The 208,458-nt window shown below is 45.2% G+C and overlaps 11 protein-coding genes and 2 long non-coding RNA genes across 43 annotated transcripts in view; 9 read left to right on the forward strand and 4 right to left on the reverse strand.

Annotated features, from left to right (window-relative positions):
- The first annotated feature begins 901 nt into the window (after window positions 1–901).
- On the forward strand, window positions 902–16,152 carry LOC113446253 (cyclin-dependent kinase 11B). Of its 12 annotated transcripts, none has more exons than XM_026715818.2 (20): window positions 902–1,013; window positions 1,524–1,651; window positions 1,861–1,976; window positions 2,884–3,008; window positions 3,668–3,806; window positions 5,882–6,018; window positions 6,665–6,781; window positions 7,710–7,805; window positions 7,903–8,061; window positions 8,661–8,726; window positions 9,314–9,489; window positions 9,721–9,811; window positions 10,912–11,033; window positions 11,283–11,388; window positions 11,481–11,602; window positions 11,824–11,931; window positions 12,601–12,717; window positions 13,584–13,732; window positions 14,862–15,051; window positions 15,635–16,152. In XM_026715818.2, exons 2-20 carry the CDS (start codon window positions 1,541–1,543, stop codon window positions 15,725–15,727), a joined length of 2,340 nt encoding a protein of 779 aa, XP_026571603.1. In that variant the 5' UTR covers window positions 902–1,013; window positions 1,524–1,540; the 3' UTR covers window positions 15,728–16,152. The 12 variants fall into 12 exon arrangements, with proteins under 12 accessions (XP_026571603.1, XP_087771003.1, XP_087771000.1 ...); XM_087914874.1 differs by having other exon boundaries at window positions 923–1,013; window positions 1,953–1,976; window positions 9,320–9,489; XM_087914873.1 differs by having other exon boundaries at window positions 925–1,013; window positions 1,816–1,976; window positions 9,320–9,489.
- A 2,972-nt stretch (window positions 16,153–19,124) lies between these two features.
- On the reverse strand, window positions 19,125–37,352 carry MMP23B (matrix metallopeptidase 23B). Its single transcript, XM_026715842.2, has 8 exons — window positions 36,683–37,352; window positions 32,394–32,533; window positions 30,154–30,293; window positions 27,268–27,435; window positions 23,796–23,960; window positions 21,515–21,625; window positions 20,723–20,849; window positions 19,125–20,245 (listed from the first exon to the last, which is right to left on the reverse strand). The coding sequence occupies exons 1-8, from the start codon at window positions 36,851–36,853 to the stop codon at window positions 20,071–20,073; spliced, it is 1,197 nt and encodes a 398-aa protein (XP_026571627.2). The 5' UTR covers window positions 36,854–37,352; the 3' UTR covers window positions 19,125–20,070.
- Window positions 32,463–33,609, forward strand: LOC148124462 (uncharacterized). Its single transcript, XR_015739825.1, has 2 exons — window positions 32,463–32,599; window positions 33,430–33,609. It is a non-coding gene; the product is annotated as an uncharacterized LOC148124462 (long non-coding RNA).
- A 4,154-nt stretch (window positions 37,353–41,506) lies between the features above and the next one.
- LOC148124463 (uncharacterized) lies at window positions 41,507–44,135 on the forward strand. The gene is made up of 2 exons (XR_015739799.1): window positions 41,507–41,927; window positions 42,965–44,135. It is a non-coding gene; the product is annotated as an uncharacterized LOC148124463 (long non-coding RNA).
- A 9,183-nt stretch (window positions 44,136–53,318) lies between these two features.
- Window positions 53,319–82,892, reverse strand: MIB2 (MIB E3 ubiquitin protein ligase 2). 12 transcript variants are annotated; one of them, XM_087914880.1, is made up of 21 exons: window positions 82,634–82,800; window positions 76,558–76,652; window positions 73,351–73,449; window positions 71,882–72,202; window positions 71,318–71,489; window positions 70,056–70,162; window positions 69,342–69,536; window positions 68,766–68,908; window positions 68,416–68,523; window positions 67,959–68,063; window positions 63,677–63,839; window positions 62,469–62,602; window positions 61,535–61,683; window positions 59,908–60,064; window positions 58,951–59,105; window positions 57,901–58,027; window positions 56,734–56,961; window positions 55,989–56,167; window positions 55,227–55,411; window positions 54,760–54,825; window positions 53,319–54,096 (listed from the first exon to the last, which is right to left on the reverse strand). In XM_087914880.1, exons 4-21 carry the CDS (start codon window positions 72,126–72,128, stop codon window positions 53,855–53,857), a joined length of 2,862 nt encoding a protein of 953 aa, XP_087771006.1. In that variant the 5' UTR covers window positions 72,129–72,202; window positions 73,351–73,449; window positions 76,558–76,652; window positions 82,634–82,800; the 3' UTR covers window positions 53,319–53,854. The 12 variants fall into 12 exon arrangements, with proteins under 12 accessions (XP_087771006.1, XP_087771007.1, XP_026571594.2 ...); XM_087914881.1 differs by having other exon boundaries at window positions 71,882–72,175; window positions 82,634–82,772; XM_026715809.2 differs by having other exon boundaries at window positions 76,548–76,652; window positions 82,634–82,772.
- Window positions 82,893–88,448: 5,556 nt separating this feature from the next.
- Window positions 88,449–109,771, forward strand: LOC113446241 (uncharacterized). 8 transcript variants are annotated; one of them, XM_087914888.1, is made up of 15 exons: window positions 88,500–88,644; window positions 89,161–89,587; window positions 95,786–95,860; window positions 97,153–97,202; window positions 97,765–97,818; window positions 99,714–99,864; window positions 100,641–100,723; window positions 101,190–101,324; window positions 102,520–102,819; window positions 103,491–103,633; window positions 103,740–103,939; window positions 105,658–105,725; window positions 107,300–107,470; window positions 108,080–108,151; window positions 109,226–109,771. In XM_087914888.1, the coding sequence occupies exons 2-15, from the start codon at window positions 89,401–89,403 to the stop codon at window positions 109,325–109,327; spliced, it is 1,791 nt and encodes a 596-aa protein (XP_087771014.1). In that variant the 5' UTR covers window positions 88,500–88,644; window positions 89,161–89,400; the 3' UTR covers window positions 109,328–109,771. The 8 variants fall into 8 exon arrangements, 7 of the variants coding, with proteins under 7 accessions (XP_087771015.1, XP_087771017.1, XP_087771019.1 ...); XM_026715801.2 differs by having other exon boundaries at window positions 88,529–88,644; window positions 89,164–89,587; XR_015739826.1 differs by having other exon boundaries at window positions 88,449–89,587; window positions 108,080–108,208; window positions 109,226–109,355.
- Window positions 109,772–114,371: 4,600 nt separating this feature from the next.
- FNDC10 (fibronectin type III domain containing 10) lies at window positions 114,372–117,711 on the forward strand. Its single transcript, XM_087914894.1, has one exon. The coding sequence runs from the start codon at window positions 114,608–114,610 to the stop codon at window positions 115,271–115,273; it is 666 nt and encodes a 221-aa protein (XP_087771020.1). The 5' UTR covers window positions 114,372–114,607; the 3' UTR covers window positions 115,274–117,711.
- Window positions 117,712–122,677: 4,966 nt separating this feature from the next.
- On the forward strand, window positions 122,678–124,018 carry LOC113446255 (actin-related protein T2-like). The gene has a single exon (XM_026715823.2). It carries the CDS (start codon window positions 122,921–122,923, stop codon window positions 124,016–124,018), a length of 1,098 nt encoding a protein of 365 aa, XP_026571608.2. The 5' UTR covers window positions 122,678–122,920.
- Window positions 124,019–125,712: 1,694 nt separating this feature from the next.
- Window positions 125,713–157,585, forward strand: SSU72 (SSU72 homolog, RNA polymerase II CTD phosphatase). Of its 2 annotated transcripts, none has more exons than XM_026715678.2 (5): window positions 125,713–125,978; window positions 140,810–140,953; window positions 155,002–155,141; window positions 155,877–155,995; window positions 156,859–157,585. In XM_026715678.2, exons 1-5 carry the CDS (start codon window positions 125,899–125,901, stop codon window positions 156,958–156,960), a joined length of 585 nt encoding a protein of 194 aa, XP_026571463.1. In that variant the 5' UTR covers window positions 125,713–125,898; the 3' UTR covers window positions 156,961–157,585. The 2 variants fall into 2 exon arrangements, with proteins under 2 accessions (XP_026571463.1, XP_087771021.1); XM_087914895.1 differs by lacking the exon at window positions 125,713–125,978 and adding an exon at window positions 139,761–139,895.
- Window positions 157,586–162,193: 4,608 nt separating this feature from the next.
- Window positions 162,194–173,725, forward strand: TMEM240 (transmembrane protein 240). Its single transcript, XM_087914896.1, has 4 exons — window positions 162,194–162,503; window positions 163,708–163,814; window positions 169,664–169,872; window positions 171,974–173,725. The coding sequence occupies exons 1-4, from the start codon at window positions 162,321–162,323 to the stop codon at window positions 172,120–172,122; spliced, it is 648 nt and encodes a 215-aa protein (XP_087771022.1). The 5' UTR covers window positions 162,194–162,320; the 3' UTR covers window positions 172,123–173,725.
- A 4,498-nt stretch (window positions 173,726–178,223) lies between these two features.
- Window positions 178,224–194,987, reverse strand: ATAD3A (ATPase family AAA domain containing 3A). The gene is made up of 16 exons (XM_026715837.2): window positions 194,564–194,987; window positions 192,542–192,618; window positions 191,180–191,281; window positions 190,466–190,525; window positions 189,916–189,985; window positions 189,338–189,503; window positions 189,090–189,159; window positions 187,984–188,139; window positions 187,463–187,519; window positions 186,195–186,320; window positions 184,733–184,857; window positions 183,145–183,196; window positions 182,166–182,236; window positions 180,278–180,445; window positions 179,358–179,466; window positions 178,224–178,666 (listed from the first exon to the last, which is right to left on the reverse strand). The coding sequence occupies exons 1-16, from the start codon at window positions 194,781–194,783 to the stop codon at window positions 178,499–178,501; spliced, it is 1,797 nt and encodes a 598-aa protein (XP_026571622.1). The 5' UTR covers window positions 194,784–194,987; the 3' UTR covers window positions 178,224–178,498.
- LOC113446240 (uncharacterized) lies at window positions 194,944–199,760 on the forward strand. The gene is made up of 5 exons (XM_026715798.2): window positions 194,944–195,254; window positions 196,380–196,519; window positions 197,390–198,197; window positions 198,957–199,130; window positions 199,345–199,760. Exons 1-5 carry the CDS (start codon window positions 195,205–195,207, stop codon window positions 199,517–199,519), a joined length of 1,347 nt encoding a protein of 448 aa, XP_026571583.2. The 5' UTR covers window positions 194,944–195,204; the 3' UTR covers window positions 199,520–199,760.
- A 1,464-nt stretch (window positions 199,761–201,224) lies between these two features.
- Window positions 201,225–208,458, reverse strand: part of VWA1 (von Willebrand factor A domain containing 1) — a 25,352-nt gene continuing 18,118 nt past the window's right edge. Inside the window, exons 3-6 of the mRNA XM_026715797.2 lie at window positions 207,022–207,300; window positions 205,146–205,418; window positions 204,286–204,555; window positions 201,225–203,257 (exon numbers count right to left, since the gene is read on the reverse strand). Coding sequence (XP_026571582.2) covers window positions 203,217–203,257; window positions 204,286–204,555; window positions 205,146–205,418; window positions 207,022–207,300 — 863 coding nt within the window. The 3' untranslated portion in view covers window positions 201,225–203,216. The remainder of the gene's footprint in view (window positions 203,258–204,285; window positions 204,556–205,145; window positions 205,419–207,021; window positions 207,301–208,458) is intronic.

The following is a 208,458-nucleotide window of genomic DNA, read 5'->3' on the forward strand; positions in this document are numbered from 1 at the left end:
GATGAGTCAACCACTCTGGATATGCGGCCTGTCGAAATTAAAACGGAGGCTCTGATGGCCTTTTTTGCTCAGAAAGCCATTTGAAAACACACCATATTTCCAGCTTGCTGCCCACTTTTGAAGGGGGAAAAACTGCTTTTTTGACTGTTTGGTTGTAGGCAGTCCTTGACATTCAACAATTCATTTAGTGACCATTGAAGTCACAATGGCATGGAAAAAGGTGATTTATGATTTTTTTTTTTTACACCTATGACTGTTGCTGTATCCACATTCGGACACGGAAACTGACTCCTATTTATGACAGTTGCCTGGGGAGTCACCTGATCCCCTTTTGAGACCTTCTGACCAGCACTTAACCATGGCAAGGAAGGTCATAAAATGAGGCAAAACTCACTTAACGCCTGTCTCACTTAGCAGAAAATTTGTGTTCAATTACGGTCGTAAGTCGAGGATTATACCTGTATCATGCTTTTTAGGCTCTAGTGAGGGGTTGGTTCTGGCAACCTTAAAATGTGTTCACACATCTTTAAGTTGCCAGATTTTTCATTTTTTATTTTTTTGGATTATAAATATTTTATTTTGGAGGGTAGTTTAAAAAATTTTTTTAAAGTAAGATTCTTTCTTTGACTAAGTAGTCTAAGGACAACTCCTGAATTTCTCCACTGAGGTTTATTGCACAGTCCTCGGGAGAGCAAATCAGACACACTTTAAATCTTCAGAATAAAGTTTATATAAGTTTTTTTTTTTCTACTTTGGGTTTATGAGCAAGCATGATAGGAGAAAAGACAGGTGACTAGCTCGGAAGTGCATGGCAAGCGATGCCACTCTACCTTTGGAAGATCTATGAATCGAGTTTGAAATGCCTTTGGAGGAAAGGGGGGAACCCTCGTGCAACGTCATCACATCGCGCCGGATGTGAAGCGCAGGCCCGACGCCCAGCTTCCGGGCACTCCATCCTCCGGCGAGAGGGGCGCGTTAAAGCAGCGGTGGCGGTGCCAGGGCCGTGAGGGGAGGTGAGACTCATGTCCGGCTGGGCCCCGCTCCGCTTCTCGCAGCCTTCAAAACCCGGCGAAGCGGCTCAGAGAGCGGCAGAGGGGCGGAAGGGAGCTCGGCGGGCCGGGAGGCGGCCGCTGAGGAGAGTGGCCTACCTCGGAGGGCCGGTGTTTTGGCAGGTTTCTGTGGAGAAACGTCTTTCGATGTGGCTGGGGGCAGTTTCTGTGAAGAATTGGGCCTTCGACGTACCCTTTTCAAATTTCTGGGGATTTTGCTTATATCTTTTAAGGATAGTTAATTTACTTGGAATAATGGCTGGGCGGGGGGGGGGAGTTTCTTAGAAAGTTTTTCCAAATTTATAATTATTTATTGGACACTTTTCAGCTTAAAAAACAAAAACTGGCTTTTTCTACATTAGAATATTTTTCTCTGGGTGTAGATTCCAGGAACCCGTTTTTCTCTGGGTGTAGATTCCAGGGACTGAAATGCCGTTCCCCACATGGTTGTGTTTTTGTCTTTTTTTCTTCTAGTGCCTTTTGGAACACAAATGGGTGATGAAAAGGAATCGTGGAAGGTGAAAACATTAGATGAGATTCTTCAGGAGAAGAAACGCCGGAAGGAGCAAGAGGAAAAAGCAGATACCAAGCGCCTCAAAAATGTGTGTTTGGGATTTTATATCGGGAAGATTTTAAAAAAAATATATCTGTGATTCTTTTTGATAATAATGGGGTTCAGCTCTTTTGAACAAAGATATATGTATATCGTGTGTGTTCTTTTCAATCGTATGATAATTCTCAGCCCTTTTCACTCTCTCTGTTTAAGTTTCCCGAAAGCCAAAATGAATCTTTTCTTCCTAACTCACCCTAGTCTGATGACCGGGACTCAAAGCGGGATTCCCTTGAAGAGGGGGAGTTAAGAGATCACCGTATGGAGATCACTATTAGAAATTCACCTTACAGGAGAGAAGACTCTATGGACGACAGGTGAGGAAGCTGCTATTGGTAGTCCTTGACTTACGACCAACAGTTGAGCCCAAAATTTCTGCTGCTCAGTGAGACAAATGTGAAGTCAGTTTTGCCCCCATTTTACGACTTTTCTTGCCACAGTTGTTAAGTGAATCACTGCAGTTTAGGTTGTTAGGTGAATCTGACTTTGCTTGTCAGAAGGTTGCAAAAGGACTCTGCAACCGTCATAAATATGAGTCAGTTGCCAAACATCTGAATTTTAATTGCATGGGGATGCTGCAACGTTTATAATTGTGAAAAACGGTCATGTCACTCTTCTTATAACTTTGAACAATCACTAAATTGTTGAAAGTCGATGACTATCTGAACTGGAACGCAAGAGAAAATTAATGTTTATTAGAGCCGTTCAGGTTTTGTCATTTGAAGGACTTTTTGATCCCTGACCTTCCAACTTCCCAGAGTGCCTTGCAAAAAAAACAGAATCCCTCTCAGGATGAGCTAGCATGTTTGAGGAGAGAAGCCACAAATTGTTGGATCTCTCCAGGAGCAACATGAACCGTTGCGCTGCTGTTATAATCTACCGAAATTGCCGCTATGGAGATTGAACTTAATGGAGGTGTTTTTTTTGGCATAGCTAATGAAATGGCCCTGCTTTCTTAGCTGGTTTTGAAGCCATTTGGATTTGGATGGATTTTGAAGCAACTCTCGGGAGCATTTGGGATGAATGGCAGCATAATAATAGTTTTAAGTCATATATAAAGCACCAGTAAGAATCATGACCCTCATTGTTTGCAGCCTTAGAGATATAAGAGGGAAAAAAGCGAAGTAACTTGTCACTTAGAATCACTTAGGTGAGATGGTCGTTGTAGCTTTGTCCAAACTCACACTTCTTCCTTCTTTGTTTCCCAAACGGTGTGCTCCATAGGGGAGAGGAAGACGATTCCCTGGCTATCAAACCGCCCCAGCAAATGTCACGCAAGGAGAAAGCCCACCACAGAAAAGACGAGAAGCGGAAAGAAAAAAGACGGCATCGCAGTCATTCAGCAGAAGGTTCTGTTCTTCTCTTTTGGGGATTCCTTAGTTGCTTTTGATAAAACTCTCCATACAGTCACAGCCTAGGGGCCAAAACTACAAAGTTTGGGAGTAGTGAAGGTTTTCAGGTCAGCAGATCCGTCTAGGAATCATTTCTTTGTGGCACCGCCTATTCAGGAAAGGTTTTCAGCTTGTTTGGAAGCTTAGAAGTATGAAAGTAGTTTTTTTCAGCACTTAGTCTAGCTCCCTATTAATTAATACAAGAGCTTCTCACGTAGAAATCATTTATGAGCTGTGGTGGTGCAGTGCTTAGAATGCAGTATTGCAGGATAACTCTGCTCACAGTCTGGAGTTCGATCCTGACCGATTCAAGGTTAACTCAGCTTTCCATCCTTCCAAGGTTGCTAAAATGAGGACCCAGGTTGTTGGAGGCAGTAGGCTGACTCTGTAAACTGCTTAGGGAGGGCTCTAAAGCCATGTGAAGCGGCATACAAGTCTAAGGGCTATTGCTATAACCACAGAGATTGCTAGCTAGAACAGTTGCAGGAAGTGTGTGAGAGCCAAGGCTAAACCAACCGGCCATCTTTTCTTCTGTTCCTTTGCTTTAGTAAGTTTCCAAATGCCGTTTGTGAAGGAGGGTAACCAACTCCTCCTTTTCTTTGTATCTTTATTACTAGGGAAACATGCTAGGGTGAAAGAGAAAGAACGCGAGCATGAACGTAGAAAAAGGCACCGCGAAGAGCAGGATAAGGCCCGTCGCGAATGGGAGAGGCAAAAAAGGAGAGAATTGGCTAGGGAACACTCGCGGAGAGAGAGGTAAATTTTCTTACCAGGCCCAAATGCCACATTTCTTCCTTAGATATCTCCTTGAGCAATCTGATCTTGATACTTGGCTACGTTTCTTACGGTTTGTTTGGTTTTTTTCCATTGCCGAGAGGGAATCGACGTGATCCTGTGAACAATGTCATTTATTTTTATTTAATTCATGTAATTTGTACCCCACCTTTTATTATTATTATTATTTTTTTACAAATAACTCAAGGCAGCAAACATGTCCAACACAACTTCTTCCTCCTCCTCTTCCTCCTCCTCCTCCTCCTATGTCAGCCCTGTGAGGTAGGTTGGGCCAAGGGAGTGATTGGCCCAGTGTCACCCAGCCGCCTTTCATGGCTAAGGTATGACTAGAACTCAGCATCTGATGATTGGCCCAATGTCACCCAGCTGGCTTTCAAAGCTAAGGCAGGACTTGAGCAGACCATCTCCTGCTTTCCAGCCTGGTCCCTTAAACCACTAGAGCTAACTGGCTCATTGTCACTTTGTGATATAAACCAGCATTTCAGTATCGGCAACAGAGAGCAATTGTAGATTTGCTCCCATTCCTGTGAAGAAATAGGCCTTTTTACCTACCAAGTTCGAATTCCTGGAGATTTTGCTTATTACATCTTATTTATTTTGCTTATTCCATCTTTTAAGCACAATTGCCTTACTTGGAATGGCTGTGGGTACTTGGAAAGCCTGAGGGCCGGCTGATAAATTTTAAAAGTTGCAGGCAATAGAATTAGGGTCGGGTTCAGAAAAATCTAATGTGGTGTCCCTTCTCGGCTCCTTGTAGATATCTAAGCTAAAGATATTTTGATTTGATTAGCATTGGTAGTACATTTGGGTTTTGAAATGGGGGCATATTAATAAGCTCTAGTAAGAGAATGGTACAGTTTCACATTTGTGGCATTCTACCAGTTATGCTTTGTTCCCAAATACTCTGCTGAGCATCTGGTTATATCAAATCTGAGCAATTAAATATTGAAGTTGTATCTGCATTCGAGGTTACACTCTTGTTAACTGCTTGAGGCTTATGTATACATAGTTGAAATACGAATAATATATAAATAAACCCAGGAACCAATTTAGATCAGTTCAGTTTTTCTGTTGTGTCTGCCCTTCCCGTAGATTTAGTAAACTGTGTAAAGCTTATAAGAAGAAGCAATGTCTAACTCTAATTCTTTCCTTAATATCTAAATCATAGTCCTTAGATCTAAGTGCTGTACAAACAGGATTGCAAATACATTATTGGTTGCTTAACTGGATTTTGGAAGCAGGCACACATCAGACTGGGAAATAGTTGTGCTTCACTCATAAAGAAAAGAGTAATCTGGCAACTTTTCTTAAATAATAATGTTAGATTTCTCTCTTACAAAGAAAGCATTAATACTGCATTATCAGTCACAGGAGAGTTGCTTTAAATTACATAACAAAGTGGTTGATCGACGAATCTTTGGTAGCCTGAATACATCCGCTGTTTTTAAAAATACTCAATTCTGGTGCGGCTTTATTTTCTACCTAGATGAATTGTCTGCTTGAATGAATAGAGAGGTTCATATTTCTTTTTTCTTTTTTTTTACATATATTTAATATATCTCAACAAGTCTTAACTATGATAGATGGTGGTAACCCCTTGATGATTCCCCTTAAAATTGGTATATGCTCTTTGCTGGTGCCTGGCAGTTTCCCTTCTATCTCTGAATTAAATATGTTGTTATATTAAGCTAAGACTGAATGCCTGAACGTAATACGATTTTAAAAGTTTGAGACTGAAGAGCTGTGAGATTTTTGTCTCGAGTAGCATCAAATCCTTCCTGCCATCGTTAGTCTCTCATTCTTTCAACAATCAAAAGCAAAACGATTGCATTGGCCTCACTCAAATTCTGACGTGAACTGAACTTTCCTACTGCAGAACGTTCGTTTTTCACTCCCGTGTTATGTGAACCGTTCTGGGTAGGAAAACAATAAATTAGGCTCCTTCTTCTGAAAGAGAGCACGAAACTCAACGGAGCGTAATTCAGTTGCACGCTGGGCTAATAAAATTAATGTGGATATCCATGCAAACTCTCTAGAGACCGCTTGGAGCAACTGGAACGAAAACGGGAACGGGAAAGGAAATTAAGGGAACAGCAGAAGGAGCAGCGAGAGTTGAAAGAACGGGAGAGGCGAGCGGAAGAAAGGAGGAAAGAACGGGAAGCCAGACGAGAGAGTAAGTAGTCCAGGGAGCAAAATGCGGGGCGGGCTGCGTGCAAGCGACGAGTAATGTGGGAACAAGCCTATGGTACTCCTTGCATAGGAGCTACAGGCAAATACCGATAAAGGAGAATAATTTGTAGCTCAGGGTTGAAATGAGAGGTCCTTGGTGTTCTTGGAGCTTTGTTTTTTTTTTCCTTGCAGACGTTTCATTACCCAACTAGGTAACATCATCAGTGCTAGTGATGATGTTACTAGCGCTGATGATGTTACCTAGTTTGGATAATGAAAAGTCTGCAAGGAAACATACAAGCCTCAGAGAGCACCAAGGACCCCTTATGGGCAAGCTGAAGTTGAAAGGAGACCCAGAAGTTTGCAGAACTTAAATCAAAGCCAACCTTGAAGGGCAAACCTCTAGCCACAGAATTTCATTTTTATTGTGGGCCAGTGTGGTCACAGTAATAAATGACAATAAAGTGGGCTACACAGCCCCTGTAGATTCTGAACATCTGGAAGGGCTCACCTTCAGGTGATGTAGCTTGGTCTGGATACAGTCAGGTGCCTGGCTGGAATGGGTCTCATTTTGGGAGAATTGTAAAGATTGCGTAAGAAATATCACCCTGGAAAAAAAAAATGACGGCAGATTCCCTTGTCTCTGTTAGTCTCAGGGCATCATAGGACAATGAGGGAAGACTACGGAGAGAAAGTAAGAATTTGGAGCCGAAGTCCTCTACGGCAACAGAGAGAAAAACTTGAACCGTCAGAAATCAGGAAGCCAGGTAGCTTTTAAATTCATCAACCGGACTTGTGGGTATCTTGATTGAAACCACCAAGATGGGAATGGCTGAAAGTACATTGCAGGTTTTATTAATAATCAGCTTTATTTTAAATCATGTGATTTAAGTATTGCCCTGCATGCAGGGTGATTGAAACACTGTTCCATATTATCCCACTGAGATTTCTTCTGCACCACAGAGGAAGCGGATAATTGTATCCTGTTTTTTATATTACTTGAAAACAAGGGAAAAGTTACGACGCCGCATAATATAAAACGTCCTTCAATCTCATGCACGCTTCCCTTTGAGAAAAATAAATCATGGCTGCCAACTGAGAACAGATTCTTGAGGGAGAATGAAATTGACAGTGGAAATTGAACGGCTATTTTAAACTTTCCAGATTGCTTTAGCCTGGAAAGTTTTAAAAAGTGCATCTTGTCAATTTATAGTAATATATTTCTCTAGAACTCGTAGAACTGAAGCGCAGGTTCTACGTAACTTAGTTGTAGACCGCTAAAGAAAACAGAATTTTTGTGTTCTGTGTAAACATAAAATTACTGTGACCTGTGTTAAACTTATAAAATACTTTTTTTCCTCCTTTTTTTTTTCAACGGTTCAAAATAATTTTGACGTTTTCATTGCTGTTCAATTGGGTTGACAGTCATTTAATGAACCTCAGGCAGGGCCTGCTTCCTAGGTGGAGCCTATGGAAGGGAAGGAGGAGTCTCCCCCAGTCGGATATCTTCCAGACGTGCCTGTTTCAAATTGTCCTCAGTGGTCTTGATGGCTGAGAATTCCCCGATGTCTTTGTGAAAGCCATCCCCGCTCTTAAGAAAGGAGATTTTAAAACAGTCCATTTGTAATTAACGTACAGTGAAGTTCCTTTGTCACCTGGGGTTGCCCCCCTCTTTTTTTTATTCTCCCCCTGCAGTAAGAGAGGAGAAACCAGAAGAAAAAGACCCTTTGTCAGATCTCCAAGATATCAGTGACAGCGAACGAAAAACCAGCTCGGCCGAAACGTCATCAGGTAGCTTTCTTGAAGGCGTCGATTCATCGCAGTAGCCACGCTTGGGCCCACTGGAGATTGCCAATTCTTTTTCTTTTTTTCTTCCCCTCTTCCCCAGGGGAATCTGGATCAGCTTCGGAAGAAGAGGAGGAGGAAGAGGAAGAGGAGGAAGAAGAATCCAGCAGCGAAGAGTCTGAAGAGGAGGAAGAGGAGGAGGAGGAGGAAGAGGAGGAGGAGACAGGAAGCAATTCGGAGGAAGTATCCGAACAGTCGGCTGGTTAGTAGAAGAAAACAACCACTTTTTCGGTGTGCTGTATTACAATAATCCGCACTTAATGGCCCTAATTGGGACTGGAATTTTTGTCGCTAAACAAAACGGTCATCAATGAAACATCAGGTGAACTGCATCGTTTAGCAATGGCAGTTCTGGCAGTCCCCATTGTGGCTGTTACGCAAGGACCGTATTTTGATCATGTGTCGGGGAACACTATAATAGTCGTAAGTGCGAGGAACAGTCATAAGGCCGTTTTTCAGCATTGCCATAATTCCTGCCTGTTGCTAAACAAATGATTGTCTATCCTGCTCTCTGTTAACTGCTGTTGAACCTGAGTATAGATTTATACCAATGGTATTACTCCATCTTTTGACTTCGATGGGATCAAGTAATCACCCATCCTCTTCCTGTTGTTCTAGATTGCAGCACCCAGAACTTTTGGGCTGTTTGTGTGTGTGTGTGTGTTTCAGTTTAGCCGTTCCAGATTTTTTTTTTTTAAACCACCATAGTGCTATGAATCTGAATTCTGTTCTCCCTTTTGGCACGGAGTGCAAAACGGCTGTTTCCTTGTCCCTGAAGTACATCTTTTATCTGTCTTGCAGAAGAGGTGAGCGAAGACGAAATGAGCGAAGAAGAGGAACGGGAAAACGGAGACCACCTTCCAGTTGGTAAGGAATCAGATGGAGAAGTGGACTTTCAGTTGTGTCCTAGTCCCTCCTACAGGCCTTCTAGGATAGGTCGAAAACTCTTATTATTTTCACTTTCATTCCGCAAAAGGCAGACTTGGGCAAATTGAAAGCATCAAAGTTTTAAAAAACTTGTCTTCAATGTCCTCTTTTCTAAGGATAAATGTTTCTATTCCCTGCTATTCAGGGTTTAACAATTGCACTTAGATATATATATATATATATATATATACACCACTTCACAGTGCTTCACAGCCCTCTCTAAGTGGTTTACAGAGTCAGCCTCTTGTCCCTCATTTTACCGACCTTGGAAGGACAGAAGGCTGAGTCAGCCTCCTGGCAGCCAGCAGAGTTCGTCTGCAATCCTGCATTCTAACGCTGTGCTACCACGCTTCCGTATAGTTACAAATGGGAAGTGCCATACACTTTTGGAATTTGTGCTAGGTGTTTAGAAGCCCTTATATCTCTAAAGCACTAAATATATATAGCAACAAGGGCTGTTTTAGATGGGAGGCGAAGCTGCCCCGTTCGGAAAACCGATTTCCTCGAGTTGATTCTACCATTTAAAGTTACAGAGTCGAGATTCGACCAGGATTCTGTGGGAAGCGAAGTTGAGGAAGACGACATCGCTGAAGGGACCCCGCAGTCCAACGTTATGACGGAAGGCGAATATCTTCCCGATTCCCCAATCTGCTCGCCCATAGAACTGAAACGGGAGCTGCCCAAATATCTCCCAGCCCTTCAGGTGAGACTCGTACAGGTAGCCCTCGACTTAACCACAGTTCATTTAGCGACCGTTCAAAGCTACGGCGGCACCGAATGAAAAAGACACCCAACTAAAATAACCATTTAAATAAGGAGGTTAGCTTCCTTTGCTGCTTCCTAGCTACAAATCTTCAAAGCAAGATTTTTCCTTTTTTTCAAAACGATTTCTTAAAAAATGGGAACGTTTGCTTCATTCCTCCTTCTTGCACAGGGCTGCCGTAGCGTGGAAGAATTCCAGTGTTTGAACCGGATCGAAGAAGGGACTTACGGCGTGGTGTACAGAGCAAAAGACAAAAAAACAGGTAGGATTTTGGGGGGGAATTACGGCGGGTATTAAACCTGAGCACAATGCAGGGACACTCTCTCATTCTTGACTTCCACTTCAAAGAAAATTGGTCAAAATTTTTGGCTGGGACACTGGGGTTCTAATGCACCAATAGCCCCAACAGCCTCCGAGGCCAGTTACTCTCTCTGTCAGTCCAGCCTGCCTCACAAGGTTATTGTGAAGAAAAGGACAAAGCTATGTTCTCTGTGTCCACTTGAGCTTCTGAACGAAGGACAGGATAAATACCGTATTTCCCCATGTATAAGCCACCCCTTTTTTCCAAAATTTTCAAGCCCAAAAAGTAGGAGGGTGGCACATACAAAGCAGGTACACTTTTTATACGTGAAAAATGCATAAAATAATAAAGTAGGAATAAACTGGTTTTCCAGCAGTATGCTATACTTTTTTGTAAAAATTGTACGTGATGATACGATTACGAGTGCGAGTACGCGATAGAAATGCATACGCTAGGCATCGGCCTGAATGCTTCGCTCCTACTCTCGCTCCAATGCGTAGATTGCTAGCGCGCCGCACCGCTTTCGCGCCATGACCGAAGTTGTAGATCTAGACGTCGAATTTTGTTTCTTTGTAAATTTTCTTTCTTCATAACTTGTTTCTCTAATAAAATATTTTTTTCAAAACTTCACAGTCCAAAAATTGGGGGGGTGGCTTATACAAAGGGGGTGCTTATACATGGGGAAATACAGTACGTCATCCCAAGGACCCAGTTTTTTGCACTTCTCACAAATCCTTCCCCTGACTACCCTGTTTTCCAAAACCTCCGGATTGAATCATTTTTAATTCGATTCATTAAAAAGTAAATCACCGTCATTCATTTTCGGAGCCTCGGCCTTCAATATTTTTGAAAATTCTTTCGTCGGGTATGCTGAGGGTCAGAGATTGACAGTTCGCAAACTGGTTTCCTGGACTCAGGCTGTGAATCCTGAATTTTTTTTTTAAAAAAAAACACCTTCGTGTGGCTCCACGCCCCGTTTAATGGACTGGTGTGGAAGAGAGCTAATCTGCCTGCGATCAAATCATGATCCTCTTGTGTTTATTTATTTATTTGTTTTTCAGATGAAATTGTGGCCTTGAAGCGATTAAAAATGGAGAAGGAAAAAGAAGGTTTTCCTATTACTTCCTTAAGAGAGATCAACACTATCCTCAAAGCTCAGCACCCAAATATTGTCACTGTTAGGGTAAGCGCATTTTTGGGTTGCCAGGGATTCTCGTGATTTGACCCCTGAATTTTTTAGTCCCTTGCTAGAAGATTCAAAAAGGAGGAAAACATTTCTCTTGACATATTTGTTATTTATTAAATTTATATATACACTATCTATCTCACTGATACAGCTGTTGATTTTTTTTAAAACCTCGCTATAAAGAGCTAGCAAGCGGGCACAACGGGGGGAATTCATCGCTATAATCTTTTTTTCCTCGGGATCTAGGAGATTGTCGTGGGTAGCAACATGGACAAGATCTACATTGTGATGAACTACGTTGAACACGACCTCAAAAGCTTGATGGAAACCATGAAACAGCCTTTTCTGCCAGGTGAGACCCCCCCGTGCACCCCTTCTCCGGTGTGAGAGAGACCGTGTGGCTTTTCCCTTCCTTTCTTTATACCTCCAATTCTTACATTCCAGGAGAAGTGAAAACTTTGATGATTCAATTGCTCCGGGGGGTAAAACACCTCCACGACAACTGGATTCTGCACCGAGACTTGAAAACCTCTAACCTGCTCCTGAGTCACGCTGGGATTTTAAAAGTAAGCCGTTCAGATTTGCCTTCCCACGGCCTGAAATTTGCTTGTCCTCTTGCAAACCCATCACTCCACTTAAAATACAGAAACAGGAATAAGAAACAGCGGAGATTTAGCCCTGCTTATTTCTAAGGAGAGCTGTGGAAGGACCCCACTAGGCCAATCTAGCACTCTTAGTGGTTAGTATGTGTTTCCCAACAATCTCTCCTACTCTCATCTCTCTTTAGGTTGGAGACTTTGGACTGGCCCGAGAATACGGTTCTCCCTTAAAGCCGTACACCCCGGTCGTCGTAACGTTGTGGTACCGAGCACCCGAGCTCTTACTTGGAGCCAAGGTTTGTGATATCGGGGGAGCTTCTGGCTAAGTTTTTTAAGTGGCAGCTCTTAGTATTGCTGGATTCCAGTCACAAGACACTTTGTCTGGAGGCTGTCACAACTTCAGACCCTGTTAAAAGAATGGTTGCAAGTGGAGGACGATCTTTACAAGCAGCATTTGCACCAGGTCGTCCTTGACTTGGGACCACAATTGAGCCCAAAATTCACATTGCTAAACGAGAAATTTAACAAGTGATTTCCCCCCCCCCCCATTTTCCCACCATTTTTGGTCACCGTTGTTAAGTGAATCATTGCAGTTGTTAAATTAGTCACCCGGTCGTTAAGTAAATCTGGCTTTCCCATCGACGTCAGAAGGTCGCAGATCACAGGGCCCCCCTGGAGACACGGCCACCGTCGTAAATATGAACCAGTTGTCAGGCATCCAAATGTAAATCCTGGGGATGCTAACAACGGTCGTAGGTCTGAAAAATGGTCATAAGTCTCTTTTTTTCAGTGCCTTTGTAACTTCGAACGGTCATTCAGTGAAATGTTGTATGTGGAGGACAACCTGTGCTTGTGGGGCTATGTGGGGCCAATCAGAGATACACAACATCATTTCTAGTTTCCGCTACTTCCATCTCAAACGGGGCTGATCCAATATTTCCCCACCCGCCCGCTTCTTTTTCCAGGAATATTCCACAGCCATCGACATGTGGTCCGTGGGCTGCATCTTTGGAGAGCTGTTAACCCAGAAGCCGCTTTTCCCAGGGAAATCCGAAATCGACCAAATTAACAAAGTTTTTAAAGTAAGTCCGCCGCGGTGCTCACTCCTTGCCTTGACTTAAAGGCTGGTTGCAGGGCTGTCTGACAGAAGCCAAGGTAATGGTCACTTAGGTTGACCATTCGCACCTATCCACCACTGAAGCTTGCAATTTGCGATTTGTCGGTTTTACGATGGGAAAAGAGAGGTCTGGACATTTTATTGCAATGCTGTCAGGTATGACAGGGCATGCCTTCTTTGCTGCTTTAGCCAGGTTGCGTTACTTTGATAACAAACGTAAAGATGTTGAGACTCTAGAAAAAGTGCAGAGAAGAGCAACCAGGATGATGAGGGGACTGGAGGCTAAAACATACGACGAACAGTTGCAGGAACTGGGCCTGGCTAGTCTAGGGAAGAGAAGGACCAGGGGAGGCAGGAGAGCAGCCTTCCAATATTTGAGGGGCTGCCCCAGAGGGGAGGAAGGGGTCAGGCTATTCTCCAAAGCACCCCGGAGGCCAGACAAGGAATAATGGATGGAAACTGAACAAGGAGAGATTCAACCTGGAAATAAGAAGGAATTTTCAGACGCTAAGAACAGTCAATCCATCCAATTAACCTTTTTAGATGATTTGATAACATATGTAACCATGACATGGACTGGATTTGCCTGCAGGGTGGTGGCAAAGGCAGACAGATTTATTCAGTAAATCTTTTGTAAAATTGGCCACCGAGAAGGGAAATAGGATTCATTCACTCTACCTGTTGTAATTGTGGCTGCCTTTTTGCAATCGACTGACAGGGATTTAGCCGATGCCATTGGTGTTTCAAGTTTTATTATTTATGAAAGATCATTTTCAAAAGGCAGCCATTTCTCAAGTTAGCTTCTTTAATCTTTGCTTTCTTCCTTTAAAGGACTTGGGAACTCCAAGTGAAAAAATTTGGCCGAATTATAACGAGCTGCCAGCGGTCAAAAAAATGACCTTCACGGAGTATCCATACAACAACCTTCGCAAACGGTTCGGTGCCCTCCTCTCGGATCAAGGATTCGATCTCATGAATAAGTAAGTCGGGTGCTCCTTTCAAGAAAGCAAGCAATTATATTTTTGCCGGGATCAGAATTGGACACTAATCCACCTCAGGGGTAGCTAAGGAGAGAGACAGCTGTCATTCCCTGGGGAATTTTGACAGTTGACCCCAAGGGACAGATAGCAGGCTTGTCTTGATGTTATATTTGGACAAAATCCAGTTCCCCCACCCTCCCAGCCCACTGATCTGCCCTCCACACCAAGAGAAAACATTGTAATCACCCACAACGCTGTTCCTACGATTTTACTCCAGGGTATTGTGGGAAACCACAAGTCAATTACAGGCTCGCCCAGCAGGGGGCAGCACTTGACTGATCCTTGGCTGTGCCTGGTCGCTCCACAGAACCTGAAGATTAGGATGAGAAATTGAAAAATTTTTTCCTGGAGATGGCTGTGAAAAAACCTGCGTTGTTGCTCTGAAAAATGATACATCACGACTAAAATCTTTATTATTATTATTATTATTATTATTATTATTATTATTATTTTATCTCTTGCTTAGAACCAATATAATTCTATCAAGTCGGTTCAGATACAGCAGCCTAGCTGGGAAGATTAATCGGGGTCTTCTAATACCTATTCAGTATCCGTTGAAATAACCTTGGGGTATATGCATACATCGGACTTCATTTCTCCAGCATAGGAAATTATGTTCTGCGAATAATGACAGATAGTCCTCAACTTACAATTTCTTTAGTGATCGTTCGAAATTACGACGACACTAAAAAAGGGACTCGAGCCGTTTCCCACCCTTGAGACCACCGCAGCACCCCTGTGGTCACGTGATCGAAATTCAGACGCTTGGCGACTGATTCATATTTATGACGGTCGCAGTGTCCCTTTTGCGACTTTCAGACGAGCAAAGTCAATGGGGAAGCCAGATTTACTTAAACAAACACAGCAAGGAAAATGGTAAAATGCGGCAAAATTTTCACTTAACAAATGTCTCGGTTTTGCAGCATAAATTTTGGGCTCAGTTGTGATCCTAAGTGGAGGACTACCTTGGCTTACGACCGTTCGTTTCACAAAGTTAAAAATGGGGGGGGGAAAGTGACGTGGAATCCGTTTTCTTCAGTTCACGTATTGTGTGTGTCTGCTTTTCCAGATTCTTGACCTACTATCCCGGAAGAAGGATCACTGCCGAAGACGGCTTAAAGCACGAATATTTCCGCGAGACCCCACAACCCATTGACCCCTCCATGTTTCCAACATGGCCGGCCAAAAGCGAACAACAGCGAGTGAAACGGGGCACCAGCCCGCGCCCCCCAGAAGGAGGACTGGGATACAGTCAGCTGGTAAGTTCATTCAAGGAGTGTCATAATACAGCCAGAAACCTTCCATTAGTAGTGTTTCTATACAGTGAAAAGGGTATTTAGAGCCTGCTAAGAATGGAACAATAATAGCCAGTTTGGTGTAGTGGGCTAGAAACCAGGAACTGGGATTTCCTGTTCCACCCTGGGCACAGAGCCAGTTGGGTGACTTTGGGCTCAGAGGATGATGAGTTCTAATCCTGCCTTAGACTTGAAAGCCGCCTGGGTGACTTTGGACCAATCACCAGGAGACTGGGAGTTCTAGTCCTGCCTTCGGGTTAAGGATAGACTCACATTTATGATGGTTGCAGTATCCTGGGGTCATATGTGATTGTCTTTTGTGTCCTGACAAGCCAAGTCAGCGGGGAAGCTAGATTCCCTTAACAAACCCGTCACTGACTTAACACCAATGCTCCACATTAACAACTGTGGCAAGGAAGGTTGTAAAATGGCAGAATTCTCTTAACCGCGGACTCGCTCAGCCACAGAAATTTGGGGCTCAGTCGCCGTCGTGAGTCGCCGTGGTATTGACACCCCTGGGGGTACATGTGTCCTTTTTCCTCCGCAGGGCGACGATGACATCAAAGATACCGGTTTCCATCTGACGACCACGAATCAAGGCGCCTCAGCCGCTGGGCCCGGATTCAGCCTGAAGTTTTAAAACGGAAGGGGCGGAAGGTTGCGCGATCTCGCGAGAGGAACCAGAAGGAAAGGGGATTTTTTTGTGTTCTCTGGGGGAACGGAAAAAAAACATCAGGCTACGCCGATTTCTTTGTTCTTTTTGGCAGAAATATTCTCTGCAGTTGGGACCAGCTTTTGGATCAAAGTAGAGAAAGTTGGATTCCTTTTTAAGGATTGGAATTAATTCAAAAAACCAAGGACCCTTTCGAGGGGGAGGGGGGCAAAAACCCACCATGACCATCGCCATCATGAGAACAAAATCCCAACTAACTTCAGGAACTTTTTTTTTTTTTTAAAGAAAACACTTCTTGTTTCTATTTATGCTTTTTCCATCCGGATTAGTTTTTTTCTTCTTCTTGTTTGTACATATGTAAAATAAAAAAGAAAATGATTTTTAATTGTTTACTCGGTATACAAATTACCTTGTTTTCTTTGCTCCTTTCAATCTTGAGTAGGGTTGTATTTTAACACTTGGTGCATTCTTCCTTCTAGCTTTGCAAACCGCGTGTTGTGGCTTTGTGACAGGAAGAAGGAAAGAGATGTAAAAAAATAATAATACGGAGAGCTGCTTGTCATGTTTAACAGCTCTCGGGCCCGGGGGGGAAATATGCAGGGAAACCTGACGAAGGTGAACACCACTTCTCCTTTAAAAATAGAAAGTTAAGTCTTGATAGCCTTTCTCTTCAGGCCTTAAAAAGAACGGCCCACTTGCTGAGTTGGGCTGGCTGACTTGAAAATGTGCTGATATCTTACTTTAATCCAATTGCAGACATTTTGCATCAGATGCTGTGGGAGAGAGGGAGAGAGAAAGAGAGAGAGGAGGAAAAAAAAAATGCAGATTGTGATAGCGTAGCTTGCCTTTTTGAGATGACTTTGATCTAGTTGTTAGCTTCCAAGCGTTTCATCAGGTAAGTTGACAACTTTCAAGATTTGTGTTTCAAATGTACCTTCCCTGCTTTGCTCGCCATAAACCGTTCAGGCCGGTTTTTAGACAAAACATACTTTTCACAGGCCAGCTGAGGTTCCCAATTCCCCAAAAGCAAATACTGTCTTTTTTTTTTTTAAAAAAAAGAAAGTTTCCAAAAAGGGATCATTCATGTATTGAAGAGAATGGATTGAAATTTGCAAAGCTGTATAAATGTAGCAGGATTGATTTTGGTTTTAACAAACATCTTTCTCTGAGGAGGGATAACGGTAGCCCGGAAACAGCCTAAAGTGAACATAGAATTAGTTTTCTCCTGCATTGTACAGTACAGTTGCTTTAGGGCCGTGATGGCGAACCGATGGCATGTGAGCTGCAGGCAAACTTATTTCATTGCACATGTGTGTCCCTCACGGCTGATTTTTGGAGGGTTTGAGGCCTTTTTCTGCCTCCCAGAGGCTTGAGGAAGGCTTCTGCAAGCTTTTCAGGCCAAAAACTAGGCCCTGTTTTTCCGGAAATACTGGAAGTGACAAAACGGGCCTAGTTTTTGGCCTGCAGAAGCCTTCCTCAAGCCTCTGGGAGGTCCCAAAAGGCTGCAAACCCGCCGAAAATCAGCTGTGAGGTGCAGGTAAGGGGGCTGCGGGGGTGGGTGGGTAGGGATAGCATGTGCATGCATGGGGGGGGGGCGCATTGCCTTCTGGGTGCTGGCATGGGAGGCGTGCAAGCACCCGCACAATTTTTGGCACAGGAGCCCAAAAATGTTAGCCACCACTGCTTTAGGGCATGAAACCTCATGAATTTCTAACCTGAAAATGAATAAACGTGGCATCCTTTAGCAGTGAGTTCTCAGGGTTAAACTCCTTGTGCTTTACTCGCGTTCTCAAAGCCTGTTGTTTTATACATATTTGCAGGGAAGCCTCAACTTGCAAGCATTGGCTTAGTGACTGAAGTTACAACGGCACTGAAAAAAGTGACTTACAGTCGTTTTTCACACTTAACGGCCATTGCCGCACCCCCACGGTCACTGGATCAAAATTAGGGCACTTGACAGCTGCCATTCATTTATGACAGTTGCGCTGTCCCAGGACTAATCAGTAGGGAGGAATCCCGATTCTCTTAACAACGTCAATGATGCGCTTAACTATGGCAAAAGGTTGCAAAATGAATAGCAACGCAGTTAATCACTGCCTTGCTCAGCCGCGGAAATTTGGGTGTCAACCGTGGTTGTAAGTCAAGGGTTGCCTGTATTTTAGGCTGACTGCTGTATTGAAAATAGCTTTTTTTCCCCTCCCTTCTTTTGTGCTTCAGGGAAAGAACAGAATATTGCACACAGAGAGAGCTTTCTTTTATCAGATTGGATAAATGTTATAAAATGGAACTTTCTTTTAAAGTGTAAGGAAGCATTTTCCCCTGCATTGCAAATGGCAGCAGTATATACATATTTTTTTTTTCCATCTTAACGGCCGCCTTGCAAACCTTGAAAAAGGTAAGAAAACGGCTCTTGCTGCACATATGCTGGCAGCCTTCTCTGTTTCCTCTAATACACACTAAGGTTGCTTTTACACTTAGTAAGTATCCGTATAATAGTAACGGTAGGTAGTCCTCGACTTCCAAGCACAACTGGGGCTGGGACTTCCGTTGCTAAGTAAGGCGGTTGTTTAAAATCGTGTCGATTTTATGGGCCCCTTTTTTTTTGCCACACTTAAGCAAATCATTGTGATTGTTCAATGAATCACATTATCATTAAGCAAATCCAGCAAATGTCACCTTGGAGATGCTGTAATAGTAGTAAAAGCAAATTAGTTAGAAGTCTTTTTTTTTTTTCAGTATTGTAACTTTGAACAGTTGGTAAATTGAATGCTCGTAAGTCAAGGACTACCTATAATGTGTTTTCAGTGAGTGTTGCAAGCCACCTCTAGTGTTGTCTGTATCTGCATGACAAAAACCTTCCCCCGCAGAGTAATAAATCTTATGTGTGTTTTCTTCTGTCTTCATTGTTCCTGCTCCTTGCCTTGGGTGGAGCCCGAAAATTGGATTAATCAGATAAACCGTGATTTAGCTAACCAAGGATTAGAGTGACTGTGAACACAGTCTCTGTGCCTCTCTGTGGAGCCTTGTTGATTTGCATGAGGAATGCCTGACATTTTCTAATGGGGCTTTCTAATGTCTTTAACGCTTCAAATGTGGCTTACGAACGTCGTTTCTTGCCCAGGAATGTGTAGGCTTTCTTTGTGTCTGACAAATTGAACTGAGTCAGCGGTGTCATGAACCCATAACTCAGTATTATTTCTCAAACTTGGCAATTTTTTAAGATGCATAGAAATTTCCCAGCCAGCTAAATTTCATTGCTGGGAAACTAATAAGCCTCAAACACATGTGCCTGCGTGTTCTAATTATACGATCATGTCTCAGGGCAACAGGGCAAGCGTAAAGTGTTCGCAAGCAACAATCAGTATCAGCATGGAAGTGCTTTATTTGAGCCAAAGGACCAAAAGGATAAATTTCAGCTGTCCTGTACCTTTCCAGAAACTATATACCTGAGTTGGCAAAATTCTTTCCAAGGCTGTTGACCCAAGTTTAAAAAAAAAAAAAAAAATTCCTAACAGATGCAAAGGTTTAAACGAAGGAATTTTTTCTTTGGATCTTTTCTTTCTTGCACCCTAAACAGGGCAGAAAACCTAGCTTGTGATTTGGAGGGGTATATATGATCTCTAATCTTAGGTAGTACGTGAAATTGCAAACTTGTTTTGGGTAAGGTCTGCTTGGTGGAAATAACTCAGCCCAGGAATTTCATTATATGCTGGGGTCTTTTACTAAACTGTAGAACGATGAAGGCCTTGGCTATAACGTTTTTTGTTGCACCTCTGTTTTGAAGAGACCTCAGGTCCCCAACCCTATACTATAAAATGTTTATTTTTGGGGGGGAGGGTATTGGAGGAGGGATATTATTATATATGCCGTCTTGAACAGCTCCAGGAGAGAGGAAAAGAAAAATTTAATATCTCATTGATAGCACCAAACTCCAGATTTTAGCAGAACGTAGGTAAGTGTAAAAGTGTATAAGTGTAAAATGGCTCCCAAAGAATATTAGCGACTTAAAAAAACAAAAAGCTGATCTTTTAGCTCATGTTGTAGCCTATTTCTCCTCCCTTTGGACCCCTTTGTGACTTCAACTACCCATCCTATCATCCCCAGCAGGCTTGACCAAGAATAAAAATGGTGAAAAATGCAGGGAAGGGGGAAAACAATATTTTCGCAGTCTCCTCCTGGAAGGGATAACCTGGGAAAGGTGGTTTTCGTGAGTGCGGATCGGCTGTTGAAAGTGCAACATGGCAACAGGTGAGGAAGTGGGCCCACCTAGAGTGACTTGGGGGTCTGTAAGTCCTTGCCCACAGTCCACATTAATGCTTCAGCCTGACTCTCCAAGAATACGTGGTCAAGACTTTGGACTTTTTCTTCACGATGCAAGTGTACGTTCCTTCGTTGATGGCATTAGCTATGATGCTCATGTGGTTGCCATTCAGAAACAGGTAGCCAGGATAGGAATATTCCAGCAATTCCTTCTCCTTATACCAACTGCGTGGAAAAAGGGAAGGAAGGAAGGGAGGGAGGGAAGGAAGGAAGGAAGGAAGGAAGGAAGGAAGGAAGGAAGGAAGGAAGGAAGGAAGGAGAAACAGGAAAAAACAGGAAGGAGAGAGAGAAAGAAATAGGAAAGGAAGGAAAAAAAAAAAAACAGGAAGAAAGAAATAGGAAGGAAGGAAGAAGAAAGGAAGGGAAAAGAAAAAAAATCAGAAGGAAGAAAAAAGAAACGAAGGAAAAAGAAAAAAAGGAAGGAAAAAAGAAAGAAAAAGAACAATCAGTTTGATCAACTGTACAAGGTTTAGCCCATACACCATGCTTAATAAAAAGAGCCCACATGGAGATCTTTTTAGTCCGTAGGTTTGGCAGCTATGAAACAATGCCAATCCTTTTTAAAAAGGGACATTTTATCTGTAAAAACTTTCTCTCTCGCATTCATCTCAGTCCCCAAAAATCCAGATGCAAGTAACTTACTAAACTTTCCCCTTTTTGTGAGTGATTTTCTGGCCACATCGGAAAGTAACGTTCCGGCCTTCAGGGACAAGCCTGGTCTTCATCCTTGGTGGCGGCAGGGTGGGTATCACCGTCGGAAAAGGGAACTCTGCCGTCGGAGTAAGGGAAAGTGGGAACAACAGGCACATCAGGATTAAAACAAGGGAACTAACGCAGCTCTCCCTCACCAAAATTTTTTTTAAAAAAGTGATATGTGACCCAGAATAGCGGTCTTCTTAGGAAACGCCCCAGCTTGCATTTGGTCTGTTAAATCTGCTAAATTCCTAAATTTCTTTTCACAAGTTTTGTATGCCGATTGATTTCGTTCTGCAAATAGCTCGTCGACTGTCTTTGGAATTGCTTCATGTCACGGCCCGCCCTGGGCAGATCTGGAGCAAAATGATGATATTTTGCTGAGACTGGGACAGATAGTTGTCGCTTCCCTCCGCTCCCAAATCCATTTAGAAAACAAATGTGGGGTTTTGAATTTCCCAAAGACGGCTGGATGATGCAGAGAGATTCCCGAACCCTTGCGAAAATATTATACCAGCAGTATAACATTAAACCATTGTTTTATAGCAGTGTCTCCTAATCTGAACAACTTTAAGAGGGGTGGACTTCAATTCCCAGAATGCCCCAGCCAGCTGGCTGGGGTATTCTGAGAATTGAAGTCCAACCCCTCTTAAAGTTGCCAGCGTTGAGAAATACTTGCGTGAAGAATCAGTTGCTCTTTTTACTACACAATGGACCACAAACGCCAGTTGTGAGAGTTACCCAAGCAGAAATCACAGCTGTAGGGGCAGTGCTTTTTCATAAACCGTTGGCGTGTTTGACAGTAGCCTTTCCGACTCCACGACGGACATATAAACAGTCGGTCTTTGCAGCCTGGAAAAAATTAAAACAAATATTTATTTTTTTAAAAAAAAAAACAGGGTTTCACTTTAAAATGCCCAAGAAGAAAAGGTAGAAATACCACCGCTCGTTCATTTTGTGACTGAACTGATTCGACCCTACTCTTAACACAAAAGCGAGGTTTGGGTGGTGTGATGACCCAGGGTGAGATACAAAATAAACACAGTCACAAAAAACAAGTGAAGCCCCTTTTATTCTTTGGCTTTGCTTCCAAGCTGTAAATATCCTTGATTGGAGACAAAAAAAAACTCCCACACAAACGGTTACAAGGAGGAGGAAATGCCGTTTAAATTATAAAGAGTAATAAACAACACAAACCAGGAAAGATAAGACGTCCACAGATATCAGAACACACACTGGGAAGGACGCCAAACTAAGAGGGGAACCATAAACTAGAGATACTTCCATGCTTTGTTTCTAGCACTTGACCATACGCGTGTCCATCCTCTTATCCAGTTGTCACAGCTGCAGCCCATGAAGGCGATCAGGGCCCTTTCCTCCACCATAGACCATGCCATTCCTGTCTCTCCCTTATCCTCTCCTCCCTGCATGCCCTAGGATGGAGAGGGGATGGGCCTGGGTCTTCTGACTGCCTAGCCGGCCTCTGCCCTTCCCCAGCCTCCTCCACAACCTCGAGAGCCACACTTCCACTCCCTGTCGGCTGTTCCTCCTCTCCTTCAGAGTCAAGTCTCCACCAGGGACATGACAGGTGGCCAAACTTAACAAAGGGCCCAATAGCAGCAAACCTTGATTCTTCCCTCATGGCTCTGAGTTTGGATTTAGCTGAAAGTTAACAGGCACGAGATAACGGGTTTCTGGAGGAAACTTTGAGTATGGAGCTTAATCCCAACATGTCAACATTTTAACGTTTTCCTACAGCGGCCTGTAAAACTGGTATAATGAAACAGCCTCTTTGTATCCTCTAAAGATGGATCCAAATTAAGAGGGGTGGAAAAATCGCTTTTGTTGATGTTTTCACAAGGCCAAACACACACACATTCAATCCGTTCTAATTTGCTGAGGTTTTTCAAAAATACTGAGAAACCACCAACATCGATGCTAGCAGGGAGGAGATACAGTTCATTTCCGGAAAAGAAATATTTAGTATAAATGCAAAAAGAGGAGGACATTTTCAGTTGATCGGATGGCAGCGAAAATAATTCCACCCATTCTTTTTAAACAGGGCGTGGACTGTATGTTTGGCTCAAAGATCAACTGGTGGCTCCTGCCAATCCAAACAGTTTGAAGCACAAATGCTACAATCAAGAATATATATTTTTCATCCCTTCTCCACCGTCTCAGAGGCCGTCCACCACCACAGCTCAATGTTCTCTCTTTCAAGCTGTAAACACCCTGCAGCCGAATTTCATCGTTGGGTTGGAAACCTATCATTTTCTCTTCCCGACGGGTTCTGGCTTTCAGAGGCCCAGAAAAGACAGTTTGGGGAAACTCTAAAGCCACCGTGGGCTGAAGTCCTCGTCCAAGAATTTGGATAGATAATGCTGCCTTCATGAGGGTTAGGATTGACCTTAAACAATTTCAATTTTAAAGCGCGTGCCCTGTGATTTCCCCATGCAGATTCTTTCTTCCGCGTGTTTTCTTCTTTTTACAAACCTACACAACCCCTTTTTTTTTTACAAACCTACACAAGCATTTTAAAAAACTACTTCTCCAAATCTGGTCTGTGTCCTTTGGCACAGTCGCTTTTTCCAAAGGCAGCCGAGTTTTGCTTCATTTTTCCCTGAAGATGTTTCGCTTCTGATCCAAGGCGCTTCTTCGGTTCTGAGCGAATGGTGGAGAACGGAAGGGTTTATATTCCTTGCAGCCACCTGGTCATTATCCCTCTCTCTCTCTAACGTCTTCAAGGAAAACCAATCCAGTTGCCTTTTGAAAAAGCATCTTTGAGACAACTGTGCAAGAGGACTAAGATTTGGGGAGGTGGATTTTTAAAAACCCCGCGTAGGTCTGTAAAAATGCAGAAAGCAAGAAAACATGAATCTCAAGACATTTTGCACAGTTGTTACCTCCGCTTAGGCCTAATTGCACGAGGCGGCTCTTTTTATCAGGAAAACTACCAAAGGAGATGGATTAATCGTCCCCAGCCTCGTTCCTTTCCTCCTGGCGACCGACGGCGCCCGCTTACCATAAAGCCGATAAATTCCCCACATCTCGTCCTGCGAGATCGTGTTCTTCCCTGTCAGGGTGGCATTCACGTGCATCAAGGCGTTGGGATCCAGAGAGTGCATAAGGCCTAACGCGTGGCCAATTTCGTGGGCGGCCACGTGAACCAGATCTGTCAGCCAGACGACTTAAAAAAAAAAAATCAAATAGGAACCTAATTAACCGGTTGCATTGCAAGGAAGAAAGCACACAGTGTGTTATAAAAAGCTATTCTGGCTAGTTTAGGATGCTTCAATCAATCTGCCAGGGTTAACTTCCCCCCCCAAAAAACCCCTGCAAAAACCCAGGAACAGGAAGGATTTCGGTCAATCAAGTTTGCTTCGTTCAATGCCCCGGCTTGGCTTTTCCCAATCAACAGATGGCGGAAAATAAAACATAATCGTAATCCTCGACTTAACAACAGTTCATTTAGCGACCGTTTGAATTTACAACAGCACTTAAGCAAAGTGACTTACGACCGTTTTTTTCAAAGTTACGACCTTTGCCGCATCTCCATGATCACAGGATCAAAATTCAGGCACTTGGCAACCGACCCGTATTTACGATGGTCGCTGCGTCCTTTTGCAACCTGACAAGGAGAGGCCAGATTCCCTTAAAAACCGTGTTCCTCATTTAACAACTGCAGCGATCCACTTAATGAATGTAGCAAGAAAGGTCGTAAGAGGGATGCTAAGCTCCCTTAACAACTCTCTCTCAGTCAGCAGGCAAAATTTTGGGCTCAATTGTGCTCGTAAGCCGAGCAATACGTGCGCTTTTGGTATAACGTCGCTGCATGTAGCCAACGTGGTCTTGTCACTTTGCAACGCTTTCTCCACTCTACCAAAGGGCAGGATTCCCAAATGGTGGGAGAATTCACTTCCCAAGTGGCTAAAAACTAGGGAAGGAGGAACACAGCTATTTATTCTTGAAATACACGATGCCAGAGGTTAAAAAATTCTTTCCTTCAAGCCCCAAGCAAACCTCCCCCTTTCCTTAATTCAAAACAGAAGCATCAGTAGCAATAAAGTTGATTCAGCTGCAGTTGAATTGTATTACTCCATGTCCTGGATTAAAGTCCCTTTCTCATCTAGCCCAAAGGATTATACTTTTCATTTAAAAATAAATAAATAAGACCCAAAGTATCGAAATACAACCCTGCCCTGACTCAAGCTGCAGCTGTCTGGAAATTTAGCAATGCAAAAATTCTTGTTTGTCTTCCTAAATAAGGAAATGCTCGCAAACTTGTCTCGAGGAGTTAATTTTTGGGTGTTTGGGGCACAAAAAAGGAAATAACAGATTTTCCTTGTCTTGGAGACAGCGCATCTGCCGCCAGGGATTTCGCTGTTGTCAAAATTTCCGTTTCCTGATGAGAATAAACCCCAATGTCCCTCTGCAAAGCTTTGAGATTAGCTTTATGAGCGAATAATTTTGTCTCCTGTTTTCAGTCTAGAGGAACAGGCTGTGTGGGGTTGACGATCCTTTAGAGAGATTGTTAAAAAAACAGCACAGTTGCAAAATAATATTCAACATTGTCGAATAGATCTTTTCAACAAAGCCCTGATAAATCAAGATGTTTGATTTGCCCCTATTCCCTGTTTGATTGGCAGATTAAACGTTCAAATTCAATTTTTCTTTCTTCCCAACTGATTTTCTGCCCATTTGAGGCCTTTTTCGGCCTCCCAGAGGTCGGGGAAGCCTCTGCAGCCTTTATAGGCCGAAAACCAGGCCCATTTCATCACGTCCAATATTTCCGGAAATACAGGAAGTGACGAAACGGCCCTGGTTTTCGGCCTATAAAGGCTGCAGAGGCTTCCTCAAGCCTCTGGGAGGCTGAAAAGGCCTCAAACGGGCCAAAAATCAGCTGGGAGGTGCAGTGCAGGTAAGGGGGTTGTGGCAGGAAGCCACGTGCATTGCCTTCTGGGTGCTGGCACGCTCACTTTTTGGCACAAGAGTCCCAAAAGGTTAGCCACCACTGATTTATACCATCATGGAACATTCAGGACCTCTTTATTTGCTATTTCCAATCCCTCTCTTTGCAGAGAGAGGCCCAGAACAGAGATTCGTATAGAGACATGTCAGACAGACTCTTTAAGGGAAGCACGCTTGTTTTTTGTTTTGTTTTTTTTTAAAAAGACATTTAATGGGAAAAGGCTCATCTTGACCGAAGGGCCATCTGTTTAGCATTTTATGGAACTCTTTAAAAAATAATAATAACAGTGGCCGCTGAACTCCCGCAAAGTCTGCAGAACGAAAGAAAAAAAAAGCCATCACCCAGATGGAGAAAAAAATGTAAACAGCCTTTTTGTTTTTCGGATGAGAAAGAGAGCATGACAAAGCCTCCATAACACTTGGTGCTTTTGGGTCTCGGCCAAGCAGCAAGCCAGTTAAGCCAAAATCTTCGGTTTCAGCAGGGTGGAATATTTCCATCAGCGACATTCCAGGAGGCAGAACCTTATATGAAAGGCATGGGATGGCGAAATCTTGACGGGCCGGAAAAGCAGGCGAGAAAACACCGCCTAATTTCGTAGAATTCCATTCAGCGACTTGAGTTTATGGGTCTTCAGGACGCGAGAACCTTTTGAAGCCAATTTCTACCCGTTTTAATAGCAGCCCTACTTCATGGCCAAAAAAAAAAAAAAAAAGTTAGATATTCATGGACGTATAATATTTAATAGGCTTGGTCTGCTCTCCTTAGAGACCCATAGGGAAGATTGCAAAACTTTCCAAGGAATAAAAGCTAGGAAAAACAGAAAAACCCTCCTGAAGGCTTGCTGGGGATGTTCATCTGACTTCCTTAAGGACTAGAAGCTTGGTTTAGCAAAACAAGGTGAGGCAGTTGAAGACTGCCCTGTGCGATGATGTAAGATCTTCCTGGCACTGAGTTCAACTCTCGACGCCTTGGTAGATGTATAGCCCTTGACTTACAACCGTTTGTTCAGTGACCGCTTTTTCAATTAGTCACATAAATCCTGGACTATTTTCTTGGTAATAACCCAACCAATGATTTGGAGAAAAAATTTTTCTTAGTCAACCCATTTTACAGCCTGGGACTACATATCTAAAGCCAAGTTAGTCTTTATTCCCTTCTTTCATCTCTCAAACATCAAGAGTTTTTTTTCTTCTTTTGGATGATTTAGGGGTGTCAAATCCCATACTTCTAAAATTTGCAGCATGTTTGCTGAGTTCCTTTCATCCGGTTCCAGAATCTCTAATTACTGTTGGATTTATAGCTGACTTCCACGCCCCCCACCCTTCTACAGACAGTCTACTTCAAATAGCAAATGTCAGGATTTTGTTCTTTTCTCCATTCATTTTTTCCCCTCCATCCCACTGTTTCTCTATCAACGAACCTCATTTTATCCTTTTCGACTCAATTTTCCTTCCCGGCTCTAAATTCTTTTTTTTTTCCTTACAATTAAGGCCCCCCGGGGATCCTGGCATCTAACACTACTTACCTTTCTTCCAGCTGAACCGAGTGTTCCCGACAATCCAGTATTCATGATCGTCAAAATGGATCTCCCCCGTCTGTGGGAAAAAGGCGTGAGCTAACTCGCCCGTGATCCCATCGAAACAGTGGTGGATCTGCGATTCCACGCAGTCCGTGTGGTTGATCGGGTAGAAACCTGGAAGGGAGTTTGTAGGGCAGGGAGAAAGAGGGGTTTAAAAAAATAAAAAAGAGATCATATTTACAAACCAGGACTATCCTGGCTTAGTTTTTCCACTTCTGGGCATCCTCAAGTGTTGCTTTTCAACTTTACTGCTGTCCATGCAATGTTTCTCCACCTTGGTGACTTGAAGATGTGTGGACTTCAACACCCAGAATTCCCATGCTGGCTGGGGAATTCTGGGAGTTGAAGTTCACACATCTTCAAGTTACCAAGGTGGAGAAGCACTGCATTAATTTAACCCAACTTGTCCACCAGGCTAAACACATCTCCTGTACCATCCCTGGGAAACTGGGGGAATACCTGTGACCTCCCAACTCTATGGGCCAAGTTCCCCAAACAGCGCCAGCTTTGAATGCCGAGAGTCTTTTAACTTGCAATATAATCCAGCAGGGGGAAATTCTCACTTTGCATCCTGCTGTGGTCGTATTTAATTGGAATTAAAAGCATGCAAAATATCTTTTTTTTTTTTTAAAGTCCTGGCCCCTACCTATAATTCGGTTTTTTAGAACGGGATCCTCGCCCTACTTCTTGCTTTGAGCTCAAAGCAGCCATTTTGGGAGCCTTTCCGCCACCCCTCCTCATTTCCACACAGCACCCGGCCAGCTTCAAGACCTCACAAGCGATATCTTTGCAACTCCCTCCGGATTCCTTCGCTCCCAGCCAGACTAATGTTCTGTTTTCAATTTAGTGGCATGCACAGATAGAACGGCATGATCTGGTGAGGCTAAGATATTTTTTTTCCCCCACCCCAAATCTGGAAGAACGTGTAAAATCTCGTTTCGGCCATCCGATGATCTCGTGCTTGCCAGATGCTGCAGTGTGGACGCCTGATTTGAGGATGGAAACAAACAGGGGGGGAAAAATGGCGGTGAAAGGGCATTTCTGCCTTAGTCATCTCCACAATTGACAATCGAGTAGCCAGGTTTGCCAAGAGGACGAAGTTTCGATAAAATGTGGGACTCATTAGGGAACCGAGTCTAAGATAAGACTTTAGAAATAAGTCCTTTTTAAAAATGTTTTTATTCATACATTTTTCTTTAACATATCTAAGTGCTTAATGAGCAGTGTATTGCCTGAGTCAATTTGCAAATACATAAATAATAACATTCTTGATTGTGTATAACGGTATTCTTCCAATTTCTAATTTCTACCCTTATTATCCAACTAACCATTGGTAAAACAAATCCCAAGTTAAAAATCTTTGTCCTTCCTTTATCTTTAATGTTAACCTACCCATTTCCGCACAGTCTTAATATTTTTCTAATTCTATTTTCATCCGTAGGAATTTCCTCATTTTTCCAATGTTGTGCCAATATAATTCTCACTGCTGTCAAAACATGTAATATTAAATATACATTCCCTTTGTCATATTTTTCTGGCAGCGTACCTAACAAAAATATTTCTGGTTTTAAATCTATATGATGTTTTATCGTTTTCTTTAGCCATGTATGTATTTTCATGGGAAAAAAAATACTTTTATAAGTAGTTCTATCTTTTTCAGGCTTTTCAATCAGCCATTGTTGGTTTCCGGCTTCCCATCTCCATCCTGCACCCTTAATCTTTCGTACTCCTTGTCATCTAGTATTACCGGGAGTCCTCCACTTATGACCACAGTTGAGCTCCAAATTTCTGTTGCTAAGCGAGACAGTTGTACAGCGAGCTTTGCCCCATTTTACGACCTATCACGCCACAATTGCTAAATGAATCCCTGTACTTCCTAAGTTAGTCACATTGTTGTTAAGTGAATCTGGCTTCTCCTTTCACTTTGCTCATGGTTGCAAAAAGGGATCATATGACACTGTGACCATTGTAAATACGAACCAGGTGCCTAAATTGGTCTGAACTTTGATCTCGTGGCTGTGGGGAATGCTGCAATGGTCATAGGTGTGAAAAATGGTCCTGTCATGCCCCTGTCAGAATCTGATTCAGAGGGGGAAGCCAAGCAGCTGAGAGTGGGAGTGTGGCTCTGTTGGCTGTGGAAGAAACTGGGGAAGGGCAAAGTCTGGCTGGGCAGAGCAGGGGAGGAGTTCAGAGGAAGACCCAGCCTCCCCCCCACCTCTTCATCCTAGGGGACACAGGGAGGAATGGAAAAGGGAGCAATGTGAGTTGCATGGCTTACGGGGGAGGAAAGGGCCCTGATTCCCTTCATTAGCTGCAGCTGGGAACACAGTATTTAAAAAGGGAAGCTGCGCACAGCAAAGTTGTTAGGAGCAAATGTGAATTTATCTGGTGTCGTCGTGGCTTATCTGGGTTCCTGGCGTCTTCCCAACTGTGTGAGTTTTGCTGTCCTTTCAAGTCTGCAATTCCTTCTCCTGCCCTGTCCAGTTACTGCAGCGTGATTTGTGTGGATTTTTAATTACAGTTTGTATGTACTTTGTTTTTGGACTGAATTTCCTCCACTTAAAGGCTGTTCCTGGGAGAGTTTTTTTCTCCAGCCAAAGGTAACCTGGACATTGGGGGCAAAGTTGGAGGTATTAGAGGGAATCTTCTTACTTATGTGACCGTGTTGCTTTTGTGCCACGCCCCTTTGGGTCATCACAGTCTCTCTTTTCACTGCCCTTATAACTTCAGTCACTAAACGAATGGCCATAAGTCAAGGACTACCTGTATACAGTACAGTACTTTCCAGATGCTTCTGTCGGAAGCGACAATCGGCGGCGTGAAGGTACCTACCGATGGTGAGGTCGCTGGCGGCGCTCACTGGCACTTCGCGAAAGGTGAACGGAGAGACATCGCTCCACATACGGAAAGCTGCGGTCAGCCCTTTCCTGGTCTGGCTTTTGCCAATCAAATTTTTGGGGAAAGACAGAATTCTGCGGAGGAAGACAAAAATAAACTATGAGATCAGCTCATAAACAGACTTCCGGGTTTGACTTCGCCCCCAGCACCAACCACGAATTTGGGGCTAGGCCATGAAAAGTTAACACCAGGATAAGAAATGGACAAGAACTCACTTTGGATCTATTTAATCAGAATCAGAATGGCAGAATGGGAAGGGACCTTGGAGGTCATATAGTCCAACCCGCTGGTCAAGGAGGAGAATCTATACCATCCCAGACAAATTCCACTCCTTCGTCCCATCACTCTGCTGAACACCGAATTCCCACAGTACCATCTAATGCCTGTGTATGACTACTACTACTACTACTACTACTACTACTACTACTACTATTATTATTATTATTATTATTATTATTATTATTATTATTATTATCCTTCTTTAGCATCTCCTCTTATTGATATCATTAATACAATTATTATTACTCTTTTGCTTTGCGTGTATAGTGAGAGCTTCTGCACTGGAGACTATTTCCTTGTGTGTCTTGATCACACTTGTTGGCCCAATAAAGTATTGTAGTAGAAATGATGCACTTTCCCTAGTTCTTATGGGCTGATTTGTCAGGAGGAACCACAAAATTATCAACTGCACAAGCAAATCCGGGGCTGGTAAACTGGGAGGTTTGCTTTGAACTGTTTGCCTTTATTTGTCACAATCCTTACAGCTCTCTCTCTCTCTCTCCCTCCCTCTCTCTCTCTCTCTCTCTCTATCTCTCTGTCTCTTGTCTCTGTCTCTCTCTTTTTCTCTGTCTCTCCCTCCCTCTCCTCTCTCTCTCTTTCCTTCTGCCTCCCCCCCTCTCTCTCTCCCTCCCTCTCTTCTCTGTCTCTCTCTCTCCACCCAACAACTGAAACAGAGGAAGAACAAGGTCTACAAATAGCACCTTTCTCCGATTAAGTCTTGGTATAAAGATACAGGTATTTGTATATTTGTTTGTAAAGCAAAACATATCAAACTTTCAGAGAGTTGGGGTTTTTTTTCTCAGCCAAATATGAGCTAAAGGCTTTTGAAGAAACACACACGCCATGCATGAGGTTTGCTGTGGCCAACATGGTCTCATCTGCCAATCTTGACTTTGGCATGGCTTAGCCTGGTAGGGCCAAAACAACCCTTATTTATTTATTTCTTTTTTTTTCTTTGGCTTGGCAGTTTCCTGCCAGCCATTACAAAAGAGACGATGTTGTCACAGTTGTTCCTGGAGCTTAAAAAGACAGAAATGCCAACAATTATATTGCCTGAAGCCATTTCTGCACCGGCTAAAAGTTGTTGCTTTGTTCTAAGCATGGAGGAAAAAAAGAGAAAAGGAACGAATTAATTTTTCATTCCAATCCTTCAAGAGTTTGGATTTCATTTCCTGCATTTCCAATTCGCAAGTGGGCAAGCATAAATTTTAAAAAAAAAAGAAGAGGAAAAAGGATTCCAATGTCCATCAAATCTTAGTCCATTATAATTTCAACCAGGACTAATTTTTTCCTTTGAATCTGTGTTCTCTTCCCTCCATGCAAGAGAAGCTTTGTCCTTCCAGGGATTGGAAGGGAGGGAAAAATAGTGTTGGGTCCAAATTTTTATCCAAATATTTCCTTCTTGGCACCTCCCAAAGCAAAATTTATTTTTTAGAGTTGTGCAATGCCATTTGCAGTTTCATTCTTTTTTTAATTTAAAAAAAGGACACAAATGCAGAGTTTTGAGGGTTGAACATACTGAGTAAAATGCATATTATTAAGGGAAAGGCACAAAGGCCATTTAAGTAGGATTCAGGTGTCGTGTTTGTTTATTTTAGAAAGTGTAGAAAAAAAGTATTGTAATTATTGGGGTATTTTTATTTTGTAGTCGGATGTATAAATGCAAGAAAATACGAGATGAATTGAAAGATTTATGAGACATGCATTTTATGGCATCATATGGACAGTTCAAAAGAATTTTTTTAAAAAAATCCAGAGACTTAGCCGTTCAATTGGGGTGTCTGCATAAGATTTCTCTCACGAAAACAATGGTCTGGTTTACAACCGCACCAAACTTGATTATCCCTATATTCTCACTTTGTATACTATTACTTGTATATTTTTTTTATTCTTACTTGTAGGTTAGGTTGAAATGATCCCATTTGAGCCTTCCTGGTGTCAGCGTGTAACGTTTTTTCCGGAGATGAGGAGGTGGAGGCGGGAAGGGCAGACCCAAATTAACCCCAAGGGTCGGACCAGATATGGCCGTGTCTCCCTGAAACAAAGAAGAACAAGTCAGAACCTTAATACAGAGAGCATCTTCAAACAGCTCCCAGATCAAGTCAGTTTCTCAGCATTTTCCCTCCCTATTTCACAGCAGCCCTTTTTTTCTCCCTGCAGAAAGTCATTTTCTGTCTTAGCTTTCCCTCTAAACTGATTTAAATCAATTGATCGTAGGTCAATGCCCTTGAGATACGATGGATTTTAGCTCGCTCCCATCAGCATGTTTAGGCCAGAGGTGGTGGATGTCTGGATGACACCCAGATTGTCTGCTTTAATCCTACTAAATCAGACAGGAGCCTGGAAACCCAGGATATTTTCCAGAGGGGGAAAAAAAAAACCAACCCAAGCTTTTCCAAGTTACTAGCCCCTGGGGTTTATTTCTCGGAATTCAGTTGCCACTGAATGTGGTGTTTCCATTTAGCAATTATAGGTATTAACTGTTTATTGTCTTTCCAAGATTCACCCAGCCTCCTTATTTAAAGACAACCAAGCTGGTAACCTCCCTTAGAGGGAGATTTTATTTTTTTAATTAGGCATCCGTTGTATAATAAAGCATTTTTGCATTTTTTCTAAACTCATTTGTGCAAAAGAGGAGTTTTCTGCTTTGTGCAAAAATATGCGGTTTTGGGGGGGGGGGGGAACGGAGCCAAGATCAGGAAAAGGCAAGAAAAGACGGACAAAATAAGTCCAACCCCCCCCCCCTCTAGAAATGGAATGAAAGCCACAGCTGATCAGTTCACTCACTTCTGCTCCGAAGGCGAAGCGAAGGGGGAAATAGTAAAAATTGATTTCAGCCATATGAATTTTGGAGTCACAAGAAACACCCCCAAGAGGTCTCTTTACTGAAAAGCTGTTGGTTTATTTTTATTTTGTATTTTTTTATTTTAGAGCTGGAACCAGAACAAATATTCGCCTAGCTGGTGTATGACATTTAAAAGGTCTTTTATACTGCTGTTCTTCTCTGTTTCCTGAACCAAATAATCACAAGGGGCGCCTGCCATGTTACATCAGCAGTTGAAGGTGAGCCAATTCTGGCCTTATAGATTTGAGGGAGGGAAAAACTCCCCAACCCACCAGAAGAGAAGAAAGTGTGTTCAAGGCATCAAAGCTTTTGATAGATGGCTGCTGGTAACCAAGTCTCCAGCTTCACCCCAGCTTTCATAGCTACAAATGTAAGTGACATAACCACCCACATTTAATCGGTGATCTTGGAGTTTTACAGCAATATATGTATTAATATTACTGTAAAACTTTAAACAGATTGACAGAGTTGGAAGGGACCTTGTAGGTCATCTAGTCCAACCCCCTGCCCAAGCAGGAGACCTTACACCATTTCTGACAGGTGGCAGTCCAGTCTCTTCTTGAAAGCCTCCAGCGATGAAGCTCCCACAACTTCCGAAGGCAACTTCTGTTCCATGGGTTGATTGTTCTCACTGTCAGAAAGTTTTTCCTTATTTCCAGGTTGAATCTCTCCTTGGTCAGTTTCCATCCATTGTGCCTTGTCTGGCCTTCGGGTGCCTTGGAAAATAGCTTGACCCCTTCCTCTTCTCTGTGGCAGCCCCTCAAATATTGGAAGGCTGCTCTCCTGTCTCCCCTGGTCCTTCTCTTCCCTAGACTGGCCAGGCCCAGTTCCTGCAACTGTTCTTTAAATGTTTTAGCCTCCAGTCCCCTCATCATCCTGGTTGCTTTTTTATAGAGTCTCAGCATCTTTTATAATGTGGTGATCACTTTTAGACCTCTAGTTAAAAGTTTGTTTTAAAAGAAAATTGAGAAATTGGTTTATTTTACAGGGCAACTGAAACTCAGTAGGATGAAAATGAGCAGATCTCAAGGAGTTCAAATCTGCAACGTGTTAACCAGAAGGAGGTTTGGTTATATCACATATTTGTCAATTCTCCTCCCCCTCCCTCTCCCCCTCCCCCTCCCCCTCCTCCTCCTCCGATGTTCCAGTAGAACAAACCAAGAATCCAAACAATCCTGAACCTCATGTTCATATCTAGCTTGGAAGTATCATTAAAATTGCGTGGCAGCCATCTCCTTTTCCTTGGCAAAACCTCGCTCCAGAAGTATTAAATCCAATTTTTTTTGGGGGGGGGTGTGTGTACTGGAGAGCTAAAGTTGCTCTCCACCCCGCCTTCCCTTCCCAGATCAAACATGGAGGCTTTCAAAGAAAATCTAAGGTTTTCTTTCTCTCCTGTTGGCAAAGCAAGTGAAAAAGAACCAGTTTTGAGCACGGAAAGGCCTCTCCAACTCCAGCCTTTCAAAGGCAAAATTCCTCGATATTTTCAATTTTGCTCATCTCAGCAAAAGGGGAGGTGGGAAAAAAACAATCCCCCCCCCCAGCTGGATGAATCACTCAGCTGCTGTGCTTAAGTAACAGAGAACTGGCTTTCTTGGAAGTCACCCAACTTCTCCATGGCTTTTATCCATGCCAACTTTTTCTCCTTGGAGTTACACTTTTCCTCCGGTTGCGGCAGGACTAGCGTCAGTGCCGTTGGCCTCGAGAAGCATCTTAAAAAGTTTGGAAAAGGCCTACTTGGGTAGCTTTTTCAGGCATGTGGAGGAGATTCAGAGGGTCAGGAAGAAAGGGAGAATGTAAGAAAAAGATCCACTGGTTCCAGAAGGGGCATCACTGATAGAGATTTAAACAAGGGCGACGTCGTTTTAATTGATTCTGGGATCTTTTATCCCAGAGCTGCATTGATGAGAGAGGATTGACAAGCACTCTGGAGACTCTCTGAAGAAAATCCCGATTGCTGGTTTGCAAAACAACCACAGAGACTCAACGAGAGGAATCTTTTTGCCACCAGATGTTGAGAGTTTTGCTAGCATCCCTCAGCGCTGCCTAAGGCCACATCTGTTGAAACTCTTCCCCCAGCTAGAGAAAGAAACATGTTAGCTTGCAAAGCATTGGTGCATTCAGAAAGGAGACCTCAGCCTCAACTTCCCCTCCTGCCTCTTTGAACGGACAGTGCCTGACAGAACGCCTGGCCTGGAAAGGAAGGAGGGCTCTAGGACCAGAGCCAAAGAGTTGAGTTAAAAGAGAGGGGGGTGGAGGGAGAGAGAGAGAGAGAGAGAATGAGAGAGAGAGAGAGAGCGGTTAGACGAAAACGATTCACTAAACTTGTGCCTGCAAGTTTGATAATGGAACAGAGCAGAGATATGTAGAGAGACAGACATGCTGGAGGCAACATCGAATGTTGAGTTTCGTGAGAAAAATGGGAGCTCCTGATTTTATTGCCGTTATTGTTTCACATGGATAGATGATAGAGACAGAGATTATGATGATAGATAGGTAGATAGAGATAGATGGGTGGCTGGATGGATAGGTGGATAGATATAGATATTAAATAAATAGATGATAGAATAGATAGATAATAGAGATGAATGAAGATAGATGGTAGATGATAGAGACAGATGATGGATGGATGGATAGGTGGATGTAGATGTTAAATATATGATAGAATAGATAGATAATAGAGATAGATGAAGATAGATGATGATAGATGATAGAGACTGATAGATGATTGATGATAGAGACAGATGATAGATGATATGATAAATGATAAATATAGATAGATGATATAGATAGATTAGAGAGAGACAGACAGACAGCGTGCCATTAGCATGCTTGAATGTTTTTTTTAATTGTGATGTCTTGTTGCTATGATGGAAAGTGCCTTGGGAAACAATTGTAGTCTAAAATGTTGGACTCCAGTTCTCATCATAACAGAATAAGAGTCGGAAGGAACTTTGGAAGGTCCCCTTGTCCAACCCCTTGTTCCTACAGGAAACCCTACACCATTTTAGACAAATGAGATTGGTTGTCCAATCTCTTCTCAAAACCTCTGGGTTTTGTTTTTTTTTCTTCCATCCATGATCCCCGTCCCACACCAGGTTTCAAACAGGACGAGGAACGCCAACGGCCCATCCAACATGCACAAAGGGAGCTTTTAGTTGTAGTAGGAAAGAAAACATGGACACGTAGCATTCAAGTCCCATCCTGAGGGATTTGAAGTCTTTCTCTACTTTTAAGTCTACCTTGCCAGACTGTTGTGAGGGTATTGGGGGCTCCCACAAAATCCCTTGGAAGGAGAAGCGGGCAAGATAAGCAGCCCTATTTGAAATATTAGCGGCTTACCTGGATCTCCTGGGCCTCTCTTGCAAACGAATCTTCCAAAACCACCAGAAGAATTAAAAGCAGGAAAATGCCGGTGAAATTTCCAGGGCTTGGATATTTATGTTTCTTTTGCCTGCCAGCAGGCAATAAAAAGGGAGGAACGCTCGCAGAGAGACTTTTGAACTGCTCCATGGCTGTATTTAATTAAAACCGAACGTGAAAAGAAGAATTACCCGGGAGGAAATTCAACCCATATACATCCAGTTTGCAAGGCAAATTGTTCTGAAGTTCTGAAAAGTAGGCTGAGATGGCAAAATTTCCTGGAGTGCTGGAGCAAAATTTTTTTTTTTTAAAAAAGAAGGATGCCAATGTCAAGGTTTGAGTTAAGACTCTTGACGCACTCCGCCAGGGAATCTCTGCTTGTGGAAGAAGGGAATGGAAAAGGAAAGAGGGAAAACAGCTGGAAAGGAAAAGGAGAGTTAAGCCAGCTGTTTCGGCATCTGGATGAGGGCGGCCCTAGATCCCTGTGTGCGTGACACACACACACACACAGACACACACCAGGAGGAGGAAAATGATGGACTCCCAATCGGTGGATTCTGAACATACAGGCACACGCCCTGAATCTTTTATCGATGGGATCTATTCCACAGTCAGAGATCCACCCACAAGCAAGACCCAGCTTTGAGAGGACTCTGATCTGCAAGAGAGGAGTTTTGTATTCACTGGGGGTCTTTGACTGCTCATCTTGGTTGGCCCTGTTTGCAGTGTTGTAATTTCACTTTGTATCTGTGTGTCTCCTTTGGGGAATTTACCCAACGGGGAACGTCACAATTCCCAGTATCATTTTTTTGAGATGGCGAGAAAGCTTGCTCATGATTTTTCCCTAGGAAGCTCAGCTTAGGAGCCAAAATCCTCTAGAGGCTTGGCCTACCTCACAGGGCTGTCGGGAAAGTCAACAAGGGAGAACTCGAATCAGCGCCTGGTGCTTTGTGAGGTGAAGTTGGCCAGAGGGCAGGTATAGAAGAAAAATTGTGGGATACAGTTTAGAGCAGGCCAGGGGTCTCCACCCTTGGCGACTTGAAAACTTGTGAACTTCAACTGGGAGTTGAAGTCCACACACAAATTTTCAAGTTGCCACGGTTGGATATTCCTCATTTAGAGGGTCTTTAAAAAAAAACAAAAAAACCTCCACAGCCACTTTCCAGGTATGGAGGAGAAAAACTACAGCTTGAAAAAGAAGAAAAACTTTGGGGAAAAAATGATTTTTTTAAAGTTTAATGAGTTTTTCTCCCAAGGAAAAGCCGAAGACCAACAGAGGGATGTAACAGGAAGTAAAAATGCTTAGCAAATATCTTATCTTGTCCTTTTGCTGGACATGTTTAGACAACTGAAAAAAATGGGAGGTGATGTGTTAAATTCCTGGCAGGCCTTACCGCTGGAACGATAGGGACTAGAACCTATTTCTTTAGACATTATACTGAATTTGCCCCAAAGAAAGCGGGTACTGTACACCTCAAATACACAGTATAATTCCTGTCTCAATTCTTTTCTGTAGATTCTCTTTTGCTATTTTTAAAAAAACACCATCTGCAATATTTACATGCCTTGACACAAAGCCACAATAAATATTACATAAGCAGCACAAGGAACAGTTCTTAATTCTGGCCGTTTATATTTTTTTTCGTTCTCACATCTGGCTGTTTAATTTGGTCACCTCTCAAAAATCAGTGAATCTGGCTCCATATAATTTTGGACAAGAGCAGAAGGGGAAAAAAAGTCTTGCTCGCATGGGCCTTTGTCAAAAGCTTGATGAAAGTTTGTCTACTCCACCCATCTCAGATGCCACTAAAAAGATAATAATCGGTTGGATAAATTTGAATTGATACTATCAGTTTATATGGCTTTGCTGCAGTGGTGCTTTACAAAGCAGGATATGGAGGAGTAAATGCAGCAAGGAAAAACAATAAAAAGGCCCTTTGAAAAGAAAGAAAAAAGCTGCTTTCCCCCCAAAACAGGTATTTTCTCCCCAAAACAGGCATTTTCCATAATAAGCACTGGCCTTGATAAGGTGTAATAGCCAGTTATGTCCACAGGAGGGCAGACTTTGCTATTCCAGTGATTAAAAAGAAGGCAGTCCTGGATTTAGAACAGTTTGTCTAGTGACTGTTAATAATTGTCTCATTTAGTAAAAGAAATTTGAGCTCCATTGTGGTCGTAGCTCAAGAACTACCTATGTTGGAATTTTTTTTTTTAAATAAGCCCTCTAGTGGTTGTTACACATATGGCATCCAAAGTTTTGTATGGTATTTTTGCTATGGAAATGTTGAAGAGAAACTGGACCCATAGATCCACAGGACTGTGATATAGATCATCAAGGTTTATGTCTTTTAAGAAACTGTTTATTGCGACACAACGTAGTCTGATTTCTGGCCATCTTAGACTGACATTCTACGATGAATGCAATTTTATTTTACTGAAATACAAAAACAAACAATCTTTGCTTTGCCCAGGGTCTTAAAGGGATGGCTAAATGCATATATAGACCAGAACAGTCCATCATCTGGCTAGTTTGACTTAACATTTGCTTTCTTCCTTAGGGAGAGGATGGCCAGCAGGGGGCACTCTTTTTATGCACTTGTGTTATACATACATAACATACATAGTCCCTTTGAGGCTAAAACACCTGAGCCATCAGAGGGCACTCTTGTCGCACTCTGTCATTGATAGTCTTAGTATTCCCTTTCAGCCCACTATGCCCAAAAGAACCACCAGAGGGCACCATTTGCATGGCCTATGCTATATAGAAGATAGATGAGAAAAGAGTGCCATCCAGTGGCTAATTTTTAATAATGCAGCTTCTATATTATGCACACTGAAAAACCTGCCATCCAGCGGTGAATTTGGGAACTGCAGATTCAAACCATTGGGAATGGTCTGCCATCCCAAGGTATATATAATACACAAACACACGTTATTAAATCTGCCATCTAATGGTTGATTTAGGACCTGCTTATTTATGTAACTCTGTACCCCGTTATTTGCTTATTGGCAAAATGGCCACGAGATGGCGGGCTATTATTGTCAATACAATTTCCCATAGACTTTGAAAACCGTCGTTTTCATGTAATTTGAGGTCTATTTTCAACCCATTTTCCCCTCTAGAGTGATAGGGGACTCAGAGTAAGACCCCTCGTCGGATTTCGCCACATTTGTAACCGGATTATTTTTATTCATATTAAATTTTGCGATTCCTTCTCTGCGCCTGCCATAACGAAAAATATCCACCAGGTGGCAGGCTGTTATGGCTGCAATTTCTGTAATCCACCTGCCATGCGCAAAATGGCCACGAGACGGCGGGCTATTATTATTGAGTTCTTTCGTCTACCTGCAATGACGCAAAATGGCCACGAGACGGCGGGCTTTTATTATTGAGTTCTTTCGTCAACCTGCAATGACGCAAAATGGCCACGAGACGGCGGGCTTTTATTATTAAGTTCTTTCGTCCACCTGCCATGACGCAGAATGGCCACGAGACGGCGAGCTTTTATTATTAAGTTCTTTCGTCCACCTGCCATGACGCAGAATGGCCACGAGACGGCGGGATTTTATTATTAAGTTCTTTCGTCCACCTGCCATGACGCAGAATGGCCACGAGACGACGGGCTATTATTATTGAGTTCTTTCCTCCACCTGCAATGACGCAAAATGGCCACGAGACGGCGGGCTATTATTATTGAGTTCTTTCGTCCACCTGCCATGACGCAGAATGGCCACGAGATGGCGAGCTATTATTGTCAATGCAATTTCCCATAGACTTTGAAAACCGCCGTTTTCATGGAATTTGAGGTCTATTTTCACCCCGTTTTCCCCTCTAGAGTGATGGGGGACTCAGAGTAAGACCCCTCGTCGGATTTCGCTTGTAACCGGATTATTTTTATTCATATTAATTTTTGCGATTCCTTCCCTGCGCCTGCCATAACGAAAAATATCCACCAGGTGGCAGGCTTTTTTTGTTGTGCAATTTCCGTACTCCACCTGCCATGCGCAAAATGGCCACGAGACGGCGGGCTATTATTATTGAGTTCTTTCCTCCACCTGCCATGCGCAAAATGGCCACAAGACGGCGGGCTATTATTATTGAGTTCTTTCCTCCACCTGCCATGCGCAAAATGGCCACGAGACGGCGGGCTATTATTATTGAGTTCTTTCCTCCACCTGCCATGCGCAAAATGGCCACGAGACGGCGGGCTATTATTATTGAGTTCATTCTTCCACCTGCCATGCTGGCCACGAGATGGCGAGCTATTATTAAGTTCTTTCATCTACCTGCAATGACGCAAAATGGCCACGAGACGGCGGGCTATTATTATTAAGTTCTTTCCTCCACCTGCCATGCGCAAAATGGCCACGAGATGGCGGGCTATTATTATTAAGTTCTTCCTCCACCTGCCATGCGCAAAATGGCCACGAGATGGCGGGCTATTATTGTCAATGCAATTTCCCATAGACTAAAAACCGTGGTTTTCACGTAATTTGAGGTCTGTTTTCACCCCGTTTTCCCCCTAGAGTGATGGGGGACGCAGAGGAAGATATTTCTCCCGAGTCCCCTCGACAAAAGCTCCGTCTGTCCCTTTAAAAGGCGGGTTACAATCAAGGCGCGACGTCTCCCCCCTTTAGGCCCCCTTGCAATCGCCCTATCTTTTCCAATAGAACCGAATTGAGGCGGCCGGCTGACTGCCTGCACGGGACAACCGGTTGGGGGCAGGGAAACCAGCCAATTGCCGGGCCCGGGGAGGAGGGGAAGGGAAACCATCATCCCCGAGAGAGAAATATCAGGTTTGAAAACGGTCCAGCTAAAAGTGTATCCGAGAGGGGCAGGCAATCGGATAGACACCTCCTTGCAAGGGGCCTTTCTCTCCAGCAGCCTCGAGCGTCGAGAAAAGTCCTATTAGGGGGAAAGGCAGCAGCTGGGAGGCTGCCTGGCGTCGCTCATAATCCACTTTTAAGGCCAAAAAAGGGGGGAAAAGGCATTTTTAGGGGCGAGGCTCCCCATTTGCAAAGCGATACTTCTTTTCCTTGAGCCAGAGCCGCTTCTGCCGCCCCTGGGCATGAGTTTTGTTTTATTTTTTTTCTTTTGCAGGTGCGACTATCAAGTCGAAATTGCCATTTTATTTTGGGGGGGGCGGGGTGCAAAGCTGCAATGAACTGGGCCAGAACCCGCTACTGAGTGAATCTTCTTCCAGGGCTTCGGGGCCAAATAGTGGTAAGTGAACAACTTGCATGCACATTGCAGCCTTTAAAAAAAACGGGTGCTGGTGGAGGGAAATTAAAACACTAGAAAGGGGTGGTGGTGGAAACACACAAGGGAGGGAAACCACGATTGACGTCCTTGGGTCATCGAAGAAAGGCAAGAAATGGAAAGTTTTTCATGGCAAGTGCATTAAGGCCCCTTATTCTCTCGTGCTCTATTCTATTCTTATTCCTATATTCTAGTTTATTCTGTTCTATTCTACTCTATTCTATTCTATTCTATATTCTGTTCTATTCCTGAATTCTGTTCTACTCTTCTATTCTAGTTCTATTCTTATTCTTGGGGTAGGGTGGGGGGGTCTGGTCTGGTCTGGTCTGGTCTGGGTTTAAACCTTGGAAGGGCCTCCCTTTGTGTCTTAAGACTGAATTTCTCAGGGTGCCACCCCCCAAATCTTCAAGGCCTTTGCCCCACACTCCCAATTTCTTCTTCTGTGCTGTTAAAACCCACCCCTGCAGGTGCCTTGAGCCAATCTCTGCATGCCAAAAAAGGGGCTTCCTGGGTTTTTTGGACCTCTTTATTTCTCTTTTTAAATGCTCCGGCTTCCAAATTTCTTCCCGCTTCCCCCCTCACTCCGTCCCTTTGCGTGTCCCTCTCGACCCCTCAACAAAACCAGACAGAGATTCAGAGATTATTTGAAGATGTTTCACTTCCCATCCAAGAAGCTTCTTCAGCTCTATCGACGTCCTATCGATACCTTCTCTCATTCTCCACTTGGAGGTTGAGTCCCTTAAGGTTTGCTCCTCCCTCTTCTCCCCATCAAGCTTCCCGTCCTGCAGGGGCCACGCGTAAGGCTTTAAAGCCCGTGACACGTACCACGCGGGCTCCTCCTTAGTGCCAGGGCTGTGAACTCCTCTGTGCTCTGGAAGAAAGGTTGCATTTCAGCTTTTCTTTTTGAAATGGTTTGCACCCTCCGCTTGGTTCGGCTCTCGGCCCTGGGCCCGAATCCCCCCAGGTGCTTCATTTGCTTTCCTTGCTGTTTTTTCCTCCAGGTAGCCAAGAGGTGGGCCGGGTGTTGCATACAGCCAGTTTCCCAGCGGCTTCCCCAGTGCAACCTTCCTCCCGCGGAGCTTCGCCCAACCCTCCACCGGAAGCGTGGCCTTGTCCCCCCATGGAGGGAAGCTTCTCCCCAGCCAGGTCTCCCCCAAGCAGGAAAATGGGACCTCTCTCCCTTGGAGGCTCTGCGCGATGCCCCCAAGCCCCCTTCGTGACGCCTGGATTCTCCGCCGTCGGACATCTCACTGAAGAAGGAAGTTCCCTCCCCAAAGAGGCCTGTGGAAATCTGCTAAAATATTCGTATTGGGGGGAGGAAATAAAGACTCGGCGGGATGGGGTTTTTTTTTTAATAAATTTATTTTATTAGGAAGACACACTTGGGGAAGGAGAAACGGCTCTGCAAACCGGCCATGGAGGGGCAAGGAATCCCCCTCTTCCTTTTTTGCAGGGGGGGGGAACACCTCCCTGGCTGTTCTTTTCTTGTGGGGGGAGGTCTATACATCGCTAGCAGCTTTTGAGACTGACAAAATGATCCAGTGTCCAAACTCTGTGTCCCTTTTTTAATTTTTATTATTTTTATTTGGATGGTAGAGCACAGCCTGTCTGTGGGGCTGTCGTCTTATCTTTTTTCCTCTCCTTTGACTTCCTGTGTCTCTCTTTTTGATGGGCATTGTTGGTTGGTTTGCTCGCTCGTTTGTTTCCATCCTGGCCTTTCTGGGCATTTCGTTGACTCGGGACTTCAGTCCTTCCGAGGTCGGTAAAATGAGGACCCGGATTGTTTGGGGGGTGCAATGCGTTGCTGACTCTGTAAATCGCTTAGAGACGGCCGTAAAAGCCCTGTGAAGCGGCATAGAAGTCTTTTTAAGTGCTATTGCAGCTTAGAGGCTGCAGGGAGGCCCATCAGCCGCGGGTTTGGCTGCCTGGGAATTGTTGGGAAGGAGGCAGGAAGGAAGCAGGAAGGCTGTTGTGCTTGGGGGAATGGGGGTAACCCATTGCTTCCCTTCTGGAAGTCTCTCTGTGGGGGTGGGGTCCTTGGTGCTCTCTGAGCTTGGTTTTCTTGCAGACATCTCATTACCCAATTAAGTAACATCATCAGTGCAGTGAGGATGGGGTGATCAGGGCACTGATGACGTTACCAAGCTGGGTGATGAAACGCCTGCCAGAAAATCCAAGTTTGGAGAGCACCAAAGACCCCACAGTTCAACCCTGAACTGTATTCTGTGTGTGTGTGTGTGTGTGTGTGTGTGTGTGTGTGCGCGCGTGTGCGCGCGCATGCATACAACACGCAGGTATGCTCCGTTTTAATTGGATTTTGTGCCCAAAGGATGCAGTGTTTTATTTTATTTTAAGGCAGGGCAGCCTGGGTGAGGATACAGAATTGCATATTTTCCCTGGAATCCAGACCCAGGCAACCAACATGGAGCCCTTGCCAGCTTTCAACCAACGTGTGTGTGTTTGCCCAATTTGGGATGGGGGAAAGAATGCAGGGGCCAAATTTTGAAGACACCCCTGTGGTGTCTGTGTTTGTTCCCTCCCCTGGTGCATTAATCCAAGATAGCTCAGTTGGTACCTTAGCTTCTTGCTAAAAGCATCCCAAGGCTTTCCAGCAAAGCAGTTCAAATAACAATAAAAAACAAAAAAGACTGTAAAACAGGTTGGGTGTCGGGGTGCGTCCTTCAGAACTTAGAATTCCCTTTTTGGGTGGGTGGGGAGATGAAATCCTGGCCTCATCAGCCAGCAAAGGGGTAAGTATGGGAACCACCAGATGGCAAGGAGGACAACGAGGACAGGTGAGAACAGGTAAGTAGAGGTAAGTAGAGGGCACAGGTGCTGGGAAGATGGGGGGGTGGGCACGCAGGACTTAGCCAGAGTGGGTGGGCAAGAGCCGGCCTGCCTGCAGCCCCCATCTTCCCAGCGCCTGCATTTCCCTCCCTCCTCTTGCCCCCCCCATCTTTGGCCTCAAGGGGGGGACCGAGGTAGGGAGGGGCAGGCCCTGGGCGCCCCCTTCCAGGTCTGCAGGGTTGGGGTGGCCTCTGCCATCTTCCCAGGGCCATCATCCCCTCCTCCTCCTCCCCCTTCCCCAGGAGGGCTGCTGGGGGCTAAGTGGAGGTGGGGAGAGGAAGGCTCTTGGGAGGATGTTGGAGGCTGGCTGGGGAGGGGCTCCTTGCCAGGCCCCCCCTCCCCTTCCCAGCTCCCTGGTGCCAGGCAATGGGGGAGTGGGAGGTCCTGGGCTGGAGGGTGGGGAGATTGGCAGGCCAGGGGCAAAGGCCTCCCCTGAAAAGCCGGGAGAGCCTGCCAGTCCCCCCCACCTCTCTGGGCCTCCCTTTCCCTGCTGAGTCTCTGCCAGCATGGCACCAAGGGGGCTGGGAAGAGGAGAGGAGGGGGCAAGGAGCCCCTCCCCAGCCTGGCCTCCGACCTCCTTCCAGGGCCTGCCTTGCCCACCTCCTCCAGCAGCCCTCCTGGGGGGAAAGAGAGGAAAGCCCTGGGAAGATGGGGAGGGGCCTCTCAGCCCAGTAGACCTGAGGGGGGCACCCAGGGTCTGCCCCTCCCTGGTCCTCCCCCTTGGGGCCATAGATGGGAGGGGCCACAGGAGGGAGGGAAATGGAGGGGGAGGGATGGGAGGGAGGGGTGTAGGTGGGGAAAGAAACACCCAAGATGGCAGAAGAGACAAACTTTATTAAAGTTCAAAAAAACAAGCAATACACCCCCTCTGATCCCCAGCCCCCCACCTACCCCCACCCCTGCCCCCCACCCAACCCCCCCATTGCCCCCCCGCCTTTGGCTTCAGTCCTGGCTTAAAGGGGCCCAGGGGAGGGAGGTCCTGGGAAGAGGAGGAGATGTGCTCCCCCTCCTCCCAGGACCCCCTTGCCCCAGGCCCCTTTTGGGCCAGGATTGAAGCCAAAGGCATTGATGGGGGCTGAGGGAGGCCCATGGGACGTGGGTGTGATGGGCCAGAGAACAGTCTCCCAATGTCCCTCGGCTTGGAGTGGCCAAACTGCCACCCTGAGAGCCCAGGACATGGGGCAGCCGCTCTCTGCGCAGCCCCCCCTGCACCCCAGCCCCCCCTCTCGGCCTCCCCCAGCCCCCACCAACCCTCCGCTTCAACCGTGGCACAAGAGAAGCTGGCAAGAGAGGCTCTGGGGGTGCCCAGGGCTGCCCTGGGGGGCTTGGGTGCCCCAGGCCTTCCTAGGGCCTCCCTGCCAGCCTCCCTGATGCCATGGCTGGCTCCCGGCCTTTCTCCCCCACCCTCCTGAGGGTGACCCACCATGCACAGAGATGTTCTCTGTGCACCCATTGCTCTAAGTAGGCATGCACAAATGTGTATTATTTGAAATTAAATTCCAAGATTTGGAATAAATTGTGCACACCTGCTTAGAACAAGGGGAGGAACTGCAGACTTGACTCACCTGGGTTTTCTGGCTCACCTGCCTAGTTGCTGGGAAGATTGGGGGAGGGAGCATGCATGACACCCAATGAAGCACAAGGAAGACCTTACACATAAAAAGTTTTCAACTTTGACAAGTTTTCAGTTGTGCAGACTTCTAACTAGAGCTGAAGTCCACCCACCCAAGTTTGCCAAGGCCAAGAACCACTGGAGACCCTAAAATGGGGGTCTTCAAGCTTGACAGCTTTAAGACTTGTGGATTTCAACTCCCAGAATTCCTCCTCCAGTTGTGTTAGCTCAGGAATTCTGGGGGTTGAAGTCCACACACCTTCAAGTTTGAAAAACGCTGATCTAAGTTCCTCTGACACCTCAACTCTGTCCTACCATCTGAACTACACGATCCTACCAGATAAACCCTCGTGGTCCTTACCTAAGGCAAAGGCTGACAACAGCCATGATTCCTTGACCCTACCAGCCACAGCTTAAAGCTTACCACTTAAATTTACCACTTAAGGGCTCTTGGCCCTCAAGAGTATCTCCACAAACCACCAAACATTGTTAGCCAATCTGAAGACTTAGGACTCCCTTCACCTAACTTGCAAATTACAGAGAGATCTTGGCTAGGCTGGGGATAAACTCACAACCAACAGTAACACTTGCTAACTCCTTATCCACTCACGACCAACAATAAGACTTGCTAACTCCTTATCCACTCAAGACCAACAATAAGACTTGCTAACTCCTTATTCTAGACCTGGTCTGTCTGGTGACCTCAAGCAACAAGTGTGTGTGTGTTGGGAGGTCTCAGTTCCTGGTGGGCACCACACAAGGGGGCCAAGAAAGGCGTGCGTGGGTCACAATGCACTAAAAGCCGCAGGGAAGAACGTTTCTCCATCGGGATCTGGCCGTTCTGCCCGCTGCGGCTTCGGTGCAGAGCGATCCAGGCCTCCGAAAGAAATGCACAAGAGGCTGTTTTTACAAGCCGAGAACCGACACACACGATCCCTTCCCGTACAGAAATCGAAATAGGGGAATTGGGGAGAGTGGGGGATTCAAAGCATGCATTGTGCTGCCAGTCCAACTCTTCCTGCTGTTGTTTGGTCCCAAGAGTTTTAAATAAGGTCACTTGCAGGAAAAGAGCCAAGCCACAAAATGTGGTGGCACGTTGGTCTTCCATCTCCGCGTCTCCAGCGCTGGGTGGGTGGGATTGGCCTCCAGAAGAGGAAGGGGCAGCATTGAAGGCTGGCCTGTTTCTTTTTAAATTTTAAAGTAGGTATTATTTTGTGATGGTTTTCAGAACCCACATTATTATTCTAAAGAGGCAGGGGGTTTTTTGCAGCCAATGTGGTCTTTTTAGACTTCCCTGCTGGATGACAAAATTTTCTGGCATTTCCCTCCAATGCATCAACTCGGCTTCAGGGCCAGCTGGAACAATGCAGTCCCTTCCTTGGCCCTCCACAAGTGGCAACAGCTGTCCAGTTACACCCCGCCAAAAAATCTGTCCATCCATCAGTCTCCATCGGAAAAATCCAAGTCTTCCACCACGTCCTCTTCTCCTCTTGCCAGCCGTTGCAACTCTGCCCGAGGCAGCGGTTTCCGACGTTGGTGACTCCGTTGGGGCACGGCCCTCTCGCCTCCTGGAGAAGGAAGAAAAACAGGGGTGTCAATCCAACCTCAAAGAGGGGCACAAAAAGGGTGCTAGTTAATCATCAGTGCTAATTAAAGGATCGTCTGCAGGGCACAGGAGGGGGCAAGATGGAAATGGGCAGGATACAAGTTTAATAAGTAAAGCAATAAATAAACCAAAGCACCTGGGTGTTTAGAATGGGGATGGAGGATCAAGGAGAAGACAATTTTTATTTCCCCTTTCCCCCCATTTTGTTGGGGGGACGGGGGACAAGAACTCTATAAAGGCTTCCAAAACTCACATCCTAGAAATAAGGGGGGAATTGGGCTCCTCTCCAAATGTTTCTGGGTGACCTGTTGCAATCTACCGAGGTGAATTTAGAAGCATGCGCTTCCCTCTTAAAACGGGCCAGGGTGTTACTTCTTTAAGTTTATATGCGTCCCTCGCTTAAGCAAGAGATATTTTCGGGCTCAACTGTGGTCATAAGTCAAGGACTTGCTATATGACATTAACTTCTACTTTAAAATGGATACACTCCCTTCCCAGGCCATGTTTCCATAAGGACTGCTAATAAAATAACCAATTTCCAAGTTTGCAAAGCTTTTCACACACACAATACATTTAAGTCAACTTTCCAACAGGCCAAATGATCCATAAACTGCAAAAAAACAACCACCACACAACCCACCATCCCTTGGACAAGGCCTGCAAGAAGAAATGACCCAACACACACACATAGACACACACACACACAGGGCCCCTGGTCCACCTCACCCACCACCGTCCACCTGGCATGGGAGCTCCTGCAAACACCACCCAGCCCCACCCCAGTGCATGCCCCCCCTCTCCCCCCCCAGCAAAGCCAATGTAACCAAACTCCATCAGGCCCCCTTGCAAAAAAAAAAAAAACGCCAGCCAGGTGACTAGATCTCATGGGGGTCCCAGGTTCTGCCCAGGACTGGACTGGAAGACCTCCTTCCGGCTCTATTCTGACTGAAAGGGTCGAAGGTCTCCTGCCTGAGCTGGGGGTCAGACTAGAAGACCTCCAAGGGCCCTTCTGATGGATGGATGGATGGATGGAAACCGACCCATTGGAAGGCTTCGGCTGTTGCAAGACAACGGGGGCCCCTCCCTCCTCTCTTCCTTTCCTCTCCCCCCCCCCAGGAAGCAATGGGGGGGAGGGGAAGCAGCCCCAAAGGACCCCCCTCCCCCTCCCCCACTCCTTTAGGGGCGGCCAAACGGGGAGAGTCCCTTCTTCCACCGGCCCCGTACCGCCTCCTCCTGGCGCGGCTGCCCTTCCCGCCCTCCGTGTCTCTCTCTCTTCCCCCTCAGAGAAACCCCGCCAGCGCCGTTTTCTCCCCGGCCGCCACCCCGAAGCGGCTCCGGTTGGCCAACAGAGGGACGGGACGGGACGGAGGAGGCCTCCCTTACCGGACTCGGGGCCGGGAAACCCTCCAGGCGCCTCCCGAGTTGCACCGTCCTCGAGGCCGTCCGGGAAGGCAGCCAGAGGCCGCTCACAAGCCGCGGAGGCGCCGCTCCAACCGCCATTGCCCAGCAGCTGCGCCGAAGGCCGGGCACGCCCTGCGCAGGCGCACGTGGCTTGCGGGGGTCACGTGCCCGGATTGGCGTGGCTTGGCGGCCATGTCATGGGGTGGGCGTGGCCTGGTGGTCATGTGGCTGGGTGGGCGCGGCCAACTCAATGATTATTTTATTTATATCAACTGTTACAATTCCTTCCCTGCGCCTGCCATAACGAAAAACCTCCAACAGGTGGCAGGCTGTTTTTGCTTTGCAATTTCTGTACTTCACCTGCCATGCGCAAAATGGCCACGAGACGGCGAGCTTTTATTATTAAGTTCTTTCGTCTACCTGCAATGACGCAAAATGGCCACGAGATAGCGGGCTATTATTGAGTTCTTCCTCCACCTGCCATGCGCAAAATGGCCACGAGACGGCGGTCTATTATTATTGAGTTCTTTCCTCCACCTGCCATGCCAAAATGGCCACGAGATGGCGAGCTATTATTATTATTAAATTCTTTCCTCCACCTGCCATGCGCAAAATGGCCACGAGACGGCGGGCTATTATTATTATTAAGTTCTTTCCTCCACCTGCCATGCGCAAAATGGCCACGAGATAGCGGCTATTATTATTAGTTCTTTCCTCCACCTGCCATGCCAAAATGGCCACGAGATGGCGGCTATTATTATTAAATTCTTTCCTCCACCTGCCATGCGCAAATGGCCACGAGACGGCGGGCTATTATTATTATTAAGTTCTTTCCTCCACCTGCCATGCGCAAAATGGCCACGAGACGGCGGCTATTATTGAGTTCTTTCCTCCACCTGCCATGCGCAAAATGGCCACGAGACGGCGGTCTATTATTATTAAGTTCTTTCCTCCACCTGCCATGACGCAAAATGGCCACGAGACGGCGGGCTATTATTATTGTTATTTCATCTATCTGCAATGACGCAAAATGGCCACGAGATGGCGGCCTATTATTGTCAATGCAATTTCCCATAGACTTTGAAAACCGCGGTTTTCATGTAATTTGAGGTCGATTTTCATCCCGTTTTCCCCCCTAGAGTGATGGGGGACTCAGAGTAAGACCCCTCGTCGGATTTCGCCACATCTGTAACCTGATCATTTTTATTTAAATTAACTTTCACGATTCCTTCCCTGCGCTTGCCATAAAGAAAAACCTCCACAAGGTGGCAGGCTGTTATTTCTGTGCAATTTGTTTCTTCCACCTGCAATGACGCAAAATGGCCACAAGACGGCGGGCTATTATTATTTCTTTCCTCCACCTGCCAAAAATGGCCACGAGTGGCTTTATTAAGTTCTTTCTCCACCTGCCATGACGCAAAATGGCCACGAGACGGCGGGCTATTATTATTAAGTTCTTTCCTCTACCTGCCATGCGCAAAATGGCCACGAGATGGCGAGCTATTATTAAGTTCTTTCGTCTACCTGCAATGACGCAAAATGGCCACGAGACGGCGGGCTATTATTATTAAGTTCTTTCCTCCACCTGCCATGCGCAAAATGGCCACGAGATGGCGAGCTATTATTAAGTTCTTTCGTCTACCTGCAATGACGCAAAATGGCCACGAGACGGCGGGCTATTATTATTATTAAGTTCTTTCCTACCTGCCATGCCAAAATGGCCACGCCTATTATTAAGTTCTTTCCTCCACCTGCCATGCGCAAAATGGCCACGAGACGGCGGGCTATTATTATTGAGTTCTTTCCTCCACCTGCCATGCGCAAAATGGCCACGAGACGGCGGGCTATTATTATTATTAAGTTCTTTCGTCTACCTGCCATGCGCAAAATGGCCACGAGAGGGCGGGCTATTATTAAGTTCTTTCCTCCACCTGCCATGCGCAAAATGGCCACGAGACGGCGGGCTATTATTATTGAGTTCTTTCCTCCACCTGCCATGCGCAAAATGGCCACGAGACGGCGGGCTATTATTAAGTTCTTTCGTCTATCTGCAATGACGCAAAATGGCCACGAGATGGCGGCCTATTATTGTCAATGCAATTTCCCATACTTTGAAAACCGCCGTTTTCATGAAATTTGAGGTCGATTTTCACCCCGTTTTCCCCCCTAGAGTGATGGGGGACTCAGAGTAAGACCCCTCGTCGGATTTCGCCACATTTGTAACCGGATTATTTTTATTCATATTAATTTTTGCGATTCCTTCCCTGCGCCTGCCATAACGAAAAATATCCACCAGGTGGCAGGCTGTTTTTGTTGTGCAATTTCCGTACTCCAGCTGCCATGCGCAAAATGGCCACGAGACGGCGGGCTATTATTCAGGCCACTATGCCCCATTAGCCACTGGAGGGCACTGTTTCCATGCTCTGTAATCGTTTTAGTAGCCTCTCAGGCCTTCATGCTGAAAATAACCACAGGGGCACTATTTCTATTCTGTCTACACATAGATTTATAAACCTCTTTCAAGCTGCTCTGTCTAAAATAGCCACCAGAGGACACTCTTTCTATGCTCCCTTTCAGTTCACAGTAATCTACTTAACAATTAAGTAATCTACTTAACTGTCAAAAAAGGTCATAAAACGGGGCAAAGTTCCTGTTTCACTTACCAACATAAATTTTGGGTTCAATTGTGGTCTTAAGTCGAAGACTACCTGTATGCCGTTCCTTTCAGGCTGCTCTGTACAAAATAGCCACTCTCTGCTCTTCTCTCGGGTGCTGAAAATATCCGCTTTGCGAGGTATTATAATAATAATGGATTACCAGCCGTTGTCACCCATCCCCGGAGCCTTCCTTTCTCACATCCTTGGTTTTGTGAAGAGAGGGACACTGCCCCTGAGTTCACCCTCCATTGCACAGTCCTACTTGAGAGGCCTTGCCTCGATTGGTTCCCAAAGATCACAAACTGACTCGTATCAAATCTGTGTCAACTCATAAAATATTTATCTGGTCTTTTTAGAGTTGCCAAGAGAAAGGGAGGGGGGGGGCAGTGGGGCAGCTTGCAAAACCAAAAGTGCATCCCATAAATCTTTTGAAAGATAGTAACTAGGTGACTGAAGTTTCTGCCAGGCAAAATTCTAACGGGAGAGCATGATGGACGACTCTGGGCTATGGATGTGTCCCATTGGAGGATACGAATTAGGATACACCCAGAGAAGTGGGGGGGAAACCAGGGTCAAGGGTGATTATGTGCCTCAGAGTCAGCTGCACCCAGGCAGTGCTGGCATGTTAACTCTCAATAAATCCTTTTGTAGTTTTGGAGGTTGGGTTCGAGACTCATGATTGAAATGGGCTTAAATGCCGGAGCCCTGACAACCTGGTTTCTCTCTTCTTCGTGCTTCCCGGGCCAATTTTTCATCTTTTCGTTGGAGTTCTGCCTTGGGCTCCCTTTCCTTTCCACTCAGACGTCCACCGAGCCTCGGGGGGCAATTTCTAAGGCCGATTTCTATGTTCAGGGATTGCCTTCCCGCGCTACAATTATCTAGAGGGCTGCCCCAAAGAAGAGAGGGGCCGAAGGCAGGAACAGAAGCAACGGGTGGAAACTCATCAAGGAGAGAAGCAATCTAGAACTAAGAAGAAATTGGAACCGTTAATCCGTAGAACAGCTTGCCTGCAGAAGTTGTGAATGCTCCAACGCCGGACGATTTGAAGAAGAGATCGGGCAGCCACTTGTCTGAAATGAGCAGGGAACTGGACTAGAAGACCTCCAAGGTCCCTTCGACTCCGTGATTCTGCTAACCAGCCCACCGATTTGGCCCCCTCCTTAAGAGCCCCTCATTGCAAGAGTCAAGTCTTTGTGAGTAAGGAAGAAATGCTACCGGCCCACAGACAAAAGGCTTGTGCAGACGTGTTGTATTTTTTGCCAGCAAACATTCACGACTTCATGTTGAAGGACGCACCCTCTCTCTCTCTCTCTCTCTCTCAGGCACACACACAAACACACACAAGCACACACCTGTCCCTCCCTCCATCAGGGCTTCCTTGGCCCGTAAGATCCCTTTTCCGCTGGCCTTCCCGATACCCAGGCTGGTGCGGCACCTACTCTTGCTCTGGGCTGGCCCCTCCCTGCGGGGAGGGCAGAGCCAAGTCCAGACCCCGCCTTTTAAAGTGCAAGAATATTGCTTTTCCACAGGACGGAAGGAAACATGCTAGTTCGGGAAGATTGCTCCTCTTTTTGACACTGGAGAAAGCTAGGAAGGGAAAGCTAATTACCCCACATCTCCCCGCCCAAAGTCTCTGTAGTTTGGATCTTCTCTCTGGCTCGCTCCGGACTCCCCCAACCCGAACGTCCATCGAACCCAGAGGAGGGAGGGGCAGGACAACGGAGGGGGGTGGGGCTTGGGGCAGGCGGATGGTGGCAAAGCCAGTTCCTCAAACGAAGATCGGGATCCTCTCGCGGATGGCTTGTCGGCAGATGGGACAGACATTCAACGAGACGCCACACTCTTGGCACGACCCGTGTCCACACTGGTAGATCACTCTGATCTGGCTGTCGATGCAGATGGGGCAGGTGATTCGCTCCTCCATCTGCCGATAGCGGCTCTGGAGATCCTCCATGAGCTTCTGTTGGTTGGTGACCTCGGGGCCCGACCCACCTTCAACTTCAGAGTTGTCTGTGGCGGTGAGAGGAGAGGGGGGAGGAGAGGTGAGACGGGGAAGGCGGGGGCAGAAAGGACACACACTCAGCGCTCACACACACCAGGGGTGGGATTCAAGTTTTTTAACAACTGGTTCTGTGGGCATGGCTAGGTGGGTGTGGGCGTGGCTCTCTTTTGTTTTTTTGCAACCCCCGCTCCCATTTTGGGGGGGCTTCCCTGGGGCCCAGGAAGACAAAAAACGGAGCATGGGGGTGGAAGAATGCTGCACCCCCCACCCCATCCCCTACATGCCCCTTTTTGCCCCCTGGGCTTCAGGGAAACCTGGGTGAAGCAGTAAGTCAGCAAGGGGGAAACAAGGTCAGAGGGGACTGTAAATGACCTAGGCCAGAATTGGCTTCATACAGGGCAATGCCAGTATGTCACGTCTAATAGATCCTTTGAAGTTTTTTGAAGTTTGGCTTGAGAATCATGATTTAATTAGGGCGATTTCTGGAATCCTGACACCCCCGAGGAAAGCTGAAGGAGGAGGAGGGCAAAGGAAAACGAAGGGAGATTTTGGTCTCCCCATTCCTGAATGCTGATCATCACAATTGGATGTCCCCATTGTGGTCTCTATTCTACTCTTGTTGGCTAAAAGCAAGGGAAACGCCCACAAAGATATCAAGCGATCACGCTCACCTTGTTTCAACTTTTTGGTAATGGTGACTTGGCATTTGATGCATTTCTTCATTCTTCTGGAACATTCTGTTTCCGGGGAGAGAAGTTGGGAGAGGGGAAAAGGTTGGAAGAGACATGGTTTTTAGAGACAAGCTTCCAACAAACTCTCATTCTTTACTTTAGGGCAGGGGTATAAAACACAAGGCCTGCGGGGCCGTCCTGGGAAATGTAAGGGCCGTCGCTTCGGCCTGGTCTACCCAATGCAAGCTGGCCACGTCCACCCAGTCAGCCACACCCACCCAGTCGGCCTTGCCCAGTGAGTGGTGTCAATTTGGCCACGCTGCCCCCACCACCCCCGAGGTCAACCAGAGCTGTGATGTGGCCCTCAATGAAATTGAGTTTGATACCCCTGCTTTGGGGGGTGGTGGAACAGGAAGTAAGAAATAGATGTTTCAGTTACGGGATACGGGAGTTAAACGCAGCGGTACCTTCGCAGACAATGCTGTGTTGACAGGGGAAGAAAAGGACCAGCAGCGCCAGTTCCGAGCAAACCAAGCACTCCGAAGGGGCAACCACTTTTGGCACGCTGAGGTTTGTCATGGTGTTGGGGGTGGTGTGGACTCTTCTCAGGCTGCTGGTCACGGTGGAGCTCTCGAAGGAGTCGTGCTGCTCTCTGGGGCAGAAAGAGGCCGTGTAAGATTAGACAGCGGCATGGCCTGGTCAGGAGCGGAGTGTTGCGGTGGCCTAGAGGTGGAGCTCTTGCCTCACAATCAGGAGGCTGTGAGTTCGATCCTAGGTAGAGGCAGATATTTCTCTCTCTGGGCATAATGAGAATATTATCTGCTGAACAAAAACTCCGTATTGGCAACAGGGAAGGGTATCCGGCCAGTAAAAATGTTGCTAGCTCCATTCAGTTGCCCAGACTCAAGGGATTATGGAATCATTAAAAGATGATGTAGGTGTGGCTGCAATTCAGCAGAATCCAACATCTTTTGACAGCTAAGCCCCATTTCTTTATGAGAGGGCGCAAGGGCCATTCGGAGCGTCGCAAAAGGGCTCCAATTTTGAAAAGGGAGACGTGCTGAGTGATCCAGAAGGGGTGCAACCTCCTGCAAACGACGTCCCCAATTTTTGCAGTGAATATTAAAACTGGACCATTCCTGAGCTCAGAATGGATCCCTTATCTCCAGCGATACAGAACATCCCAAGGAAGGAAGTCAACAGCAGGAGAAGTTGGGACCGACCCTCACCTGTATTTGTGGGAGAAGTTCTGGATTAGGTGTGCAATGCTCCCGTCCGAGACGAGGTCAAGCGGAGACTTGCCCCGGTGGTTGGCATAGTTGACATCGGCCCCTTGCTGGGCCAGGTAGCAGGCGAGGGCAGTTCCCACATTCAGTTTGGTGTTGCCAAGGAAACCGGAGGCCTGGAGCTACGGGAGGATGGTGACAGGAAGAACTATGGGTGTAACAGAATTTGGGGCGAGAGAACCACCAAGGGGAAAGAAGGAGGAAGCTGTTAAAAGAAGGACTTGGAGAAGTAACTGCAGGCTCAAGATAGAATGAAGAATTGGGAAAAAAAAATCGGATTAACCCTGCCTCAATTTCACTTCTTGAGCTGGCCTACCGCCAGGAACACAGATAAGCCCCGACATCAGATAATTCACGATTTGCTCCCAACAACTTGCTGCACGCACTTTGCCTTTTTTAAACACTGTGTTCCCAGCTGCAGCTAATGAAGGGAATCAGGGCCCTTTCCTCCCCCGTAAGCCACGCAATTCACATTGCTCCCTTCTCCATTCCTCCCTGCATGAAGGGGGTGGGGGGCTGCATCTTCCTTTGAATTCCCTCTGCCTTGCTCTACCTCTCCCCTGCTCTGCCCAGCCAGACTCTGCCCTTCCCCAGTTTCTTCCACAGCCAACAGAGCCACACTTCCACTCCCTGTCAGCTGCTCGGCCTCCCCCTCCAAATCAGATTCCAATAGGGACATGACACTCACCTTGGAGAAGAGGCTGTTTTCCTGGTCCGACTGCTCCTCGACCAGGATGGAGACCAGGTGCTCCCTCTCCAAAATGATGTGCATGGCAGTGTCACCGTCCTCGTCTTCAGAATTGACGTCGGCTCCTTCGCTCACCAGCAGCTGCACCATCTCCACGTGGCCCTGGGTGACGGCTAAGTGCAGGGGCGTCTGGTTGCGGTTGTTCCTGAGGTTCACATCGCAGCGGCCCTGGGGGACCAGGGAAGGACCCACAAGCTTTCAGTTCCACAAAACAGGCCCTCCTTTATGCCAGGGGAAGTTTTAATCTCAGGGAGAGGAAGGCGTTTATTTTCTCCTAAAGCAGGGGTCTCCAACCTTGGCAACTTTAAGACTTGTGGACTTCAACTCCCAGAGTTCCTCAGCCAGTTTTGCTAGGCTTCAACTCTATGCCTGCTTACTCTCCCGTAATCCCTTCCTCTGTAATCTCTCCACTCTAGGGAGTAGGAGGGGAAAAAAACAAAAAACCAACAGGCATAGTTGAATGGGGAATTCTGGGAATTGAAGTCCACAAGTCTTAAAGTTGCCAAGACTGGACACCTTGGCGGCTGATCCAAGTAACCCTTTTTCCTCTTCTACAATAGGACTTGGCTTTTGTGCAGTTAGTCCTTGGCTTATGAGCATTCCTTCAGCGACCATTTGAAATTACAATGGTGCTGAAGAGACTGAGGACCTGCCTTCCCTCTCCCCACCCCACAATCGTGCGATCAAAGCTCATGCACTCGGCAGGCCACCCTAACTTATAACTGGCCACTTAAGCACCACGATGGCTTATGACCAAAATTCTGAGCTCAGCTGTGGTCATAAATCAAGGACTACCTAGGTGTTTTCCCACCCAAGGAAAATGGAAGAGGCTTTCTTCCTTCCACTGATAAAAAAATTTAGCCAAGCCAAGCCAAAAAACACGAATGATGCCTTGCTAACTATTCTGCAATTTTTGTTAAGCTCCCATTCTCTAATTTAGCCTGGTTTTAGAACCTAAAAAAGAGCAGGCCTGCCGGGAGACCACCAGGAGATCACAGGCTTCTAAGCAGACCTTATAAATAGCACCCTGGTTTGGGCAGACATCTTCCCCAAACACAGAAAGTTTCCACACACCCCGTCACCCCAATAGTTTCTCCCTCCGTTCACCTCTTTGATTAAAATCTCTGCCACTTCCTTGTGATTGTTGAGGGCAGCGAGATGCAGAGCTGTGAAGCCGTCATCCTTTTTGGCGTCCACCAACTGCCGAGCTCGTGCCAGGATCTTCTTGATCGCTCTAACGGAGGAGAGAAAAGAGGACAGGAAAGGGGAAAAAAAGGGGGAAAAAAGACACAGAAGAAAAGAAGAAAAAATTGCGCATTCAAGGTACGGATTGTCACAAAGGGGAAATATACATTTACAGAGGTCCCTCTTGGCATTTAAAAAAAAAGGCATATTTTGAGGTAGGAAACCCACCTAAATCTACAATGTTGGCATGAATATAGTTTTTTTTTTAAACAAAATCAGTCCAGCCATCTCAAGAAGTGATCTTGGCATCTGCTTCACCAATTCTGTAGGATCACTTCCACCATTGTGTCTTCAGGCTTCCCCAAAATCATGAAGCGATGCTGCCGGAGGTGAAATAAGATTGCAGGATCCAATCTGAGTTGGTCACCAGGCCTGGAAATTTCCTCATTCAAGCTTTCGGATTCGTGCTGGACCCTATTCCTCAAGGAACTTCACTCTCTTTCTCTCTCCACGGTCTAGTGAGAGAGTCCGAAGGCTAAATCTCCAATTCCGGGGACCGACTCACGATTGGATCCTGCAACGTTATCCTGGGATACGTATATTGGCCTTCATTTGTGCCAAAAAGATTGCCTTGCCTTTATTATGGCACCTTTAGAAAGATTTACCTGCCATTTAAACGATGTGTCAACTTTATTCGGATGGAGACCTCTTGAAAGAAGCGGCACGTTATTGTCAGATTTCAAAGCCAACCCCTTCCAAGCTGCCTTTTATTTTTTTCCTACCCTCTCTGCTCCTGGCATAATTCTCTTGGCAGGCCAAATGACCTCTTCTCTTCCCTTTTCAAAAAAACATTTGATATCTTTTGCCGACATTTCTGTGGCAGTTTTCAGTTTTGCCTGAGATCTTAAAAAGCCTGCCTGTCCTGGAAGTCAATTCCGATTACATCACGCCTTATACGCCTCTCTTGCTTACAGCTTGTTTCCTTTCAGGGCTGCGTGGTGCAACAGGTTGAAGCCTTGTTGATTCTGGATCGTAAAATCGATGCCGGGGACCTCGGTGAGGGCTTCGATGATGCACTTGAAGTCGGCAGTGATGGCGTAATGAAGGGGGGTGTCGCCTGAAGAACCCTGGAGGGACAGAGGAGGTGTCAACATAGCCAAACGGTGTGGAATTCTTGTTCTGACCAAGGCTTCCTGAGACCGTAATTAAGCACATGCTTAGTCCAAACAACTCGTTTTATTTCAACACTGGGAATTATGTTCATTCCCAGCCTGTAATGAGTCCCAAACAGTCCCTCGAGATAAGCACCCACCTTTCTCTCCTTTGAATTGCTGCCAACAACTAAAGTGCCAAATTAACTGTAAAAACCCAACCGAAGTACGAAGTCCACACAGAGCTTCAAGGTTTAATCTGAACAGAGCAAACAACTTTGCTTCCTGCAAAGATTTCTCTACCTTTGCCTGTCCTTTATACCTGATGGGAGAGGCAATCACCTCCAAGCCTTGCTCCCAAGTCGCTCCTTTTGTCTCAGCTGTTCTTGCCTTCCAGCAGCTCTGCGCATATGCGCACTGGGAACAGGCTCCCTTGGTTCCTCTGCCTTGCTGCTGCCAGACTCTGGAGGCTCCAGAATCAGTACCCCACTCCCAGATGGTCCTGGCCCCATCTCTTCATCGGATGCAGGACCCTCATCCGAGACCTCCCCAGACTCCTGGACTAGTCCCCATTCTTCCCCCCTGTCTGATTCCTCTGCCGTCTGCACAGGCGGCTGGCGAACCACAACAATTCTCAATGTAGATTACGGTTTTTAAAAAAATGCAACCTTCCACTCAAACTAAACCCCAAAGCGAAAACAAAAAAATCTGGATGGGAGACCACTCAGAGATACTCAAGGGCTTCTGAGCTGTGATTCCCCCAAACAGGAAGACTCACTGGCAAATTCACGTCGCAGTTGTTTTCGCACAAGGCTTTCACGACCTCCGTGAAGCCATGGTTGACAGAGACATACAAGGCCGTGCACCTGGCGGTGTTCAAAATGTTCGGGTTGGCCCCTTTGCTGACAAGAAGCCGGGCGACGTCGGCTTGATTCCTGGTTCACGCAAAAGTGTTAGGTGGCAAAGATACAAGGGAAGGGGAGGAGAAATGAATTAGAAATAAAATTCTTCTCCTGCTACACTCATTTCTTTGGTTTCTTTAAAGGTGGAAAAAGGGAAGAATCAATTTATCATCTATCTATCTATCTATCTATCTATCTATCTATCTATCTATCTATCTACCTACCTACCTACCTATCTACCAACCATCTATCGCAATAGCACTTATATACCGCTTTACAGCGCTTTTACAGCCCTCTCTAAGCAATTTACAGAGTCAGCCTCTTGCCCCCGACAATCCAGGTCCTCATTTTACCGACCACAAAAGGATGGAAGGCTGAGTCAACTTTGAGCTGGTCAGAATCGAACTGTTGACGGTGGGCAGAGTCAAGACTTACAATCCTGCATTCTAACCACTGCAGAGCTCCTAAGAATGCTAAGCCGTCTTCACCACCTACCCCTAATCAATCCCCCGCCCCATCTCCACTGTCACCAGCTCCCATTGAGAAAGAGGGGACCCCAAAAGGCAGCTGGTTTGGACTCTCTTCAGCTGTTATCTAGCAGGCAAACCATCCCATTGTGTTCCTGGAAGAGGCTTCAATCTTAACTGGCTGATGTCAGAAGTGCAACGCTGAGGACATTAGTTTTTCTTTTCCCCCCTCATCCTTCCCCATTCTATCTTCCTTGTATGTTGTGCCTTCTAACATGAAACCAAGGAGATGGAAAATGCTTGTCTCATTTGTTAATTAATTCTTTTATTTGGAAGCTTCCTTTAGAAAGAAAGAAAGAAAGAAAGAAAGAAAGAAAGAAAGAAAGAAAGAAAGAAAGAAAGGAAGGAAGGAAGGAAGGAAGGAAGGAAGGAAGGAAGGAAGGAAGGAAGGAAGGAAGGAAGGAAGGAAGGAAGGAAGGAAGGGAGAGAGAGAGAGGAGGGAGGGAGGGAGGGAGGGAGGGAGGGAGGGAAGGAAGGAAGGAAGGAAGGAAGAGAGGGAGGGAGGGAGGGAGGGAGGGAGGGAGGGAGGGAAGGAAGGAAGGAAGGAAGGAAAGAAAGAAAGAAAGAAAAGAAAGAAAGAAAGAAGGAAGGAAGGAAGGAAGGAAGGAAGGAAGGAAGGAAGGAAGGAAGGAAGGAAGGAAAGAAAGAAAGAAAGAAAGAAAGAAAGAAAGAAAGAAAGAAAGAAAGAAAGAAAGAAAGAAGAAGGAAGGAAGGAAGGAAGGAAGGAAGGAAGGAAGGAAGGAAAGGAAAGGAAAGGAAAGGAAAGGAAAGGAAAGGAAAGGAAGGAAGGAAGGAAGGAAGGAAGGAAGGAAGGAAGGAAGGAAGGAAGGAAGGAAGGAAGGAAGGAAAGAAAGAAAGAAAGAAAGAAAAAGAAAGCTATTTCTTTTGGAAAAGGAGCCTCCCCCCTATCCCTTCTCGCAGCTATGTCCCCCACAAGGGGAGCACTGCCCCAGAGCCCCCAGCGAGGGCCACGTACCCAAAGGCTGCGTAGTGAAGGGCCGTGTCACCTTCTTCGTCCCACAGGTCGACATTGGCATGGGCTTGCACCAAGAGCTTCACCACTTCCACCTGCCCCACGTACGAAGCCACCTGCAAGGCCGTCCTGCCCTGGTTCTGTACATCCACCTGGGGGAAGAAATGGAGCACCTGTCGCAGGATTGGCCAGCTGACCCTCTCAAGGCCAACTCTGGCTTCTTGAACGGGGCCAGCGCAGGCAAAGGGGGGGTTTCGTTTCCCCCCCATTCATCTGATCTGATTTCTCAGATATAACAGATCATCAGAGTTGGAAGGGACCTTGTAGGTCATCTAACCCAACCCCCTTCCCAAGCAGGAGACCCTACACCATTTCTGACAGATGGTAGCCCAGTCTCTTCTTGAAAGCTTCCAAGGATGAAGCCCCCACAACTTCTGAAGGCAACTTCTGTTCCATGGGTTGATTTTTCTCACTGTCAGAAAGTTTCTCCTTATTTCCAGGTTGAATCTCTCATTGGTCAGTTCCATCCATTGTTCCTTGTCTGGCCTTTGGGTGCTTTGGAGAATAGCTTGACCCCCTCCTCCTCTCTGTGGCAGCCTCTCAAGTATTGGAAGATTGCTATCCTGTCTCCCCTGGTCCTTCTCTTCTTCCCTAGACTAGCCAGGCCCAGTTCCTGTAACCGTTCTTCATATGTTTTAGTCTCCAGTCCCCTCATCATCCTGGTTGCTCTTCTCTGCACTTTTTCTAGAGTCTCAACATCTTTTCTATAGTGTGGCGACCAAAACTGGATGCAGTCCTCTAGGCGTGGCCTTACTAAGGCTTAAAGAGTGGTATTAGTACCTCACTTGATCTCGATTGTCTCCGTTAATGTAACTTAGGATTGCATTGGCTTTTTGGGCTGCTGCTGTACACTACTAAATAGAGCAGAACTACTTGCCTTGTCGGGGTATTTCTGAATCAAATCCCGAACTTTGCCAATGTTCCCGTGGGCTGCCTCAACCACCAGGCGGCCTGGGCTGTCAGCGTCGCTTTTTTGGGAGAGTAACCGTCCCACCACAGACACCAAGGAACCTATGAAAAGGAAACCAAGATACAAATATCACCAGCCGGTTGAGAGGGGCCAGCGCATGGCTTCATGATCCAAATCATCCAATGTTTTTATTTTTTTTTGCTGCTGGAAGAATGTGTTCTGACTTAGGGTTCGTAAACCGCAATTAATCCCAAACTTGTTTTAAAAGCAAGACCTATTTTATTGCAACGCTGGGAATGGTTTGCAGCCCCAGCCAGAACTAATCTTAAACAGTTCCCCAAGATAAGTACCCGCCTTTCAGTGCTATGGAATGCGGCCAAAAACAGAAGTATCCAATTAACTATAAATAGGAGTAGAGTAGAGTAGAGTAGAGTAGAGTAGAGTAGAGTAGAGTAGAACAGAACAGAACAGGAATAGAATGCAGAATAGAATAAGAATAGGAACAGGAACAGAACAGAATAGCAGAGTTGGAAGGGACCTTAGAGGTCTTCTAGTCCAACACCCTGCTTAGGCAGGAAATCCTACACCACTTCAGACAAAGGGTTACCCAACATCTTTTTAAAAACTTCCAGTTTTGGAGCATTCACAACTTCTGGAGGCCAGTTGTTCCACTGGTTAATTGTTCTAACCTTCAGGTAATTTATCCTTAGTTCTAAGTTGCTTCCCTCCTGGATTAGTTTCCACCTATTGCTTCTTGTCCTGCCTTCAGGTGCTTTGGAGAATAGCTTGACCCCCTCCTCCTCTCTGGGGCAGCCCCTCAAATATGGGAAGGCTGCTCTCCTGCCTCCCCTGGTCCTTCTCTTCCCTAGACCAGCCAGGCCCAGTTCCTGCAATCGTCCATTGTATGTTTTAGCCTCCAGTCCCTTCATCATCCTGGTTGCTCTTCTCTGCACTCTTTCTAGAGTCTCAACATCTTGATAGATTACTAGATAACCTCATCATCATTTCCCAGATAATTTGAATTGAAAATGCTTTTGAAAATATCCGGTGCTGCACCTCAGCTCATTTCTGATGTACCAAATATTAATAAAAAAGTGATTTTCCCCAAAGTCTCCTCACCCTCTGCCCCCCCCTTTTTTTTGCAAAGAATCAGGGTTTAAAAGTTTTGCCCCCACTTTTCGACTCCCTGGTATCCTGCGTGGTCATCAGGTTTGCGTCTTCCTCTCTCTGGTAGGCTGTCAGGCAGGCTGGGTTGAAGGTCCAGGATTGGCTGGAGAAGGACACGCGCAAATCTCCGTCCCCAAAGATTTTGATCACTTTACCGATGTGGCCCAGGATCTGTAAAGCGGAAGAAGAAAACGAAGAGTTTGTGTGTGATCTCTTCGCCGGCAGCCAAAACGAACAGGGAGTGAAGAAAACGCGAAGAGAATTTGGATTCTAGCTTCTCCTGTCAGCCCCTTCGTTCGGTTGAAAAGGTGTCGAGGACACGGTTGAAGTGGTTTTAAATTTAGATCAGTGGTCGCCAACCAGTGGGCTGGGGAACCACTGGTGGTCCGTGAGGAAATTTTGGTGGTCCGCAGAGAAATGTCCCCCCCCCGCCAAAGCAATTAATCCAGGCTGCGCGGGAACACAAGGCTGCGCCAGCCACATGGCCCACGGGAATACAAGGCTTGTGTCGCTTGCATTGCGAACAACATGAGGTAGTGAGGGGAGGGGCGAAAGGGGGAAGCGGGGGAACTTGCCCCGCTCACCCCACGCTCCTCCCTTGGCCACCGGGCTGCTTCTTTCCGCTTCTTTCTTCTTCTGCTTTTGGCTGCACACAAGGAAAGCAGCAAAAGTCTTTCTTTCTCTCCCCCAAACTCCGCCAGAAATGAGTCTTTGGGACCCCACAAGGCCTCCTGCTCCAAGAGGCTGCGCCGGCAAAGACTCATTTTTGGTAGTGTTTGGGGAAGAGAAAGAAAGACTTCTGCTGCTTTCCTTGCATGAAGCCAAAAGTCTCTCTCTCTCTCTCCCTCCCCCTGAGAACGGAGCTGGAGACGGTATCCTACGATCGGGGTGTGGAATTTTCCTTAAAAAAAAGGAAACGAGCGGTGGGGGACGAGCGGTCTGCCACCTCCAAGTGGTGTCCCCTGGATGCGCCGGCGCCAAACGCTGACCGTAACTGAGAGCAGACCCTCCGACGACAGGCCCACGCGACAGGCCGGCTGGAGTACTCAAATGCCGCATCAACATGATGGAAACGCCCACTACAAAACACACGTCCAATGCTACCGCTCGGGGAACCGACGGGCGCAGGAGACCATTGGCCTGCGCCAAAAATCAACGAAATGGTCCACGCGGAAAGCACGGCCGTGGTGAAAAACGCAAGCGGGAACAGAGGACTGCCAGACGCTCAAGGTGGCCACCTGGAACGTGGATTCGCTGACTGGACGCTCGACCGAGATCGTCAGGGCCATGCGGGACAGGAAGCTGGACATCTGCTGCCTCCAGGAAACTCGCTGGAAGGGCAACAAGGCTACGACTATAGACGGCTACAAGATCATATACACCAGCTGTAAGGAAAACCGCGGCGGTGTAGCTGTGGTTGTCAGTCCAAGCTGGCAAAGTTCCGTCGCAGAAGTTAAGCGCCTCACAGAACGACTGATGATAATCGTCGTAGCGACCGAGAGGCAGCGCCTACACATCTTGTCCGCCACGCCCCTCAGACCGGATGTCACGAGGAGGAGAAGGATACCTTCTGGGAACTGCTCGACATCCAACTCAGGCAGATCCCACACGAAGACGACATCATCATCTCGGCGACCTGAATGGTCATGTAGGGCGGGACAAAACGGACACCAGTGCCACGGTGGGCACGGCACAGGCGATACGAATGAGAATGGCCAGAGGATCCTGGACTTTGCCGACTCCCATGATATGACCATCACGAATACCTGCTTCATTAGGCGAGAATCTCAACTCCTCACCTACCATAGCAGAAACGGGAGCCACCACACACAGATCGACTACATCATCGCATCGACGAAGAGCCGCTAAAAACGTGCTCAACGCCAAGCGTGCCCGTGCATTTAATCGAGCAGTCAGCACAGGCCGCTGATGGCGAAGATCAGGATCAGCAAGCCCAAGACCAGGATTGACAAAAGAAATGCAGACCAGCCACGAATCAAGTGGTGGAACCAGAAGAAGATGGCGGGACCCCTCATCAAACCGGAGCAGTTCCCGCAGATGGTCGACGGGCCACAGGAAGCGTGGTCCATGCTGAAGAGCACTGTTCACACTGCCGGTTGCCAACAGCTTGGTTGCACCAAGCCAGGACGGAGACGCATCGAACGAGATACATGGCTCTGGACACCGGAAGTACAAGATGCCGTACACCTGAAGAAACGGCTCTACAAGGCCTTTCTTCAGGACAAGACCAGCGAGAAGCTCTGCGAATACAAGGCGGCCAAAAGGCAGCCAAGAAAGCAGTAGCGACAGCCAGAAGCTCCCACTACGATGACATCTACGAGAAGCTGAACACGCGAGAAGGCGAGAATGAGATCTACCGCCTAGCCAAAAGCAGACACAGGAAGACCCTGGACATTGACCAGTTTCATGGGATCAACGACGAAAGGGGAAATTTGATCGTCAACCCCAGAGACGCTGCGGAGAGGTGGCGGCAATACTTCGAGAAGATCTCCACCGAGGAGTTCCCACACCCACGAACCCCGCGAGGTGACCCAGTTGAAGGCCCAGTCTCAGGCATTTATGCCAGCGAGGTCGCCGACGCCATCAAGGCCATGAAAACGGTAAGGCAACAGGACCAGACGACATCCCTGCCGACTTCTGGAAAAAGGCACTACCGGCTCGGCATTGTGGCTGTGCGAGCTGTTCAACAACATCGTCTCCACGGGAAAAGTGCCACACGACTGGTACCGCAGCACCACTGTTCCGATCTGGAAGGGAAAGGGCAGCCCAGCGGACTGCTCCAACTACAGACCGGTCAGGTTACTGTCACACACTATGAAGATCTTTGAACGCGTCCTTGATAAGCGCATTCGGGACACCGTCGACATCAGCGTCAACCAGGCTGGATTCATCAAGAACTGCGGCACCACCGACGCCATCTTCGGTGTGCGGATGCTGATGGAGGCTCACAGAGAGAAGAAAATCCCGCTCCACACCGCCTTCCTAGACTTGGAAAAGGCCTTCGACCGAGTCCCGCACGATCTCATCTGGTACGCACTGCGAGTCCACGGCGTGCCTGAGCTGCTCGTACAATGGGTCCAACTCCTATACAGATGTCACAAAAGCCGTGTAAAAGCGGCAGCTGGGATATCAGAGGAGTTTAATATTACCGTCGGCGTACACCAGGGCTCTGCTCTCTCACCACTGCTGTTCATTCTGGTGATGGACACAATTACACACGACCTGTACACGCCCGCCCCATGGACGCTGCTCTCACGCCGATGATGTGTTCCTGGCCAACCTGTGCAAGGCTGAACTAGAGCACCGAGTCCAACAGTGGCACGACCACCTCGAGCAGTTCGGGCTCCGGCTGAACCTAAAGAAGTCCGAATACCTGACCACTGACAATGAAATGACAGGCTCCATCCACGTGAACGGGCAGGAGCTACCGCGCCTCCACCTTCAAGTACCTGGGAACTACTCTTGGGGAAGAAGGCCTACTACAAACTGAGGTGGCAGCCAGGATCAATGCAGCGTGGGGCAAATGGAAGTCCGTCACGGGCGTCCCGACAAGAAGATGCCGATGCGCCTGAAGGCGAAAATCTATAACTCTGTGGTGCGCCCGTGGCCATATACGGCGCAGAGTGCTGGCCGGCGACCAAAGAAGTCGAAAGCAGACTCCAGATAATGGAGATGCGAATGCTCCGATGGTCGGTAGGCCTCACCCTACTCGATCGCGTCAGGAACGAAGAAGTGCGTGAGACGGTTCAACGTCGTGCCCATCCCCACGGTCATGAGGCAGTCCCGGCTCACGATGGTTCGGCCACGTGAGCCGCGCCAAGGAAGAATCCATCATCAAATCTGTAATGAAGGTGACTGTCGGAGGAGCGAGACCGCGTGGTAGACCTAAACAACGCTGGATGGACACGATCAAGGCCGATCTAGAGATCGCGAAGGCAGACCCGACACACGTGGCAGACAGAGAGGTGTGGAAGCAGTACTCAAGGACATTAGCGGACCTCGCCCGAGCGCGAGACAAACGCTGAAGAAAAAGAAGAAGAAGAAGAAGAAGGGGTGTGGAATTTTCCTGCAGGCTTTTTGGGGGATTTTTCCCAGGGTCTCTGCCGCTTTCTGCAGAGACCCTGGGAAAACGTCAGCAAGCCACCGCCAGTCAAAATTCGTATTAGTGGTCTGCGGGATTTAAAACTATGAGAAGGTTGGTGACCCCTGGTTTAGATGGATACAAGGAAAAAAAAAGGGGGGGGGCAGATTTAAGGGAAGGGAGCTCACCGCCGTCATCTCGTCCGTCCATTCTCCATGACCGGCTTGCAGCTGTTTCACGGTTTCCATGTCATCAATCACCCTCACGACATCGTCCACCCAGAACGTGTTAAGCTACACGGGGGAAGAAAAAAAAAGAAAGAAAGAAAGAAAGAAAGAAAGAAAAGGCAATTTTGGTTTACAAGTTTCTTGCTTGGGACTTGGGGTTTTGTTTTGTTTTCTTAAATGAATTCACAAAAGGGTGGCCATTCTCTAATGAGATTCGGTTACCCAGATTCCACTCCGCAAGGGATTATGAGATTGTTAAAAGAAGATGACGACAGTTATACCAGGAGGAATTGGGGACTATCCAATATACAGTATTTCATCCATTTGAAAAAAAAAAAAAATCCCCTCTTCTCCCGTGTCAGCTCACATTCTGAATTTTAGGATACTTTGCCACGGGAATGAACTTTACCCCACCCACCTTGGTTAGAGCTCCGGGATGAAACGTCCAGCGAGTATCATTGTTGAATTGCACCCTCACGTCCCCTCGATCTGTGATCCTATGCACGGTTCCTGTCTGTCCAATGAACTTTTGGGAGACGGGTGGGAAGGAAGCGAAGAGAGGAAAAAGGCGTGAAGTGGAGAGAGGAAAACCGAAGAGGCAAGAAAAGAAAAGAAAAAAAAAACCAATACCCCCCATCACCCTTGCCGCTTAAGAGCAGGCCGATCCTTCGGCCTCGTCCTCTTGGTTGGCATAAAAGCGACCAATTGCCCGTTTGTGAGAGATCCTGCCCTCTCCCAATGAAACGACGGACATTTGCACAATCCTACCTCGGCCATCTTGGGATTCCAGCCGCCGTGGCCCTCCTGCATCTCTCGCAAGATGTCGATGTCCAGGAGGCATTTCACTTTGTCACCATGTTGGAATGGGTGCCCTTCTGTGCTCTCCTTCTTCTGCAACTCGGCTGGTTTGCCTGGGGGAGGACCAGGGACAGGCAGGGAGGGGGGAAGATTTCTTTAAAAAGGCACCAATATCAGATCTAACCAGAAGGTTTTCAGGCAGGGGTGGCAACATTTCAGACCTGTGGGCTTCAACTCCCACATATATATATATATAAAACTGTTCCAGTAGTTTTACCTGCAATTATATAAATATATTGCGACAGGTAAAACTACTGGAACGCTCATATCAATCTTAGTTAGGTATAAATTTCTACAAGTAACAGCCACCTCTTCATAGGGGAAGGGACTGGATAACAATCCCCAGGATTCCCAGCGAGCTCCAATTGAGATTATGGAAGCTGTAATCCACTAGAGGGGGCCAGCTGTTTATGAGGAGGGGGCTGAAATTAAGGACAGCTGATGAATCCTTTAATTACTTTTTTTTTTTAAATGGTCCACACATACCTAATTTAGGAAGATGCTCCTTGTAATAAAACCCTCCAGATGCTTCCGTGATACATTTTAGGTCCACTTTCCCTTTGTGGCCGACTCGGTAGACATTTGTGGTACCATCAGCCCAGGTGACACTGGCCACGCTCCGCCCCGTCTCCACATCCCAGCCACGGATGTCCACGACGCGCCCAATTTTGCCATCGCCACCTGTAGACAAGAGAATTGCTCAGTGTTCTGAAATACATATATATATATTCCAGCTGCAGAAACATTCTTTTCTTCATTAAAGGCACCAGCATTTTGGTGTACGAGTTTTATATTTCTGCACAAATTTAGCCAAAAGCCAAAAGAACATGAGTTAAGGAATATGTTCCTTTCCAGAACTTCCTGGACGATATGCTTAACTCCTCATCAATACTCATGCCGTCCATATGTTAAGAGGCTTTCTGGCAAGTTTTTACCCCAAAGTAGGAAACGAATCCAAAATCAGATTCTTAGGTCTTAATTCTTTAATCTGCAAAGTGGATACAACTATGGGATAAGAATACAGGCTATTAAGGGATAAGATACCTAAAAGCTTTTTTTTTTTAAAAGGCTTAGCAAATAAGCAGCGTGTATACTGAAAAAAGAAGGAAGGGAAAACCCATAAAAATACACAGAGCATCTTTGGTTTCACCTCAAGAGCTCAGCTGGAATTTATGGCGTCATAACGCAAATGTTCCTTACCATCCTGATTTCCCCATTCCCAGTCAGGCCCTCGGACGACTTTGGCATCTTGAAATATCCCCTTTAAAGAAACGCGTGGCAAATTCTGTCGTGGGCTTACGGAGACTCTGGAAGAAAAAGCATAAACCTCGGGTTTTTTTTTTTTTCATCTGTTGCATGGATAGGGAGAAGGTTACCTCTGAAGCTAAAACAATTCTGGGTCTTTTAATAAGGCTGCTTATTCCACCACTAGCAACCTCAGTCAACACTAGAATTGTGGAAAACAGGCTTTTCTCTCTTGATGGGGCTTTCAAAAGTGAGAGCGGAGCATAAAATGTAATGTAGCAGTGTAAAAATGGTGTGATCAAAGCCAGAGACAAAATTGATTGCTCATAGATCTACTTTCTTATTGCAATAATTCATTTGGGGAAAGTTTACGTATCACCTGAAAAATTAGGAAAGGGAGGGAGGGAGGAGAGAGAGAGAAAGATAAAGAAGGAAGGAAGGAAGATTTGCATAGAGCTTTTATCTACTAATATACAGATATCAATGCAAATACACATAATTTTAATAAATACAATAAAAATAATATATTATACACACTCACAAATATACGTGTGGATATATGTAAGGTAAAATGTTACTGGGTTGCTGTTTGTATTTTTTTCTGTGGTACTTAATTAAAAATAAGCCCTTAAAAGAAAATTAAAAAGAAACAAGTTTGCTTCAATATTCAATCTTTCCAAGTTTGACAAAAACCTGGTGAGGAGAGGGAGGAGGAGGCTGTTAAGTTTATTGAAAATAAACTATGTAACTTCTTGAAAATAAACTATGTAACTTCTTGAGTAAACCAAAGTTGAAATTGAGAAATAAACTTGGTTCCTTGATACATTAATTTACTATACCTATGAGAGCCAAGGACACATCTGCAAGTGTTGGCCAAGAGCGGAGACTCTTTCTCATAACAATACAATGAGACTCAATTGGACAATGTGACCTACACTAATAGGGGAGAGGGAGAGTTCTATATTGTAACTATGTGAGTTTGCGCGGGAATTAGATAGAGCTGGCTTTGACCTCAACAGTACCGAAATGATGTCCTCAATAAAGTGTTGCACTGAGACATTGGCAGGTCTTGAGTGTGCTTGCTTTAGTTGGGTTGGTCAGTCGGGACGTTGACACTACATTTATCACCAATCCTCTTAAAAAACTGGAGGGAGAGGGAAGCTTTGTCTCTCCACAGAAGCCAGCCTGGGAGAGGTCGGGCGATTGAGCGGACTTACGGTTGCGAGTGGGCGGTTTCGTAGCGCTCAAAGGCATGGGACAGGTCATGCTTGTTGCTCATGTAGCAATGCAGGCACAGGTCGTAATCGAAGCAGACTTTGCACTTCCATCGCATTCCACGAATGCCATGTTTCTTGCAACAATCACAGATGATGTTAGGGTGGCGGACCCCTGCGGGAAGAGTAAAACATACGTTGGGTCATAACGAAGTCAAAAGCAGAAAGATGCTTAAGTGGGAAAGGTTTAAAAAAAAAAGGCGTGGGTGGGGGAAATATTTACAATCGTTCACGCCAATAATAGGACAAGACCAAACCATGGGAATGATAGGAAGCCATATTAAAGATAGGATGAGATCAAACCATGTGAATTGTAGAACAAGATGATTTCTGGCTCTCCAGAGGGGAAGCTGTGCACTTGATTGATGGAAGAAGGGAGGGAGACGAACCTTAACTTCTTTTCCCGCGGGGAGTTCAACAGTTCACTTGCAAGGATTTACAGGAAGAAAACCTCCCAACGTAACTCATAATTCAGGCTTGAAGCAGGTAGGAAGGGGAGGGAAGTACCTATTTGTGCATTATCATAGAGCAGAAGATCGTACGCTCCTTGGAAGCCGGTCCGGTAGTTGGTGCGAGTCCCGTGATCCCACTGGACCACCACAGTTTTATCGGGGGTCGCTGGGCTGCCCTGCCGGCCAATCTCCACCACCGTCCCCACGCTGCCCTCGCCGCTGTCCTGGTTCCCCCACCTCCAGTCAGCCCCACGGACCACCCGCATGCCAATCTGCATGCTCGCGTAGGGGTCCAAGTCCATCGCTGGGCCGGGGAGCCTCAGCTTGGCCACTGGCGGGCGGATGCACTCTGTAGAGAAGAAAACATGGACGATACCTAGAGAAGTTGAAGGTGAGGGGGAAAAAAAGTTGTTATTGTCTCGTTTTCTGCAGCCTTTATTTTAGCCTCACAGCAACCCTGCAGGGTAGACTTCACTCAACTTGAATCCAGATCTTGCCAGTCCAATAACCACACCAGCAATAGCACTTAAGAGTTATATACCACTTCGTAGTGCTTTTAAAGCCCTCTCTAAGCGGTTTACAGAGTCAGCCTGTTGCCCGCAACCGTCTGGGTCATTTTACCGACCTCGGAAGGACGGATGGATGGGTCAATCTTGAGCCTAGTGAGATTCGAACTGCCAAAATTCTGGCAGCCAGTAGTCAGCAGAAGTAGCTTGCAGTACTGCACTCTAGCCACCGTGGCTTATTCTGGTTCTCAGAATGACATTTCACGTAAACCAAGCATTGTTAAATAAGATTAAAAGTAAAGATTGGTAATAAATAAAATTGGAAAGGGCTACTAAGGTCATCTAGTCCTGCCCACTCTGCTCAGAGCTAAATTAAGGTGTCCCCAATGAACATACGGGTCAACTCTACTCCAACTCATCCAGGAATCGCACAGCAGCCAGCCTGGCTTGATGGTGGCTTATATTCTGATTTGGGTTGAACATTTGCAAACCAAGAATGAATTCCAACTTCCCACAACCTGTAACCCTTGGGCTTTGCCAGGAAATGATTCCCATCCTAACACAAAGTCTCGCAGCTCTACCTGTCCATTGCGATACTTCAGAAGAGGAAAGAAAAGTGACAGAGAAATGATTTTAGCTTCATCTTCCCTTGTTTTTTTTTCCCCCTTTTTTAAAAAATTTGGCCTAAAATTAGACTGGGACCTAAAATTATTTCAACCCGGAGGGCACCTTGCCTCTTCCGCATTACACCAAGTGTAAAAATAACTCGGCAGAAGTAGCCCGCTGCGTCACATTTCAGAAGTCAGAGGTAGGCTGGGCTGAGTGCCTTCAGCAGGTTTCCTTCTGAAATGCAAGAGCCGGAATCATAAATTAAAAACAACGGGTGGCTGCCTTATAACTCCTTCTCTTCAAGGACCTGCTTTGGACAAAAATAGATGAGAGAGAAGGTCACACACCGTTTGATTTCAAAAGGAAGCCAAATAAAATAAAATAAAATAAAACCTCAAGAACGTCTTACAATTTCCCTTAAAGCAGGATCTGGCTTCTGGCTTTGGCACTCGGTCTGAAATCGAGGGACAAAGGATGTTTTTTCTACCGTGGCATTAATGGGGGCGCGCTAAAGAAAAAAGGGGAAAAAAAAGAGCTTTTGAAAAACAAAATACATGGGATTTATTAGATGAAATAAAACTCTTTAGCCAAACAGAATGGGTTTTCTGCAGGTCAATCAGGCTTCTCTGTCCTGTGTGTTAAAGTGAACCCCCAATCAGAAGCCATGATACACTGTCTGCCACTACGTGTCAGTTATATGTTGTTGCAATGAAATGAAGTTTCTTCTTTTTGATTTTGTTGAAAGAAACATTTTTAATTCCTTTTCCATATATTCAACATATTCTTTTTCTCTCGGTATTAGATTGTTCATTGTCCATCTTGACTTCTTCTTTTGTCCTTTCCATATTACTTTAGACGGATTATGATCTGCCCATATATTTTTTTCCATGTTTATGCCTTGTATATTAGCAATTACGTCTGTTGTTGCCCATATCTTATCTATTCTAGACCAAGATAAATGTCTTATTTGAGTAAAACGTATATGGCTTCTTTTCTGGATATCTTCCTCTCCATAGATCTTGAATTGCTTGAATGTCGACCATATTCCAACAGAGGAAAGGTATAGAGAGAAGATACCGAATGGATTGTCAAAAAAAGGGAGGGAGGGAAGATCTCAGACCACAGGCAATCCTCTTCCTCCTCCTCCTCTTCCTCCTCCTCCACCTCCTCTAGATAAAAAGTTATACAAAAGAAGAAAAGGAAGGAATTTTGGTCAAGTCAACTAGAGGTTTTCAAATTAAGACTGGCTATCATGCTTCCACCATTTTATTTCTTTTGTTTTCCTTTATTGGAAGGATTTGCATGGTCGACCATCTTCAATAACTCGCTCAGCAAGGGGGTTGGACTAAATGACCTCTGAGATCCTTTCCAATTCTGAGATTCCAGTTCGGGCATTTTAGGATTTCTAGAGAGGAAATGAAATCACAGCTCAGCCACTTCTCGGAGCTGTACTGAAGGCTGTCCCTTCCTTTCACACTTGTTCCTTGCAACTGCAATTAGACATCATCTCCAACTGGCTTTAATCAAAGTTTGAGACAAACTGAGAAAGCCTCCTGGAGGGTTTTAGGCAAACTGTGGGAAACATAAACTTCCTTTCTTCCCAGAAAGGGAAGGAGGGGAGGAATGGAAAATTAATTCTTAGAAAGCCACATTTTTACAGAAAAGGTCCCTGTGTGTGTCGTAGTCATACCGCTATATTCATATACCGGCGATAAAACTCTGCACAGATCTGCTTTACAAATTATCTTTTACTTCAAAATATCAAGAGGGAGTTTTGGGGTTTTTTTTGTTTTTTACAACAGGAAGCCTTTTAAATTGAAAACAAAAAACATTAAAAACCCAACCCTTAAGGAGGGATTAAAACTGGTGGGAGTGAAACGTTTGAAACCCGCAAGAGCTTAATTTAGTTCTCCCTTATCGTGTAAGGCAAGAAATAAAACATCTGGGATGGAACAAATTTTGTAAAGGGAGAGAGAGGCAGAGCGATATGGAAAGGTACGATTGGCTTGGGGTGCAGGAAAGGAACTAAAGCCTTTCAAATTTTTCAGAGGTGTGATTAAAAATAGCACAGAACCAAAACAAAGCAAGCTAAAAGTTTTAGTTCCCACGCATTATTTATCTGTTCCGGAAGTGAAATGTAGGTGAAAAGAGAACCAATTCAGCTTACCATTGCATTACAAATTGGTCAGCATTTCCGGGAAGAAAATCCACTGGGTTTTTCCCCTTTATTATTCTGTATAGCTTCAGGGTACAGTATGTTTCCTCAAAAAAACATGAAGTGTGTGTGTGCGCGCGTGTGCTTACTTCCTGCTAGCCCCTTGATCACACTGTTCTATTTCAAACAGATGATCAGGCAAACAGTATTTAATTTGAGAATATCATTTCCCACATTCTACATAGGGATAGAAGTAGTGGTGGAATTAATTTTTTTTTTTTAACTACCGTTTTTTTTCTTCCTTTCCTGGTTTTGTAAATACTCTTTGTCATGTCTCTGTTGGAGTCTGACTCAGAGGGAGAGGAGGAACAGCCAACAGGGAGTGGGAGTGTGGCTCCGGAGGTTGCGGAGGAAACTGGGGAAAGGCACAGGCCGGCTGGGCATTCAGAGGAAGACCCAGGCCCATCCCCTCTTCATCCTAGGGCACGCAGGGAGGAGAGGATAAGGGAGAAATGTGAATGGCGGGGTCTACGGGGGAGGAAGGGGCCCTGATCCCCTTCATGGGCTGCAGCTGTGAGGCAATTAAAGGAACTTTATTCTATTTTTTTTGACTTGGTTATTTTTGTGTCACGCCCCGGGTCATCACACTCTTAGGGATCTATTGCAGAATCTCCAACTAAAGACCTTTAGTTAATAAGCATTTTCTGCAAGCTACTGAACTGTCTCTAAAAGTATTCTAAGCCAATCCCTACTCAAATCAAGCCCAATTCGGATATATAATGTAAAAAAGAAATCAAAGAACAAGAGCATTACAGGTAGTCCTCGGTTTACAAGAGTTTGTTTAGTGACTATTAGAAGTTTGAACGGCACTGGAAAAAATAACTTGTGACCGTTTTTCACACTTACAATCATTGCAACATCCCTGTGGTCATGTGATCAAAATTCAGACGTTTGTCAGGTGTCTCATATTTACGACAGTTGCAATAATCTGGGGGGGGGGTTGTGTGATCCCCTTTTGCAACCATATGACGAGCAAAGTCAGATTCGCTTAACAATCAGGTTACTCATTTAATAAATGCACTGATTCACTTAACAACTGCAGCAATGAAAAATCGTAAAATGGGGCAAAACTCACTTAACGTATGTCTCGCTTAGCAACAGAAATATTGGGCTCAATTGCGGTCGTAAGGCAAGGACTTCCTGCCCCGTACACAGCATCATGAACATGGGTAACATAGTTTTCCATAAATACTGGGAAATGTACTCAATCGTTGTTTACATTTCCAACACGCTATAAACATTGCCCAGAGGCCTCTAAGCATATCCCGACAACAATAAGGACTAGAAACATGATTTTCTAGAAAGTTGAAGGAAAAAACCATGTGGTTTTCTTCCTGCAACCCACAGGTTTCAACACAATTTAAGACATCATTACCCAGTAACGAACTTACCAGGAGTTACCTCTGAAGACAGAGCTTGCAATCTTTTGCTGTTTTAAAGCTTCCACAGATGACAGCCTATTGCAGATTTCAGTTAAGCCTTCGGTTTACATCCCCCTAAAAGATGGGAAAAGAAAGGTTCAAGAGAAGACACTCTTGGGCTTAGAGAAAAAGCAAACTTTTGGACAGGTCCTGCGTTCCCAAACAGGAAATACGGTGCTTTTTAAACAAAAAAACAAATATTTGCAGTTTCAAAGTGGGAACTTATAAAATCAAATCAAAACCCGATGCTGTTTGGAAATTTACTGGGCTAGTACCCAGTTAAGGGAATGGGGTGAGGGTTGAAAATCCAGAGGTGCCAAGGTCTTCTCAGCAATCTTAATAAAAATAAGGGGCGTGCATAAGCACCCCAACGTGCCTACCATCCCTGCCTTAATGTTCCCTCTTATGTGTATCTATTTCATGTATTCATAACCATGTTTACACTTATGTATATTATCAAATGCTTGCTTGACAAAATAAATAAAATAAAATCCTTTTTTTTCCCCAACCGCTGCAGAATTGTGGAATAAAGGAGAATTTTGACAGCCTTCTGATGAATTTGTAAAGGTTTTATAAGGCAGGTTTTTTCCCCCTTCTTCTTTCCTGGGAACAAATGCAGGTCAAGATTATGAGGTCTCCCAGATTATAATATAAATACAATATAATAGTTAAGGTAATCTTATGGAATGTCACGTTATAATAGTTTACCATGGAAGGAATTATAACTTGCTCGAAAAGGATGAAATGATTCTGTAATTAAAGTCTAAAGATGATTTAATAACAATACAACATGTTATGGACTGTTGATTCATAGAATATGAACTGTAATTTTAATGTAAAACAGACTGTTGATATCATGCACAAGAGATATGTACCAACCGACACACTGTATGACTGAAAGAAAGTTTTATTCGTGGTTTTATGTTTGCATTTGTTTATGTTTGTTGTAAAAAGTAAAAAAAAAAAATCTTTATTTTTTAAAAAACAAGATTACGAGGCCTCCCTTCTTTCACCCAGTTTACTCCCAAGCAGGTGGGAAAAAAAAGGGCTGGGTTTTTGCACTTGTCAAACAGACCTGTTGGGATGGAGCGATTTTGCCAGAAGAAGAAGAAAAAAGGGGGGTGGGTGGAAAAGGGGGAGTGTATAACAAGGTCACATGGGAATGGGGTGGTGGGTCGTCCTCCATTCTGGCATTCCACCCCCCTTCAAATGACCAGCTACAGATCAAGCGGGGAAGGGTTTCCTCAGCGTCAAAGGAGCAGAAGGGAACTCCAAAGCATTCCCAAAACCAGACTGAAGCTCACGTTTTTCAGCTCCAGGGACTCATCCAGAAAGAGAGACGCATCCTCTGAATACACACAAGATAGCCCTTGGCTTACGACCACAATTGACCCCCAAATTTCTATACCTAGGGAGGACGTTCACTGAGTTTTGCCCCATTTTACCAACTTTCTCAATGCTTTGTCAGAAGGTTGTAAATGGGGATCGCGTAACCCCGGGGACACTGCAACCGTCATAAATACAAGTCAGTTTCCGAGCGTTCGAATTTTTTTTTTTTTTTTTAGTGCCATTGTAACTTCGTACGGTCACTAAACGGATTGTTGTAAGTCGAAGACTACCTCTATTCTTCCGAACCAAGCTTCTTTTTTAAAAAAATCAAGCAAGCAGGGAACTCCGCCCCTTCTCCTTTAGCTCCACCCCTTTCCCTTTGCCCCCTACCCCTCTCTTCATCTAGCCCACCCCCTCAACCCCACTACATCATTCAAGCTACAGCCATTCCTTCAAAGTAAGAATTTTCTGCACCATTTAGCAATTCTGGCTTTTTTTTCTTCCTTCTTCTTTTAGACTGGATTTGATATAAGAGAGAGTTCTTTGGGAACAACAAATTGAAAATAGGAGCTTTTAGAGCAGGTTAGGTTTGAGTTTGCGAGCCACGTGTATTTTTATTTATGGCTGAATGCCTCTATTTAGCAACTTACCGTTCTGAACCTGAACTCTGCCTGCTTTTTTTCAATTATTGATGTCTGATCATGTTCGCGTTTTCATGAATATGTTGTCGTCTGTTTGCTTATGCTGGTGTGTAAAGCAGTTCAAAACAAGACAAGCCCCGCAGCGTAAGAATGGTGAGTTGATAGCAGCTACCTACGAAGCAGTGACGATCTTAAGAGGCTGACCAATTCGGCAAAAAATAAAGAGATTTTTGCAGGCTTTTTCCCTGCATGTTTTGGTACTTCCAATTGGGTCAGGAGTCTGGTTGGGAAACTTGAGGAGGGCATGACTAGTTTTCGGACGGGAGACCACCAGGAAATCCAGAGATTGGAGGCTAGGCCATGGAGTTAAAAAGCCCAAGGGGATTTGAACTTAGCTGTCTCCCCTATCAGAGGACGAAGCCTTCCTTTGGGAAGAGAAGTCATCTTTAGCTTCCAAAAATTTGTTTCGAGCAAAAAAAAAAAAGAGAGACAAAACTAGCTCACACATCAGCTACCGAGGCTGCAATTTAAGCTGACAACGTTGCAAGCAATCAAATCAAATCTCTTGTGGTTTTACTTTTAGGTGGAATAACAACAACAACTCTGCTCCTCTCTGTCATATATTTTTAATCTCTCTCTTTCTCTCTCTCTCTACCAGTGGAGTTCACGAGAAGCAATTTAGAAAGCTTGTCCAAATTTAGGAAGAAACCTGGAAAGCACCATCTGCACGTGCTGAGGTTGAGCTCTTGAAGATATGGCAATATCTGTAACTTTTCCCTATATTGATACATCAAACCCATGGATACAATAAGACTACTGGAGAGCAAATTAGCTTTTACGCCAGAAGAAAAATAACAAACATTTTGGTCCAAAATCTATTTCTTGCAGCCTAAAAACAAGGACTTATACACACACAAACTGTTAGGAAGTTCCTTCTTAGTTCTAGGTTGCTTCTCTTTGGTTAGCCTCCACCCGTGGCTTCTTGTCCTGCCTTCTCAGGTGCCTTGGAGAATAGCTTGACTCCCTCTTCTTTATGGCAGCCCCTCAAATATTGGAACATTGCTATCATATCATAAATTTAGAAAAAGTCTTGGGAGTTGGAAGCAAGTCAAGGCATTAGGAGCGCAAAGTTGCAAGGTAAATTCGCCATTAGTTGCACACACACAAAAAACAACCATTGTCAAAGGTAAAGAAACTCCAAGTGAATCAGAAATAATTAGGAAAATCTGGATGTGCGCAGAAATGGACAAATTGACAAACGAATTAAAAAATAAGGATGAATTGGATTATAAAAAGTATGGGATAAGTTTTATGGTTGGTTGAAAGAGAGGAAGGATCAAGACAATAAGAAATGATGTGTCTCTGTGTGTGTGTGTGTATATATATACATATATATATAATAGAATGTAAACATGTATTATTTTTATATGTGATTTAGCAATGTAAGACAAATAAGAGGGCTGGAGGATTGTACCATGTTCAATGTTTTTAATGTATCTTTTTGCTTTTGTTTGTGATTGTTCAATAAAATTTAATTTTAAAAACCCCATTGTCCTTCATCATGTATGTATCAAGATTATGAGGTATCATCCTTGTTTCCAGAAGTGGTATGCCAGTTTCCCCCGCAAATAGTTTTAACTTTACAGCCTTTGTCCGATTCTCTGGTGTGACCCCATTTAGTTACCCTGAGGTTGGCTGAGGTGAATTTTATGCTGCCATCTGCACTAGGCTAACACAACCCTGTCAATACGCCACGAGGGAATTATCCAGATCTTGTACGTGGCATTAATTATTGATTTGATTTTGATCCTGCCTCAATCTCAGAGAGTTACATCACGGTAAAAACCTCCACTGAATTAAGACAACGTGCGACCCCAAATTGCAGACAGAACCCAAGTGGGAGGGGAAAAAAATGACAAGAAAAGGGCAGGAGATGAGCTTGACATGTCTTCATTATTGAATTTAGTTTTAATCAATTTAACTTGGTGTGTTCTGTTTTAATCATGGCAGCTAGAGTCAGTTCTGACTGTACCACACAGCTTGTCAGCCCTGCAAAATAAATACATTTGGCAGGCGGAACTCCCTGCCACAAGATTGACATGAGGGTTCCTAAAGTGATGAAGCAGAACTGCAAGACTTTTCAGGTGGCCACCAAAACCCCCTCAGTGGGTTCATCTACTCACAAGAAGTTGAACTGGACCTGAAGGATATGTATTTATTGGGTTTTCTACATCAGACTATGCGTAGAGTCAAGGCTATGGCTTTCCCAGTTGAAATGCATGGCTGGGAAAGCCGGACTATAAGAAAGGCTGAGCGCCAAAGAATGGAGGCTCTTGAACTCTGGGGCTGGAGGAGAAGACTGCAAGGCCATCCAACCAGTCAGTCCTGGAGGAGATCAACTCGGATTGGTCTTCAGAGAAGGTTCTGAAGATGAAACTCAAAAGTCTTTGGCCACCTCATGAGAAGGAAGGCCTCGCTGGAGAAGAGCTGAATGCTGCGAACAATGGAGGGCAAAAGAAGGAGGAGGAGGAGGAGAAGGAGGAGGAGGAGGAGGAGGAGAAGGAGGAGAAGAAGAAGAAGAAGAAGAAGAAGAAGAAGAAGAAGAAGAAGAAGAAGAAGAAGAAGAAGAAGAAGAAGAAGAAGAAGAAGAAGAAGAAGAAGAAGAAGAAGAAGAAGAAGAAAGAAGAAGAAGAAGAAGAAGAAGAAGAAGAAGAAGAAGAAGAAGAAGAAGAAGAAGAAGAAGAAGAAGAAGAAGAAGGGGACAGCAGAGAAGGAGTGGGCTGGATGGAGTCGCTGAAGCAGTCAGCATGAGCTTAAAGGGACTCCGGCGGATGGTAGAGGACAGGATGGCGTGGAGGAACATTATCCATAGGGTCGTGATGGGTCAGACACGACCTCACAACTAACAACAATACACCAGAATCATATGACATTACAGCCACTGAAAAGTTAAAGCTGGAAAAAGGAAGCAGGTCGGTTTAACTCTTCACTTAATGGGATTTTTTTTTAAAAAAGTAGAAAAGCCAAGAACTTTTTGCAAGAGAATTGACAGGGCAATAGGTTCCATAAAGACACTGATAACACTCACTGAAAGGAATCTATATTCTTCAGCCCTTCAGTGGGAGTTTCAGCACTGTTTTCCAGTAATCCCCCCCCCCAATAGAAAAAAGGGTGGAAAAACAAGATTGGCTCTGCACTCCCCTTCCCCAGAAAAGCAAATAGGTGATTCATGCAGGATCAACAGGTTTCGAGGCTATTTTGTTGAAGCGCTGTCTCCGATACCATCTGCAAAGACGGACGGGGTGGAATCCCAGCGGGATCTCAGCAAAAAGCATCTTTGCCAAATGACCCAGAGGGACCAGTTGTCAAACCCTGAAACTTTGTGGAAAACAGAGGGGGAGGGAGGGAGGAAGGGAGGGGGTGGCAGTGACCTGCAGCCTTCCACCCCAAAGGGGATGCCAGGCCTTGGGGGGAAAGAGATACCAGAGAGGGTAACCTTGCCCCCTCTCTTCTCTCTCTCTCTCTCTCTCTCTCCATTGGATCGAACCAGCCACCCAGGTGATAACCAGGTGAAGGCAAGGTAAGGATGGTTGGTTGGGCTCGGAAGCAACTTCAACCCCCCGAGCAGAATGGGGAGGAGCGGGGAGATCTGTCCATCCAAGACAGCGCGGGACACCCACCCACCCCCATTTCTCCTTTTTCCTCCTCCGAGCCATGCCAATCCGCAGCTCGGCGGTAGCGTAGGCAATCACCATCCTCACCACCATCATCATAGCAAACACGCCAAAGCAAGAGAAGGGAACGCGAAGAGACCATCCAGCCGGCCAAAGGGGAAACAGGGGGCCTTTCCTGGCCTCGCTTTCCGCCCCCCACCCCACCCCAGAAGGGTTGCTAACTTTCCTGCAGCTGCGATCAGTCCCCTTGGGAGCGGAGGTGGGGGGGGGGGAGAGGGAAGGGATGCCCCGAGCAAACCCCCGGGCTGTGCCTCTTGGATCGGCTGGCAACCTTTGCCTTCCAGGCCCCGGCTCCCCCCCCCCCCCACCCCCCACCCCGCCAGCCCGCCTTGCGCTGCAATGGAAAACTTACAGCAAAGTTTGCGGCCAAAAAGCCAAGCTTCTAGTCCTCTCCGCGCCCACGTTTCCCCTTCCGTCAGCTGCCTCCCTCGGCAGGCCTTCGGGCTTCCTCTTCCCCCTTTCCTTCCAGGCGCGAGGAAGCCGTCCAGAACAGCACCCCCACCTCCCCCCGCTTCTCCCGCCTCTCGTTTCGGTGTATGGCGTGCGTGCTACTTCGCCCCTTTTCTTTTCCAATTAACCAAGCCTGCAAAGAAGCAACGCCTTCTGGGAACGGTAGTTCCCACCAGCTGCTTGCCCGGCAAGCTTCCAGGCGGGCCGGAGCGAAGACTCCACTTCCCAGCATGCTCCGCGCGCCAGGTTTCCTCTCTATTCCCCACCACCCCACCCCACCCTCGGCCCGGGGGAGGTTTCCCACGCCAGTGACTCTGCTTTTGTCTCCGATGGGGAAAGTCAAGCAAAGGGCGCCCTCTGGCGGGGGACTTTGTTTTAGCAGGAGCGGCTTTGTTTTTGGGTTGTTGTTTTTTTTAAGCGTCAACCGAGAGAAATGGGGGGGAAAGTCCCAGGAGAGGAGGAAAAAGAGAGAAACGACAGAGAAAAGAAGGGGGGAAAAGAGAGAGAAAAAGTTAGGAAAAAGAAGAATGGGAATACTCCTTTGGCAAAATTGATCCAAGATGCCGAAAAAGTTCCCGAGGAATGGGAGGAAAAATACCTTAACAGATAACAAGGGTTGGAAGGGACCTTGTAGGTCATCTAGTCCAACCCTCCGTCCAAGCGGGAGACCCTCAACCATTTCTGACAAATGGCAATCCAATCTCTCCTGGAAAGTCTCAAGTGATGGCGCTCCCACAACTTCTGTTCCATGGGTTGACTGTTCTCACTGTCAGAAAGTTTCTCCTTATTTCCAGGTCGAATCTCTCCTTGGTCAGTTTCCATCCATTAGTCCTTGTCTGGCCTTCGGGTGCTTTAGAAAATAGCTTGACCCCCTTCCTCCTCTCTGGGGCAGCCCCTCAAATATTGGAAGGCTGCTCTCCCGCCTCCCCTGGTCCTTCTCTTCACTAGACTAACCAGGCCCAGTTCCTGTAACAGTTCTTCCTATGTTTTAGCCTCCAGTCACCTAATGTTTAGCGATAAGCAACTCCCAAACACACAGGCATGCTTTTTCCTAAAATAGGTTGTCGTCCTTAGGTTAGAAATCTGATCCTGTACATCCAAAATCAATCTGAATGAGCACTGGGGAATCTAAGCTGAAAGGACCACAAATCTTGAGCAATGCTAGCCACTGAAATGATGATACGTTCCTTTTAATTGTCCTTTTTTTGTCCTTCGTCCAATGGCTACTAATCGTAGTGATCAAATGCCATTTCTAGTCCAATCTTGATTTTTTTTAAAATTTAATTTGTCTTGACATTGTAGTTCTGTAGGGCTAAATTTGCCTATAAAAAGTATATGTCGGAAGCTGTTTTACGAAGCTTGGCATAATCTGCCATAATATTTGTTAAGAAGAAGGATGGAGCAGCAATAGCACTTAAGGCTTATATTACTACCCCATGGTGTTGAACAGCACTCCCTGAGCCGTTTACAGAGTCATCCTATTGCCCCCAACAATCTGGGTCCTCATTTTGTGGACCCTGGGAGGATGGAACGTTGAGTCAACCTTGAGCCAGTCAGGATCGAACCCATGGCAGTGCGCAGAGTCAGCCTGCAATACTGCAGTCTAAGCACTGCGCCACCACCGCTCAGTAAAATGCATCGGGCAATGACAATCTGTGGACTTCAACTCCCAGAATTCCTGAGGAAGCCATGCTGGATCAGGAATTCTGGGAGTTGAAGTCCATAGGCCATAAAGGGGAACATAGTCGCCCACCCCTGGTCTATATGTAAGTAGCCCATCTCTTAAGTTTTTTTTTCCTTGAAATTTGCTGCCTTTTCAATCCCAGGAGGCTGTCAAACACCAATCCAGGATTTTCCCTTTGGCAGAGAAATAAAGCCTTTGTGTAATGTCTCTTTGTCTTCTGCTTTCCAGAGGGATAATAAATTTGACAAGAGCCATTCATCTACCTGTTTTTCGGGGCCAAAAAAAATATATATGTCATCTCCTGGACAAAATATACTATGTCATTCCACTGATCAAACCTGAAATAGTTTCCTGATCAGCCTGCTGAATTGACCACTTGAACACTTGTGCCTCAAAACCCTAGATAGCAGGGATGCTTCCTTTGAAGGAATGGCCGTAGCTTGGATGATGTAGTGGGGTTGAGGGGGTGGGCTAGATGAAGAGGGGGTGGGGGACAAAGGGAAAGGGTGGAGCTAAAGGAGAAGGGGTGGAGTCCCCTGCTTGATTGATTTTTTAAAAAGAAGCCTGATGTTGGTTTGGAAGAATAGAGGTAGTCCTTGACTCCTGACGAATGTATCTTTTCTTTTATGTATACTGAGAGTATTTACACCAAGACAAATTCCTTGTGTGTCCATTCACACTTGGGCAATAACGTATTCTATTCTATTCTATTCTATTCTATTCTATTCTATTCTATTCTATTCTATTCTATTCTAATTTCCATTTCTATTTCTATTCTAATTCTATTCTATTCTATTCTGTTTTCTTCTTCTTCTTCTCTCTTCCTCCTTTTTCCTCTTCCTCTTCTTCCTCTTCTTCTTCTTCTTCTTCTTCTTCTTCTTTTACACTATGAAAATCATAATGTCAGTCTACAGCATATTAAGTCTCATTTGGGAAGCTAAGTTTTTTTCCCTTCCCTGCCACCTGTTTTTCCTCTTAGGTTGTATCTTTTCAGATCATAAGGTGCTTTGTGTCTGCCATTCAGCAATACGGTCTCAAGGTCCCATGTCATATACACACAGCAGAAAGCTTGCAAGGAAACAGCACCTCAAGGAAAAGGCTTAACTAGTTTTCCATGTGAAAAGAGGTGCTTTGAGATAAGGGCTAGAGTCCAGATGTCATTTTTTTGACAATTTGGCAAGGATTTCCTCGCGCTTGCGATCAAACTTCCCATGGCTTCCCATGATGAATGGGTGAAAATTGACTTTATATCCTCCAGGGGTTGCTGTAATTGAGTCTCCCAGCTAAGCCTTAAAAATTCACAAAGTTTTAAAGAGAATTTTGTCCTTGCCTTTCAATCACCTTCCCTTGTTCGAAGCATCAGGTTTTCTCTGCATTTGGAGTCCAACATTTTCGAGCTTTACCTTCGTTGTTTCTGCCCGCAATGGCTCAGACGATTTGACTTTGTCCAGGCTCAAATGAGCGAGTCACTTTTGCAGCTCAAGGCGTTTGCAATTATTTCCTCCAGCACTTCTTAAAGAGTCCACAAAGAAAAAGAAAAAAAAGCTCTCTCTTTTGTCTTGTAAGCCTTGGAGATGCTTTGGGCTTTTGTTGCAAATGGAGTGGACCGATCCTTCCCTATACTTAGAACAGCAGAAATGCCAAGCTAGCTTTTCCTCAGCCATTAAGCAGAATTGCTGTTTGGCTCCTAGCAAGCATGGCTGGAATTACCATGGTGCGGAGGAGCCCTTCATCTGCTTACCTCAATGGGCCTTGCCAACAACTGGCTATAAATATAACAAGGCAAACCCATCTCGCTGTCATTCTGAAATATTGACCCTCTGTGGGAGCTGGAGTTGGCTTGGACTTCGCCTGCCTGGGGTTTGATTTGGGGGGGCGGGCTTCGGTTGCCACTGGAAAGGCATTCTTGAGGAAAGAAAGAAAGAAAGAAAGAAAGAAAGAAAGAAAGAAAGAAAGAAAGAAAGAAAGAAAGAAAGAAAGAAGGAAGGAAGGAAGGAAGGAAGGAAGGAGAGGAAAGAAGGAGAGGAAAGAAGGAGAGGAAGAGGAGGGAGGGAGGGGGGAAGGAAAGAGAAAGAAAAAGAAAGAAAGAAAGAAAGAAAGAAAGAAAGAAAGAAAGAAAGAAAGAAAGAAAGAAAGAAAGAAGAAGCAAGAGGAAGAGGAGGGTAGGAGGGGAAGGAAAGAGAAAGGAAGGAAGGAAGGAAGGAAGGAAGGAAGGAAAGAAGGAAGGAAGGAAGGAAGGAAGGAAGGCCAGTTGTCGTCATTCTGGAATGCATGAAGGGCATCCTTTAAAAAATATTATTTAAGATGCAAAATAGAGTATCTTGTGGCCCACAGACCTTTGCTTGTAGATGGCCAAAGTGGAAAAGCTGTAACTCAAAGGATTTCCAAGATGGCAGATGATTAGCAAAGGTCTGCCTGAGAACGTACAAAGTGTCAAGCCATATATGTTACCCAGTTTTCACATAGGAACAAATCTGCATCATGACACCAAGCTATGACATATCTAAGCATGGTTGATTAAATAGACTAGTTAGCTGAAGTCACACATTTCACTACAACGGGTAATTTATCAACCACTGTGGGACCCACAGAAAACAGTAAGACAAAATAAACCATGTTATGAGATGGGTTCATCTCTTCAGAGCCACAAGCCAGGTTCTCACACACACTAAAACCAAGCACAACATTTTTGCTATAACAAAACAGAACAGCTGCCCTAACGAAACATACGTGGATATGTTTGTTTAATTTTCTAGTTGTTCAGCAGACTTTAAAAAAAAAAAAAAATCTCATCCTTTACAGCCTGAGCTATAAATTAAGGTCCAACATGGAGAAGAGATCCAGAAGTGTTAAAAATATGTTGTTTTGTGGAAGTGTCCTAAATCAATAAACATATTGCCTGAATTGGGATTTTCCCCCAAACAGCCACACTCCATTTCCATCAAACTGTTTCAAAAACGTCTCCCCTCTTAGAGGGGAGAGCCGGAAAATTGGAAAAACTCAGGTGCTGGCCATTAACCCGAAGCCAACATTCGGTTAAACAGGGTTTGGGGCATGTCAGATTTGGCTAGATTCCCACCCACCGAAACATCAGAGTTTGCAACCTTCAGTGTCTGGATCCAGGCGACTCACTCAGCCGGCCATTAACAGCAATTGCACCCAACAGAGGCTGCTCCGAGCTTCAAGTAGAACCACCAGGCTCAGGAGGAGTCTAGGTGCCCAAACTCCCTCTCTCTGCTTGTATTGTGGTTTGCTGGCAACAGGTGTGGATGGTTGAGGTCTCGGAGAGCGAGGACTCAGGTGAGGGGCCTGCGTGTGAGGCAGGGATGGGGCCAGGACCATCAGGGAATGGAGTGCTGCCTTCAGAGATTGTGGAGGCTGGCAGCAGCGATGAAGAGGCCCCCGAGGAGCCTGGGCCCAGTATGCATGCGCGCAGGGCTGCTCGAAGGAAAGAGCAGCTGCAGCAGCACGGGCGACTCGGGAGTAAGGCTGCAAGGTGATGGCTCCTCCCATATGGGATAAAAGCCAGCCTTCGGGGTTGACTTCTTTGCAGGAAGCAAAGAAGTTTTTGTACTCAAGCCCTGTGGACGTTCGGAATATCTTGGTTGGTGTTTGGAGACTCTTTTGTGTTTCAAATCTTTCTTAGTAACTTTATCTAGTGTTCTTGGCAGCCTTGCACCACCTCGGCAAGGCACCTCGTTCTTACCAGAGATAATTCATATGAAACAGCTTTTTAACCGGGAAGGAACAGAATTCGTTGAGAATCATTAAAAGGTTTTTCTGTTACTTCTGTTTCATGTTTGTTTCCTTGGAACAAGGTTTGGGTCAGAGCCGCTTGGGAAGTCCACGACGCTCAGTCCTTGCCTTCTCCTGGTGGGAACTTTGATGGAAACACATTCCTGCCTCCGGGATCACCTAAGGCATCCCAGGGGCCAGCTACAATCTTTCCCCCCCCCTCTTGCATCCGCCTTTCCTCCCCTCCCTTTAGCCTTTCAACGTCCGGCCCCTTTCTCCCACCGCCTCCCCTTTCCTTCCTAGTTCAGCTCCGCCCAGCTCCGCATCCTTCATTCCCTTCTCCAAACTGCCAAACTGTTTTTTCCTTCTCCTTTGCTTGCTTTCCACGCTTCCCCCACCACCACCACCACTCCTCCCCATAAGTTGTCCTTGCTGGGGGAGGAAAGGGGCCTCCAGCAACCTAGGAAGGAACACAGCAGCCTGGGAAGGATCTGGTGGGTTTCTTAGTTCAGTTTTCCCTCTTTCCCTTCCACCCCCCCCCTTTTTTTTCCTTTTCTCCTGTTGCAAACTGAAGTGAAACTGGCGGAGAAGACTGAACAGCCTCTCTCAACCCCTTTCTAAATGCAATTTATTTTGTTCTTCCTGCTTCTCTCAACGGAAAGGATCGCTATGGGAATGGGTGACCGGGATCCCAGCAGTCAAGAAACTTTCGCCCTCCCGATTTGCTAGCTTTGTTCGGACTTAAAAAAAAAAGAAAAAAAAAGAAAATCCTCTTCCGCAGCCCCAAAGTTTCTTGAGTTTTATTTGCACACCTGGATCTGTGTGCCAGGGTGAGCAAGAGGGAAAAAAATACCCCAGACAAGAGGCCAATACTTTAGAAGAGAAAAAAAAAGAAGTTTCTTCCATTTTTTCTGTTGTTTTTTTTAAAAAACTCCAAAGATTGGCAAGACACACATTTTTGGTTTTTTTTTATTGAAGCCAGCAAATGCCTTTTTCCTTTCTCCTCCGAGCAGGGGATCAGAAATTGCCAACCCAGGAGGACGGCTGAACAAGTAATTATTATTTTTTTCCTTCCAACCCCGAAGCTTAAGGAAAAAGAACATCTCGCGTGCCTGATTTCAACCAGGTGGCAGACTGGTAAAAACAAAACAAAACAAAACAAACAAAAAAGATAACAACAACTGAGAAAGAAGAAGAAAGAAGAAAAAGGAGAAGCGGAGAGGAAGAAAAGCCCCGACGTGGTTTCCAAGATGGGCACTGCCATTTGCATCAGACGGCAGAAAAGTCTTTTGCAAACCGGGTTTTGCCTCTTGGCTCTCGCCTGCCTGGGCTCTGGAGTTCTTCTCTACAACCACCTCCAGCAAAAGGTGAAGGCTGCCGAAGGCTCAGCCTCCAAATTCAAACAGCAACAGGAAGCCCTGTCCGCCCAGCTGCAAGGTGAGGACAGGGAGGGAGGTGGAGTTCAGTGGGTACCTGTGTTTGTGTATTTGTGTGTGTTTGTGTGTGTGTGTGTATGGGGAAGTTTGCTGTTGTATTTTATTTTAATTGTTTTCCTCCACACACAAGGATCCATCTGCTGGGAAGTTCTGTCCCCTCCCTGCATTGACTGCTTACCCTAGTTTGATCAGCGGGTCTTGCCAGAGTGGGATGAAGTCAGATCTCCGGCCCCGGGGCTCCTCCCGTTGCCAAGGGAGGCAGTCCGAGAGGCAGGCCTGGGGTTACTTGTGAGGAGGAATCTCCCAGGCCACAAGGGTGAGCTTGACACCCCCCCTCTCTCTCTCCCCCCACCCCGCCCCAGCATTTCCAGGTAGGAGGATCAGGTGGGGAAGGTAACCTCCGGCAAGACCCTCTCTCGCTGCTGCAAAGTTTGACCTGGGCTTGTTGGAAGGAAGGGAAGGAGGGAGGGAGGGAGGAAAAGAGGGAGAAAGAGAGGAAGGAAAAAAGGACAGGAGGGAAGGAGAGAAAGGAAGGAAGGAAACGGAAGGAAGGAAAAGAAATAGAGGAAGGAAGGGAGAGAAAGAGGAAGGAAGGAAGGAAGGAATAGAATAGAATTCTTTATTGGCCAAGTGTGATTGGACACACAAGGAATTTGTCTTGGTGCAAATGCTCTCAGTGTACATAAAAAGAAAAGATAACATTCGTCAAGAAACTGAAGATGCAATACTTAATGATAGTCATAGGGTACAATAAGCAATAAGGGAGGGAGGGAGGGAGGGAGGAAGGAAGGAAAGGAGGAAGGAAAGAAGGGAGGAAGGAAAAGGAAGGGAAGAAGGGAGGAAGGAAGGAAGGAAGGAGGGAGGGAGGAAGGAAGGACGGAAGGAAGGATGGAAAGAAGGGAGGAAGGAAGGAAGGAAGGAAGGGAGGAAGGAAGGAAGGAAGGAAGGAAAGGAGGAAGGAAAGAAGGGAGGCAGGAAGGGAGGAAAGAAAGAAGGGAGGAAGGAAGGGAGGAAAGAAGGGAGGAAGGAAAGAAGGGAGGAAGGAAGGGAGGAAGGAAGGAAGGAAAGGAGGAAGGAAAGAAGGGAGGAAGGAAAGAAGGGAGGAAGGAAAGGAGGAAGGAAGGAAAGGAAGGAAGAAAGGAAGGAAGGAAGGAAGGAAGGAAGGAAGGAAGACGACGACTGCCTCCCCCCCACCCCCTCCTTTCAGCTTTCAATCACTCTAAAAGAAAAGTGAAAGGATAAAGGCACCGTGAGGGGAAACGTGAGGGGAGGGGGAGCCCCTGGGCACCATCGTGCCCATCCTGGGATCAGAGAAACCAGACTCGGTCCAGAGGTTTATCTAGGCCATCTTTTGTCCGCACTGATGAGAGCCCGTTACCAGGTCATCGAATAAGAACAAATGAGGGCGATTGAGAGGAGAAGAAGAATGGCGCTGGGGAAGGTTTTCTAATGGGGCATTTCGATCCCCATCAACATGACAATAATATGGGCGAAAAGGCGGCAATGTAAGTTAAATAAATAAACAAACAAACAAATAAATGATACAGATAATCCTTGGCTGAGCCCAGCATCCCCATTGCTAGGACAGTTAGATAAGTGAGTTTTGACCCATTTTACGACCGTTTCTTGCCACCGTTGTTAAAGCGAATCACTGCAGCTCCTAAGTGAGTAACACGGTGATTAAAACAAATCTTGATTCCCCCCCCTTAACTTGGCTTGTTGGAAGGTCTCCAAAAGGGGATCAGGTGGCCCTGGGGCAGGCAGTGGCGGCAAACCTTTTTGGGACTCCTGTGCCAAATATTGTGCCCGCTAGCACACGCGCACTTACCTGCCAGCACCCAGAAGCCAATGCGTGCCCCACCACCCCTGCGCATGCATGGACAATCCCCCTCCCCCTTACCTGCACTGCACCTCACAGCTGATTTTCGGCGTGTTTGAGGCCTTTTCGGCCTCCCAGGGGCTTGAAAAAGCCTCTGCAGGCGAATAGGCCCATTTCATCACTTCCCATATTAAGAGGAAGTGATGAAACGGGCCTATTTTTTTGGCCTGCAAAGGCTTTTCCTCAAGCCTCTGGGAGGCCGAAAAAGGCCTCAAACCCGCCGAAAATCAGCTGTGAGGTACGCGCATGCACAGTGAGGTAAGTTTGCCCGCGGCTCACGTGCTGGCACAAATGGCCCTGTGTGCCGCCTGTGACACGCGTGCCATACGTTCGCCATCATGGCCCTGGGGAAATCTTGCAACCATCGCGATAGTCTTTTTTTTCCCCCCCCAGTATCGTCGGTCAGTAAAGGAATAGTTGTAAGTTGAGGACTACATGCAATAATCCACAGGGAAGCATGTCTTCCCGCCCACGTATGGCTTAACAGGGCACCAAAGTCCCATTTAGGTATCCTTCTAAGCACCTGGTGGTGCCCTTTTCAAAAGTTCAGGCTTAAAACTAGCAGAGCAACCCACCTACTTTCACAGAGCCTAAATCATGGCTAGTTACAATCAGAATGGCTGGGTTGATGCCATGTACAGCTCACCAAAGGAAGAGGTAATGCGTTGTTGGCCTAGTTCACGCAACAGTGGAAAAGCAAAATATGGATTTCAATTTGGGAAAAGTCAGAGTATGTCGTATAACAGGGCTAAGACGGTCAGCCTCTCTGGGAGCAAATTCCACGGTTTTATCTGTCGGCTGAGTGAAAGAGGATTTCCTTCCGTCTGTTCTGACCCGAACCCTTTTCCAATAAAACAATTACGAACCAAAGGGAACAGAAACCTTTTTAATGATTCTTACGAATCCCCGGTTAAAAGGCTGCTGCAAACTAATTAACTTTGAGAAGCACAAGCCTTGCCAAAACTTTATGAGACTGCCAAGAATCACAGATAAGAAGTATTTCACAACAGAAGAGTCTTCAAATACCAACTTAAAATACTGCAGTGTCCACAAGGCTGGAGTTTCAAAACGTCTTTGCTTCCTGCAAAGAACGTCCGATTCACAGCTGGCTTTTATCTCCTTGAAGGAGGGGCCATTACCTTGCAGCCGTACTCCCGAGTCACCCGTGCTGCTGCAGTTGCTCTTTCCTGTGAGCAGCCCTGCGCACACGCACACTTGGCACAGGCTCCTCGGGAACCTCCTCATCGCTGCTGCCAGCCCCCACAATCTCTGAAGGCAGCAGTCCACTCCCTAATGGTCCTGGCCCCTCATCTGAGTCCTCGCTCTCCTCAGCCGTCTGTACCTGCTGCCGGCTAACCACAACACTGTCTCCAAATCCTGCAGAACTCACTTCCTGTCTCTAATTTTAAGCTATCTTCACCTATGGCTGTGGATCTTGTACATTATGCTATGGAAGGCTTGTTGCTACCCGTTAGCCAAACTTTAATATTAGGGGGTTGGCGGGAGGGGAAACAGAATTTCTGCCGTCATCTCTCACCTTCAAAAGATGTCTGCAAGATCTTGGCCCCGCGTTTTATCTGAAGCCTGAATTCCCAGCCATGGGGACTAGAAACATGACCTGAATTTTTTTGAAATGTCAACATTCTCCAGCTGAGAATACTTCCTTTTTCCTCTGGTTATCAGGAATTGGGGAGCAGCAAGAAGACAGGGGTCAAAGATAAGCATCAAACAGATAGGAAGAAGTGATAGGGCATCAAAAAGTGTAGAAGGGATTATTGAGTCACCTTTTGATCATTCCAAGAAAGAGGACAAGAAACTTGGTGCCGGAGAGTACATTTTTAACATGCAGTTTGAGAGCGGTTGTGGTTAAGGCACCAGGCTAGAAACTGACAAACCCTGATTTCTAATCCTGCCTTAAACCATGAAAGCCAGCTGGGTGACCTTGGGCCAGTCACTCTCAGCTCAACCCACCTCACAGGGTTGTTGTTGTTGTCTTGAGGAAAACAGGAGGAAAAAGGAATAATTAGATACGTCCACTGCTTTGAGTTGCTCATTAAAAAAAGGGGGTTATAAATATACATAAATACAAATAAATACAGATTGCAAGGCTATATATTATGTGCCACCTTTCTTTTGACTTCTTCGACATGCCAAAACTTAAAAAAAAAGAAATCTCCAAACCCTGCGTTGTGGGGCTCACAATATTTTGCTCAAATGCAGAAAAGACGCCTTTTCTGAAAATTGCAGCCTTCTCTAGATGCAGACACACACACACGTTGTTCCGGCTCTGAAAATCCTTGTGACTCATTGCTTACGTGCGTGCGTGTGTGTGTGTGTATGTATTTATTTCAGCCTGCTGGCTTGTGCGGTATTTTTTATGTTTGCTTGCTTGGCGTAGGACTTGGCTCTCCACTCAGAAATCCTGGCCTCGTGCCCATTCCAGTAATTCTGCTCGCAGAGCCTAGCCTGCTTTTTCCAGCTGGTGGTTGTTTCCTAGAATAAACCCGCAAAGAAGCCGAGACCCTCAAAAGCTTTCCTCAGATCCACTTCTGCCTGAACGAAAAGTCTGATCTCTCGCAGCAAAGCCAGCCCCTAGTTAACTGTTTGCCTATAAACTGGGTTTTTCCCAATGCTGTAATGCTTTTTTGTGGGTGTGCCATGTAAGGCAGAAAATCCGAATGAACAAAACAGTTGCGTCCACGTCATTGGCTGGTGCCATAAGAAAACAATCACATTAGAGCCTCATTCATCCATAATGTTTTTACAAGGCTGGGCTTTCATACAACACAAATGATGCAACCCCCCCTTTTTTTTAACCTAGTCCAGCCTGTTGCGATAAACTCACCTCGGATGTAAAGAAAACCTCCTGCTAGTACTGAGGTTGGGGGAAGGTGAAGATGAAAGTGCAGTTCTAGCTATAAAGCAAAAAGTGGGGCGGGATTATTTCAACCCCCTCCTCAATCCACAGAGAGACTGTTTGGTCTAGTGATTAAAGGCACCAGGCTAAAAAAAAGAGGTGAGTTCAAGTCCTGCCTTAGCCTTACCTGGGTGACTTTGGGCCAATCACCAGGAGACGTTAGTATGTAGTTTAAAAAAGAACCATGCAATTCAGGATGGATGGAGATCGTAGGAATGGGAATACTTGGAGCATTTTTGAATGTTTTTTTTCTAAAAAGGATGCGTGCCTATCGTGAAATGCAGAAAAGCTTACCAGCTTGAGCTTGAGCTGCCAAATTCAGCCCTCCTGCCTCAACAAAACTTTCATGTTGGTGTGTGCGTGTTTCTAGTCCATAGTGTGCTGTTGCCAAATCTTCTCTGAAACTTCAGGTCTGATCCAACCGTTGTTATTTCCCTGCCAGACTATCAAAATTTGATCAGTTTAAAAACAAAAAAAAACAACTTTGTAAAACACCCAACTCCCTTTTCAAGCTTACAAAACACCATTGTTTAAATATCCAAGGATTTGAAAAGAGGCCTTGGTCTTGTTTGACTTAAGAGGATGGAAAAAGAATAACAAGAAGGAAGCTGTCTCTGTTTTTAAAACTCAAAAGGTAAAAAGCAACAACTTCCAGCAACGTGTGCAAGTGCTCAGCAGGCTGGGGATAGAGGCTTTTGTGTTAGGTCACCATCTAATTTCAGTCTGAATTGGGAGTGCTTGCCAAAATCAACTTCCCATTTCATTTTATGTGCCATGGAATCATTGTCCACTCTTAGCAACCACCTAGATAAGATCTGTCCCTAATCAAGTCTTCCAAAGTTGACCTATCAACATTGTAAGTCAACATCTCTTAAAAATCCCCAAGATTTTGGCTGTAATTGGATGGCAGAGATTCAGGGAGCTAAATGAAACATAAAGGCTAAAAGACTTACATTCTAAGACACGAAACTAAAAACACAGTCCAGGTTTGATCAACTATTAGAGCAATTCTGAACATGGTTTCTTAACCCAGTGTGCCAAATGTTAATATTCTTTCGCAATTCCTTTGCTTTGAATGAGAAGAATGTTGGAGAAGTTCTGGTGCAGTTATCTTCTTTTTTTTTTATCATCCTCATCACTAAGTTAGCATTTTAAAATTCTGATCCTTAATTGCTATGTGGCAGGCAGGAATAATAATTCTTCATTATTCATTAGGCAACTATATTTACTGAATTTGATGGATGGAAATATCCTGCAATCCACTTTCTGGGACTGGGATTGAACACAACGCAAATGGATTCTTTTCTTTTTTTAAAAAAAGAACTCTTAACTGTGTGAATATTCAGGTTGCATTTTGCTTGTTATTTATTGTACGTACTTCTCTTTTTTCAACTTGGTTGCAGTCGTTTACGAACACAGATCCCGGCTCGAGCGTTCCTTGCAGAAAGAACGCAGCGAACACAAGAAAACGAAAGAAGGTACGTTTTTCATCTCGGATCACGATCCGTTCTTTTGAAAAGATAGTTCCGGTGTGATTTGAATTCTCGACACTTAAAATCAGACCGAGGCAGGTTCCATAGGCCAGGAGGCAGAAATGAGCAGTGAAATATTGCAGGATACAAAATATCTTCTGTGTGTCTTTAGCGCTGTGATGGCTAAATTTGTCTGGCACTGAAGAAGTCATAGGAGAACGAATTCATAAGGTGGTGGGGGCGGCATCCAACCGTGGCTACTTTGAGACTTGTGGACTTCAACTCCCAGAATTCCCCAGCCAGTTGAAGTCCACAACTTGACAAAATTGGACACCCCTGATTTTTTAGGGTCTGTTAGGATTTGTTTTTTCACACCACAAAATCCAGCTCCACCTCTACCTAAGCGCCTCTGGTATTGGGCAGCCCTATTTGCAGGTGTTGAACTATAACAGCTGGAGTCTAAAGTGTAAAGGTGTTAAAACAACTGGAGGAAAGCATTTCTCTTGGGCAGCCAGGATAATGACACAGATAATATCCAGGTGGTTACCAGGAACTGTGTAGGTAGAAGAAAATAAAAAAATAAAGCCGACATATGCAACCCAGATTCCTAGCCCTTTCGTTGGAGCTGTGATAGTTAAATATTTGTACCGATGAAGGAAGAGAGACAAATCCTTTAGATCATGGAAGGACTGATGGAGAATTGGTGTCTTTCCAACCTTTAGTATAATCATCGTGATTTAAGAATCATAAAATCCTTTCCTGTTAGTTGCAAGATCCTAAAGAACCTAGACATCTACTAACACAATGATTTCTCCAGGACAAAATTAACGGGCAAAATTACTGGTGTCTCAAAGAAAGTTGCTTTGGAGAATGCACAATTGCTGTTGCATTTTTAATGCTGCAATGGTACCGAACCAACGATTCTACCCTCAAAAGACATATATGGATGTCCAGTGGATGTGCACATGTGTTTAATTCATCAAAATATGAAATCTACACAAATGTATCCGTGCTAATCTTCCACTAAGATTCGCTTACTGGGGCCTCCGGTTCCTTACTTGATGTTCCCAGGAATGCAGTGTATTCCAGTAACCGCTCATAAATAGATATTATTAGCTTAAACTAAAATTTTATTTGCTTGCCCAGGAATTTTTTTTTTAAAATAGTGGGGACATTGCATCCTATTAACTTCATAAACCTCTCTGGAAGCTGAAGCAAGTTTCAGTAAACCTGCATCTCACTGTTTTCCCTGTTCCTTCATTTCTTTTATTTCCTTTTTGTTCTGCTTTGCCTTGTAGATTTTTTAGTATACAAACTGGAGGCGCAGGAAGCACTCAATAAAGAAAAGGTGGGTAAAACTGCATCCCTTTGGAAGTCATATGTGTGCTTAAGAAAGAGAGGGAGAAGAGTTTTAGAGAAACTAAAAGTTTTAGAGGATATTTTCTCTTCCTTTGCTAACCCATCCTTACTCATGTTCTCAGGAAAGGAAACTAGGAAATTCAGCGTACCAAAACCAAGTTATCCAGCCACTGTCATCTTTTCATCTTTGTGGCAGGACTTAAAAGTTGTCCGTAATAAAGAGACAGAGTTCCCACAACACATAAAGACCAAGTTGTTGCAGTTTTACTATGTGCTAAGTTTGTTTGGTTTTTTTTTTTCTGACTCTGCAAGGGGATCTTGGTATGTTATAGGATTCTAAGCCTATTTGCTCAGAGGGTGATTTGATGCGTGGTATGAACCTGGCAGGGGTTAATTTGAGAAAACAAGCAAAATTCAATGTAGGCCATTAAAACGGATGCAAACCCAGCTGGAGAGGACGGTGCTTATGTAGGTTTAAGAGAAAGAGACAATTGTGAATTATTTGCCCAGTTAGTTGCAATCATTATTATTGTGATTTTTTCTCACCACAGCAAGATTCTATGAATAGATATGGTTCCTTAAGTTCACAACACAAGATACTGAAGGTAAGGATTCGCCTTGTATTCATAAGTTTGGCTAGTCTGGGTAGCTTGTGGCTGTCTAAACATGTGCTGGAGAGCACTTGTCACTGTTCTGACTCCCCAAACATGACAAATCTTCTAAAGTTAAATCAATGATTCCTTTATTGGGAGCACCAGCAGCTCTGGCAAAAAAGTTTCTCTCAAGTCTGTCCGGGCTAACAAGTCATGCCTATTCATCTCTGCCCGCTGCCTTCTATCCCCAGAGCTAGGTGGGGCTTCGCTAGCAGCGGTGGCTTTTCCATCCCAAGGACAGGCCCATAGATTTCCACTGCTCTCCTCTCCTCTGCCTTCTGTGCATCGCACGTCAGGCCCTGTAACCAGCTCTCCCTGCTCTTCCTCATCAGCCACCTCCAGACCTGGGGGCTGTGGACTCTCCATCTGAGGGCTTATGGATGGCCCAGTCTCCACCTCTGTTTCTCTCTCTCTCTTTCTCTGCCAGCTCCGTTCCCTCTTCCCCCTCAGAGCTCTCAGGTTGCCTTGAGGCTGACCCTGACTCCCACACCCGCTCCTCCTCCACTGATTGCTGATTGCTGGAGTGCAGCCGACAAGCCACAACAGTCACTATTCAGGGCAATGTAATCCAGCATCTTGTTTTCAACAGCTCCCGGCATTCAAATTATTCACAATTCAAGCCTGAGATAAGCCAGTTTTGTTTTTTTTTCAAACTCTGTATTCATCAGAGGTTTGCTGCCCTGCCTTGGATAAGATCAGGACACCGTTTCCAACACTGGACAGCTCAACCACTTTGGGAACAAGGGAGTTTTAAAACCGCAGGGTCTGGCTAATGTTGGCAACCCTAATTATCCCTTGCTAATTGCCGCAGATGACAAGGGGGCTGCAGAAACTGTGAGGAAGACCGGAGGCAGGGAAAGCTAGAATGACAAATATTCCTACCTCATTCAGTTCAGCACACACACAAACCTTGCGCACCAACACACTGAAGGGATCCATGGATGGAAATAGGCCAGGCCAGTAAGACCCCATAAATCTCTCCCTCCTGCTACTCAAGTAAAAGCAGCAATTGTTTGGCTTGTAAACTTGGCCATGTTAAGTAGCACTGCGCCATTGCGTCATGCCATCGGGGGTTATCGATTATGTGTCAGCCTGGCTTGATGGAAGAGTGGCTGCAGCCCCGCATGCATTTTCCCCAAGACTCACTCAGGGGAGAGAAACTTCAGCTCTCCTGGATCAGCTCAATTGGATAAATACACGTTAAGGGGTAAGGAAGACAGACGTGCTTGGTTCCTTGATAATCCAAACTCAACCACTCTGCTGCAGGGAGAATTTAAATCCTGTTCCCCCCACCCCACCCCCAACTGGGTTTTATTCCTTCCAGGTACCAAGTTTAGGGAGGAAATCCTCTCTGGTTGCTTAAGTACAGAGTGGGGTTTGCCCCATTTTACGACCTTTCTTGCCGGAATTGTTAAGCAAATCGCTGCAGTGGTTAAGTTGGTTGCTAAGTGAATCCAGCTTCCCTCTTGTTTATCAGAAGGACGCAAAAGGGGATCACAGGATTCCAGGACACCGCAACGGTCCTAAATAGGAGCCAGTTGCCGGCGTCCAAATTTTGATCACGTGATTATGGAGATGCTGCAACGGTCCTAAACCTGAAGAACAGTCGTAAGTCCCTTTTTTTGCAGTGCCGTTGCAATGCTGAACCGTTGTTAAGTCGAGGATCAGTTTGGACTGCGCCTTCCATCTAAACCTGTCCAGTTTGGGCTTAGGATCAAAAGAAAAAAAAAAACAAAAAACCAGGGACCATAAATGGTGAAATTTGGGAAGGCAGAAAATGAGACGCTTCCTTCTTTTTAGGCCTGGCTACTCCCAATGTTTTTGCTTTGGATTTGACTCTTCCCCAGAACCAGCACGAAGAAGTCAAGAAGCAGTTTCTGGACCTGCAGCTGCAACACAATGGGCTGAAACTGGAACATCGCAAGGCGCTGGAGACCCACAACCAGAAATACTCCCAGCTGCAACGGGAGAAGGACAACGAGGTGGTGGGATTACAAGGTGGGGAGGACGTAAAGGGCACAGCCTGGGGTCTACAGTGAGCCCAGGGGTGGCGAGGGGAATGCCTCTCTTAAAGATGGCATCCGAGCCCCTCTAGGACAAGGTTCGCCAACCTTTTGGGCCTCAGGGACCACCATACTCATAATGTTAAACCCTGCAGACCAGAGACCCTGGAAAAATCCCCCCAAAAGTTTGCAGGAAAATCCCCTACCCCATTTTCCTACCGATTGATCATTCTTTACCATCTCCAGCTCCGTTCTCGGGGGGAGAGAGAGAGAGAGAGAGAGAGACTTTTGGCTTCATGCAAGGAAAACAGCAGAAGTCTTTCTTTCTCCCCCCACCAAATTCCGCCAGAAATGAGTCTTTGCCGGCGCAGGAGCAGGAGGCCTTGCAGGGTCCCAAAGACTCATTTCTGGAGGAGTTTGGGGGGGGGGGAGAAAGACTTTTGCTGCTTTCCTTACGTGCAGGAAAGAAGCAGCCGGGTGGCCAGGCGGGGCGCATGGGGCGAGTGGGGCAAGTTCCCCCCCCCCCGCCCCCTCCCCTCACTACCTCGTGTTGTTCACAATGCAAGCGACGCAAGCTATGTATTTCCTCGGGCCATGTGGGCGGCACAGCCTTGTATTCCCGCGCAGCCTGGGTGAATTGCTTTGGGGGATGCCATTTCTCTGAGGACCACCACAATTTTCTCACAGACCACTGGTTGGCGACCCCTGCTCTAGGAGGAGGAGGAGGAGGGTGAGAGAGCGCCCTTTAACCAAACTGAATTGAATTTCCAGATACTATTTTTAAACTAAGAGAAGAGAGCAAGCTCCTCCGGAAAGCCCATCAGGATGTCCACTCGCAGCTCCTCAATGCTCAGGTAACTCAGTGCTCGGTTCTCCGTGTAAACCTTTGGCCTTGTCTGGAGGTGCCAAACCTCAGCTCCTGTGGTTCACAGCCAGCATAGCCTAAAGCTAGAAAGATGAGTCTCCCTTAACACAAGGTAACGACTCCTCACCCCCACCCCAAAGTGGCAGATGGCCTAATGTGGGAGACATTAAAGGAAAGGCCACTTTGAGGGGGTTTAACCTGGGGAACTCACTGCCACTGGATATGGAAGGCCGTTCTATACAGCAGATGTCTTCTGAAAGCGATTTAGAGGAAATGAGGGAAGAAAAGGCAGATCGAGGACAATTCGGGGGAGACGGGGCTGGATAACAGCTGTGGGGGAACAGTAAGAAGGAAAACGGATCGGTCTCAGCACCCTGACTTACTGATCCAATAGGTCTCTTCTTATCAAAGATCTAAAGCTTTGGGGATTTTGTGGATCTCTGCTCTCCCTCCAGGTTCAGATGGAGGAGTTCCGGAAGCTCAAGGAAACCCTTCAAAAGATGCCGAGTTTTAAGGATGCAGGGACAGCCAAAGAGCAGCGTTACGGTCAGCCACTGGGGTCGAATGTGTTGCCGTTTGCTAGACCAAAGGTACAACATTCCAGTTCTTAGTTCCCCTTCCAAAAGTTTGGCCTCTTGCTTGGAAATGCCAGGGAAAATGCCAGGCTGGTCCCAGGTTCCTTTTTTCTAGAACCGCCCTGGGCTTGTTTCTCTTTAAGTTTGGAGTTTTTGGGGAAGGAGCAAAGAATTAGGCTAAAACAACACACGCACTTCTGCTTCTCCACTGGCCCACCCACCAAACTGTTTGGGAGGCAGTTTGCAGGAAATTGCTGCTGACGTGGTGATCAAGCCAGCTTGGAGAACAAATCCATACTGTAAGAAAACAGTTCGATTCTCAAAGAGGTTCAAATCCCATGCTGGCCCGCTAGCTAATTCTGCGATCAGCAGCCTCCATAAATCTGGGCCCAGTATCCTCCAGATGTTCGCCGGAGTTGAAATCAGCTGGGAAACCATCTAAGGCTGGGGCCTTATCTCTAGTTTTTGCCTGCTTCATTTCAGGAGGTGACGGTTCAAGGCTGGCCTTAGAGAAACAAGGGACAAAGCCCCTGTTTTCCAGATGTATTTTCTCTCCCCTGATACCCCGCTCCTTTCCTGGAACGCCGAAGGATACATTCCAGTGGCCTGTAATCTTCTCATTTTGTTGCAATTCCCCCCCACCTCCCACCCGCTATGTATATTTGGGGAGAATTTGTAAGGCAGGAAACATGTCACTGTAATAAGCAAATGGGAGATGATGGGTAGGTTGTTTAGCAAACCCGAGCTCGTCGTAAATTTGGCAGAGATGTCAAGGTGAGTTATGAGGCTCAGAGTTGTGCTAGAAAAGGGACCAGAAGCCAGAGCAATTCCTTAAGGGCTAATATGGTGTGTTTCCAACATCTCGTCCTGGTTAGTAGCCCAGTCCATCAATGTCATTTCATATTTTAGAAGACATCTTTCTCCAAATCTGAATTGTTTATGGAGGCAAAACATGATTAGGAGGACTGGGGAAACTCAAAGGTTTAGAACAGTAGCAACCATGAAAAAAAGGCACTGAAAATCAGTAGAAAAAGCACAAAAAGAATTGGATTTGATTCACTGGCACTTTAAAAGGAGAATGGAGTTTTATGGAGGATGAGTTTGCTGGAACCTTCAGCAGGGACACTCTATCATGTCAACACTTGGTTGCTCTTCCTTGTTTTGTTTCTGGACAGTCTTTCTCAAGTCTACTTTATGCTCTTCTTTCTAGGCCTCCAAGGGCGATGGCATTAAAGAACCTCCGAGACCCCAGGACCAAGCTGGGGTTCCAGCTGGGAACTCTTTCGCCATTCCACCCCCTGGGATCAAACGTCAAGGAGAAGAGAACATGGTGCATGAAAACCGTGTTTCACACAACAACAACGTAGCCGGAGCCCAAGGGGACGTGCGGTTTGGTCAACTGGCCCCACCTAAGGAAGTTAATTTGGCATTTGCGGCTCAGCCGCCAGCTCGGCACAAAGAGGCACCCATGATTCGTTACACCCGGATGATGAATAGTGTGCAGAACCAGGTGAAAATATTCATACGCTTTTGGTCCAAGCATAAATGGATTGACTGAGTTTGGATAGATAAAAGTTGCAGAAGTCTACTTGAGTGGACTAACAAAGTCATGTAAGATGTCATCAGCACCATGGACAGCTTCTGGTAGATGCTTCTAAGTTAGCACCCTTCTGCACAATGCTTCCCTAGAAGATAAGTGGAGACTGAGAAATTGAGGTCAAGTTGGGAGTTATGCCTCCATAAAGTTTTTCATATGAATATTGGCCCCCTTGCTACCATTCCAAGGTGTCTGGTTGAATAAAAATATCTTTAGTAAAGGTAAAACCTCCTTTGAGTTGACCTCTCAATGGGTTGAGTCTTTGGGACCACCGTATAGAAGTGACTTGATGAGGTCTTCTTTGATAGAACCCCTAGCTCTGGAGTTTTGCTCAAGATCTGGCTCTCTGCAGCTTTGAGATTAGTTTAAATGAGTTTGATTAAATCGAAGTAATACCGGTAGATTCCATACAAATAATGGAGACAAATATTTGATCCCTGTTCAGTTCAATTTTACTTCCTTCCTTCAAGGGAGGAAAGGAGGCTGGGAGGTAATCATCGCTCTAGAATCTTTCCAGCGAGTAAGAATTAGGTCCAAACACCACACAGCCATGGTTTCTTCTTCTACTCTCTTTTTCATTGTAGGATCCAGAAGCAGGAGAAAACCTGCAGGGGCAACAGGGCCATCCAGAAGAATTCGAACCCAGGCTCAACCTCCCAGCTGCTTCGGAGGAAGGACGGGTGTTGGAAGAAAAACTCTCCAACAAGCAAGACCAACTGGTGCAGAGGTATTTTGCTCTTTCTGAATTGAAGGGCCCTGCCTGGCTATGAAACATGGCAAAACAGTGTATGAAATGGCAAAACAGTGCTTGTAATGGTCACTTCCCTCCGCAGCTGGCAAGGGATAGTCAACAAAGGCAACTCGCAGATGAATGATGGGAGAATTCTTCCTTCCCTGCAAAGGTATCACCTGGATACCATATCTGAGCAAGGCAAGACGGATGGCAGTCAAGTGAAGATGGAAACAGGGCGGCTGCGACACACCCTCTGGGGAGCTGAAAAAGGAGGAGCAGATGAGAGAGACCTGCATGCAGGTAAGGCTGAAGAGGAGGGATTGAACAACATGGTGAGGTTAGTCCCATCACAGAGACAGAACAGGGGAGAATTGTGTAGTGTGTGTAGTCTTCAAGATGGAACCAGGTCTGAGCTTTGTGGGTAAAGTTGGGGCACTGTTTTAAATTGCGTTGGGTGGACAGATAGTGAGGATAGATCTTATCCACCTTCACAAGGCACTTCATCCACCTAATTAAGGGTGAGCCAAGATGAAACCTGATCACGTTTCCAGAGATATTGGAAGTTGGGCTGAATTTAATGCTTCTTTTGTTATTTTTATATCTCACTTTTCCTCAAGGGTGGGTTCTCGCTTCCATCTTCAGCTGGGTCTTCACTTCATAGGGAGAGTCAACCCAAAGGGACCAGGATGCAAGGACTTTAACCTGACCTGGATCTCCTCATTCATATTCCAACTGTCTAGCCAGACATCCCCAACCTTGACGATCTCCAGAAGCAAGGGTCTTCAACTCCCAGAATTCTCAGCCATGACCGTGTTGATTGGAGAATTCTGGGAGCGGAAGTCCTGGTAACTTCTCAGCTTGGGAGAAAACTACTGCAAGGACGTAGCACGCTGCCTTTTAAAATACACTCGTCCACCTTACAATCTAAAACAATTTGAGATTTCAAGTTGTTGTCTTTCCCTGGTTGTAAACCAACTCTTTAACGGCTGCTCCATTCTTCGGTGGGGAAGCCCTAGCAGCCTTCAGGGCAGAGGTCATAGGGACAGATGCACTGATGGACCAGAAGAGGGAAAAGAGCCAACAGAGAGTTATAAAAGCAGCTCAACGCCTATAGAGAACATTGACGTGGCAGAAAATGGCACAGTGGGAAAGGAAATCTCCTCTGGAATGTGACCGGCACCAGGCAGGTGGCCCTAGTTTCGCAATGTAAACTGTCCCGTGCAACTGCCCTTGGAGAACGGGGATTAACTGCTTCCCATCAAAGCCAAAACTCTTTGGGAATAGGGTCACAGGGGGAGCCTGTGGGAAATCTAAATGTTGGGTTTCAACTTGGACGCCAAGTTGGACTGGAAGAGAGGGGATCTGATTAGAAACTTATTGGGGGTGAAGGAGAATGCAAATTATGACTGAATTGTAGGAAGAAAAATGATGATTGGTCCAGCTGCCGAGTTGGTGGTTAGCAAAAAAAAAAAAAAAAGAAACGATGGAGGGAGGGAGTTAATATGTGCCAGGGGCTTGCTGGATCTCAGGGTCTTCTTCCCATAAAACCAAAATATCCAATGTTCTTGAACAGTGAAGTGATTGCAATACGATGCGCATTGGGTAGAATGCGGGATTGCAGGCTGACTCGGCACACAGCCAGGAGTTCAATCCTGACCGGCTCAAGGTTGACTCAGCCTTCCATCCTTCCCAGGTCGGTAAAATGAGGACCCAGATTGTTGGGGGGGGTGACGGGGGGCGATAGACAGACATTTATAAACCTCTTAGAGAGGGCTATACAGTACGATGAAGTGGTACAGTTAGGCCCTTGACTTACAGTAGTTCATTTAGTGACTGTTCGAGGAAAGTGAAAAGTGTCTGCAGAAAATCAATATACCCTCAGGTACACTAATTGGAGGGTAGGAACATCCATCCTCGGTCAAGGAAATTTGGAAGTAGGCAAAGTCTTACTAAGTTTTTTTCAATGTTTTAATTTTTCCTCCCCGCTTCCCAATACTTGTTGACTTTGCTTTGTTCAGATGCTGGCATGACGAAGAAAGAAAACCACACATACTTACAGAAGGAAGCAATTATCCCGAAACAGATGGTAAGCAAGGAAGCTTAGCTCCTTCTCCATATGTAAAGAAGTAGCTTGGGATTTAAAGCAAGGTCTGAAAGGTTATGTTTGTGAAGTGCTCAGGAGTTGTTGAGATGGGAGCATGCCCAGGCTTCAAATGAATAAGAACTGCCAAGTTCCTCTGGCAGTTGCATTGGGCTACAGTTGTTATTGTTGGGGGCGGGGGAAGAGGGGGACCCAGGATTTAAGGCTCTCTGGAACAGCTAATAGCCTTCTCTCTCAATTGCTTTAGCCTCTTTTCAAAACCATCCATGCTAGTAACAACCATCACATTTTCCAGCAAGGAGATCCAAAATGCAATTAGATGAAGGAGGATTTGGTGTTTGCCCAAGTCAGTGTGCTAAAGAAAGCACAGTGTACCGAACGTTATGCAAACACTATTGTGTGTTGCTAAGGGTTCGGGGGAGGGGGGTTAAGGTGTTGTGGGAACCAATCGTGGTTTGACTGGTTCAGTAGACCTAGGTTAGTGTGATTTTAAAAAAGGGTAGGGAAATTTATTTCTGCCCCATAACACCCACCACGCACACAAAGACATCTATGTACATTTTGTAAGCTACTGACAAATTCTTTCCCCTTCACACTGAAATTAATCTGAATTAGGGATATAGTTTTATACAACCTTGCATTGGTAAAACAAGCATTCCTTTGGCTAAGAAATATTTTTTATTAAAACCAAGACCGTATATTAAACAGCTTCTGCTTCTCTGGGGTAGCAGTTCTCGAACATTTAGGATCCCTTTACATTCTTTTCTCAAACATTTAGGATCCCTTTACATTCTTAAAAAGGTCCCCAAAGAACTTTGGTTGATGCGGGCTGTATCTGGAAATTTTAATATATTTGATTTTGCAGAACCCCCGAAACAGTCTCAGACCCCTCTCCAGAAGTCCCCAGACCACAGTTTGAGAACGGTTACTCTAGGCGCCACGATGCATGAAGTTGAAATGGTGATGGCTCAGAGGTTAAACACATGGAGCTTGTCAGCTCAAACACTAGCAGCCTGGGTTTGAGATCCCAGCTTCATGTAATGGGGTGAGCTCCTGTTACTTGCTCCAGCTCCTGCCCACCTAGCAGTTAATTAAGTCTCTTTTAATTCTGATTTGTTTTCTTTTGAATAAATATGGTAGAGCCAGCTGGAGCAACAGAGAAGAAAGGTGGTGTGGAAATAAAGAGAATGTCGAATCATTTGAGACGGTTTAGGTATGCCCATACCAGATGAACTTCAATTACAGGTGCCTATTCTATACAGAAGATGGCAGACATTTGGCATCATGTGAAGCCTATAAAGACATGCAGAGATAATCTTGATAAAGTTATTCAGGTGTTGCTGACAAAAGGAAATTACACCTCAGCCCTTGAATAGGAAAGGTGTGACAAAGATACCCAAAATAACTCCACTTTGCTTTTATTAAGTATAAGAGGGGGTAAAACCGCTGGCAGGCTTTCAAGAGTCTGATATAATTTTAACAATAAAGTGGTGTTTCTGGAATCACAGCAAACGTTTCTTTCCTGAGCTAAGTGATCTAAACCATCTTTCTCCTCTCAGGGACCTAAAGATGTTGCTGACCCAGCTCAGGACCCCAATAATCAAGGGGAAGACGAGTTTGAGGAGGCAGAACTAGAACGACCCAGCTTTGAAGAAAAAACGGATCCGGCCGAACAGACTCCCCAGACAAATCGTCCGGCTAAGGCCATGAGCAAGGAAAAAATACCGAAGGTTCGTTGTTATCCATTTAGGAGTTGGGTGGAGGGACACAGAAACCGACGCTGAAAGGAAGATGCTGGTAGTGAAACCAACAATGGAATTTCACACAGGGTGGGACTAGAGGATCTTTGGGAATATCTACCGAATTAAATTCCCCAAATTGGTTTGGGGTTGGAGTCTGAAAGGGGCTTCGAGCGTTTTCTGATTTAAAACAAATTTGTTACAGTTGGAAAGCGGCCTGCTTGGGTTCCTTCAGTTGTAAATCGTTTTGATAGAGGATTTCCTGGTCCATTAGCTTCCCCCCCCCCCCCCCCCAAAAAAAATGGTTTGGCCCAGCAACGCTGAATTTTCAGTCACCCTACAGCAGGGGTCTTCAAACCTGGCAAGTTTAAGACTTGTGGCCTTCAACTCCCAGAATTCCTGAGTTAACATGGACTGGAGGAGGAATTCTGGGAGTTGTCCTCAAGTCTTAAAGCTGTCAAGTTTGAAGACCCCTCTATAGGGTGATCCTGAGGCGGCTTGCCTTTGGCCATCGCAATCTATCCCACCATTTTAAAGATCTCTTTGTTTCTTAGCGTTTCACTTGACAAATTATTCTTCCGTGTGTGCTTTGTTCCCCAGGGAGCTGATCGGTCAAATAAAGTCACGGACAATTTAATGGACGATTATCAGGAGGACCAAGAACAAGATCCTGTATGAAGCCTGAGGGTGTTCTTTCTTCTGATTTTTGTTCTCGTAGGCCACCTTTCTGTGAGCATGCTGGTGTATGGGTCCAGGTTTCCCTATGTGCTGATTTGCCCTCAAGCGAGGCAGGTTGCTTAGGGCGAGGGAGGGTCCTTTCCAGGTGACCACGCTTGCAAACCTGGAATAGAAGGTGGTTCTTTCCTCCTCTTGCTCGCCGCAGATCCCTCCCTTTAGGGAGCTTAATATTACAAATCTTCTCAACAATCACCACAGAGATGTGAGGGTCAGGCAACAGTGCATTTCCCATCTCTTGTCAACTCATCATCGTTCAGATTGTCCTTTCTTCTTGTGCTGGCTGGGTTGTGGGAACCATCATTGCCAAAGCCCCTGGAAGGCATCGAGCAAAGGAAAGGCTAGGAAAGCGAAGTAGCTGGGATCAGTCCGTCCTTGAGAAAGGCAAAGTGGCAAGGAGTTGTGAGCTGGTGGACTCTGGCACTTAAGGAAATAAGCCAGAGTCTGGTCTGCCTCACCTTGACACCTAGATAGGATATTTGGGGAGAGAGCCAAAGAAATTTCTGCTAGGGGCGTTAAGAGTAACAGAATAGAATAAAATAGAATAACAGAGGTGAAAGGGGCCTTGGAGGTCTTCTACTCTGACTCCCCGATCGAGCAGGATGCCCTATATCATTCCAGACAAGTGGCTGTCCAATCTCTTCTTAAAAATTTCCGGTGATGAAGCGCCCACAACTTCAGAAGGCAAAGCTGGTCCACTGGTTAATTGTCCTCCCTGTTTGGAAGTTTCTCCTTCGTTCCAGGTTGCTTCTTTCCAGGGTTAGTTTCCATTCATTGCCTTCAGGACAGAAGTGTTAAGACCCTTCGCTGCTTTGGAGAATAGGTTGACCCCTTCTTCTTTGTGGCAGCGCCTTAGATATTGGAACACTGTTCTCATGCCACTCCAAGTCCTTTGCACTAAACTAGACGTACTCAACCCCAGCCACTGTTCTTTAGGGGTTTAGCCTCCAGTCCCCTGATCATCCTTGTTGCTCTTCTCTGTCCTCTTTCTACTTCCTGTTTTCTTTGCAGGAGGACCATGGAGGTGAGGTGGGCGAACCTGAAGATTTGCAACAGTTCCACCAAGCCAAAGGCCACGTTGGAGACGTTGACAAGAAGAAGGAGTATTTTTGACGATGGGCTGGGAGGCAGCAATAAGCCATCAAGATGGATCCAAACCAAAGATTGTTGCAATAAACTTGGCTACTTTAGTTGAAACGGCCAAGAGGGGTGGAGAGTTAGCTCCATCCGTCTTCAGAAAAGTCACGGGCTGCCTTGGCCAATGGAAACATACTATTTCCCCTGTTTAGCAGGGGCAGGACTGACGCACAGTGCCACCCTGTCAGAATGCTACCGTGAATACGAACATCAGAATGTCTCTTCATGGGGGTAAGGAGCTCAAAATATCAAAAATAAAAATAAAAGAAATCAAGGGTTTCCCCCCACCCCCTTTGGAAGGCTCCTACCCTCTTACTCTCATTTGGACTATGGGCAAAGCCTGATGTACCTGACCGCCGTAAAGCGCAACCTCGTCACCTTTATATGTATGTACATATATAAAAAAGAGAATCCATTTGGTAACAAGTCGTGCATTATTTGTCCAGGTTTTGTTATGGATAAGTAGCGAGGGAGGAGTTGTCATTGTTGCAATAATGGGAACGGAAAAAGACAACTGGAGGCCGCTGCTGATTGACAGGTGCGTAACGTGCAAAGGCAGGCATATTTATTCCAAATGGATTCATCCTTCTGCAGTTGACAGTGTGGGAACTTGTGCCAGCAAGCCATTTCAGATTCTCTCTCTCTCTCTTTTTTTTAAAGGGTTGAAAAATATTTGCATTGCTTTTTTTCCAAAAAAAAAAAAAAAAACACGTTGGGAAAACATTTGCATCTCTTAGCACCTTTATGGGGCAGTAGTTTTCAAAGGCCGAGGTTTGTGTAATTATTAGGTTGAGTGACTGGGTGTAAGCTGTTCAGAAATGTAGCTCCCACTAAATAGCAAAATTAGAGAAGGTTGACCAACTTATCACAGAGGGGAGAGGGAATGAACAACAAATGCCTTTTCTTTCATTTTCCACCTTCAGTCAGAGGGGAGGGAGAAAACTGGTTAAATTATTTGTACCATGAAATGTTGTAACACTGCTGGGATGGAATCTGGAAAATAGGAATCTCTTGATCTCTATGGCAATTCCCTGTGCTGGCTGGGGAATTCTGGGAGTTGAAGTCCACGTATCTTATAATTGCCAAGGTTTTGAGGAGCTTTGCACTATGGGTTGTGGAGTACACCATGCTCTGGTGAAGGATCCAAACTGTGGCAACATTAGAGGGGGGAAAAATTCTAGATTTGAAACCCAGAACAAGGTCTGACTGTAATGGGCATATAGAACTAGAATACTAACCAATTGGATAGCCATTTGTCTGAAGTGGTATAGGGTTTCCTGCCTAAGTAGGGGGTTGGACTAGAAGACCTCCAAGGTCCCTTCCAACTCTGTTATTCTATCCTATTCAATAATATAGTATGGCAAATATCATTGCCTGATTACCGACATGGTTGAATCACTATGGAAAGCCAACACAGAACATAGAATTGTAGGGATGGAAGGGGCCTCAGAGGTCTTCTAGTCCAACCCTCCCACCCTGCTCAAGGCAGGAGACCTTATACCAGAGGTCCCCAAACTTGGCAACTTTAAGACTTCAACTCCCAGAATTCTCCTGGGCTGGAAAATTCTGGGAGTTGAAGTCCACAAGTCTTACAGTGGCCAAGTTTGGAGACCTCTGCCTTATACCATCTGGATCAAATCGTCGGCCAAGAGAAACCAGAAGTTAAATCCATATTTGTATTTCTCCGCAAGCAAATGTACGTTCTCCTCTTTGAGTGTCTGCCAGGAGACTTTATGGAAACGACCCTCTTTGTTGCTTTTAATGGGAAGGCAGTGACGCTGTACATAAGAGGGCTGGGCTGCCTGGAGGGCTCCGTGTTGTACATCAAAGGGAAAGTGTTTCAAACAGAACATGACTTGGGAAGGCATCAAAGTTCAACTCTGCAAAGAAGCCAGGCCCTGGGAGACCACCAAAGGCTAACAGGAGCCGGAGTCTCTTAACAAGAGGAGAACTTGGATTATGGAAATGTAGCTGGGCTTCCATAAAAGTGTTAACCAAGAGAGAGGAGGCCTCTTCCAAGTTTTGATTTAATGCATCCCAGGCCCTGGCAGCCTGCTATAAATAGCGCTTTCCAAACAGATTAATCCAAAGCGAATTCATCTGCCTGGCCACGTAGCGGACAAGCCACGTTTCCAAATCACTCAGGGGTTAGAGAGATGCAAGGCCTTTCACCAGCTGTCTGATCAAAGCTGACACAGTCTGGATTCAGGGTGGTTTGGCATCGGTCCTAAAACCTCTGCTGAGAAATCAAGAGCAAAGGCAGATTTTTTTTCCCACTTGGATATTCCTTCTTCCCGTCCCAGCTATCCATCTCTTTTATAGGGCATTTGTGGTAGGAACCAACAGTCTGAGTCCCTATTTGGAGGGAATCTCAGATTTGTTCCAAATTGCTGCCAGCCACAGAAATAAATACCACAGGTAGGGTTGAGAGCCACCTTCTCCAGTCCTAGGTCCTCCGGAGGGACTGTCTGATATTTAATGTCCCTCCTAGCTGGGGAGAATGGGAGATGTAGTCCAAACAGCCCAGGTTCTGTTCCAAGTCCCTGGGAGCAGCAATCAAAGAGGATTACTGTCAAGTTTCAAAGTAATGCACAGTTGAAGAAATTTCCTGGCGCTGGTGTTGAAGGCAACCCTAAAGGCAAATGGTTGAATTCCTGAACAAAGTTTACAGTTGGAATATCCTAAAAAGGGTTGCAGGAAAGCAATCCGATGGCCTGCAGATGTTTTATATAACTAGATCCCTGTCTGGGACCAGGGCTAGTGAGAGTTGATATCCACATCTTTGCCAGCCCTATTTAGGCAGAGCTGCCTTTGCAAGTGACAAACTTCAGAAAAACGCTGTTGCCAGAAACCTGGCCCCAACTGGCAAAATTAATGAGCAGGTTGTTTCTGGATGAAATCCCAAGGTTTGCTGTCTTGCTTCCAATGCTTGGGATTCAATGGGGTGGAATGTCCTCCCTTTCAAATCAATCCACAGAGTTTTTAGGCACTCTCTGGAGGTATAATTTCATGCTCTCTTCAATACTGTTTTGCCAATGCTTAAAAATGTCACACAAACACACACACCCCTCAGCAAACACTGAATTCTGTTGTGTACGAGTTGGCTTCTTCAGTGACTTTTTTTAATAAGTCTGTATCTTGGAATCATGTTTATTGCATTAGTGGAATTGGGTCTATAGTGTGCTTTAAATCTCTGATAGGATGGATTTTATCAGCTCTGAGAAAGGACTATAGATGGTTTTCTCTCCAATTATCCATCTTTCTCTGGGAAATTTTCTTGCATGGCTTAGTTTGCACATACTGTTTCCTTTGTCTTTCCACTCTGATCCTCCCGGTCCTGGCTTGTCTCAGTCCTACAACGATGACTTCCCTAGTTTTTCTATGGAGATCATTCCAGATTATCTGCCTTGAACACCAACAGGCCAACTTGAGACCCTGTTCTGTAACTGAGTAACCCACAGCTGTCTTCCTCTCCAGCTAAAAACACAGCTCCAGTTCTGTTTCTTTTTAGACAGAAAGCCACCATTGACTTTTTTTTTAAAAAAAGGGGAGAATTTATGGTAAGGGAAAACAAACGAAGTCTAATTGGTGGGATTAGCAAGGAAGAACTGATGCTGCGAGCAATTTGGACCATCTTGGAAAAGGCACATCCACTGCTAAATTTCCAGTGGAGACTATGGCTGTTTTTAATTTCCCTTGCATTGATTAACCTCTTTTCATCCATGAACTTTCTGTCTGCAATTACAGCATTCTCACGACATTTCTATAACCCAGGCCGGGCAAAATGATTGAAACAAAGTCATCCAGGGAGCTTCAGGGCTGAGTAACCTTGCTCTCCCCACCAGCTCAGTTTCTCAGCTTGGGTTAAATGGTCCAGCTTCAGCATATATAGCCAATGCATTTTCTTTTTAATTAAGCTCATTCTATTAGGATTCCAAGCTTAACTGGAAGTGCACATTCCTTTGTGCAAAAAGGCAACACTTTTTTTTGGGGGGGGGGTTAGAGGGAGCACAGAAGGTGTGGAATTTTGAAAGTATGTGTTGGGTGCCCCCTGGTGGACAAGTCACTAAGTATTTATCAAAAAGGAAGATGGGACTTCGCTTCCCACCACCTCCTAAGAAACTTTTTACCTTTCCCACAAAACTTTTTCTGCCCTGCCGATTTTTTAAGGATGCTCAGTGGATTTTGGAAGCTTATTCAAGCCACCAGTTAGGTAAACCAAGGATGTAAAGATGTGAACCTAGCCTTTGTCACTTGTTTCTGGATCTTTGGGGAAAGCTAAGAATTAATTTCAGAATAATGGCTTCCCCTTTTATGGGTGAAAAGAAGAAAAATGACCTGGCTCTGCAAAACTCTTATTTTGATCTCACAAGCACGGTGAGTCTTTTTAGACTGAGTGGGTTCTAAATTTGGCTTCCTTTGCAGCCAAGACAGCTCGGTGTCCCTGACAAGGTTTTATTAATGTCTTGTTTGCAGAGAGCTGGCTGTTCCCCCTGCAGGGGAGCCAAATTCTGCAATGGCCTGCAAAGGCTGGCATTTTTCAAAGGACTTGGCTCCAACAGTAAACATTTCTTGGGATGGCAGCAAAAGAGAAGAATCTCCTACAAGCGGAAGGAGTATCCAAGTGCGTTCACTAGGCAGTTCCCCCCACCCACCCACCCACCCCATTGCCTTCTTCTACAGTGATTTTGCACTTCCCAGTCTATTTTTTTAAAAAATATTTATGTTTATTGATTAATAAACGCCAGGCTTTCCTTATGGCTTCTCATCCAAGCCTTACACTAGCTCTAACCCCGCTTGGATTTCAACGCAAGGCTGGATTTGTGCAAGGGTGCAAAAGGGGCTGAATCCACACGCACCAAGGTTTGGAGAGAGGCAGGCTTCCTCGCGGGGATTTCGGGGTCCTCTTAACGGCCCCAGCCAGCCAAGCCACCCCCACTTCTACACCGGCCAAGCTGCCAAGAAACCCGGCCGCTTCTCCCCAACCCGTTGAGATACTCAAGGACGGCGCCCGGAGGCAGGTTAAGCGGCTGGCCAGGGGCGGAGTTGGCCCTCCCTCCCCGGGGCGGAGGTGCCAGGGTGGGTGCCGTCTCCAAGCGGCCACTTTGAAAATGTCCCCGCCGTTTGGCCGGCCAAGGCGAGGGCGGTCGGCGATCGTCCCAGCCTGCCGCGCCGGCTTTCCGGGGGAGGCGGCGGCGGCGGCGCCGCGTTAAGAGCACCTCGATCCAGCCTTGCCCATGCCCGGGCCCGGCCAGCATGTTGGCTTTCTGCCTCTGGATGGCTCTGCTTTGCCCGGGCGTTTGGGGCGCCACCCCCCCGAAGGCGCGCAAAGCCCGGGAAGAGCCGGGAGGCGTCGGGGAGCCGTGGTGCCCTTACAAGGTGCTGAGCGATGGCGGGCCGGGACGGCTGTGTTTCCGCAGCCCGGCGCGGGGTTTCCAGTGCGCTCCGGAGCGCTGCACGGCTCATCGCTCGCCCGGCCGCGCCTTGCTGGCCAACGTGCTCCGCAACGGCAGCGTCCTGCTGCAGTGGGCCTGGCCGGCCGAGCGGCTGGCTCCGCTGCGCGGCTTCGCGCTCTCCTGCTCGTGGGAAGGCGCCTACACGCGTTTCCAGTGCGACAGCGTGCGGCTGGGCACCGCCTGCCGGGATTACTTGCTCGCTGAGCCGCACGGCAGCGTCCGCTACCGCCTCTGCCTGCAGCCCCTCTTGGCCGAGGCCAACCGCAGCAGCAGCAGCACCGGCGGCGGCGGGGCTGAGCCGGCCGAGTGCGTGGAATTCACCGTGGAGCCGGCCGGCATGCGGGACATCGTGGTCGCCATGACGGCCGTCGGGGGCTCCATCTGCGTCATGCTGGTCGTCATCTGCCTCCTGGTGGCTTACCTGACCGAGAACCTCACGCCCGCTTCGGCCAAGCGGGGCAACTGAAGCCCCCGCCGCCTGCCGGCTTTGGAGGCAGCCTTTGGAGGGCGGGCTCGCCGTTCACCGGCCCGTCGGATCTTCCCGCCGCTTTGGCCCGATTGCTGGCTGCAGCAGCAGCAGCAGCAGCCCTGAGCCTCCTTCCAGCGCGGGACTACAAATCCCGCAAGTCCCGGCCGGAGCTTTAAAACGCTGTAGGGGCGGCTGAAGCATTCTGGGAGCCGTAGTTTTTGACAGAAGCCGGATCGCTTCTCGGTCCCTGGCTTGGAAAGAAGAGCAAGGAGTACGAGATGATTTTTCTCTCTCCTTTCTCCCCCCAAGAGTAAAGGGTTTCTTCCATTGAGGATTAGACCCCAGGCTTTTTGATTTGGCAGACTGGAGCGAGCCTGGGAAGCTGGATTGGATGGGAGACCACCAGGAGATCTCACGAGGGTAGGCTCCGGGAAGACGGCAAAGGCAAACCACTTTTGGAGCATGGCTCAAAAAACAAACAAAAAAAACCTTGCCTGGGTGCATCCACCACGTTGCCGGGAGTTGAGCTGAACTCGACTTCGTATTGGGCCTTTTTGTTTTCCTTTTGGAGTCAGGAGAAAATTCTAGGAAGGGGACGAGGCCGGCTTTCTGACTTAACAAGCCAGCTCCTTCAGTGACCTGGCTGCTTTTTGGGGGGGTGGGGGGGTGGGGGGATGACTTTCTCTTGAAAGGTGTCCTGGAGGTGGATCCAGAGGCGAATTGCCCTGATGCGGCAGGGCCAGCTTTTCAGTTGGACGGTTTGGATGTAAAGCAGTTTCCCACTGCAGCTTGCCCAATTTCCCGTCGGGCGTTTTCGGCGGGGTTGATTGCTGGGCTCGAACCCAGAAGCTGCTGTGTGCACAGGAAGAGGTTCCGTTCCCTGCCACGGGCATTGGAAAAGCCTTCGTCCGAAATATGAATCAACCTACATTTTGGGATCGGGATGTGGATTTATCCCCTGTCAGAGCTAAAAATTGTCAAGGCAGGGCTGATCTGATAAAGGGTTTTCAATCCAGGTGCAGTTGTAGGAACTGTTTGTCAGTTCGGCCGAAGCGGGATCCACTCTACCTTGTCGTAATATTTCAAGACTACGACACTCAAAACTTAACTGAAATCAAATGCTGCTTCTAAGATTCTCCCATCCTCACCCATTCTGAAAGGAGATGCACTGTAATACTGATCATTCCTTGGGCTGCAGCTATAGGTAGCAAATTCCCCCTTTCCTTGTGTTTCTCCAGTTATCTTGCCTTCAAATGCTTCACTTTCCTTTTTAAAAAAAAAAAAAAAAGTTTCAGGCTGGCCAGACAAAGATACTGAATTTCCTAGCTTCAACTCAGTGTCAAAGAAGCTCCAAGAAATTGAAACGTTTTGAGGACTGGTTTAGAGAGGAGGAGGAGGAGGAGTGTTTTTAAAAACACGGGCTTAGATGTTGCTTGTTGCTGATGAGAATAACATCCGTTTTTCCCTGGATCAGTGCTCAGGAGAAAAATGTTCAACTTTGCGCGGAAATAGTTTAGCTCCACTCTCTGAGGTGCCTACTGTGCAATCCTATGCATGCCTACTGAGAAGTAAACTTCATTATTCAATGAGTTTACTCCCAGGTAAGTGTATGTTCAGTTGCAGTAATGAACGTGAGTTAAGTATCCACTGGATATCTATTCGTGTACTTGTGGATGTGGAATTTACTACACTGTGAAATATGAATCAACATGGAACATAAATACTGAGCAAAATAGGCTTATTGCATAAAAGTGGCAATTACAAGTCTGGCCAATTTCAATTGTAACAAACAACAGCATTTATTAACTTATATCCCACTTTTTTCTACCATCTGGGACCCCAGATGACTAACAGAAAGAACAAAAAAGTAAATCTAAGCAATTAGAAACCTATGAAAATTACATTATTAGCATTCCTCTTTGGCTTTAATCTGAGCAGTTTTAATATTATTCCCTTATCGACAATCCTGATTAATACCCCAGTGTGTTATGCAGATCCAATCTATTCTGGTTTATTTAATAATGTATGGTTAAGCCAGGTTTATGAATCTAGAACTCTAGCTGTAACCTCAATTTTCGGCTGGGGATAGCTTTTAGGACATTTTTATAAAATTGTAGACAAACTACGGTACTTGATCTTATAAATAAACAAACAAATAAATAAATAAATAATGAGAAACAGTTACCGTGAAAGAAGAAAATTAACTTTGTAACGAACGACAAAGTGGGTTTCTGGCTGAAGATGTCAACATTTCACCACTGTAGTCAGTTTTGTCCTTTGGCTTCCATTCTGGCCCTTGTGTGCTGACATCCAAGTTCAAAACTGAAAATAAATAAAATTAAAATCAGGACCAACCCAAGACATTCTACTGCCCAAAGCAAAGGGCAAAAGGCTGGAGTAGTAGGAGTGATACTTGTTTTGTGTGGGCGTGTTTTTTTTTAAAAAAGCACTGATTCATTCTAGAGCCTTTTTATCCTGTCTCCAGACAAAAGACTGACAGAATGATTGGTATTTTTAAAAAATGCAGTTTTTACAGCTAATTTTACAATCCAAATTCCAAAACAACCCGGAAGGAAGAGCAGGGGAGGAAAGAAAGCCCAAATGCCAAGTTAGATGTTAGAAGCACTAATGGAACTACTAGTCTTTCAGTTGGCTGCTCTGCAGGATGTTTTAAGGGCTTTGAAAACTGAGATTGTGCCACAGCTTTGAATTCTAAGAAGTAAATTCTACAACACTTGTGTCAGATTGCCATTCTCTGCTGTACCCCATTGCTTCTGTGATAGCTCCAATGTAGCCAGGCTATGTTAATCATCATTCTGTACCTTCAGGCTGAATCTTGTCCTCTGCTTTTCCCAGTTTTTGTTCTACAGGATAACCAAACTCCTCCATTACTGTAGTCGCTTTCACTTAGGCGAGTTTGTGCGCTTTTCGATTTGATGTCCACTCATTCTTTCCCCTTGTGTTCCCAGTGGGAACTGAGGAACAAATGTGTTGTTTGTTTTATTATGGTTGCTGCTAGTTTTTTTAAAAAAATAAATAAATTCCTTTGAGGTGCAAGGTTTTTCTTTGTCACCATGCAACATGAAGGAATGGGTTGAGAGCCATGTAAAGAAAAGCAGCTCACTGGCTCCCAGGCCTCTCCATCAAGAACAAATAAAAGTGAATTAAAAACAGAGTATGGGTCAACTTTTTTATGTTCGTTTTTGCACACATAGTTACATCATAATCCCAGGTATACAAAAGATGGGGCTCAGGTGCATCAATATGGATGTGGCTGCTCAAGTAATATTTGTAACACATGAGGCTGTGTCCTATGTTGGCTTGTGCTGGATACCATAATCTCAGGTTGTAGTCTTAACTTCAGGTAGGATATAGACCTACTTCCTGTTCCTGTCCACAGACTGGTATTTGAGCTTCCATCTTCTCCTTTTTCTTGAACTTGGCTCCTCGAGTTTAGCTTGGCCTCCTCTCTAGCTCACCTTTGGAGTTCTGTTCCTCCCACTTCCAAAAGAGCAAGGAGTTTGTTCATGCTCCAAAGAATTCTGGTTCTCGGACTGTACAGTACGTTGCTCTGAAGATAGCAGAGAGAGGACGCCTGATGATGTTTCCATGTATACCCCACTGCATGTTGAAAGCTCACCCCTCAAGGAAAAAGTCTGATCATCCAAACTTGACCTTCAGCTTGATAAGAGATGAATTTCACTTTATGTTTGAAACCACTGTTTTATGCTGCCCAATAAGTAAAGCATGGAGCCTGGAGGAAGCCTGCAAGGAGAAAAAAAATCAGAATTTGGTGTATGAATAGTCCTGGGGAGAGTGTGTGTGTGTGTGTGTGTCTGTTTATGTCTTTCTGTTCATAGGCAGAAGGTGCTGGGAAGGGGATTAAAAGCAATAATTTACCAGGGAAGCAAATCAGAAATTGGCAGCTATTGAACAGAGAGATAACGCCCTGCTCAACAGACCAGCTTCCAAATCTAGGCTGTCTCTCAAAATATATAGCATGATTGATACAGCTTTCCTCCAGCAAGGAGCTTAATATATTTAAAAAACAACTATCACTAGCAAGAAATTTTAAGCAAAAAAAAATATCCTTATTCACTCTTCCCCCCCGCCCCTCTTCTGGTCTACCTAAGTGACTGTAAATAACTTTTTTCTCTCTTTCGTCTCTCCTTCTTCCCTCCCCTTCTCTCCAAATGAAGGGTTTTTTCCTTAAAAATGAGAGGGGGGGAGGAGAAGAGCCAGGATGGGGAAAGAGGAGGAAAGCACCTTCCTCGTCCTATTGACAAATAGAAAACAGGATGGGAAGGGAGATCTATTTTTAAATCGGATGATGAGCACGTGTGAGGCAGGAATAGAAATGCAACTGCACCAGACAGCTTTCTCAAAGAGCTGTAAATAAAGGTGCACAACCCCTCCTCCTCCTTTCCTTCAGTCCTAATTGCCAATACAGGCAAAGGAAAGGGATGGATAAAAACGAGAGAGAGAGAGAGAGAGAGAGAGAGAGAGAGAGAGAGAGAGGATTTAGGGGAAGGCAATGCATCTGAGAACAGGCAGAGAACGAATTGAACCCCGGCAGAGGAGAGAAGGGCCCCGTGTGGTGATGTACAATTGTAGACTCTGGTCAGAATGATTTAAACTCTGGCTCTTTTGAGACGATATATATATCTTATTATTTCCTTGATTTCAAAGTAGGCTAAACCAGCTCTGCTCTCTTTGGGAGGCCTGTTAATAGTCCTGAACGGGAGTCCTGCTTAATTCTCCCCCTCCATCATAAGTGTATATGCGGAGGGCAGGGATAATTCTTCTGAAGCATTCCACAATTTAGATTTGGGGCTTCGTGGTTAGCTACATAGTTGTGCAAAAAAAAAAAAGTCAAATATTATGCAAAATGCAGTGGATACTCATTTTGTTAAAACTGCTCAGCCCTTTTGGTGAATTCATGGCTACATACAGATGGAGGTACCCTTGCTAGGTTGCCTTTCCCTTCTTCACCAGATAGTCTTGATTTACACTAATAACTGTCACTAGTAACTAATAACACTAATAACCTTTTTAAAGGTGTGGCAGCTTATTAAAATGAAAGTGGGCATTTGTGCATTATTGGAATATATCCCCACCCTCAAAAAAGGGCCATTGAAAATCTTAACGAAGATGGATACAGTCTTAAGATTTTTAACTTTTTCTTTTCTCAGCTGACTAGAGAAAAACTTAAGCTCCAGCAAGGCAAAGTCAAGGGGGAAGAAAGCTAAGGAGGCTAAAGGAAGCAAGGCAGAGTTTGTGTTGTAAAGGCTTCGATCCAAGAGAGAAATAAGCACCATGGATAGCTCTGGGTGCCCAAGCTGTGCAGCAATCCTCCAAATGTTGCTTCATCAACAAATAAAAAAAAACTGATCACAAAGAAAGAGACCCTCTTAAGGTAAAAGCTGGCACATCCTTCCTGTTTGTTTGTCATTGTGTGTGCCATTGCTCCCGCCCTTTCCCTGCCAATCACAGCTCCTTTCGCCAAATGGAACAGAGTCAAGAGTTTATTTACAGCTTCTCTTTGCACCGGTGCCTTTGTACTATAATTGGAATTGCCAAGGGGGTTTTAGTAGGCAAAAGCTCAGCCCATCTTTGTTTTGCTATGACTTGCATTCTGCTGGAGCGCAATGGAGGTAGCGTGATCATTTTTACAAATGCAGCTATTCGGACTGTGGCTTCAAAGCAGAACAGGTCGTCCCCGAGCGACAGCAGTTTGTTTAAAGTAACAATGGCACTGCAAAAAATGACTTGTGACCATTTTACAAACTTATGGCCGTTGCAGGCATCCCCCATTGGGGATTAACTTTTGGATGTTTAACAGCTGGTTCATATTTTATGACGGTTGCAATGTCCAGCGGTCAGGTGACAAGCATTCTGGCAAGCAAAGTCAATTGTTACACATTTAACGACAGCAGGGATATTCACTTAACAAATGTGGCAAGAAAAGTTGTAAAATGGGGACAAAACTCAAACACATTGCTCACTTAGCAACATAAATTCTGGGCTCAATTGTGGTCCTAAATTGAAGATTATCTTTAGTACAACCATCACAAAAATCTGGTGTTACTTCAACTAATCCCTCCTTCAAAAACCTATGCTTGTAGGGAGCATTTTTTTTAATCCTCAGCTACCTATATTTCCCAAAGCTAATAATTAAAACTTTTAAGTAGGTATGTGTGGGGTAAACACTGCAAGATTTAGCTTTGGTCTTACAAAACACAGGCTAGACCAGAATTCTTTTCATTCTTCTCATTCCTAAGGGATTCTTTGTCCTCGTTTGGTTATGGCTGTCCATATTTCTTGGAGGAATCAAGAAGAAAATGGTGTTTTCTAACTAGTGAGCTGTTTTTTTGGTTTTTTTAAAGAAAGCTACTGGGATCAGAGGTGGGAATCTTGTGTGCTATGCAGGGATCTGTCAGCGAGCCTCAGTGTTACTAAAAGCTTTATAGGGGTTGATTTGTGCATTTTGCATCTCTTTGAAATGCAGAGCTGACCAGTCCCATTTCTTCCCTGGCCAATTGACAACCTTAGCTGGAAAAAGAATCCATCCTTACTTTTTTAACCCTTTCCTCCTCCCCCCACCCACGTTTTTTTTTCCTTGCTCCAAGGATTCAAATCTTTGCAACATTTGACTGCCATCTAGTGGAGTCAAGATCTGCTGTTCACAGGGAAATTAGAGATGAGAAGTCTCAAAAGAGCACCAAAAGAGTTAGGATGGTGAATCAGGACTGGAAAAACCTAGATTTGAATATGATTTTGACCATGGAATCTTATAGGTTGCTGTTCTTCCTTTCCCATGCTAAGATTCTGCAAAGAGAGAAATTCTTCTTCCATAAAGGACTGATTAGAGCTTCTTTGTCAGTGTCTGATGGAAATCTTTCCAAATTTATTAAACGGAGCGGGGGGGGAATCTTTCTCTTCTTAGATCCGTTCATATTTGTTTTGTGACATCTTTGGGATTTCCCATAGTAGTTCCTGACTACATCCAATAGCCCCCAAACTCAGAGCTCTACTGTATTAATGATCTTCAGCATTTGATATTCAACAACTAGATCAATTTATTTTCGGTTGCTGCAAAGCATGGGGATGGAATGTGCTGCTTGTTCACACCTATGTATCTTTCAACTCCACCTTTGAAGCACAGCTAAAATATTTTGTCTGTTTAGCAACTAAATGAGTCAGAATCTGTTTAGGAGAAAATTCCTGAATGGGGCGAATGGTGTTTAGAAAATTATTTTAACTGCCTGCCTTTATTGCGCTATCATGAAAGACGTTAGAATTTAAGAAGATGGGGAAGCACGGTCAAGATAGTTAAATTCCACCTCACTGCTATTTCCAGGATTCTTCAGGAGAATGAAAATTTACGTCAGAGGTAGGCAACCTGCTGCCCTCCAGAAGTTCTGGATCAGCTTCTATTAGCTTCAGCTGATGCCAAAAATAGACATGGTCCAAAGCTTCAGGAGTTTGCCAACTTGTTTGTTTAAAGGAGTAAACTGGGGCAGAACCTGTCCATTTGTGATGTCAGATACCTGAGAATGTTTCGTTATCTGTCATTCTGGAGAGAAAAAAAAAACACCACCCAGATCTAAATCCTAGTATTTGGGCTCTTTCAACGGCAGAGCCATGATGAATGTCAAAGTCTTACAAACCCCAGCTGTAATAATTGATAATGGATCTGGGTCTTGCAAAGCTGGGATTTCTGGGGGAACTGAACCGAAGTGCATTGTCCCATCCGTTGTTGGTCGTTTCAGAGAGAGACCAGATAAAATTTATATTGGGGGCAGAGCCCTGTTCAAGAAAGGGGCCTTGCTGAGTTATCCTGTGGAACGTGGGATTATTTCCTGTTGGGATGATATGGAGAAGCTGCTGAGATATATCTACAGATATGAACTTGAAGTGAAGCCCAGTACAAGGCCTGCGTTTCTTTCAGAGCCCCCCAGGAATCCACTGAAGAATCGGGAAAAAACCACAGAGCTGATGTTTGAAAGCTTTAAAGTTCCAGCTTTGTACCTTGCGATCCAAGCTACTCTAGCTTTGTACACTTCGGCTCGTACCACTGGTTTGGTGCTGGACAGCGGAGATGGAGTAACCCATGCTGTCCCAATTTATGACGGATACTGCTTACCTCATGGGGTATCCAGGCTCCCTCTGGCAGGAAGGGACGTGTCGAACTACTTGGCCAATCTCCTGTTGGAGAACAAACCTGGTTTAGTGGCCCGAGCCAAGAAAGCCACGCTGAGGCTCATCAAAGAGAATTGTTGTTACGTGGCTTTGGATCCCAAACAAGCTCAGAAGAAAGTGGAAGAGATTATGAAGCTGCCTGATGGGAATACCCTCAAAATCCAACTGGATCTCTGCCAAGCGCCAGAAATTCTTTTCACGCCCAAGACCATCAGTGTTGAGGCACCAGGCATCCATACCATGATCACCAGGAGTATCCGGAAGTGCGACCAGGACATTTGGGCTCCTTTATATGGGAACGTGGTCCTCTCAGGAGGGTCATCTCTTTTCCGGGGTTTAGATGAAAGAATCTTTAAAGAGATCGAGCATCAAGTCCCAAACGGGGTTCCCATACGGATCATCACGCCCCCAGAAAGGTCCTGCGCAGCTTGGGTGGGCGCCTCAATTATTAGTAACTTGGTATCTTTTCAACCGATGTGGTTTACGCGGGAGGACTACAAAGAATTTGGGGTGGCTGGGATTCACCGGAAGTGTTTTTAGGAAGGCCGGCATGTCAAATTCCGCTGACGAAAACATAGGAAAAGTGTGTTTAATGGAACCGAAAGCAATTTTTTAAAAAAGCTGATTTAGGAGACCGTTACAATGATTAAAAAGTGCATGGAGGACAGTCAGTTGAGCAACTTGTCTCTTGGTTTTGAACAAGGTCTTCCTATTGGGATTATTTACATCTGCTATAGTCTTGTTGGAGAAGAGGGGTAGCTTTCGTTTATTATTTGAGAAAGGGGTCCAGAATGTGAGATATTTTTTTTTCAGGCTTCTTCCAGCTTTTCTGTTTTTTATTCCTACCAAGAGGAAAGTGAAAATTCACAAGAAAGGAAAGGAGAAGGGCAATTTAATGTTTTCTTAACCCTGATGTCTTAAAAAACTTTTTTTTTCTTTTCTTTTTTCTTTTTCAATCTTCCAAGTGGAGGATTTTACAGTTTGAAGGGCTGGTAAAGTTATATTACAGGCACTGCAGTTAAATTTCTCTGGTGCATTTTCTAAGGATGCTTGAGCCTACATTTTAACAAATCTCGGTCTGGTGTTGCTGAAAAGCTTAGGAAAGAAGCCCATTTTTTTGTAGATGCACACCAACACACCATCCTGTATTGTCCAGGTTTGCACACAGACAAGCCAGCCACGCTACAACCTAGCACTGATGTTCTCCTCATGGAATAAACCATGTTGTGCATTTAAAAACATGGCTTGTCCAAGCCAGTCCCTAAACTAACCGTGAAGGTCGACGCCACACACTAAGCTGAAGTGGGCTTGGTTGGTTAGTTGGTTGGTTAGTTAGTTAGTTGGTTAGAGGTGGTGTATAGAATCAAGATATTCAATATGAACTCTGTAACAATGGCATTCACACAGCATGCTAGTTTTGGTCAAAACTGAATCTGAGCCTTTTTTAAAAATAGTTTAACATGATGTAAATATAAATCTGGGTTAGTTTGACACTTAGTGTCCAAAATAAGTAGAAAGTAGGTTTGATTTTCATGCCTGGGATAAGCGTCTTGTGTGAATGCAGCCTCGCTGTATTGAAGGGAAGCCAGCTTCAGAGTTGGACCTGTGAGACCATAACTCTGGGGATACCTAGCCAGCATGGGAGGTGTAGTCCCCGCTCCTCTGGAAGGCCCTGTTCGAAAAGAAAGCCTGTCAGGAATCTTCCACCCGCTTTTCAGGACTCCATTTCTTTGCGTTTCCCTGAGGTAACAGCAAGGGGTCATGGGAAATGTATTTCCTGCGGGCGGCGAAAAGGCCGCTTCGGGCCGAACGCTCGACGGTCGCCTACAAATCCCAGAATGCCTTGAGCGAAACGACGGCGGTTAAACGGATTATGCATGGTGCGGTGTACAACAGCTGCTCCGCGGCCGTTAGGGCGGCGCTGTTTCCCCGACTTTAGGCCTTTTCCTTTTATGGAGCGCCGGAAAAGGCTTCCATCATACTCTAGAGAGAAGCGAGTATGGGAATTATCTCCCATAATCCCGTTTCTCCTCAGATCAGGCTGAGGGATAAAACAAACACACACAAAAAAAACCCCGCAACCTTATCTCACGGAACTATAACCAACGAAACGTGAGGAGGAGGTTGGACGGCCGTTCTGCCCCTTCCCCTCTATGGTTTGGGGCAACCCCGGAGGGCGGAAATGAAAAGGACGGCGGAAGGGCCCAACACGTCGCCGGGCCCCGCCTCTTCCGCTCTGCGCGGCCGCCATTTTGTTCGTGAGGGAGAAGGAGGAAGCCGCTGTCGTCGCCGGGAGGAGCAATCCTGTCTTTCCCCGCCGCCGTCGGGAGCGTCGCCGCGGGCCCTTGGCCGGCCCCCAACCCTCCCCAGCCCCTACTCTCTCTACCTCTTGCCGGGGAGGAGCGCCCCGCCAGCCAGCCATGCCCTCTTCGCCGCTCCGGGTGGCTGTGGTTTGCTCCAGTAACCAAAACCGCAGCATGGAGGCCCACAATATCCTCAGGTAACGCCACGCCCGCCACCTTTCCACAACCACACGGGCCTCTTCCCCTCCAGGAAAAGGGGTGCGGGGTTGAATCGGGCAGGGAGAGACCCTGATCGTCGTCCCCGGCTTCTCCATAAAATATGACGCCGTTTAAAACACTGGGGCGAGGGAGTCCTTCTCCCTTCGGTCGCCAGGAAGAGGAATTTCTCTATTTTATTTTTATATTTTTATTTAAAAAGAGCAGCCAGCAATGGGGGGTGTTAACCCCAAAGATCTACAGCCTCCCCCTGGCCTGGTACCCTAAGAACGTGGTTTTTTTGATGATTTATTAGAATTATATGTAATATAATTATAAATTATATGTAATATTCTAATAAATAAATGTGTTTATTAGAATTTTAATATATTTGTAGAATACATTTATATTAGAATATATTCTAATATAAGTATTCTAATTATTAGAATTCTAATCAATTATATTAGAATTATATAGCTCCTATTGCTTTAGGAGCTAAGGGGTGGTGTACATAGATTCCCCCTTCTCCTATTTGCCCCACAACAACACTACTATCAGGTAGCCAAGCTGGAAGAGGCCCTGCCCTGAAGTCATCCATTAGGTATGTATTGGGGCTGCGGTTTCTTATTGTGCTTAGTTAGCTGCCTCTGGATAAATTAAGATTTTTTTTTTTAATGTACTCAACAAACATTTTGCCCCTTGGTACATCTCAGATGCTCCTGGTTCAAATTTTCATTCTCCTCTATTTCCTCTTCGGCCTTTGGATTAAGGAACTGCCCTAATTCAAAGACCAAACAAGGAAGTGGGGATAAAATCAAGGCAAATTCAACTCAACGGTTTTAACTCCCTAGTCAAGACTTTGGATTAATAATCTGTTCAGGGGCTAAAACACCCACACACACACACACCTCTTTACTATCTTAAATGCTGCTACTTGGATTGGACGAAGGTAAGAGTCCCTGGATTTGAATTGATATTGGGGTGGTTACACAGGCACATCCATGTGTAGATATTAATCCGCCCCCCAAGGTGTTTCTGATTTCCTGCCTTGCATTTCCTAGTGGCTTCTCCTCCAAATAATAACCTGATTGACTCTGCTTTGGTTTCTGGGATCAGCCACAAAAGTCTAGATACCACAATGTCTTTTATCCCCGTGTTGCCTGGAATTCTGCACTTAGATATCTGTTGTTACATCTCCCATCTTCCCCAGTCCATGCTGCCTAGAATAGTGTTAACAGTCCAGAGTGAGAACTCTTCTAGACACTGAGCGATGGTGGGAGAAGAAAATTATAGCTTGCGGTCAGTTTATATTTGCTTTCAGGAAGAACTTTGCTAGAGAGTTAGTTATATTTTCCCTTATTCTATTAGAGGCTTATTCATTGCCTCTTTTAAAAAGAAACCACTCCCTGACATGTAATGGCTGTTCGGTTTTGGGGTGGAGCTTCCTCTAGCATGACATAACGATTATGGCAATTTTATCTGGTCCTCCTTTAAGTACATTAGAGGAGAGAGACAGATTTTAAAACTATTTTCGGCTGTTATGTTTAGGAAGTAGAGTGGTACATTGTTTAAAATCCTGCCAGGTTTCTTTCAGTCTTCCCCGCCTCCAGCTCTACCATGTAAATATCAATTTAAAGGAAAAGGCACCCGTTGCAATTTAAATACCACTTCCTTCTGTAGAATTTGTAGTTCTTTCCTTTTCAGGTTCGTATCTAGGCCCAGCATATTCTCTGTTCTCAGCCCCTCCCTTCTGACACAGTTACTCAATAATGTATAACATTTTGTTTGCTTTAATGTTCAGAAGGCTTCCTGTGCATCACTTCCTTTACAAGAAAGCTTGAAATATATGCTAACCACAATTTAAACCGAGTCACCGAGAAGAGGTGGGGGTGGCAAGCACTTCAGACTCTGAAATTCCAAACCATTCAATTTTATCTTTTGGTTAAAAAAAATCCCCAATTCAGTAAAGGACTGTAGAGTCCTTGATGCTGTCTGAGCTTGGTTGTTTACTTGGATATTTGGAGGTTACCTGCCCTCAACTAGGTAACATCATGAAATATTTGCACGCAAACAGCCAAGCTCAGCACCATGGGCTCTGCAGTTCAACCCTGAGCTACAAATAATTTTCTTCTGTTGACATCAGTAAGGACTGGGCATGTGAATGCAATGCTGGGAAGAGGAAAAATGAAGGGTGGGAGGAATGGAAAGGAATATAAATAGTCCTCAACTTACAACAGTTCTTTTAGTGACCAAAGTCACAATGGCACTGAATATGTGACTTATGACCATTTTTCACGCTTATGACCGTTGCAGCAGCTCCATGGTCAGGCGATCAAAATGCAGACGCTTGGCAATCGTATTTATGGTGGTTGCCGTGTCCCTCGATCAAGTGGCCCCCTTTTTCGACCTTCTGACAAGCAAAGGCAGTAGGGAAGCCACATTCGCTTAACAACTAACTTGACTGCAGTGATTCACTTAACAACATTGGCAAGAAAGGTTGTAAAATGGAGCAAGACTCACTTAGCAAATGTCTCACTTAGCAACAGAAATTTGGGGCTCAGTTATGGTCCTTAGTTGAGAACTACCTGTAATTTGGAGACGGGCATAGCTGACTAGAAAGCTAAACACATTTGCTTAAGCAATGGCAATCACAGTCTATCCAGAACCAGCTTCTAAGTTAGGACAGTGGGAGGAAGACTCATAGGTGATGATTTACAGACCATTTCGCCTTTTCTGTTTTACGAAAGAGGTGTCTAAGCTTCTCAAAGCCGGATTTTTTTTACCAGAGAAATTGTTTTGGCAGTTTCATGAGTTCTAGGTGTAAAGCTTCGCATTTCTCCTATGGGAGTCACTTGAAACAACCATGTGATTTGGTCAGCGTTACCTAATTTTGGAACTGGTTTGTTGAGTATTTGGGTGCCAACCTAGGAGAGCCTTTGAATCCAGGATCTTCTAGCCTGATTCTTGCTCTTGTTTTGTTTCATCAAGAGACTCTTCCTTTTTTTCCTTTTGCAAATGCAGCATTACAATCAGCAAAATCCGTTCCCAGATGCAACGTTCTATTAGAACTTCTAGTATACACATAAGGCTCCTGGGAGCTGATTTGTCACCACAAATTTACAGTGAGGCTGCCAGTAAAATAGCTATAGATAATATAATGTGCAATTATACTTTTGAAGAAATGCCAGCAGAAACCAATCACGTGGAATGTGTGCATGTGTGTCAGACTTCCCAGCCAACACTAATAAGGAAGTAGCTCTCACGAAGGAATGGCTGAGGATTTTTTCTCCTGAAGTCATCTATTGCTATTACTCTCATATTTGCTTCATTAAATTGCTTTGATATGTGATCATAACCGAGTAATGTGCAGTGGATTGAGGGAAATGAGGAGGAGAGGTTAGGAAACCTACAATTCAGAGGCCAAGTCTACCGGCTCTGGGACTTTAGCCCTTTTCAACTGTTTCCCTTTCCAGATGTGTTGGACTACAGTCTTCATCGCTCCCTGCCGGGAGAATTAAAATCCCAACACACCTGGAGGGGAAGCTGCCATGTTAGAGAAAGCTGATCTAACACACTGGCTTAATGTTAGGTATGGTTAAATAATCCGAAACGGCAGAACAACTGCTTCTGAATAGTGACCCTATATTTTTGGTGGGTGGATGGGCAGAAACAGGAGTGGTGCAGTGGCGTAGAGGTGGAGCTCTCACCTCACAATCAGGAGGCTGTGAGTTCGATCCTAGCTAGAGGCAGATATTTCTCTCTCTGGGCACACTGCTGAAGAAAAACACTGCATTGGCAACAGGAAGGGCATCTGGCCAGTCAAACTCTGCTAGCTCCATTCAGTTGCCTAGACTCCACCCCGCAAGGGATTATGGGATAGTTAAAGATGGTGATGATGAGCAGAAACTGAAGTTTACTTTTCGTAAAGCTCTTCTACAGAATCCCTGCCTCTGATTGACCCTCCGTTCTTCTAGTGCCACGAGCCCAAATTCAGCAGGACTCTGTGCTTCAGAGACAAGTTGCCAATTCCTCTAGAAATCCCTCTCCCTCCGCTTAGATTTGATCCTGGCCCCGCTGTGGGTAAATCGTTGCATGTCCTAGCCCGGATCTGAAGTGCTTGCTGGGTTTTGAGGCCCACATCAGCCTTTTAGTCTCCTGCAAGTCCTTTTGGAATGACAGACCAAGAGAAATTAGAAACGGAAGATAATGAGACTTCCCTCAGATGCTTGTATGAAAGTCCAAGGGGTGGGATGAGATTCCTGGTTGTTATTCTCTGTAACGAGCCACTATCCCATCCTGCCTTGAGAAAAGTGGCTTAGTTGATTCATCAAGATATTTCAGGATCGGCCCTTCCTTAGCTGCAGGGCTGATGATTGGTCGCCTCTAATGGTTTCCACCATTAAAGGCAGCCATTAGCTCTGTTTCTGGGCGAGGTCTTAAATTGAAACTGGTTTCAGTGACTGCTTGGCTCAAGAGAAAGCAGATTGTCCCTGCCTGCTTGTTAATCATTATCCGACAACTCCTCGCCCAGTGAATTCCCTTGTCGGGAAGTTGGCTTCTTGGCATTATTTAAGAGCAGTTCAATCCAAGTTTTGCATCTCGAGCGTCTCCGTCGGTCCTTGCAAACGTTTTAACAATATTGCTAACAATTCGACAGCTCATACAAAGACAAATCTGCCTCACTTCTGACCTAATGAACAAAACAGAAAATAGATCAGTCCTCGGATTTACGGCCACAGTTGACGCTAAACTTTCAGCTGCTAAGTGAGACATTCGTGAAGTGCGTTTCACCCCACTTGGTGACCTTTCTTGCCCCAGGGCAACCGCCATAAATATGATTCACTTGCCAGGCGTCTGAATTTTGATGACCTGAGCATCAAGTTGCTGCAATGGTCATAAGTGTGAAAAATGGTCATGTCACTTTTTTTCAGTGCTGTGGTTAGTTCAGATGGTCACTAAATGAACAGTTGTAAGTCGAGGACTATCTGTATATCTCTTACCTCACAAAAGTGGTTTTTACTTGCCCCAAAACTAGTGTTGTTTTCTTGACTGTCTTAAGAGAAAACTCCCTTTCGTAATTTTTTTAAAAAAACGTTGTTTTTCAAGTTTGAGAACATTCGGTGACTTGCTCAGGAAATACCAATTTTCCTTTTTTAAAAAAAAAAAAAAAATCCCAGCGTTCTTTAAATGCTGCTTTCTGATCCAGATGGCACAATTAGTTTTGAGAGCAGTAATACTTTGAGTATATTAGCAGAGAATTGGGAAAAAAGGTTCCTTAACAAATTCTGAAATTATACCCTTTTCTTCAAATTCTACCACCTGTGTGTGTGTGTGTGTGTGTGAGAGAGAGAGAGAGAGAGAGAGAGAGAGAGAGAAAGGAAGGAAGGAAAGAGAAAGAAAGAAAAGAAAGAAAGAAAGAAAGAAAGAAAGAAAGAAAGAAAGAAAGAAAGAAAGAAAGAAAGAAATCTCTTTAGTGACGTCATGGATGTTGAACTGATAACCCCAAACTACTTTAGTCACCCCAATGGAGACTTTTTATTGCGCATTGGGGAGGATTGTCTTTATCGAAGCAAGCTTTGAAACACTCAAATATAAGCAAATGTATACATACTTGCATTGAAAATGACCAATACAGGTTGTCCTTGACTTGCAACAGTTCATTTGGTGGCCATTTGAAGTTTCAGCGGCTCTGAAAAAAAGTGACTTATGACCATTTTTCCACACTTCTGACCGTTGAAGTGTCCTCATGGTCACGTGATCAAAATTCAGAGGCTTGGCAACAGACTCATACTTACAACTGTTGCAGCGCCGCAGGGTCATATGATCCCCTTTTGCGACCTTCTGATTGGCAAAGTCAATGGGGAAGCCAGATTTCACTTAGCGACCGTGTTACTAAACAACTGCAACGATTCGCTGAACAATTGTGGCAAGAAAGGTCATAAAATGGGACCAAACTAAGTTAAGAAATGTCTCACTTGGCGACATAAATTCTGGGCTCAATTGGGGTCGTAAGTGAAGGACAACCTGTAACACATGTGTTTATGACCAGATGACACTCGTGTAACTCAATGGGCTGTGCAGCCATGTTGAGCTTTAAATTGTTCAGTTTCTGGCATGAGCCTGATAAAACAGCTTAAACGCTTGAAATATACAATTACTAAAGAGACTCTGGAAGCTGCTGAGGCTGGATTTCAAATGCCCAGACCCTTTGAATTTTGAAACTAAACATGCCTTACTCACCAGGTTGTATTTTCGCAAAGAAATAAAAGTATTGAGTTATTCTGGTTATTCACACATCACAAGTTTTAGGGAAGATGACGCTATTTTTTAACTGCAACCTACAGGAAAAGGACGCCACATTTTCAATAAAAGCAGGTTTGAAATTTGCATGTGTGGTTTTTTTTCCCTAGCTAAATTTACAACAGATTCTTGCTTTACTATTGCAGGGATCAGGACTTGAGGCATGGCAGATGTCCTCAAAACTGTTTACTAGGGAGAGCGTAGCTAATGGTGAGGAATTTGTAGTCCAGTAGCATCTGAATCTCTGCAGGTTCCTTCCTTCTGCTTTACCGACCGAACAAGCAACATTCCAAGCAATGCCCACTACATATTAATGAGTAATACGGTAATTTGGGGGAAGAATAATAACAAATGCTGACTTTTTAGTAGCTCTAGCCAAACTACTTCATCTAGCCCGTGTATTGATTGCAAAATGCCTAGGTTTGGAATATAGGAAGGTGGGAATTTTGAGTTCTGCTCCAGTGCAGAATTCTTTTGAGGGGTGGGTGTATAAACTTGCAATATTGTGGTCTAGCCAGTGCTTGCTTATGATCGCTTGTGTTTATTATCCTTGAATCCTGCTTTTTTTTTCTTTCTCCAAGCTCTGCAGTGGGAATATAACTGCTCCCTTTTTTTCCTTCAAAATATCGTCCATGACGTTGGCTGGATTGAGAGGGTTGATTTCACATGTCACAGGGAAGCCAAAACAGAGCTTCAAGGGTACATTGTCGATTGGAAGGAAGTGACAGTGTCGTGGTTAATAGTTTGACCTGTCCAGCAGTGTGGATTTGTCAAAGTTATCATAACTCATTAAGTTGAACCGCATGACTTACTTGTCAGAAATCATGCCTTATTAAGCAATTCATGTTTAAAGAGGCCAGTGATCTAGTGGAAAGCTTCACATCTACCAGGGGGATCATGAGCCTGGATTGTGTCTGCTTCTTCAAACCCACTTTGACTTCCAGCTGTTAAATTCAAGTGATGGGTCTACAGGTTGTCCTTGACTTCTGGCCACAATTGAAGCAAGGCAACAGTTAAGTGAGAATTGCCCCATTTTGCGACCTTCCTTGCCGTCGCTGGTAAGGGAACCATCACAGTTATTAAATTAGTAACATGGGCTCTTAAGTGAATCTGGCTTCCCTGCTGACTTTGTGGGCCAGAAGGTCGCAAAAGGGGAATCACGTGAACACTGCATCCGTCATAAATATGAGGCAGCTGCCGAGTGCCTGGATTTGGTCACATGATCACAATAGTCATGTGAAGAAAGGTTCTGAATCAAACTTTTTTTAGTGCCACTGTAACTTTGAACAATCATTAAATGAAAGGTTGTAAGTCGAGGACTACCTGTATTATAGATTAAATATGATTGTTTATTAATTGTGAATTGCCAGTTCTCTGCTCTAGACGTCCCAGCAGCTTATCCTCCAAGCCATTCCCCCCCAAACTGGAAGAGATTTTGAATTTTACAGGCCTGTACCAAGTTCTCCATCGTTGGCACTGATCTCTTTCATTTCTTGCCTGTTGAGAGTTTTGAATTCCTTGTTCCCATCAGTGTGATTTTTTGGGGGCTGTGTTCCACCCCACCCACCCCCAGCTTTTCAACATGCCAAGAAGAAGCAGCTGTCTTTCCCTGCTGTAGACATGGAACTCAAAAACACAAAGAACTAACCTCTTCTTAGGAGGCTAGTAAGAAAATTAAAGACCCAAAAGCTTAATGCTGTTTATCAAAGATGCCCTGCCAATATGTCTCGGTGATAGCTTTTGCATGCCAAGCCCAGAAAGTTGTGTTAATCAGGATATTGTGGAAGACAACTGCCTTCTGTTATCCATGTTTTCCCTGTACAGTTTTCCTTATTTTTTTTACACAGCAGAGGTAGAGGGTATTCACTCGTATCTGTACACGTAAGTGTAAACCCTACGAGAGGCTAGGAGTGGGGAAGGCAGGTTCACCCGCAAATGGCCTGCACAGGTCACAGAAGTTAGAACAATGTGACGTAATGGTGGCACACATCACTTCCCCACCTACCCCTCAAATCTAGTAGTTCATTGGGGATTTGGGATGCTTAGGACAGTTGCCATTCATTCTCCATTCGCTTCACAAGCCAGGTTGACACTTGAAACCTAGCATCCACCTAGCCCTTGTTTAAGCTAATCTAAAGTGCACTACATGTTTTTAGTGCTTTTTAAAAAATAAAGTGTGTTAAGGGGTTTAAAGCAAAGCATTGAACTTTGCAAAATATAAATTCTGTGGCAAGTGTAATTTTACCACGGAAAGGTCACCATGAATGTTTTAACTCCTGCAGAGAGATGTGTCGGCTGCATTTATTGAAACACTTTAATTTACAGAATGATTGCCAAGATTTTGCCGTGTTTCTCCTAATTATTGCAGTGTCTTAAGGCCTGTATTTTTGCTTTCATTTCTGTATTCCAGATTGTTGTTTTTTTTTTAAAGACCAAAATTATTGATTTTGTTCACAGAAATCATTGTTTAATATTCTTTAAGGAAATGGGGAAGATGTTTTTGGTCACTTCGTTCTTTGTTCCTCAGAACAACTGAAAGCGAATGTGATGACTAACCCAAGATCACCCAGTGGCTGGTATTGTGCAACAACTGATCCACAAACATGACACTGAAAACTGGGAACTGGAGTTTTTGTTCTGCAATCCTTCTAGTTTCTCGATGTTAACTTCTGAACTGGTATTTTTTTTAATTCCAACGTCTTCGTTGCAAATCAGAACAACTTGGTCAACTGAACGATTCAGAAGAAGTGTGATTATAGTATTCACTTTGCCACCAGCACTGCAGAATGATATGTTGGCCAACCCACGGCTTGCTTTCCCTTTCTAAGTAGCAGATACTGCATAATCGAGGGAAAAGTTTAGATGCCCAGGAAAACCACTTTTGGGACAGTGATCATATTTCAGGCTTTTATGTTATTTGTGCTTTTGCAGACAGCTGGTCAATTGCATTCTTTTTAGAGAGGCCGTTGAGGCCACTTGGAGTTATATTTGCGTCCTTGGTCAACTGAGCGGTACAGATGGGTGTGGAGCCTATGTGCAACGGCGGAAAGGACTGTTGCAGACTAGAGATGGATGATGTTGTATCCCTCCCCTTCTGTTGAGAGAGGGCTCTTCAACTTTGACATAATTGAATGAATAATTTGCACTACTCAGGTGACCCTGATACGCTTCCCAGTGGCCTCAACGACTAAGAGAATGCAAATGACCAGCTGTCTGCAAGAAGTATAAATCCTTCCGTTCCCCACCATCCAGTCAAGAGCTGAAGAAGCTTCTTGGATGAGAAGCCAAACATCTTCAAAGAAAAACAAAGTCCAGTTGCCCCTTGAAAAAAGCACCTTTGGGACAACCTGGATGACTGAAAACCTCCATAGACGTCTTCCAGTTGTACAAAAAAACAAACCCCAAAGGAAAGTTACCTGCTTGGTTCCTCTTTTACGTGATGTCAGGGCTCAGCTTCATAAACCGATTCTGTCTATCTTATGCAGGGACCTTGGCGGTAAGCATCATATAACCCACACTTGATTGTAGATGCCAGTTGTTCTCCACCAGCAGCAAACGTTTAGATTCGTGTTAAGATTGCGGTTAAGAATTAACCAGGGTTGGTGCGGTAGCTAAGATGCGGCAGCTAGACTCCTGCCTCAAGCCAGCTTTCTCCACCATGGAGCCCTTGAGGTACGTCAGGACTAGAGCGCTCAGAATTCAGCGTTGATTTGACATTGTCAAATGTCGGGTGCTTGTGTTGCCTGATAACCTTGAAATGACTTGGTTGAGTAGACGGTCTACAGATCACCACCTCTGAGATTTGCAAAAGCCGTTCCCCATTTGCCCCGTTTCATGGCGGGGGGGGAGGGGGGGACCTCCTGTTGTTTCCCACAAGCGCTCTTTGCTTTGTCACAGCTGTGAACCATGGGTTCTCCTGGTATCCACTGCGGGAGGAAGCCGCCTTCACGCTCGTGACTGCTTCTCACTTAACGCGCCCCAGACGAAGCACAATTGGACAAGTTTAAAAGTACAGGGTATTTCGGTTGTCGAACCAGATGTCCATCTGGAGCCTGACTCACTTCCTAAAATTAGCCCTGTCATTTGCATTTGGAATGAGACAAAATGTTCTCGCTGGAATTCTCAGTTGATGGAGCAAAAGTGCATTGTGTTAGTTTGGAGAGAGAGAGAGAGAGTGTGTGTGTGTGTGTGTGTGTGTGTGTGTGTGTGTAGGTAAGAAAGACAAATGGTGGAGTTTCTGATGAGAGTTGGTTTCTGCTGCTGATCTTTGCTTTTGAGTAAAAAAAAAAACCCATGTCCCTCATGAAACAACCATTTTAACAAGAAATGCTTAGTGTCCCCCAGGCTTCAAACAGGAGGAAAAATGAATGGTTCAAACTTCTAAAAATACTATTTGGCACTCGGGCATAGAAAAGGGTTTCTTTCTCGGCGATTTTTAAGATTTTAATTTATCCCTGTGACAGGGATAGCCAAAAGAAATGGGCCTCTGCTCTGAATGTTTTTTTTTTTTTAGCATGCTGCAGTGTATAATGTGAAAAGTTTCAGGGCAGCGAATACATTTGTTTATTTATACATTTTATATGGTCATCCATTCACTCTCAATGACTCTGGGCGGCTTACAAATTTAATAAATGCAGAAAAATAAAAATAAAAGTCTCAGTCTTGGACCTAGAGGGCCAAAGGACCGATGAACCAACTGCATGCTGTTCCCACTAAGCCTGGCTTGGCTTCACATATTGCGTGAACCCAGTCAGGATTCTGAAACTAGTTTATGCTTGCGTGACCCCAAGCGAATTGTTTTTTCTTCTGTTGAACAGTTGCAATCATCAAACAGTGCCTTTGTGTAATGCACAAACCAGTGTCATTTAACACCCACACATACTGTGTTGTCCTCCAGGATTTGAAAATGCCATCTTAGGGAGAAGTACCTGGGCAGTGCCTTGAATTAAATTCTTCTTGTGAATGGAGCATTAAATTAGACACCCTCCCTTGTATTGGCTACAGCGTAATTTTCACTAAGAGCTGTCTTTGGGAATTCACCTCGAAATGATTTGGGCATCTCTACTTGGGACCACTTTGCAGTCAATGAAAATGGGGTCCCTTTTTTCCCTGAGCAATTTCTAGCCCGCCCACCCCCCAAAAAAGGTAAAAATTATTTGAGGAAATAGTGCAATTGATCTGATGCCTCTTCTCGGGCCTTTTTGATAGATGTGAAAGAGACAATCAGCAGTACAGCCTTTAGGGGAAGCTAAGGAGATAGAAGATAGAAATAAGATAGAAATCAGAAACGTTGACTTACTCCTTATTCACTCCTGGGGGGACTTCTACATGTGTCACTGGGCAAATACTCTCTATTAATCAAAATGCAACTTTTGGAGCAAATATCTCTTATAGTTATTTGAAGACAAGGGCCCTGTCTTGAGGCTTAGGAGCTGAAAGGAAAACCGGACAGGCAAAAGGTGTGTTATTTACACATCGATTGGGTGAGGTTAATTTCTGTGGTGCTGATGCTCCTTTCCCTAATTTTGTGGCCTCCAGATGCCTTGCAATGCAAATTTCTAGCCGATGTGGCCAAAGGAGAAAATGAAGTCTTAGTTCTTGAAATTTGGGTGCAATTTACATATCCTTCCATTGAATGAGGGTTGGTTTTTTTTGCAAGCTCAGCCTTCCCTCATTGGGATCTTGCTCGGGTGCCCCAGGCAGTGTCAGTATGGCCCAGCACAAGGCATGCTGGTGGTGTCCCCTATGGTTTCTTTCCTCTTCCCTGTTTCTTTCCCTCTTTCCTTTCCAACCTAAGATAATGAAAAAAGCCTAGTGAGAATCTTACAATCTCACAATAGAGATTAATTCCATTAATCTCAGCAAACTTTGATAGGATCTAAGCTGTTGCTGTGGACAGAGTTGGTTAGTTAGGGCTGGTAAACTAACTCTGATTGTCCACAGCAGCAGCATAGTCCTGGCATAGTCCAGGTAGACCCACTGAGATTAATTAAATTAATTTCTATTATGTGCTATTTTATTCACCTTTGTTTTGCTGCTTGTGTTGTGTAGAATGGAAGGCTGAGTATGGCTCAGTGACTTTCAAAGCAAACTTCAAAGAAGAGACTAAATCCACTTGTTTATTTATTTTTTTAATAAAAATTAGCTATGGGATTTGTATTTATTTATAGTTCAGATTTTTACAGCTGTACCAGTACTTATTTTGTTATGGAATGTAAAAATCTTAGCAAGCAGGACGCAGAGCTCTATTTATAGCAGGTGCTTGCAACCTGCGTGCTAAATTTATCCAGAGAATGGAACCATGATGACTTGGGGCTGTAAACCACAAACTAGCTAGTTCGTTTTTCCTTTCTTGTATTATATGAACGCAGATGGTTGGCTTAATTGAATAATTGAGCTATGGGTATGTGGGTCTTGTGGCTGGGAAAGCAATTTTGGAGCCAAGTTGGCTTTGAACGGTTGATACCTTGGTACTTCTAAGGTGAGTATGTTACTCAGTTCAGACACCTTCAAACATACTTCCATTACATGGATAGTTAAAGGATTTTTATACTTGGGCTGCAAAACAGTCACTAAGTGGCAGCAAAGAGCTACACCTAACTCTTTTCCGCCACCTAGGGTTTGTTTCAAGCAATGCAGCCCAAATAAGGCTAGAAGGCACCCAGTTAAGAAAAAGTTTATTCCTGCCTTGAGCAGAGTTAGAGTCGCTTGACTAAAATGTGCCATTCCGTTGCTGAAAGCCCAGCTGCTGATGGTTAATTAGGCTTAAAAATTGTCCAACTTTTTAAGTGAAGGGAGGCAAAACCCACTAAATGAATACATTTGACTAGAGGCAGCTATTAATCAACATACGAACATGGGCAGAGATTTGCTACTTGGGTGAACAGGAGCATATAGGCTTTATTTAAATTAGAGGTTGCTTTACAGAGTGAAGAGAAAAATACTTCTCTTGGACAAATCACATTTCTTTGGTCTTTTCTCAGGAGTCATAACAACCGAGGAGCTCCTGAGCGAACCAAGACCGGGGGTGGCTTTATAAATTTAATTAGAGAATACAAGGACAAAGCAAAAAACCATCAAATCTTAACTGTGAGCCAAGAGACAGTCTAGTAAACTAGCTGGCTTCCCCAATGTTAAGCACGATAGATATACCACTGCGTTTACACACTCAGCCATGATTTTTTAAAGCTCATTTGTTAAAGAAGCCATGATGTCAGGCTTAAACCGCACATATGGCTGCAAATCTCACCAAGTCACATTGTGGTTTCAGCTAATCAGCGTCTGTACAGCAATACAGGATTATCTGTACACTTGGAGCTCAGGTGTCTTATCTGAAGCTGGTAGCTGACATTGAGAGCGGAGGAGGGGACTTGGGAGGGGTGGAAGGGTAAATTTGAAAGTCTTTTTTGGGGGGGGGCGGGAGGGCAGTCTCTTTGATGCCAGGAACAGTAGGCCAAGTGCTTGTAAGAACTGTGTGCACTTCATTTATAGACAAGAAGAGTTGAAAATTGCTTTCCTGTGTATACAACCAGCCCTGAGGCCTGGATGTGCTTTATCCTTGCCATTGGAGATGGCCTCCTAATTTGTGTTGAAAGCTCGCCAGCGAGCGACACTCTTTGGTTAGTGTTTACGCAACCAATTGCTTTTTTGAGTCCCGCTGAGCTTCATTAATGCCATTCCAAAGAGCCGGCCTCCTTGTGGGGAGCAGTCAGTGCCTTAGGAAATGACAAAGCCGGCCATAAACAAAGGAAGAACGCGCTCCTCCTTTACGCTTGCCTGCCCAATGACTTCACCGATTTGCCGGCTGATTCTCCTAACACCGATTTGCCGGCTGATGCTCCTAACAGTTCCTTTTTGATTCCGTCCCTTTTCCTGTCATTCTGAACAGAGGCAAGCAAGGGAATGAAATGAACGAAAAGCTGTTTGGAAGCTGAACAAACGAGAGAATACATCGGCCCTGGTGCTGCAGCTGAAGCTTTGAGGCTACGGGTTTGCGCTGTTCTTCGACCAAACCTGGCTAAATTTTTTACCTCTGGCCCGGTTGCTTCGTCTCATCGAGCCTGACTTTCCTCCTTAAAAATACTTTTAATCATGTTTGCCACTCGGTCTTTGTAGGATGGCACTGTCTTTGCTTTCAACTGCATACAGCCTGTACGCTTGCATTGCTTTCTAAAATTGTCTTCCTTGAAAAGGCCTTTTCAACATCCCTCGCTGTTTGCCGAGTTTGCAGTTGACGTCTCTTTCCCCCTCCTGAAATCACTCTGGTTAAAAAGATTAGCCAAGGTCCTAGGAGGAACTAACCGAGATCTTGACTTTCGGTCCTTTTTATTTTATCTTGTTGCAACCTTAAGTAGTATCTGACAGCCGTTCTCAAAGTCCCCCTTAATGTAAGGTTAAAACGTGAGTAGATGCCGTTGGGATGATACAACAGCAACCCAGAAGTTGTGGAATTTGGGCCCATGAATTGTCAAATTTTGTCTCTGCATCCCGACTAACGGAGCTTCCCCTCCCCCTCCCCCTTTCTCTTTTTCAGCAAACGTGGTTTCAGCGTCCGATCGTTTGGTACCGGGACTCACGTCAAGCTGCCAGGACCTGCCCCAGACAAGCCCAACGTTTACGATTTCAAAACAACATACGATCAGATGTACAGTGACCTGCTTAGGAAAGACAAAGAACTGTATCCCTGCGGAAGGGCCTTTCAAAATCCCGCTCTCTGCTCTTTTCCGAGGTGTCTTTGTGCTCCTTTGCATAAGGAACAACTGGCTACTTGACTCTGGCTAAGTCTTGGTGTTTCCAGGCCTCAACAGCAGGTGCTTCACACTGTAGAAAGGGCTCCTAGCCACACCCCTTAACGTCCCCTTAGCAGTTGTGCGACAGGTTGGTTAGAGCAAGGGGACACCGGCATCTCTCTTGGGGTGCAATTGCCTTTCTGTGCCGGCGACACTAGGAGGAGCCCCTCGGTTTCTGGAAGCGGAGGGCGTATCAGTCGTAGTAATACATTGGGAGACACAGCCTTGGTTAAGAACATCCTTCCTTCCACAGTCCAGATTTGGGCTCATGGTCAGTGCAGCTCCCCATTCGCCTACCTCTGGCCAATTGTCCTCTCTTCCGCCCTGGGGAGTATTTCCATCAAGTCGCCAAGGGTGAGGCTGTAGCTTCCTTGTTTCCCCACCTAAAATCCTGGGCTCCCATTTCAGTTTCTCCATATAGGGCTGGGGTAGATTTTTGCCCCATCTCCAGGTGAGCTCTTCTGTCTCTTGAGCCTACTGGGACTCGAAATGTTCTTCACCCTCTCTCCTCTGATCCTCTTCTAGTGAACGACTTTGCTGTAGAGTAGAGACAGGATAACTGCCCTCTGGTTTCTTTCTCTCTCCAAACCCCCCCACCCTCTCCACCTCTCGGGTCCTTCAAAAGAACCTGGAGAGAGGTGGAATTCCCATTTGATGTGGGGCACTGGGGAAGGCCCCTTCCCTGAGCCAAGAGATGAATTGAGGCAGTCGTTCCCATAAGATAAGTCTTGCTGGATTCAGGGCTGGGAGTTACCTTGGAGCTTGACCTGGGGCAAAGCTTGTGCTTTGCTGCAGGCTCTCCGAGGATGCCAAATCTTTCAGTCAAGGAGGCAGGTGATCTGGAAGGAAGATCTTGGGTCCTTCCTTCTGGAACAGCTGGAGCGTGGTTGCCCTTCTTCAGCTCTTGCCCCTCAGTGCGGACATCTTGCATCCTAGTATCCAGCTTGGCCTTCTTTCGAGAGTCTTTTAGGGTTGAAAGCCCAGTGGGGGGAAACCAGTAACAGGAGTTTAGAAGTCCTTCTTGAGCTTTTCTCCAGAATCTGAACAGATAACACTCTCCCACACCCCCACACCCCAAAAAAGCATTTGGAACCATTTAGATGGGGTGCTTGATTTGAAGAAGGGCTTCTCAGTCTCTTCTGCTCAAGCCATGCTTTCATATTCTTTGGAAACAGGCCCCCGGGGTTGAGAGTTCTGAACGTCCTAGATACTTCATCCACGTCTGTTCTGTAGCTCAGATCCTTACAATCTTTGAAATATATCATTGGCCGAGGGCAGAAGAAAGTTTACAATAGGACAAAGGCTGCCTGCCTTCTTTTTTAGGGCCGTGGTCCCCAACCTTTGTGGCTTGGTGGGCTGGCTGGAGTGGTGGGCCGGCACACTTGCGCAGCTCCACTCGCACAGGGTGGTCTCGGCTCCTTCAGGCTTCTCCATGCCCAAAGCTTTTGCAAAGGGACGGAAGGCCTGAAACAGCGTGGGATCGCTCCCCCCGAAGCCTTTATTTGCAAAAGCCTTGGGCGGGGAGGAGGGAAGCCTTTGGGGGTACGATCTCGTGCCCCTTCAGACTCACCGAAGCTACCCGATACTCCAAAAACAGATCTGGCGTCATGCGCCTCGGTGAGCCAGCAAAGCTGAGCAGGGCGGGCTTAGCCCACTCAGCTTCTGCTCTCATTATTCCACTTACGCAAGGGAGAAGCCTTCGTGGGAGTGAGGCTGCAGGTCCACCACTTCTGCAGCCCGGTTGGGAATAGGCCATGGCCCAATAGTTGGGGCGCAGCCCACAGGTTGGGGAATCCCTGCTGTAGGCCCTGGGCCTCCAGCTCCCTCGGCATTTGGAGCCTACCGCTTCATTGGGTGTTAGTCGTGAGGAGTGCTCCCAACACAAAGCTTTCGCCTCCCGTCATTCATGTTCTTCAGGCCCCAGCTGGCCCTAGAGGTTGGGCTCATAGGGCAAACCCCCCCAGAAGAGAGGCATTTGGGTGTAGGATGGCATTTAGGTGTGAGATGGGCTGGCTGACTGGCTTCACGAGACCTCGGGAGGGAGGCACCAGGAGGCACCTGATCCTTTTGACCCCGGACCAAGCTTGTCTGGTACTTCTCACTGAATTGATAAGCCTGCCACTTCAGATCATGTACGGGATTAGAGGCTCCTGTGATGGATTCCCAGAGGGGTCTTTTTATCCAAAGCCCACAAGGCCATCAGAAACAGAAATTGCTACCCTGGCTGTTCCAATGCCTGCAAGGGACACACAAATGGAGACGGCCCCCGTGGAAATAGGACTCAGATCTTTTTGAAGCCACCAGAGCCAGTGGCCTTCACTGTGGCTAGATTCCACCATACTGTGATAACCAGTCATAGTTATGGGTTAGTGGGGAATCTGTAATGTTTAGGTACATGAGCCTGTGGGGGTGGGGTGTACCATATCAGGTTCAGCTAGTCTCAACGCATCCACTTACAGGAATTGCAAAGAAGCGGAGAGAGATCCTTCTAAGCTTTTCCAGAAACCACCCACTATTTTATTTTTAGGCCAGGTGGGCCACCGAAGCCGATTTTCTTAAGCATGCTTCCAAAGTATCTGCAAGTCCCAGAAGCATTCTTGGAACGGCAGGCTGGGCTTGAGGGTGAAGCTTTCTTTTGCAACGTGCTTGGCTTCCTAATTAATTGAAAGAAAATTAAACCTAAAAGAAATTTGAGGGGGGGAAAAAAACCATATGGGACACTGGAAATTTACCCTGTTGAGTGAACGCAGCCATCCTGGTTAAGTGGATATAAATTCACCTAAGTGGGATTGAAGTCAGCCATAGCTAAAAGTGACCAATTGCAGACAGTCGCACACACATTTTGGAGGAAGTGCTAAACCTTGTCTCCTCCTGTCTTTATAAGCTATAAATGTCTCTGGACAGCCAGCTGTTTCAAGCAAACTCTGGATGACCAGGCCTTTCAGGCGTCCTGTAACCCCTTGTGTTTCCTACTGGCATCAAACTTCTTACAACAGGGTGGACATGTACAGATCATGCCTCTCTTGATGTGTTGGTCTCTCCCATCAAATAAGCCACAAGATAATCTAGGAAGATCGGAAATCCTCAATGTCCATGTTTTCCACATTAAATGTGCTTTGGGCAAGATACCTTCTGTCATACAAACTTCCACCAGTGGCCCGATGTAAGACCCCCTTGTTGCCTCCAAACTGCAGGCTTAACCTCTCAGTGAGAACTAGCACACAAAAGCATTAGAGGACAAAGATGGGCCCCGTACATCCCGGATATAATGGAGCTATTTCCCCCAGGGAAGGGGGCAGCCTTAATAGGATGAGGTCCATCATTCCCTCCCTCTCCCCTTTAAAATGGCACGCTAGATGGTTCTGAGGATCTACCGACAGCTGGCACTCTTGTGAAATGATTTGTTTGTACTGAGCACTCAAACACCATTAAAAAAAATAATGTCTTTGGGGCCCCCCCTCCCGTCCATTCTCTTGGGGTTGCTTTTTTTTTTGGTCTGGGTAGTTCTGCTCTAGAGGAGGCTGTCCGAGCTCCAAGCAGAGGCAGCAATATGGACACGTCCTAAGGTGTTGCAGAAAACACCTGGAGGGCAGCCACTGCGAAGTCCTGCACTGACGGTCAAATGCTGCGGGAGAGACCCCTTTTTAAGCTGGGGGCGTTGGGGAGGTGGGAGCTTGGCTGAATCTGAACAGCCACAAAAATCTAAAGGAATGGAGACTGCATCTTGGGCCAACCTGCTTTTAAGATGGAGGACTTTGCCACCAACGGAAGCTGTTGGATGGTCTTAGGGCCTGCTTCCTTTCTCTGCTTGCCTTCAGACCGACAGTGGCTCGTCCTTCAGACCCTGAAGGCTGAAGCGGCAGACTCTTAATCCATGGAGAGGAAGTGGTACCCCCTCCCCCGTGTGTAAAAAAGTGTTGCCCCCTGCTTTGATTCAAGGGGAACCTTCCGGGCCATGGTGGATAATTTATGGTGAGGGTTTGGCTTCTTTCCCTGCTTCCCCTTCCAGTCTGCATGGTCAACCAAGAAATCACCCAGGCTACCCAGACAGGAAGCACCACGGCCAGGACCACCTGAGACAGTAAGGTAAAAAACAAAAAGCTGCCTAGAATGGCAAAACGTGTATCTCCCCCACCCATCAACCCCTGGAAACCACCGACACCAAGCAACCCTTCCGTTTCCCTTCTCTAGGAAGGTCCTCTGGGTTGATAAAAGTCGTGGATTTTAGAGAAGACTGCCCTGACCATTGGTAGTCCTCAGGAATTAACTTCTCCTAAGAGGACTGTGGGAGGCAAGGTTAGGACAGAGTCCTTTTTAAGTTTTCCGGAGAAGTTGACGCTTCGGTGACTCACCCATAAAGCGAGTTGATTGGGGAGTCTTTTTAATTCCCCAAAAAGCTCCAAACATGTCACTTTATTTAAAAGAGAAGAGTAATCTGGTAAAATCCAAGAATGAAGTATTGAGAGAGGCAAACATTTTTTAGGGAAGAAATCAAGAGCACCAGGATGAGCCCAAGGGAGGGAAGGGTCCAATGTGTCATCAGTCTTGAGTCCCTGCGCGCCTACAAGAGATCTAAGTCCAGCCCACCTTGAATTCCTTCTTAACTCCCACTAATTTCGTTTGAATGTTAGTAGTACAGATTCTTGTAGCACTGCCTAAATCTGACTTCCCTGTCGTTTGACAAAACTATTCCTTTGATAACCTTTCACACTGTTTCTGTGGTGGGATAGCAATCAACAGGGAGGAAAGTTGCAAGGAAGATTATGAGGTAGAGTGAGCCGTTGAGGATTGGAGTCCAGATTTGACCTCTCCTGGTCAGTGACTGCAACATAAATTTTAAAAAATGGACCTCTACCCCCTTCTCATATCACACAAGTTTTAAATGTGTACATAACAAGAGCAACACAAATGGCTTTTTTTGAGATCTCAAATGAGATGGAGGCCGCTCCATTAAGACATTTGCAGATTGCTGTTTTCCCGTTTGGGATCACCAGTCCAGGATCAAAATTTGGCATTGCAAAAATAACCATTGGGTTCAGGACTCCCTCTTTGAAGCTGTCCCACATAAATGAGTGAGAACCACTCATTTATGAGTTTGAATTCTGATTTAAGAGATTCCCTGATATTTTCACCTAGATCTGCAACTTCAGCAATTCTGATTTTAGCCTGTCAGAAGATTGGAATCTATTCACATGCCTCAAGAGAAAGGAAAATCTTTCTCTGAGATTGTATTTGCCATTTCTCAGTCTTTCTCAAATTACCTAACCACAAAAGTGATAGAATTGACGCTCTTGGTGTTTACATTCACAGGGATGTAAAACACCCGCTGATTTTAAAAACCGCCAGGAGAAAAAGGAGACTCTTCTTTGGATTTGCCAATTCAACCCAGAAATATATCCTGCATCACTGGGCTGAAAAGAGGCCTGCAGAGGTGGTGTAGTTTGCAAAAAGAAAGTTGCTAAGCAGAGCAGCCAGAATATATATATCCAAAAATTAAAATAGCTTTAATAATCAAAGGTAGCTTTTAAAATAATTTAAGTCAGGAGACGTAGTTTTTTGCAGGGAGTGCACAGATCCCTTTAATTGGACACAGGCATGGCTTGGCTCTCTAATTCTTGACAATTCCCATCGGCTGGGGTTCAAATTCTGAAAGCCACGTGTCGCCTCTTCCTGCTTGGTGGGGAGTTGAACTTTGCCACTGATCTCATCCAGTGTTGGAAGAGACTGTTGTACTTTTCCTACACAGGTATGGGAAGGGTATTTTCATGGCTGGTTTTCCAGAACAGCTCGTCCTTTTATTAGTCACCCCACAGCCATAATTTCACAAGCAGGAGACCTCACTTAATCCCTGGATTTGTGCAGTAGGCTTAGAGAGGCACTGCGTCTCCTCTTCCCTTCCAATCTTCCCAAGCTTAGCATGGAACAGCATTGGGTTGAGTGTCTAAAATGGTGGATTTTGGTGCCCTTCAGCTTCCGGCCTAGGTCACAGTCTGGCCACCATGTTCCTGGCCTAGGTCAGTCTAAATTCTGGCCTGGGAGAAGACCAAGCTCTTTCCTTGTTCTGTGGACCCCCAGGACAATGCATGGTGAAGATGTCAGACCTGGTCCCAGCCTGATGGAAGAACAATCTCTGCGCTGCTGTGAGTTCAGTTGCCATTATCAATGGACAAACTGATGTCATGTAGAGATAACCCTGAGCCAGAGGAAATGCCCCTTTTACTATGAGGTACTCGATACTTGGAAGATAGAATAGGACAGAACAGAGTTGGAAGGGACCTCAGAGGTCTTCTAGTCCAACCCCTGCTCAGGCAGGAAGCCCTATATCATCTCAGGCAGACGGTTCTCCAATCTCTTCTTAAAAACCTCCAGGGTTGGAGCATTCAGAACTTCTGGAGATCTTGGAATAATCGTTCCACCTTGACTGTTAAGTTCCTTCCATCCGTTGCAGGGACATAATAACCCTTTGGTTTTCTCCCGCCAGCCTTCTGCCCTGCGGACATGTTAGTTATAGATGGAAATTGAAGTCTAGATCATGTGACGCCTAGCTCGCACTCTTTGCCCCAAAGGAAGTACATTCCAGTAGTTGGGTTTAGTCCATACCCTCAATTCCAGACCAACCATGATGCTTTAGTGTAGCTTGTGCGAATCCAGCTCTTATATTTTATAGGAAGTCCTGGAGTTATGGCCACAGTTGGGACTTATCTGCTAAGCGATGCGGTTGTTAAGGGGCCGCACCCAACTTTTACCTTTTCTGCAGCAGCCGTTAAGCAAATCCAATTTCTCCTGGTGACTTTGCTTGTCAAAAATCAGTTGGGAAGGTGGCAAGGTGCGCGCAAACACCTGATCCCAGGATGCTGCAACTGTCACAAATCATTTGCCAAGCGCTCAAATCATGATCACGTGGCCAATAATATACATTGCAACTATTGTTTTGAGGATCAATCATAAATTGCTTTTTAAAGCAGTCGCTAAATAAATAATGGTCGTTAAATCGAGGACTGTCTGTAGGTTAGTGGATAGTGCAAAAGAAGTAGCTGAGCCAGCCTTGGGCAGAGACAACCACGAAGAGCAATTAAGGCTAAAACCATTCTTGTTTAAAAGAGATTAAAAGTTAGATTTTTAGAAAGTTAGAAAAAGCCTGGGAAAATAAACTAAACTTTTAATTGTTGCTACCTTGATAACAAAGAAGGCATCTAGTGAGCCTTTTTGGTGCCACAAAGTCTCCTCTAGATGTTCCACTGCCATTTGCCTTTGGTCCTTGCCTTCAAGAAGCTGCAGTAGAAAGCTGCAATCCAGAAGAGAGGAATCCTAATGGATTCTGCAGGATTGCAGTTTGCTGATTGCTTTGGCCTTAAGACTCGAGGGCCTTTGCAGGAACCAGTTTAAACCTTGATTTTCTTGTATTTTTATTTCCTCCTTATTAACCAGAGAGAGAGGAGCCTCCCATGCGGTGGCTTATCATTGGAAACAGAGAAGCAAGATTCAGTCAGAGAAAAGAGTTGGGATTATTTCAAGTACACATTTTAGGTATAATTACAGCCAGGCACAGTATTTAAAAAATGAGCAACTTTTTTCTAGACGTAGAGGAAAGACACAACTGAGGTTTGGCCCTTGAGACAAATTCCCTGGCTTTTACCCAAAACTCCGTAGTAGAGAAGGAATTGGTGACACCCTTCTCCAAGGGAACCAAAGAGGCATGCTTAATTTTTTTTAAAAAGTAATATATCCGGAACAAAAGCTTGGGCCATATTTGTAAGGCGTTGTTTTTGCCTATTTAAGAACGCACATTTCCAAAGAATAAAATAATAATTGAGAAAGTTGTGAGAAGCCAACTACATTTTTTTTTCCTTCCGTCTCCCTGACTTAAATGGCTTTTGCCATTATGGATTCTGGGCAGGCAAAACTCAGCCATGTCATGTTGATCTAGCTTTTCATCCTGCCATCCTTCCTCACCCTGGTTTCCGATGCCATCGGCACAGTAGTGGGATTCTACCGCTACTGGTTCGGGGATCATGCGCGCAGCTTTCTAAACACCGGCTGAGGCTCTGCCATGCCAATCAGCTGAGAGAATAAAGAACAGAAAAGCGCATGGGCCGGTAGGAGGGCCAATCCTACACTTTCCTCTTCTTTCTCCTCTCAGCGGATCATCAGAGCTTTTTTTTAACTACAATTTTTGCTACAGGCCGAACCAGTAGCATTTCACCACTGCATCAGCACCTCTGCAACTCAAAAACACTAACGTGTCCCCTCTCGTTTCTCCTGACAGACCTTTTCTTTCTGATCTCTTGGACTTCAAATCCCACCAGGCTCAGCCAACGCCAAGTTCACCTCCGGAGGGCACCGGGTTGGGGAACAGCGGTTCTGGTTATAGATTGTCTCAAATTCACACAAAAGGGTTGGGGGAAAGGGGTCTTGTTTTTTTGGGGGGGGGAGGGAAAACGATTCATCCTCTCACGGTTTTTCCGAAGCCTGAGAAATCCACAGGTTTTTTTCCTTGAGAAAAAAAAAAATCCCATTGCCTTAAGTTTTCCTGAGAGGAGAAACTTGGATGGCTATTGCCCCTGCTGGCAAAGAGGATTTGAAATGTAGGAGAACCTGTGCGGAGTGGAAAAACCAAACAACAACCCCCCCAAAAAAAAAACCCACAGAAAAAGCAATGATTGGATAGGCAGGTTGGTTTTTCCATCTGGCAAGTTGAGAAAGGGCCAACCACAATGAGTGCCAGTCCATAAGGCGTTGATGAGGACAAGCAAAATAAGACCGTAGAAAGGAGGCTAATATTAGATAAAGCAGATTTCCACAGGCTCGGTTCCAATTTCGGCAAGCGACCTTCATGGAGTCCTTGCTGAAATGTTGATAATTTTTTCTGAATGTTTTGTCTCATTCCTCCTCACAGCTTGACCTTGTTCCTCTGGGTGCTACGATTCCCCTCCCTCTCCATTGTTTGAGATATTCCTTCCAATCTATGGAGGTGATTCTCATAACCATCCCCTCCTTCCCGAGATTTGGTAACCTGCCACGCTATGTAGTTCCTCGATCATCCAGGTCATGATTATCTCAAAAATGTGGTTTTTTTTTTTTTCCCCAAAAGGCAGCCGGGCTTCCTTTGTTTTTCCTGGAAGACTGTTTTGCTTCTCATCCAAGGATCTTCAGTGGTTCAGAACTCTGGTGAAGCTTCTTGGATGAGAAGCGAAACATCAAGGAAAAACAAAGGAAGCCCGGCTGCCTTTTGGGAAAAACACCTTTGAGGTTGTCCTCGGGATATTTTGGGACTGCTGCTCTCTGGGTGTTTTGCCATTAATAAGGCTGGCTGGAGCTGATGGAAGTTGAGGTCCAAGGCATCTGGTGGCTCGTCTCTTCAGTAGTTAGCCCTGTTAAAAACCAAAAGCGTGACTCGGAAGGATTTCCATACTTTAGGTTAGAGGTTAGGTTTGCTCTAATCTTTTAACTGCTGAAATATCCATGCAGCGTTCCTTTGGATTTTCCCTCAAGATCCTGATCCTTGCTTTCGTGGGGGGGGAAACAATTGCAGTTCTCCTTCTCTATTAGCTTTGATATTGTCTGACCTTGGAAGGTGCTTCTCCTTTCTAACTTGACACCTCCCTCTCGCTGTGCCCTGGGAAAGCACCGGAGTAACAGCTTTCATGTTCTCCTATCTTACATTGTGTCATCAATGTCGGTTTCTCTTTCCGGTTTATTTTATCTATTGAGATTCTCCCACGCAAGTCAATTGGCTCGTATTTCCTGCATGGGCCTTTGGCATCTCGTAGGAAGAACAGACCTCCTTCCTTCCTTTCTTTCTTTCTTTCTTTCTTTCTTTCTTTCTTTCTTTCTTTCTTTCTTTCTTTCTTTCTTTCTTTCTTTCTTTCTTTCTTTCCTTCCTTCCTTCCTTCCTTCCTTCCTTCCTTCTTTCCTTCTTTCTCTTCTTTCTTTTTCTTTCTTTCTTCCTTCCTTCCTTCCTTCCTTCCTTCCTTCCTTCCTTCCTTCCTTCCTTCCTTCCTTCCTTCTTTCTTTCCATACAGGGCTGACACTCGTGTCTCCTTGCCCACTCTTCCTCTTTGTGGCATCTCCCTTGTTCGCTGTGGAATTCTCCTCCTGCAAACAATTACTGGATCCAAGACATCAGCGAGGTGATGTTAATCACCAACAGGGAAAACTAGCATTTGGGACAGGTGGAGTGGATTTACAGCAGTACCCCTCCCCTTCCAGCTTTGCTTGGAGGTTTTTCAGAGACAACAGTCTACCAGATGTTGGAACTCAGTTTGAAACTTATATCTTCCTTCGATTGCAGAAATGCTCTCAATAGGTAGCTGCAAGGAGTCCTCTTTACGAGTGTAATTTTAGGGGCTGTTGTGAAATGTTTCTAGACGCCTCCCCACTGTAGGCTCTGTACCACATGGCAGGATCCCCTCTTAGATCCACCTCGCAGCTTTGAGGATAGGGATGGGCGAGATCAGTTTGTGAGATAATTGTTGGAAGTTTGCTCCAGTGTGGTGTGTTTTATTGCCTCATGGCTTCCTTTGAATGTTGTGGCGTTCTTCAATCTTGTTTGCCACCCAAGGTTGCTTGGCTATATAAATTTAATAAATATAACCAGCTAAGAAGTGGAAGTTCTGGACCAAATTTGTCTCTGGTGTGAGGGGGCAGTCACCATTTTAGGCAGGTTGATTTGATCAGCTTGATCCCGTTTACCGCATTTCTGGTTGGGAAATGAATGTTTAATAGTTTGAGAAGTGACCCGATTTTCATCTTCTCCATTCCTGGAACTGAAGAGAAATGACTTGGAAGGGTTGGTGCTGCCAGGTGGTTTTGATCTGCGGTTGAGAGCACAAGATAAACCAAGGTAAGCTTGGAGCCCACCTCAAAAGGCAGGACAGATCCAAAGCGTTGCTCCTCTTTGGGGAAGGAAGAAGGACAGCAGAAGAAATGTAGATGGGAGGTCCAAAGTAGAAGAGTGGATCTTGTGGAAGAAGGGGGTTCAGGTTTCTCCACCATCTCCTGACTGCCTGGCTTGTAAAGTTCTCCTTTGAGCCTCAACAATGAAGGCAGAAGTTCTCGGTTGCTTTGGTTCCCTCCAGAGATGGACACGTGCCATTTGAAAGTACAAGCAAGATAGATTGTAGCCTTGGATTTCAATGTTTGCTATAGATGCAAAGAACGTGACAGCCACTTTTTAGACATATGCAGAACCCTAGTTGGATCCACAACGCCAGGTGCTGGTTAGTTTTATATTTGGCTTGTATATGTTACGTAAACCCAATGAATGTGAGGCTAAACCAAGCTTTGTGGCTTAATGTGTCATGTGAAGTTAGCCCTTTGGGGTTCATTCAGCAAATCGGGCCTTCAAGCAACTCTCTCTTGATGCCATCCTTTGAACCTGGCCTCTGGGACACTTCAGGAATGTATAAAACATTCATAAGAGTTTCTTGTCAGAGCAGCAATGTCTGCAATTCCTTAGGGAATAAGGAAGTCAGATTAATTTTCTAAAAATTCCCTCTATAACTACTGGGAATTTGTGCTTTTGGCACAATGAGAGCCTGGGGATGCCCTTCTTGTCTACTCAGACACATCTCACGTAGCAGCGAATGACGCACAGTTTCTCATGAGGAGGCCTTAGTCCAGCAATATATGGGGTTGGACGGTTGTGGGAATCCGATCTGACATAGGACTTAATACTATGTCAGAACTGTCCCAGTTCTTGTCTGAAGACCTATCCTGTTCCTCAGAAACCTGGAGGATCTAGCATTTCTGGTTTTGGAGAAACCAGAAATTGTTATCTAACCATCTTGACTAGCAACTATTGGTAGTCTTTCATCCTCTGTGCTGGAAAGCTGTCTGAGATGGCCGCCATCGCACATCTTCTACAAGACTTTTCACACAGAAACATGCCCTGCAAGCTAGTTACATGACCTGTCTGCTGCTTCCATGACCAACCTTCAAGTATTTTGAGAGAAACAATTCCCTGCTTGTTTTGTCTCCACTGTCCATTTCTCCAGCTCTTGTCTCTCGCTAGGTCAATTTCTTCAACTCTTCTTTTGTTCCAGCACATTCCCCATTTCTTTATGTCCTTGTTTCTACGCCCAAGACCTAGCCCACTTTTTCTAAGTGAACTTGTATGAAGACCTCACGCCTGAATTTCACTCAGTCGTTCTAGTGCAGTTGCCATCTCTTGATTCCCTGCAGGGATGTTATAAGGATGAAAGGAAAAATACTCTCTTTCTGCTTTGCGTGCAAGAGATATCATACTAGCAGATCATGGTTGTAGTACAATTGAGGCATTTATTTAATAACTGCAGTCCTTGAAACCACAAGATATGAACCTTCTAGTGTGAAGTAGGTGGACATCGAATTGTACCTTAGTTCCTTGGCCAAGCAGGTCCTGGAATGAACAGTCCACATAATTTCCCATCTGTGCTCCTTTCCTCTTGGAATTGCCCTTACAAATTGGTTGGATTATTTCAGCGCAGTACACCTTTCAAAATGGACATGGGACATCAGCCTTTCAAATACCATGCCAAGCTGGGGCTGCTCTTCAGTTGGAAGTCACTTGCTTCTGCTCTCAAGATTATTCTTTGGGGTTTGTTTATAGCATGTCCCCAATCTTCATGGTTTGTGAACCTTGCTTAGTGGATCTGGTGTGTTGGCAAAGCTTGAGAGTAAGTCAGTAAACTATAACTTAGCAGAGTAGGTAAGCTCAGCCAAACACTGGAACACCAAGAACCATACATTGCTGCTAATCCTTTCTCCCTTAACAAATGTGGGTTCTGTTCAACCCAAGTAAGAAAGGCATCATAGAATGGCACTCAAGGGATGTGGAATGCTTTCCAGCTTCAATCAAGTGTTTTGTTCTCATATCAATAGTTGCGGGAAGACGTTTGGCGCCATGTTGAGTCTTCAAATGGTTTCCATACATATCTACAATCCATAACTTATCTGTAATTGTGGCCTTCGCCTAATCAGTCTCTGGGTTGTAGCAAAAATGCGGTTTTGCTATTTGGGGTTGTAGATGTTCCTCAACTCAAGTTGGCCAAAATCCCCACATAGATCATTCTGGGATCTTTTTGAGTTTGTTCAGTTGCCTCCTTAAGCATGCTAGAAGTGGGTGAAAACGGACAAAAGCCACGTTGATTTTTCAGTCTGATCTTCTACACACCTATTTGACAGTCATTTCTAGAAATCTAGCAGATTTCAGGTCCTTGGGGGCGTTTGGGAACAACAGACAAACTTCAAAGCAAAGAATCAGTAGATCATCCAGAAAATGTTCGGCAGATAATAAAGAATGAAATCATACCAGGTTGAAAAAATGCCACCCCCATTTTTACAATTAGCAGATCTATAGCTTTGCAAAACCCCAAAAAGCTAGAATTGAGGTGCTGTCATCCAATATTTTTCATTTAAATATTGCCTTCCTTGAGCCATGAAGGAATAAGCAATAACGATAATGTGGTTTAGAGTAAATGGATGGATAAAACAAAGACACCTGTTATCCCTTTATCCCAGCCAGGCTTATTCACCAATAAAAAGATTTCTGCCTTGAGATAAAAATGCCTAAATATTAATATTAAAGCCTTTTAACATAGATAATTGCAAATCATTCCAGTTTAACAGCATGGTCATCTAATCAATGAAACCCTATGAGAAATGGTTATTTTCCTAAATGTTATTTATTTGACTTATAGCCTGGGTTTTCCAGACAGCTGCCAGTTTTCTAACTACTGAGAAGGTTAAAAGTGTATTTCTAAAATGATATTGAGGTTTGGGAAGAGTTTTTTTTTTCCCCCGGGGAAACAGGATCCCTGTTTTTGAAGTCAATTTAAAGTTTTATTTTCCCCCCCCTCCCCTTCTGAATCACTGATCCCCAGCCGTGTCCTGTTCTCAAATGATAAAAATAAGTTCCATTCCACTTTTTTGAGTTCCTTAACCCTGATCCCTTCAGCTATACACAGAACGGGATTTTGCACATGTTGGACCGAAACAAACGAATCAAGCCCCGTCCAGAAAGATTCCAGAATTGCAAAGACGTCTTCGATTTGATTTTAACGTGTGAAGAAAGAGTTTATGATCAAGTGGTAGAAGGTAAGGCCTGGCCTTGAGCAGGTTCAAGAGCAAGTGGGTTGCATTGGCAAGCTTGGGGCCTTTATAATGCTATGTGCAAATGACCCTGGGTGACAGGGAAGAGCCACAGCCAGGGAACAGTCGGATAAGAGGTAACTGAGCCCACGGAAAAAATCGGGGTGTGGAAAACATCTCGGAAGGAACCCTCTCTAGTTTCTTCCAACTATAAAGGGGACAAGGGAGGTGGGCTTTCAGGTTGGGAAGATTCTGTTAAAGTAAACTTACAATAAAGTAGGATTAGTTCTCCCAATTAAGTGGGGCAGCGTATGGAAGGAAGCTCAGGAACTGGGCATTGAATTCTACCCACTCAAGTGTCCTCCGTACATCTTCCTTTAAAAGTTTTGAAAGCAAGTTTCTAGCTCTCATGTTCCACATACATATTTTAAGTGGGGGGGGGGGGGGTCCCTCAGAAGCCAAAAGGAATGCTTTGCCTTTTGCTTTATTATACCCATCTCTCTTTGTCCAACCTCCTTAAATTACGCAAACCAGACCTGTATAAAATTTGCAGATTTGGGAATGTTCATTAGTTGGGTTCAGAATTAAAATCCTGGGGCCAAGCACAGACCCAAATATACACGGTCACCATTTAGCTTTCCTGCTTTGCCTACAGTAAAACAGAAAAGGGGGGTTGGTTTTTTTTTTTTTTTCTTCATTGTCTTAAACCTTATTTCCCCCCCCTCCTTTCTGTCCTCTTAGATTTAAATTCTAGAGAACAGGAAACATGTCAACCTGTGCATGTAATAAATGTGGACATTCAAGATAATCACGAAGAGGCAACTCTGGGCGCCTTCCTTATCTGCGAGCTGTGCCAGTGTGTAAGTCCAAGCGACCTCTTGCTGAAATGCTTCTGGTTTCTGATCCCACAGCCTGCTAGCCTAACCCTCCCGCAATATACAGTATATTGGACTACATCTCCCATCCTCTTCATCCAGCTTGGCTCAGTGCCTTCCACCGAGGGTTATTTCTCCAGGAACATCTTCATACAGCATGTGCACACAACAACACCAGCTGTATTTTTAAGTGGGACAGCGTATGGAAGGCAGCTTGGGGATGGATCTCTAGTCCCAAAATGCTATTCATAATAATAATAATATTTTTTAAAAAAAAAAAAACAGCCCCCCGCCCCCCTTGAGTAATACCTGGATGAATTATCCAGAAGAAAGAAAGAGAAAAAGGCACAAAGGGAAGACAGTTTCAATCATCGGGGAAAAAGATGGGATCAGCACAGCAGGATGTATTTTTTGTTTATCGTTATTTGGCTGAGATTTCCTTTTTTGATTTTTTTTAAAGCAACTTGCTAGTCCTCATGGAGAGATGCTAAAATTAGAGGATAGTTTTGAGGGCCAAAAGAAAAATAGTCTCGATCCTAAGATTTCTTGGCTCACATGTGAAGGAGGAAGGTCTTCTGGACACCATACACTTACGATCAAGAATGATTAAGAATAGTAACTATTTCTCGGGGTCGGGAGGCGAGAGAATTGAGAAAAAGCACATAGCTGAGTTGTGCCCCACTGGTATTTTACGATTTGTTGTTGAATTAGAACCTTCACTGTAGCAAAAAGGGGGAAATTACTACCTGTGTATATATTTTTTTTGGGGGGGGCGGAGTTGAAGAAAACGTATATTCTCCAGTTTAAAGCAATTAAATGCGTGTTTCTCTCCCCCTCACTTTCTGCAGATACAGCACACGGAAGACATGGAAAACGAGATAGATGAGCTATTACAAGAATTTGAAGAGAAAAGTGGCAGGACTTTTCTGCATACAGTCTGCTTTTATTAAAAAAACCAATTCAGACAAACAACAGACGCGTCTCCTCCAGGCCTTAATGCAGACACAAAAGAGGCATATTTAGTTTTGATCCAACGGGACATACTTTTCTCCCCCTCCTTTTGGAAAGAGAACGTTTCCAACCCAGCTCACTTTCTTGTTGCTGTTTTAATTTCCTTTGACCCACTGTATTTTTTTTTTAAATTTAATTTTATTGATATTATTATTATTATTATTATTTGCAGTGCAAGGGAGGCAGTTTCTGTACAGGGACACAAATGAACTCTACCGAGAAAAACAGAGAAAGAAAAAAGAAAGAACGTCTCTCCCTTGAGGCTGTGGTTTATTTAAGAGACTAAAAGATCGAGATTTGTTTTAATCCTCTGCCCCTTTTCCCTTCCACTCTTGGCTACCTTACTTGAATGGTTATAAGTAGGTTTTTAATTATACAAGGAATGTTTTCACAAAAGATATCATTTATATGTGCCAGTATAAAATCTTAACGTTATTTCGGTTGGTCGCTTTATTGGGATGAACTGAACAGCTGGAATATGGAAAGATTTGAGCAGTGCATATCTTGTATAATAGTAGCAATGAAATTGAAATCCTCTAATAAATGCAAATCACATCTACTGTTTCCCCGGCTGCCTGCGTTGGATGGAGAGGAGGCTCAATCTCGCGTCTCTATAAGGGTTAGACTAATCTTTTTTTCAGTGCTATTGTAACTTCAGATGGTTGTAAGTCAAGGACTACCTGTAACCATTTCGGGAATACATCTTGTGTGCTTCTCTCAGCTGCAATACATACAAGGTTTCCATTGTTTTCGTTCACGATATTTGTAAAAATCCCTACCAAATCTTATCTGTGCAAGATGAAAGTTTCCGAATTGAAGGTTATGGACTGTTATCTCTCATGGCTTGGCAGAGAAATGTTTTCTGACTACCTCGGGAATGACTAGCCCAATGTCGGCCAGCTGTCTTCCATGCCCAAGAAAAGTTTCTCTGCTGGGTTTCTCTGCTCTTAGTTCAGTTCCTTAATCGGAGGGAGGGAGGGAGGGACAGAGAGAGAGAGAGGATAGATAAGATAGATGATGGAGAGATGATGGATGGATGATAGAAGGTAGGTAGAGAGAGAGGCAGGCAGGCAGGCAGATGGTAGGTAGGTAGATGATGACAGGTAGGTAGACAATAGGTAGATGATGGATATGAGAGAGAGAAGGTAGGTAGAGATAGACAGACGATAGGTAGATGATGGTTGGATGATAGGTAGAGAGACAGAGCTATATCTTATTGTTCGTCCCAGTAAATAGACCAGACTATGAATCTGCTCCACAAAAAGACTAAAAGCTACTTTTATTGAGAGTGGCTGTAATAATAGGATCTTGCAAGTCTGTTTGTGGTGTCGCTGCTCCAGTGAATTAGGGAGGTGTCTATCTGGGCCTCTTCCTGGTAGGCTCTGTCTCGTGTGAACCTAAAATATGCTTTAGTCTTGTCGCTTTGGGTAATGTTGCTTACATATCTTCAACAACGTCTTCTACCTTACTCGTGCTGGTGAGAATCCCTCCTCCAACATGGTTTTAAAAGAAGTGTTATCTTCCCCGGGGTGGTACTGGGGATGAAGAACGTATTAAGTAGCAATTGGTGGTTTGATACTACCCCGTTATCTTTGATTGTAAGCTCTGCTATGTACCAAAATTCAACCTCAATGGGTGAGTTCCAATTTTTTAAAATCTTACTCCACCTTTGTGCTCCCTGAGTTTGCTGGTTTCTTGCAGATGTTCCATTACCCAACTAGGTATCATCATTAGTGCCAGTGGTCTTATTCCACCATAATTCCACCATGAGTCTCACCAGCCTCAAGGTTGACTCAGCCTTCCGTCCTTCTGAGGTCAGTAAAATGAGGACCCAGATTGTTGAGTGTAAACCGCTTAGAGAGGGCTGGAAAGCACCATGAAGCGGTATATAAGTCTAAGTGCTATTGGAGAATGGGTAGACTTTGAGACCACGGCTAAAATATCCGCATCTGATGGCTACTTCTCAACCAGTGGAGGTTCTACCATCTCTTCAAGGAAAATAGCATCTTTTTGTCTCCCCACTCTCTCATACACACACAAAAAATCCCTTGCAGATTTTAAGGAAGACTAAAGTGAAATCAACACACTTCCCAAATGGATTTTCCTTGATTTTGAGAATTTGAAGAAGAAACCAGCACTGGCTTATTTTGGCCTGTCAGTTCACAAGCCACCAAAGGGAGCTGTCAAACAGACTTAAGACCACACCTACAGGACTGCATCCAGTTTTGTTCACCACATTACAAAAAAGATGTTGAAACTCTAGAAAAAGTACAGAGAAGAGCAACTAAGATGATTAGGAGACTGGAGGCTAAAATATATGATGAGCAGTTGCAGGAACTGGGCCTGGCTAGTCTAGGGAAGGGAAGGACCAGGGGAGACAGGAGAGCAGCCTTCCAATATTCGAGGGGCTGTCACAGAGAGGAGGAAGGGGTCAAGCTATTTTCAAAAGCACCCAAAGGCCAGTCAAGGAATAATGGAAACTGAACAAGGAGAGATTCAACCTGGAAATAAGGAGAAACTTTCTGACACTGAGAACCATCAACCCATGGAACAGAAGTTGCCCTTGGAAGTTGTGGGAGCACCATCACTTGAGACTTTCAAGAAGAGATTGGACTGCCATTTGTCAGATATGGTGTAGGGTCTCCTGCTTGAGTGGGTGGGGGGGTTGGACTAGATGACCTACAAGGTCCCTTCCAACTGATTATCTGTTGTTATCTGCTGAGTCTGAAACAGGGTTAGTATTTAGTAGCAGGGACTCCATGTCACGTGTGAATGGCGACCTGTTGCATTCTCTTTAGTGCCTGGGAGAAGGAGGGAAGAGAAACTTCTCCATGTCAGCTAGGAATTAGCCAGGCTGTGGTCCAAAACTGATATCAAATCACTTTGAAGACTGACCAGGACAAGAGCGGAAGCATGCATGAGTTCTGCTATGCTAAAACCCAAAGCTTTGGTGGGGGTGTTTGTAGCCAACGCAACACGATGGTGCCCTAGAGAAGGCAGGCATTTTTTTTATTTTTTTTTTGGCAACTTGATGCTTCTGAACTCTTAACTTTGGACCGGAGGTCTCCTGGGAAGCTGCTGGAGGCGGGGACCAAGACCAAGCCCCCTCCAATTCTCTCTCACACACACACACACATATACACAGACACAGACACAGACACAGACACACGTTTCCTTTTAAACTGCGTTTGTGTGTATCTGTGTTATTTCTTTTCTTCTTCTTTTTCCCCCCCGAAAAGTTAACCTCACTTTTGAGGGGTGCAGGGGACCAGGTAAATTGGCCAGAAATTCTGAGGAGTGTTACCTTCTGCGAATAAAAGGTGGATTTTTCTTCTGGGGGGGGTGGGTGGGTGGGAAGAGAAGGGACTTCCAAAGCAAGGTGGGAGGCAACGGGATTTTGGTACTAAGACCAGCGGCTGGGAAGAGGAGCAGGAAGAGAGCGAGAGATTCCCTCCTGCCCCACCCCCCCATTTTGATCAAACACCGTTTCGATTAAAGGACCTAGGAAAAGAGGGGTGTGCAGCTTTTTTTGAGGGGGGGAAGGGGCAGAGAGTAAGGGAAGGAGTTCAGATTGTAAACACAGAAGGGATACGCAGCGACGTCGCGCCCCCTTCTCCTGCAAGGACCTTTTAAGATGGAACATCAACGCCACTACAAATAGGTAAAATATATATATATATTCCTTGGTTTCTTTTGGGTGGGGTGGGGGGGGGCGGTGAAGGAATGGCTGGGCCTGGGAGGAGGCAAAAAATAAATAAATAAATCAAAGCCCTCTAATGCTCTTTTATTTTTATTTCATTTTATTTTTGGATGGTGGCAATGGGGGCTCCAGGAATGTTCCATTATTTAAAATGGGACTGGGTGGGGCTGAAGTGGGGGGGAGAGATGTCGTAGGGAGGAGGATGAAGGTGGGGAGGGGAAATAAGCCCGGTTTGGAAAAAAAAAAAAGAGGAAGGGGGTGTTACGAAAAGCTTGGATACTGACCCTTCAAGATGCTTGCGCTTCTCTGGGTGTATGGCTTTATTTGGGGAAGGTGGGGGGGAAGAAAGGAAGCTACCCGTTCCTTTTTATATTCTCCTCCTCCTTATCGTTATTATTATTAACATCCTCTCTCTTTCTCTCTCTCTCTCTCTCACACACACACACACCTCTTTGCCTGCATAATGCCGAAGGTGGATGCCCAAGATTTCATAACTCCCCCTCCCTCCCCCCCAAAAAGGGAGGGGGTTGCCCACCCTCCAAATCCATCTCCAGGTTAGGTTTTGGGGGATCGTTTCTCCCGTCACACGCACACACACACATACACGCACCCGCTCCTTCGGGAAGACACCCCCTTCCCCCAATAGTATTAAGAAGCTAGGGAAACAGCAAAGGCTGGTGTATTTTTTTGGGGGGGGAGGAAGGGTCTTCCCCGCTCTCCCTTCCTCCTCTCCCCCCCCCCCGCCCCGCCCAAGCGCCGGGCTTTTACAGTCTCTTTTAGAGGAGAGGAAAGGGGGCTTCTGATGTCATCCCGTCCCTTCTGCATTTTCTCAGGCTTGATGCTCTCATTTTTGGCCCCCGCCGAAAAGGAGGGGAGGGGGGAAGAGAAAAGAGAGAGGGGAGGGAGGGAGGGAGAGACAAAAAGGGAGGGGAAATATTTATCCTCTCTCAACCCCCCCCCCCTTCCCCCTTTTCCAGGACACACCACCTGCTTTGCACCAATCGCTTCCCCCGGTTTGGAAAGGGAGCAATTTCATTTTTTATTTTATTTTATTTTATTTTTTGGAGGGAGTGGGGGGCAGCACCGACCGGGACGAAGCGGGAAGTGATGCCAAGGGGTAGTCGGGGCTGCTTTTCTGCCTGCCGGGGCTCGGATGGCTTGCTTTAAAGCTGGCTCCCGGCTCTGCTCCTCGCCCTGACGGTGCAGCAGCGGCAGAAGCAGCAATAGCCGCCCGGGCGATGTTCAACCTTCAGCCCGGCTTGGGTTCGGCGCATCCCCCGGCTCGCCCCGGGCACCTGCCTGAACCTGCCGGGCTGCTCCCTCTGGCCGGGGCGAAGGGACAGAGCTCGGAATAAGCAAGTTCAGAGGAAGGCAGCCCAGAAGCCAGATCCAGCTTGGGTGGGGGGGGAGGGAGGGAGGGAGGGAGGGAAGGGGGGGCCCTGGTGGGCTGGGGTGGGGGGTTGGTGGCGGTGGGGGGAGGGCGGGAGCGGCAGCGGCACCAGCGGTCGCCGCCTGCGTTTTGTTATGCTTTGCAGGAGGAAGGGGGGCCCGAGGAGGTTCCCCCCCTGCCAGAATTGCAGTTCAGGTTGAAGAGCTTCTATGCGGCCGTCTCTGACCTCTGCGCGGAGAGCTGGGCCCCCTTTCTCTCGTTTTTCCTCTGGGGAAAGCGGCTGGGGGGGGGGCGGCCTGCAGGAAAGTGACAGGACAGCTGTCAGTTTCCCCGCGAGGTCCATGAATACGAACACCATGATATTTTTGATCCTGGGGGCTTCGGTTGTGATGGTAAGGCTGCTTTGCCTTCCTTCCTCCCTTCCTTCCTTCCTTCCCCATTATTCTTTCCTTCTTCCCTCCCCTTCTTTCTCCTTCCTTCCTTCTTTCTTTCCTTCCCATTATCTTTCCTTCCTCCCTCCCCTTCTCTTTCTCCTTCCTTCTTTCCTCCCCATTATTCTCTCCTTCTTTCCTCCCCTTCTTTCTTCCCTTCCCATTATCTTTCCTTCCTCCCTCCCTTCTCTTTCTCCTCCCTTCTTTCCTCCCCATTATTCTTTCCTTCTTTCCTCCCCTTCTTCTTCCCTTCCCATTATCTTTCCTCCCTCCTCCCTTCTCTTTCTCCTTCCTTCTTTCCTCCCCATTATTCTCTCCTTCTTTCCTCCCTTCTTTCTTCCCTTCCCATTATCTTTCCTCCTCCTCCCTTCTCTTTCTCCTTCCTTCTTTCCTCCCCATTATTCTTTCCTTCTTTCCTCCCTTCTTTCTTTCCTTCCCATTATCTTTCCTTCCTCCCTCCCTTCTCTTTCTCCTCCCTTCTTTCCTCCCCATTATTCTTTCCTTCTTTCCTCCCTTCTTTCTTCCCTTCCCATTATCTTTCCTTCCTCCCTCCCCTCCTCTTTCTCCTTCCTTCTTTCCTCCCCATTATTCTTTCCTTCCTCCCTCCCCTTCTCTTTCTCCTTCCTTCCTTCTCCCTTCCTTCCTTCCCTTCCTTCCTTCCTTCTCCTTCCTTCCTCCCCATTAGTCTTTCCTTTTTCTCTCCTTCTTTCTTTCTTCTTCCTTCCTTCCTTCCCCTTCCTTTTCCTTTCCTTCCTTCCTTCCTTCCTGCCTTCTTGACCCCTTCAATTTCATTTTTTTTTTCAGGTGTGTGGGGGAGGGGGGGGCTTAGCTTCTCCTCTTCCTCTCTGATGTTGCTCTCCCTCCCTCCTTCCCTCCTTTCCTCTCTCCCTCCTTCCCAAGTCCTGGGCTTTTTCGGGTCGAGAACGGTCTCTTCTTGTCAATGCATGCATGACGGGATTCCTGTAACCTCTACAGGTACCGAATTGAAAGAGACCCCGATGCTTTGATTAGCTGGGGGGGGGGGGGGAGGAGGAGGAAAGACATCACTTTCGGGAGTACTTTCTCCTTCCTTCGTTCCTCTAAAGGTGGCTCCGTGTTTTTCGTCATATATTTTTCTCCCCTTAATTTTCCCAAGACCTGATCGAATATTTTGGGCCTCTTTCAGGCAATAGCATGTTTAATGGACATGAATGCTCTTCTTGACCGATTTCATAATTATATCTTACCGCATCTGAGAGGAGAAGATAGGGTCTGTCATTGCAACTGTGGAAGGTAAGGCCCTACATTTTAGCCCATTTTATGTCTTGCAGGTGGGGGCGCGGTGGGACAAGGGGGACTTTCGGGGAGGGGAGGGGAGGGGGGAGCATGCCACTTTTTAGCCCTCTCTCAGATGTGAAGTACAAATGACAGTTGGGGTTAAGCTTGAATTTGAAGCTGGGGGGTTGGTTTTTTTGCTGGTGCATTTGTTGGGCTTTTGATTGTACGTCGGGCCTCCAAGGAAGGTCAGAGTTATAAAATAATGGGAGGGAAGGAAAAGGAAAGGAAGGAAAAGATCAATAGAAGGAGGGAAGGAAGGAAGATGGGGAAGGAAGGAAGGAAAGAGGGGGAAAAATCAAGGGAGGGGGGAAGAGAGGAAGGAAGATGGGGAAGGAAGGAAGGGAATTTGGCCAATGGCTTGGGTGTGTTTAGTGGCAAATGTCAGCCAGTGATGTCAAATGTTTGCATAGTACAACAGCAGTTTGGATGGCTTTCGAAAGAACTCCGAGCAAAACCAAAGCATAGGGCAGGTAGGCTGTTGGCATTTGAGAGCCTCCATCTGCAAGAGCAGTCTACCTTGTAGCGGGGAACCTGGAGGGGAAATGGGTAGGAAGGGCTGTTGTCCCTCTGTTTGCCCTTGCTTGAAAGTTTTCTCCCCCATAGAAATCCAAATCCAGGGGTCCCTCAGCCTGACTGATCCAACAGAACAGTTCCTCCATCTCTGCTGCAGTTTTCTAGTCCACCTGGGAACCCCAGCAGAGATGATCCTGTTGCAATAAACAAGGTTTGTTTCTGAAAGTAGGCTGGCAATTGGCATGGTCCCTGGATCACGGGACATGAAACTGTTTTGCTCAACGAGCGTTCAGTTGCTCACTGACTTGTTGTGTGGGCCACAAGTCAGCTGGGGCCTTGGGCTTCTCGGTGAGGCAAAACAGTCGTCCATTTCTCTCACAACTTCAGAAGCAAAAACCAAGCAGGCAAGCTAAGGGACTTTCTCACCCAGATGAGGATGTTTGGATGAGGAGACCACTTTTGTGTTTGGTTTCCAAGGGAACCAAGCCTTGAAGAGGTTGCTACCTGCTGCAAGGTAGACTGCCCTTGCAAATGGAGGCTCTGCAACGTCAACAACCTTAACCTTTTCTCGTCCTCACCAAGGTCTGCAAAACCAGGTGTTCTCCCCTCCCCAAGTGGACGTGAAGAACCCTTTCCGGGTGCAGTGAGTGCACCTGGCAACCTGCTTTCTTGTGAACCCACTGAGAGACGTATATTGATATGGTTAGGTTGGGGAAAAAGAGATTTATCCTCCCATTTTTAACCTTCTCATAATCGAGGGGTCTTGGGATTTTGTGCATTCAGGAACCCCAGCAAGGCCTCATTTTGTTAGGGATTTGTTCCGAGGGGAGTGGGGGGCAGTTAAACTATGCCTTAAAGCGGATGCACAGACAGGTTGCAAGATGTACAAGAGCAAAATTGAGAAGAACTGGAAGAGCAAAGCTCAATAGTCATAAGAGTGGTTGGAATCAAGAGGAGACTCATTTTGCTCTGTTGATAAACCTAAAGACCATGTTTTCCAACCTCTCCAGCTTTAAGATGGATGGACTTCAACTCCCAGAATTCCCAGAGACTGGCTGGGGAATTCTGGGAGTTGAAGTCCATTCATCTTAAAGCTGCCAAGGTTGGGAAACATGACCTAATAGGACAATTTAGTATTTGGGTGCACTGATGGCTAACAGTTCCCAGCAACTATTTCTTCTTAAGTCCTGTTTTCCACCATCAAGGTTAAAATCGCTTATTTACCTCCTAATTCCCTACAAGACAGAGAAAATTAACAGCTTTTTGTAAAAAAAAAAAAGCTGATTCCAAGTTTGGTCTGGGTTTATCCCTCAGCGGTCCTAATTTGTAAGGTTGTTGTGAGCTGAAAAGGTGAGGAGGAATGGGGAAAAAATGGTGTGATGGAAATCGAACTAGACTGCAACATTGGAATTTATTGGAGTTTCTCTTTTTCCCAGAGAAACATAAATTCTGTCGATTGAAATCTTTCAGGGTCTGTTCTAGCAGCAAGTAGGATGCCTGTCAAAAGAGGGTAAAAGATCTTTCCTAAAAGAAAATTGTCCTGCCATGGGGTGTACATCAGTTGTTGATTTTTCTACATTTATATATAGGTTTCTTTGCTAGAATAACCGAGGTAAGAGGATTCCTTGCCATTTGCAAATGAACGGACGCTAAGGCTGCTTGAATCTTGCAAGCCACTATGAAATTGCTAAGATTAGCAGCATCTGTTTCACACTGTCCTAAAATACTGTCGTTTGCTGAAAATTGGAAAAGGGAGGATCGGATGGTGACAAGTGACTGAAGTACACGCACCACAGCGGAAAGAAAGAGCAATTTGATCTGGCTTGTGTGTCCCCTTGACCAAGTCTCAATAGTTAGAGAATGAATTTAAGGCCGTTTTTCCTTTCTCTGTTTTAGATTGTCAGTTTGATTGTGAGAGGGCAATCCATCTGTTTTGCTTTCTTGCCTTTTTTTTTTTTTTAACTCCAGCCTTCCTAAATTCAGTTTGTCCTTTCCAGGGAAAACAGGGAATTGAAAGTGGGGTAGATAAGATAGTCTTAGCTTTTGCCCTAAGTTTCATGTTTGAAACTCAAGAGGGCCAGAAACGAGAAGGCATGCCTAGGCTTACTTAGAGAATGAAATATTAATGCAAGCTTTTTATTTTTATTTTTACAAAATGCAACTATGTATTTTCTAAACTTCAAGAAGCTCAACTTGCCTCAATTCCCAAGTCACAAGCCGGATGGGAATTTTGGAACTGTAGTTCCAAAAGGATAGAAACAGGAGAAGTGTAAAGAAACAAATATTTTCACACAGTCTCAAGGCCTGGCTTGTATGACACTTTCACTTGGTTAATGAAGAACAGGTACTCTCCGACTTACGACTATAATTGAGCCCAAGATTTCTGTTGCTAAGTGAGACACTTGTCAAGCTTCACCCCATTTTGCGACCTTTCTTGCCACAATTAAGTGTCTCACTGCAATTCTTAAATAACGCGGTTGTTAAGTGGCTTACCCCATTGACTTTGCTTGTCAGAAGGTCACAAAAGGGGATCATGTGACCCCGGGACACTGCAACCGTCGTAAATGTGAATCAGTTGCCAAGTGTCTGAATTTTGATCACGTGACCCTGGGGGATTCTGCAATGGTTGTAAGTGTGAAAAACGGTCATACGTCACTTTTTTCAATGCCGTTGTAACTTTGAATAGTCAGTCACTAAGCAAAACGGTTGTAAGTTGAGAGCCACCTACAACTCATTTTCCCATTTTGGATCCTAAAGAAATCAAATGCACGCTGTGTGAAGTCTAACGGATCTCCCACCCCACCCCAGATTAATCCCGGTTAAAAGTTGCCAAACACATCTTGAATTGACATTTGGCAAGGTCTGTCCTTGACTTGGGAATGCTTAAAGGCCCTTGCAGAAATGTCCCCTAAATTCAGGCAAAGGAGCGCCAAAATCATTTATTAGAGAAAAAGACACCCAGAGCTTAGGGACCGCTTGTAAAAGAGAGTATTTGGGGGCACGGTCTGTGAAATGCCCATAATGCATGTATGGTTTTTCCTGCACGATCCACCGTTAAATTAATTTCATTATTTCTTCAGCAGCTGAAGATTTCCTGACCTAAATTGACAATCCAATTTACACAAACTCACGGCTGGGTCAAAGGTGGAATAAATGGGTTCTATGAACAAGTGTAACTCGAATCAGTTATGGGGCAGAAGATGATTGGTTTTAAATAAATCTGTTTGGGGTTTATCGCCTGCCTGGGTGACCAATGGAAGAAGCCAATGATATAATGTAGTCTTGACAATAGTCTTAGAAATAGAATAGAAAAGAATAGGAATGGAATGGAATGGAATGGAATGGAACGGAATGGAATAGTATTGAAGAATGAGAATGGAATGGAATATAGAATACAATATAAAATAGGAATAGAATGGAATGGAATGGAATAGAAATAGAAATAGAAATAGAAATAGAATAGAATAGAATAGAATAGAATAGAATAGAATTCTTTATTGGCCAAGTGTGATTGGACACACAAGGACTTTGTCTTGGTGCATTAGATTATGGGATACCAAACACTTTTTCCTGGAGTACTCTGCATTCTTAAAGAAACAATGTTGGACCCAATTAATGCAACATACTGGTTACTCCTTGACTTACAACCCTCCGTTCAATGACCATTCAAAGTTACAACAGGCCGTCATAGCTTCTTCACACTAATGGGATCAGATATTGGGTGCTTGTCAACTGACGTGTATTTATAATAGTTGGAGCATCCCAGGTTCATGTGATTGCCAAATCTGTGGTCTCCCCAGCTGGCTTCTACCAAGCAAAGTCAATGGGAGAAGCCCAATTTGCTTAACGACTGTGAGATTCACTTAGCAGCCACAGTGATTTCCTTAATAACCGTGGGAATAAAAGTCATAAAATCAGGGACGGCTCAATAACACCTTGCTTTGTAATAGGAAAGCCGGGGCCCAATCGTGTTCATAAGTCGAGAAAATTATCTATATGCTTTCCAGAACCTTTACTAAAAATCTGACCGATCTTGGTTGAAACATGTAGAGATAGTCCTTGCCTTACAACCACAATTGAGTCCAAAATTTCCATTGCTAAGTGAGTTTTGCCCCATCTAACAACCTTTCTTCCCATAGTTGTTGTTAATCATTGTAGTTAAGTTAGTAACATGGTTGCTAAGTTGCCAGGTTGACTCTGCTTGTTGGAAGGTCGCAAACGGGGAATCACATGACCCTGGGAATCAATTACCAAGTATCTGAATTGTGATCACATGACCATGGGGATGTTGCAAAGGTTTGTAAGTGTAAAAAACGGTCATAAATCGCTTTTTTCAGTGCCATTGTAATCCCGGTCATTAAATGCACGGTTGTAAGTCAAGGACTACCTGTGGTACAAATCAAACCAATGTCTGAAATCTAAGTTTTAGAGGCAAATCAAGCTTTCATTGACCTTCCAGTTGCTTTTTAGAGATGGGTAGAGATGGGTTTTATACAGATGGAGTGGCACTGGGTCAATCAAGTTGGTAACTTCATTGTGGTGGAGCAGTAGAAACATTTGGAGTGATATTTAATCTCCAGAAAACCCTTTTATAGAAATCCTAAAAAGAAAGGAATTATGGCTGTTCCCCATGCAAAAGCGGGTTTTAGTTCTCAGCTCTTCCAAAGATTTTTTTAATGGTTGCCATTTAAAAAAAAAACTGGTTTGAATTGAACATTGTTGCCAGTATTATACATTCAACTGTCTGAATATTTTGGCCTGTAACCAGCATGCATAGGAATTGCGGTCCAAGAGAACAGGTGGATCGTCAATTTGCAAACATCTGGATGTCCAGAGCTCTGCAAGACACGGCTCTGGATTGACCACAGGATGTTCTGAGACGATGGGCGATGGAGGCATGACACTCCCATTGAACATCAATGAATAAATAGTCATCAGATCAAAGACTCTTGTGATTCTTCTTGAGTAATGTATTAATTGATATGCACTTAATTGATATGATCACCTGAATCAAAGGTTTAGCCCATAGCTACGTCAAGGTCAAAGGAGGATTTTCTTCTGGATTAAGGGGAACCTCAACAAATGGATGCCTTCAATAGTGGTGTCCATCCTCAGTTTGCTGTAGTTTCATATTCGTTTCCAGTTAGGGGAATACTCAGCTAGGAAAAACAGCCGTTATCCAGAAAGATATTCACCAGGGATGGCAAGCCAAATGTTTCTCCTGATCACACAACCATCATGTTCTCTTCTTCCCTCATATCCATCTGTCTCTTTTTAATTCTACCACTTAGACATCACATTCATTATGTCATCCCATACGATGGAGACCAGTCAATGGTTGATTCTTCCGAGAACTACTTTGTGACCGACAACGTCACCAAGCAAGAAATTGATCTGATGCTGGGACTCTTGCTGGGATTCTGTATAAGCTGGTTTCTTGTGTGGATGGATGGATTGCTCCATTACGCTGTACGAGCATGGCGGACGAGCCGACGATATGGTAAGTGGAAATCAAGTTGACATGCCAAGATTTTCAAATGATTGCTGGCTTTGGCGAGGGAAATTGCAAGCATGGAGAATGTTTGAAACTGAGGCCAACAACCACAGGCCATGAAGTTCAAGCTACTTGGAAAAAATTCCCAGGAGGGTTTTTAATCCTATGCACCCAATAAAATATATTGATGATAAATTCTAGACTGACCAAACAATGGATTTTTTTTTTCATGCAATCTGCTTTTACAAGATGAATAGAATTAATTTATGGAATTTACTGGGTTCTCTTCTCTAGATATACTTTCTTATTTTAGAAGGCAGTCGTATATGTTTTTTAGAAAAATGGGTCATAATGTGGGAGGCAAAAGAGCCAGATTTATTTTATTTAGGGAATTTACATGCCACCTCTTTCCTTAAAAGGTCTGGTTGGGTTTTAAAGAGAAAATAACAGGGTATATATAAGCAACATTTTTCAGCATAACTGATACAAATAGAAACTAAAACTCAAGCAATAAAAGATTGCCTGGGAAAATATTCATGTTTTAGGGAAATCCTGTTAAAATTGGACATTAATTTAGCCAACCAATAATCCTTTAAATTTCTTGACATTTGGTTTATTCTATCTTGAATACAAACTGTATTGGCCAGCTTCTTTTTTTTGAAGAATCCTATTTTGGGAGAACTGGAGTAGAATAACTAAACAGTTGGCTAGCTGGAATTTCACATCCAGCATCTAAACAAACTTCCCAATTTTTTTTATAGTTGGAAGGTTTTTCTTACCCCAATATTCAAACAGGGAACTGAGGCAGACAGCCCTCTCCTGTTGAAAGCAGCTTTGCAGCCCAAAATTGCTTCTTTTTGAAAGAAGAAAATTGGCTGGGATTCCTCTAACCGAAGCCTTTTGTTGGCTCTATATGGTTAATCTGTTCTTGTTCCGACTGGTTCTGGCCTAGAGAAGTATTCCTAATTCCAGTGCCATTCTTGTTGGGTTAAAGCTGTCTCTGTGTCTAGTTCACATGTAGGAGGTTTAATTGTGTCCACATTATTAAACTGGAACATTTTGTATGGAAGGAAACAATTGAGGGAATAATAGTCAATGCCTAGATGTTTTGCTTGTAAGGAGAGAGAGAAAGTCATTGTAGGTAGCCTTAGCAACCAAAGTTACAACAGCACTGAAAAAAAAGTGACTTACAAGCAGTCCTTATATTTACAACTGTGGCAGCACCCTTAGAATCACCTGATCAAAATTTGGGTGCTTGGCAACCGGCAAGTATTTACAACGGTTGAAGTGTCCCAGATTCACGAGGTCTCGCTATCTGCAACCTTCCCGGCCGACTTTTGACAAGTCTAGCCAGTGGGACCAGCCAGATTCACTTAACAACTGCATGATTCACTGAACAACACAGTGGTATGCTTAATAACCATGGCAAAAAAAAGGTCGTATAATTAGGCATGACTTACTTAACTGCTTTGCTTAGCGATGGAAATTCTGGTCCCCCACTGCAATCATAAGTCAAGGACTACCTGTATGAAAGTGTGTATCCAATCACACTTGGCCAATAAAGAAATAAATAATTCTATTTAGAAGTACTGTACTTTTAGATTTAAAGTATGCAGTATTATAACCTAGGAATAAAGAATCCTGGTTTCCCATAGCACCAGCCAGAGATATTTGGAATTGTAGTTCAGTAACATGTAAAAGACTGTTTACCACTAACTTAGCCTGGTTGGGACTCTCTTCATGGTGATGTCTCATAAATTGGAAGATCATGTCAAAAGATTTTAAAATGGGATTAGGTAAATTCATAAAGGAGGGGAAAAAACGAATGTTCCTTTGTTAATGACAGATATTTCTTCTAAAATCTGAACTTGGATGCTTTGCAACACCAGCTGTTAGAAAATCCCGACAGGAAACTTTTAAAAAATATTTTGTGGCTTCTTCAACATCCGTTGGAGTAGCCAGATGGTTCTCAAAAGAGAACCGTGGCCCCAAATCATCAAAGGGGTTTGCCCACCCCTGTTGGAAGTCTTGTTGGGTTGAATGAAGCGAATCTCTGTTTCCATCATGTTGAGTCACTTTTTTTTTTTGTTTCTCTCTCTTTTCCCAGACAATTCATGGTCTTGGTTTCCCAAATTTTGTAATTTCAAAGAGTTCCGGAAACGCCACCACAACCAGTATGATGAAGCTGCGGGAAACATGGTGCACATCAAACAGAAATTGTATCATAATGGGCACCCAAGCCCAAGACACCTTTAAGGAAACCTGGGACTGATCAGTGGTCTATTGAACATGCCTTTTGCTGTCTACCAAGGGGAGTTGTCCAGCTGCTTACTCCCTGGTGGACGTCACTTAAAGACTCCCCCTTAGTTCCACCAACGGTGTGTCTGCAGAATTCTCTGCGCCCAGAGAATGCACAATTCCCCCTGTCCTGGATCCAAGGCTCACGAGACATTGCACTGTGGTTACCCTTTGACTGGTGGACCTGTACATATGATGAAAGGAGACGAACAAACCAGCACAGAAAGAGCGCGAGAGAAAATTTGCATTACACTTTCCAGCCCTCGCTTCTTTTGGTGATGATAGCAATGGCAGTCTATTTTTCTCCCTATTGGTTTTCTTTGTTGATTTGGAAGTTTTGTTTGTTGTCGTCCATGGTCTTTGTAGATGAATTTGGCCAGATGTTGCCCTGTTTAGCCTTCAAGTACTTCTGAATTTCTGTTTCCAATTGTATCTGACCCTTCCATCCACTTGATCCCTATGAAGGTTCTACATTGTGCTCCGATAACTCATTTCTAATGTAGATTTGGTTTGGATTTTAGATGACCTGGTAGGTACAATGCGTAATCCTTTAAGGACCCTCTTCTGTTGTTTTTGAGTTGAGAAATAGCTTGGTTTTCTCCGGCCTCCACTTCTGCTTTGCTTTCCTTCTGAATCATAACCTAGGGAGATTTTTCCTCCAACTTGCCCGAAGAAACAGGTAGTTCTATTCTGACATGCAAAACCCGCAACCACCAGGCTGAATGTAGTCATCTGTAGGCTGGAGCAAGCTGTCTTCCAAGAAACCAAAACGGTCTACCTTGAGAAGTTTGGTTGAGCAGGTCATGTTAGTAAAAATTTGCACATATAAGGTCCCTTTGGACTATTGACTGATCCTGTGAATGTTTCATCCAGGTGTCTCCTGGCAAGACCGAAACTGACTCTTAGTTAGACAAGACTATTTAGTTTGGTGCTGTGTTGATGATGCTTGATATAATTGTTTCAGTCCTAGAGAGGTCATTCTTTTTAACAAATTGGAGGTGCCCAAGTTGGTTTTAGCAGGCAAAGCATACTTCTTTCCAGTTATGGTCCCTTCCTTACATACCATGTTCATATGTTCTTTCGTGCAATGGGCATTGTAAGACCTTCAAGATAGCCTCAAGTTCCACATCCCATCAGCCTTGGTAAGCATTGCCTGTGATGAGTCAGGATGGAGGTTATCATCCGGAAGAATCTGGAGATCTCTCAATTGGTCTGTCCTATACCCGGAACCATCTGGATAACGGCAATTGCCATCTTGGCGCCTCAACCCTGTTGCATTTACAAGACCATCTACCTCAGAAACTGAACTGCGCAGTGGCTTCAGTGAAGGGAGTTACACAGGGAGGGAGGGCCAGGGATACCAAGAGCGAAAAGGGCATTTGAACTGGGAATAATAGACCCAATTTCAGGGTTCCACCAAGTGGACCCATATGGTTCCTTCATTTGGAAGGCTTAGGAGGTTGGTCAGGTTAAGCTGCTGGGATGCGTCAGCCATGCAAGTCAGCACAAATGCAACCCTCAATTGTGGTTTATTCAATAAATCATGGCTATACACGCTAGAGTTTAGTGTGATCCAGAACGAGTCTTCATACACTGTCATCTCCAAGATTATTCATCTCTTCTGTCTCACTGTGCATCAGAGCTTACACTGGCTGAAATCATTATTGCAATGATGGTTAAAAATGCACATTTCTTGCAATCGAGTCGCAGAACAGGCTGGTTTTTCAAGAGGCAGATTTCTGTTAAGGTGTTCCTCCATCTAGGAAAGCAGGCTTTAGAGCTAAGAGGCAGGTAGAAATCATGCCTGCCATACCTGTTAAGCCTCTGCCTGTTCTGCAGCTCTTAAAAGCAGCCTGCCCCCCCCTCCCATTTTTAGGCTGATGCTGGAGAAACCGTTCTTTTTATTTCCTTCTTTACAAAGCCAGATGATGCCCAACATTTGTCTACAAGTCTACCCTGCCCATCTGAACATCCAACGTTAGGTGGCTTATAATTCTTCTTCCTATTACTACTACTAATACAGTGGATTTGCATGCATGAATTAGGGCGTACAGAAACCTGTGCTAAACTTAGTTGTATCAGATATGATGTCATCGTGCTAAATGGGGGGATTTGGGGGATCAGTTCTGAAAGAGAGCCCAGCATGGTGGGGTTCAAGGAGACCGAGCTGCGTTTGTTCTAGCAACCAGGCCCGGGGGGCGGACAGGGGAATGAAGCAGATCGTAAGTTGAGGGGAAAGCAAGATTTAGTTTAGGACTTCCCTGCTGCCTTGTTCTTGGAGACTGGTATATATATGAGGAATTCAGGAGGGGGAAGATACACAATCTGGAGTCCTCCATGACTTGGCTCAATCCCCAGATAACATGCTTAATGGTTAGGCATCAAGGCGGAAGATTAAAGAGGACATCAGGTTGCCAACTTTTTGTCTGTATGATGTCCAAGATCTCTACTAAAGAAATGGATGCCCCGCCTTGTTAAGTCACGTTGAGTTAACCTGTGGTTCTGGTTGGTTGGATTGCTGTGTGGTACGAACACAGCCAATTATGGTTTAATCGATAAATCTTTATTCCACTCACCATGGCTTAGGGCTTGGCATGAACCCAGCTTGTGGTCAAAGCCCATTGAACTCAGTGGCCTAAATCTAGACACATTTTCTTTGGAACAGAGAGGCGACTGACCAACACTAGTGCATGTCAAATTAGTTTTTTATTCCTTTTTTTTTTCATCAGCAGATTTTGGGTTTGAAAAAGAGCATTCCCAATTTGTTTTACTGTTACCCAGAGAATTTAAAAAAAATTGGGATAGACCCCTCCGTAGGAAAATACTGAAAATGTCTGTGATTATTCTATTGTTTGATTGCAATGTCCGTGTGATTAAAAGGAAAAATAACAACTTCACCAAGAACCCAAAATGAATGAAAGATGAGAAATTTACTGGTAACCTCGCTAATCTTATGTTTCATTTGCTAATATTTGTCAACAATTGTCTGTTTGTGTGTGTGTATGAGAGAGAGAGAGAGAGAGAATGGTATGTTTAAACACAGATTTTTGGAAATCTGTTTCACAACTGTGCTGTGTATACTTTTGTCATTCAAATATTTTCCATGAGATATTTAAACCATGAAGTTCAGGTGGTTTACTACTACATAATTAAATTCTTTTGGGCTGGGGTGGGAGGGTAAATTGGCAACAATGCTTGTATACTGTATCAGAAAATTTTAAAAAGAAAATTCTTGGTTCTTAGCTTTTTAAAATAATTCTCCATCCATCCGTCTCATTTGATTTAGGTGAACTAGAGAAAGGTAACATCTTCTAAGACGCCTTTCAAAAATGGCTGACACTCTGCTTTTAATTTTATAGTCTAAAAGACATGTCACAAAAGGAAAGGAGGTGGGGAGGGAGAAAGGGAGGAAAAGCCCTCAAGGTAACCAGCTGGTGTAGAAGCAGTTTAGGAAGCTGGATGGAATGAATGTTTCAAACCAAAAGAAGCTTTAATATCCATTTTTCTATCTGTTCTGCTACTTGATACAGATACTATCTGAATCGATGGGTTAAAAAATGGGAGTCAAGATGACAAGCTGTAGAGCTAATTAAATCAGTTAAGGTTTAAATTGCTAGTTAAGGAACCAATGAAAGAGAGAGCTTTGCAACAATAGATTTTATGGAAATAAGTCTCATTTAGAGGACTGGAAAAGAAACCAGCATTCTGTGATCTTTCAGCCATGATGTCAGCAGAGTATGATCAAGATATACCTTTTTTAAAAAATATGAGAATGGGTGTAGAGCTGGGACAGACAAGCCTCATTCTGATTTTTGTAAAGGTAAGCTGTGCCATGTTCTTTTCATTTTTGGAATGAGTCACAGCACATTTGCCAATCTGGTGCCCCTCCGGGCATGTAAGACTATCCTTCCCATCGGCCCCAGCCAGTATGGCCAAGTCTGAATGTATTGCACATTAGAATGCGATGCTATGCAGCAAGGATACGTTTACTTCAGATGTATAGTTTGTCATTGAGCACAAACCAGATGACCTTGGTTAGAAAGTAACACAGGTAATCCTCAACTCCTCAACCTCTGATCCAGAAGGTGTCCATTAAAGGTAGTCCTCGTCTTATGCCCGCAGTTCAGCCCAACATTTATGTTGCTAAGTGAGACATTTGTTAAGTATGAGTTAAAAAAACGCCCCATTTTACAACCTGTCTTGCTGCAGTTGTTAGATCACTGCAGTCAAGTAAGTAACACGGTCGTTAAGTGAATCAGGGACACCGTGACCGTCATAGGTATGAATCGGTTTGTCAAGCATCCCAATTTTGATCACGTGCTGCAACTGTCTTAAAAACAACCATAAGCCGCTTTTTTCCAGTGCCATCTTCGAACAGTCACTTAAATGGACTGTTAGTAAGTTGGGGACCACCTAGATATTGTGATTTCTTTTTGTTTGTTTGAATTTATTGGCTGTCCAATTCCAGGGGGGACTCCATTTCTGCTGCTTCCTTACCCTGGAAAGTGACCTGAGCTCGGGAAGTTCAGGAATGAGGCTTGTCTTTATTGTCGTTGTCGAAGTTTGATGTGTGTGTGTGGAGCCATTATTGTATTACTCACATTTTGTGTGTCTCTTGTCGTGTGGTAACAGGAGTCAACCCCTTTTTTTTCTTGCTTTCTTAGATTTATGGTCCTCGGTCTCTCTACTGTGACCAGTTTGGCCTTTTATTTTTACCTCAGGAATTCATTTTTTTTTAAAAAAGACTGTAAGGATCGAACCTGAGGGAAATTTATTTCCAGAGCTGCTATTTTTGGCGCCATCTTGGCAAAAGTTATTGGTTGCTTCTCATTGGCCAGGCAGGCAGTGGTAGGTGTGACTAAGCCCCAATGAGCCAATCAGTGTTTGTGAAAGGTGCTGTGACACTGTGAAGGCATCGAGTTCTATAGCAGAGAGGCTTTTTCAGTCTCTCCAGATCTCCAACTCTTTTTCCTGGAGGACTGGATGGATCAAATGAATGGAGAAAATCTTAACTCCCGTTCAAGAGTTAATTCCTTGGGGTTCACTTGATTGACAGCATTTTAATGAGCATGCAGAACAGGATGTTATTTCCCCCCGCTCTTTTTATATATTTATTTGGCAGCCTCCTCCAAGCAGACTTCTTCTTAGAAACAATATTGCCTCCAGCAGGTTTGGAGAGCATTTTTAAATTTTTTTTATCTAGTTCTTTTCCTAAAGTGGAGGTTGGCTGCTGCTTGCCGATGCCCTAGATTTGATTTGAGAAGTGCAAGAGATCAGATTTGCTGAGCAAAGCAAGTTATCCCTCCCTCACAGACTGGACCCACAAGAAAATGAGGAAGGTGGAAGATGAGAACTGTGTCTATCAGACAACCCCAAGGGCAAAAGGTTTCACCCCATTTCTTCAGTGCTGAAGGGGAGCAATACAGAATGAAGCAACAGTGGAAACTAGAATCAAACAGAGCAATAATGTTTCTGTTTTCAAAGGCAGAGAATTCCCTTCTTTTAACCGCCGATTCTTTTTTCTTTTTCTTTCTTTCCTCTCTTTCTACCTACCTACCTATCTCAAATTAGCAGCCAAATGGGTTCCATTAAACCTGTTTTGTTTTTGTTTTTACTAGAAAGAAAACTCTTGAACACCCAAGCAAAAAGAAACTTTTGATTTTAAGACATCTTTTCCAACCTAACCTTTCCTAGAGGTCTCTCTGGCAAGTGGCAAACATGTTTTATTTATGAAATTAATATGCCGCCCATATCCCTGCCAAGTGACTCCTACGTGGCTTAAAAAACATAACTGGGTATGAGCAGGTTAAAAATATCGATAAGGTGCTGACCAATGGCTAATTACCCGTTATTTCATTTGGCTTTTCATTTTTTAATTGTTGGGTCTGCCTTCTCCCTCTCCCTCTCTCTCTCACACACAAATTCTGATTTCACACCATGCCAAGGGAGATTGATAGGCCTTCACTGCAGGGCTCTGCTGAATGAAATGGACCCCTTTGGTCTTCTAAAAGCAGAAGCCAACTAGCATCTGCAAACCAATGAAACCAGGGTGCAAAATGTTAAGGCTGCTGTCCTTTGGCGAAGGATTTCTCTTTTTAATAGACTGTTTTGCGTGATACAGACCCATTTGCCCATAATTATTCCAGGAGTCCACTTTTAAACGTGGGGGTAGGTGGGGTGGGGGGGGTGTCAAGAACCACCCCCCAGCCTCCTTCAAGATGCGGGGCTTTTCGATTCTGTCCTGCGCATGATTCCAATGGCACAAAGCCTTCCCCTCATCTCTGAATCCCACCCAAAGGTCTGGGATCTCTCTTGGCCGCATTTCTGAGGGCCTTCATGCAGTCTTCCCCAGCGGAAGCGGCAGTGGCTGGTTCTTGCCTGCTTCCATGCCTTCTGCCTTCAGCCACTCCATCTTCTGCTGGTGCTGCTGAACCGCGTCTGCTACTCGGTTATCAATCATGGCTTCCGTCAGGACACCATCCTCCGAGGCGTAGGCCGCGGCCTGGGGAGGAAAAAAAGACATGGTGAATCCTAGTTTGAAGTTACAGGTGGTCCTTGGTTTCATTTAGTGACCATATGAAGTTACAGCGGCGCCGAAAATGTGTGACCTGTAGTGATTTTTCACACTCATGACCATTGCAGCATTCCCATGGCCGCGTGATTTACATTTGAATTGTCAGAGGGCACACAGTGTGACTAATGCGAGACAACCCAGGGAGCAATAACGGTAAACAGAGGTTTGTATTGAAATAGTGGTTTTATCTACAAAGAATACATACCCACACGTACTTTAGTCAGATCTCAAACAAACCGCAACCAGCCATTACAGCATGGAAGCACACACGTTGAACCGAAAACCCCTGACACCGAACCAACTCTGCACTATACAGAAGAATTCAATAGAGTTACTGTCCTGGGATAGAAGCTATTTTTTCAGCCTGTTTTTATCATTCTGTACCATCTGCCAGATGGTAATAGTTCAAAAAAAAAAAAGAAATGGGTGCCAGGATGAGATGGATCTTTGAGAATGTTTTGAACTTTCTTAAGGCAGCGGGAGCTACAAAGCTCTTCCAAAGAGGGGAGAGGGCAACCCATGATCTTCTGGGCATGGTTCCTTTCCATTCCACGACGTTCTCGTCGCTAGGCTCAGGATGATGGGGTGGGTCATCCCAACTGGGCCTGTTGAGCCTTACCTGCCAAGCCACCGCGAGCTGCGAGATCTCTCGTCCAGACATGCCTTCTGTCAGCTTGGCAATTTCCGAGCACTTTTTCCCGTAATCGAACTGGGCCAGTTTTAAACGCCTGGGTGCCAAAAAAAAAAAAAAGAAAGAAAGAAAAGCAGATGAACCAACCACAGTGGGAAAACATTTGTTTCCCCCTCTCCCCTTGTTCGTTTTGTTTTTTAATTTTCTACTTGAACTTGCCCCACTCGCCCCACGCACCTCACCTGGCCGCCGGGCTGCTTCTTTCCGCTTCTTTCTTCTTCTGCTTTTGGCTGCATGCAAGGAAAGCAGCAGAAGTCTTTCTTTCTCTCTCCCAAATTCCGCCAGAAATGAGTCTTTGGGACCCTGCAAGGCCTCCTGCTCCAAGAGGCTGCGCCGGCAAAGACTCATTTCTGGCAGAGTTTTTGGGGAGAGAAAGACTTCTGCTGCTTTCCTTGCATGAAGCTAAAAGTCTCAGTCTCCCTGGGTCATCACACCAGAGTTTTGTCCAGCAGATATATTCTCAAGTGTGCCCAGAGATAGAAATATCTGCCTCTACCTAGGATCGAACTCACGGCCTCCTGATTGTGAAGCGAAAGCTCCACCTCTAGGCCTCAGTGACCAAAGCAACAATGTCACTGAAAAAAAGTGACATTGTTTCCCCCCCCCCACTGCAGCATCTCCATGGTCACATGGTCAAAATCTACATGCTTAGCAACCGGTTCATATTTAAGACAGTTGCAATGTCCAAGGATGATACGATCCTCTTTTGTGACCTTCTGCAACTGCAGGGATTCACTTGCCCTGTAGCAAGGACTCATCCAATCTGCAATTCCCCCCTTCTGTGGCTCTCCACCCCTTACATCTCTTACAATTAGCGCTAGAGCAAGAAGATCAAGATTTGTACTAACTGTTTGCCCTCGGTGGCTGGCTGGAGGATGTGCTTGTCGAAATACATTCGGACCAATCTCTCCCGCTCTTCTAAACCCGGCAGCTGAAAGTGGACCATCTCATCGATCCGGTCGTTGATGGCCCAATCAAACTGCTCCGGCTGATTGCTGGCTAAGACCAGCATGAACCTGCCAGGAAGGAAGAAGATCAAGAATTGGAGAAAGGCACATGTCCCACAATTCCTGAGCTGGTTAGAATAGGATAAAAAAAAATCTTATTGTCACCTTCGATGTACCCCGAGTTCTCTAACACCATCAGGGACAAGCAGAACGCTTAATAAATGTTTCCCCAAGACGCTTATGCTCGAGTATTAAAAGTTGACCTCAGAAGACCAAATAAGATTGAAAGAGACCTTGGAGGACTTCTAGTCCAGTGGTCGCCAACCAGCAGGCCGGGGACCACTGGCGGTCCGTGAGAAAATTTTGGTGATCCGCAGAGAAATGTCACCCCCAAAGCAATTAATCCAGGCTGCGTGGGAACACAAGGCTTGCGTCACCTGCATTGCGAACAACACGAGGTAGTGAGGGGAGGAGGGAAAGGGGGAGGGGGGAACTTGCCCCACTCATCCCACGTGCCTGGTCTGGCCACCAGGCTGCTTCTTTCCGCTGGTCTCTCCCAGACGATTAAAGGGAACAATTTAACCTGTTATGGACATGTGGTTTTCTCCCCCCCAAAAAATATTAATCGAGATTCTCCTTTGCATTGTTGTTTTCCTCTAAGGAGTCCTCCGAGGTTGGCAGCTGGCATCCTGGGTGACGCAAAGCTGGAGTTTCAAAGAATTGTAATATTCTTTCGATATTCTTTTCTAAAAGGTCTCGCAAAAGATCCGTGGCAAACTGGACCCATTTAGCAGCTCGGGAAATATTTTAATTTAATGACATTGATATGCTGCCTGTCTTACTATTCGGTGACTCTGGGTTTAGATATACATGAGCCTCGGTGGCGCAGTGGTGAAAGTGCGGTACTGCAGGCTACTTCTGCTACCTGCGGGGCTGCCTGCAATTTGACAGTTCGAATCTCACCAGGCTCAAGGTTGACTCAGACTTTCATCCTCCCGAGGTGGGTTAAATGAGGACCCAGACTGTTGGGGGCGAGAGGCTGACTCTGTAAACCGCTTAGAGAGGGCTGTGAAGCACTATAAAGCGGTATATAAGTCTTAAGCACTATTGCTTCCTTCCTTCCCCCTCCCTCCTCCCCTCTCTCCCTTCCTTCCCAGTGGTTAGAATGCAGTATTGCAGGCTAACTCTGCCCACAGCCAGGAGTTTGATCCTGATGGTAAAATGAGGACCCAGATTGTTGGAGGCAATAGGCTGACTCTGTAAACTGCTAAGAGAGGGCTGTAAAACACTGTGAAGCGGCATATAAGTCTAAGTCCTATTGCTTATTGCTACAGGCAGAGCTGTAAATCAACAGTCTAATTTGAGCCTCTGGTGATAAGCAGGATCAGCTCTCCTTGAAATTTTCTCTGGGAATAATTAAGCTGCCCATCTGAGCTGGAGTTCCAAGCTCCATGATTCCCAGACAGTGGGGCTGACTGAAATCCTGCAAGCATTTGGGACTAAAGGAACAAAGACAGGGAGGCCATTTCCCCATCCTCTCGGAGAGAGAAGGCCAACCCAACAAACCAAGACTTAATTCTGGTTGTACAATAAATGGACCTTCTAGAACAGGGGTCTCCAACCTTGGCAACTTGAAGCCTGGCGGACTTCAACTCCCAGAGTTGATGATCAAAGCTGGCTGGGGAAGTTCTGGGAGTTGAAGTCCACGCATCTTCAAAGCTGTCAAGATGGAGAAACGCCGCTTTTACAGGCACTCTCCATTACTCGGTTGTGATGGGAACTCTCTTACTTGTTGCTGTGTTGTCCCGTCCTATGAAGGAAAGCATTGAGTGTTGCTCGTAAGTCCTCGCTGATTTTTTCCTGCCAGGATAAGCAAACGGAAGGGTCAAAGTTGAGGAACACCAATTAATCCAAATTAAATCCAATCCTTGCTCTCTTTTCCCTACAAGTATCTCTCTCCACCCCTCCTTCTTCTTGCAGTCTAAAGTTTTCAAGCCAGTGAGGATATCATATTTAAAAACAAAAACAAAAACTGCTCATGCTACCTAGTTTGAGTAATGGAACATCTGCAAAAAAAACACAACCAACCAAGCTAAGAGACCATCAAGGAGTTCTCATCTCAACCCTGAGCTACAAATTAAAATGAAAAAGTGTTTGACTGGCCCAGTTGTAACCAGAATGTTGTATCCCAGGGTGGGAAACAAAACAAAGTCACAGAGAACAGGTGAAGCCCCTTTTATTCCTTCATTTTGGTTCCAAGCTCCGAATATTCTTGACAGAAGGCAAAAAAATTCCCACACAAACAGTTACAAGAAGAAGAAAAAAAGCAACACAAACCAGGCAAGATAAGGGCCGGGGGGACGTCCACAATTAACACACACCGGGAAGGACGCCAAACTCAGAGAGGAACCATAAACTAGAGATATTTCCATGCTTTGTTTCCAGTGCTCGCCCATACGCAAGTCCGTACTCTTATTCAGTTGTCGCAGCTGCAGCCCATGAAGGGGATCAAGGCCCTTTCCTCCCCCGTAGACCACGCCATTCCCGTCTCTCCCTTATCCTCTCCTCCCTGCGTGCCCTAGGATTGAGAGGGGATGGGCCTGGGTCTTCCTCTGACTGCTCTGCCCTTCCCCAGCCTCCTCCACAACCTCCAGAGCCACACTTCCACTCCCTGTCGGCTGTTCCTCCTCTCCCTCAGAGTCCGTCTCCACCAGGGGCATGACACAGAAACGTACGTGAAAATGAGAGAAAGAGGGGAGAACACTTACCGTTGCTCTTTTACGCAGAAATGCATCGGCTTCATCCACAAACAGCAAGAGGCTGGAAAGGGAAAAACGGGTATATGCTAAACATAATTTAAACCCACAGCAAGGAGCAGAAGATTTTGGCTGGAAGGCTTGCTACAGAAATATTTGGGAGTCTGATTGTGAAATTCAGCCCCCCCCAACTCTGGATTTTAGGCCATAAATAAAAAGATTTGGCGACGGTCTGGTGAAATCACGATGAATCTGATCGCGCAAACACTGCTATAAAGAAGTTTCTTTGGCAGATTTCAAAATGCTTCTTGTTAAAAACTGAAGATCATACCCCCCCTTTTAATCATTTTTATTTTATTATATAAAATACAAACGAAAAAAGAACGAAAATAAAATAGGAAATGAAGGGAGGGAAAGGGAACAGGGAAGGGTGGGGAGTGGAATACAAGGGAGAAGAGAAAACGAAAGGAGGGCATTGACTTTTAACTCTTCCTAGCACAGTACAAGATAAATACACTCCAACTTTTTTGCTTTTACACATTAATATATAACTAGCAATTACACCAAATCTTTCTCATCAACAGAGCCAAGATCAAAGTTTCATTTTATTTTCTTCACCAGCACAAATTCCAGAAGTGATCTTCAAATAACAACGTATTTTCCTCTTTAAATAAAGTAATCGATTTTAACCATTCCTGCTTTCTCTTCCTTGCTATGGGAGGGTTTTTCTCCAGTCCAGTAGGTAACCAGGGCATTGGGGGCAAAGTTTGGGGCTAAGAAAGGGACTCCTACTGATTATCTGACTGTGTTGCCTTTGTGCCAGGCCCTGGTTCATTACACAATATAAAGGATAACACTACAACGCATCTAAAATATTTTAGAAACAACCACCGGACTATTATAGCCACAGGGTGTCACTGCAGCACACAAATAAAGCCCTCCAGAAGATCTGAAGGACATCAAAACTCGGTAGCTCGAAAAATAAAAACAGGAGTCACCTACAACATATAGTAGTAAGGATTGTGACAGTCACTATGCAGGACAGACAGCTAGAAGACTAACAGAGTATATTGATGAACACCAAACTAGCAGAAGATACGATGAGAACTCCTTAATCTCATAATACGTGGAGAGATTAAGCCATAGTTTAAGCTGGGAAACTAGGAATTCAGCCATCAATAGACCCACAGAAATAAACATTCACATACCGTTAAAAGAGGCAATAAAACAGCTTAGAAGGAAATAAAGACTACAGTACATCCTCGTCAGTAACCAACACCCAGATAGACAAGGTATTAACACCAGACAATCAAGCAGATCCTTCAGCTTGTCTCCAAATAAGAGCTGTTTTAGGATTATTTTAGAACAGGGGCCTTCAAACTTGACAGCTTTTAAGACTTTGTGGACTTCAACTCCCAAAATTCCTCCTCCAGTCATGTTAGCTCAGGAATTCTGGGAGTTGAAGTCCACAAGCCTTAAACTTGCCAATTTTGAAGGCCCTTGCTTTAGAAAAACTATGGGGTTTGCTACAGAGAGAAGAGATTTGCTCCCGCTTGTGAGAACAAAAGCTCCTAGTATTCTTCTTACTTATCCAACTTACCCTCTACGACTTGTGTTGGCCCAGTCAAAAACCTTGTGCATGGCAGTCACACCTTCACGCCCCATAGGGGCGACATCGCCACCTGTCATGATGGCGTAATCCATGCCAGAATGCATGGCTAATTTCTAGAAAGAGAAAAGAGGGCGAATGAAGGTCATTGGTACATTCAGAACATCTGGTGTGAAAGTCCATTATGGACTTTTGGGGGGGTTAAACCTCCCCCCCCTAAACTTAATGATTTATGGTTTGGGCGATTACAGAAGATAGATTATAGAAAGAGAGTGTGACGTAACTTTATGAGAGGGAGCTAAACTATAATTGTAGTTATAAATGCTGTAAAGAAGTTCAGAAACTAGATATTAGACTGTGCAGAGATGGATAGACTGGCGCTAAAAATAAAGGACAAGACACAGAATATTTTTTTAACATGGGATGTATTTTAACAGTCGTTAGATATGACTATCGTAAGTGTTGTATCTTGTGATTCTTGAGGAATGTATGTTATTTTTTCTTTATGTACACTGAGAGCTTATGCACCAAAGACAAATTCCTTGTGTGTCCAATCACACTTGGCCAATAAAGAATCCTATTCAATTCTATTCTTTCCTATTTTATTCTTTCCTATTCCTATTGTATTCTATCAGAAGTAGAAATTAAAAGATAAAAGATCATTACTAGTTACAAGTTAATAATGAAAGATTATGATTATATGCAAGTAAGCAATACATGATCATTTTCATTTTCATTACTATTAATATTGGACTGTATGAGTGAAATAACTCAGACAATGCAATATTCACTAAGCACTTATGTAAATTAAAATAAAAAACTTTTTTGAAAAAAAATTCAGAAACTAGAAAATAAGAACTTGATTCCCAGATGTGAGGAGGGAAAAAAGGGAAAGAACAAGATTTGTCTGCAATGGTATAGAGTTTCCCGCTTAAGAAAGGGGTTGGACTAGAAGATCTTCAGGGTTCCTTCCGATTCTGTTTGTTATATTAGCCTGGAATCCAAGCCATAACCAGGTCAATAAACCCAGTGTCATGATTCCGGCAGTTACCCCATTTAAATCAGGAGTCTCGAGCCAAACTTCAAAAGGATTTATTGGGAGTTAACATGTCCGGCACTGCCTGGGTGTCGCCAACTCGGAGGCACATCATTCACTGTCACCCTTGACCCTGGTTCCCCCCCACCCCCCGGGTGTATCATAATTCATATATTCTCCAATGGGACACACCCCTAGCCAAGAGTCATCAATCATGTTCTCCAGTTAGAATTTTGCGCGGAAGAAACTTCAGTCACCTAGTTACTATCTTTGAAAACTATTTATGGAATGCGCTTTCGATTTCCAAGCTGCCGCACTGCTCCCCCCCACCCTTTCTATTGGCAACTCAAAAAAGACCATAGAAATATTTTATGAGTTGACACCCTCCTTGACAGAATGATAAAATTGGGGCGCTACCTTGGCAAAAAGGGTTTTCCCCGTTCCTGGAGGTCCATACATGAGGATATTCCGGTAGAGGCTTCGGTTATTCCTTGTGTTCCGGGTCGCGATGGCTATGTCTCGCACCCGCTCCTCCAGCTTCGGCTGCAAAGGACCCAACGCCCCACAAACAGCATTAAGGCTTGGCAGGTGGAAAGTTCAGTCTTCTTATTTCCGGATCCTGCACCTGGTTTTCCAAACAGCCGAGCCAAATATGGGCAAGGAAAAACCTTTCTAGTACAGGTGTTAATCCTCAACTTACAATCGTTCATTTAGTGACTGTTTGAAGTTACCACACCAGTGAAAAAAAGGGTCTCTTTTCACACTTACAACCATTGGCACCATCCCCATGATCAAAATTCAGGCACTTGGCAACTGACTCATATTTACTGTCAGGATTCCAGCAATTGCCCTAATTGAATCATGATTCTCAAGCCAAACTTCAAAAAAACTTTGAAGGATCTATTAGAAGCGACATACTGGCCCTGCCCTGTATGAAGCCAATTCTGGCCTACATGATTTACAGTCCCCTGTGACTCTGTTTCCCCCATGCCCTCCTGGGTGTGTCAGAATTCAGATTTTTCCAACTGAGCACGTTCACAGGCTGGGTGTCATCATTCACGTTCTCCAATTAAATATATTCCCGGGCAAAAGCTCTGGTAGTTTAGTTACACTCTTTTAAAGAGAAGAGTTGGAATGTACTTTCGCTTCTAAACTGCTACACTGCTCTTTCAGACTTCCTTCCTCCCCCACCCCCCCTTTTTTTAATGGCACTAAAATAGGCATAGGAATGTTTTATGAGTTGACATTTATTAGGGCTTATATTGGAAGCACATGTAAAAATCAAGCTAGGACTTACTTTCAGGGTAGGTCGTATTTTTGGGCAAACAGGGTAACTTTGGGTTACTGACACAATTACAGAGCTACATTGGTCTAGTCACCAGAACTAGAAAGCAGGAGACTGTGAGTTCAAGTCCTTCCTTAGACATGAAAACCTTCTGGGTGACTTTGGGCTAGTCACTCTCTCTCAGCCCAACCCACCTCACAGGGTTGTTGTGGAAGATAAGAGGAAAATGTGTGGGATAGGTACACCACCTTGAGTTATTTTCAAAAATAAATAACGGTGGGATACAAATAAATAAATGAAAAGGATGGAGTTTTGATCATGTGGTTATTTTCGACCCTCCCAATTAAAAAATGTAGTTTCCAATGCCAGTGGCTCCATGATAGATGTGATTAACACTCACATTGAGAACGACTCCTTCCAGAGCGTCTTGGGCCTTACTGGTCAGCCGCTTCCCAACCTAGAAAGCCAAGGAGACAGGGGAAGTTATCCTCAAGAAAGGAATGGCTAGAGAGAAGGAGGCGATAATCTGTTAAGGGATGGCACACGATAACAGATAAAGAGGTGAGAAAGAGACCCCCAAGAATTCCACCATGATTATTGTCTGACTGGCTGTCAAAAAATCCTAGCCAACCATCAGTCTCTCAACTTGGAACCCAAAGACACACAAGCTATTGTAAGTTTATGGTAACCAATTCCTGCAAGCTTGAATGTCCTTCGCTGCTTCTTTTTTGCGAAGTAGAAAGGGGTCTTTTCTGAGATGCTTCCTCGCATTACAGTACTGGGCCGGACTCCTGTTTCTTTTATCTGACCATTCTTGATTGCAGCTCTTCTTCTACGAGGTTATTCCTCCTTCTGTCCATTACAAGGGCTTTTAAGATTCTGTTTTTATACTCAATAAATTGGCATTTCCGGAAAGCTTACCTGGATGGGATGCTTGAGCGCTTCGAGCACAGTGATACGGGAGGTTTCCCGCACTAATGAGGGCTTGCCCAGACGAGCTTCGATATACCGCCCGGCCACAGCGGTGGCGTTTTTGGCACTGTAGATGCCAACGGCCAGCAGAGTCAATCCCGCCACCTGCCACAAATCAGAAAAGCAATGCTTTCAGAACTTTTTTTTCCAACCACGTGTATAATTCTAACAATGGAAGGGTGTTTTTTTATTTTATTTTAAGGAACAAACATTGGGAGGGATTATTAATAAAGAATTCTTTCTTTTTTCCCCCCCTCCTTCAGACTTCTTTCATTTCACCCAGAATAACGGCCATTTTTTCTGGACCCTGAGCAATTCCAGGAAATGCATTCTCCTCCGTGTAAGCAGAACCGACCGCAAAACCTGTTGGCTTGGCTTGGGGTCTGAATACACTATGATTTATGTTCAACTGTTTCCCTCTGGTGGCATGCCCAGGCTGTGTTAGAAGAAGTACTGATCAGCCTCGTGATTTGCCTTAAGCCTGATAGAAAGTTAACTCTTGCAGAGAAAGATTATTAGGGGACTGACTGGAGGCTAAAACATATGAAGAATAATGGCAGGAACTGGGTCTGTCTAGTTTAATGAGAAGAAGGACTAGGGGAGACAGGATAGCAGTCTTCCAATATCTCAGGGGCTGCCCCAAAGAAGTCAAGCTATTCTCCAAAGCACCTGAAGGCAGGACAAGAAGCGACGGATGGAAACTAATCAAGGAGAGAAGCAACTTAGAACTAAGGAGAAATTTCCTGACAGTTAGAAACAATTAATTGGTAGAACACCTTGCCTCCAGAAGTTGTAAATGCTCCAACACTGGAAGCTTTTAAGAAGAGATTGGATAACCCTTTGTCTGAAGTGGTGTAGGATTTCCTGCCTAGGCAGGGGGTTGGACTAGAAGACCTCCAAGGTCCCTTCCATTCTATTCTATTCTATTCTATTCTATTCTATTCTATTCTATTCTATTATTCTATTCTATTCTAATTCTATTCTAATTCTATTCTATTCATCACTAATGGGATCACGAGATGGTCGTGGTCTCAAAAATTTGGTATGTGCCTTACCGTGGCTGTTACTTTATCCCAGTCAGAAACAAAGGCACGGAAACCTTCTCCAAAAAGCGTCCCAGCTGTCCTAAAGAAGAAAAGAGCAAACCTTTTAAAAATTGGCATGTCCAGATAATATTGGGGGGAGGGAGACATTTTTATTTAAATTTGGCTAAACTTCTGTTCCAAATAAGCGTCGTTAACTCTGCCATCACGGCCTAGTCTTTACCAAACCTGCCCGTTCCCAGGTTTTTCGGCAAACGTACTTGAGGGAATCCAAGACAGTCTGACGGTGTTCGGCGGCTTTTAGCCGAATTTGTTCCCGGATGAGATCCGCGTTCTCCCGCTCCGCCCTGGCGCGAGCCTGGGCTTCCGCCTCGATCCGCAGCATTTCGTTCTTGTGCCGCAGTTCCATCTCCCGCTCCACCGTTGCTACAGAAGGAAACCAAGAACTTGAATCGATGGAAAAAAGCCATATGGGGTTGCAACGGTCTCCAGACTTCAACCAGCCAATGCAGCCAAAGATAGTTTCTCATCCCTATGCAGATTGGCTAGGGAATTCTGGGAGTTGAAGTCCACACCTCATAAAGAGGCCAAGGCTAAAAAACATTGATGTAGCAGATACAGAGAAGGGAAAACGCCTATTTTTCTCCTTTTCTCAAAAATCCAGCCACCCTCCGCTTATTTCCTGGTTATTTTCTTCCAACTTCTCCTATTCTTTGGGGATTCTTCCCTCCTCCCTTTAATATTTTCTCCAGTCTCCTTAAGTTTCGCATCTCGACTCTAAAGTCCTGTTGGTAGGCCCAGAGCCCACAAATCTTCCCCTTTGCCACCGTCCCCGTACCTCTCCTCATGGCCTCCTGCTTCTGAACCGATTCTTCTTGCTTCCTTAAATTTTCTTCGTTAAGGAGTTGCTGGGGGGAGAAGAACAGAATTCAGTCTGTGGACAACTGGGGAAGCTGCTGCACTTAAAAGTATTTGTTCCTTCCCCTTAATACAGGGGTCTTCCAACTTGACAACTTTAAGACTTCTGGACTTCAACTCCCAGAATTCCTCCTCCAGTCATCTTAGCTCAGGAATTCTGGGAGTTGAAGTCCAGAAGTCTTAAATTTGCCAAGTTTGAAGACCCTTGCCTTAAAAACAGCAGCAATATACAGTATTTCCTAATGTTCAACTACTTAATATATTTCCCACACCTTGTTTACACTGCAGACCATTGCCTCTTCCCTCACAAAGGGTTTTTAACTAACCCAGATGAAGGATCTGTGTGAGCAGCATTTCTATTTATTAAGTAATTTTTTTAAAGGACCACACAGATGTACCGGGCTGTAGATGGTTCCCCTTCTGTGATCAAACGCTTCCCACCCCGCATTTAAGAAAGAAATAGCACCAACCTGTTGCCGTAACTGGTCCTCGTAACGTTGCCGAGCTAATTTGTCCTGGTACTGGGCTCTCTTTGAGATAAAAACAGACAGAGGGGAAATTGAGTGATATTTAAGAGGAAAGAGGGACAAGGGCCTTGAGAGTTAAAACTCTTAAAGCGGGGAAGACTGCAACCTCACCACGATGGATAAAAATCTATGAATTATTTTTTTTAAAAAAAAAGTCAGGTTTTTAAAATTTTAAATCAGATTATTTTTTTTATTTTTATCTAATTTATTTTAATAAAATACTTTGGGAGTAAAGATCTATCTAAAGATAGTTTTCTATTTTTAAGATACATTAATAATTTATTCAGCCTGAAATGAAGCTAAAGTTACGTAGCACGAGGCTGTATATTCTGCAATATTGGGACTGTTGGTGAGTCAACAGTGGGTCAGAGGAGCAGTCACTGCAGGACAGAGATGACAGCTGCTCTTTAAAAATAATTATTTAAATCAAGCCTTTTTTTTAAACTAGTGATCTAAATCATGATTTAAATTGACTTGATTTAAATCAAATCCACCCTAAACTTCACTTGAGCTGAATTTAATATTGAAACAATATAAGTCGTCAACTTAACGGACTACAATTGCTTTGTCCCATTTTACAACTTTTCTTGACACATTTGTTAAGGGAGTCAGTGCAATTGTTAAATTAGGAACACGGTTGTTAAGACAGCATTTTACCGCTTGTTGTTGCCTCGTCTCTTCATTAAGAGTTTTCCTCCTCTCTTCTGCTTGTATCCGGACTTGTTCGTTCTTCAGTTGTTCTACGGCAGCTTCGTATTCCTAAAGACAAATTAGGAAGAATTACTGAACCAACCTGTGGGAAAATACATTCCATTTCCAGCTCTTTCGTACAAGAAATCCTATTAAATTCCCCACCTAAAAAAACCAAATAGCTGCCTCACTCTAACCTAAAGGCAGAGACTTTGCTCATGGTGATATTAGCAATGCCTTAGAAATAGTCTGGCACTTTTGATCTACTAAAAGCAACTTGCAACATCGAGGTGAAAATGTTTATAAATAACAGAATAAGAGATTTGCAAGGATCTTCTAGTCCCGTGATGGCGAACCTGTGGCACGCGTGCCACAAGTGACACGCACAGTCATTTGTGCTGGCATTCGAGCTGCAGGCAAACTTACCTTACTTTGCATGTGTGTTCCTCACAGATGATTTTGGGGGCGGGGGGCTGGTTTGAGGCCTTTTGGCCTCCCAGAGGCTTGGAAAAAGCCTCTGCAAGGCATTTCAGGCTGAATTATAGGCCTGTTTCTTCACTTCCGGTATTACAGGAAATGATGAAACGGGCCTATAATTAGGCCTGACAAGCCTTGCAGAGGCTTTTTCCAAGCCTCTGGGAGGCCGAAAAAGGCCTCAAACCAGCCGAAAAATCAGCTGTGAGGTGCAGTGCAGGTAAGGGGGTGGGAGGGATTGTGCGTGCATGTGCACATATTGCATTCTGGGTGCTGGCACGCGAGTGTGTGCGCACTGGCGCGCACACAATTTTTGGCACAGGCGCCCAAAAAGGTTAGCCACCACTGTTCTAGTCCAAGCCCCCTGCTTAAGCAGGGAAACTCTGTACCATTTCAGACAAATTTCTATCCACCCTCTTATTAAAAGCCCCCATGGACCTCCCACAACTTCTGAAGTCAAGCCGTTCCGCTGATGAATTGTTCTGTTAGGAAATTTCTCCTTTAGTTGTAGCTGCTTCTCTCCTTTCATTAGTTTCCATCCATTGCTTCTTGTCTTGTCTTCAGATGCTTTGGAGAATAAATTGACCCCTCTTCTTTGTGGCAGTCCCTCAAATATTGGAAGACTGCTATCCTGTCTCCCCTAGTCCTTTTCACTAGAGTAGCCATACCCAATTCCTGCAATTGTTCTTTATAAGTTTTAACTTCCAGGCCTTTAATCATCATTGCTCTTTCTAGTCTCAACATCAAATATGAGGAATGATCAAATGACCAAATATGAGGAATGAAAGTACACGTATGTGTGGATGTGAAATCAACTGATTAATAGCACAACCTGAATTGCTAGGTTTTGCTCACCTTTAATTTGGACTGCTGCTCCAGCTGTAGTGTCTGTTCCTGTAGCTGAGCTAAGCCTAGGGCCTCTTTGGCATGTCCTGAAAAGAAAATATCGCCCATCAGTTGTTTTTCATCATTCAAAAAAAAAAAATTCTTCCCCACCTAACAGTGATTTTGCCCATGATAATTCGGTGCAATTCTGTTTGCCCAATGTTTAAACTATATGCAAATAAGCCCTGCTGGAAATAACACAATGTTGTCCAAACCAGAGATTCTACCTTGTGCATTGCCAGAAGGAAGAGGAATAATAAAACTGCTGTTTTCAAACATCAACTCAAAAGGATGCTCCTTCCTGGTTTAAATTTTGGCCGCTCCTATAAATACATTGAGTTAAAAACTCTTTTGGGTCAGCTCTTCCTGGCTTCCCTTTCAGGGGCAAAAGCCACAATAGAAGCTGCTGAAGAAAATCACATGGGAGCTAGAAGGTCAAAGGGCATTGTTGCTGGAATTCTCAAGGGCAATCTGCCTTCGGTGGCTGCAAGCAAGGCTGCAAGAAGGCTGTTTGAGACAAGAAGTGTCTGTGTGCAGATTCGGCATTGTGGTTAATTGTAGGATCTGATTCTCGTCCAGCATCAAGATAGAACAGAATAGGAGAAAGAATAGAATAGAATAGAATAGAATAAAAAAGAAAATACAATAGAATAGGAGAAAGAGAATAGAACAGGAGAAAGAATAGAATTCTTTATTGACCAAGTGTGACTGGACATACAAGGAATTTGTCTTCGGTGCAGAAGTTCTCAGTGTACATAGAAGCTATAAGCGATAAATCATGATCCTAGTCATCATAAAAATATGTATTCATCACAAATCATAAGATACAAGTCTTAGCGATAGAATCAGTATGAATCGTACTAGGAAACTAAATAAAACAATATAAACCTTAAAGACCCAAGCAACAAAGTTAAGAGTCATAAGTAGAAAAGGAGATAGGTCAGTGATGGCCAACCTTTCCATCCTGGCGTGCCAAGTGTGCCAACACCCATAAGGCAATGCACGCACTCCCCCCCCCACACCCCCACGCATGCTCACATGATCCCCTCTTGTGCTTTTCTGCACATGCACAGCAGCTACCCAACGATTACTTGGCGTGCTGTGCGTGGTATGCGTGGATGCGCAGTGGACCTGCTCCGTGGCGATGGCTCTGCGTGCCACTTCCGGCACATGTGTAATAAGGTAATAAAAAAGAGATAGGTAATAAGAAAGATGAGAAGAATATTAATACAGTCTTATTAAATAGTTTGACGGTGTTGTGGGAATTAAGATGGCTTCAAAAGCACCACTGTCACACCTACACAGGAGCAGATCCTAGCAAGGGATCCCAGCCAAGGGTTTCTGTACAAGTAGCCCTCGACTTACAACAGTTCGTTTAGCGACTGTTTCAAAGTTACAACTGCACTGAAACAAAGGTGGTGAGGGCTGGTTTTCACACTTACCACCATTGCACCCTCCCCAGTTACATGATCAAAGTTCAGATGTTCAACAAGTGACACTTATTTATGACCTCTGCGGTGTCCCGGGGTCGATCACGCGGATTCCTCTTTTTGTGACCTTCGGACAAGTCAAGTCCATAGGAAAGCCAGATTCGCTTAATGACCATAGGACTAACTTAAAACAACTGCACAGGAATTCACTTAACCAAGGTGGCAAAAAAGGTCGTAAAACGGTTAAATTAATGGCCAATGTCTCGCATAGCAACGGACCTTTTTTGGGGACCTATTGTGACCATAAATCGAGGACTAAATGTAATATCCATTCAAGCAGGCACGGAGATCCACTGAACTTTTTTTCCTGGTGGCCGATTCCTGCTAAAGAGTTTATCTATCGCGGGATCCACTGAAAGTTTCGCTCAGGACCAGATCCAGTAGGGGGCTTGGCCACAGGATCCCCGTTAATCGAGGCCCGGGATCCAGCCAGCCTTCTCCCAGCAGGGGAGCGACCCACCAGAGAGGATCCACCCCGCCCGCCCGCTCCCCTCCGACTCACGGGAAGAGTCGAGCTCCCGGGCGGCCTTGGCAGCGCGCTCCAGGCCGGTGGGATCGAAGTTGCTCCATTTGTCCTTGGGGCGGCTCCCCTCGCCCGTCCCTTCTTTCGATCCCCCGCCGGGCGGAGGAGGCAGCGGGGGTAGCCCGGTCCCAGGACCCGCGTCCCCGCCGCCGCCGCCGCCCGCCCCGCCGCCGCGGTTCAGCCCGAAGAGCCACGACATGATCTCCTCCCGCCAACCGGCAAGCAGCGAATCCCCCTGCAACACACACGTGGACTCCGCGCCGCCGGCTCCGCGCAGGCGCCGACCCGCCTCTTCCCTTCGCCGCCGCCGCTCATTGGCAGGCAAGCTCAAGCCGAGCCATAGAGTCGCAGGCTTGGGCAACGAAGGAAAAGAACCTTTTCCTCTCCCCGCCCCCACCCCACCTCAGTCACGTGCTTGAAGCGAAAGGAAGAGGCGCCCAATGGGGTGAGGAGGAGGGAAAAGGGGGGGGGGGAAAAAGAAACACGGTGAGGGACGGTAAGCGAAGAGGACCAATCTTAGTCGAGTCTCAGTCGTCCAGAAGGCGGCCCGTCTCCATAGCAACGGGAATGTTGAAGCGATCGCTGAGCGGGATGGAGGCGAGGCCTCAGGTGGACCGCGGATGGCGGAGGCGGCGGGTTTGCGAGTGCGAGGCTGCGGGGCTTCCCTCAGGTAAGGGGGCTTTTGAAGGAAAGTAGGGAGAGCATCACACCTGATGGAGGTTTCTGAGAAGATTCCCTGCTGGGGTGGGTGGGCTGCTGGCTGGGGAGGATGGGAATTGTAGTCCCTCAGGTGTGGAAAGTCTTGAAGGCGAAGGAGGTCCTTGACAGACAAGAGGTCGGATTCCAAAGCCCCAATTCCTTCCATCCCAGGGCCCATGCTGGCTGGGAACGATGGAGACTGCAGTCCCTGCCTGGTGTATTTTAATGCGCTTGTTGTTTTATTTATCAATTTGTAAACCACTTCAGTATAAATACTTGGGTCGTTGTACTGAGGTACTGGTCACTTCAGGTTATTATTATTATTATTATTATTATTATTATTATTATTATTATTTTATTAGATATATGTATATATGCGTGTGTATGTATATATATATGTGTGTGCATGTGTATGTGTGTATATATGTATATGTATATGTATATGTATCTCTCTCTCTCTCTCTATATATATATATAACTATCTATCTATCTATCTATCTATCTATCTATCTATCTATCTATCTATCTATCTATCTATCTATCTATCTATAGTATTCAGCTTTGTTTGGGTATTTTCCCACCTCATTGTAGTTGTGCTTTTAAAGTTGTAGCAATGTTTCGGCAGAATCTCATCTGCCATCATCAGGCTCGTGTATTGGGTTCGTCCATGAACACAATACAGAAGCCTGATGATGGTGGATGAGATTCTGCCGAAACGTCGCGACAACTTTAAAAGCACAACTATAATGACGTGGGAAAATACCCGAACAAAGCTGAATACCATACATGTAAGTACCCGTGAAAACTTATATACACATAAACAAATTTACATGGCAGCCCAATTCATGAACAGAAGAGCATTATTATTTTTTCACTCAGAGCCTTTTCTCAGCCTTCTGGAAGGGGAAAAATGCTAAATGTTCTTTTTTAAAAATAATGAATCCCACCCATGTCTTTTGGGGTGAGCTAAGAAATGGGGGAAAAAGGCCAGAATGGAAATAATTCATAAAAAAATATGTGGAGGCGGTTGTGGTTTCTGGATTAAGTTTTAACAGCCAGCATTAAAGGGATGCCATGTTCTTCTTTCTTTTCCTAGAGAGGCCTCAAAGGAGCTCCTTGGCAACAGCCAAAAAACCAACACAACCCACAAGGTCGGCTTTGTGAATCTAGGGAGGCGCCCGGCTCTTTGCGAGGATGAGCAGCAGAGAAAGCCATTGCTGGTTGAGGAAGAAAATGGTAAAGAGTGCTGGTGGGGGGACCCAGGTTCGAAGCCTCATAGTTCCCGGGAGCGTGCAGAGTGACTTTAAATGGCCTGCTGTCTCTCAGTCTCAGGAAGAAAGCCAAACTGCAAGGTCTGCAAGGCTGGGTAGTGTTTCAAAACAAGCAAGATGGTGTCCGACATTTTGCTTGCTTTGATCTTCTTTGGACTGTACAGGTAGTCCTCGTCTTACGATCACAACTGAGCCAACAATGCTAAGCGAAATATTTGTAAGTGAATTTTGCCTCAATTTAAGAGTTCTCTTGCCGCAGTTAAGAGAATCAGTGCAGTTGTTAAGTTAGTAACACGGTTGTTAAGTGGAACCTGGCTTCCCCACCGACTTTGCTTGTCAGAAGGTCGCAAAAGGAGAATCACGTGACCCTGGGACTCTGCATCCGTCATAAATATGAGGCAGTTGCCAAGCATCTGAATTTGCATCAGGGGGATGTTGCAACGATCGTAAATGTAAAAGGCCATCATAAGTCACTTTTTTTCCCAGCGCCGTTGTAACTTTCGGCCGGTCACTTCACTGAACGGCTGCAAGTCGAGGACTAGCTGTATTCCTAAAAATCTTGAAGTCCTCTGGCCCACCCTCAAAAGAAATCAATTTTTATCTCCCTCTTAATAGTCGAGGGTGACATTTTGGCTGCCTCCAGATCCACGTTTGTTTCTCCTTATTGGAAAAAAGAGGGAATGGTACAGATGCCCATGAACTCCCCACAGTGTCTCATGGGAGGCAGCAAAGAATAATAATTGGTTGTCATTTTGATTGAAATGCTCATTGTGGGTCTGTTCATGTTCTGGGTCTTCTAACATGGATTTTCTCTCCCTTCTCTCTCATCTCACAGGGGTCTTTACCATTGAAGACTTGGAAGAAAGCTTACGAAACCTGAAGGTTCAGGTGGACAGCTTAGCCTCCAGTCTTACTGTCCATCCAGATCGAGATTACCCTTCTGCTCTGGAACACCTGGCTGGCCCAAGTCCCTTAAGTTCCAAGTGGCACCCATCAGGGTCACCCTCAGAGACCGAATGGTTACTGAGAGCGAAGCGTCTTGCGAGATCGTTAGACGATAACTTGAATTTGATGGATGTGGCCATTCCAGCCTTACATTCATCCCCGCTAAATGAAACTTCAGGATTCTTTGGCACTGCGAGTCAGAACTCTCCTGCCTTGGGGGATCTTTCTGCCCCGTTGAAACTGGGGGCCCCTCATGTGATCGGCGTCAAGTCTTTGCTGCCCCCCAAGATCCCAGTCCGAGCTTGCTTGCCAGAAAGATCCTCTTTCACGTGGCGCAGGGGCCGTTCGCTGAGTCACTCTGAGGTTACCCACTCCTGCTCCTTCTCTCCGGATGCCAAACGTCCGCGTTGGCTCCGGTCACGCTCTCAGTCTCCGAGGCCTATCTGGAGGCCCACCTCGGCTAAGGCGAATGCCTGCGCCCAGCCTCCGCCTCAGCTGGGGAAGCCCAGGGGAGTCAGGAAGAAAAACACGTCAAGCAGACAATCGCGGTTGAGGTTCTTCAGGCCAGGGACATTAGCACTGAAATCCTGGACTTCCACTAAGGCAGTTGGACAGAGGACACCGAGGGAGTCTTGGAGTCCTTACAGTTTGGCTTCTCCCGATCTCTCCTCACCCACTGCAGAAGAGATCAACGAACGGTAGGAAGAGGCCTCTAGGCCTCCTGTTCTAACCTAATCAGAATTGAGAACTAGCGAGGAACATCTTGCTACATAGTCTACGTTGGCTTCCTTATCATACCCTGAAGAGGTCGATCATTCCTGGGGTGGAATAATAATGGAAGTTGAACCTCAACTAAGCTCGAGATTATCCGAGAAAGAAACCAACTTCGAGGAGCTAAAGATCTGGGATTAATGTTTGTTATTATTTAATGGCCCCTATTTCGGTTTATGGGTTTTGTTAGAGTTTGTTTATTGACCTCCATCTTACCACAAAGTAACCCTGGGCGAGTTTTAAAAATTTAGTACTTTTGGTGTTGGCTGCCTGTTGTTGTAACATTTATTTAAAGTTTCTCACTGGTTTTTTTTTTTGTGTGTGTGCTTTCTTTTAGCTCCATCCAGAGTCTGTTGGAATTAGGCAGCTAATATGTTTTAAATAAATAATAACAGGTGGGCACCGTAGTGTGTTGAAACGTCCGTTCCCAAACTGTTTCAACATGAAAGCCTGGGATGGCTTGTTGTAGGAAATTTCCCCAGCTTTTTGGCAAACAGCAAAATAACTTATTTAGGCCAGAAAATCTTTTACTAGATCGTTCTCCTGCCTGACAATAACAGCAGTGTCTTGTATAGTAAGTAGTCCTGTGTGGCCCATAGGCAATAAAGTCAAGCTATGCATAGAGCAGTGTTTTGACTTGAAAGACATTTAAGCATCTTTTTTTAAAAAAAACATTCGTGGTTCAGCTTCCTGCAGACGCTTTCTGAAAGCACAATGGGGAGAGACCTGATTGAAATGTCTCCGTACCAGAAAGAGCTGGCTCGTCTCCGACTCGAGCGCCTGCGTGTGGAAGAGGGCTGGCTGTTGGAATTAAAGAGGCAGCAGGAACTGGAACGAACCCGTGGCCCCAGGCCCAAGTGGTGAGGACATGCTCTCCGAGGCTTGGGCCAGGGCTGTGGCTTCTTTGGGTTGGCTGCTGAGAGCAGATTCAGACCGGGCCAGGTGGAAATCTGGTGGGATTTGCTGGATCCATGAGATTTGGGATATATTAATCCTGGGATTCTGTGGGCAATGTTCATTTGTAAACAGAGTGCCAATCAAGCCCCTTTCTCCTTCTTTCCTTGTGGTTTTCAGGTACGAAATGAGGGACTCTCAATTCCACTACGAAGCCCACAAGAACAACAAACTTCTGAGAAGCAGCCCAGAGATACAGTCGGTCTTCGATTATAGGGAGGCGCTATCAAGAGCATCGAAAGACTTCCAGCAGCAACAGAAGCCCACTTCTACCTCCCTCAAGGCCTACTGGTAAAGAGCCGAAGGAGACACTGGGCATTAGAGGAGATAGAAGAAAGGCAGGTCAGGATGAGCAGGGCCTTCCTCTGTTCCCAGTGAATGATGGTCTGTTTTTTGGCGGGTGTGTGTGTGTGTGCGATTCTGAGTGCCCAGCCCAGTCATTTTTTATGCCTTGATTGCTCAGAGCTGATTTAAACTTTGAGAACTGCTTAGTGGAGTGAAATGAAGTGAGCAAAGATTCCTTGCTAGAGAAAAAGGTAACCGGATATCCTGATTTACTGGGGAGGAACTACGCCAAACGTCAGACATCTCTGTGTCAAAGGCAGTGTGGGTTGTTTTCTGGCTTGGTGTGTGCAGATTTGATGTGTGTGCGTGTGCCTTTTTTTGACCCCTGAATTTGATTGTTGTTGCCTGCAGTCTCAAGCCAGTTCAGCAAAGGACACTCACTCTGGATTTCCCCTCATTTGCTTTAACTTTTTGATTAGGAGGGCACCGAATAAAAAACAAAACAAAACCTGATTTACTAATCAAGAAAATCTTCTTTGGCTCAAACCAAAAAAAGATAAATATTACCCTAGAAGAAGAAAAAAAAAATGAGCATACATGTTTTCCCTCTTTTATAGAATGCTTTTATATTTGGTTGCTTTCGTATTTCAACGTAGCGGTAGTTTTAAATATTCTTTTGAGATTCGTTTAATTCTTAGACTTGCAAAAGAGAAGATATCTAACCTGTAACTGACATGCCGGAGGGGGTTCTAGATATACACATCTCTTTTATCGAAGCGCTCTTTTTTATGGCTGGCTCACAAGCATTTTGGTATCGTCCTCGGTGAGTAACTGCAGAAACTTATCTTAACGTGGAATAAATCCAACCGAGGGATTAAAACCATCCCGCTATTAACACAAATTATTCGATAATGAATTATCCTCATTGATCAGTCATGCCCGTGCCTTGAATTTGTGAGTGAAAAAATAAAAGCAGCTCACGTTAACAAGAAAAGATTCCTTTGAAATAACTATTCGACCCAGCTTTCCCAAATTACAGAATTGGTTTATCTAATTACCTAGGGGCAAGCTCTTATAATCTAATAAGATAGCAGTCCTGAGTACATAACGTTTCAAAACGTGTGCATTTTGTCCAGTTTCATACTTAACCATTTGCCGGTTGACAAGAAATTCCACACTGGCCAAAGATGGATTTCTTTCTCTGCCAATCAGTTTTGTTTGTAGGAGCTCTCTTACCTATTTCTGATTTTGCTAGCCCTCTCAATGATATTTCTTCTTGTTTTTTAATGTTTCAAACTTGGGGGTTTCTAATGGGTCTTCTACATTCACTGTACAGATGTCATTACACTGGCAATATCCGAGCAAGCTAATTAAAAATACAGACTTCATCAGCCAATTAACATATCCCTTTCCTCCCTGTTTAAACCTCTGCTCCATCCTACCCCACCCCGCACACACTGCATGGCTGTTTATATACTTCTTTGGCTTGATCTTTCCTCGCATGACACAGGATCTGAGTGCCCTCAAGTACCCTGCAGGAAATTAAATCTCTCTTTCTTTCCCCAGTTTCTGCCCTCCCCCCAAAAAATCTCGTGTCAACAGATCACAATGTTCCCAAGCCTCATCCCTTGAAAATGAACCGTGAATGCCATGGCATTGCGTTCGGTGGGACCGCATCCAAAAGAGGGAGGGGAAAATATTCCAAATTACTTGGCTCATTTGTTCTCTGTTTAATTTACCTTATTTCAAAGGATACATGACAATGTTGCTGGAGTAAGCTGAGGAGAGACAATGGCTACTGCATTAGTAAAACGGTACATGAAAGAATTGTGGAGGAAATGAAATAGTTTCCCGACTGGCAAGATGTTTATGACCGTCACACACATTCTGAAGCAGGAACAAAGCCATCTTAAAGCTTTCAGGTTTCATTACAAATAATAGCCACAAGCCACAACATTACTTGCATTATTACAATTGCCTCTTTTTTAAAAAACAAACAACACCTGCCTTTCTGTTAACTAGTTTGGGCTGAGAAATTGCACCGTTGTTTGGGCTAGCTCAATTCTCATGCAGACGGGGGCTCCCACGTTGAAACAGTTAAACAAAACATGCGTGGCAAACAAGCATTTCGGGATTCTAGCTGAACTTCATCTTGAGGGACTAGTTGTCTAAATGCAGTGATCTACGGTAGAGATTTTCTGGTTGCATATTTTTAGGTCCACCATCTCCAGCTGGGTGCTCCGCAAATCTGTTGGGATCTGCCATCCAGGATGGTCATGATAATACTGTATTTTTCAAACAAGTTTGTTCGCTGCCTTAACAAAAGGTCCTAAGCTCCAACTGTCTGGCAGTGCTGCATAAACTGGTCAGATTATGGTAATTTGCAAGCTACTTTTTCCCAAAGGACCAACACAGCTAAGGAACAACATTTCCGGCGCCCATCACTTTGCGTGAAAAAGTGCTTCAGGTTGTGTCTTCTGAACCGAACGTGTGATTTTGCTGGACGATCTCAGGTTTGAGGCGGCCCAGCCACCTCTCTCACATTTCCAGAAATTTACAATATTTCTACTGCATAGGCCACTGTTCAATTCAGGCAGTCACCGATGGATCCAGCCCCGTGTAATGCTCCCTGTCTGCGTTTCCACAATATACATTACCTTGTTCCCCAAAACGTTCTGAGCATCTTAGCTATCCTTTGATGTCTATCTTTAACTCTGTTTATCAGGTAATTGCTCCCTGGTATCTATGGCGGGGGTGCTCAACTTTCTCTAAATGGTTGCATTCCCCCCCCACCCCCAACAAATATAATTTTTGATGCCACCCAAAATAGACTGGGATTAAGCATGTTCATCGGCCTACTAGTTTACTGTCCGGTAACCGTATCTCTCAATTTTATTCGGTCACATATTATGTCCTGCCATTGCCAGATCTGTTGTTCTGATCCACCTATTTCTTGGAATGTGGATCCTCGCCCACTGCTCAAAGGTTAAGGTGACACTCAGCCTGAAAAAGAGTTTGACATCCTGGCAGTCTTAACGATTTCCTTCCGAGGACAGAGCAAATGTGGATAAATAAAAGAGGAAATATCAGGGGCCAGTGGTTTTGCTCTCGACGCTCCCTCAGTCTCTTTGGGATTCATTCATATGTGCTTAATTCAGTTGACAACAGTGTTCAACAGTTAAGATTTTGGGCCTTGGACAATAACCGAGGAATCATTTGGGATCTGCCTTGGGTTTCTAATTCCTTCCCCCCTCCTTCCCCTTCGAACTGCAATAGCTTTTGAAGCAGAAAGACGTTCTTAGAATTCGGAATGCGAATCAGAAGGTGAATGTTCTCACTTCCATGTGAGAAAAGAGCCAAGATCTGTTTGCTTTCTCTGCTCCCTCCCATTTTAAGACAACACACAAATAAATAGTGCAAAAGAAGCGGGACTTGAGTCTTTCGCTGTTATTCCAAAGAAAGGAAAGGAAACTCGGTGAGCAAGGACTTTTTTTTCTAGCAAGACCCAATATCCCCATGGAGCTGTTTTCTGTAACCGAGAGAAAAATCGGGGCATTTGTAGGCAAAAGTCAGCTGCAAAAGAGGACAGGGGTTTTAAACCAGAGGTTTAAAAGGGGCTGTAGCCTTCCTCATCCTGGTGTCTTGATACCTAGGCTATCCCAGGTTATCCTTGTCTTCTGACCCACAAACGTTTTGCTCACAAATTCTCACGCTCTCTGACGGTGCCTGTAGCCACCTGTGGCTGAAGCTGCAAAGGGAAAGAACCAAAGAATCGTTGTCAGGTGGACGAATAAGGCTGCCTTGCAAGCTTCTTGATTTGCAGAAATGCGCTGAAGCAGGAGAAAAGTTATAACAATTGCAAGTAGCTATAAAAGGTGAAGAGAAACCGGGGAAGCACAGTAGCATAATTCACGGGGAATTTTTCTGGGACAGCCACCAGGGGGAGCCCGTTCCTTGCAAACCCCTTCTCTGAATCTGAATTCCTTATGTGCTCCATGCTGAATTTTGTGGGTCCATTTGGGTTGGTTTTTTTTTTTTAACTTGTGCCATGTTCTTTCCTCCTACTTAAAACTGGAAATGAAGTTCTTGGTTATCTGCCGGGCTCAAGTGGAGACTTTTGGAAAGAGAGGCTCCCAAATTTCTTAGGGGGAAAAAACCCCCCTAAATTTCTCAAACCACTCTGCACTTAATTCTAAGGATCCAGGGAAAAATATCGCCCTCCAAACTTTCTTCCTCTCCACTATATTCGGTTAGAATATCTCTTAATTTTTTTTTTTAATTCGGTGAGAATTCAAATGGGCTCAGCAACCATGAACAAGCAGCGGTGCATAAAATAGCAAGGATGCCTCCTCTCTCGTGTTGCAGTCTTCTTTGTCTATCCTAGGGGCTGGCAACTTTAAACACTCGAAGAGCCATTTGGACCTGAGAGCAACAAAATCCTTCCCATGCCTGACTATTTCCTGAGAGGCCACGAAACTAGCATACATAATTGAATTAAAAATTCTGTTTTCTTCTGAAACATTTATTGTCTTGGATTTATCTCTGGTTAGCCTACCAGGAGTTGAAAAGCTCAATAAATCGCATGCTGGAGGGTGTCACACATTGGCAGTTGCATATTTTGAGAGACAGGGAGCCGCAGCAGAGGGATGAAAGAGCCACATGTGGCTCCAGAGCCCCTGGTCTACCCCTCCCTCAATCCTAGAGATACCTATTGAGGTACCAAGGCCAATCAACAGGCAGCGCAACCTAAATTACTTCCTTTCCTGGGCCACTTACCAGGCTGCCGATGGATCATTCGACACAGTCCTTTCCCAGGGCGGGCTCTGTACACAGGCTTCACACACACTTTGTTGTTGCTGCCGGGGGTCAGATCTGACAGCAGAACACTGTGGATCTGCGGTGAAACGCTGAGGAGGGTCGAAGAGCCAGCTTGCCGCCGACACCGAACACGGTAACCCAACACGTCTCCTTCTGCTGGATCCCAGGAAGCCTTTACAGAGCTGGGGCTCAGATCTTCAAAATGGAGGTGCTTTATTTTGGAGTATTCTGTGCATTGGAGGAAAGAAAAGACAAAAAGAAAAGAAAAGAAAAAAAAAAGCAGAATGAGGACGATGTGTGGGCTTTTTCCAGGCCGAAATGGGGGGAAGAAAATCACAACTGGTGCTGGGATATGCCAAGTGGGCAACCCAGGAGAAAGTCAGGCAAGGGATGTTGGCAGTTGTAATACTAATCAAAAGACAACAATCCACCATCCTTATTCTGCAGCTGTTTGGGATCCTAAGTATGCCCAGTTCTTCTGTCAAGAGTGTGCACAGTGGGACTAATGTGAGACAACCCGGGATCAAATACAGTAAACAGTAAAATACGCTATTTAAATAGTGGTTTTATGTACAAAGAATATATACCTACACGTACTTTAGTCAGATCTCAAACCATCAGCAGTTACAGCACAGAAGCACATACACAGAGAGAGAGATACGCCCCAACAGGGCCTCTTCTTACTGCAGGCTCTTAAAGTGATACCAACCCCAAAACCTTGCTGCCTCATTCCTGGCATTACATCATCGTAGCAGCTGGACAGCTCTTAAATCATTACCCTGACATCTTCCCTCCCTCCTTTCTTCTTCCCTGCTCACCTTCCCGTGTGCAGGCTTTGGCTGAGAGGGCTTTCTCCTTGCCAGACTTATAAATGGCGGACACCGTCACCAAGTAGCTGGTGTTAGCCAGGAGGTTTTCCAGGACGGTGCTATTGAGACTCCCGTCCACCTCTTTCAGCTGGACTAAATTGTCATTCAGGGGGCCGTACATGACTTGATAGGCGGCCACGGTCTCTAGGATGGGGGACCAGCTGACCCGGATGCTGTGGGGTTTGGACTCCGAGATAAGAATCTGGGCTGGGCTGACCACATCTGCAGAGAGAGGAAGTGCAACAAAATTTAAAAAGGGGACACCAAGCCTGATCTGATCAAAACAATCTGCAAACAACGCAATAGCACAGTTGCTGTGTGAATCAACTTTGCTTGTCAGAAAATTGCAAAAGATAATTCACGTGACGCCTGGATCACTGCAACCGTCGTAAGTATGAATCAGCTGCCAAGAATCTGAATTTCAATCATGCCGTAAAGATTGTAAGCGTAAAAAATGGCCATAAGTTGCTTTTTTTCCAGTGCCGTTGTAACTTTGCATGGTCGCTAAATGAACTGTTGTAAGTCGAGGACTACCTGTATTTATATTTTACTCCAAGTTTACATCAGAATCTCCTTCTTTCATCAGCTACCCTTTCTAATTGTCAGATCCATAAATCCACAAGTTCTTTTTTTCTTCTTTTTTTCCCCAGCCAAAAATCCATAAAGAGATTTCCATTCGGCCAAATTTCCATTGGGAAACTTGAGTGTTAGGTTGTAGCCCCTGGAAAGGCCCATGTCTTGGTACGAACGGCCAGAATAACGAGAAATTAATGACTCAACCACCACCAGTAGCAGGAGCGATCATAATTAACAATGACAAGGCGGGACATAGATGAGGGAATAGAAGGGGAACTTATTAAATTTGCAGATGATACTAAGCTGGCAGGAATAGCCAACATCCAAGAAGACAGGCTCAAGATCCAGAGGGATCTCGACAGACTAGAACCCTGGGACGTATCTAACAAAATGAAATTCAATGTAGAGAAAAGGAAAGTCCTACACTTAGGCAAAAAAAACCAAAAGTACACATATAGATTGGGTGAAACCAGGCTCAATAGCAGTAACTGGGAGAGGGACCTTGGAGTCTTAGTGGACAACCAGCTAAATAGGAGCCAACCATGTGCAGCAGCAGCCAAGAAAGCTAATGCAATCCTAAGTAGCATTAACAGAGGAATACAATCAAGATCAATTGAGGTACTAATATGACTCTATAAAGCCTTAGTAAGACCACACCTAGAGTCCTGCATCCAGTTTTGGTCACAGTATATAAAAGATGTTGAGAGTCTAGAAAGAGTGCAGAGAAGAGCAACCAGGATGATTAGGGGACTGGAGACTAAAACATATGATGAACGGTTGCAGGAACTGGGCCTGGCTAGTCCAGTGAAGAGAAGGACCAGGGGAGACAGGATAGCAGTCTTCCAGTATTTGAGGGAGGGGCTGCCACAGAGAGGAGGGGGTCAAGCTATTCTCCAAAGTACCTGAAGGCCAGACAAGGAATCATGGATGGAAACTGAACAAGGATTCAACCTGGAAATAAGGAGGAATTTTCTGACAGTGAGAACAATCAACCCATGGAACAGAAGTTGCCTTTGGAGGTTGTAGGAGCTTCATCACTTGAGACTTTCAAGAGGAGATTGGACTGCCATCTGTCAGAAATGGTGTAGGGTCTCCTGCTTGGGCGGGGGCTTGGACTAGATGACCTACAAGGTCCCTTCCAACTCTGATTATCTGTTATTTATCTGACTGAGCCTGTTATTCCAGTCAGATGTATACTCTTAAAAATTAACCCCCAACGGGGAAATTTTCCCCACTTCCCTTCTCTTACCTTCCAGAGTGGTGACTCTGGTGGTTTGTGGCGGGATGTATTTCTCGTTGGATTCTGGGATGAGGACAACCTCATAGTCCGTTTGTGAGGCCAGCTGAGCCACCACAAGGCTGGTGTGGTCCCCGGTGAGTTGTTTGGTCACTTTCCGCTGGGGTTCACCACTCGGGGCATACTCCAAAATGTAGTAGCCGGTGTCCCGCGTCAGAAGCTGGGGCCAAGTGAGGCGGAAACTGCTTGCGGTGATGTCTGTGGCTCTCAGGCGCTTGGCTTGGATGATGGCTGGAAGAGAAGGGAAGAAAGGTAAAGTTTGGCTGTGTTCCTGCCCACACGAGTGGCTTAGATTAAGGGTCTCCGTATTTGGCAGCTTTAAGGCTTGTGGACTTCAACTCCCAGAATTCCCCAGCCATTATGGGACATTCTGGGAGTTGAAGTCCACGGGACTTAAAAGTTGCCAAGGTTGCTTAGATGGTTGCAATCTTAATTACTCTCCAGTTTGCAACACTTCGTTTTAACGTGACTCATCCTTCTTTCTGAGGTGGGTAAAACGAGGATCTAAATTGGGGGGTGGGGGAATATGCTGACTCTATAAACCGCTTAGAGAGGGCTGTAAAGCACTATAAAGTGATATATAAGTCTAAGTGCTATTGCTATATGAGGCCAGGCCCTTTGGTTGAGAGATGATTGAAGGTATGAACCCATAATGATATCCTGCTTTTGATAAGGCCAAATCTAAGAGTTTATCATGCTCGTACGAGATCGAATATAATAGGTTTTCATACTAATGGTACAATGAATGAGATCAACCGTGCTTGTGTCGGATTGACTCTTTTTTGTCCAGCAGTTAGAATCATAGAATCGTAGGGCTGAAAGGGAACAAGGCAGGAGATTTAGACTTTATATTGGAGGATGTAAACATAGGTGTGGAGGAAGTTTGCAGCGTGCAAAAAAGTGAGTAGGATTATGTTATCAGTAGGATCTTCTATGTTTAGTAGGTAATGTTGGTTCCTCCTTCTGCAATATTTTTAACTTTCCTTATGTTGCTCGTCTGTTCTTGGGTATCTTATCTACTGGTGCCTCCTTTTCTTTCCCCCTTTCTGAGATCTGTGAGGGACCTGTACCGCTTCAAGACAGAGCATGTCCCTTGCGTGCAAACCAACGGAGCTTAACTCCAGTTTCCATCCTTTGGGAACTTGCTGTGCAAAAAGGAACAAATGGGGAAGGGGCCACATTATAGGAAATGTGGAAAGATGCTTTTAGAAAGCACACGCGCATCTCTGGTATTTCACCGGAAGAGGGCAACAAAGACAGCAACTTGCAAGGATGGGAAGATTTTCAAAGTTCCCCCTTGGCCAACAAATGTAAACATTAAACGAAATGCAAAGAGTTTTACCATCATCAACTGGATTGAAATGTCTCCAACTCCCAAATTAGATCTCC

This window comes from Pseudonaja textilis, chromosome 18 (assembly GCF_049901715.1).
Source record: "Pseudonaja textilis isolate UNSWEBS1 chromosome 18, rPseTex1.2, whole genome shotgun sequence".
In the NCBI taxonomy this organism is placed as follows: domain Eukaryota; kingdom Metazoa; phylum Chordata; class Lepidosauria; order Squamata; family Elapidae; genus Pseudonaja; species Pseudonaja textilis.

What these genes read in the sequence shown, in the direction of transcription:
- LOC113446253 (XM_026715818.2), top strand. Translation starts at nt 1,541, where the DNA reads ATGGGTGATGAAAAGGAATCGTGGAAGGTGAAAACATTAGATGAGATT. An exon ending in CTCGGCCGAAACGTCATCAG is followed by an intron (nt 7,806 to 7,902) that starts GTAGCTTTCTTG and finishes CCTCTTCCCCAG; the next exon opens with GGGAATCTGGATCAGCTTCG. An exon ending in AGCAAAAGACAAAAAAACAG is followed by an intron (nt 9,812 to 10,911) that starts GTAGGATTTTGG and finishes TTTGTTTTTCAG; the next exon opens with ATGAAATTGTGGCCTTGAAG.
- MMP23B (XM_026715842.2), bottom strand. Translation starts at nt 36,853, where the DNA reads ATGGAGCAGTTCAAAAGTCTCTCTGCGAGCGTTCCTCCCTTTTTATTG. An exon ending in CGCCAGCGACCTCACCATCG is followed by an intron (nt 27,436 to 30,153) that starts GTAGGTACCTTC and finishes ACTCCCTTCCAG; the next exon opens with GTTTCTACCCGATCAACCAC. An exon ending in TCGGTTCAGCTGGAAGAAAG is followed by an intron (nt 23,961 to 27,267) that starts GTAAGTAGTGTT and finishes TTTTTTTTTAAG; the next exon opens with TCGTCTGGCTGACAGATCTG.
- MIB2 (XM_026715810.2), bottom strand. Translation starts at nt 72,128, where the DNA reads ATGGACTTGGACCCCTACGCGAGCATGCAGATTGGCATGCGGGTGGTC. An exon ending in CTTCACTACGCAGCCTTTGG is followed by an intron (nt 60,065 to 61,534) that starts GTACGTGGCCCT and finishes TGCGTGAACCAG; the next exon opens with GAATCAAGCCGACGTCGCCC. An exon ending in TACCAAAAAGTTGAAACAAG is followed by an intron (nt 54,097 to 54,759) that starts GTGAGCGTGATC and finishes TCACCGCCACAG; the next exon opens with ACAACTCTGAAGTTGAAGGT.
- LOC113446241 (XM_087914888.1), top strand. Translation starts at nt 89,401, where the DNA reads ATGGGCACTGCCATTTGCATCAGACGGCAGAAAAGTCTTTTGCAAACC. An exon ending in CGCAGCTCCTCAATGCTCAG is followed by an intron (nt 100,724 to 101,189) that starts GTAACTCAGTGC and finishes CTCTCCCTCCAG; the next exon opens with GTTCAGATGGAGGAGTTCCG. An exon ending in TGAGAGAGACCTGCATGCAG is followed by an intron (nt 103,940 to 105,657) that starts GTAAGGCTGAAG and finishes TGCTTTGTTCAG; the next exon opens with ATGCTGGCATGACGAAGAAA.
- FNDC10 (XM_087914894.1), top strand. Translation starts at nt 114,608, where the DNA reads ATGTTGGCTTTCTGCCTCTGGATGGCTCTGCTTTGCCCGGGCGTTTGG.
- LOC113446255 (XM_026715823.2), top strand. Translation starts at nt 122,921, where the DNA reads ATGATGAATGTCAAAGTCTTACAAACCCCAGCTGTAATAATTGATAAT.
- SSU72 (XM_026715678.2), top strand. Translation starts at nt 125,899, where the DNA reads ATGCCCTCTTCGCCGCTCCGGGTGGCTGTGGTTTGCTCCAGTAACCAA. An exon ending in GAGGCCCACAATATCCTCAG is followed by an intron (nt 125,979 to 140,809) that starts GTAACGCCACGC and finishes TCTCTTTTTCAG; the next exon opens with CAAACGTGGTTTCAGCGTCC. An exon ending in CTTAGGAAAGACAAAGAACT is followed by an intron (nt 140,954 to 155,001) that starts GTATCCCTGCGG and finishes TGATCCCTTCAG; the next exon opens with CTATACACAGAACGGGATTT.
- TMEM240 (XM_087914896.1), top strand. Translation starts at nt 162,321, where the DNA reads ATGCGGCCGTCTCTGACCTCTGCGCGGAGAGCTGGGCCCCCTTTCTCT. An exon ending in TGTCATTGCAACTGTGGAAG is followed by an intron (nt 163,815 to 169,663) that starts GTAAGGCCCTAC and finishes TCTACCACTTAG; the next exon opens with ACATCACATTCATTATGTCA. An exon ending in GCGGACGAGCCGACGATATG is followed by an intron (nt 169,873 to 171,973) that starts GTAAGTGGAAAT and finishes CTCTTTTCCCAG; the next exon opens with ACAATTCATGGTCTTGGTTT.
- ATAD3A (XM_026715837.2), bottom strand. Translation starts at nt 194,783, where the DNA reads ATGTCGTGGCTCTTCGGGCTGAACCGCGGCGGCGGGGCGGGCGGCGGC. An exon ending in GGGATAAAGTAACAGCCACG is followed by an intron (nt 188,140 to 189,089) that starts GTAAGGCACATA and finishes GATTTGTGGCAG; the next exon opens with GTGGCGGGATTGACTCTGCT. An exon ending in ACGGGACAACACAGCAACAA is followed by an intron (nt 180,446 to 182,165) that starts GTAAGAGAGTTC and finishes CCTTCCTGGCAG; the next exon opens with GTTCATGCTGGTCTTAGCCA.
- LOC113446240 (XM_026715798.2), top strand. Translation starts at nt 195,205, where the DNA reads ATGGCGGAGGCGGCGGGTTTGCGAGTGCGAGGCTGCGGGGCTTCCCTC. An exon ending in GGCTGCGGGGCTTCCCTCAG is followed by an intron (nt 195,255 to 196,379) that starts GTAAGGGGGCTT and finishes TTCTTTTCCTAG; the next exon opens with AGAGGCCTCAAAGGAGCTCC. An exon ending in CGTGGCCCCAGGCCCAAGTG is followed by an intron (nt 199,131 to 199,344) that starts GTGAGGACATGC and finishes TGTGGTTTTCAG; the next exon opens with GTACGAAATGAGGGACTCTC.